The 202,542-nt window shown below is 50.5% G+C and overlaps 1 protein-coding gene across 3 annotated transcripts; it reads left to right on the top strand.

Annotated features, from left to right (window-relative positions):
• The first annotated feature begins 5,995 nt into the window (after positions 1 to 5,995).
• Positions 5,996 to 139,424, top strand: NPHP4 (nephrocystin 4). 3 transcript variants are annotated; one of them, XM_082612521.1, is made up of 31 exons: positions 5,996 to 6,063; positions 11,325 to 11,496; positions 11,694 to 11,868; positions 19,817 to 19,969; positions 28,815 to 28,987; positions 30,048 to 30,112; positions 32,474 to 32,629; positions 48,238 to 48,374; positions 50,507 to 50,688; positions 51,395 to 51,521; positions 71,848 to 72,030; positions 80,359 to 80,497; positions 98,362 to 98,423; positions 100,336 to 100,443; positions 101,718 to 101,866; positions 102,023 to 102,214; positions 102,636 to 102,823; positions 116,707 to 116,867; positions 120,113 to 120,293; positions 122,788 to 122,913; positions 125,493 to 125,701; positions 129,387 to 129,613; positions 129,739 to 129,925; positions 130,745 to 130,828; positions 134,540 to 134,696; positions 135,269 to 135,354; positions 135,925 to 136,010; positions 137,026 to 137,197; positions 137,843 to 138,022; positions 138,296 to 138,439; positions 138,945 to 139,424. In XM_082612521.1, exons 3-31 carry the CDS (start codon positions 11,734 to 11,736, stop codon positions 139,083 to 139,085), a joined length of 4,290 nt encoding a protein of 1,429 aa, XP_082468647.1. In that variant the 5' UTR covers positions 5,996 to 6,063; positions 11,325 to 11,496; positions 11,694 to 11,733; the 3' UTR covers positions 139,086 to 139,424. The 3 variants fall into 3 exon arrangements, with proteins under 3 accessions (XP_082468647.1, XP_082468646.1, XP_082468648.1); XM_082612520.1 differs by having other exon boundaries at positions 125,490 to 125,701; XM_082612522.1 differs by lacking the exons at positions 137,843 to 138,022; positions 138,296 to 138,439; positions 138,945 to 139,424 and having other exon boundaries at positions 125,490 to 125,701; positions 135,925 to 136,014; positions 137,026 to 137,072.
• Positions 139,425 to 202,542: the final 63,118 nt, after the last annotated feature.

Raw genomic sequence — 202,542 nt, 5'->3', positions numbered from 1 at the left:
CTTTCCCTTCTTGGTGTCCATACGTTTGTTCTCTACATCTGTGTCTCTATTTCTGCCCTGCAAACTGGTTCATCTGTACCATTTTTCTAGGTTCCACATATATGCATTAATGTATGATATTTGTTTTTCTCTTTCTGACTTGCTTCACTCTGTATGACAGTCTCTAGGTCCATCCACATCTCTACAAGTGACCCAATTTCGTTCCTTTTCATGGCTGAGTGATATTCCATTGTCTATGTGTACCACATCTTCTCTATCATTTCGTCTGTTAATGGGCATTTAGGTTGCTTCCATGACCTGGCTATTGTAAATAGTGCTGCAATGAACATTGGGGTGCATGTATCTTTTTGAATTATGGTTTTCTCTGGGTATATGCCCAGTAGTGGGATTACTGGGTCATGTGGTAGTTCTATTTTTATTTTTTTAAGGAACCTCCATACTATTCTCCATAGTGGTTGTATCAATTTACATTCCCACCAACAGTGCAAGAGGGTTGCCTTTTCTTCACACCCTCTCCAGCATTTGTTGTTTGTAGATTTTCTGATGATGCCCATTCTAACTGATGTGAGGTGATACCTCATTGTAGTTTTGATTTGCATTTCTCTAATAATTAGTGATGTTGAGCAGCTTTTCATGTGCCTCTTGGCCATCTGTATGTCTTCTTTGGAAAAATGTCTATTTAGGTCTTCTGCCCATTTTTTGATTGGGTTGTTTGTTTTTTTAATATTGAGCTGCATGAGTTCTTTATCTGTTTTGGAGATTAATTGTTTGTCTGTTGATTTGTTTGCAAATATTTTCTCCCATTCTGAGGGTTGTCTTTTCATCTTGTTTATTGTTTCCTTTGCTGTGCAAAAGCTTTGAAGTTTCATGAGGTCCCATTTGTTTATTTTTGTTTTTATTTCCATTACTCTAGGAGGTGGGTCAAAAAGATCTTGCTGCAATTTATGTCAGAGGGTGTCCTTCCTATGTTTTCCTCTAAGAATTTTATAGTGTCTGGTCTTACATTTAGGTCTTTAATCCATTTTGAGTTTATTTTTGTGTATGGTGTTAGGGAGTGTTCTAATTTCATTCTTTTACATGTAGCTGTCCCGTTTTCCCAGCATCATTTATTGAAGAGACTGTCTTTTCTCCATTGTATATCCTTGCCTCCGTTATCATAGATTAGTTGAGCATAGGTACGTGAGTGTCTCTCTGGGCTTTCTATCCCGTTCCATTGATCTGTATTTCTGTTTTTGTGCCAGTACCATATTGTCTTCATTACTGTAGCTTTGTAGTATAGTCTGAAGTCAGGGAGTCTGATTCCTCCAGCTCCATGTTTTTTCCCTCAAGATTGCTTTGGCTATTTGGGGTCTTCTGTGTCTCCATACAAATTTTAAGATTTTTTTTCTAGTTCTGTAAAAAATGCCATTGGTAATTTGATAGGGATTGCACTGACTCTGTAGATTGCTTTGGGTAGTATAGTCATTTTCACAGTATTGATTCTTCCAATCCAAGAACATGGTATATCTCTCCATCTGTTTGTGTCATCTTTGATTTCTTTCATCAGTGTTTTATAGTTTTCTGAGTACAGATCTTTTACCTCCTTAGGTAGGTTTATTCCTAGGTATTTTATTCTTTTTGTTGCAATGGTGAATGGGATTGTTTCCTTAATTTCTCTTTCTGATCTTTCATTGTTAGTGTAAGGGATTCAAGAGACTTCTGTGCATTAATATTGTATCCTGCAGCTTTACCAAATTCATTGATTGGCTCTAGTAGTTTTCTGGTGGCACCTTTAGGATTATCTATGTATAGTGTTATGTCATTTGCAAACAGTGACAGTTTTACTTCTTCTTTTCCAATTTGTATTCCTTTCATTTCTTTTTCTTCTCTGATTGCCATGACTAGGACTTCCAATATTATGTTGAATAATAGTGACGAGAGTGGACATCCTTTTCTTGTTCCTGATCTTAGATAAATGCTTTCAGTTTGTCACCATTGAGAGTGATGTTTGCTATGGGTTTGTCATATATGGCCTTTATTATGTTGAGGTAGTTTCCCTCTATGCCCACTTCCTGGAGAGTTTTTATCATAAATGGGTGTTGAAATTTGTCAAAAGCTTTTTCCGCATCTTTTGAGATGATCAAATGGTTTTTATTCTTCAATTTGTTAATATGGTGTATCACATTGATTGATTTGCATATATTGAAGAATACTTGCATCCCTGGGATAAATCCCACTTGATCATGGTGTATGATCCTTTTAATGTGCTGTTGAATTCTGTTTGCTAGTATTTTGTTTGGAATTTTTGCATCTATATTCATCAGTGATATTGGTCTGTAATTTTCTTTTTTTGTAGTATCCTTGTCTGGTTTTGGTATCAGGGTGATGGTGGCCTTGAAGAATGAGTTTGGGAGTGTTCCTTCTTCTGCGATTTTTTGGAAGAGTTTGAGAAGGGTAGGTGTTAACTCTTCTGTAAACGTTTGATAGAATTCACCTGTGAAGCCATCTGGTCCTGGACTTTTGTTTGTTGGAAGATTTTTAATCACAGTTTCGATTTTATTACTTGTGATTGGTCTGTTCATATTTTCTATTTCTACCTGGTTCAGTCTTGGAAGGTTGTACCTTTCTAAGAATTTGTCAGTTTCTTCCAGGTTGTCCATTTTATTGGCATAGAGTTGCTTGTACTAGTCTCTTATGATGCTCTGTATTTCTTTGATGTCTGTTGTAACTTCTTTTTCATTTCTAATTTTATTGATTTGAGTCCTCTTCCTCTTTTTCTTGATGAGTCTGGCTAAAGGTTTATCAATTTTGTTTATCTTCTCAAAGAACTAGGTTTTAGTTTTATTGATCTTTGCTATTGTTTTCTTTGTTTCTATTTCATTTATTTCTGCTCTGATCTTTATGATTTCTTTCCTTCTACTAACTTTGGGTTTTGTTTGTTCTTTCTCTAGTTCTTTTAGGTGTAAGGTTAGATTGTTTGAGATTTTTTTCTTGTTTCTTGAGGTAGGATTGTATTGTTATAAGCTTCCCTCTTAGAACTGCTTTTGCTGCATCTCACAGTTGTGTTTTCGTTGTCATTTATCTCCAGGTATTTTTTGATTTTCTCTTTGATTTCTTCAGTGATCTCTTCGTTATTTAGTAGTGTATTGTTTAGCCTCCATGTGTTTGTGTTTTTTACTGTTTTTTTCCTGTAATTGAATTCTAATCTCATAGTGTTGTGGTTGCAAAAGATGCTTGATACAATTGCAATTTTCTTAAATTATCTGAGGCTTGATTTGTGACCCAAGATGTGATTTATTCTGGAGAATGTTCTGTGTGCACTTGAGAAGAAAGTGTAATCTGCTTTTTTCGGATGGCATGTCCTATAAATATAACTCAAGTCTATTTGGTCTATTGTGTCATTTAAATCTTGTGTTTCCTTACTAATTTTCTGTGTGGATGATCTGTCCATTGGTGTAAGTGAGGTGTTAAAGTCCCCCACTATTATTGTGTTGCCATCAATTTCTTCTTTTATAGCTGTTAGCATTTGCCTTATGTATTGAGGTGCTCCTATGTTGGGTGCATATATATTTATAATTGTTATATCTTCTTCTTGTATTGATCCCTTGATCATTACGTAGTGTCCTGCCTTGTCTCTTATAACATACTGTATTTTAAAGTCTATTTTATCTGATATGAATATTGCTACTCCAGGTTTCTTTTGATTTCCATTTGCATGGAATATCTTTATCCATCCCCTCACTTTCAATGTGTATCTGTCCCTAGGTCTGAAGTGTGTCTTTTATAGACAGCATATATACGGGTCTTGTTTTTGTATCCATTCAGTGAGACTTTGTCTTTTTGTTGGAGCATTTAATCCATTGACATTTAAGGTAATTATCGATATGTATGTTCCTATGACCATTTTCTTAATTGTTTTAGGTTTGTTTTTGTAGGTCCTTTTCTTCTCTTGTGTTTCCCACTTAGAGAAGTTCCTTTAGTATTTGTTGTAGAGGTGGTTTGGTGGTGCTGAATTCTCTTAGCTTTTGCTTGTCTGAAAAGCTTTTGATTGCTCTGTCGAATCTGAGTGAGATCTTGCTGGGTAGAGTAATCTTGGTTGTAGGTTCTTCCCTTTCATTGCTTTAAGTATACCATGCCACTCCCTTCTGGCTTGTAGAGTTTCTGCTGAGAAATCAGCTGTTAACCTTACGGGAGTTCCCTTGTATGTTATGTATAGTTTTTCCCTTGTTGCTTTTAATAATTTTTCTTTGTCTTTAATTTTTGTCAGTTTGGTTACTATGTGTCTCAGCATGTTTCTCTTTGGGTTTATCCTGCCTGGGACTCCCTGTGCTTCCTTGACTTGGGCGGCTATTTCATTTCCTATGTTAAGGAAGTTTTCGAGTATAATCTCTTCAAATATTTTCTCAGTTCCTTTCTCTCTCTCTTCTCCTTCTGGGACCCCTGTAATGCAAATGTTGGTGCATTTAATGTTGTCCCAGAGGTCTCTTAGGCTGTCTTCACTTCTTTTCATTCTTTTTTCTTTATTCTGTTCCGCAGCAGTGAATTCCACCATTCTGTCTTCCGGGTCACTTATCCGTTCTTCTGCCTCAGTTATTCTGCTATTGATTCCGTCTAGTGTAGTTTTCATTTCAGTTATTGTATTGTTCATCTCTGTTTGTTTGTTCTTTTTTTTTTTTTGCTGTACGCGGGCCTCTCAATGTTGTGGCTTCTCCCGTTGTGGAGCACAGGCTCCGGACGCGCAGGCTCAGCGACCATGGCTCACGGGCCCAGCTGCTCCGCGGCATGTGGGATCCTCCTGGACTGGGGCACGATCCCGTGTCCCCTGCATCGGCAGGTGGACTCTCAACCACTGCGCCACCAGGGAAGCCCTGTTTGTTTGTTCTTTAATTCTTCTAGGTCTTTGTTAAACATTTCTTGCATCTTCTCGATCTTTGCCTCCATTCTTTTTCTGAGGTCCTGGATCATCTTCACTATCATTATTCTGAATTCTTTTTCTGGAAGGTTGCCTGTCTCCACTTCATTTAATTGTTTTTCTGGGGTTTTATCTTGTTCCTTCATCTGGTACATAGCCCTCTGCCTTTTCATCTTGTCTATCTTTCTGTGAATGTGTTTTTTGTTCCACAGGCTCCAGAATTGTAGTTCTTCTTGCTTCTACTGTCTGCCCTCTGGTGGATGAGGCCATCTAAGAGGCTTGTGCAAGCTTCCTGATGGGAGGGAGTGGTGGTGGCTAGAGCTGGGTGTTGCTCTGGTGGGCAGAGCTCAGTAAAACTTTAATCTGCTTGTCTGATGATAGGTGGGGCTGGGTTCCCTCCCTGTTGGTTGTTTGGCTTGAGGCAACCCAGCACTGGAGGCTACAGGCTCTTTGGTGGGGCTGATGGCGGACTCTGGGAGGTCTCAGGCCAAGGAGTACTTCCCAGAACTGCTGCCAGTGTCCTTGTCCTCACGGTGAGACACAGCCACCCTCTGCCTTGGCAGGAGACCCTCCAACACTAGCATGTAGGTCTGGTTCAGTCTCCTATGGGGTCACTGCTCCTTTCCCTGGGTCCCCATGTGCACACTACTTTGTGTGTGCCCTCCTAGAGTGGACTCTCTGTTTCCCCTAGTCCTGTCAAAGTCCTTCAGTCAAGTCCTGCTAGCCTTCAAAGTCTGATTCTCTAGGAATTCCTCCTCCCATTGCCGGACCCCCAGGTTGGGAAGCCTGACATGGGGCTCAGAACCTTCACTCCAGTGGGTGGACTTCTGTGGTATAAGTGTTCTCCAGTTTGTGAATCACCCACCCAGCAGTTACGGGATTTGATTTTATTGTGATTGCGCCCCTCCTACCGTCTCATTGTGGCTTCTCCTTTGTCTTTGGTTGTGGGGTATCTTTTTTGGTGAGTTCCAGTGTCTTCCTGTCGATGATTGTCCAGCAGTTAGTTGTGATGATGGTGCCCTCACAAGAGGGAGTGAGCGCACGTCCTATGCCGCCACCTTGATCCAATCTCCACCCCCTTGTTTTTGTCCCCCTGGATATTTAGATCCTTGAAGACAGGGCATTTGACAGTCTGCCTCATGGTGTGTGTACTGGGACAGAACAAGTGCTTGGTGAGTATTTGTTGACCGGGTCTGCAGAAGCAAAGACCTCAAGGGAACTTTACAGCCGCTCCTTCTGTGGATGCGAAACAGACATGTGGAGGGCAAAAGACTTTCCAGAAGTCTGAGAGGAGAGGGAGGCTCAGCCCGGTCCTGGACCAGTGCCCTCTCTTTGCCCTCGGGGCCTCTGCTTCTTTGCTTCTCCTGGCCTTGGTGGGCAGAGGGCCGGCATGGCTATAATGTCTTCGATGTGAGTGTGACTGGCTGTTTAACCTCTGAGCCTCACTTTCCACATCTATAAGATGGGGACAGTAATGGTACTTACCTTATGGAGATGCTGGAATAATGAATATGAAGATGTTTGTGAGTGCCTGGCTCATGATAAGGCTTCAATAAAAGCTGGTGCATTTTCTTTATTACCCCTCTGGAGAGCCCACTGTACCCTTCTCTTGGGCTCAAAGCATGGCACCCTCCCGGTTTTCCCTTTCTTGTGCATTGAGCCCCAAAGGCCCCTCTGCCCTTCCTCCGCAGCCTTCTTAATTCCTCCACAGCATAACTTAATGATTTACTGAATCACTAAAAAAGTTTTCACTGAGGGCCTAGTCCTGACCTCATGGAGCTCAGTCCTGCAGGCGACTGGGACCACATAGCCTGGTGGAGCCTGGTGGAGCGGGGTGCCTTCTGTGACAGGGTCCTGTGTGGGAGATGGAGGTGCTCTCCTGGGGGCTCCTGTTCTGACTTCTCAAGGAAGAGGAGGAATCACCCCGGGGTGTGCGCCTGATGGGCTGGGGGGTGGCACGGGCGTGGTGTCCGGGAGGAACTGAAGCAAGGGCAGCGTGGAGTGGACAGGAGTGAGGGCTGGGCGAGAGCCGTTCTGGGTGGGGGGCTGGGGGAACGCAAGAGCTCTGCGTGTCCCAGAGCCCCTGGGACCGTCTGGACTCCCACCCCCAGGATCCTGTGTCTCAGGAGTCAGCTCCCTTCCGTCACCCCCTCGGAATGTTGCTACCTGCTTGCACCTGCCCGTCTCAGTTCTTTGACTTTGGGTGGCCTGCCTTTCTGAGTAGCTGCCTCTTGTGCCGGTGCATCTCCTGCTGGTGCTGCCTGGGGCATCCTGTTGTGCGTCCCCTGCCCGGGCGACCGTAGTGGGAGGGCTCCGCAGCAGCTCCCCGCCAAGTGTGGTGCTGGGTCCCACTTCCCTCAGGGAAGTGCGGGGAGGTACTGGCTCAGGAATCCGGGGCACGGGAGCAAAGTCTGGAGCGCCCTGCAAAGGAGGCTGCATCCTGGGCTCGGGAAACACTGCGGGGCAGGGTGTGGGGCTGCTGGGGCCCCTTCCAGAGGGTACCTCCCGCGTGTGCTTTGCTTGTGCTCCCGAGGTAGGAAGGCTTCCATGTAGATATGCACTCACTTTCTAAGAATAAACCTCCCAATTTTATAAGTAATGTCAAGGAGAAAAGCACATTTTCCTGAAAATCAAATGTTTGGGAGTCAAGTTTACTGAAACTTAAATTTCAGGGTTGAATTTTTTTTTTTTTTTTTTTTTGCTGTACGCGGGCCTCTCACTGTTGTGGCCTCTCCCGTTGCGGAGCACAGGCTCCGGACGCACAGGCTCAGCGGCCATGGCTCACGGGCCCAGCTGCTCCGCGGCATATGGGATCCTCCCAGACCGGGGCACGAACCCGTATCCCCTGCATCGGCAGGCGGACTCTCAACCACTGCGCCACCAGGGAGGCCCTCAGGGTTGAATTTGATGAGTCCTGATGGACAGCCTGGTACCAAGGCCACAGGACAGCAGGTTCCCTTCTGCAAGCAGTGGGCCAGTGAGCAGATCAGTACAGGACAGGTGACAAGTGCTCAGAGGCCTGCTGGGTGTTGGTCAGACCTCTTCTGCTTACAGGTCATGGACACCTGTATGCATTCCCGTGGCTTCTGTAACGAATTACCACAAACTGGGGGACTGAAAACAATTTATCTTCTTTCAGTTCTGAAGGTTAGAAGTCCGAAATCAGTCTCACTGGGATAAAGTCAAGGTGCGGGCAGGGCTGTGATCCTTCTGGAGGCTCTAGGGAGAATCGGTTTCCTTGCTTTCTCCAGCTTCTAGAGGCGCCTGCATTCCTCGGCTTGCGGTCCCTCCCTTCGTCTTCACATCTCTCCCGCTTCTGCCCCGCCTGGCCTTTTCTCTGACCCGCCTGCCTCTCTCTCATCAGGACCCTTGTGACGATATCAGGCCCACCTGCGTAATCCGGGTACTCTCCTCATCTCATGGTCTTTAACCTGATCACACCCACAAAGTCCCTTTTGCCACGTGAAGTCCAATATTCATAGGTTCTGAGGATTAGGATGGGGACATCTTTGAGGGCCATTATTCAGCCGCCACAGGCCTCCACAGGCCTTTACGGCTCCTGTAACTCAGCTCTGGTTGGGCTGGGGCTGCCTTCCATCAGGCTCTCTCCACCTGGAGGTCTGGGTCCTGCCGGCAGGGCCGTCCTCGCCACCCTCCATCTCCACCAGCCTCCCCTGGGCTGGCCTCTTACCTTAGGCTCTCCCTGGGGTGGCAGGATGGCCCCTGGGGCTCCAGGCTGGCCTGGGCAGCTCCTGGCCTGGGGGAGAGAGAGCCTGTCCAGAGGGCGGCGTGGCTGGAGTCCCAGGGAAGACACACCCAGTGTGCGTCATGGGTTCATTTCTGAGACCGTCGCTGAAGCCCTCTGGCCGGAACTGGGGAGGGTCGTTCCACAAAACAAGGGGTATTGAGTAGACAAATATAACCTACAAAGGAAAAAACCCCAAACTAACCAAAGTGCGTGCCTTCCTGTTCATACGATAACAGTCTGGATCTGGAGGCTGAGGGGTGTGCCCGCCCAAGGGGGTGCCGGGTGGGAGTGGCATTCCAGTGGGGGGGCTGGGCCCCGCCCTGAGGCCCACAGGGTGTGGGAGAGCATCTCGGGGGCCCGTCACATCCGTGCCTCCCAGACCCCCTGCATTCCCAGCACAGCCTGTGAGCGTGGAGGGTGGGCCGGCTGCCCGAAGCCTCGAACTTTGGCTCCCTGTAGACCAGCCCTTTTCCAGCTTTTGAGTGTCAGATCCCTTTATGCTTTAAAAAATGATTGAGGACTCCAAATAACTTTAAAACTTGAGTGATCTCTACCAATATTTATTATTGAGAAGTATCTACAGTGTTATTAATTCATTTAAAAACAGTAGACCTGTTACATGTGACCATAAAGATTTTTTTTTTTTTTTTTTTTTTGCTGTATGCGGGCCTCTCACTGTTGTGGCCTCTCCCGTCGTGGAGCACAGTCTCCAGACCGGCAGGCTCAGCGGCCATGGCTCACGGGCCCAGCCGCTCTGCGGCATGTGGGATCTTCCCGGACCGGGGCACGAACCCATGTCCCCTGCATCAGCAGGCAGACTCTCAACCACTGCGCCACCAGGGAAGCACAAGACGTAGTTTTTCAATGAAAGCCAATTGTGTTTTCTGAAACAAAAACATTAGCAAGAACTGTGGTGTTGTTTTGCTTGTTTGCGAATTCCTTTAACATCTGGCTGACACACTGGTGAGGACTGCTTGGTCTGGTACAGGCTTCTCTGTTGTGATGGGTCATTTCGGCTGAAGTATTTGAAGGAAATCCAGCCTCACCCAGATAAGGGAGGAGGCCCTTAGAGAACTCTGGATATTCTGCTTTGGTGCTGTACCCAAATCCACCAGTGGTTGTTTCTTGAGGGTTTCTTGCGTGCGGAGTTTGACACCCTGTTCGTGAACTTTCATAGTATTAGGTTAAAACCCCCTGGTCTGCCTCACACTTTGGGTGGATCTTTCATTCATGCAGAATTTTATATCATCGTGCTTGTTCACTCGGAAAATACTGCTTCTGAGTTAGGCAGATCTTCCAGATATTGACACATCTAATCACACAATTTCAAAAGATCACTTTCGTTATTGGCACTACCCATCTCGTCAGGAAAGTCTTTAAAGAAGTATGCAGCTGTCAGGCTCACAGTGGAGGGTACAGATTTCCCCAATTCTGAATTTTGCCTGAAAGCTCAATTCTTTTGACAAGTTTTCCTTGAAGTGACAGGTTCATTTTGTTCACGTTTGAGAGATTGTCTACAAAGCACCCAAGTCTGAAAAACCATGGTTTGTCTCTGAGCCATTCTTTTAGTAAGAATGGTGTTGCTGAGTGAAAGAAGGAGCCAGTTCAGCTCGCAGCCCAGCGATCACGCCCGGCTTACCCTGGGGTGACCACTGTCTTTCATCTGGCAGCAGAAATGCTTTTCGTGTTTTTCCCGTTTCATCAGAGAATGTTAAAAGCACGCATCCTCAAGGGTCCAGACGTCATAAAATCCATAGTTTTCACAGCTTCCCCAAGGACATTCTTAGGTGAAGCTGTTGTACTTTGTGCTGTGAGAGGTGAAGAGCACAGGGTGGCTCGTGGGGTGTGGTGCCGTTTGCCTCGGGGCGTAATGCAGCTTCACCCACCATTGCCTCAGCGCCACCGGCGCCAATGCCAACCCAGTAAAAGAGGCACGTGGCATCTGGAGGTTATGAAAATAGCTTTGACCCTGTGGAGCCCTTGACCACCTTGGGCAACCTCAGGGCTTTGGGAACCACATTCAGAAAACTGCTGTCTTAGAAGATCAAACGCCATGCCTTCTTGCTTGCCATTTTAGCATACAGAATATGGCCTCTGTTCAAGGCCAAGAGCTTATGATTCTGTGTCAGCTGAAGACAGTCTCTCGAGAAGGTTCAGATCCCTGTCTGCTGGAAGGCAGGTAACATCCTTACTGAGCCAGGTTGCCAAGACACCCAGAGCACTCAAAACCTGTCCCCACCTGGCTTCACCAGCACGACTGCATGTGGCTCAGCTGTCTCGGGTGCCGGACTTCAGGGTCCCCTTGACTCGGGGCTCTCGTGATGACGTCTGGACCCATTGGCCTTGCTCTTGCTCTGCCTGCCCTTTTTTTTTTTTTTTTTTTTTTTTTGCGGTACGTGGGCCTCTCACTGTTGTGGCCTCTCCCATTGTGGAGCACAGGCTCAGCGGCCAGGGCTCACGGGCCCAGGCGCTCCACGGCATGTGGGATCCTCCCGGACCGGGGCACGAACCTGTGTCCCCTGCATCAGCAGGCGGACCCTCAACCACTGCGCCGCCAGGGAAGCCCTGCCTGCCTTTTTTGTATGTGTCTCAAGGTAGCTGCTCCTGTGGTGCCCTGGGCAGCTTCAGGCTGATGACCTCTCTGCTCCGAAGGCCACAGAAAAGAGTGTTTCCTTCTCCTAACAGGACCAGCAGAAGCTCTGAGATCACATCTCGTTGGCTCTGAGTGGATCATGTGCCCCAAGCCGCTCTAAGACAGCCCTGGTTCCCGAGGCCTGGTGCCCTTGTGCAGGGCTCGGCCTCCACAGCTGGACAAAGCACGTGCCGGTCCCTAAACCAGCCACTGAGGCCGGGATAGGTGTGCTCTGGTTGGCCAGGGGAAGGTGGCGTGGGCGCCAGTCTGCTGCACTGGGGGGCTAGAGGGTGGGATGGCAGAGTTGGGGTTGCAGGGGTGGTGGTTTCCCTGGGGTTCCCGGGAGGTAGGAAACTTTCAGAACTGCTCTAAGAACTGTGGCCCTCATAACTCTTTTCTTTGTTTGAACATGAATGCCGCAGGTAGTCCTCGAGGCCCCCCAGTGACCCTCAGACCGGCAGAATGCATGACTGGCACAGGATCTTTGACCAAAACCTGCTGGTCCCTCCCCACACGCAGAGAGCACGCCAGCCTCTAAAGGAATCGACGGCATTTCAGTGTGTCCTGAAGTGCCTTGATGGCCCGCTAATTAAGCAGGTAAAGAAATTGGTTCTTTACTGTCAAACGCACGCTGTCACTGCTCTCACCTGAGATGGTATTGATTTTCACATGTTTGAGTCTTGCACTGTACCCATCACCCCGGGCGTTGGCAGTACTCGGAGGTAAAGTGGTCCATCAGCAAAGAGGATTTGTGATTCAGCGACTCGGTCAGCACTTTTGACCCTGGCTAGAGGCTTCTTTTTGCCTACAGTGGAGCAATCTAAAAACCCAGGTAATTTGATTTCCTGGGTTATTTCCTGGCCAGGTTGTTTGCAAGAGGGGGCCTTGTGCATGGCTCAGCATGGCCTGGTTTCGGCCTGGCAGTTAGAATAGCAGGGGCGGAGCTCTGGGCATCCTGGGAGATGTGCCTGGGAGGTACCACCGCCTTTGCACATTCAGGCCCTTGCTCTGTGGCTCTGCGTCCACCTGTGCCCTCCAGCTGCCAGGGAACCTGCCGGAGAAGCTGGCGCTTCTGTGCCTCCTCAGACCACCCACAGGATTGGATGGTCCTAGGGAGGCCCAGTGTCCTGGGGGGGCGCACAGGAAGGATCCAGCCCTGCCAGTGTGAGCATGTGGCTTGGCAAGACTGTATCTTCTTCCTCTGCAGCTGGCAGGGTCATTCTCCAGGCACTCAAAGCTGTCGGAGCGCTGGGTCTATTATTAAATCACTCACATCCATCCTGCATCATCACTTCAAACCCTTTGATTGAGCACCTGCTGTGTGCTTGCCACTGTGTTAGGTACTGTGGCGGTTACTGCTCTTACTGCTTTACTTCTTAGCGCTTTACTTGTATTAGTTCACTTCATCCTCATGACAACCCCAAGATGTAGGTAGCATCATTACCCCTGTCTTACAGAAGAGGAGGCAACCCGAGAGAGGTGACCTTGGTTGCCCAGGGTGACACAGCTCCAGCCGGCCAGCTGGGACTCCAACCTAGGGAGACCGGCTCCAGCAGTCCTGGCCTTCCAGGAGCTCACAAGATAGTGGACAGCAGTTTCCTCTTTCTTAGGAATTTTGCAAAGGAGATTTTATTTATTTTCCCATTTTGCTTTATTAATTCATTTTAATTTGTTTTTGAAAAGGTAATTCCCATAGTTCAAAATTTATAAGGGTGCACAGGGAAAGTGTATTGTCCCATGAAGTCCCCAAGGCACCCAGTGTCCCACCCTAGATACAGCCAGTGCTAACCTGTTTTCTGTACAACTTTCTGGAAATTCTAAGCAAATACAACAAATAAATACAGTTGTATGTATTTTTCCTTTTTTTACATAAATGATAGCTTATATTCTGTTCTATATCTTAAAAAATATTCTTAACAATATGTGTTATAGGTTGTTCATGTCATTCCATGAAGAATTTCTGACTCTTTCTTAAGACAGCATAGCTTTTCCTGTGTGGATGACCGTCATCCATTCATTAGGCCCTTGCTGATGACCGGTTGGACTCCCTCCAGGGGTTTGCTTTTACAGACATTGCTACAACGCGTAACTTCATTGACATCGTTTTAAAAAAATGCACACATATGTCTGTGGAATGATTCCTACAAGTGGTTTCATGATCTCGAGTCACACATTAGAAGTTTTCATTTAAAACCCAATTATAGGCTTCCCTGGTGGCGCAGTGGTTGAGAGTCCGCCTGCCGATGCAGGGGACGCGGGTTCGTGCCCTGGTCCGGGAAGATCCCACGTGCCGCGGAGCGGCTGGGCCCGTGAGCTGTGGTCGCTGGGCCTGCGCGTCCGGAGCCTGTGCTCCGCGGCGGGAGAGGCCGCAGCGGTGAGAGGCCCGCGTACCGCAAAAAAAAAAAAAAACAAAAAAACCAACAAACCCAATTATAAGTTGTTTATAAAAAATCACACTGTAAACCTAAAGTGTGTGTCTTCGAACCATATGTATGAAAGGAAAAGGATGGGAAAAAGGCTGTGTAAACACGAAGCATAAGAAAGCTTTGCGGCTATACTAATATCAGAGTAGAGTTCAAGGCGAAGCATATTTCTAGAGATGAAGGGACATTTCATAGTGATGACGGTACTCAGGAAGAGGCGACAGTCCTAACTGTGTCTGCACCTCTGTCGGGAGCCCCCAGAGGCGCCCCCCAGGTTCGGTGTTGCACTAGCGGGAGGACTTGACAGGACTCGGCACATAGTCATCCTCAAAGGAAAGATTTAGTTCAGTGAAAAATTACCGAGTAGGATCAGCCAAGGGAAAGGCATATGGGGGAAACGGGTGTGAGCTTCCAGGGTCGTCTGCCGTGGGAATCCCACAGGACACACTTCATTCCCTCAGCAACAGGCTGTGACAACACCTGTGAAATGCTGCCAACCAAGGAAGCTCGTTAGAGACTCAGTGCCCACAGCCTCTAAAAAACCTCAGGGCTCCTTGGGAACTGGTCGTGTAGACACCCTCTGCCTAGCACGTACCAAGATTCCAGAGTCCCAGAAGGAAAGCAGGTGTTCAGCATAAATCACTCTGTACAAGCAGTTGAGGTACCGGGAGCCATTCTTATTCGTTAGGATGATGGGGAGCCCCACGTTCTCAGACTCTAGCCAAGGGCCGGGCTTGTAAGCCAGCCTTTCAAAGTATAACTGGCCTGCTATGATAACTCTTTTGTGCCCGGCACCCAATAACACGGCTTCCAAATCCATGAAGCAGAATCTGTAGAACTAAAGGGAACTACATTTAGGTTCACCTTCATAATTGGAGACTTTTCACTCTCTCTCAATAATTGATAGAACAAATAGACCGCCCTCCCCCCTCAAAATCATAAGGATTTGGAAGATCTGAACACCACCACCAACCACCTTGACCGAATTGTCACCTCTAAAACACTACACACCTAACATAAAATACACATTCTTCTCAAGTGCATGCGGAACATTTACGGCGATAGATAATATGCTTGGTCATAAAAATAAGTCTCAAGAAATCTAAAAGAATTGAAATTACAAAGAATATGTTCACTGACTAATATGTTATTGAATTAGAAATCAATAACAATGAGATACCTAGAAAATCCCCAAATGGTAGAAAATTAAACAGCATACTGCTAACTAACCCTTGGGTCAAAGAAGAATTCAGAGAGAGGGCTTCCCTGGTGGCACAGTGGTTAGGAATCTGCCTGCCAATGCAGGGGACACAGGTTCGAGCCCTGGTCCGGGAAGATCCCACATGCCGCGGAGCAGCTAAGCCCACGTGTCACAACTACTGAAGCCTGTGTGCCTAGAGCCCGTGCTCTGCAACAAGAGAAGCCACCGCAGTGAGATGCCCATGCACTGCAACTAAGAGTAGCCCCCGCTGCCGCAACTAGAGAAAGCCCGCGCAGCAACGAAGGCCCAATGCAGCCAAAAAATAAAATAAAATAATAAAATAAATAAATTTGTAGAAAAAAAGAATTCAGAGAGAAATTAGAAAATAATTTGAACTGAATAATGTAAGAATATATCAAAATTTGTGGGATGCAGTTAATGCAGTCCTTTGAGGGAAGCTTATAGCTTTATATGACTACTTTAGAAAAGAAGAAAGGTACAGGCATACCTCATTTTATTGTGCTTTACTTCACTGTGCTTTGAGGATATTGTATTTTTTACAAATTGAAGGTTTGTGACAGCCCTGCATGGAGCAAGTCTATCAGTGCCATTTTTCCAGCATTTGCTCGCTTCATGTCTCTGTGTCCCATTTTGGTAATTCTTGCAATATTTCAGACTTTTTCATTATTATTATATGTGTTATGGTGATCTATCATCAGTGATCTTTGATATTACTACTATGACTCACTGAAGGCTCAGATGATAGTCGGTATTTTTTAGCAATAAATTGTTTTAAAATTAAGATATGTACATTGTGTTTTAGACATAATGCTATTGTACACTTAATAGATTACAATATAGTGTAAACATAATTTTATACGCACTGGGAAACCAAAAACTTCGTGTGACTCCCTTTATTATGATATTCGCTTTATTGCCGTCATCTGGAACTGAACCCTCAATGTCTCCGAGGTCTGCCTGTATAAAAATCAACAACCCCTGCATCCTCCTTAAGAATCTAGATAAAAGGAACAAATTAAAACCAAAGAAAATAAAAGAAGGAAGTAATGAATTTCTGGGCAGAAACCAATAAAGGGCAAATAATAGAGAAAATCATCAAAGCTAGAAGTTGGTTCTTTGAAAAGATTAATAATACTGATAAACCCCCGGCAAGACTGGTCACGAGAAGAGAGAAAAAACAGATTACCAATATTAGGAAAGAAAGAAGGAGCATCACTACATATTCTACGGACATTAAAAAGATAATCAAGGGATATTATGAATAACTTGTGTCAATGAATATAACTTAGATGAAATGGACAAATTTCTTGAAAAGCACAACTTACCAAAAGTGACACCAGAATAGAAAATCTAAATAGTCCTATATTTATTAAAGAAATTGAATTCATAATTAAAAAGCTTCCAGACTTAGATGACTTCATTCTGGAATTTAATAAAATATTAAAGGAACAAATAATACCAATTCTAGAACAACTCTTTCAGAAAGTAGAGGAGGAGGGGATGCTTCCCAGGTGCTTTTTTGAAGCCATCATAACGCTGATACCTAAACCAGGCAAGGATGTGGCAAGAAAAGTACAGATCCATATCTCTCATGAATGTTAGCACAAAAATCCTTAATATATTAGGGCATCAGATCCAGCAATATATAAACATGATGGGGTTTATTGCAGGAATACAAAGTTGGTTTTACATACAAAAATCAGCCACTAACATTTAAAAGATCAAGTAGGGAACATGTTAAAAGTTCAATTTGGATCATCTTACAGATTTGTGCAATTTTAGTTAATTTGAGAATTGATAGCTTTAGATGGTAGCAGACTTCCCTGTGAAAGGTGTTGGCTGAAAATATTACATGCTTATTTTGAACTCAAGTCACTTTATGAGTCATTTTGGTATGTTTTTCTTACTATTCATTTACCTTTTTGGTTTAGTTTAATTTTACCGTGAACGTTGATTACTTTCGTTCGGGATGGCTATTTCAATTCAATTTGGCATTTATTGTGTGTTTGGAACTGTGTGGGGGACACAGGGCTGACCACCCCACACTCTGTCTTCATGGAGCTCTCAGTCCAGTGCGGGGAGACGGACCTAGAAACTTAGACCTGAGTAGAATTGGGTACAGAGTCGCAGAGGGGTGGAGGAGGGGTTAGGATGTGGAGTTCTGGGAAGGAGCCCAAGTCTGCAGGGGAGGTCTGGGAGTCCCCAGGTCCTGGCTGGTGATCTCCCCTCCCTGAGAGAGTGATGAGGAGGTGCAGGGGGCCGATGGTGGTGCCCTGGGTGGTACCAGCAGTGAGGGGAGGCCAGGCCCCCTGGGCAGGTGTGCACCCTGAGCACCTCCCCGTGCACGGTCCAGTCCCCAGCCCCAGGGATGGAGCTGGAGGAGGATATTCCAGGCTCTCGTCCTCCTGGAGCTGACATTTAGGTTGGGGTGACCGACCACCAGCATGTAAACGGACAGCTGATGGACACAGGAAACAGAAAGTGGGGTTGGAGGACAGGGGCCTGGATGGCGGGGGTCAGGGAAGGCCTCCCTGGTCAGGGCCTGATGGAAGCAAGGGAGCGATCACAGCAGAGGGGGCAGTGGGGAGGGAGGGGGGTGTGGGGCGGTGCTGAGAGAGGGGGAAGATGGGAGAGGGCCTGGGCTTGGGATCCCCCCAGACCTGCTGCATCCTCCCCACCTTCACACACGACACCACCTCTCTCCCAGCTGCTCTGGACAGGGGACGAGCCGTCATCTTTCACTAGGGGCTGGGACTCCCCTGCCAGACCCAGGAGGCCTGCGCAGACAGGCGGCCGGCTGCCAGCCTCTCCTTCCTGCCTCTCTGCCCCTCGCATCCCGAATCCGGCCATCGCCAGGGTCGCTGGGCAGTTCCTTCACAGACGTCCCGAACGTGCCCACTCCTCGTCCCACCCGCGGCCCCCCTGGTGCCCCCCACCCCCGCCTGCCTGGGTGACGGCAGCAGCCTTCTCACGCCCCCTCCCCACATTCCCATCCCCACGTGGAGCTGGAGGGATTTCCTTTTTCCAGCGTTATTGACATATAATTGACAAATAAAATTGTAGGATACTTGAAACGTACAGCGTGACTGACGATTGGGCGTCCACGTAGGTTGTGGAAGGATTCCGCCAACAAATTAACACACCCGTCACCTCACACTGGACTGATTTTCATAGAACATCGAATCAGATGGTGTCACTTCTGCTCAGGCTCTTTCCCTGGCTTCTCCTCCAATTTGGAGTAGAAACCCGGCTTCAAATCACGCTCTGTGAGACCTTCTCCACGCCCCTTACGCAGTCCTGTGGGCGTTCTGTTTTAAAACACACCTGGGATTTTGTTTTTATTTTGTTTTATTCTGGTGGGACCAGCAGAGCAGGAAACGATTGCCACTGAAAGATGGTTTCGTCCTCGTGGTTCCCCAGAGGAGGGGCCGCACCACACCCTGCAGGGCCACACGGGGAAGCAGCTGGGTCGGTTGGGAGGCAGTGGGTTGAGGGGAGAGCCTGGGCAAGAGCCTGTATAGCGGTTTTTGTGGGAAGGGATGGGCGAGGCCGGGTCAGCAGATGCACACGCTTAGGACTGGCCGGTCGGAGTAATTTCAGTGGCTGCCGGGGTGGCGGGGCTGCACCTGGTTGCCTGGTTCTGGCCCGGGATGATTAGGGTGGGAGGATATTGTCACCTGGAGTGTGAGCCAGGTAGAGGGTGGGTGGGGGTATGGACTGGAAGGCAGGTCATTTACTGTCACTAGGAATTAGCTGGCCCTGGGCGGGGCAGTCTCTCCCCACGAGGGAGGCCCCAGCGGTCAGAGCACTAAGCACACAGGAAGTGAGAAAAATTAGTTAGTGTCGTTACCTGTGGTCAGGGTGCTTTCTTGCTGGTCCCTGAGCACCCAGCTCTCTTGGCCCAGAGCCGCCTGCTGCCTGGCTCACTCTCCGCAGGCCCACTCCTGGTTCCCACCCCCTTAGTTCTCAGTTCAGGCGTCATCTTTCAGAGCCCCTGCCCTGGCCGTCCTCCCCTCACCCACTTTCATTGTCCTTCAGGTGAGCTCCAAGGATGGAGATTTTGTCAGTTTTGTTCCTTATTGTGTCTCTAGTGCCTAGAACAGTGATACACAGAATAGATGCTTAAATAATGTTTAGCAAATGATCACATGAGAGGAAAACAGAACTCCAGGCCCCGGGGCAGACAGTAAGAGCTGCACCCTTGCCAGCTGCCCCAGTCACAAAAGTACTAAAGGCCCAGACAGAACCTCACTGTGGTAGGTGGTGCCGCTCTGGGGAAAGGGCTGGTCTTCGTAGTGTCTGGTGCCTTGTCTGTATTTGTGGCCTTGACTTCTCAGTTCTCAAAGATCTGCTTTTCTTTTGCTCCTACCCCAGCGCCACCCCCAAATAATTCTGGCAAGTTGAGTTTTTAGTTTGTGGTTGTATCAGGATGTCAAGGGTAAAACACAACACAGAAAACCATGCAAAATAGCTTAAGCTTGAGGTAATTTGTTAGCTCCCGTAAAGACAAACCCGTAGTTAGTATAAGCTTCAGGTGTGGCTCGATCCAGAATCTCACGTGGTGTCCCCTGGACTTGTTCTTTCTTGGCTCCACATGGCATCATGTGTGTCTGTCTCTGCAGCTCTGGCCTCTTGTGTCTCGTTGCTTCTGGGTGAGTCTCCAGCCTGTGTCTGGGCCCAGGGACTCCAGCCTCTGGTTGGCCAGGGGAGGGCCATGTACTTGGACTCATAACCTCACCAGGACCACGGGCCGTGGGGGAGAGGTAGTTCCCCGAAAGGAACTGAGACCTAAACTGGGGGGTGGCTGCGGAGTGGCCCCGGTCTCCGTGGATGGTCCGTAGGCATTGTTGGGAGGCTCGTGACCTTGAGGACCCTTCAGGGCTGTCCCTCTGTCTCCTAGGGTGTGCTGGAGGTCCTGTCGGCGGTGGGCTGCCACCTGCGAGTGTCCCTCTTCGACGTGACCCACCGACACTTCTTCGGGAGGACGTGGAGGAGCTCGGCGAGGCCCCTGGAGCCGCTCCGCAGGCAGCCACGCAGGGTCGTCTTCAGCGAGGTGGGCGGGGTGGCAGGCGCGGGGGCGGGGCACAGCGGACCTGGGCGTGCCGCCAGCGCGTCCCACACCCCAGGAACGCCCCTGAGCAGCAGGCCCAGCCCTCGCAAATCTCGTCCTGGCAGCCTATTTCCAGACAGAATCTTGGGTGGAAGCCACACGCCCTGAGCGGTTCAGCTGGGAGTGGGGGGGGACACACGAGGGGGTTTCGTCACCTTCACGCAACCTTGCAGCTTTTGGAACAACGTGAGGAAGTTATCGATCTCATCTGACTCCCCTACTTTTCCTCTCCCCTTCTTTTTCTTTCATTTTCGTTTCTTCTTTTGTTTTTTTAATGTTTATTTATTTATTTATTTATTTTTTGCGGTACGCGGGCCTCTCACTGTCGTGGCCTCTCCCGTTGCGGAGCACAGGCTCTGGACGCGCAGGCTCAGCGGCCACGGCTCACGGGCCCAGCCGCTCCGCGGCATGTGGGATCCTCCTGGACCGGGGCACGAACCCGTGTCCCCTGCATCGACATGTGGACTCTCAACCACTGCGCCACCAGGGAAGCCCTCTTTTGTTTTTTTTAAATGAGCAACTTGAGACCTAGCAGTAAAGTGACTTACCCAGGTAGAAGGTAGCAGAGCCCGGAGCCCCTGCCTCTGCCTGCAGACGGGGTGCTTGCGTTGGCATCAGTTGGTGACATGATTTTGCCCACGTAGCTGTGTCTGGCCGCCCCGCAGATAGGGTTTTCCATCTTCGTTCAGCTGCACCAAATTCACAAACATTCCTCCATCCCCTGCTGTCTGCTGGCCATTGTGCCGGGCGCCGGGGCGATGATGCTGGGTGGATGGGCCCGGCGTGGTTCTCACCCTGGACAACTTGCAGTCTGCTGGGACGACACACCCAGGCAGGCGACAGAGCAGGTGCAGGTGTGATAGGTTCTCGGAGGAGACCGACAGCTGCTGCCCCGAAGACGAAGGGAGGTGTGCTGCAGGCACTGGTGAACGGAGACCCCTGCGAGCTGGGCCCCAGGATGAGGAGGGAACCAGCCCCGGGACGAGCGGGGCGGCAGGTGCCGCAAGCAGGGCAGGCCCCGCACGTGCCCAGGGGTGGGGGAGGGAGGTGTGGGGAGGCGGCCGAGGGTGGGCTCGGCGGGCTGGCTGGGCAGGGCCTTCCTAGGGACACTGGGCTCTTCCTCAAGAGTGGGAGGCATCCCAGAGGTCTTCTTCCCGGCTGCTGCTTCAAGCTGAACCTGCAGGCAGCGGGGTCCTGCAGGGAGTGGTCACGGGTATCAGGAGGGTCGGTGCTGTGTTGGCTTTATCCTTCCCGTGTGTACAGAGTCAGGGAAGCCCAGTAAGTGACAGTACAGTGAATAATGGAGGTGGTGGCGGTGACCATGGCCATCCTCGGGGAGGTCACCGTGCGTAACCAGACCAAGCAAGCCGCCCTTTTCTGCGGGGGGCGGTCCTGGCCCAGTCGTGAGGCCGCCGGGTCGCGATTCTGCACTTGGCGGTCGCCCAGACTCGGGATGCCACGTCTCGGCGTGGATTGATCCTGACTGGTCCCCTTACTGAACGTGCCGGAGAGGGTGACGCCCCCCTGGAGGGCAGGAAAATTAGATAAGGCCGTGGATATGTGTGTCCTGCGGCCCAGGACCACGGCTGGTGTCCAGGCTGCCAGCCAGACGGCCTGTGAGGTGCCCCTTAGAGTCTGGCCGGAGAGAAAGGCCATGTGTTGTAAACCGGGGAGTGGCGGTGGGCGGCTGCTTAGGGTGCCGTCCCAGCTCAGGCAGTGTCTCTTTCACGCCTCTGACTTGGGGCGGTCAAGGCCCGGGCAGGAGTGCGGTGGCCCCGATGTTGCTGGGAGCCTTCCCGGGCCGGGCTGTTTGGATTCTCTTTCTCGGGTGGACAGTCAGGCCCCGGGAAGCCCGGTGTGGTGACAGTTAGTACGGTGACACAGGGTCCTCTCCTGGGGATCCTCCACAGGAGAGGCTGGCTCCCAGCACCTTGGTGTGGTTTCGTCCCCGCCATCCGCCTCTGGAGGTCGGTAGATGATCTCTCCGCCTTGAAGAGCAATCCGGCAGGTCAGAGGCTGTGAGCGACACCCGCCTTGACCGCAGGGATTGTTCTCGGGCCTTGTTTTCACCCCGGGCGTCGGAGGGGCCCTGCAGGCTCCGTTTGGAAGCGCTGCCGTGTCGAGGGGATGGTTATGCTCTGAAATCAGCCCGGCAGCACTTTGCCGCCACTGGGGTCCCGAGATGAGCCCTCCCTCCGTGACTTTCCCCTTGGCTTTCCCCGTGGCAGCGGCTGTCACAGCCTTGACAGGCCACGCCTGGAGGGCCTGCCCTGTCCCGCCACCAGCTTGGTGACTGTGAGGCCTGCAGAGTGGAGGTCGCGTTGCAAGGAAGCCTTCAGAGCTGCCGCTCCCCCTTCTGGACTTGTCCAGGGTTTAGCCTCCGTGCCCGAGAGGGCTTCTCGTGTGTCCCTGTGTCCTGGGAGCTGTGGGTCTCAGGCCTTTTCAGCTCACAGTTGAGGTCTGACCTGAGCTGTGGGAGCCGAGTGCCGCTCCATCGTTTGTGTTCCGCTGAGGGGGGCATGGGGACGGGGCCGTGTGTTAGGGAGGACCACAGCCCTCAAGGTTTCTGGAAGAATCTGCACCCTTCAGCCTTAGTTACTGAAGTGGAGATCGCAGCAAGGCTGGTGTGGGTGAACTGAGCTTTTCTGGTTGGGAGCTGGTGTCGGAGCCACGGAGTTGCTCAGGGAAGAGCTGGGCTCCAGCTGCTGTGCCCAAGGCGAGCAGCAGGGGCCAGTGGTGCCCCAGGAACACCCATCCTGATGAGCCACACGGCAGCAGCATCCTTGCCCAGCGCTTTCCTCCCATCCTTGACGTTCAGAGTTTAGTTAACTAAAGAGAATCCCCCTCCGCCGTGTGTGCGTGTGCGTGTGCGTGTACCTGCGTGCATACGTGTATGTACGTGTTTATATGAAATGTGGAGCGTTCCCAAGGTGGCCTAGATAAGCAGGAGGGACTGGTTTTGTGGTCTCATCATCTGAGCAAAGCTCTGCGTCCATGCCTATGGGAATAGAGAGAAACACAGTTTGCCCTTTTTAGAGGTGATTCTGAAATTTGGTGATGATCTTCTTCTGATTTTACTAATTGCCTGGGTTTTTCTGGTTCTACCGATCGGCCGTGGCTTGGGGTTGATACGACGGGAGCTCACTAGCTGCCAGTAGCAGGGGACCATCTTTGGAATCGGCGTGGCTGTCCGGCCTACACGTGGATTCCTGAATCAACCGTGTGGGCTCTGGGTTTTGATTGAGTTGTCACTGTAATATGCAGCCCTGAAAGAAGATGTTATTTTATTACTTTGCAAACAATGTCCTGAGGAAAGACTTGGGGAAAAAGAAGTCCTTCCTTGAGCCCGAGCTGGGTGTTTCTTTCTGTGAGTGATGAATTCCTCATGCTGCGCTCAGATCCCCTCTTGTCCCAGCCTCTTGGCTCTGTCTGGTGGAGCCCAGGGGACCAGCTCCGGGCCTCTCAGCTCTGACTCAGAATTAGGTGCTGTCCTTCGAGACCGTCCTCGGTGGAGAGGAATTGCCCTTCACTTGCGCTGAGATGGATGATCATTCATTCAACCTCTCAAAAGACATCTTTTTTTTTTTTTTTTTGCGGTACGTGGGCCTCTCACTGTTGTGGCCTCTCCCGTTGCGGAGCACAGGCTCCAGACGCGCAGGCTCAGCGGCCATGGCTCACGGGCCCAGCCACTCCGTGGCATGTGGGATCTTCCCGGACTGGGGCACGGACCGGTGTCCCCTGCATCGGCAGGCGGACTCTCAACCACTGCGCCCCCAGGGAAGCCCTCAAAATCTTTAAAAAAATAATATCTTTAAAAAATAATCCGGGAGGCCAAAGTACCGTGCAGCTCCTACACTTTCTTTCTGAGATGGACATAATTCTCCCTTAGGTTCTTTCCTTAACTAACCATGCTCAGCCTTTCAGTGACAGGCTCATTTCTCCTCCTTTATTTATTGTATGCGAGTGACTGGCAGGAATCCTAGTGGTTCTTCACAGGCAGCCGGAACCCAGACCAGGAGATCGTTCCCCTGAGCCCATCTCAGCCCGAGGTGTGGCTGAAGTCACAGGTGGGTCCCTGGCCTCCGAGAGACACAGGTAATCGGGCTGCTTCCTCGTCCCATCGCCAACTGGGAGCAACCAGCTGCTGAACTGCTTGTTCGTCAGGGGAATGAGAGTGAGGTGACTCCCTTTAAAAGTGGAGGCTGTCCATAAGAAAGAGTGAAATCGTGCCATTTGCAGCAACATGGATGGACCTGGAGCTGATCATTCTAAGCGAAGTAAGTCAGACAGAGAAAGACAAATACCATATGATATCACTTATATGTGGAATCCTAAATATGACACAAATGAACTTATCTACGAACCAGAAACAGACTCACAGACACAGAGAACAGACCTGTGGTTGCCAAGGGGGAAATGTGGGGGAGGAAAGCATTGGGAGGTTGTGGTTGGTAGGTGCAAACTATTTATATAGAATGGATAAACAGCAGGTCCTAATGTGTAGCACAGGGAACTATATTCAATACCCTGTGATGAACCATAATGGCAAAGAATATAAAAAAGAATGTGTATATATGTATAACTGAATCACTTCGCTGTACAGCAGAAATGAACACAACATTGTAAATCAACTCTACTTCAATAAAATTAAAAAAAAAAAGTGGAGGCTGTCAGGGAACGTCAACGTGTCCAAACGAAAGTCTGGGAGTCTCTGCCGTGCCTTGGTTAATCTCCGGGTTCTTGAACGTGCCTTAGCCTCTCCTTACACCTCTCACATGTTCCAGGAGCTGCTCCTGATGTAAATAATCTGCAAAGCAGGAATCCAGTATCATTCCCGGGCACCGTCTTTATGGAGAGAGCCTGGCCTCAGCCCTGTCACCCGAGGAGGGCTTCTCTCCTCTCCAGCTCAACAGAAACCAGTCCCGGGGACACCAAGCCAGGGATGGACGGTGGTAGGAAGGGGATAGAAATGAGTGAATGAATAGAAGGGCAAAGGGTACCTCTCCATGATGTTTCCAGCAGTGGGATTTAGTTGTACTGTATGGTGATTTAGCTGTCTACCATGTGGGGACAGTAGAAAGCTTTGAAATTGTCAGCTTATGCTGTTGTGTGTTCATCACAGTCTCCCGGTGGTATTTTTGCTTCGGGTTGTAACTGGGTTTTTCTGTTTCTGAATAAGCCAAGCCATCATTCTCCAGGCAGGAGCAAGACAGGCCTTGGCCTCGGGGGTGGGATCTGATGTAAGGTGGACAAGGGCTGTGTCCTGCTCCGTCACTTACTCCTGTGGGGTCTTAGGCCAGTTGTTGAAACTCCTGACTCTGAATTCATCGTCCGTGCGTGAGGGACACCAGCGCCCATTTCCTAAGCGTCTGGAGTGTAAATAGTAGGTTCTTCCCAGACAGGCGCCCAGGGAGCAGTAGGTGTTCACTCAGCAAACACTGGCTGGGGGTCCGCTATGTGCCAGGCTCTGTGACATTAGGAGCTGGATGTGCCCGGATGGATGAGATGGTGTGTGTGGTCATTTTGGCCATGGTGGGGTTTGCTTTGTCCCTGTAGATTGGGGCTTGTCAACCCTGGCTCCGCGGACACTTTGAGCCAGATAATTCTCTTGGCGGGGGTCTGTCTCCAGGGCTGTGTCCCTTCCTGTGGATAATGGTGGACCCCACCCCGGATGAGCGGAAGCTTCTGACTTTGGAAATAGAGATTTTGCATCTTCCCAGATGCTTGGCAACTTTGCTTGGCGAGTTCACTGTGCTTAGAGCCCTCAGTCTTGTGGTGGCTTGTGTGCAGGAAACTGCTCCGAGCCTCAAGTGGAAGGTTGAGCTGGCAGATGTTGGCTGCAGGAAGGATTTGTGATATATTTACCTTCCTGAAGACATCCTATTAAAGGTTTATTTAAAAAAAATGGTTTGGAAGGCACTAGTTTAATTTCTGATCCTCTCTCCTGTGGCCTTGACCTCAGCCTGGGACCGAAGAGCACGTGTCACTTAGGGCAGATCAAGCGGAGGTGTGGCCGGGGGCGCAAGGCTGCAACCTCTCCATGGAGGCACATCATCTGAGGCCCAATCGTGTGGGTGAAAATGGAATCTGGGACCCGAGGCAAAGTGGTGTCCGTGTGTCTGAAGATGAGGGCATTAAGACAGGAGCATTTCTGTGATTTATTAATCTGTTTCTCCTGTCAGGGAGGCCCCTTGTCGAGGGTGGGTGAGTGAGATGTGATGCGGGGGAGAGCCAGAGCCCCACTCTGCCATCTCCCACGGCTTCTCTCACAGGTAATTGGATGGGCTTGACTCCAGCTTTTAATCGGGCAGTGGCAGCCAATGCATCTGCGAGCGTCCTGCGCAGCCTTCTTGAGGCGTCCTGACACTGGAGGGCTTATTTGCAGTGCTGCTTGGCTGCGGTTGAGATGTCTGGCCAAGCCCACGGGGCTGGGGGTGGTGGAGTGCCTCGGTTCCAGGTGACTTGGCCCTCCTGGGGACCCCCCCCCGCCCCCCCACACACACGGGTTGAAGCTGCAGAGTTGTGTGGTTCATCCCAGGAGGCTTTTGCTTCCACCGACCTGCCGAGCTGGTCGGCCCTGGGCAGGGTGTGCATTTTCTACCTGCCTAATCTAGCCTTTACCTTTGAACTTTGAACTTCTTGAGCGCTGGATCGCGTTTTCCAGGTTCCTTAGAAATTCTTCAGCACGCGCTGTGCCCACACTAGAGAGGCAGGCAATAAATGATGTTTGGAAAAGCATCCGTGCTTAACCAGCAGTAATGATGGGATGAGACCCTCAGACCTCGTGTCGCCTTGTGATCCACGGAGCTTCCAAGGCCGACCCTCCTGGTGAAAGTGGAGTCTCTGGAGACAGACCAGGGGGCGCCGTGGTCGGTTTGGTCTCTGAATAATCGTTTTCAGTGGTAAAGGAAAGGGAGAGGCAACAGCCATGAATCCACATGTGGGACGTCCCAAAAGCAGCTGGTCCACCACCTCCAGGCAGAGGATTTCAAGGTGACCTCTAAGCTGGCGGCTTATTGCTGCTTTGCATCAGAGCTGACAGTGCTCGTTTCACTGCCAAGAGGAAAAGTGGGTAGTGTTCATAAAACTGATATGCACAGGTGTACATATGAGAGGTGAGATAATGACAAACTTGACTTTACAGCAGGCCTTTCTAAAACAGTTCTTGAGTCTTGGAAACGGAAACATAATTCTCTCTTGGTCCAACCACCTGTCAGCTGTAAGTGGTCACTATTTCATCATTTTGCAATAAAAGATAATAGAATGACGATTTATATCTCATGGCTGATGTTTTAATGTGTCTCTCTGTTATCCTGGGCTGACAGTCTGTGATTACAGTAAACGTTTCCTCGGTGACACCATGGTAATGACGCGTTAATGGGAGATTGTTCCAAGTTTAAGTCACGTTGCCACGGCCTGGCCCGGCCCACTGTTGTTGTTGGGCTTCGCCCCAACAAGGACGCTGGGTTCCGGGGACCACTCAGGTCCAGAGCCTCAGGTCAGCGCTGACCTGGGCTCCTGGGATGCTTGTTGCCCATAGATTCGCAAAACCAGTTAGTGCCTCCATTTCTGTCTTCTGTGTCTACGACGTTTGTTAGCTGAGAGCAACTGCTTTGGATTTCGGGAGATCGGAAAACAGCAGCGGAGGGAAGGTGCTTCCATTCCCACTTGGGAGGGTGCATCTCAGCGATGGGAGCTGGATGTGACCTGCCCGTGTCCCCCCTCCCCCTGGTGAGAGTGAGGGCTGCCGTCTGTACCTTAGAGGATGGAGAGGCTGCAAGTGGGAAAACTTTTAGGAGCAATTTGAGTATCATCTACTTGGCTTGGGTCCACAACTCCTATAATAAAGAATCCCACCGTGGGACCTCCCTGGTGGCACAGTGGTTAAGAATCCACCTGCCAATTCAGGGGACACGGGTTCGAGCTGTGGTCCGGGAAGATCCCACGTGCCGCGGAGCAACTAAGCCCGTGCGCCACAGCTATGGAGCCTGTGCGCCACAACTACTGAGCCTGCGCACCACAACTATTGAGCCCACGTGCCACAACTACTGAAGCCTACAAACCTAGAGCCCGTGCTCTGCAACAAGAGAAGCCACCGCAATGAGAAGCCTGTGCACCGCAACGAAGAGTAGCCCCCGCTCACCGCAACTAGAGGAAAGCCTGTGCGCAGCAACGAAGACCCAACGCAGCAAAAAAAAAAAAAAAAAAAAAAAAAATCCTGCAGCAATATTCATCGTAAAAATGTTAGTTGGGCTCCAAACTGAGGATCCTGCTTAGTTTAAACAAAAGTCCTTCAGGTGCAGCCTCATGGTATTTCCACACGAAACAGGGATTATTAGAGTCAATCCTAGCAAGTTGTGATTGAAGTTTGACAGCGGTGTTGGATGAAACGGCTCAGCGGGTGCGTGGGTGCGGGGGGCTACTTACGTCTTTGGGCTCGTGGGCCTCCTGGGTGATGGGCGTGGGGCGCGAGGCTGCCCCAGCCCCTTTCTGCTCCAGAGCCTCTGGGTCTGTTGGCATTTTCTGTGGATGGAAAGGTCCCAGAGGAGAAGCAAATAGTTTGATGTCCCAGGTGCTGGGTACCCTGGAAGGAGGGGCTGTGAGGGGGTCGCTCGCTGGGCCCCTTCTCTTCTCTGGCACCTGGAAGGGATGCAGCTCCCCACGTGGCGTGTTTGTGGCGTTGACGTGACGACGGTAGCGGGGTGAGGACGGGGCGCACCCGCATTCCTCCGTGCTGCTTCTCTGCAGCTCGTGAGCGTTCAGTCCGTCCCTGGCTTCTCTTTTGCAGCCCTTCTATTTTCACACGTCTTTGAACCACCCTAATATCGTGGCCGTGGTGGAAGTGGTCACTGAAGGCAGGAGACGGGACGGGACCCTCCAGACTTTGTCCTGTGGGTTTGGAATCCTTCGGATCTTCAGCAACAACCCGGAATCTCCTACCTCTGCTCCCCCGGACAAACGGTATTTGCCTCATTTTCCCCGTTGCTGGGGTTTCCAGCGTCTTTCTGTGGTGATTTAACGGCTCATTATTTGTCCAGGCTAGAAAGCTTTGAATTTGTCAGCATGTGTGTTCATCACAGTCTCCCGGGGGTATTTTTGCTTCAGGTTGTAACTGGGTTTGCTGTTTCTGAATAAGGCAAGACATCATTCTCCAGGCGGCAACAGGACAGACCTTGGCCTCGGGGGTGGGATCTGATGTAAGGTGGACAAGGGCCGTGTCCTGCTCCATCACTTACTCCTGTGGGGTCTTAGGCCGGTTGTTGAAACTCTTTGAATTCATCTTCAGTGCAGCGCCCATCTCCTAAGGGTCCGGAGTGTAAACAGTAGGTTCTTCCCAGACAGGCGCCCAGGGAGCAGTAGGTGTTCACTCAGCAAACACTGGCTGGGGGTCCGCTATGTGCCAGGCTCTGTGACATTAGGAGCTGGATGTGCCCGGATGGATGAGATGGTGTGTGGTCATTTCGGCTGCGGCGGGGTTTGCGTTGTCCCTGTAGATCGGGGCTCGTCAACCCTGGCTCCACAGACACTCTGGGCTGTCCCGTGCAGTGTACGAGGTCTTGTAGCACCCCTGGCCTCTGCCCACTAGATGCCAGGCAGCCCCCTCCCCGCCCAGCTGTGATAGCCAAAAGTATCTCCAGACTTTACCAGGCATCCCGACGGGGGCAAAATCATCCCGGGTTGAGAACCACCACTCCAGACACACAAACGTGGAAACCCCTCGAACGTTGTTTTCTTGGGACATCTCCAAGCGTGACCAACTCCCCAGGCATTGTTTTCTAGCACTGAGGTTCTCAGGCTGCACTCGGGCCATGCTGTGTGTGTGCTGGACATGCCTGGCCATGAGTGCTGAGGGCTCGCGGACCTGATGCTGTCCTCAGCCGTGTGTTTCCCACGGAGGGTTGAGAAGGCTCCTGGGGGTGTGGTGCTGGGGTCCCCAAGGCCTTCCTTTCGAGAAGCATAGCTGACATCCCATGAGTAAACGCAAGATGCTGACCTGCATCTCACGGGTCTTGTTTTGCAGGTTGAGACTGTATCACGGCAGCCCCCGAGCCCTCCTGCACCCGCTCCTCCAGGACCCCATAGAACGTAAGAGACGAGGCCTGGCCAGGCCTGCCCCTGCCGTCCTCAGCAGCACCCGTTCGTCATACGACTTCCCTGAGTGTCAGAACCTCATCAGCTTAGCTGAGATGTTAATAGATTTGGGGAACGTGTAACACTGGGCTTGGAGTTCGGACATAGTTTGAAGATCTGAGACACACGGGCCTATAAGGATGGTGTAGCTGTGTGAAGACGACCCCATGGGGGCCACCTGGTGGGAGGGCTGTTGGCCTCCTTGCCCCTGGGGTAGCAGCTTTGCCCCCACGTGAAGTGGTTGCTGTCCGTCATTGCCCACCGGCTGTCCCAGGAAGCCTTTGACTGCGAAGTCCGTGGGTCATCTCCAACACAGCGAGGTGTCCAGCGGTGCCTAACGAGAGTGACATCCTGCAGGGGCACCTGCCATGCATGGGCCCCGCGCGGAGCGGCCGGCCTTACGGCAGAGTGGGCTTCCCGCCCTGCCTCTGTGGCTTCTCCCTCCGAGCCGTCAGGGTACCTGTGGGAGGGACCACCGGCCCCCTGGCTGCCGGCCGCGCGGAGGGTGGACGGAAGGGCGTGCGGTGAAGCGGGGGGATGGGCTAACAGGCTGTTTCAGGGGCCTGTGTGGGCTCTGCTGGCCCTCGGGGAGTGTGGAGGGGGGCCAAGCGGTGGGGGTGGGTCTGTTTGGCCGGGGGGGATGACTTTCTGTCTCTTTGCGACGTTGCCCAGATCCCACGATGGGCACCCAGCCTGTGTGAAAAACCCAAGCCTACCCCCCCCATCCACTCCCTCTGAATTTGGCGAAAATCTAACAATAGAGGAACAATTGGTCAGAAACTTGGTTTTGTTGATAAAGACTGGCTTTTAGCTTATTTCCCAATTGAATTTAATCATTAACCTTCCAGCGTTTTCTCTCCTGAAGTATCCTTAGACTCAGCACCTTTCGAACAGCAGACACAGCCCCCAGGTTTGTTCCAGGCCCACGGATCTGGGCGCTGGTGGAGGGGGTGGGAGCTGCGGCCGTGTGAGGGGGCCCTGGGGAGGGACCGCCCCAGGCTGTCAGCTCATCTTCTCAGGGGCATTTCTAAAAGTGTGGGGCTGTTTTTCTTGGATGGGTAATGCAGTCACGTGACCCAGCATTCAAAGTATTGAATAGTATGAAAAGGTTCAGGTCTCCTTCCGCCTCTGCTCGGCCCTTCACCTGCACCACAGGTGACCTTCCTCTCTGGGATCCTGTGGGCCCTTCTAGGTCCTCTGATGACACACAAGCAAACGTGCAGTTCCCTGTTCTATTTTTGCCCCCGTTTACTTGTCCCAGACCTTTCTCTTTTCCCTTAATGATTTATCTTGGAGGATGTTTCATATCAGTACCTAGAAAGCGTGCTCATTCTTTTTACAGCCATGTGGTATTTCATTGAATTGCTGTTTGTGATTGACCCAACCCACCACAAATGGACCCTTGGGGCAGTTCTGTAAGAACAGAGGGTTGAAGGCTTTGCTGCAGTGGACATCTGCCCTTTTGCAAGTGTGCACGTGAATCTGTAGGATGAACTTTCAGAAGTGGGATTGCTGGTCTGAGGGCCTGAGCATTCACAGTTTTGTGTTATTTCCCCTGTTTGCCCTCCATAGAGGTTGTACCAGCGTGCCCACCAGCCAGCCATGTAGCAGAGTGCCTTTCAGGGTATTTAACACTTTAAAGTAAGCACATCCCATGTTTGGAGTGGTTAGATATTAAAAATCTGGTTTTCGATAATATAGTTTTGTTTTTCTAACGAACGTAGTAGGTCATATTTAGTTCTCCAGGACGCTTTCCCTCTTCCCACTTCCCCTAGCACGTTATCCGAACCTTCCTCGGGGTTCGGATCCTGTTCTCCTGTGTGTTATGGATGTCGGCATGCTTGTGTCTTAGTCACCCCAGAAGAATGGTCCCTCCTTGAGGACAGGACTCTGTCTTGGAGGCCACAGGCCACCCAGGGCCTAGTCCTGCTGCTTTGTGGGTCTTGACGGATGCAAGGCTGAGACTGAAAGGGATGCAGGCCTCTGGTCAGAGGACCTTCTAGGCTCCCTCTGATTATGGGAGCAAGCGATGCCTGACTTCACTGCTCGTGGGGAAGAGGCGAGCGGAGAGATTTTGTTGTGTCGGATCAAAACCAAGTCTCTCTTTCGTTGCAGTTTTACCAGTGAGAGTTATTTAAGGATTGAAGGATTGCTTCTGTTTTGCTCTTTGGCTGAGCAAACAGAGCAATTCCTTTGTCTCCCTAGAAAAATACTTTTCCTGTTTATTGAGTTCTTTTCCAAGATGCTCAGTGTATTGGTCGGTTTGACCGAAGGCGCCTTGGTTCGGGCTGTCACAGGAGGTGTTTTCTCCCTCAGAAAACAAGCACATGACCCTCATTGAGAACTGCAGCCTGCAGTACACGCTGAAGCCACACCCGCTCCTGGAGCCCGTGTTCCACCTTCTTCCCGAGAACCTTCTGGTGTCTGGTCTGCAGCAGATACCCGGTCTCCTTCCAGCTCATGGAGAATCGGGTAAGGGCTCCTCTGTTTCTGTCCACTTGGTGAGTCTCTGTTAGTTCATGGTCAGACCTGGCAGGGATTGGGGTGAGGGCTGGCTGGGCCCCCCAGCAAACAGCCTGGTGGTGGGGGGAGGGGGAGGAGGAGGGGGGGGAGGAAGGGGGGAGGGGGAGGGCAGCAGTGTCGTCTCGTTCGCAGCCCCTTCCTGAACACACCTCACATCCCTCAGGTCATCTCTGCCTTCTCTCCTCGAGAAATGCTTTCATAAGACAAATAGCCCATGTCTGTATGACTGTGGCCAGAAAAACCAGTGTTGCTAGATCCCACCCTTACTGGGCCACCATATCAGTGGCTTAATTATTATCAGTTTTTAATGGCGGTAAAATAGACATAACGTAAAATGTACTGTTTTAACCATTGTCGAGTGTGCAGTTCAGGGGCATTAGGTACATGCACACTGTTGTGTAACCATCCTCCCCGCCCACCCGCAGAGCCTTTTCACCGTCCCAGACTGAAACTCTGTCCCGCTAGACACTGACTCCCCATCCCCTCCCCAGCCCTGCCCCCCCCCCCCCATTCTGCTCTCTGTCTCTGTGCGTTGACTCCTCTAGGGACCTCCTAGGAGTGGAATCCTACAGCATCGGTCCTGTTGTGACTGGCTCATTTCGCTGGGCACAATGTCCCCAAGGTTCCTCCCTGTCGTTCTGTGTGTCGGAATTTCCTTGCTTTTCAAGGCTGAATGGTGCCCCGCTGTGTGGATGGAGCACGTTTTGTTTATCCATTTACCTGTGCATGGACACTTGGGCTGTTCTACCTTTCAACTTGTGAGTGAAGCTGCTCGATTACTTTGGAACTGAAATTCACAGGACAGGCTCAGGGTTGTGTCTGGGTGGGTTTTAGAAGTTGCTTCTCCTGGTGGGTGTGGGTCAGCCCTTCACAGCCACGCGTCATGGTGAGGTCCTCTCAGGTCCTGCTGACAGGCCTCCCTCCTTGGTCTCATGCTCCTTCTGAGTACTCTTGGGGGCTTTTTGCCTGGCCGTCTGGGAGAATCCAGGAGGAGGGACCGCACCAGCCTCCCCGCCTGGGGCTGCTGGAACCTCTGGTCTCGGTGGGCCGGCTGCAGCTCCCATCCCGGTGGGGCAGGATGTGGCTCTGGGTGTGAGTGGCTGGGGAGGAGAGCTGGGAGGTGCTGAGTGTTTGGCTCAGAACAGAGACACTCAGGACCCGAAGAGACGGCTCAGCTCCAGGAGGGAGAGTGTTTGTCTCAGTGATGATGTCCCTGCGTGTGGCTGGGTGCTGTGGTCCGGGCTGGGGTGCAGGCCTTGTTATCTGAGTTCATGAACTCCTGGGACGGGTGCTCAGTGGTCGTCACCATCACGAGGTCACTGTTTCTCCAGCATCTCAGAGAAGAGACGATGATACATGAGAAATGACCAGTTAACCATGAAAACAGGAGCACGTCCTGGGCGGGGGGGTGGAGGGGGTCCCAGGTTTGGATCTGCCGTGGGTCGCCGAGCTCTAACCCTCCTGAAGCCCCCCATAGGCAGCCATGTTGCCCTCTGTGATGCACCTGTGTTCACCCAAGAGGGAGGGAGGAGAAGTTAAGAGTTACAGGCAGGCAGAGGGAGAACCTTCTTCCTGGTCATGCTGTTGGGATTGGGAGGGTGGAATCTGCATCCAGCTCTGAGCCCCCTCCCGCTGGTCAGGGGGGCTCTGTCAGCACCGCTGTGACTACGCGGGTATTACGCACCTATGTGCCCGCCTGCGGGGAGCTCAGCTTCTGTGAGTCTTTCTGACCTGGGATTCTGGGAATTTAAACAGAATGTTCTTGAGGCCTGAGGTGTATCCATCACCAGTGGGTGTCAGTAGAGCTGCAGATAAAACATGAAAATACGGAAGCGGAGCTCGGACCTGCTTCTGTGTCCCCTCCTGGGAGGCGAAGGAGAAGCTCAGATGCCCAGATAGGCCCCGCGTTTGTTCTCAGCATCTCAGGTCGGACCGTGGGAGTCAAGGGCCGCGTTACAGAGAGGAGTTCTGGATCCAAGGAGCGTGAGTTCAGCTCCTGATCCTGAGGTTTGTTTTCGGAAGAGCTGAGCCCCGCTGGCCTCTGGTTTGCCTCCCTGGAATGGAGCGGCTGGCACTGGGCATTTTTAATAGATGCAGGTGGTGCCTGTAAGTGGCAAAGATGAAGGACAGGTTACGTTGTTGTTGTTTAAAAACAAATGGCCGGGATCGGTCTGGCGGGCGGGCAGGAGCTGCCGTCACTCGTGCAGGAGCCGCGCTTGCTCCTCGGGGGAGGGGCCGAGGGCAGCCTCCCCTCCGTCCCCGAGACCGCCTGGGAGCAGAGACCCTGTTGCTCAGCCCTTTCTGACAGTGGTTATTGTCTCCGTTATCAGTTCTGCCCAGGATCTTACGGGCTTTTGTGACTCACTCTTTGAAGAAGGGTTTCTTTGCTGGATACTGTTTTATGGCCGTGAAAGGGCCCAGGCGGGGACTGGAGCTGCCTCCGTGCTGGGAATCGGGGATCACTTGTCTAATCTGCAGAGGGTTTGGTTTTATTTGGAGGCCGTGCTGGGACTCGGATATTTGTTCCTTTGTAAAATGCCACAATACAGGAGGAGTGGGTTGTTTTCCACTGAAATGTGGATGAGGTCACTGCAGGTTCACACGCGGTTTTAGTTAAGTGGGACAGCCTTGCAGCAGCTGCAGGAGGTCTGGCTGGCAGGGGTGGTGAGGGGCACCCCGGGCACCGTGCTGGACAGCCAGTGCAGGGGGCTCACCGCTGTCAATCACCCCTTGTCCCCCTGCCTGGCCTGGCTCACTGCCGCTGCTCCCCGGGATCCCATCCTCCCTCCCTCCTGTATGTTGAGCATCGCCGTGCCAGCTCTGTGCCGTGCGGGACAGTCCCGGGGCCAGCCCGCCCTGCCTGACCCACCAGCCCGCTGACTCCAGCCCCGGCTTCGTCGTCTGTTAAACCCGAGCTCGGCAGCGCTGTCCGCAGAACTGACTTGCCCGTCTGCCCCGTGGCGGCCTCCCCTGGTTGGTGTGTCCCCGGGCCCGCCCTCTACTTACCTGCCTGAGGTGGTTCCCCAGCCCCGACCTGCCGGTGCTGCATCTCAACAAACAACATCAAGGTCCCGGGTGAGGCCCCGCACCCCAAGCCTGAGCACCTTGTGTAGCGGTGGGGTTCTCCCCCTGGGCTTCCCAGGCTGTGCTGACGGCCTGCCCTCCCCAAGTCTGGGAGCATGGCTTCTAGATTCCCGGATAGTGACCGCGGTCCCCTGCGGAGAGGGAGTGAGGGGGACAGGGCTTCCCGCTGCCGCTGAGAGCCGGGGCTGGTGCTCCTGCAGCCTAGACTCCGGTCCTTTGCGCCCTCTTAGGCCAGGGACAGGTTCAAGTGACAGAATTAATCTTTATTCAGTGCGTTCGGTAAGACTAAAAGTTTTCCCTTCCAATCTCACTCCCAGAGAAAACCACTGCTAACAGCTCGGTGTCTGCCTTTTATATACGAATTGAGTCATTGACTCATTCACTTATTTGCTGATGACTCAACACGTATTTGTAGAGTAGATCCTATGCGTGGCAGGCCCCATGCTGGGGCTGAGGGTGCAGCCCTGTATTCCCAGTGGAGCATCAGGGCACCTTTCCCAGATGAAGGTAAGTGAGGGCCAACCTCGCAGTCTAACCACGGTCCTCACGGGCAGTGGGAGGTGTTTCAGAGCCGGTGTGGACCGGCTCAAGCTCACTTCCACTCCTGCCTAAGTCGTTCCTAAATTTCGCTTGCATTCTGTTGCCTCTGTCGCAGTGTTCTCTCTGTCTTGTGAGGTGCATTCTGGCGAACGAAATACCCTCGGCAGGAGAGCCATGTCCCCGGGAGGCTGGGGTCCGTGGGCGGGGGGATGTCGTTAGGGCCTAGCGGGGAGCTCCTTGGGCATCTCGGGTGTTTCCAAGCGCTTCCCTGAAGGGTGTCGCTAGGGAGGGGTTCTAGCGGTCCCCATTTTCCCTGCAGTGCATTCAGGGGAGTCTCAGAAGAAGATGGATCGTTGTGCAGTAGGGTTTGTCTTCCCACGGGAGCAGTGCTGTTGCTGGGAGTTGCAGCCCTGTCCAGAGACTTGGCAACAGAGCGGTGAAAGCTTGACCCAGTTACAGAGCACGAGGGTCGGCCGTCCCCACCACCGGGAGGTCAGCTCTGCTGAGGCCCCTTGCGTCTGTCCTGGCTGCTGACGCTGGTCGGTTGAGTGACTGAATGACAGTGTCAGATGGCAAAGCTGTGCTTTGTGGGCGCTGCTGGAATGTTGGGGAAGAGCCCCGAGGCTGGCGGTGGTGCGCCAACTCTGCTCCTGGCCCCGTGTGATGGCTCCAAGCCTCTGCTGTGGCCGGTCTCCTCTGTAAAATGGGGACATTATGAGGACCTGCCCAGAGAGGGACCCAGGGAGGGTCCAGCAAGCGTGAGCTGCTGTTCTTCGGTCAGGCAAGTTCTGCCTTGCGTTGAGCCAGAAGGCTCCTCCGACGTGGCCACCCTGTGGCTGCCGCAGGACGTCTGGGAGGTCGGATCTGTCTCCTGTGGGAGGGCCCTTCAGGGCTGTTCTTTCTTCAGTCGTGGCTTCTGGAAGCTGGCAGAGCGGGTCCCTGGCCAAGCCAGGCTTGGAACTGGGTGCCTTGTGTTGGGAACGGCATTGGTTCTGGGTTTTCCTTCTGTTCCTATGGCAGCCTGCAGACGGGGGTCTGGCTGGTGGCTGTTCTCTCTGTTCCAGTGCTTGTTGACCGTGGAGTGACCTCTGGCTTGGTGGCCACGCAGACCCTCTGTGGGAGCAGCCTCCGGGGGAGGGCACTCATTTCCCACTCACGCTTCTCTGGAAGCAGGACTTGACGTGGGGGGAAGGTGAGCAGGTAACATATCGGGGTGTCCCTTTGGGGTCGGGCGATTTTGCTGCTCAGCACGGGACGGCTGGGGAGAGGGTGCCGGGTGTAGCCCATGTGTCCTTCCCTGTGTGTTCAGTGGGCGCCCCCAGGCTGCCCTCTGCCCCACAGATGAGAGAATGGGGTGTCCGGGGGGTCCCGGCTCCCTGGGCTGAGTGATGGAAGCCCAGGTCGGGGGCAGGGTGAGAGGGTCCCGGCAGCGTCAAGGCCGAGAGTGTGTGTGTGGGTCCTGAGTGTGGGGTGGGGGGAGGTAAGGGGGTCTCACCAGGAGTACAGGGATCTCAGGGGCCGCGGCCACCTCCCTCTGGGGGAGGGGCGTGGCCGCCTTACCTGGACCTCCCCCCACCCCCCGCCGGTGACTGCCCACAGAGCCCTGGACCACTTGAGTCTGAACCCCTGTTTTGGCTAAGAGTTTAACTGCGATCAAGAGGAGGGGGATTGTTTGGTAACCAGCAAACGAGCCTGTCCGTGCTTTAAAGCAGCGAGCAGGGTCATGCAGCTCAGGGTCACGGAAAAAGGCAGCGGTCTTGTGTTAAAAATGCTGAAATCACTGGAGGAGGATTGCAGACACATGAATTAACTTGCAGAATGCAAATAATATGGAGTCTGCAAAACTAAGGGGGTGACAAGCGTCCTTCACGCGTCCCTCCCACTTCCCTCTGCTCCGTCTCTGCACACTCACCTCCTGCTCTGGGTCCCGCCAGCATCGCTCCCTGAAATCCTGCAGGGACAATCTGTACCGCTTGCTGTCAGCGGAGGCCCCGGGTTCCCGCGCCTTGCTGCAGGGAGTGGACCCTTCGCCCTGCCCGCCCCCCCCCCGCCCCCAACGGAGGCTCCCAGTTCAGGATGTGCTTTGGACACTCGCTTGACCATTTCGTGAAAGGTTGCAGTTTATATATTTCTGCACTTAAAAAATATCGTGGTAAAATAGATGTGTCATAAAATGTACTCTTTTAACTGTTTTTTTTTGTTTTTCTTGCGCGGTACGCGGGCCTCTCACTGTGGTGGCCTCCCCCGTTGCGGAGCACAGGCTCTGGACGCCAGGCTCAGCGGCCATGGCTCACGGGCCCAGCCGCTCCGCGGCATGTGGGATCCTCCCGGACCGGGGCATGAACCCGTGTCCCCTGCATCGGCAGGCGGACTCTCAGCCACTGCGCCACCAGGGAAGCCCTCTTTTAACTGTTTTTCAACGTGCAGTTCAGTAGCGTTAAGAACGTTCATATCCTTGAGCAGCCCCCCCCTCTCCAGGACGCTTTCCTCGTGCAGAACAAGACTGCAGCCGTGAAGCACTAACTCCCCATCCCCCGCCCCCCAGCCCCTGGCAGCCTCCATTCTCTTTTCCATCTCAGAATCTGACTAATTTAAGTACCTCATATAAATGGAATTATCCAGAACTTGTCTTTCTGTGACTGGCTTATCTCACGCAGCATAATGTCTACAACGCTCATGCATGTTGTAACATATGCCAGAATTTCCTTCCTTTTTTAAGGTTGAACCATATTCTGTTGTGTGGATGGGGACCTCATTTTGTATGTCGGTCCATCTGTGGATGGATACTGAGTTGTTTCCACTTTTTGGCTACTGTGAATAATGACACCTGCACTTTTAATTCGGTCTGATTCATCAACTGACCTGCTTTAAACAATTAAAAAATGATGAAAGGAACACATAAACTTTCTCAGAAGTATCAGTCAAACCTAGCACGTATTTGTGATAGGGAAGGTACAGAAAGCCACAAAGAGGGAAATAAAATAATCTGTGATTACTGTCTACAGATATACATGCATAGCCCACCATCAAAAAGTCTATAAAGGGCTTCCCTGGTGGCGCAGTGGTTGGGAGTCCGCCTGCTGATGCAGGGGACACGGGTTCGTGCCCCGTCTGGGAGGGTCCCACATGCCGCAGAGCGGCTGGGCCCGTGAGCCATGGCCGCTGGGCCTGGGCGTCCGGAGCCTGTGCTCCGCAGCGGGAGAGGCCACGGCAGTGAGGGGCCCGTGTACCGCAAAAAAAAAAAAAAAAAAAGTCTATAAATAATAAATGCTGGAGAGGGTGTGGAGAAAAGGGAACCATCCTACACTGTTGGTGGGAATGTAAATTGATACAGCCATTGTGGAGGACAGTATGGAGGTTCCTTAAAAAACTAAAAATACAGTTACTGTATGATCCTGCAATCCTACTACTGGGCATGTATCCAGAAAAGATGGAAACTCTATTTCGAAAAGATACATGCACCCCAATGTTCATAGCAGCACTATATACAATAGCCAAGACATGGAAGCAACCTAAATGTTCATTGACAGGGGAGTGGATAAAGAAGATGTGGCACATATATACAATGGAATATTACTCAGCCATAGAAAAGAATGAAATAATGTCATGTGCAGCAACATGGACGGACCTAGAGATTATTATACTAAGTGAAGTCAGAGAAAGACAAATATCATATGATATCACTTATCTGTGGAATCTGAAAAAATATACAAAGGAACTTATTTGCAAAACAGAAATGGACTCACAGACTTCGAAAACGAACTTATGGTTACCAAAGGGCAAAGCGGGGGAGGGATACATTGGGAATTTGGGATTGACGTATACACAATACTATATATAAAATAAACAACAAGGACCTACTGTATAGCACAGGGAACTATATTCAATATCTTGTAATTATCTATAATGGAAAAGAATCTGAAAAAGAATATATCTATATCTCTCTATATATCTATATATATCTATATATATCTGAGTCACTTTGCTGTACACCTGAAACATTATATATCAATCATACTACAATAAAAAAAAAGAAAAACAAGAACAGAGCAACTACTCCAAAAAAATGATCTACATGTGGGGCTTCCCTGGTGGTGCAGTGGTTGAGAGTCCGCCTGCCGATGCAGGGGTCACAGGTTCGTGCCCCGGTCCGGGAAGATCCCACATGTCGCAGAGCGGCTGGGCCCGTGAGCCATGGCCACTGAGCCTGCGCGTCCAGAGCCTGTGCTCCGCAACGGGAGAGGACACAACAGTGAGAGGCCCGCGTACCGCAAAAAAAAAATAAAATAAATGATATACATGTATACATGTAAATGCGTATATTTTAAATAAAATTGTCATCAAATGGGCTAATAATACACAGTTTTATATGTTGTTTTTTTCACCTACAATATCATGATTACTTTTTGATTATTAAATAATCTTAGAGAATATGATTTTTTTCTCATTTTATCTGAATGAACCATAGATTATTTAAATTCTCCTATTATTGAACATCTGGTGGTTTCTTATTTTTGACTGTTATAAATAATGTTCTAATGAGTATTCCTGCAAATAAAGCTTGCTTCCATCTTTTTTTTTTTTTTTTTTTTTTTGTGGTACGCGGGCCTCTCACTGCTGTGGTCTCTCCTGTTGCGGAGCACAGGCTCCGGACGCGCAAGCTCAGCGGCCATGGCTCACGGGCCCAGCCGCTCCGCGGCATGTGGGATCTTCCCGGACCGGGACATGAACCCGTGTCCCCTGCATCGGCAGGCGGACTCTCTACCACTGTGCCACCAGGGATTGCTTCCATCTTTGATATATTGCTAAATAGATTCAAAAGTGGCATTACTGGGGCAGAAGGTGGATATGGACATTTTTAAGGCTGTTGACACACACAAAGTTAGAGAAAATTGCCTCTTAGCTGTACTGATTTATAACCTTTCAGCAAGGTAGAATGTTCCTTTCACCACAGTTTCATCAGCATTGAGTCTTTTTTTTTTTAACATCTTTATTGCAGTATAATTGCTTTACAATGTTGTGTTAGTTTCTGCTGTATAGCAAAGTGCATCAGCTATATGCATACGTATGTCCCCATATCCCCTCCCACTTGCATCTCCCTTCCACCCTCCCTATCCCACCCCTCTAGGTAGTCACAAAGCACGGAGCTGATCTCCCTGTGCTATGCAGCTGCTTCCCACTAGCTAGCTCTTTTACATTTGGTAGTGTATATATGTCCATGCCACTCTCTCACTTCGTCCCAGCTTACCCTTCCCCCTCCCAGTGTCCTCAAGTCCATTCTCTACGTCTGTGTCTTTTTTCCTGTCCTGCCCCTAGGTTCATTAGAACCATTTTTTTTTTTTAGATTCCATATATATGTGTTAGCATACAGTATTTGTTTTTCTCTTTCTGACTTACTTCCCTCTGTATGACAGACTCTAGGTCCATCCACCTCACTACAAATAACTCAATTTTGTTTCTTTTTATGGCTGAGTAATATTCCATTGTATATATGTGCCACATCTTCTTTATCCATTCATCTGTCAGTGGACACTGAGGTTGCTTCCACGCCCTGGCTATTGTAAATAGAGCTGCAATGAACATTGGGGTGCATGTGTCTTTTTGAATTATGGTTTTCTCAGGGTATATGCCCAGTAGTGGGATTGCTGGGTCGTATGGTAGTTCTATTTTTAGTTTTTTAAGGAACCTCCATACTGTTCTCCATAGTGGCTGTACCAATTCACATTCCCACCAACAGTGCAAGAAGGTTCCCTTTTCTCCACACCCTCTGCAGCATTTACTGTTTGTAGATTTTTTGATGATGGCCATTCTGATCAGTGTGAGGTGATACCTCATTGTAGTTTTGATTTGCATTTCTCTAATGATTAGTGATGTTGAGCATCTTTTCATTTGTTTGTTGGCAATCTGCATATCTTCTTTGGAGAAATGTCTGTTTAGGTCTTCTGCCCATTTTTGGATTGGGTTGTTTTTTTGATATTGAACTGCATGAGCTGCTTGTATATTTTGGAGATTAATCCTTTGTCAGTTGCTTCATTTGCAAATACTTTCTCCCATTCTGAGGGTTGTCTTTTGGTCTTGTTTATGGTTTCCTTGGCTGTGCAAAAGCTTTTAAGTTTCATTAGGTCCCATTTGTTTATTTTTGTTTTTATTTCCATTTCTCTAGGAGGTGGGTCAAAAAGGATCTTGCTGTGATTTATGTCATAGAGTGTTCTGCCTATGTTTTCCTCTAAAAGTTTTATAGTGTCTGGCCTTACATTTAGGTCTTTAATCCATTTTGAGTTTATTTTTTTGTATGGTGTTAGGGAGTGTTCTAATTTCATTCTTTTACATGTAGCTGTCCCGTTTTCCCAGCACCACTTATTGATGAAGCTGTCTTTTCTCCATTGTATACTCTTGCCTCTTTTATCAAAGATAAGGTGACCATATGTGCGTGGGTTTATCTTTAGGCTTTCTGTCCTGTTCCATTGATCTATATTTCTGTTTCTGTGCCAGTACCACACTGTCTTGACTACTGTAGCTTTGTAATATAGTATGAAGTGCAGGAGCCTGATTACTCCAGCTCCAGTTTTCTTTCTCAAGATTGCTTTGGCTATTTGGGGTCTTTTGTGTTTCTATACAAATTGTGAAATTTTTTGTTCTAGTTCTGTGAAAAATGCCGTTGGTAGTTTGATAGGGATTGCATTGCATCTCTAGATTGCTTTGGGTAGTATAGTCATTTTCACAATGTTGATTTTTCCAATCTAAGAACATGGTATATCTCTCCATCTGTTTGTATCATCTTTAAATTCTTTCAACAGTGTCTTATAGTTTTTTGCATACAGGTCTTTTGTCTCCTTAGGTAAGTTTATTCCTAGGTATTTTATTCTTTTTGTTGCAATGGTAGATGGGAGTGTTTCCTTAATTTCTCTTTCAGATTTTTCTTCATTAGTGTATAGGAATATAAGAGATTTCTGTGCATTAATTTTGTATCCTGCTACTCTATCAGATTCATTGATTAGCTCTAGTAGTTTTCTGGTGGTACCTTTAGGATTTTCTATGTATAGTATCATGTCATCTGCAAACAGTGACAGTTTTACTTCTTTTCCGATTTGGATTCCATTTATTTCTTTTTTTCCTCTGTCTGCTATGGCTAAAACTTCCAAAACTATGTTGAATAATAGTGGTGAGGGTGGGCAACCTTGTCTTGTTCCTGATCTTAGAGGAAATGGTTTCAGTTTTTCACCATTGTAAACCATGTTGGCTGTGGGTTTGTCATATATGGACGTTATTATGTTGAGGTAGGTTCCCTCTATGCCTACTTTCTGGAGTTTTTAACCATAAATCGGTGTTGAATTTTGTCAAAAGCTTTTTCTGCAAATATTGAGATGATCATATGGTTTTTATCCTTCAATTTGTTAATATGGTGTATCACATTCATTGATTTGCATATATTGAAGAATCCTTGCGTTCCTGGAATAAACCCCACTTGATCATGGTGTATGATCCTTTTAATGTGTTGTTGGATTCTGTTTGCTAGTATTTTGTTGAGGATTTTTGCATCTATATTCATCAGAGATATTGGCCTGTAGTTTTCTTTTTTTGTGACATCTTTGTCTGGATTTGGTATCAGGGTGATGGTGGCCTCGTAGAATGAGTTTGGGAGTGCTCCTCCCTCTGCTGTATTTTGGAAGAGTTTGCAAAGGATGGGTGTTAGCTCTTCTCTAAATGTTTGATAGAATTCTCCTGTGAAGCCATCTGATCCTGGGCTTTTGTTTGTTGGAAGATTTTTAATCACAGTTTCAATTTCATTACTTGTGATTGGTCTGTTTATATTTTCTAATATTTCGTGGTTCAGTCTTGGAAGGTTATGTTTTTCTAAGAATTTGTCCATTTCTTCCAGGTTGTCCATTTTATTGGCATATAGTTGCTTGTAGTAATCTCTCATGATCCTTTGTATTTCTTCAGTTTCAGTTGTTACTTCTCCTTTTTCATTTCTAATTCTGTTGATTTGAGTCTTCTCCCTTTTTTTCTTGATGAGTCTGGCTAATGGTTTATCAATTTTGTTTTTCTTCTCAAAGAACTAGCTTTTAGTTTTATTGATCTTTGCTATTGTTTCCTTCATTTCTTTTCATTTATTTCTGATCTGATCTTTATGATTTCTTTCCTTTTGCTAACTTTGGGGTTTTTCTGTTCTTCTTTCCTTAATTGTTTTAGGTGTAAGGTTAGGTTGTTTATTTGAGATTTTTCTTGTTTCCTGAGGTAGGATTGTATTGCTATAAACTTCCCTCTTGAACTGCTTTTGCTGCATCCCACAGGTTTTGGGTCTTCGTGTTTTCATTGACATTTGTTTCTAGGTATTTTTTGATTTTCTCTTTGATGTCTTCAGTGATCTCTTGGTTATTTAGTAGTGTATTGTTTAGCCTCCATGTGTTTGTATTTTTTACATTTTTTTCTCTGTGATTGATACCTAGTCTCATAGCATTGTGGTCAGAAAAGATACTTTATACAATTTCAATTTTCTTAAATTTACCAAGGCTTGATTTGTGACCCAAGATATGGTGTATCCTGGAGAATGTTCCATGAGCAATTGAGAAGAAAGTGTATTCTGTTGTTTTTGGATGGAATGTCCTATAAATATCAATTAAGTCCATCTTGTTTAATGTGTCATTTAAAGCTAGTGTTTTCTTATTTATTTTCATTTTGGATGATCTGTCCATTGGTGAAAGTGGGTTGTTAAAGTCCCCTACTATGATTGTGTTACTGTCGATTTCCTCTTTTATAGCTGTTAGCATTTGGCTTATGTATTGATGTGCTCCTATGTTGGGTGCATAAATATTTACAATTGTTACATCTTTTTCTTGGATTGATCCCTTGATCATTATGTAGTGTCCTTCTTTGTCTCTTTTAATAGTCTTTATTTATTTATTTAGTTTTGTGGTATGCGGGCCTCTCACTGTTGTGGCCTCTCCTGTTGCGGAGCACAGGCTCCGGACACACAGGCCCAGCGGCCATGGCTCACGGGCCCAGCCGCTCCGCGGCATGTGGGATCTTCCTGGACCGGGGCACGAACCCATGTCCCCTGCATCAGCAGGCGGACTCTCAACCACTGCGCCACCAGGGAAGCCCAATAGTCTTTATTTTAAAGTCTATTTTGTCTTATATGAGACTTGCTACTCCAGCTTTCTTTTGGTTTCCATTCGCATGGAATATCTTTTTCCATCCCCTCACTTTCAGTCTGTATGTGTCCCTAGGTCTGAAGTGGGTCTCTTGTAGATAACATATGTATGGATCTTGTTTTTGTATCCATTCAGCCAGTCTGTGTCTTTTGGTTGGAGCATTTAATCCATTTACATTTAAGGTAATTATCAATATGTATGTTCCTATTACCATTATCTTAATTGGTTTGGGCTTGTTTTTGTTGGTCCTTTTCTTCTTTTGTGTTTCCCACTTAGAGAAGTTCCTTTAGCATTTGTTGTAGAGCTGGTTTGGTGGTGCTGAATTCTCTTAGCTTTTGCTTGTCTGTAAAGCTTTTGATTTCTCTGTCGAATCTGAATGAGATCCTAGCTAGTTCGAGTATTTTTGGTTTTAGGTTCTTTCCTTTCATCACTTTAAATATATCATGCCACTCCCTTCTGGCTTGCAGAGTTTCTGCTGAGAAATCAGCTGTTAACCTTATGGGAGTTCCCTTGTATGTTATTTGTTGTTTTTCTCTTGTTGCTTTTAATAATTTTTCTTTGTCTTTAATTTTTGTCAGTTTGATTACTGTGTGTCTTGGTGTGTTTCTCTCGGTATATCCTGTATGGTACTCTCTGTGCTTCCTGGACTTGATTGACTAGTTTCTTTCCCATGTTAGGGAAGTTTTCCATTATAATCTCTTGAAATATTTTCTGAGACCCTTTCTTTTTCTCTTCTTCTTTTGGGACCCCTATAATTGGAATGTTGATCCATTTAATGTTGTCACAGAAGTCTCTGAGACTGTCCTCAATTCTTTTCATTCTTTTTTCTTTATTCTGCTCTGTGGCAGTAATTTGCACCACTTTATCTTCCCGCTGATGTATCCATTCTTCTGCCTCAGTTAATCTGCTCTTGATTCCTTCTAGAGTATTTTTAATTTCAGTTATTGTGTTGTTCATCACTGTTTGCCTGCTCTTTAATTCTTCTAGATCCTTGTTAAATGTTTCATGTATTTTCTCCATTCTGTTTCCGAGATTTTGGATCACCTTTACTATCACTGCTCTGAATTCTTTTTCAGGTAGGTTGCCTATTTCATCTTCATTTATTTGGTCGTGTAGGTTTTTTTTTTTTTTTTTTTTTTTTTTTTTTTGCGTTACGCGGGCCTCTCACTGTTGTGGCCTCTCCCGTTGTGGAGCACAGGCTCCGGACGCGCAGGCTCAGCGGCCATGGCTCACGGGCCCAGCCGCTCCATGGCATGTGGGATCTTCCCGGACCGGGGCACGAACCCCTGTCCCCTGCATCAGCAGGCGGACTCTCAACCACTGCGCCACCAGGGAAGCCCAGGTCGTGTAGGTTTTAACCTTGCTCCTTCGTCTGTAACATATTTTTTTTGTCCTTTCATTTTTTTTTTCTTTTTTGATGGTTGGGCTGTATTCCTGTGTTACTGGTTGTTTGGCCTGAGATGTCCAGCACTGGAGTTTGCAGGCAGTTGAATAGAGCCGGGTCTTGGTGCTGAGATGAGGACCTCCGTGAGGCCTCACTCCAACTGATATTCCCTGGGGTTTGATGTTCTGTGTTAGTCCAGCGGTTTGGACTCGTAGCTCCCACTACAGGAGCTCAGGCCTGACCTCCGGCCTGGGAACCAAGATTCCGCAAGCTTCATGGCATGGTAAAAAAAAAAAAAAAAAAGAAAGAAAGAAAAAAAGGAGCAGTACAATATCAAAGAATAAAATACAAAATAAAGTTAGAAAGATAAAAAATATATTAGGAAAAATAAAACTAATTGAAACAACCGGTCACTGGGGGTTCCTCCTGTCCCCTAGGTATCTGTGGTCCCCCACCCGTGCCTGGGAGGTGCCCTAGTTGTGAGGAGACGTGAATTTGCATCCTCCTAGTACGGCACCTTGACTCCACCGCTCAGCATTGAGTCTTACGTCAATTTTTTTTAAAGTTTAGAATTGGCTTTCAAAATCGAAGACCTTGCATGTAAATATTTAAATAATCATAAAAATTTAGGAAGAGACAGACAGGACCAAAACCAGAAAGATGACACTGATGGGGACGTAAGGGGCAGACCCCTGGGGGTGTGTTTGCTGGGGAGCAACTGGCTTTGCCTTCTTCCTCCTATGTCACCTTTGCTCCAGAGCCCATGGAGAATCCTCTCCAAATGGACGTGATGCTCCCCTTTCGTGGCTGCGGCCGGGTTTCCATGTACCTGCTTGGTGCGGGTGCTGGGCTGGATGCAGGGGCCGCACTGTCCCCTTCTGTCCTCGCGGAGCTCATGGTCCAGGGGTGCCTCTTGATCGGGGTGGCACTTCCCTCGTGGTGCCAGCCCAGCCTGAGTTTCTGCTCGTTGCTGTGCCATGCTCACGCCTATGCCTGCATGTTTCCACATGGTTCAGGGTAAACCTAGTGAAACGAGAAATGACGTAGTGGGCTGTGCCCTTGCTGGATAGGAAGTCATGATAAAGGGAAGCCGAGTTCAGGGGACAGATGTCACCCTGCCTCAGGCTGTCTGTGTGCCCTGGATGGCCGAATTAGGGGATTTGTTCCTGGAGATGGTTTGGGGAAGAATTTGGACTGAAAATGAAATTTGCGCTTGTTTGATCTGTTTGGTGTCTGGGCTTGGACTGAGGTGGGCTCTGGCTGTGAGTCCTCTCTGAGCGATGCCCATGCCGCCTTCTCTCTGCTTGGCCTGCAGCCTGGACCCCCCGTGGGTGAGAGGACCCTCCGGTGGTTTTGTTTCTGCGGGTCATCCCTCTGAGCCTCTCGTTGTGCAGGGGACACCCTCCGGAAGCCTCGCCTTCAGAAATCTCTCACGTGGTACCTGGACGATTTGTTCTTCACGATGTATCCCTCCCTGGAGAAGTTTGAGGAGGAGCTTCTGGAACTTGTGATCAGCGATCATTTCCGGGAGGTACAGTCTTGGGTCGGGGAAGTTAGTCTGAACAGTGCAGATGGAAACGGCAGGCGGAGCTGGGGAGCTCCGGGCCTCTCAAGCCCCCAGGTGGGTGGTCCAGCCCCTGGTGACACCTGTGGTCCTGTCTTTCGTCTCTTTGTGGCTGAAGAGGGACACTAGCCCATTGTCTTTATTTTTAAAAATGTTTTTAAAATTTTTATTCTTTGGCTGGGTCACGTGGCATGTGGGGTGTGAGATCTTAGTTCCCCGACCAGGGATCGAACTCAGGCCCCCTGCATTGGAAGAGCAGAGTCTTAACCACTGGACCACCAGGGGTGTCCCACTAGTCCATTGTCTTAACTTTGATCTTGATGAGGGTGCTGTTATCCTGAGACATTAATTAGCATTCACTTTGATGTAACTTAATTAGTCCTCATTTAAAAGTAAATTAAATCACCAAATGAGCATAGGAAAACCTGTAAAATAATCCACGTTTACAAGGGACGTTTTGAGGATATTTCCCAGGAGACGACTAGGGATCTCAACCACTTTGCCCCATCGAATCAGTTTACTGTGAGCGGTGCTCCCCCTAACGCTGCTCGGTTTTGCCTGTGTGACGCCGTCCTGCAGACTCCGCACCGTGATGCCTCGTCCCCAAAGGCCCACTTTCCTGCATGTTCTTCGTCTGGATCCGTGCACGACCCCTCTCAGGTTTCGTGTCTCAGTGCAGACCTGTTGCCCTGAGGGGCCGCCCTGCCCGAGCTGCAGGCAGGGTCCCCCTTCCTCCCCGCCAGGCGCGCTGTCTGGTGCGTCACCCTGCTTCGTTTCTCTGGGTGCTTGGCCCTCTCGGAGAGCACCTGGTTTCCATACTGTTTACGGGTGGATTGTCGGTCTCTCTCTGGAGTATTTGCACCAGGAGGACAGGGACTTTGTTTGCTTTACCACTGTACCTGATGTGCCTAAAACAGTCGGCACATAGTAGGTCTTTAACATGTATTTGTGAGAATGAATGATGCAGTCAGTGGGTGCCCATCCTCGTTGTCTGTGAAGTTAACAAATTACTGACACACACACACACACACACGAATGTGTGTACACACACGGATAAGGTGGTCTTTTCTTTTGCTCTCTACCCGTTCTTGAAAATGTTGTTCCACGTGATGTAGTCTCATGTGAAACAGAAACACGAAGCAGAGGAGAGGACTGAAATAGCATCATACATTTTCTTGGCTTAGTTCCTGCTGTTTTCTTATTGCTCAGAAAAGATTGTCTGAGGGTAGAAAGACGTTTAAGAGCATCATTGTTGAATTTTATATGTTCCCATAAAGATCACTTTATTATGTGTTTTTACTCTCTTTGTATTTTCGTTCTCATCCAACCGGCAGATACTCCGTTATCACCTTCGTTTTATTTTCATTACTCAGAGACTAATGGGCTGAATTTACGTCTGTTCAGCATGATTAATGGGCAATGAAGAAAACTCGAAAATTCAGGGATCATTTTGCAACAATCACATAATTTAATAAACAATAATAGCCTGGAGGATTATCCTTGCTCATTTGTTAGGGCGCCTGTACGTTTTGTTTGTTAAGATGAAAACACTTTAATATCCAGGGATCACTTTGGGGCAGACTTACTGCCTAAATATGCCCACTCTTCCTGCGGCCCTGTCCGCCCCAAGTCTCAGGTGTCTGAGCTGGGGGAGGGCAGAGGTGTTGAAGCTCGCTGTGTTCAGCCTCGGTCAGCGCCTGCCCTTGACTCCGGGACCTCTCACTTCTTGGAGCCCACTTGGAGCTCACTTCCTCTCACTGTTGGAGGTGCTAGGGCCCCTGGTTGTTGGTTTGCTGCGTCTTGAGAATTGTAGCTCAATCCTGGAAACCTGGAGCGAGAGTTAGCTGATTCAGGCATGTAAGGAATGTATTGCTCTACAAGATGATGCTGCGTAAGAAGTCCCCAGAATACCTAGAAAACGCCCTAAGGCCAGTCTGCTCTGATTGGATGGTGCTTCACTAAGCTCCATCTGGTCTGGAATGTCTGAAACCTCTGTTCTAGTTTCTTCTGTCTGCTGGGGCTCTCTGCTCGGAGCTTTTCTGGCGAGCTTCCTCCCCCCCTGCACCGACCTTATTCTGTGCCATGTGTGCTTTTCCCAGGCGGGCAGCCCGCTGGACAGCGGTGCCCTGGAGATCTTGGAGCGGCGCCTGTGCGTGGGCGTGCACAACGGGCTGGGCTTCGTGCAGAGGCCACGGGTGGTGGTGCTGGTGCCTGAGCTGGAGGTGGCCTTGACGCGCTCTGCCAGCTTCAGCCGGAAAGTTGGCGCCTCTTCGAAGGCCAGGTATTTCCCCCAGGGTCCCAGGTCGCGGCCCGCGTGGCGTTAGGAGGTGCGGGTGGGCACCTGGCCAGGGATCGGAGTGAAAGGCAGTTGTTCTTACACGCGAGGTGTGCGCTCACCCACCTGGGTTCCTCCCCGGTGCCTTTGATCCCTCTTGCTTAGTCGTCCCCATCAGGAGCAGACCTCAGTGTTGTGAGGTTGGAAAGATCCTGGTTTTTGTGCCCCGCCGGGTTTTGGAGTTAGCATTACAGATGCTTCCAGCTGTGGAGCCCTGGCATGCTTTCCTCCAGATGCGCCCTGTGCTCCCTTTCTCACATGACACAGAACCAGAGGGCAGTAAGTTCTGCCGCTCTGTTCAGTCCTGTGCTTCTCAAATCACAATCAGAGACATCGCCTAGGGGTTCCATATGTGAAGCTGGATGGAAGCTGGCCTTGGAGGGGGCACCTCTCTGGAGACCTTCCATCCTCCCGATACCAGTGCTGGCCGTTTGGGAAAGTGTTGATTGCGGCACCTAAGAAAGGCTCTGGTTTGGGAAATTACCTTGATGGCCAAACACCCAGAAGAGCTCAGTGCCGTTGCTTGGGGGACTCACTGTACCAGACTGTAGCAGCAGCGCCCGGTACCACGGCGCCCGAGCTGATGGTGGGGTGGCGTGACGGGCAGCAGGAGCACTGCCTGACACGCCCCTTCTGTGTGTTCTCGGCCCAGATCTGGAAACCACACTCTGGTCTTGAGAAGCCGCCTCCAGCTCCCTGAGATGGTCTGTCACCCCGCGTTCACCATCGTCTTTCAGCTGGAGTACGTGTTTAGCAGCCCTTCGGGAGCAGACGGCAACGTAAGAACCATCAGCTTGTTTCGCGAGCCGCCTGGCGTTGGGCTCCGTGCGTGCAGAATAAGCATAGTCACCATTAATTTTTCTTCCGTTAAAAGCAGTGTAATTATTATTAACAATATGGAAAACAAGCGTGGAATATGATTCTAGAAAACACTTGTTCCAAGTGATAGCTTTTTTCTAATCATTTCCCATCTTTACGGTAATAGTACATACATTCTGCTGGCAAATGGTATAAACAGTTCCATAGGCATCGTGCATCATAATATCATTAATTCATAATTATTGAATCAATAATTATTTTGAAAAAATGAGACCATTTTAATGCCTTTTTCAAATGATACTAAGTGTAGTAAAGCTTGAATCTGCACAAGAAATGGATGTTTTCTTAGAGTGGACTTTGTATGTGCCCACATCAGAACCAAGAGTAAGAATTCATAGGATTCAGTTGGAAGAAATGTAACAAAGAGGCATCATTTACATTGTTGATGCAGATTTTTTGGAAAACCCAAGTCATGCTATTCTTAAGATTCAAATTTTTGTTTGAAAAAGCAAATATCAATTTAACAAGTAAATTAAAAATAAAAAAAGGCCAACAAGACACCTTCTGTGGTGGTCAGTCTGCCTGCATCACCGTGCAGCTGAGGCAAGAGCAGGGGGCTGAGAGCCGTCTTGGGGGGCCTTTGGAAGGAGAATGGGGTGTCAGTGCAGCTGCTGTGTTAGGTCCTGATCTCCTCTGGTAGCAGTGAACTGACCTCTCTGATGTCCGTACCTCGTCATGTAATTCAGAGTCCTAACCAGGTGAACAGACCCAGAGGCAGGTATTCTGAGTATAGCCGAATGAATGATGCCCGTTGTTCTCACAAAGCTCTTGTTCCCAGCTCTGCTTTTCTTTCTTTGTTACCAGAAATTTCAGCTAAAATGCAACTGTATGCAGATATGCTTGTCTGCCCGGGGCAGGCACTGCGGGCCTGGGGTGGAGCTTTACCAGGAGGGAGGGGCTTCTGGGGCTTCCCCATCCTGGGGGGACGTTGGCCAGCTCAGGTGCAGCATCCCTCGTGCTGCCACGGGGCGTGGGCAGGGGGTCGGTACAGAGGGAGCCCCTGAGGAACAGAGGGCCTGGCTCTCCACTCATTTACATTTCGATTGTGTCCCCTCGAGAACGTTAATTACAGTTCGCTTGTGATTATAAAGCCTGTGTCCTGAAACCTTTATGTCTTACCCGACACTTGATTGTTACTTTTTAACTCTTCACTGAAATGCTTACCCGCTGACAGGTGGACCCGCCACGCGCTGTTGCTTGTGGAGCTCTTGGAATGTGGCTTGAAATAGCTCATCAGTTCTTTTTGATGTGGAGGTTTATCTTAACATGGAATATTGGATTCCGTTTTACTGTCATCAAGTGTACTTTCTTCAGTGTAATCTGGAGAGGAAATGTTCCTGTGTCTGAAATGATTTTCCGCACAAATTACTTGCTGCATGGAACAGTGAGGATGGGTTAGCATTCCGGGGGTGAAAGCCGAATCAGGCACTCCCACCACAACCAGACTTAGATGCACAGGAGAAAACAAGCCTGATGCTGTCGACATGGGCTCTCGCTCCTTCCCCGAGGAGTGTCCCAGGAGGGGACGCGGCCCACAGGGCCTCTTGCAAGGTCAGGGCTCGGCCTTGGAGGGGCGGGTCGCAGCTGGCATGCTCCTGCTTCCCTTTGCAGTCCATTATGGAGCGTGTCTTCGGGTGCATTCAGCCTTCAAATTCCTTTCTCCCTTTTCTTTCCTTTTAAAAAACTCTATATGATGGACATGCCAAGTGTAAACAAAAGCAGACCGGATAGTAAAATAAGCCCCAAGGAGCTTCAGCGGTTATCCACTTTGTGGACAGTCTTGTTTTGTGCATACCCTCTTGCACAGCCCGTTTTGGTTCATTTTGAAGCAAATTCCAGTCATAATTGCATCTGTTTTGATTATTGTAAACATTTCGGCACGTACATTCTTTTCTTTAAGACCTTTCTAATTATAGAGAATTTCAAATATAAAGATAGAAGCGTACGATAAACCCAATGAATGTACCCATCGCCAGCCTCAGAAGTTATCAGCTCCTGGCCGGCCTTGTCTCTGCCTTTCTTTCCGGTCCCCATTCCTCCCAGATTATTTTAGAGCAAATCCTAGACCCCGTGTCATTTCCTCTATGGACAGTGCAGTAGATCTTTCCAAAAGATGGGGGTAAAACTTCCCTGCAATACCATCGTCACACCTCAAAAACTAAAACAAAGTTCTCGGTATCATCAGTCACCCAGCCTGCCTGGGTGTATGTTTTAAGTATTTTCCTTAATCAGAAATAGACCTTTGTGAGACTGTTCACTTTCAAGTGTTTATCTAGATCAGCAAGAGGCCATCTGGGCTAATAGTGCCTCCAGTTTATACCCAGTCACCTGAGTCTCAGAGGATTTTTTTGGCCCTGAATATTTTGGTAGTCATTAGACACAAACTAAAAAAAGTTTTGAGAAGACACACCCCTTGTTTGTAATCTGTTAGCCAGAACGACTAAAGCCTTTGTGATTTGTCTTTGGATTAACTGTTCTTCTGATCCAGACAACGTATCTTCTAGAAACTTGAGTCCATGGGGACAGTGCATCCACAGCAGATGGCCTGTTTGGAAATGCCGTGAGCTTTTTGCAAGTGTGGCCTTCAGAAATGTTTGCTGTTTGAATAAAGCTGATAAAGCAGACTGCCTAGAACATAAGAGTGACATGGAAAGAAGGTAGCTGTAAAAATAACCAGACCCAGTGTCCTTTGCTGCATTTTTGTGTCAGAATAAGTGCAGATCGCCACGGGGCTGCGAGGGGTCAAATGAGCTCTTTTCTGGGGAGTAACATAGCAAAATAACCCTCTCCTACATCTCTGGGAGGTAAAACTCTAATTTATTTATATATTTGCTAGTATTCTTTGAACAAAACAAGTTCATATAACAGAGATTTGAGTGCTTAACATAGGTATCATGCCTGGATTTACTCTGAAAATTACATAAATTTAAACTTTCTAGAACTTGGAAATACAGGTGTCTTGAGGGTTCTCTGGAGAGCTTTCAAAATAACCCCGCCTTGGACCCTGGAGCCAGGTCCGTGTCCTGATTGAGTCACCTTGCAGCTGTATGCACATTGTAGCCATACATCTCGCTGTGCTGCAGCTTGAGGCTGTCACCATCAGAGTTACCCCCGAGCAGGCAGGACCTGCTGAGTTTCTGACTGTCTGCTTAGGCGGAGGTTGCTAAAGAAGAGGGAATTGGTGCAGAGTCTTCTATTTTGTCCTGAATGTTGGGTTTCCCTTATGGTTTTAGGAAAGATAACAACTCACTTTTTAAAAATTGTTTTTTTTAACATTTGTCTTTTTTAAGAAAATATTTTTTCATTGAGGAAAAATTCACATACCCTAATATGATTTTTAAAGTGTCCAATTCAGTGGTATTCTGACTTACTTTTTTTTTTAATGCCTTTTTTTCTTGTGGGAAAATACACATAAAATTTACCATCTTAACCATTTTAAAGTGTACAGTCAGTGGTATTAAGTACCTTCACATTGTTGTACAACCATCACCACCATCCATCCCCATAACTCTTTTCATCTTGTAAAACTGAAGCTCTGTGCCCATTAAACAAACTCCCCATTCTCCCCTCCTGCTAGCCCCTGGGAACCATGACTCTACTTTCTGTCTTTATGATTTTGACTATTCTAAGTACCACATGTAAGTAGAATCATACAATATTTGTCCTTTTGTGACTGACTGATTTCACTTAGTATAAGTCTTCAAGGTTCATCCATGTTGTAGCATATCGTAGAATTTCCTTCCTTCTTCAGGCTGAAGAATATTCCATTGCACGGATAGGCCGCACTTGGGTTGCTTCCATGTTTTGGCTATTGAGAACAATGCTACTGTGACCAAGGGTGTACAAGTATCTCTTTGAGACCTGCCTTCAATACTTTTTGTGTATATACCCAAAAGTGGAATTACTGGATCATATGGTAATTCTATTTTTAACTTTTGAGGAGGCACCATTCTGTCGTCTACAGTGGCTACACCATTTTACATTCCCACCAACAGTCCACGTCCTTGCCAATGCTCATTGCTTTCTATTTTTTGGATAGGAGCCATCCTAATGGGTGTGAAGTAGTATCTCATTGTACTTTTGATTTGCATTTACCTAGCGATTAGTGATGTTGACCATCTTTTCATATGCTTGTTGGCCATTTGTGTGTCTTATCTGGAGAAATGTCTAGGTTTTTTGCCAGTTTTTTATTGGGTTGTGGAGTTTTCTGTATATTTTGCATATCAGTCCTTTATCAGATATACGATTTGCAAATATTTTCTCCCATTCTGGGGTTTCCCTTTTTACTCTGTTGATATTCATTTCACTTCCAGCCTGTATGTGTCTTTGGTTCTCAGGTGGGTCTCTTATAGACAATGTATAGTTGGATCATGTGTTTTTATCCATTCTGCCAGTCTCTGTCTTTTGATTGGAGAGTTTAATCCATTTACATTTAAAGTAATTTCTGATAAGGAAGGACTTACTTCTGTCATTGTGTTATTTATTTCTATGTGCTTTACAGTTTTTTTTTTTTTTGGGTCCCTGCATTACTGTTTTCTTTTGCATTTGGTTGATTTTCTTTGAAGTGAAATGTTTAAAGTCCTTTCTCATTTCCTTTTATGTATATTCTATAGCTCAGTTCTTTGTGGTTATGGGGACTACATTTAGCATCCAGAAGTTATAACACTAATTTGAATTTGTACCACCTTAATTTCAATAACATACAAAAACTCTGTTCATTTGTAGCACCATCTCCCACCCTTTCGGTTGTTGATGCCACAGTATTACACCTTTATACATTGTGTGCCCAAAACATAAAATAATAATGCTTTTCAATGTGTTGTTCTCTTAAATTATGTAGAAAACAAGATATGGAGTTACAAACCAAAGTTGTAGTAGCTTTTACACTAATAATTTGTTTTTTTCCTTTATATGTATTAGTGTTTTAAATCATGTAGACAACAAAAAGAGCAGTAACAAGCCACTGTTTCAATAATATTAGCTTTTATAATTGTCCATATATTTACCTTCATTGAGATCTTTTTTTTTCCCATATGGCTTTGAGTTCCTGTCTAGTGTCCTTCCATTTCACCCTGCAGGACTCCCTTGAGCATTTCTTGCAAGCAGGTCTAGTGATAATGAACTCCTTCAGCTTTTGTTTCTCTAGGTATGTCTTAATTTCTCCCTCACTTTTGAAGGAGAGTGTTGCCAGGTATAGGACTCTTGGTTGACAGTTTTGTTTTCCTTTTAGCACTTTGGTATTGCTGGCTCACTGTCTCTGGCCTCAAGTTTCTGATGAGAAATGTGCTGATAATCTTATTGAGGATCCCTTGTATGTGACAGTTTGCTTCTCTCCTTGCTTTCCATTTTTCCTCTTTGTCTCTTGAAAGTTTGATTACAGTGTATCTCAGTGTGGATCTCTTCAGGTCCATTGAGCTTCTTGGATGTTTATATTCATGTCTTTCATCAAATTTGGGAGGTTTTCAGCCATTATTTCTTCAGATACTCTCTCTGTCCCTTTCTCTCGCTTGTCTCCTGGGACTCCCATGATGTGTGTATTGGTCCAGTTGATAGTGTCCCATAGGTCCCTTAAGTTCTTTCTGCTTTTTTTTCAATTTTTTTCTTTTTCAGACTCATAATTACCATTGTTCTATCTTCAAGTTCATTGATTCTTTCTTTTGCATGTTCAAATATGCCTTTGAATCCCTCCAGTGAATTTTTCATTTTTGGTTATTGTAATTTTCAGCTCCAGAATTTCTTTTTAGGTTTTCTGTCTCTTTATTGATATTTCCATTTTGTTCATACAGAGTTTTCGTGATTTTCTCCACATCTTCCTTTAGTTCTTTGAGCATCTTTAAGACAGTAGTTTTAAGGCCTTTGTCTAGTATATCTACCATTAGGTCGTTTTCAGGGACAGTTTCTGTTGATTTATTTTTTCCTTTGAATGGGCCATACTTTTCTTTGTGTGCCTTGTGCTTTTGTTTTTGTTGTTGAACACTGGGCACTTGGGTCTAATAATGTGGCAGCTCTGGAAATCAGATCTGCCCATACCCCAGGGTTCGCTGTTTTTTATTATTATCCTTTTTTTTTTTTTGGATTGCTGTGGGCTTTCTGTGTGCTGAGGATCATCCAGAGGTATAAACTTAAGTTCTTAGGTCTTTTCTGAGCCTGTGCCTTTCCCTGGGCATACATGGTCACTTTCTAATTTTCCACATACATGCAGCTGTTTTTGAATGTCTGAGTCTTTAATGTCTGGCTCCCAAAAGAGGAAAAAGAAAAATGAAGGTGGAAAAGGCTCTGAGCCTTCAAATCCTCTGCAGCTGGAGGGAAGGTACAGCAACACTGGTGCATTCCCCTTTCCTGTACCTCTGTGATCAGAAGCAGCAGTCAGAGCATAGACAGGTGGGTTAGGGAGGGTGAGAGGGAGATGTAAGAGGGAGGGGATATGGCATATATGTATACACATAGCTGATTCACTTCGTTATACAGCAGAAACTAACACACCATAACTAAACCAATTATACTCCAATAAAGATGTTAAAACAAAATCAGAGCATGGATACCCAATCTTTAGAGGAGGGGGTCTTTTTTCCCACCCTGGTTCCCACAAGCTGTGCACAGGCTATCCCAGGAACATGGGCACAGCTGCCTGCCCCCTGGCTGGGGTGGGGGTGGGGAGCTGCTGCTGGGCTAAGAGCTGAATATGCCTCCAGTTGACCACAACTTATTGTCCCGTTCTTCCCCTGGAGGTTGCAAGCCTTCAGTAGTCTCCCGAGTTCCAAAATAATTACACCAGACAGTTCTGCCAGAGCAGGTGTTGTCCAGTGGGGAGAGATTCCTGGTGTCTCCTGCTCCGCCTTCTTTGCAGGATCCTCTCCTGACTGACCTTTTGAAGTAAGTTTCTCTTTGTCTCCACCACTTCTTTGGTTTAGCACAATTCTACCCAGTCCCAAGTCTCATAAATTACGGGTCTTCATCGTGGTTTGGTTTTGCCCCAGGAGTTTAAGGTGCGCTGCATCTAACATCTCTGACTTTAGTGCATCGTTCGGTATTTCTCACCAAAGGTGGCACAACTCACCGTTAATTCAGTGATATGAGCCTGGTAACGCTGCCTTGGGCGGAGCTGCCTCTCATTTCCCCACTGGTGGTGTTTCCTTGGAGACAATGAGGAAACGGCTTCCACTCCAGGCCCAAGTGAGGTGCTGGGATGGCAGCCGTGCCTTGCTTGTGTGTGGTTCCTTCTGCTCTGTTGACTTACAGGTCTCTGGTTAAATATGAAGCTGGTGTTCCTCTTTTATTTCTTCTGGAGATAAGACTGATGATAGTAGGCTGTCACGGGTGAAAGTGCTCCTGTAATTGTCCCCTCCTTCTAACACCTCATAACACTTGTCAGGTTTTCACTTTGGGAACCAGCTGAAGGTTTCTTGCTCAAGTCAATTCCTCACACGGCTTCAGGAAATGATCTGGAGGAATCCCCCATCCATTATTAATTTGGTGATTGCTCAGGATATTGGTATGCAATGCACAGAAGCTTCCATGTTCTGCGGCATCCTTCCTTTTCTCTTGCAGCACCCCACCCGTAACCTTTCCTGCTCAGGCAGTGTGCTTAGTTGGGGGGCGTGGCGCATCTTACATCCTGTAGAATCAGAAAAAGGCCGATGCCTCCCACTCCTGGGAGCGAGGCAGGTGGAGTCATTCTGGGTGCAGGTGACGAAGAGCCTGTATAACTGCTGGACTTCTTTGGTGCAAATGCACGTCTCTGTAGGCGTGTGAGTTGAGACTCTTATGGTTACTAGAAACAGAAACTCCATTCAGTCCAGCTTAAGCAACAGAAAGCGACTCTCCTGGTAGATCTGGCAAGTCGAGGAAGGGTCTGGTCTCAGGCACTTCAGGGCTCACGTGACTGTTCTGTTTTTGAAGTAAAGCTTACCTTTGGTGACCTGTACAGGTCTACGCTTACTTCTGTGAGTTCTGACTAGTGTCACCTGTGTCTCCCCCACCGCTTCCAAGGTGCAGAACCTCTCTACTCTTCCAGAAGTCCGCTCCTGTCCCTCCCAGGTAGTTCCCACCCCCTGTCAGCAATTGCTGGCTTGGTTTTTATCTTTAGAAACTTCATGAATTTTCTGTGACTGCTTACCAAATTACCACACATTTGATAGGGTAAAACAATGGATATGTATTCTCTCATAGTTCTGGAGGCCAGAAGTCTGGAGTCAGTATCACTGGGCTGGAAACAAGGTGTGGGCAGGGCTGTGCTCCCTCTGGAGGCCACAGTGGGTGCTCCTCCCTGCCTCTTCCAGCTTCGGGGGCTGCTGGCAGTCCTTGGCTGTGGCCCCATCCCTCCACTCTTGCAGGCCTGCATCTTCACGTCTCTGCTGCTCCACGTTGGCATGGCCCGCTCCTCGGTGTGTGTCTCAAACCCCGCTTCGCCTCCCTCTAATAAGGACACTCGTGACTGCATTTAGGGCCAGTCAGGTAGTCCAGGATGATCTTTCCTTCCCAAGATCTTCAACTTGATCCTGTCTGAAAAGATCCCTTGACCTTACAAAGTAATATTTACGAGTTCTGGGGATTAGGGCCTGATATCTTTGGGGGCCATTATTCAGCCCACTACAACCACAGATGGGTTTTGCCTATTTTTGAACTTCATCTAAATGGAATAATGTAGAATATGCTTTATGTGTCTGGATTTCTCCCATCCAGCATAATGGTTTGGACATTCATTCACGTGGTTCATTCATTTTTTATTTTAAATTTAAAAATTTACTTATTTATTTATTTTTGGCCGCGTTGGGTCTTCGTTGCTGCGTGCGGGCTTTCTCTAGTTGCGACAAGCGGGGGCTACTCTTCGTTGCGGTGCGTGGGCTTCTCATTGCGGTGGCTTCTCTTGTTGCAGAGCACGGGCTCCAGGCACGCGTGCCTCAGTAGTCGAGGTATGTGGGCTGAGTATTTGTGGCTCGTGGGCTCTAGAGCGCAGGCTCAGTAGTTGTGGCGCACGGGCTTAGTTGCTCTGCGGCATGTGGGATCTTCCTGGACCAGGGCTCGAACCCGTGTCCCCTGCGTTGGCAGGCGGATTCTTAACGACTGCGCCACCAGGGAAGTCCCGGTTCATTCATTTTTATGGCTGAGTTTTCTGTCCTGTGAATTTGTTTCTTCATTTTTCGCTTGGTGGGCTTTTCTACTTTATGAACGGAGCTGCCCGAAACATTCTTGGGCAAGTCTTTTTTTTTTTTTTTTTTTTTTTTTTTATGGTACGCGGGCCTCCCACTGTTGTGGCCCCTCCCGTTGCAGAGCACAGGCTCCGGACGCGCAGGCTCAGAGGCCATGGCTCACGGGCCCAGCCGCTCTGCGGCATGTGGGATCCTCCCAGACTGGGGCACGAACCCGTGTGCCCTGCATCGGCAGGCGGACTCTCAACCACTGCACCACCAGGGGAGCCCTGGGCAAGTCTTTTTATGGACGTATATTTTCATTTCTCTTTGGTAAATACCGTGGAGCACAGTGGCTGGGTCACAGACAGATGTGCGCTTTCCTTTTAAGCAGTGCCAGCTTTTCCAGGTGGTCGCACCAGCGCTGTCTGAGAGCTTGGTGCCTCTGCATGCTCACCAGCATTGGATTCCGCTTGTCATTTTAATTTTAGGCACTTTAGGGGTTGTGACTGTGGCTTTGCTTTGCATTTCCGTGGCGACCAGTGATACTGTGTACTTGTTTGTGTGTTTGTTGGCCGTTCCTAATCTGCCTTTGTCAAGTGGTCATTCCATTGTTTTGGGTTGTTTGCCTTTTTTATTGCGTGGATGGGAGTTTCTTTTATATATTTTGGATATAAGTTCTCTGTCAGATACATAGATTGTGAATATTTTTTCAGTCTGTGGCTTGCCTTTTCATTTTCTTCACACTGTGTTTTTTTTTAAAGGCATAGTAGGACTTTATTTTGTTCTGTCAAAACCTTTCTATTTCTGTGAAAACTTACCGACAAGTTACAGAAATACAAAAAATACTGGTTTAGTCTTGGTCCAGTTTCACTGACTGATTACATTTGCCCCATTTGCTTTAGTTGCACTCGCTTGCTCATGTTTCCTCCCTCCCTCCCCGTGTGTGTGTGTGTGTGTGCACGCGTGCACGTGTGCATGTATGTAGACTCAACACACGTATTTTTTTCTGAACCACTTGAGAGTAAACTGCAGACATCATGCTCCTGACCCCTAAATGCCTCCGTGCCTCCTCAAGATTGAGGGTGTCCCCTGTGTAAGCACAGTGCAGGGGTCAACCTCAGTTCACTTAGCATCCACTCCACTCCCCCATCTCCCATCCACCTTTCGGTTCTGCCCATCCGTCCAGCCGTGTCCTTTGCAGTGTTTCTCTCAGTACAGGACCCAGTGCAGGATCACACGGCTCTGTGGTCTCCTTCAACCTGGATCAGCTCCACAGCCTTTCTTTGTCTTTTTAAGACTTTATTTTTTATGCCATATTCTCCCTCCTTTAAAAAATGTTCTAGAGAGGAAGTTCCGTATTTTGGATTTGCTGATGTCCTCTCCTGGTGGAGTTGGGTTGTGCACCCTGCTGGACACTGTGTGAGACGTGTCCCCAGGGTCTCATGCCCGCAGGTGTAGGTGTGTGGTGTCCATCTGAACCCCACTGGCCTTGTTCACTTGGGTCGTTGGTTGGGTGTTGTGTAACGTCTCCGCTGTGGAGTTACTGTTTTCCTCCTTGCAACTAATAAGCAGACCGTGGGGAGCCTCTTTAAGCTGCGCAGATACTTGCTCCTTGTCTGAATGTCCCCCTAGGTTGGCATCCATTGCTGCCTCTCTCAGAAATATGATTTCCAACCCCAGCCTTTCCCCCACATGCCTTTCTACTGTCTAGAACCCTCCCTTCTCCCCCGCGGATGGATGGATTGATTGATTCGGCCATTGAGTCCATATTGGTATGGACTTCTGGATCCCTGTTTTTAAAATGACCACCCCTAATTATTTGTGGTGTTCAGATTGTCCTATACTTAGCCAGAGTCCCTTCAGGCTGTGTCCCTGTGACATCCCCCATCATGTTTTGTTTTTTGAGCGTTTTCTGGCTTTCTGGCAGAAGATGCTTCAGGCTCATCTTGCCTCTTCCCTGTTCCAGCTCTGGAATCAGCCATTTATGTGGGGAGCTGTGGTTTACCACCTCTTCCTTTTTCTAAAACGCTTTTTATTTTGGGAAAGCTTTAGATTTACAGAAAAACAGCGAAGATAGTGCAGAGAGATCCCATATACCCATTCCCAGTTTCCCCTATTATTAACATCATTAGGATGGTACATTTGTCACGCCTAATGAACCAGCATTGATGCATTGTTACTAACCTAAGTCCATACTTGAGGTAAGTCGAATTTCCTTACCTAACGTCCTTTTCTGCTCCAGGACCCCATCCAGGAGGCCACATGACATTTAGTCATCATGTCTCCTCAGGCTCTTCTGGACTGTGACAGTTTCTCAGACTTTCCTTGGTTTTGATGAGCCCTGGCTCTTTTTAAAGGGAAATGTGTTAGAATCCAGGCCTGGGCGCTGGGATCGTCTTTGTTTCTAAGCCCGCTCAGTGGACAGAGCTAGGACGGTTTACATATGGAAACACACATGCACGTATATGCGCACACACAGGTACGCCTACATACACGTACTTAAATAGACGCACACACATGTACACGCATCCGCGTGCATACACACGGCTTAGCAGTTGAGCTGTTGCTGAGCCCCATCCACCTGGCGGGGCGCCCCAGGCTTCACCTTCCATGTTTGCACCTCTCCTTCCGCAGAGAAGCCTGGCTCCCAGTGCCGTCCGCATGGCAACTCGCTTGCTCAATCTTAGGATGCGCCTAAAGTAATGTCAGAGTAGCTTCACCCAGACAGCTGTCAGAAACAAACCTACCAGGCAGAGTTCAGGGTTCGTTAGCAGCCGAGACCCAGGGGAACAGCCAGTGTTGTCCTGGGTCCCTTGGCTTGGCCCCTTCTGTGTGTTCACGCTGTTCATCTGAATGCAGTCAGGTCCTTCTGTTTCTCTTTGCTTTCAGTTTTATAGTTATTTCCCCTGCCCGTCCTTATTGAGTTAGTTTTTTTTTTTTTTTAGATGTTGGGGGTAGGAGTTTATTAATTAATTAATTTATTTTTGCTGTGTTGGGTCTTTGTTTCTGTGCGAGGGCTTTCTCTAGTTGTGGCAAGTGGGGGCCACTTTTCATCGCAGTGCGCGGGCCTCTCACTATCGCGGCCTCTCTTGTTGCGGAGCACAAGCTCCAGATGCGCAGGCTCAGTAGTTGTGGCTCATGGGCCCAGTTGCCCCGCGGCATGTGGCGTCCTCCCAGACCAGGGCTCGAACCCGTGTCCCCTGCATTAGCAGGCAGATTCTCAACCACTGCGCCACCAGGGAAGCCCCGATTTAGTTTTATTTTTTGAATATAAAGAACACAAATACAGTTTTGAAAGTCAAAGTTCTACCAAAAGGTGGTCCGAGAAGAGTCTCCTGGTGGGAGCCAGCTCTGTTGCTCGGGGTCCCTCCTTCCTGGGCTGCTTTGTGCGAATATCACAGATGTGTGGGCGTTGACTCAGCTCCCCTTTACACACGGGGGTGGGGGGCAGCAGACCTGTGCGTGGTCCTTGCGGCTCCTTGCGTCTTCTCCCCGGCCCAGCTCACCCTGGCAGTCCCACCCGGCAGTCCTGCCTCCCCGCTTCTTTTTCCAGCTGCACTTGCTCCATTGTTCTGTGCAGTTTATTTGCCCGATTATCTATATTTGGATATTCAGATAGTTTCCAGTATTTTGCAGCTGTAAGTGATGCTGAAATGAATGGTCTTGTGCGTGTGCACTTTTGTATTGTAGGAGGGGCACCTTCAGGGTGAGTTCCTAGAAGTGGGTTTGCTGGATTGGAGGTTAAATGTATATATTGTGTTGTTAGCTGTTGTCCAGTTTCTCCAGAGGGTTTGCACGCTGTTCTGTTCTCACTGGCAGTGTACTGGGGGACCTGTCTCCCCACTGGCTCACCAGTAGTTGCATCGTCAAGCTTTTGAGTTCTGCTAATCTGATGGGCAAGAAATGGTATCACAGTGTAGTTGAATTTGCATTTCTCTGATTATAAATGAAGTTGAACATGTTTTCATATGTGTGTGAGTTGTCTATTCATGTCTTTTGCCCATTTTTCTGTAGTGCTCTTGCACCTTGTCATCAAATGTTAAGAGCTCTTTTTGTATGTTAAGGATACTTCCTCGCTTTATCTGAGACATATATTGCAGATATTTTCTCCCAGTTTTGTCATTTGTCTTCTTATTCCCCTCGTCCCTGATTTTTTCGGGCCACGTGTCTTAGTCTGCTCAGGCTGCTGTAACAAAATGCCATATATTGGGTGGCTTAAACAACAGACATGTATTTCCCGCAGTTCTGGAGGCTGGAGGTCCAAGATCAAGGCGCCTGCAGATCTGGTTCCTGGTGAGGCCTCTCTTCCTGGTTTGTGGACACCACCCTCTCGCTGTGTGCTCACGTGGCCTTTCAGTGGTGTATGTGTGTGGAGGGAGAGGGGGAGCCCTCTCTTTCTCTTCTTATAAGGGCACTAATCCCACCATGGGGGCCCCACTGTCATGACCTCATCTAAACCTAAGTACCTCCCAAAGGCCCACCTCCAGATGCCATCACTTTGGAATTAGGGCTTCAATGTATGAATTTTGGGGAACACAAACATTCAGTCCATAACATCATGTAAACTTCAAAATTTTTTGATGCCGTCAAATGTACAAGTCTTTTTTTTCATTTTATCTGGATTTTGAGTCGTAGTTAAAAAGCCTTTCCCTACTCCTATAGAAGAATTTATCCGTGTTTTCTCCTAGTACGTGTATAGTTTCAATTTTTAGGTTTAGATCTCCTTTGTGGTGTGAGGAATGGATCTCATTTTATCTTTTTCCAGTGGCCATCCAGTTGTCCCGATGCTACTTATTAAAAAGTCCTTCTGTGCTGCAGTGATTTAAGATGCCTCTTAGTTATACGCTAGATCTCCGTTTATACTTGCATCTGCTTCTAGACCTTTATTCTGCCTGTGGCTGCTCTGTTTCTGTGCTGGGACCACGGCATCACGGCCCCTGGGCTGCTGGGTCTCTCGGTGGTGGGTGCGGCTTGCAGCCCCTCCCCTTCCTGGCTCTTACTGCTCTTCCCACGTTTGCTTTTCCCGAGGAACTTCAGCATCAACAGGTCTAGCTCCATAAAGAGAGCTCGTTGGCATTTTTATTGAGATTGCATTAAATTTATTAATTTGCGATGTCCTAACCAGGAAGCAGGGAGGTCTTTCTGTTGGTCCACTTCTGTTTTTGTGTCTTTTGGGAGTGATTTTTTTTGGTACGCGGGCCTCTCACTGTTGTGGCCTCTCCCGTTGCGGAGCACAGGCTCCGGACGCGCAGGCTCAGCGGCCATGGCTCATGGGCCCAGCCGCTCCGTGGCATGTGGGATCCTCCCGGACCGGGGCACAAACCCGCGTCCCCTGCATCGGCAGGTGGACTCTCAACCACTGCGCCACCAGGGAAGCCCTGGGAGTGATTTTAAATATAGGTTTACAATGTAGATTTTAAACAGTTGAACAGTTCTTACTAAGTTTATTCATAGATATTTAATTTTTGTATTGCTCTTGTAAGTGGGATTTTCTCTTTCATGTGTTCTGGATCTTCTTTTTTTGTGGACAGTCATTAAACAGTTTTTTTTTTTTTTTTTTAACCAGCACTTTATATAGCTTTTGTCATGTACCTCACTGTTTTTTAAATTACACTGTATTTTGACGTCATTACAGATTCACATGCTGTTGTAAGAAATAAGCAGAGAGATCCCATGTCCTCTTTACCACTTGTCCCCAGTGGTAATGCTGCTTCTTGGTTTCAAGTCCAGCTGGCCGACTTTTTCTTTCAGGTCTTGCATCCTTCGCACGGCCTCAGCCTGGCTGGCATGGAGGCTGTTCCCCTCCGTCCCTCTCCCCTGCGTTCCCTCGCCTGCCCTGCGTGTTTCTCTGTTGCCCGCTTCTCTCCCGCTGTGCTCAGGATGTCATGGTGCCCTGGGGGTTGGGGTAGGGGTGGCAGCAGACAGCTTCAGGCTTACTTCTTCCCCGAGTGGTGACTCCGAACGCAAGCGAGCCGCCTTCTCCTGAGACCCCACTAGGAACCCCTCATAGAAAGGCTAGGGCTGGCCTCAGTGCATCCCTTCCCTGTAGTAGCCGTTATTCCAGGCCGTGGAGTTCCCTGTTGACCTGCACTGCGGTCACGGCCCCGTGGAACAGAGGTGCCTGCAGGAAGGGATGCCAGGCTACCAAGCCTGAGCCCCAAGGTCAAGGGCTCTGTAGGACCCAGCGGGAGATGCGAGGAGGGAAGCGGACCCCGGCAAGGGGCCGGTTCTCCAGAGGACGCACATACAAAGTCCCTGGAGTGCCCATGCTCTGGCTGCTGGGTCGCAGACTCCGAAAGACAAGAGGCTGCACGCCTGTCCACCTCACCAGCCACGGCCCCAAACTCAGGAAGGATTCCCTATTGCTTCTTTCAGCTCTTGTTGAGTTGATATCTTTTTTGCAAAGGGGACCAGAGTGTTATGAGCCCTTTAGCCAGTATGAAGAGTCATTCTAGGTTTCCAGCTTTCTTAAAACCATACCCCTGTTGTTTTTCATTGCTCATGTGTATGTTTAAAAATAATTACTGTGCTCTGTAGAATGAAATGAAAATATTGCCTGCCAAACGATTACTGTGCTTTTAAATGACTCTGCAGACACTGTGTCGTATACGGGCAGCTTAAACGACTTTGATTATATGTCGTTAGGTTTCCTTTTCCACCCTGAATGTGGATGAAGGAAATCAGTCTGCAGCAGCTGCCGCGTTCTCTGTACGTCTGAGTTGGAAAAGCTTTTGGCGTATAATCGATCCATTTCTGGAAGGAATGACCTAGGGCTGATGGTGTGTGGTTTGTGAGCCTTCGCTTGGCCCGGTGGTCCTGGGTGCCTCGTGCTCCTTGGCAGGAAGGAGGGGCGAGATTCCGGCTCTGGACGCCTGTTTCTCTCCTAACTCTTCCCCTTGGGTGTGTTTCAGGCTCTCGGGCCTTGCGAGGTTCACCTCAGTGGCCAGGCACCCAGTGTCCTCTCAGGAGGATGTGGGAAACAAGTCATCTTAACCTTGTGCGTTGCCTGTGGCCCAGCTCTGAGACCTCAGAGCCGCCAGCTGCCAATGTGGACTGGCCCGGCTCGTAGGTGGGTGCGTGCTCCCTGGTCTGTGCCGCTGGGGTGGGCCTTGGCCCTCCCTCCGTGGTCAGCATTCGCGGACGGTGCAGAGGGTCACGTGGGCCGGTGCATGTGAGGGACACCCCAGAACAGACCTGTGCCTGGCCCAGGCCGGGCTGCTTTCTGCCCCTTTCCTCCGTCTGTCCCGTGCTTCCTAAATCTCTCTCTGTGACTCTCGGTCACCACAGCCTCTGTGATGTGTGTGCTGTCGGGGACATTTGGACACGTTCTGACACAACAGTTTGCTTTTCTCATTTGTGCTCACCAGGGGCCCCAGCGTGGCTGCCCCCATCCAGGGTCTGGCCTTCGGGCCCAACTCTGTCTCGGGAGGTGGCCTCAGGGCCAGGGGACCTCCCCCCACCCCATGGGTTCCCTGTCACCTCTGCAGTGTGTTTCTGGGCCTTGGGCTGCGGTGACCAGAGTTAGCAGGGAGGGGGCCCAGTGGGTGACAGGGGGCCCTGGCAGGAGGAATTAGGTCTCACTGAAGATCTAAAGGAAAATCAACCTCGTGAAATAACCTGAAGTTTTACCTGCCTCGAAGGGATTTCTGAGTTGGTCTGAGGACAGAGGCCGAGGGGATTCCTCCTGGGGCGACCTGAACACATTGCCACAAACTACTTGGCTTAAAACAACAGACGTTTATTCTCTCTCAGTCAGTTCTGGATCCAGAATCTGCTGGGCCACAATCGAGGTGTCGGGAGGGCCTTGTTCCTTCTGGAGGCTCGGGGGAGGATCCCTCCTGCCTCTTCTAGGTTTTGTTCCTGGGCTGTTAAAACAAAGTGTGGGAAGTGGATGTTTGTGTAACTGACAGCTGCCTTCCACAGAAGAGTGCTGTGCAGACTGAGGATGAGGAAATCCAAAGGTGTGTGAAACTGGAAGCTGGGGATCAGTCACCGCGTTTGAAAGGTTAAGCCAGAAGGGGTTGCCCAATTAGCATGAAAATGGGGGCACGTTTTTTATTTTCATTTGGATCGTGTAATAAATTTACGAATTTTTTGGGAGACGGCTGTTTGCAAACGTAGTCTAGGTAGTATTGAATCCTTATAGTTTTTTTAGTGGCCAGTTTTGCTAATACATTTATAATTTATTTTTAAAAAGCAATAGACTTATATCAACTTTTCCCTGGTACACTGTAGTTGTTCAGTACCGTTTTATCCTGTCAGTGGCTAACGGGCTGGGAAGGGCAGACCGCCGTCTTTGTATTTGACAGACACTGAAAGTTATGGCACAGAATCAGACTCTTAAGATTCTTAACTCGGCTGATTCTTTGCTTGTACTTCCAGGATGTGGGTTTTTTTTTTTTTTTCCTCATTGAGTTGACAGGGACCCAAACCCTTGCTCATGTGGTGGTATGAAGTATCCCACCCATGGTCTGAAGTTTGGCTCCAGTAAAGGGTCAGAATAAGCTGAAGTGGGTGGTGTGAGGTCCAGTTACGAGGGGGCCTCAGGAAAGAGAGATTAATTCACAACCAGACACTGATTCTGGATGTTCCCCGACATGGATATAAAGGATATAACGGGATGGGATAGCATCTGGAACAGTCTGGGAAGACTGACGTGGATGAAATGCACGCTTCCTGTTCTGTAGTGGGGTCCCCTCGTGCACACCCTCTGCTGTGGTTTGAGCCAGTTGGCCATCAAGCCGCCTGTGCTGGATTCCAGCCACAGTCCTTTTGTGTGTGTGTGTGTGACAATCTGCCCTTTACCTGAGTGCAGTCAAGTCCTGGCTGTGACAGTGGCACACAGCTCACCCGTGTCCAGCCACATGAGCAGGGTCCGTGGGGAGCCCCGGGCACACCGCTGGAGCCTTCCCTGCCTCCGTGGCCCCAGACACAGCTCGGGTCAGAGGGTCCCCGTTGGCATCGCCTTTCCGTTGGGACCGTGGTCTGCACCATCACACGCAGGCTTGGGCTTCCATTCCTTCTGAGTGTCTGAGGCCCCCTCCTTGAAGGCTGTCAGCCTCCCTGTGACCGCGGCCTGAGTTTGGGGGTGGCTGGGTTCGTGCGTGCAGCAGCCGGTGGTCAAGAGGGTCGGAGGGCCATCGGCTCCCTCAGCTGCCCGGCGACACTGAGGAACCACGCATGTCTTTGCGCTCGTCCTCCCAGGAAGGGAGATGCTGTGGCCATGTTGCATTTTACACCTGCCGCCTTTGGGTGGCTTCTCCGCAGCATTACCACTGAGGCTGGGAATTGTGGGGCAGAGGCGGGCGAGGCTGCTGCCCCGAGTCCCGGCTGTCAGTCTGACTGTGGTTAGTGCCGCTGGGCTCTTGGGGTTCCTGGGCTCCGGTCTCACCTGGTGTCGCCAAGCGCCCCGTGTCCTCTGGCGGCAAAATGGCCTTCCTGGGGGAGCCGACGTGCCAGGGAACCTGCAGAATCTGCCATTCAGGGCCTGGGGCAGAGCCGTTGTTTCTGAAGCTGCCATAATGGGGTGGATCACAAGTCTTGTTGCCCAGCCGAGCAGGAATTTCAGGACCCGACCACGGCCCACTCCGAGTTCCGCTTTATTCTTGCTGCTTTTTTTTTTTTTTTTTGACCATTTTTAAAGTCTTTATTGAATTTTGCTACAATATTGCTTCTGTTTTATGTTTTGGTTTTTGGGCCATGAGCCATGTGGGATCTTAGCTCCCCGACCAGGGATCGAACCTGCACCCCCTGCATTGGAAGGTGAAGTCTTAACCATATGACCGCCAGGAAGTCCCTCTCGCTGCTTTTTGAATAAGCGGATGAAAGTGGTTTCTTTAAAACACTACTGAATCAAGCCCTGAAGCCGTATTTGTGAAAATGGCTTTGTTTGAACGTGGAGGCTAATTCTGAGGACTGTCCTAGGGTCCTCTTCCCTTGCATCTGGCCAATGATAGAGACAGTGAAAGAAGGAACAGCATGTAACATTCAGCCTGACTGATTTCCTAATTACACATAAGTTACATAGACAGAACATACCATTAGGAGCTGAAACTTTGGGGGAGAAACTGTGCTAATAACGCTCAATTGAATATCCACGTGTATTCTTTTTTTTAAAATAATTTTTATTGGAGTACAGTTGCTTTACAATGTTGTGTTAGTTTCTACTGTACAGCAAAGTGAATCAGCTATATGTGTACATATATCCCTTCTTTTCTGGATTTTCTTCCCATTTAGGTCACCACAGAGCATTGAGTAGAGTTCCCTGTGCTATACATTAGGTTCTCATTAGTTATCTATTTTATTTTTTTTATTATTTACTTTTCATTTTATTTATTTATTTATTTTTGGCTACATTGGGTCTTCATTGCTGTGCGCGGGCTTTCTCTAGTTGCGGCGAGCGGGGGCTACTCTTCGTTGCGGAGCACGAGCTCTAGGCTTGCGGGCTTCAGTAGTTGTGGCGTGCGGGCTCAGTAGTTGTGGCCCACAGGCTCTAGAGTACAGGCTCAGTAGTTGTGGCACACGGGCTTAGTTGCTCTGCGGCATGTGAGATCTTCCCGGACCAGGGCTCAAACCTGTGTCCCCTGCTTTGGCAGGTGGATTCTTAACCACTGCACCACCAGGGAAGTCCCTTAGTTATCTATTTTATACATAGTAATGTGTATATGTCAATCCCAATCTCCCAATAACCATGTGTTTTCTTCATCATTTTACAAAGTGTCTCATCACTAACGCAAAGTGCCATTCCTGGTGTTTTATTCATGGATTTGGGTAGATATTGGTAAGGCACAGAGTGTTCGAAAACCTGCAGGAAGATCCTACAGGAAGAGGAGGAGTCATAAAGATGGTGTTGGTCTTCAAGAGGGTCCTGGTTAGGGGGGTGGGGTCCCAGAACCAGAGTCTGGCTTCCCTGCTCTCTTTGAGCCACTGATGTGATGCCGTGTCCTCCTCCTGTGGCTGTTTTTTCTTTTGTGATGACCCCCTGCCTTGCTATACTGCTCTCTAGTGAAATTTTACCAGGAAAGCACTGTTGATTTCCCCCACCCAAGTGGGCTTGGTAATGACTCATGACCAATGTGCTTTGTTTCCATTCCAGGCAGCTTCGGTCACCTCCTTGTCGAACCTGGCATGTATGCACATGGTGCGCTGGGCTGTCTGGAACCCCGTGCTGGAAGCCAGCTCCGGGCGGGTGACGTTACCTCTACAGGGTGGGATCCAGCCCAACCCCTCGCATTGTCTGGTCTATAAGGTACCCCCAGCCAGCATGAGCTCCGAAGAGGTAAATTGTTAGAGGTTCCGTAAGTATGATTATTTTCTATGAGCTTCTAGCAAGTTCATGCATTTTCAAAGTCAGAAGCTGACAAATATGTTTGCTGATGTTTCATGAGCACTGTTTTTTTCACGTCATGGCTGTGCACACTTAAAAAATAAGTGTGGTTTCTGAGTCATAGTCGGCTGTGAACTCACTGAGGCCAGTTTTATCTGGGGTCTTATAATGTCCCCGGTCATGTATCAGTCTTTCAAGGTGACCTGCGGGGCCTGTGACTCTTATTTGTGTACATGGTGCCATGAGATCCACTTCTGTGCTTTTTAAAAAGCCCTCTTTTTTTTAAAATTTATTTTTTATTGAAGTATAGTTGAATTACAATGTTGTGTTAATTACTGCTGTACAGCAAAGTGACCCAGTTAACATATATATATGTACATTTTTTCATATTCTTTCCCATTGTGGTTTATCACAGGATATTGAATATAGTTCCCTGTGCTATACAGTAGGACCTTGTTGTTTATCCATTCTGAATACACCAATTTGCATCTGCTAATCCCAAACTTCCCCCCCCAACCCCCTCCCCCTTGGCAACCACCAGTCTATTTTCTATGTCCCTGATTCTGTTTCTGTTTCATAGACAGGTTCATTTGCGTCATATTTTGGATTCCACATATAAGTGATATTGTATGGTATTTGTCTTTCTCTTTCTGACTTACGTCGCTTAGTATGATAATCTCTAGGTCCATCCATGTTGCTGTAAAAGGCATTATTTTGTTCTTTTCTATGGCTGAGTAGTATTCCATTGTATATATGTACCACATCTTCTTTATCCATTCATCTGTCCATGGACAGTTTGCTTCCCTGTCTTGGCTATTGTGACTAGTGCTTCTGTGAGCATTGGGATGGATGTATCTTTTTGAATTAGAGTTTTCTCCAGATATATGCCCAGGAGTGGGATTGCTGGATCCTGTGGTAATTTTATTTTTAGTTTTCTGAGGAACCTCTCTACTGTTTTCCACAGTGGCTGCACCAACTTACATTCCCACCAACAGTGTAGGAGGGTTCCCTTAATAAAAAGGCCCTCTTGAAACGTTTGATGCACTGGGGGCTGTGTCTCGTGTGCACAAGGCTGGGATGGGAGCCGGGCGGTGGGCACTGCCCTGGCTGGTCTTTGTGGCTTGTCACTCACACCCACTGGACCTCAACTCTCTCCAGCTGTGTCTGGAGGGGAGGGACCACAGCAGGACTTAAAAAAAAAATCTATTTTGAAATGAAGCTTTCTCTGATCCCCAGTATAGAAAGCAAATAAAAGTGGGACAGGGCCAGTGGAAGCATGTGTGTGTGAGTCTTATCCCCTGGCCTCCACTGGCCTGTTGGCGGCCTTGCGGGGTGGGGAGCAGAGACCTGGGGGCCACAGACACTGTGTGACACCACTGCTCTGGCTGATGTCCCAAGTCCTTCCTGACACTGCTAATGGGTTGTGACAGCGTTTTTGCCTGGGTGTGTTGTTTGATTCTCCTGCTGACATTCCTGAAATATACCCATCCTGTCTCAGCAGCACAAACAGGAGGCTTTTAGGACTCAATTGTCTAATTTTTCTTAGGTAAAGGACCAGACCTGTTATTTCAGTATGTCATCCGTGTGCTGAGTCTAGTGACAAACATTATTTTCCGTGTTATTATTTGTGGTTTGGATTATGCTTTGGGAACCTGAATAAGGGAGCAGCTGATTGTGCAGCTTTCCTTATTATAAGCAGTGTCCCTCATTATGGGGCCACATTTTGCTTCATTCCCACATGGTCTGGTTTGAGCCCTTATTATAAAATTGCCATTAGAAATCCTGAAGTCATTGCCATTTTCTCATTCTCATTCTCTCTCTCTCTCTGTGTATGTATGTATGTAAATAAATCCTTATTCTGTTTAATTTTAGCCTTGTCATGCCACTACATTTCCTTTGCTTTTTTTTAAGTGTGTAAACTATATTGGAGCATAAGTGTTGTGAAGGTTTGACTATCTTAAGGACACAAATATATTAAATACCATCATTTTTCATGAGGAATGTCACTTCTAATCAGGGTTTCTCAACCTCAGCGCTATTAGCGTTTGGGGCCAGGTAATTCTTTGCTGTGGGTCTGTCCTGGGCACTGGAAGGTGTGTCAAGCAGCATCCCTGGCCTCTTCCCACTAGATGCCAGTAGCATCCCCCCAGTGATGACAGCCTGAATGTCTGCAGACATAGCTGAACGTGTTCCTCTGGGGGCAAAATCGTCCCCAGTTGAGGACCACTACTCTAAACAGATAGAATTAGCTAAACTAGTGAACTGCCCCTGGCCACAAACTTGATTCGCTCTCCTGCTCTCTAAAAGCGCTACTCTGCTTCTGCCTGCGTTTCTCATCTCATGGAGCAGTGCCAGCAGCTACCCAGTCACAGGGGTGGGAACCTAGGTAAGCCTGGTCTCTGCCTGTGCACCCGTCAGATCATCTTGTTTGTTCATTCCGTGACTTTTTATTGAACACCTGTATCTGCTCCGGGAAAACTATCTCTAATCCCATGGAACTTACAGTTGAGTAGGAGTGGCAGATGTTAAAGAAGAAAAATACATGCCAAGGGCTTCCCTGGTGGCGCAGTGGTTGAGAGTCCGCCTGCTGATGCAGGGGACACGGGTTCATGCCCCAGTCCGGGAAGATCCCACATGCCACGGAGCGGCTGGGCCCGTGAGCCGTGGCTGCTGAGCCTGCACGTCTGGAGCCTGTGCTCCGCAACGGGAGAGGCCACAACAGTGAGAGGCCCGTGTATCGCAAAAAAAAAACCCAAAAAAAAACCCCCAAAAAAACCCCATGCTATACACATCCTATAATTTTTTACTAAGTAAATTTTGTGGTTTATGTGATTATGATTATTTGCTGTGAAGGTAAGTAGTGTGTTATGATTATGTTTTCCTTCTTAAACAACTCCTGTATTCTTTCCTTGAGCAAATAATTGTCTTTAAAAAAATTAATATCTCCAGAGGCAGCCGCTTTCAACTCTTAGCTGTGACATATGGTATTTACTTTGTTTTCTAAATATTATGCTTCTACTGTTATTTCTTAGTATATCAATTTTGGAAATTGTATATTGTCTTACAGTAATGATAGATGGGAACTTTAGCTCTTTTATACACTCCTGCACTTAAAAAACAACCCCACTTCTGTCTCCCCACTGCTTGGCCTTGCATTCAGGTACTGTTACCAGAGGTGTGCAGCACAGTGGGGTCTGGCCAGAGGATTGGAAGGGGAGCCCCGGGAAACTGGAAAGAACTAGGGGGATCTGGAGAAGGGAGGAGCTTGGAAAGTACCCCATAAAGTTGTTTAAGAAATGCTGAGCTAACCCCCAGCTTCACGTGCCTGAATCTGACCCTACACAGCATATCACAGACTTTGAGAACTGGACTGTGGATGGAGTTGCCCACTGGGTGGACCCCCGGCAGGAGAGGCCTGAGTATCACTGCACAGGCTTTGAAAATGGAACTGGTGTTGAAACCACCACCCACAGGAGGCTGGTTGGAAACTGGGGCTTGAACCCAACTGGGTGGATTCCTGACTAAACAAAAATATCAACATTCTCCATAGGATTTAAACGAGACTCAGAATCTTATAATATGATATTCAGAATGTCCATGATACAATCTAAACTTAATTGACAAAGAACGAGGAAAATCTCAACTCGTAAGGGAAAGACATTCAACAGACAGCAATCAATACTGAGGTGACACAAATGTTGGAATTATCAGACAGAGCCTTTAAAGCAGGCATTATAAAAATGCTCCAGTAAATCGGAGCGAACACTTTTGAAACAAAGGGAAAGACAGAAAGTCTCAGCAAAGAGATGGAAGATAAAGAAGAAGCAAATGGAAATTTTAGAACTGAAAAATAAAATTGCCAAAGTAAAGTATTCGCTAGGTGGACTCAATAGCAGAATGGGGATGACAGAAGAAACAGTCAGTGAACTTGAAGGTAAATCAATAGAATTTATCCAGTTTGAACCACAGAGAGAAAAGTGATTGGAAGACAGTGGACGAAGCCTCAGGGACGTGTGGGGCAGGACCACAAAGGCTAACACCTGTGTCATCAGAGTCCCAGTAGAAGAGAAAGGGTTCTGTGCAGAAAAAACATTTGAAGACACAGTGACTGCAAACTCCTCTAATTTGGCAAAAGACTTAAACCTACAGATTGAAGAGGTTCAGTGAACCCAGAGATAAATGCAAAGAAATCCACAACCAGACACATCATAATCAAACTGCTAAAAAATAAAGACAAAGTCTTGAAAACAGCCATAGAAAAATGATGAATTACTTACACAGAGACAATAATTTGAATATCTGTAGGTTCCTTAGCAGAAATCACGGGGGCCAGAAGGAAATGGAGCAACATTTTAAAAGCAGTAACAGAAAGACACCAGAACTCAGAATTCTATTCCAGCAAAAGTCCTGCAGGAATGAAGGTGAGATAAAGACATTCTCAGATGAACTAAAACTAAGAGAATTCATTGGCAGGAGACATGCTCTAAGAGAATTGCTAAAGGAATTTCTTCAGACAGAAGAGAAATGATACCAGCTGAAAACTTGGTACATCAGGAATGAAGGAAGAGCATCAAAAATGATAACTATAATATAGTATTCTCCTCCTTTTGAGTTCTTTAAAATATGTTTGATGGTTGAAGCAAAAAGTATAGCAGTGTCTGATAGGATTTTTAAAGTATGTAGGTATAATAGGTAAGACAGCTATAATACAAAGGGGGCGGGTAAAGAGACCTGTAGGGTGATAAGCTTTCTACATTCCACTTGCGGTAATAAAATATAGATTTTGAGTAGATTGTGAAAAGTTAAATATTTACATTGTAAACCCTAGAGCAGTCACTAAAAATAGGATACAAAGAGACAGTGAGAAACCCAATAGATAGATAAAATGGAATAATTCAAAATAAGGCAAGGAAGGGGAAACAGGAATGAAAAACAGAGGGAACAAATCATAATAAAATGATAGTTCTGAATCCAGACACACCAATAATTACATGACATATAAATAGTCTGAACACACCAACTCCAAGACAGAAGTTGTCAGGTGGCATAAAAACTCAAGGTCCAACTGTATGCTGTTTACCAGGAACTCAGTTCAAATACAATGATGTGGTAGGTCAAAAGTAAGAGGATGGAAAACCATTCTGTGCAAACACTATTCAAAAGATAACTGGAGTAGCTATATTAATACCAGACAAAGTAGACTTTGGAGCAAAAGAAATTGCTAGAAATTAAGAGGGATATTACATATGATAAAAGAGTCAATTCACCAAGAAGACATACAATACTAAAAGTGTATGCATCTAACACAGAGCTTCAAAATGCAAAAAACTAATAGCGCAGAAAGAAGAAATAGACAAATTGACAGTGGTAGTTGGATATTTCAACACTCCTCTTGGAGTAAACTATAAATATGTAGATAGAGAATCACCAACATATAAAACTGAACAATATCATTAAGCATCTGGATCTAAATGACCTTTATGGAATGCTCCACTCAACAACAGCAGGATACACATTCTTTTCAAGTGCACATGGAACATTCACCAAGATAGACCATATCCTGGATCATAAAACAAGCTTTAATTTTAAAAGAACTGAAATTACACAAGGTATATTCTAGAATTAAACTAGAAACCAATAACAAAGATAACATAAAAAATTAGAAACACTTGGAAATTCATACACTTCTAAATAATCTATTAAGTCAGAGAGGAAGCCTCAAGAAAATATAGGAGATATTTTGAACTGAACAAAAATGAAAGTACAACATATCAGAATTCATAGGGTGCAGCTAAAGTGTGCTTACATGGAAATTTATAGCGTTAAGTGCTTATATAACAACAGAGAAAAGTCTCAAATCAATAATCTAATATTCCACTTTTAGAAACTAGAAAAAGAAGAAGAAAATAAACCTAAAGCAAGGCAGAAGAAAGTCAATAATAAAGATAAGAGCAGAAACTAATAAAACTGAAAACAGAAAAACAATAGAGGAAAAACTAGAGAAAGCCAGTGAAATAAAAAACTGATTCTTTGAAAAGCTCAATAAAATTGACAAACCTTTAATAAGACTGAAAGAGTAAAGAAAAGAGAGGACACAAATTACTAATAATAGGAATGAAAGAAGGGATACCACTACAGACCACACAGGTCTAAAAAGGATATTAGGAGAATACTATGAACAACTCTATGCCCATAAGCTTGAAAATTTAGATGAGATGGATCAGTTTGTCTTAAACAACAAACTATCAAAGATGAACTAGATAATCTGAGTAGTCCTATAACTTTATAGAAAATGAGTTCATGGTTAAAATACTTTTGAAAAAGAACTATCCAGGCCTATTCACTGTAAATTGTCCTAAACATTTTTTCCTTTAAGGAAAAATAACACTGATTTTATACATTCTCTTCCAGAAAGTAGGATAGATAGGAGCAATTCCCAGTTCATGTAACAAGGCCTGCATTACTCTGATATCAAAACTAGAAAAAGGCAGTACAGGAAAAGAAAACTATGGATACATAAGCCTCATGAACTTAGATGCAGAATACTCAACAAAATATTAGCAAATTGGATCCAACAATATGGAAAAAGAATAATACACCATGACCAAGTTGGGGGTTATCTCAGGAATGCAAGGCTATTTTCTATTTGAAAGTCAAAAATATGTAATTCATCATAGTCACAGCCTAAAGAAGGAAAAACGTATGATCATAACAATTGATGCAGAAGAAGCATTTGACAAAATTCACCGTCCATTTATGACAAAAACTGAGCAAACAGGAATAAAGAGGAACTTCCTCATCTTGATAAGAGTATCTACAAAAATCCTTTAGTTAGCATCACACTTAATGGTGAAAGATTGACTTCTTTTCCCTGTAGGTCAGGAGCAAGTGAAGGATCCCCATACACAGTATTCAACATCTTATTCAACATTGTACTGGAAGTTCTAGCCAGTGCAATAAAGCAAGAAAACGAAATTTAAAAGCCATACAGATTGGAAAGGAAGGAACAAATCTTATTTGCAGACAACGTGATTTTCTGTGTGGAAAATCTCAAGGGATTTACCAAAAGCTCCTAGAATAAACAAGTTTAGGGAGATTGCAGGATACAACAGGAGGTCAAGATAGAAAAATCAATCACATGTCTTTACACTAACAACAGTTGGAAAGCAAAATCTAAAAAACAGCATTATTTACAAAAGCTGAGTCAAAGAAGACCTAAATAAATGGAGAGACATCTTTATGGATTGGAAGACTGTTTCCACATAGTAAAGATATAAATTCTCCCCAAATTGACCTATAGGTCTAATGCAATTTCAATCAAAATCCTTACATGATTTTTTTGTATATATAGACAAGCTGATTCTAAAGTTTATACAGAAAAGCAAAGGAATTAGAAAGAGTCAAAAGAATTTTGAAAAGAACGATAAAGTTGGAGGATTCATACTACACAATTTCAAGACTTTCATTAAAGCTACAGTAATTACGATAAAGTGCTGTTGGTAAAGGCATTGACCCATAGATGAATGGAATAGAGTCCAGAAGCAAGTCACAGTTTAGCAGTTTCCTATAAAATTAAATATACACATACCATATGACCCAGCAATCCTACTCGTAGAGAAGTGAACCTTATGGGAATGAAAACTTATGTCACACAGAAATACGTATACCAGTGTTCCTAGCAGCTCTATTTATAACCACTCAAGCTGGAAACAGCCCGAATGTTCCTAAATGGGTGAATGGATAAGTACACTGGGGTGCATCGTACAATAGAAAACTCCTCGGCAACAAAAAGGAATGGGCTGTGGGTACACACTACGGCCCGGGAGAGTCTCATCAGTATTGCAGGGAGTGAAAGAAGCCAGTCTCAAAGGTTGTATAGCATGTGATCCCATTTATATGACAGAAGAGAGGGGTAGATTGCGGGGTTGGGTGTTGGCAGGATGGTGTACAAGGAGGCAGTGAGGGAATGTTTTGGGTGGTGGGGCTGTTCTGTACCCTGGCTGTGGTGGTGGTTACATGTGTTAAAACTCAAAGAACTATACACCAAAAGGGAAACAGTCAACATAACATAGGTTAATTAAAAAATGCATTCGAAACTGGAGCAGCAATGCTGTGATTTCTGCTTGGGTGAGGGAGTTCTTGTGATGGTGGTCTCCTGGGGCTCTGATTCCCATTGATCATCTTAGGGCCGGGCGAATGGTTCCTGGTTGAGCTGTTCTGACCGAAGGGTGCTGATGAAGGGATCGTGGCCGTCACTGCTCTTGTTGTGGTCGATCGTAGGTGAAGCAGGTGGAGTCGGGGACAGTCCAGTTCCAGTACTCACTGAGCCCTGAAGGACACCCGGACACGCCCGTGGAGCACGCCATTCGCCCCAAGGCAGAGCAGCGGCCTTCCAGGAAGCCACCCACCTCCCCTTCAGGTAAGTGTGTGTAGAGAGCTGAGTCTTCCAGCTCATGGCACAGCTCCATCTGTGCCCAGTACAGCAACGTTTATCAGATACTTACTGCAGATTGCTTTAATTTGAATCAGTTGGTTGAGTTTTTGCTGAATACAGAGGTGTAGAACTGGGCAGTGATGAAGCGTGGCCCAGCACTTTGGGCTTCAGCCACGAGTCAGCTCTGTTGCTTGCAGCTCCCTGACCGAGGGCCTGGGAAGGTCTGTTGGTGACCCTTAAAGGGACACATCATGTGGGTGCCCTGCAGATACAGGGCTCAAGAATCAGAGGCTGGCTGAAAGCCAAGGACTGCCAGCTTTACTTTGCACTTTAATGTAGCCATGAGTTTGCTGTTTTTAAAAAGTGCTTTCTACTCCCTTGGAGCACAGTCTGAGGGTGGGGAGGCCATGACCTCAGGGCATGGCTTTAAGAAAGGGATCGAGGGCTGTCAGCAGAGTGATGCCCTTCCTGTGGGTGGTGGCGTCCCCACGTGTGACCACGGCTGTCAGCTTTGCATTGGCTACACCACACCTTCTGCTGAGGCCGGTACCTTGTGTTCAGGGCCTCTTAGTTTATTCCCAAGGACAGGCAGCTAGTGTCCTGGTGGGGAATCCCACCTGTGGCGGGAAGAGGAGGAGTTTAGGAGGAGCGTTGAAAGAGCATTGAGCCCTTGGCTCTCAGCTTCTAGGGGTCTTGCTGGCTGAAAGAATGTTCTAGATCATGGCCAGTTAGGCTCTTAGAAAGTCAGAAAGGTAGGGAATGAACAAAAGTGTAAGCTGTAGAGGGGAGCTTAGTGTCCATCCATCCTCCAACCAGATGGATTTCCTCTGATGGACACTGCTGGGTGTCCATGGAGGGCCGGGCAGTATCTCTTGGGCAGCAGGTCCTGGGTGCTGGTGCAAAGGCACCAGTGAGTCTGTCATTTGGGAGTAGTTTTTTATGAGTTGAGATTCTAGTTTTTGGAAACTGGTCTTGTTGAATTTACTGGTTTATTTTTAAAATATTTATTTGGTTGCACTGGGTCTTAGGTGCAGCAGGCAGGCTCCTTAGTTGCAGCTCTCGGGCTCCTTAGTTGTGGCGTGAGAACTCTTAGTTGCGGCATGCATGTGGGATCTAGTTCCCTGACCAGGGATCGATCCCAGGCCCCCTGCATTGGGAGCATGGAGTCTTAACCAGTGGACCACCAGGGAAGTAAGTCCCAGTCTTGCTGAATTTAATCTTACAGTTGGTGGAAGCAGCACACTTGTTTCTCTGGCCTAGAACTTGATGTACTGGCCTCCATCTTTGTGACCTTCCAGGATTTTCCGAGATATTTAAAAATATTCAGGTACCAAACCTTAATAGTTGATTGCTTCGGGACAAAGCACATTATTAAGTATTTTCCTTCTTCCCCGAAAGGCAGTACATTTGATGGTTTTAATTGTTTTGTTCTTTCTAGTTTTGAATATTGTGCTTATCAGACTGTTCTCAGGATTGCTGTTTACCACCAGTGTGTACATTCATAATCGCATCTTATATAAATGGTACTGGAGTGTACAGCAGCACTTATACTTGAGGAATTGCCAGAATATCTGCTAGAATCCCTTGCAGTGGTGGGTGGTAGGCATGTGTTTTCCATCAGAGTCAGTTTAGAATAAATTTCCAATTTTATTTGATAACGTTGAATGCATGGAAAGCATAGAATATATAGTTAAAAATATTAAAGAGTCAAATTTATTCCTAACTGGTTCCCTTCTTTAAATCTACTATCTTCCCTTCTTTGACATATGTTCGTAGTTACATTCTAAAAATAAAACAAGGACCAACCTCTAAGAAATGTAAGGATGAAAGATAGTATCCTAGATTATAAAAATATGTATATTTTGTGATTAGATATACATATGACTACTCTGGTTTTTGATTAAGTAACTCAAAAGGACAGTAGTGACATGTAATAAACCCAGTTTAAAGTAATAAATACAGTTTACCCTGGTCCTTAGAAGTGTCTGAATAGATCATTTTCTTAGAGAAGAAACCCATACAGCTATCGTTAAGGGAAGGGTATAATTACCTTTTCTGGAAAGGAAATTTCCGGTGTTGAATTTTGATGTAGTCATGGCACTGGAAACAGCATCTAGTCTATTCTAATTGTCAGCCAGGACGGGATGACCCTGTTGGCTTCTCCGGCCTGACCTACTGTCAGTGTGGCTGTGGACTTTGGGTTTGCTCCCCCAGCTGCCCTGTCTGTGCTCATGGGGGCCTTAGAGGAGATTTAAAGCCTAGTCTGCTGCTGCCTCTGTTTCCCAGAATTGTCCTTTAACTGATGTTTTGCTTGGGGTTCACGGAACTTCTTGGATCTCTGGGTTCTTTAAATCACAGTTGGAACAGTTTTGATCATTCCTTCTTCTGGCCTCCTCTCTCTTCTCCCTTGGGGCCCCCAATTACGCATGTATCAGGCAGCGAGCCTTACTTCTATTTGTGGTCTTGTCTCTCTGTGTCCCGTCCTAGATCATTCCTATTGCTGCACCTTCAGGTTCACTCATCTTTTCTTCTGCAGTGTCTGATCTGCCATGAATCCCATCCAGTGTAGTTTTCATCACAGATACTGTAGTTTTCATCTCCAGAAGTTCTCTCAGGGTCTTTTTTTGTCTTCCATGTTCAGTGTTTCCTGTTGCTTCTTGAACATGGGAAATACCTGTACAACCACTGACAAGCTTATGCTTTAGTCTTCCTCTCCAAAGAAGGCAGAGGTAGGTAGACCTCTTAGACCTGCCCAGCAGTTAATGCTCCAGTATTTTATCCTATTTGAAATGACCCAGATAGTGACCCAGATAGTGAGTGAATTCTCATTTTAACTTGGTTTAGTTTCAAGTTACCCAAATCTGGAGATAATGTTACAGAGTTTGTCCCTACCTTAATATCTTTGTTTGCCAATTCTAATATCTTGGTCAGTTCTGGATTAGTTTTGATTGATTGATTTTTGTCCTAATTTGGGTTGTATTTTCCTGCTTCTTTATATTCATAATTTTTTTTTTACTGGATTCCAGGTATTGTGAGTTTTCTCATTTTGGGGACTGAATATTTTTGTAGTTGATAAATACTCTTGAGCTTTGGAAATGGTTTGGTCATTTTGGGTCTTGCCCTTAAGATTTGTTAGATGGGACCAGATCAGCATTTAGTTTAGGGCTAATTATTCCTCACTAGGTGACAAGACCCCTTTTGTTACTCTGCCTGATGTCCCTGAATTATGAGGTTTACCAGTCTGTGAGAACGGCTTCTTTCTGGCCTCAGGTGAGCCCTGGGTACTGGTCCTTCTAATTTTTCGGGTGGTTCTTTGCCCCTCCTTGGGTAGTTTCCTCATCAGTGATCTACTAAATCCTAGAGGGACCCTCTAAGTGGCTGGAACTCCTTCTCTGTGCACCCTTCCTGTCTGTGTTCAGCCCTGCAAACTCCAGCTTCCTTGGTCTCCTTGGACTCTCAGCTTGGTCTTCAGATCAGGGCCCCACTATGCACTGTCTGGGTTCCCCTCCCTGCACTGCAGTCTGCAGAATCACTCAACACTGTGACGTGAGGACAATTGGAGGGTTTACTTCTTTTGTTTCCAGTTCCTCAGGATCCTTTCCTGCCTGAATTCCAGTGACTTAAAGACTTGTTTTATATATTCTGTTAAAAAATTTTTGTTTCAGATGGGAGGGAAAATCTGGTCAGAATTAGCAGGCTTTGCCTGCTGTTAATGGCTTCTAGGCTACTGAAATCATCCACCCCAGGGCTGATCGTCCAGTGGTTTTGAAAGTTTTCCTGGCTGCTCTGTGCTGCGTGTGATTCACTAAACATGTCGTTGTTTCATGACTTTGAGTCTTGGCTCATGCCCTGTGCCTAGAAAGCATCTCCCTTGTGTACTGTGTTTATTTTCTTTTAAGATATATTCTTTTTGTTAAATTAAAAAATTACATATTCAAGAATAGCCAAGGTAGTTTTGAAGAAGAGAGGCTTCCCCTTTCTTGACTTGCAAGCTTAACAGCAAAATTATAGTAACTAGCACAGTATGACGTTGGTACAGACATAGATCAACAGATAACAAGACAAAGTAAAAAGCATGATGTGTGACAAATTACAGATAAGGAGCATGTTACTTTCCTACTGTTGTTATAACAAATTATCATAAGCTTAGTTGCTTAAAATAGCATGAAGTTAGTATCGTCCGGTCCTGGAGATCAGCAGTCCAAAGGTGTCACAGGCTGAAGTCGAGGTGTCTGGGCTGTGCCCCTGCGGAGGCCGTGGGAGAGGATCTGCCTCATCGCCTTTGCTGGCTCCCAGGGCCCAGCGGCACCTTTGGCCCCGTCCTCCATCTTCAGAGGCAGATTCAGAATAGCATTTGCACGTCTCTCTTGGACCCTGATTAATCACTCCTGCCTCTCTTTCACTCATAAGGACTGTTGTGGTTACACTGGACCCCCTCCACCATCCAGGACAATCTCCGTGTCTCCAGGCCAGCTGATTAGCAACCTTAATTCCATCTGCCACCGTGGTTCCCTTGGTGGCATTAATGCAGCGTATGCACAGGTTGTGGGGATTAGGATGTGGGCACTTGGTGGGGTGGTGGGCAGCATTATTCTGTCTGCCGCAAGAGTAAGGGCGGACCAGTCAGTTAACAGCGCTGGACTGGCTGTCCAGGTGGAAAATGGAAAATCAGATCCCAATTTCATGTTGTGTATACAAATTCTGGATGGATTACAAAACAGAACTGTAGAAATTTTAGAATCAGAAGATTAGAAAGAAGAAAGATGATAGAAAGAGCTGTTCTGAATCAATAAGGAGTGGTCCATAACAGGACAGAAGAATGGGCAAAGGGATGTGAGGAGAGAATTCACAGAGGAGAAACCAGAACAACCAATCAGCATATGCAAAAGTACTCAGTTTCACTAGCAATCAGAGAAATGCAAATTAAAATGAGAAATCACTTCATGCCCCTTGTGTTGGAAAAACGTGGCCGGCTAATAGCATGTAGGTTGAAGAGGATTTGGGAAGCGAGGAATTCCCACCACCCAGGGAGGAATGCAGGATGTACGACCACTTTGAAGAGCAATTTTGTAGTGTTTAGTTAATACCCTACAGCTGGGAAATGCCATTTCCAGACGCCCACTGCAGAGAGGAACTAGTTCTTATGACACGGGGCCTGTGTTTAGTGGCTGAAGCGTGGGAACGACCTGCCTGCGCCTCAGTCGGGGGATGGCTGAACGAGCTGATTTATTTGGACCATGGGTGCTATACAGCAGTGAAAATGCCAAGATAGGGCTCTGCATAAAATGGATGGATTAAAGGCCTACATATGAAAAACAAAACTTGAGGAGTCTTAGAAAAAAATTTGGAGAATATTTTTATGACCTTGAGGTTAGGAAGGCTTCCTTAAACAAGATAGACAAAGCACAAACCAAAAAGAGAAGACTGAGAAACGTGATAATGTTAACATGTAAAGCTTTTCTATGAGAGAAGACCCCATAAACAAAGTTAAAAGACAAGCCTCAGGACTGGGCTTCCCTGGTGGCGCAGTGGTTAAGAATCCGCCTGCCAATGCAGGGGACACGGGTCCGAGCCCTGGTCCGGGAAGATCCCACATGCCACGGAGCAACTAAGCCCGTGCGCCACAACTACTGAGCCTGCGCTCTAGAGTCCAGGAGCCACAACTCCTGAGCCCATGCGCCACAACTACCGAAGCCCGCATGACTAGAGCCCGTGCTCTGCAACAAGAGAAGCCACCGCAATGAGAAGCCCGCGCACCGCAACGAAGAGTAGCCTCCGCTCGCCGCAACTAGAGAAAAGCCCGCGCTGCAGCAATGAAGACCCAACGTAGCCATAAATAAATAAAAATTTACATATATAAAAAAGACAAACATCAGACTAAAAGATACTTGCAATACATAAAACCGTTAAAAAGTAATGGAAAGAATGAGGAGATTAGAAGGAAGACAGATGATAGAAAGAGCTCCTCCTGATCAGTAAGAAGGAGATAAACGACCGACAAGAAAAACGGGCAAAGGCCCTCAGAGGTCGTGGAGAAGGTTAGATGAAAAGAGGTTTGTCAGGGTGCGCAGGCTGCCGGCTCGGGGCAAAGGCTTCACGGTTGCTGTCAGCTGCATTGATCTTGTCGTCCTGCTGGCTGGCAGCACCGGTGGGCAGTGGCCACATGTTCATACTCCCTTTCAATCACTGGCCCAACTAAATACAGATCCCAAATCTCACTGGAAACAGGGCGACCACCAGGTCAGGAGCAAATGCAATATTTGCACCGAGCTACTGTTGACCCCAAAGTCCTTGATGGGTACAAACCAGTGCCCGTGTTGCCATCTAGGGAAGTGGGTTCCCGCCGGGCCGGAAAGCTTAGTGTTGGCCCTGCTTCTACCGTTTTATCTTAGCATTCTGAAAGAAAGTAAGGGAGCGTTTATTCGGATAGGTTTGCTCAGCGTGCCCTCCCCTTACCCATTCAGCAAACCCTATTGACAGTCTGTGAAGTGCCAGGTACATTTTAAAAAGAGACAGTAAGTGAATAAACCACCAAATATTTAGGTAACAGAAAGAATACTGTCCCACTCTGGTGTGGGGTGTTGACAGCAGGGAAGCTGTGCCTATGTGAGCAGGGAGTATATGGGAATTCTCTGTCCTATCTGCTCAAAGTTGCTGTGAATATAAAACTGCTCTAAAGATAAAGTCCATTAAAGAATAAGACAGAGAATAATATGTGGGGAACTTAGTTATGCCTGTCTTGATTTGATTAACCTGTGTTCAGGATTTATGTTTCTGTTTCCATATTTGAGGTTCATCTGTGGCAGAGGTCAGCAGATTCTAAGGCCAGATAGGAAATATTTTAGGCTTTGTGGGCCAGATGACCTCTGCCACGGCTACTCATCTCTGCTGGTGTTCAGTGAAAGCCATCGAGGATGTGTAAATGAACAGGTATGGATGTGTTCCAATAAAAATTTATTTATAAGCGCAGATCGTGTGCCAAACTTGACCAGTGGGGCATAATTTGCAGATCCTTTTTTTTTTTCTTTTTCTTTTTTTTTTAATGTGTAATAGTCTTTATTGAAACATACCCAAACAGTAGCCAGAGTAATCTCTAATTTTTAATTTTTATTTTATTAAGTCTTTTGAAAATGTAATATATTTAAATGTTCAAAAAATGTTAAAGTGGGAAATAGTAAATAGATGACCCAATTTTCTAATGGGTTGCTGGTCTTTACCAGTTGATAGAAGCTCTTGTTATGTTAAACAAGCCCTTTGTGATAAGGTTGCAAATTTATTTTCTCAATTTGTCTTTTTTCTCTTGACTTTTCTTGTAGTGGTTTTGCCAGGAGTTTACAAAAATTTTCATAGTCATCTTCTTTTTTTAAAAAAATAAATTTATTTATTTATTTTTGGCTGCGTTGGGTCTTTGTTGCTGCGCGCGGGCTTTCTCTAGTTGTGGTGAGCGGGGGCTACTCTTGGTTGCAGTGCACTTCTCGTTGTGGTGGCTTCTCTTGTTGTGGAGCACGGGCTCTAGGCATGTGGGCTTCAGTAGTTGTGGCATGAGGGCTCAGTAGTTGTGGCTCACGGGCTCTAGAGTGCAGGCTCAGTTGTTGTGGCCCACAGGCTTAGTTGCTTCATGGCATGTGGGATCTTCCCAGACCAGGGATCGAACCTGTGTCCCCTGCATTGGCAGGCGGATTCTTAACCACTGTGCCACCAGGGAAGCCCCTCATAGTCATCTTTTTTCAGTCTTCTCTTTTAAAGCGTTAAGAGATCATATTTTAGTTAGAAAGGTCTTCCACATTCCATGGTTATAAATAATTCTCTCAAGTTTTTTTCCTAGTAATTTTAGGGCTTTCTTCTTATATATACATTTAAATCATTGATCCATTTGGAATTTATTCTTGTATAAAATATTAGTTTACATCCAATTTATATTTTTCTAGATGGCTATCCAGTTACTGCAATACTGTTCAATTCTTAATGTTTTCCCCATTGATTTAAGACACCACTCTTATTATTTATTGAATTATTACTTGCATTTGTTTATATTAGTGGGTTCTATTTTTTAAAAACATTTTATTGGAGTATAGTTGATTTACAATATTGAGTTAGTTTTGGGTGTACAGCAAAGTGAATCAGTTATACATATACATATATCCACTTTTTTTTTTTAGATTCTTTTCCTATGTAGGCCATTACAGAGTATTGAGTAGAGTTCCTTGTACTCTCCAGCAGGTTCTTATTAGTTGTCTATTTTATATATAGATCCTTTCTTTTTTGTTGTCTTTATCAGGTTTTGGTATTATGAGCATCCTAGGTGTGTAAAATGAGTGTTTACTTGGGGTTCTCTAGAGAAGCAGATATACATACAGTATGGGAAGAGATATATGATGAGAAATTGGATCACACAATTACGGGGGCTGAGAAGTCCTGTGATCTACTGTCTGCAAGCTGGAACCCAGGAAAGCGGGTGGTGTAATTCAGGCTGAGTCCAAAAGTCTGAGAGCCAGGGCAGCTGGTGGCGTGGATTTCATCTGGGTCTGAAGGCCTGAGAACAGGGGGCCAAGGGCAGGAGACCGATGACCCAGCTCTGCGGTCAGGCAGGAGGGGTCAAGTTCTTCCTTCATCCTCCTTTTTGTTTTATACAGACTCTCAATGGATTCAACGAGGCCTCCATCCCCCGCCCCCCCCCCAACAGCGGGAAGGGCAAACTGCTTTAAAACTGAGTCACCCCTTCAAATTCGAATTTCATGCGGAAACACCCACACAGACACACCCAGAATAATGTTTAACCAAACATCTGGGCGCCCTGTGATCCAGTCAGGTTGGCACTTAAAATTTTAAGCTTTTTCTGTGTTTGCTACCTTTTCCTGTGCTTTAAAATAGTTTAAACAGAAGGCAGGACCTGTTTCTTGAAGGTCTGATAAAACTTACCTATAAAACCATCAGGAACTTGGTGCCCTTTGAAGGGATGTTTTGACAACCACTTAAATTTCTGTTTATGGTTATTGATCTATTTAGGTTTTCCATCTCGTGTTACCTTTTAGGATACATATTCTCCAGAAAAATGGTCAATTTCATTTAGTTTACAAAGATGTTGGGCTAAAATTGTATCTAATTTAAAGCTTCTAATTTGTATCATTAAATAGCAAAAATTCAACCAAGTAAATTTTAAAGCTCTAACTGGCTTTATTGAACAATTCATGAATCAGGTAGCATCCTATCTACCAAGTAGAAAGGCACTTGGAGGAGCTGAACAAAAAGGAAGACGTTTATAGGCAGAAGGGGGAGGGGGTGAGGAAGGAGGGGGCTACCTCACCTTCCTCTGGGGGATGGAAGGGGTCCACGTGGCTGTTACCTCATTGGTGCCAACCAGAAATTTCCAAACTGGCCAGTTAAGACCACTTTCCTGGGGAATATTGAAACTGCAGTTAGGTTAGGTACTAAGCCATGGTTCGGTGATACTGGATTAGTACAAGTGACAAGTGACTCCATTCTGGGCTGGTTGTTTCTTTTTGAAAGTATCTGTGATTAGGTTCCCTTTCTCATTCCTGATATTTTGGTGAATTTCTCCCTTTCTTGGTCAGGCTTATCCAAGGTTTCTTCACTTCATTATTCTCTTCAAAGAACTAGCTATTGGTTTTACTTATTGGTTCTCCTGTTCTTTGTTTTTGTATCTAACTGTATCTTTAATTTTAATTAACTTAATGAAAATTTAATTTTATATGCTTTTATCAAGTCCATCCTCTTAATTTTTAAAAAGTTTAAAAAAAGTTGAATGCTTAGCATTTTTTCCATTTATCTGTTTAGGAATAATATCACTTAAGGTTCTGCAGTTTTCTTCTAGGTGCAGCGTGTACTCTCATACGTTTTGATCTTTAGTGTTCTTACTTCCTCAATTGTTGGGTTCAATTTCTGTTTGCTTTTACCTAGAATATAGAAGCATTTTAACGTATCCCCACGTTAAAAAATACACTAAACTCTTCTTGCCCTTTCACATGGGCCCTTGCCCTCATCCTTAAAGCCCGGCTCAGATGTCTCTTCCCTGCAGAGCCTCCTTTCTGCATCTCCTGGCCTTTGTAGCTACTGCTCTTTATTTTATTTTATTTATTATTTATTTTTTATTTGGAAAAAGGAGTTTTATTTTTTAAATTTAACAACTGATTGTGTGGGTTTTTTTTAACATCTTTATTGGAGTATAATTGCTTTACAGTGGTGTGTTAGTTTCTGCTTTATAACGAAGTGAATCAGTTATACATATACATATGTTCCCATATCTCTTCCCTCTTGTGTCTCCCTCCCTCCCACACTCCCTATCCCACCCCTCCAGGCGGTCACAAAGCACTGAGCTGATCTCCCTGTGCTATGCGGCTGCTTCCCACTAGCTATCTATTTTACGTTTGGTCGTGTATATATGTCCATGCCACTCTCTCACTTTGTCCCAGCTTACCCTTCCCCCTCCCCATATCCTCAAGTCCATTCTCTAGTAGGTCTGCGTCTTTATTCCCGTCTTACTCCTTGATTCTTCGTGACCTTTTTTTTTTTCTTTCAGATTCCATATATATGTGTTAGCGTACGGTATTTGTTTTTCTCTTTCTGACTTACTTCACTCTGTATGACAGACTGCTCTTTACTTTATATCGTCTGTTGTCTGTTTCTTGCTTCTCATTACTGCTTTTGGGGTGTATCAGACAGGTTTGCCCTGGTAACAGATAATTCCTGAATCTCACTGGTTTAAAACAGAAAGCTTTGTTTCCTGCTCTCAGTCCACGTCCGTGTGGGCTGGTGGCGGCTCTGCTCATTGTGGTCACACATGGCAGTTGTCACCTGAGTATCTCCGGCCGCCCCCCACAGCACAAAGAAAGGCCCAGAAATGACCCGCCTCCCTCCTCCCAGCTCAGGGGCTAGAGCTGGCGTGTGGCCCCGCCCAGTCTCAGGGGCTGTGCAGCGTCCCAGCGAGGCCCCGGAAGGTGAAGAGGTGCCGATCCCTGGTGTGGGTATTTGTTTGGCATTAGAGACGATCATAGGAGCATCTCACCAGCGGGGACCCTGCTGATCCATCTTTCTGGTGCCCAGAGCATTCAGCACGTGTGGGTAGAGAAATGGGTCACTCAGGACTCTTCCATGATAGAAACTCAACTCAAAGTAGTTGAAATGGAGAGGGAACTGATTGGCTCACGTGATGGAAGGCCCTGACGTGAGGCCTGGCTGCGCCCTGGCCCTTGAGTGATGTGGTGAAGACCTGGTGTGTCTGTCTGTCTGTCTGTCTCCCACACCTCTGTCTGCTCACCCTCCAGCTGTCCGTGGTGGCTTCCTTCCAGGCAGGGTTTCCCTACATGGTGGCTCCGGGAGCTGCTCAGTTATCCTCGGACTTAGGAATCCCAGCAGGAAGAACTTCTTTTGCTCAGTTGTCCAGTCAGAGTCCTGAGATGGAGCCCCTCCCTCTGCCGGGTCACCTGCTGTACCCTGAATGACTGGGATGGGGGTGACCCAGGTGCATCCTGGGTCACACACCCTCTCTTGTGTGGGGTTGGGCCAGCCCCCCTGACCACAGGGGGTAAGGGCTGGGAGGGTGATTCCCCAAAGGGAAACCATCAGTGCTGCCCTCGGGAGAGAGGGTGGATTCTGGTGGTCACCTGATGGATCGAGGGCCTGATCTTCTGTCCCAGGTCTTTCCCTGCACTCAGCTGTTTCTACCGCGTAGTTGCATCCCAGCTTTGACCATCTTTTCCTGCATTTCTTGATCTTTGAATGAGTGGAGATTGATAGTTACTGCCAGTGGGACCCGGCCTGTCTTCCAGAAGCCCACCATCTCCACCCCCAGAGAGTCTGCTGGGCACAGAGCAGGGCACTGTGTGGGCTCCAGGGAGCACTGTGGAGGTTCAGGGGGTGTGGGGACCCCACAGGGAGGGCTCCCCCACAAGGCCTCTTGCTTTGGGCTCGAGATGACCCTGTCGCCCGCTGAGCCGAGCCTCTTTCTGGGTGACTGGGTGGAGGGTGTTACTCTCCCTTGTGTGGGGCTCACCGAGCCCCAGCGTGACTTCCTAAGGTTCAGAGCTGCCGGGTGCAGAGAACCCTTTGAGTTCTCTACCGGAAGGGTTATTGCTGCGTCCTTGGCAGACAGGAGAGGATGCTTCAGCTGCTGGAGGACTCAGGGACTGAGCTCTGGTGCAGACGTGTGGTAGCCGCGTCATCTGGTTTTCAGCTCCCATTCGGGGACGCGCAGATCTGCGTGGATGGAACCTGGTTCCATCTGGTTTATTTAATTTGGATTTATCACCGCATTCATGTCACATTTACGTGATCACCTTCACCCCGGGTTCCAAGCATTTGAAAACGCTGCCTCCCAAGACCTAATGTAAGAGACTTAAATACCGGCTGATGTTTAACTTACGATGGAAACTTTTCCTGCTTCAATATTTTACCACCTTACACGGTTCCTTTGGAAATCTTAATGATATGCAGCTGTCACTTTAAGTGAGGTGCTCTGGCTTTCTGTTATGAATTATCCTTTTTATTTTTTCTGCAAAATTACCAGGGAGCAAAGGTCCATTCATCGCCCTCCGCAAGGGGGTGTGTGCGGGGCCGCTAGAGGGCCCTCTGTCTCCAGGTTTTGGAACCCGGTGTTTCCCTGACCCATATTTTGCTTTTGAATGTTCTGGTGGCGTCAGAATTTTGGTGTGTCTGCTTAATAGATATAAAAGCAGCCGGGTAGAAGGGGCCATTGAAAATACATAACCCTGGTGTTTCCCAGAGCACACTGAGTTGGATGCTTGACGTGGTTGTGACCTCGTGTGTGGGCGACACGCTCGAGAGCGTCCTCACTGACAGGCAGCTCGCCTGCCCCGACTCGTGTCATCCAGGACATCACGCAGCAGTGGAGAGAGTGAGAGGTGTCAACTGAGCAGGGGTTGGAAGTTAGCGGCCGGGAACCTAACACACCTGAGCAGCATCTGCCGGAGAGCCTGAGTGAGCGGTTCAGAGCCAGGGCTTCCAGGAGGGAGATCACGCTTCTGAGCCTGGTCTCTGAAGGTGACCCTGGCCTGGGGCTCTGGGCACGTCTCATACTTCCTACTCCTCTTGGGCCTGATTCGCCGAGACAGGGCGCCTCTGGATTCCTTCAGCACAAGAGACCCAAACCCACTCCATCGACGAGCACCCTTTACCTCTTCCTAGATTTTGCTCACTTCCTCCATTCCTGTGATCAAAGTCTTCAAGAGAATGACTTTTTAAGCCCAAATAATTAGGAATAACGGCCTTTCAAATGGGTCGGCCTTGTGAATTCTTAGTGTCTGGAGTACCACTGAATGCTGAGTCATCCTTTATTTTCAAGGTCTGACGGGGGGGAAAGCTGTTTTTCACAATCTTTATTTAAATCACAGAAATTGTGTCTTTGGCTGTGACGACCCCTTCCTCCCCCCTGCCCTGGGGCAAGCTGTTGGGCCCCATCCTGGAACATCCCCACAGCCCCGCCTTCCTGGTCCGAGGCCTGGCCCCTCCCTGCCTGGCCCTGAGCTGCCAGGGTTGCTAAGCAACAGCCTCCTCTCCCTTCAGTTAAGCACAGGCAGGTCTGTCTGCAGGGCAGCCTTTTCCACCACGAATCCGAATCTGGCTCATCAGGCCCTGCCGGCTGATTCTCTTTTCCTCTGCCCCCCCTAGAATGCGCAGCTACGTTCAAGCAAAAGCGTTCTCTGGAGGGCAGCTTGCACTGTGGGGTAAAGGGCTTGAATGCTGCCTTTCATGCAGGGCCAGCTCCTGGTTGGTGTTCATGCATGGGGACCCGTCCAGCCTTCCCAGGGAGGACAGTGGAGAGACCTCTGCCCTCTCCAGCCTGGAGGAGGTCACCAAGCCTGCTGCCTGAGCTCTCTCGTGCCTGTGTACTTACTTTCTGTCTTTCTGTGATGCTCGCGCACTCGACTCGTCAGAAGTGCTGTCTGAGAAGTGCTGACCTGAAAAGTAGCCCCTCTTGCCCTGGAGCGTGGAGTGGGCTTCAGGTCCTCGTGGCCTGCACACCTCCCCACTCCCCCGAGGCTGAACGCAGAGAAGCGTGGGATGCAGGTGTGTGACCTGGCAGGATGCAGACAGCCCAGGTTTGAGGCAGATCGCAAGCCCCCTCCTGGCCTTTAGTCAAGTGTAGGGCATTTGGGCTTCTAGAAGCTGAACTGAAGAGTGGACTGAACACTTGAGCTTCTGTCGACAGCGCTTTTCAGCAAGTGGAGGCTGATCGGGGAGCAATAGGGTGTCGGGGAAATTCACCTTCAGACGGGGGCGCAGCGGCCGCAGCTGCAGACGTGTCTGTCTCAAGCACTCGGTGTGGCCCTGTCTGCGTCTGTCTGTGCCGCGGTTGGCTCGGGTGGCATGGCAACCGCTGACTCAGTGCCTTCCGAGGCTGAGGTGTCCCTGAGCTACAGAGAGCGCCTGGCAAAGCCGTTGTCTTAGTCTCTGCGTTCTTCTTTTAACCACCAGGTGATTTACCTGAAGCCAGAGCCCCGCGGCGCCACGGCCAGACGTGGATGTTAGTCCCAGTGGGGTGACAGGAGGGCCCCATCTGGGGAGCCATCAGCATCCCCTGCCGCGGGACCTCATCCTCTGCGACGGGCAACCTGGTGCCATCGGTTCAGCCAGGAGCGTCGTCAGGCTCCAACAGGCACACAAAGACATACCTGATAATGATCAGTAAACTAGAATTTAAGTTATTTTAAATTCCACGGGCAGTACAGGAAAACACGCTTACTCACACGTCTAAAGGGTGGGGCTCCAGCCCCTCACTCTTCCTACCATTCCACGCATTTCAATGAATTTACCTATAGACCTTCATCCACGTGTCATTTTCTTTCTTTTCCTTTAACAGAGGTGGGATTCCCTTACGCGGGTTGCTTGGTAACTTGCTTCCCGCTCTGTAACTTGTCTTGGCAACGTCCCACGTCAGGACCCGCCCGTCGACCTCCCCCTTTTTAATTGCTTCCGGGCTCCACACCCAGATGGACCAGCTTTAATTCAGGGCTTCCATTTTCAGGAACACGTGGGCCATTCTCCTGGTTTGCCGTTTTCAGCGGTGCTGCAGCAGAGGTTCTTGTGCACACGTCCTTGTGCGCGCTGCAGATGTCACCACGCACGCGGCCTTTGCACACACGTGAGGGCCCGCCCCATGGTTTGGTCTTGTCGGCCCCGGCAGCTCGCAGCCTGGTTGTGCTCAGTGGTGGAAGGCAGGCTTCCCAGTCAGACCTCCACACCTCCGTCGTGGCTTTTGGGAGACTTGGAGGAATGACAGTGGACGCCTCTGGAGGACACTGTGTTGTCCGGGCAAGACCGTTAGATTGTGTAGTTTGCGAAGCGACTTAATCAGCGACCGCCACATGGAACATTAGAACAGAAAGGTTTGAAACCAAGTTAGTTTGTGGTTTTGGTGTATTTTCTCACAGCCCGTGCCTCGCTGGGGTGTGTGGGTTTGGGCCCTGGGATCCCCAGCAGGCACTGCTTTCATCTGCTGCAAAGCCTTTTTTGTGCGCTTGGTTGTCTAGGAGGTTAAGATTGTATAAGTCAGGATGTAAAGAATCACCTCAAAAACACCACGCAGTACCCAGCTTAGATGAACTGGGGAAATAACGAGCGTGTGAGGAGTTTAACGGGCTTGGAGGATGTAACGTTCCACAAGGTTCAGATCTTCCTCAACTAGAGGACACGCGGCCCGGCTCCCAAGCGCCAGGCTTCTCCGAGCAGAGGAAAACGGAGCCATTTCCTGCAGGTTTTTCCTCGCTGCCAAAATCAACCCGTGTCGTTTTCAGTCTCCTTTTAGGGTGGGACAAAGGAGAACCCGGCGTGCTGCTCTTCTGTGTCATCTTCTAGACCGTTCCGGGGGGCGGGGTGGTGGTGGTGACGAGTGGCTGCACGGAGCCCTGAGCTGTCTGGGGAGAGGCACGTGGCTTCAGGGACAGTGGGGCCCTGGCAGAATCCTGGTCTGCGTTTTGCTTCTCGCGAGATGACGTCTTTCCTGGGAAGAGAAGCTAACTCCCTCCAAAGGGAGCTCGTTTCAGGAACCGGAGGCTCCCTGGACTAGAGGGCGCCGAGTTCTTTGGAATCACGTTAACTTGGCTTTGAGAAAGGAGCTGGGCTGGCGAGGGGCTGGAGAGCCTGTAGCTCAGCTCAGGGGGGAACCAGCGGAGTTGGGGGCCTCCCTCCATGCCGCCCCCCGCTTTCCCCGCCCCCTATTCCTCATCAGCTAGATCTCTTCTCCTGGGGTGAGCCTGCAGTGCCTTCTCCAGGTGGATTCCGAGGTGGCTGGAAGGGGCTTTGGTGGCATGTCGGCCCCAGGGCACAGCAGGGCCGGCTAGAGGGGTGCTTCCCATGTGCGGTTCCTGCCTGGTGGCTGAAGCTGCACTGTGTTGGGATTCAGGGCTGCCAGGGGAGCCAGGCGTCCTCCCTTCAGACTGCACAGCATCCAGAGTCACGGCCCTCGTGTGCGCTGGCCGGTCGGTAGGTGCTAGGTGCCGCCCACTCCTGCCCCGTGCCATGTGCCCTGGGGCCTGGGGGCCATGGGGTCATGTGACCTGCTCATGGTCACTGCCTGGTCCAGGGCTCAGACGTGGCTGTGCAGGGACTTGGGCAGCAGAGGCCACCGGGGAGGGAGGGAGGGCCAAGTGTGGGCAGTCAGGGCCACACGCGGTGACAGGAGCAGGGCTAGTTACCTGGGGTGGGGGGCACGATTTCTCAGGGCCCAGGACGTCCTGAAGTCCAGCCGGCGGTGGCGTCCACATGCAGCGGCCAGAGTCGGGTCACTGTGAAGGGGACCGAGGTGCATTAGGAAGGCACGGTCCTCAGGGAGACCAGACGTGTCACCTCGGACAGGTGCCCGGTCCCACCTGGGCCTTCGGGGGAGCGGAGGGGGCCCTGTCAGGACGGGCCCCGGTCAGCGGGCAGCCCCACCGTTGACTGGAGGCGGTGATGTTGGCGGCGGACGGCGGAAGAAGCGCGTGTGTGGGGGCTGATGGGGAGGTGATGGGTGGCCCCAGACGCCAGAGCACAGTGCTGAGAGTCTGGGGTTTTCAGGGACTAGAGTGATGCCTGGACTCCGAGACAGGAGTGCAGGGCCTGGGATGGGGGTGGAAGCAGCACAGGCAGACTCCAGCCCGGTCCTGCCCCGGGCCACCGTGCGGTGACCGTGCTCGGCGGGTGGGGGGGACAGCGCCGTGGGGGTGGTTGCTCCCTCCGCAGTCGGGCACCTCAGGCGCTGCAGGAACCAGCCTCGCATCACCCAGGGCAGGGGCGCCCTCGGCCCCTCGCTCCAGGGACCCCGTGGAGGACCGACCTCGACTATTCCCGGTACGAACACGCCCGCACTCACACCCCTAGAGTGAGCGGGCCTCAGGGGACGGGCTGTGAGTGATGGGAGAGCTGGAGCTCCCAGCCGTGCGTGCGTCTGTTTAGAAGTTTCTTATGTAACAGAACAGCAAGTGGGCCCCAGACAGGGAAGCACCGGCCCAGGCAGACATCAGAACCTGGCCCCACGAAGGCAGGGGAGGGTGAGCAGGGGAAAGGGCGGGTGAGCCTTGAGGTGCGTGTACGAGAGCCTCAGGTTTCTGACAGCCTCACATCTCCCTGAGCGCACACGGAGTGAGCCTCGTGAGCAGGGAGAAGGAGGCCGAGGAAGTGGGCAGCGAGCTCGAGCTCCATCCTGCAGGCGGTGACTGGGGACGGCGCCCCGGGTCTGCTCGCCAAGCACTGGGGCTGCCCAGTGGCCGCCGCCCAGCTCCGAGCACCGGTTACCGCCGAGGGGAAATTCGCGCCAGGGCTGCCTGAGCCGGGCTCCGGTGCCCTTGCCCCACCCAGGCTGACGGCCCCTCCTCGGCCCCTGTGCTTCCTCCCAGGCCTGCCAGCACCACCGCCCCGGGGGCTCACCACCCTGCAGGACTCGCCAGTGGGACCAGGGGTAAGTCCAGGCCCGAGAGGCCTGTTTCGGAATTCCACAGTCAAGTATTTAAAGGTTCTGGGTGCGGGAAAGTCCCCTTTGCATCTTTAAGAACAGTTGATGTCCTGTTTACTTGTGTGGGCTGGGAAGTGTCCCCCAGGGGTCGGGGTGCAGGTGTCCTCAGCCGCCCTCCTGCCTGTCTCCGCGGCGGGTCCCTGGTGCCCTGCTCCCGGCGCCGGCTGTGAGGGCCGTGGCTTCTGCTGGTTGTTAATGATCCTCCAGTTGCCCTGGAAGGCCTGTGTCCGCACTCGAGCTGATGCGTTCTCCTGCAATTATGTCTGACGGCTGGGAACCTTTCAGGACTGAATGGCCTTTTTTCCTCTTCTGAGACACAGAGGAGCGCTCTTTGCCGCCTCCTCTCCCGACCCTCTGCTAGGAGAGGGCGCCGGTGAGGCCGTGGCTTCCCCAGGCAGCAGCCGGGCAGGTGCGCCGAGCAGCTGGCGCTGGAGGGGCAGGGCGGCACCGACAGAGGCCAGCACGTCGGCGGGCCTGTCGGAGAGCAGACGTCTCCTCCGGTGCTAGGAGCTGCGGCCGCTGCTCAGGGATCCTGAGCCAGTTGTGGGTCTGCCCGTGGCTCGGGGCTGGCTCCGGCCAGCGTGGTTTTTGAATGAGGTCAGAGTTGGCTTGTCTTCCTAATGACCTTGTCTGCCAACATCACCCTGGACGTTGACTTTCTGGAAAAGTTGAATGATTCGGTATCCAGGGCTGTCCCCAGGATGTGGCTTCAATGTGGACCGTGCAGCTGGGAAACTGGACCAGAAGTGAATGTGGTGTTTGCCCGAAGACACGTGTTTGGGGACAGCCTCCCGGGCCCTGCTGGCCTGTCCCAGCATTTTCCCTCCAACGGTTGGCATGGTGCCCCTAAGTGCTGAGGGGCCACAGGGCAGCACCTCCAGCCCCAGAGGCAGGGGGCGCTCACGGCAGCTTGTGGGCTCTGAAGGGAAGCTGAGCAGACCCTAAATTCTTCTCTGCCCCTAAGATGCTGCCCGGATCCCCCAGTGCCCCTCGCCCATTTCTTCAACACCTCATCATGGGTTGGGTCCTTCTCTGTACCAGCACCAGCCCCCTCCGCCCCACCGGGCCAGCTGTCACTGCTGATGACAGACGTCTCATTTGTTAACGTGTACATCATAAATAGAGACCAGGATTTGAGAGACGGGTCTTCAGTAGAGCGAGGGCCCCCCACCTCTTCACACCGGCCTTTTAGAGCAACGTTCGTTTTCCTCACGTTAGTCACGTTTACCTGACCCTGTGCCGGGTACCTTGCCAAGCCCTTTCTCACAGTAGGCCTGTGATCTAGGTACTGTTAGCACCCCCATTTTACAGGTGAGGAGACTGAGGCAAGACCAGGTTAGTTAGGCGACTTGCCCACATCACGTGGCAGTGAAGTGGTGGAGTGGGGCTTCCAGGGCCCACGTCAGCTGCCATCATGGCCACTGCCTTAACGGGCGGGTGCATGTCGTAGGAACACAGGTGGTTAGAATCAGAAGGGGTCTTGGAGAAGTTCAGTCCAGGGGTGGACGTGAAACCCAGAGAGGTTCAGAGACAAGCCGGCCCTGCAGCCCGAGTGTCAGAGAACCCACCCGGCTTCCCTGGCCATTTCCCCTTCTCCACTTGCTTTTCCTTGTTAATAATATTTTTATTCACATATTACGATGTGGGAGAAACCACAGAATTGCCCCTCTCGGTAGTTAGAAAAGAAGCAATTAGACGTGATGCTGGGTTCCAGGAGATTCCAGACCTCACTGCTCCCTGTGGCCGCATCAGAGTCCTCCCTTCCTTCCCAGGGGCCTGTGCCAGCGGGGGGTGGGAGGGACTTTGTGAAGTTACTGGGGTGCATTTTGTCGTCTTACCCAAGCTTTCTTCCCTTCAGCTGTCGCTTTCCCAGCTGGCGGCTTCCCCACAGTACCCAGCTCAGCACCGCTCGGCCGAAGCCTCCTCAAAGCCACCGGGGAGCCCTATGCTCTCCCTGGCCCCGGGGGTAAGTAGCCTGCCCCTCTTCCCGCCTGCCTCCTTCCAGGGAATGGCTCCGAACTCCTGACTTCTGTGGAAGTCTCTGACTTTGTGAGCTGCCCTGGTCCTTGGTGAGGTGACCGAGACCTTCCTGGGTTCTCTGTGATGCAGGCACTGGGATGGGGGCTGGACATCACCTCCTTCCAGCTTTAAATATTTGCCACCATCCGTCTTGGTGACCAAGGGTATTTGGTCTGGGAGCTTTTCCTGCCACAGGGCTTGATTTAGGCTTTGCTCTACCTGAGAAGACAAAGTAAAAGCGCCCTTAGATCTCTGAACATGAGAGGAAAGGGAAGGTTTTGCTGGAGATGTAAATAGAGGTCAATCCAAGTTGCCAGCTCCCCCTCCAGGACGCTCGCCCTGCGGCTGGAGGAGAGTTTGTGGAGCCCACTGTCCCCAATCCCAGTGGAGCTAATGGGCTAAAATAGGCCTGTTTCCTTCTACTGAACTTGGGGGACTCATGTAGAGTTTGCTGGTTCACCTGCAAACTTCAGTCTTGCCTTGGAAGTCTGTTGAGAAAAAATGTTCCATTTAATTACTTCCTTGAAAACCCTCATGGTGAAATGCCTGATTCTAAAATATACCTGGGCTCGTGTCATTATGAAGAGCCTTCATCTCTTCTGTTACCGGTGCCTGAGGCCCGTGTTCCTTGCCTCTGGTCACGTGGGGCTCCTTCTAAATGAAACGGGAAGCTTGGAAAGCCAGTTGGAGAGAGAAGGTCCCAGACCCCGTCAAGCTCTTCCTTTAGACAGAGGTGGGCGGTGAAAGCCTAGAGCATTCGGTGACATGGGAACAGGGAAGCATTTACACAAGCTCGGGGGCTCCGTCCCACAGTCTCCCTAGCGTTATTGGAGATGGTTTCATCTTTCTGTTCCGTAGACATGGTTTTGATGTTAATTTGCCTTCTCAGGCATCAGATGTCTCCTGTGCTACTGAGCTGTTCAAAAAATTATGATTCCTTCCTCGTTGCTTTTCGACTCACATAAAATACAGGATGCCCAGGTGAATTTGAATTTCAGATAAACAATACTTTCCAGTATAAGTGTGCCCTGGATATTGCGTGGGATATTCTTATACTAAAATTATTCATCGCTTACCTGAAATTCCAGTGCAGCTGAGCCTCCTGTGTTTTCATTTGCAATGTGACAGAGGCAGTTCACCCGTGAGCCCCAAGTCCAAGCATCCTTGGTTACGGGTTGGGATCCTCGTTGGCCTCACCTGGGGCCCCATTGTGTTGGGCAGGAGTTCCCCTTGGAGGGCAGGATCTCCCACCTGGAAGCTGACCTGAGCCAAACGGCCTTGGTCCCGGGCACGTCCACTGCTGAGCAGTTGCAGGAGCTGCCTTTCACACCTGTGCACGCCCCGATCATCGTGGGAGCCTGGACCAGGAGGTGAGGGGCAGGTGTGGGAGGGCCCAGGGCAGGTGCTGTGTGCTCCAGACCCTTCGACCCCCTGAACGGTAGGCTTTCCTGGAGAGCTGGCTTTCCGGGTCCTGCCTCTTGGTTGGCCCTTTCCTGGAGGCTGGCTCAGGAGGCCTTCTGTTCCAGCTCTGGAGGGAAGCCGTCACGAGCCTCCCTAGCGCTGCTGCGGTCAGCCGGCTTTCCCGAGATTCTGGACGCCAGTAAACAACCAGCCGAGGCCGTGGATCCTACAGATCCCGTGAAGTTCAACCCTCAGAAGGAAGAATCAGACTGTCTGCAAAGCAACGAGATAGTGCTACACTTTCTTGCCTTTAGCAGGTAAACTCTTGAATATTTGCTCTGTTGCTCTTTTCCTGGCTTTTGCATTTCTTGCGTTGAGGAAGGACTTCTGTGTGTCTCTGGTGGAATACTACGCAGGTCTTAACGGGACTGCGGAATGCCCTCTGTCTTTATTTTCGTTTGGCTGGGACCCACCCACTACCATTTCCAGATGCTGTAAAACCTGCTTTGACCGACCTCCTGTGGTCCTCAGTTACAGCGTGGACGGAGTGTCGCCCTGTCCTTGGGTACTGGTGTAGCCCCGAGATCTGGGCCCTCCAGCCACGCCTGAAGTGGGGGGATGCCCGGCGGGCTCCCCGAGGTCACAGCCTCTCACCTGCTGTCTCCCTGCGAGTGTGTGACGAAAGCCCGGGTTCTCCCCCCGGACCCTTGGTTAACTCGGAGCTGTCGTTGGATCCAGGGTGTCCCAGGACGACCAGGCAGCGCCGTGGCCACAGACTGTGTATTTCACCTTCCAGTTCTACCGCTTCCCCCCCGAGACGACGCCGCGGCTGCAGCTCGTGGAGCTGGACGAGGCCGGGAAGAGCAGCTCGGCCTCCCTGCCCCACCTCCTCGTGCTGATTCACAAGGACGGCTCCTTTGATGCGGGTGAGCGCTGGGCACCGGAAAACGCGAAATCCAGGGCCAAGCTTTGTCTGCGAATTTTATTATCTAGAAAATGTTGAACAGTGAAAAACTTCACACACGTTCACTGTTTGAGAGAACAGCGCAATAAATCAGTGCCCTTGCCACTCACCTCTGACCGTTATCAGTGACATCCCTGCCCAGGTCTCTCCCCAAACCAGGGCTATTTGATGCAAATTCCAGACGTTATATAATTTCATCTATAGATATTTTCTTTTGTAGATCTAAAAAAGTAGAGTCTTTTTTAAAAAACAGAAACTCAATAATATTACCCCATCTAAAATTAATGCCGACTTCATATTATAACTTAATATCGAGCCAATGTTAACATTTCCCCAGTAACTTCATAAAAATTTTTAATAGTTTGTTCAAATCAGGATCTCAGTAAGGTCTGTACGTTGGGATGGTGTGACTCTCCAGTCTCTTTCTACCTATAGCCGTCCTCACCACCCTGTCTCTGTTTTTTCGCTTTAATTTATTTGTTGAAGTCGCCATGTTGCTGGTCCCCTAGAGCCTCCCAGTGCCTGCACTTTGGTTTTGCGGCCCCAGTGGTGACATCTACGGTGTTCCTCTATCCACTCTTGCCTGTAAATTGGAGTTAGATCTAGATGCGTGAGCAGATGCATGCTTTTGGTTTGGGGCAAGGGGTCTGTATTGCTGGTGGTGTGTCCCCATCTCTGCAGCAGCACGAGGCCTGGGTTGCTTCTTATGCTCCATCAGTGACCATCAGGACTGTTGCTTATGGATTGATCACTTCATTCAAGGCTACGCAGTGGGGATGTTTTACTCCTAGAATACTTCTTCGTTTGTCAGCCAGAATGCTTCCTTAAAACGAAGCTTCTCCTCATCAACTCTTTGGTTGCCTTGAGGTGCAATTCATATAGAGAAGGCAGAATAATGCTTGATGTTCTTCTCTTTTGTTTGCTAATTTTTAAAATAGTGAGACAGTTCCCAGCATCCTTCAAGGGTGGGGCCAATGGCTTTTTTTTCTGATACCATTATCAACTGATGGATTTAAACTGCAGTGGACTGAACATACCAAATATGTTGTTGTTTTTGGTGTCCAGTTGTCCTGTCTTTGGCCAGTCACACGGCTCGTAAGGGACATACCTGGGGTCTGAACCACTGCTGCCTCTTGAGTAGAACAGGTGGAAAAAGACATGTTAAAATATTAAATGAAATTAGTTTAACAACATTAACATCAGACAAAAGTGACAAAAGGCAAAGGCATTGCTGGGGATCAAGAAGCCTATTAAATAATAATTAAGGGAATAATTCACTAGGAAAAAATGATTCTGAATCCGTGAACTTCTAACAACCACAGCTTCCAAAGATAAAGGACAAATTGATGGACTTTATAAGGAGAAACTGACAAACCTACAATCATAGGAGGTTTTGACACACTTTTGTCAGTAAATTGATTGATCAAGCAGAAAAAAATTAATGAGAATATTATAAAATACAGTTTAAAGAGATGATCTTATAGAACCTGTACAACCAATTTAGAGAATATGTGTTATTTTCAAGTATCCTTTGAAACTTATAAAAACTGATTATTCATATATGTGTGTATATATCTTAGGCCACCAAGCAGGTATTGCCATATACCAAGAGACTCTAATCTAATTTTATAGCATTCTTTGACCATAATGCCTCAAGGTCAGAAATCATTCACTGCCCTCCCCCTGGAAGGCTCCAAACTGCTGGCTTTTTTTGAATTTTAAAACGTATTTCTAATTTTTCCCTAGGTAAATGAAGAAATCAATGTAGAAATGGCTGCTTAAAACTGAATGACAAAATAATATTGCATATCAAAACTAATAAGTAAAATGGCCTCAGCCATAAAAAGGAACGAAATTGGGTCATTTGTAGAGACATGGATGGACCTAGAGGCTGTCATACAGGGTGAAGTAAGTCAGAAAGAGAAAAACAAATATCGTATATCAACACATATGTGTGGACTCTAGAAAAATGGTATAGATGATCTTATTTGCAAAGCAGAAATAGAGACACAGACATAGAGAACAAACGTATGGATACCAAGGAGGAAGGGGGGTGTGAGTTGAATTGGGAGATCGGTATTGACATGTATACATTATTGATACTATGTATAAAATAGATAACTAATGAGAACCTACTGTGTAGCACAGGAAACTCTGCTCAATGCTCTGTGGTGACCTAAATGGGAAGGAAATCCGAAAAAGAGGGGATATATGTATACGTATAGCTGATTCACTTTGCTGTACAGTAGAAACTAACTCAACATTGTAAAGCAACTATACTCCAATAAAAATTAACTTAACAAAAAAGCTAATAAGTAAAATGGTAATTACAGGGAAATTTGCAGCTTTAAATGCTTATATTGTTGGTAAAGAAGAAAGTATCTTTTAACATGCTGATCTAATCATTCAGCTCAAGAAGTTTGGTGAAAAAAAACCAGAGCAAACCCAATAAAAGTAGAAGGGAAGAAATTAGAAAATGAGCACAAATGCTTAGAAAACAAAGAAATAGTGGAAAGGGTCAGCCAAATTGTTGGGCGCGAGAAGTCACGGGTGCAGCTCCGTTCCCTTGTCCAAGGTCAGAATCAGTGCGGAGAGTCAGAGCCGTTGTGGGAATGGGGTTCGCCCGAGAGCCCGTGGTGCTCGCCGGGCCCGCATGAGGTGAGCGGCAGGCAGAGGTCGGGCTGGGCAGCCACCGTCCACCTTGAACCTGGGGCAGAGCTGCCGCCCCCCGCCCCCCTGTGGAGCCCGGCCTCCTCTCTTCCTGTGGACAAATCTGAAAAGAAGAGACGGGGAAGGGGTGAGAAGCTTGGGTTCTGCTGCTTCCCCCAAACCCACCAGCCGATGAGCTGCCCTTGCCCTGGGAGGAGGGTGTGCTGGGCAGAGGGCGGCACGGGCTGTCCCTCTGCATGGAGGTGGGGCTGGGGACGATGTGTTCCTGCAACCTTCCTGCGTTTTGTTCTCTCAGCTCACGTAACTGGTGAGTTTATGGCCAGCGGGGCTGTGGCCCTCCTTGGGGGAGGGGACCAGTCACCACTGGGGAGGTTTCCCAGCCTTCCTGGGACCACTGCTCCCAAGCCCACCACCTTTCCTTTGCCAGTCCCCTCAGGACGAGCAGTGGATAGTTTAGCCTATGTCCCCAGAAGGCTCTGAAATGGATCAGAATAATGCATGGATTTCAGGGCCCCTCTGCACCCATTGCTGACCTTTCATTCCCTATTCTGTTTCCCGTGCTAAATGCTATCCAGTCACTTGATGGACCAGTCACTTGATCGAGTGGAGCTCATCGGAGGTTCTGCAATGAGGTTAAATGATAGTGTTAATTCAATAAAAAAGGCCAACAACCACTTAGAGATGCTCCTGATTTGACTGTAAACCCCTTTCCATTATGAATTGCCCAGAGAGAAATTAGTCCAAAAATTAAATTTCCCTGCAAGTGGAAGTCCAAAGAAATTAAACTCCAGAATCAAATGTTCTTGTCTTGGTGAATTAAAATTCAAAGTCCACAAAGGCTTTGCAGTTTCTTACACAGCTGAGTCTTGGCCAAAGACGCCTCTGACTGAGCAGATCTGGGCTTCCTTTGGCAGCCCAGACTTGGGGGTTCTCTCCGGATGGACCGGGTTCCTCAAGACCTCAGAAGGTTGAGCTGGCTCAGCACTGAGTCTTTCATGGGCCTCACTTAAGACGTTTTCTTTTGTTGTTGAAATATAACATGCATACAACAAAGTGCACCATTCCATGAATTTTTTTAAATAAATGTATTTATTTATTTTTGGCTGCACTGGGTCTTCGCTGCTGCGCGTGGGCTTTCTTTTTAGTTGCAGCAAGTTGGGGCTACTCTTTGTTGTGGTGCATGGACTTCTCATTGCGGTGGCTTCTCCTGTTGTGGAGCACGGGCTCTAGGTGTGTAGGCTTCAGTAGTTGTGGCACATGGGCTCAGTAGTTGTGGTGCACGGGCTCAATAGTTGTGGCTTGTGGGCTCAGTAATTGTGGCTCACGGGCTCTAGAGTGCAGGCTCAGTAGTTGTGGCTCATGGGCTCAGTTGTGGCTTGTGGCTCAGTAGTTGTGGCTTGCGGACTCAGTAGTTGTGGCTCACGGGCTCTAGAGCGTGGCCTCAGTAGTTGTGGCACGTGGGCTCAGTAGTTGTGGCTTGTGGGCTCAGTAATTGTGGCACATGGGTTCAGTAGTTGTGGCACACAGGCTCAGTAATTGTGGCTCGTGGGCTCAGTAGTTGTGGCTTACGGGCTGAGTAGTTGTGGCTCACGGCCTGTAGGGCAGGGGCTCAGTAGTTGTGGTGCACAAGCTCAGTAGTTGTGGCTCACGGGCTCATTAGTTGTGGTGCATGGGCTTAGCTGCTCCATGGCATGGGGGATCTTCCCAGACCAGGGCTTGAACCCATGTCCCCTGCATTGGCAGGTGGATTCTCAACCACTGCGCCCCTAGGGAAGCCCCGTGAATTTTTAAGGATGGTTAGACCTTATTTGTTAGAGCAGTTCTAGATTTACAGAGAAACTGAGCCGATAGCCCAGAGCCCCGTCTACTCCTGCCCCCCACCCCGTCTCCTCCGTTAGCAACTTCTTACCTTCACGGTGAGCCGATATTGGTACAGTGTTATTAACTGAAGCTCAGAGTTTACATTAAGGTTTACTCTCCCCACGTACATTATATGGACCTTGACAAATGTGTAACATCGTATATCCACTGTTACAGTATCACCCAGAGTAATTTCGCTGCCCTAAAAATCCCCTGTGCTCCACCCTGCCAGCTGCTGACCTTTTTACTGTCTCCGTAGTTTTGCCTTTGCCAAGATGTCATATAGTTGAAATTATATAGGGTATGCTTTTCAGATGGCTTCTTTCGCTGAGTAATATGCATTTAAGGTTCCTCCGTGGCTTTGCGTGGCTCGATAGCACATTTATTTTTGGCACCGAATGGTACTCTGGATGTACCTCAGCTTATTTATCCATTCACCTGCCAAAGGGCATCTTGGTTGCTTCCAGTTTGTTGTTCGGGATTTTGTGTGGACATACATTTTCAACTAATTTGGGTAAATACCTAGGAGCCCAATTGCTGGATCGTGTAGTAAAAGTAGGTTAAGTTTTGAGAGAAACGGCCCATCTGTCTTCCAAAGTGGCTGCACCATCTTGCACTCCCATCAGCAGTGAATGAGAGTTCCTGCTGCTCCACCTTCTTGCCAGCATTTGATGCTGTCTGTGTCCTGGATTTGGGCCATCCAAGTAGGTGTGTAGTGGTAGCTCATTGTTTTCATTTACAGTTCCCTAATGACAGTTGATGTAGTGTGTCTTTCCATCTGCTTACTTATTATCTGTATATCTTCTTTGGTGAGATGTCTGTTCGGATCTTTAGCCCATTTTTAAATTGGATTGTTTGTTTTCATATTTGTTGTGTTTTAAGAGTTCTTTGTATATTTTGGGTACAAATCCTTTATCATATATGTGTTTTGCAACTGTTTTCTCCCAGCTTGTGGCTTATCGTTTTCATTCTCTTAATGGTGTCTTTCTCAGAGCAGAGGTTATAAATTTTAATGACATCCAGCTTATCAATTATTTCTTTTATGAATCGTGCTTTTGGTGTCGTAGCTAAAAAGTCATCACCAAATCTGAAAGGTCACCTAGCTTTTTTCCTATGTTATCTTCTAGGAGTTTGATAGTTTTGCATTTTACATTACAAAAATTAACATTTTAAGTTAATTTTTGTAAAAGGTGTAATTTTTACAAAGTGAACACATCTGTGTAACTACCACCCAATTTGGATGGGGCTGTAGAACATTACACAGCAACCCCCCACCCCAGTTTTTGACCTCCCCCAAGGGTAACTGCTCTTCTGAATTCTATCACTCTGCATCAGTTTTACCTGTTTTTTGAACTTAAACGGATCATATTATCCATACCATTTTGAATCTAACTTCTTTCACTCAACCTCACGTCTGGGAGATTCCTCCATGTTGCTGTATGTAGCAGTAGTTTGTCCGTGATCTTGGCTGTATAGAAACCCGTTGTCCGAATATTCCACCATGTTTACCCATTCTGCTGGTCACAGGGCTTTGAATCATTTCCAGGTTTTGGCTCTTTTGAATAATGCTGCTCTGAACATATTTAAAACATTGTAAAATGATCAGCCCAACAAGTCTAGGTAGCATCCATCATTGAGCATAATTATAAAATTCTGTTTTTCTTGTGACGAGAACTTTTACGATCTACTCTCTTAGCACCTTTCAAATACGCAACATGGTGTTATGAACTCATCACCGTGCTGTGCATCACATCCTCCGTGACTTACTTATTTTATAACTGGATGTTTGTACCTTTTGGCCCCCTTCACCCATTTTGCCCACCCCCTGCCCCACCTCTTGCAACTACCAGTCTGCTTTCTGTATTTAACGAGCCTGATTCTTTTTATAAAGATTTCACGTATAAGTGAAATCATATGGTATTTGTCTTTCTCTGACCCATCCATGTCGTCACAGATGTCAAGATTACCGTCTTTTTAATGGCTGAGTAATTTTTTTTTTTTTTTTTTCGGTATGCGGGCCTCTCACTGTTGTGGCCTCTCCCGTTGTGGAGCACAGGCTCCGGACGCGCAGGCTCAGCGGCCATGGCTCACGGGCCCAGCCGCTCCACGGCACGTGGGATCTTCCCGGACCGGGGCACGAACCCGTGTCCCCTGCATCGGCAGGCTGACTCTCAACCACTGCGCCACCAGGGAAGCCCCTGAGTAATGTTTTGTATATATACATACTGCATTTTCTTTATCTGTTCATCCATAGGTGGACACTTAGGTAGCTTCCACATCTTGGCTATTATAAATAATGCTGCAATGAACATGGCAGGGGCGGGGTGCAGATTTCTTTTCGAGTTAGCATTTTTGTTTTCTTTGGTTAAATACCCAGGAGTGGGATTGCTGGACCATGTGGTAACCCTATTTTTAAGTGTTTTGAGGAACCTCCAAAAAAGGTTTGGAGGAGGCTTTCATAGTGGCTGCACCACTTTACATTCCCAGCAACAGTGGACGAGGATTCCCTTTTCTCCACGCCATCACCAGTACCGGCTCTCTCTTGCCTTTTTAATAAGATGCGATCACTCTTTTGGGGCGTGTGTGTGTGTGTGCATCTGCGTTGGTCTGTGCCTGGGACTGAAGTTGCTGGGTCCCTGGGCAGCACAGGTCTAGCTTTGGTGCGTTCCTTCTCCAGTGCTGTGCCAGCTTACACACCCACTGGAGTAGACGGAAAGTCTGAACTGCCTGTGTCCTTGCTGATTGTGTAATGTGTGTGGCTTTGTTTGTTTCTTTCACGTGACCTCCTGGTGGGCATGTACCGGCATCTCCTGGCTGACCGATGACCTTCCACACTCTGTGGCCTTCGGCAGATCCTCTTTTGAAGGCTTTGCCCATTTTTTATTGTGTTGTCTGTTTTTCAGTTTGTAGGTGTTACGCATATATCCTGATCCCAGTCCTTCTTCAGATGTTATAAATATCTCCTCCCACTCTGTGCCTTGCCTTTGTCTCTGTTAATGGTATCTTTTGGTTAACAGTAGTTTTCCATGAAAATTACTTCCAATTTATCTGTCTTTTCCTTAATGGGCAGATTTCCTAAGCTACACACAAAATGAGTTTGTCTCCACAAAGTCTTGAAGATATCCTCCTATGTTACCTTCTAGAAGCCTTTTTCCCCTTTTTATATTCAGATCTAGAATTCATCTGGAATTGATTTTGTGTATCCTGTGAGGTAGGGACTGAGGTTTGTGACCTTCATAAAGAATGCAGAGAATAAATAGGACATAGAAGATTTTAAAAGCATTGGCTCCACACCCACCAAGCTTATGAAGTGAGTCATTTCTCAGCCTGGAATGCTTATTTTAAGCAAAATGTTGTTCCCAGAATCCAAAGTTTGGTTTTGCCAAAGATGATAGCAGCGACTCAGGGGGGCATGAGGGCGGAGAGAAAAAGCCCTGGTCTCAGCTCTGCCACACGATTGCTCTTTTCTGGTGGGTGGACCCACTTATGGAAAGTGGCAGTTGAGACGTTGTTGTCTTCTGGCAAAGTCTGGACGTTTACAGTCTTGGCAGCCCTGAGCACCAGTTCTCGTGGAGGGTCACCGCTTCCCCTCCAGGTCTGCATCCTGGTGCCCAGAGTCCATGATGTGGCTCCCACACGCCCTTGTGGGCAGCCCTCAGCAGGCTCATGCCAAACGGCTGCCACATCTGGTCCAGCGGGAGAAACCGCAGCTTCTGGAACCTGCGGCCCGTGGGCCTGGTGGCTGCCTCTGCCACACTAGTCACTGTTCTACATTGTGAGTAGAATTTCTTTTGTTTCCCCTTTTTCTTCAAGAGCGGGATGTGCCTCTGGACTCCCCTCACTGACTACTGTCCCCCACTCCTTTCAGGAAGCTTCCCCCAAGTTTGTGGCCGTTTCATCTGCTTGTGTTGGTCCCCGTCCTTCTACACCACACGCACGGGGCCGCCTTTCCTTGTTATTTCCCTTGCTTTCTTGCCTGTTTTTTTCTAACATGTTGTTTTTCTAACAGGCGTCTCTTAGTGTTTTTGTCTAGCGGGGTCTTCCCTAGTGTGAGAGCTGTAGTCTGGGTCAGCCAAGAGCATCCATTGTCCTAAAGAACTCTCGTCCATCTTCCCGGCCCTGAGTTATCCCAGCCAAGGGGGCATCTCCCACCAGACCAGCGTCTAGGTCTGGACCCTCTAGTACAGCCTTGATCGCCTCTTCCTTACTGGATCTTGTCTTTCCTGTGCCTTCTCCAGGTGCCCTAATTCCGTGTCCCCAGCTACAGAAGTTGTGTTGGTGCATTTGGGAATACCTGCTTCATCTCTTTGTTCATCTTTCCCCCCACCTCAGAATCATTTGAATGTAAAATGCAGGCATGGTGACACTTTACCTCTAAATATAGCAGCACACATTACTTAAAAATAAGGACATCTGGGACTTCCCTGGTGGCGCAGTGGTTGAGAATCCGCCTGCCAATGCAGGGGACATGGGTCCGAGCCCTGGCCCGGGGAGATCCCACATGCCGCAGAGCCACTAAGCCCGTGTGCCACAACTACTGAGCCTGCGCTCTAGAGCCCCCAAGCCACAACTACTGAAGCCTGTGCACCTAGAGCCCGTGCTCTGCAACAAGAGAAGCCACCGCGATGAGAAGCCCGCGTACTGCAACAAAGAGTAGCCCCCGCTCACCGCAACTAGAGAAAAGCCTGTGCGCGGCAATAAGAACCCAACGCGGCCAAAAATAAAATATAAATAAACAAATTTATAAAAAAATAAGGACGTCCTTTTCTATACACACAATTCTGTTATCATACTTACGATTATAAGAATTTCATAGTCAAGTTTTCCCATTTCCCCTCATATGTCCATTATCGCTGTGTTTTGCTCTGACATCCAGTCCAGGCCCATGTATTATCCGTAATCATGGGTTCAGTCTCTTTTCATTGAGCCTTGTCCCCTGCATTCTTTGTCCAGTGTTGGTGCCTGTTTGAAGAGACTGAGCGAGTTGTAGAATGTCCCACGTTCCGTGTGTCTGATTGTTTCCTCACCTGGTTGTCTACCTCGTTCACCTTCAGTAGTTCTCGTCCACTGGGGGAAGGGCTGAGGGCTCAGTCTCATCCTGGATTTGGTGTGAACTCTTCATTGTTGAGGCCACGTGCTGCCTGTGCATCCCATCGGAGGCGCCGAGGTCAGGCCGTGTCACCGTGCGGGTGCCCCGTGTGAGCACTTGGTAGGGGCACCTGCCCCAGGTGTCTCCAGTGGGAAGAGGTAGGCGCTTCCCCCTTTGCACTTGGAAGACTTCTTGGGGCTGTTCTTGGGCTTCGTGTGAATATCCGACCCCTACAGCCCTTCACCTACTGTCCTAACATCCTTGGCTGTGCTTTGCCTGGATCAGCTATTTAAATGGAGCTTTCAAAATGGTAATTCTTCTAATGCTATCATTTGGTCTCCCTTTATGAGCCGGCATTCTTCTATAAAAAGAGACTTTCTCTCATCAACCAGGAGTGAACTACATATATGTTCTCCAAAAAAGGCAGAACAAATGTTAAATACTTTCCCTTTAATTTCTAATTTTCAGAGCCAGAACTTACTGTAAGAGTTACTCTAACAGTGACAGTTCAGGCTTTGCATATCCTAGCTCTTTGTTTCGTCTTTGGCCAGCTGTAGCCCTTCGGGTTGGCCTGAGTCTGTTGACATGCTCTGGTTGGACTTTGGGCAGGTCCTCCCTTTCTGGAGCAAAGGTGTCCAGGCTCGCCTTGTGCTTTTTCTGCCTCAGATCCGGTCACCCGTTTCTCCTGGGAGCCTGGCCCCCCCACTGGGAGTGCTTTCTAAAGATCACGATCCGGGCACTTTTGATCGGGGTCTCAACTGCTTCTAGGCCTTTCCCTGGGCAGAGCTGGGGCATGTATATTAAAACATGAGTTCACCTTGATATTTCTAATTTAAATTTAGAGCTTTTTCCCTAAAATATTTTATTTGTATCCCTTTCCTCTTACACCGAAAATCGTGTTTCCTGATAATATATTTACTTATTTACTTTCCCTTATAATTTACACAATGTATTTTCAAAATTATACCGCTGGTTTGAATTCTAACGATACATGGCTGACAAAAGTTCAGATTTCTTTGTGTTCTTCTGGTCTTGGGCTGTGTCCCACCGAGGATGTAGAGTGAGTGAGTGTGGCCCAAAGCCCTTGTGTTCCTTCCTTTCTCTATGGAGTTATGTTGCCTATTTGATGTTCAATCGAATTTGTTGGTTTCAGTTTGTTTTCAGTTTCATATTTGCTTTCTCTCCTTTTTGATTGGAATACTTACGTGGCCCCAAACATAAAACCGTAGTTGAATGAGCACTCAAGGCTCCCTTCGACCCTCACCCCTCTAGACAGTCCCCACCTGCTCACCGGCCTGGGGGTGACCAGGTTTCTAGTTTCTGGCTTAAGCAAATATTTACGTTTTTATTTTTATTTTTTTCTTATTCAGTAGGTGGCATACCAAATACACTTTTTCACTGTGCTATTTTCAGTTAACTTTCCATCCTGAGTTCCACTCCATGTGGAAACCGTCTGCATTGTTTTTACAGCTACATCGTCCTACACTGGGTGCACGTTCTGTGGTTTATTTAACCATCATCCTACTGATGGAGGTTTGGGTCTTTCCAGGGTTCTGCTATTTCAGATAATGCAGCAATGAGTAACCTTGTGTTTCTCATGTTTTCTGTGTATGGAGGTATGTTTTAGGGCAGATTGCTGGCAGTGGGATTATAGGATAAATGGCTTCAGTGGTGTTGATAGACAGCACCACCTCCTCTCTGTTAGCCTGAGATCTTTTGGTTGTTACATTCTGATTGATGTGAGATAGATCTTAGTGAAGTTCTAATGTGCATTTCTCTTGTAATGAGTGAAGTTGAGCATCTTTTGTCTTTGTCTGCAAACTTCTATTCATATCTTTTTCCATTTCTCTATCAGATTTTTCATCTATTTTGTCTTCTGTTTTGGGAACTGTATTAGGAAGATTAGCTGTTGCCTGTGATATACATTGCAAATATGCTTCCTATTTTGTCATTTGTCTTTTTGCTTTGCTTATGATGTGTTTTGCTATGTAAAGGTGTTACTTTCGTGTAGTCTAATTGTCAGTCTTTTATTGCTTCTAGATTCTTGAGTCATAGATGCAAAGGCTTTCTCCTCCCCTAGCTCAGCAAGAGATTCATGCATGGTTTCTTCTAGGATTTACAGGTTTCATTTTTTACATTTAGATTTCTGATCTCTATGTAGTTCATCCTGCTGTGTGATGGCAGATATGGATCAGTTTTATCTTTTTCCAAATGTCTATCCAGTTGACCCAGTACTATTTATTAAAACATTTGTCTTTTTCCCCAGTGACTTGAGAGCCACCCTTATCATATAGCAAACTCTTTTTTATTACTTGGGTGTAATTCTGGATTTTCTTGCTTCTTCCATTAGACTAGAGGTTGGCAAACAGATTTCTGTTAAGAGCCAGATCATAAATATTTTAGACTTTCTGGGTTCACATATGATCTCTGTGTAATCATTTTCTTTTTCTTTTTTTTTTTTTTTGCGGTACGCGGTCCTCTCACTGCTGTGGCCTCTCCCATTGCGGAGCACAGGCTCCGGACGCGCAGGCTCAGCGGCCATGGCTCATGGGCCCAGCCGCTCCGCGGCATGTGGGATCTTCGCACACCAGGGCATGAACCCGTGTTCCCTGCATTGGCAGGCGGACTCTCAACCACTGCGCCACCAGGGAAGCCCCCCCTCCCATGGTCTTCGTGCTGCTGGTCCCTGCCCCTCCATCCTGGAGGGTGCTTCTGTCAGCGCTCCAGCTGTGGTGGGAGCCAGGGCCCCCCCGGTCCTTGCTCCATATCCCCTGGGCCCACCGGGGCCCCTCCCCCTGCGCTCCTCCTCAGCACCCCGAGCTGGGTCCCGTCCTGACCTGCTTCACTGCTCCCGCAGACCGCACTGTCCTGGCCTTGAGGACAGCGGAGAGGGCGCTGTATGAGCACCCACGGGGCGAGGGCCTCAGCCTGACCGGGGCCGCTTGGGCTGCCGAGCAAACATCCGCCTTCCTCCCTGGGGTTAGTGTTCTGCTCAGTGGGGCCACGTAAATACTGTTATGTTATTGACGGAAAGGGCAGAAATGTTGTTCTCAGTGTGTTTCCCCTGCGTTGCTGTCCCTGCACTTTAACTAATGGTGACTTCAATGACATCTTTGCCAATTTAGGATGAATGGTGATGCCACTTCGCAAAGGAGAAGGTGAGGGCCGCAGTCCAGCTCCTGTCTCGTGGTGATCAGCCTGGCACCAGGAGCGACCTTGGAGAGGCCTATGCTTCTGTGGGGCTCCTGGGTGTGTTGGGGGCGGGAGGCATCGGGGTGGCCTAAGCACTGTGTGCTGAGCTCCGTCTCAGTTTGAGCTCTCTATATGCCTGTGTGTGAATACCCCGGTTTCTAAAAAATTTTATTGGAGTGGAGTTGATTTACAATGTTGTGTTAATTGTTGCTGTACGGCAAAGTGATTCAGTTATACATATATACATTCTTTTTCATACTCTTTTCCATTACAGTTTGTCACAGGGTACTGACTATGGTTCCCTGTGCTATACACTAGGACCTTGTTGTTTATCCATTCTATATATCATAGATTGCACCTGCTGACCCCAAACTCCCACTCCGTCCCTCTCCCACCCTTCTCCCCCTTGACAACCACAAAGTCTGTTCTCTGTGTCTGTGAGTCTGTTTCTGTTTTGAAGATAAGTTCATTGGTGTCATATTTTAGATTCCACATATGAGTGTTAATATATGATATTTGTCTTTCTCTGACTTACTTCACTTCGTATGATCATCTCTAGGTCCATCCATGTTGCTGCAAATAGTATTATTCATTCTCTTTTTATGGCTGAGTAGTATTCCACTGTGTATATGTACCACATCTTCTTTATCTGGTGACCACCCGGTTTTGACAGAAGATGTAGACGGCATTTCTCCCTAAATCCTGTGCGCCCCGAGTCATACTCCGTGGCCGGCCCTGTCGGGGCATCTGTCCTTATCCAGCATAGACTGTTTCACTAGGACTTGGTAAAAAACGTCAGCCTTATTTGGGGAGGAGCTTATTGTATACACTGGAAAGAAATGTTGTCTTCTGAACACCACTCTTCATGTTGTTAATTTGGATATTTTATGATGTTTTGATCAATGTATTTATTAAGCTGTAACTCTGACAGAAGCAGAAATGAGTCATCATGACCAGAGCAGAAACTCCTCCAAGTGTAAAGATGATAAATGATTCCAATTACTTCTGGGTGCATCTGGGGCCTCTTTGCACAGGGTCTCCGGGCTTTCAGCTGAAGTACCTGGTGGACCCTGGATTCCTGAGACCCGGGGAGCAGCGCTGGTTCGCCCGCTACCTGGCCATGCAGACCCTGCAGATCGACATCTGGGACGGAGACTCCCTGCTTCTTGTCGGATCCGCCGCCGTTCAGATGAAGGTAGCGTTTCCCCGCAGTCCTTTCTGTGAGGTCTGTCGCCCGGCAGTGTGGGCCATCACCCAGCGCTGGGCATTGTCCAGGGGCCTGGCTTCTTGGTTCACAAATTCAAAACACTGCCGAGTCCTCTCCTTCCCCGAAAGGAGAGGATGCTCGCAGAGTCTAAACTCGATCATGCTAGGTTACATCCGCCCAGTCATCAGTTCCTCCTGTGAACCGACCCACCAGGTGACATCACCTCTGCTTCCTTGACGGTGAGGATGGATGTTCCCTGGGAGCAGCTCGGGGTCGGCCTTGTTCCCCAGGAGCCTGGCCGGCCCATCAGAGGTGCGCCCTCAGGGCGGAGGACAGGATGCATGAACGATGGGGTGGGAAAAGTTTCCTGATGCCTGTTCTCAGTTCCATGAATGGTGCTTCTCTCATTCTAACTAGAATCAGAAGCTAATTCGTTTTCTAACTGTGCTTCCCATTCTCCGCATATTCTAAAGCTGAAGTCCATGCATTAATTCAATTTTCTTCCCAGGGTTTCTCCCCAAACCTTCCCTTTCGTGCGACCAGGACCCCAGAGGGTCAACGTAGGGTCACATGGCGGCCTCTGGGCCAGGCACTGGGCCACATCCACTTGCCGACATGCTGTCCCGAGAGTTTTCCTCCCTGCCTTGAGGTGGATGGGGGAGAGGATACGGCACCATCGCTGCAGCTCTGGAATCTCTCTGACCTTCATTCACTTTTCCTTCATCCCACACAGCTATTTCCCTCTGGACTCCAGCCACGGGCCCCCTTGGTTTCCCTTCCTGAGCCTTGCACGGCTGGTCACTGAGGCCTGCAGATCTGGTCCCATCCCCCCTTGCCCCTCAGCACCCCGGCCCGCCAGGATCTCGTGGCTCCTGTACCGCAGTGGCCCCAGCTCCGTGCTCCCCATCCTCTGGGCGCCGCCTGCTCCTCCGTCCCTCCCTCCCTCTGGCGGCTGACCCGGGCTGTAACTGTCCCATCCACCGGGGCTTAGGGCCCTTCCCTGAGGGGCTGAGGCCCTCAGGACAGTGGAAGGAGCCGGTGGGGGGGGGGCAATGTGCAAAGAGTTATGGGGCGAGGTCACAGCTGGTGAGGACTCAGCAGGTGTCGGCTGATGTCCTCATTCCTCAGGCCCCCCAAGGTCATCATGGATATTGCCAGTCTGTCTCCTACACTGGCCAGTGATGTCATGGAGGGTGGGAATGGGATGGCCACTGACCCCTCCCCAGCACAGTCCTAGGCCACCGTGGGTAGGGCATGGCTGAGAATGGATGAATAGAAGGAGGGAGGGAGGGGTGAGGTGAAAGGCAGGAGGGGCGGGGCGGGGTGAGGCTAGGGGAGAGAGGGGCGGGGCGGGGCGAGGGGAGGGAGGGGCGGGGCGAGGCGAGGGGAGGGGAGCGAGTGAAGCGAATGGAGGGGTTATTCGATCTCATCCTCCACGAAGAGCCCCTTCAACACGTGCTGTCAGGTTTACTGACACAGAATTGGTTTAAATAAAATGGAATTTTACTTTCTAAAAATAAGCAAGTCTTGGGCTTCCCTGGTGGCGCAGTGGTTGAGAGTCCGCCTGCTGATGCAGGGGACACGGGTTCGTGCCCCGGTCCGGAAAGATCCCACATGCCGCGGAGCAGCTGGGCCCGTGAGCCATGGCCGCTGAGCCTGTGCGTCCGGAGCCTGTGCTCCGCAACGGGAGAGGCCACAACAGTGAGAGGCCTGCGTACTGCAAAACAAACAAACAAACAAAAAAAGCAAGTCTTCACTTTAACATCTATGTAGAAAAGATGGAAAATTTGTGTAAGTCCAGGTCCTGAGCTGTCAAGGTGCTTACGTGGCCTCCTGTGGATATTTCCTGCGTTTCCAGACGCATCACAGCTCGTCACACTGTCCCCCGTTGTTGGACATTTAAGCGCCTTGCCCTGGTGGAAACACTGCAGGGAACATCTTTGAGTCGCGTTGGCTCACCCCTCCAGCTCATTTCCTGAGCGATGACAGCACCAGCATCGTTGGGGTCTCGTGGTGGTCGCTGCCGGTGCCTGGTTGCCCCCCCGCTCTGCTGCGGTGTCCTCAGCCTGGCCCTGGCACTGCTGCCCTGATCCCCGTGTCCAGCAATGAAGCCGAAGCCCTGGGTCGTGCTGGGACCAGGCTTTCAGCCCAGGTCTGACCCCATCATCTTCTCCCCAAATGAGAACGCCCCAAAGCCGCGTTTCCGAGTCACGGGTGCGCAAATGTGGAGCCTCGGGCAGGGGGCCCAGGGGCCCGGCACGGCGCTCTGCCCGGAAGATGACCAAGGCGCCTGCTTTCCCAGCCTTTACAGGGTGGGAAAAAAAAAACCTCTGCAGTTTCCTAGGTGAGACGCGATACCCTGTTTTTACTGGCATCACTGCTCCTGGGGCAGCCGGGCGTCGCTTCTTGCCTTGACTGGCCACCCTCTGGAGGGGTCTTCACCCCATCCGGCTGCCGAGGCTACTGGCCCGTGAACGTGTTGGCGTTATGTGGACAAGAGCTGCTGAGCAAGCAGGGTCTCCAGAGCTGGAAGCCCCAGACCCGCTCAGCAGGGATCTGGTCTGGGCGTGTCGCCCCAGGGACAGGCAGAGGACAAGTGCTGGAGGGACAGGGCCAGAATTCCAGAAGCAGGACCTGAACCTGGCCCCACGCTTCCATTTACGTGTGACAGTGAAGAGGCCTGGTGACGTGCCCAGGCCTCCCGGGAGAAGGGGCCCAGCCCTCCCTCCCGGCCGGCCCCACTCGCTCTTGGGCTCAGGAGAGTTCTGAAGGGTTAAACTTGATTAGCAGAGAAGAGTGGGGTCGGAAAGGACCCTCTTGACCCAGCTCTGTCCGCCCCGCGGCCCCTCCTCGGACCTGCTCCCACCTTTCTGCCACACTGAAGCCCCCTGTGTCCCGCCCGGGCCTGGCGTGCCCCGCCCCTGCCTGGAGGCACATCTTCGTCCTAAGGGGCCCAGTGGCGGCTCCTCGGGGCTCCTGCCGACGCGGAGCTGGGCTTCCTCAGCATCCCCCCTTGTTCTGTGCCGTGTTCTCATCTTCTCCATGTGGAGGGGGCTCCACGCAGGTGGCTGCCAGGCCCACTTGTGCATCCCTGGGGTTTGCTCAGTGGGTGAACCGGGATGCACTTTGTTAATAAGGATTTGGGGGAGAGACCCGACAGCAGGGACTTGGGTTTTCAGAAGCAGATAGCCCCTGCCTCGGCCACCCTCTGACCAGTCCTTTCTCCTCCGCAGCACCTCCTCCGCCAAGGGCGCCCAGCCGTTCAGGTCTCACATGAGCTTGAGGTCGTGGCGACAGAGCACGAACAGGACAACATGGTGGTGAGTGGAGACGTGACCAGGTTTGGCTGCGTCAAGCCCATCAACGTCCACACGGTGGTGAAGGGCCGGCTGCACCTGACCTTGGCCAACGTGGGTAAGAGTCCCTGGCAGCTTTGCTCTTGTTCCTGGGTGGCTACTCTTCTTCCCATTTGGGGCATGAGCCCCCTCAGGACAGTGGTCACATTGTGGGCATCAGCACTCAGTTGGAATTCAGAAGAGCTCTCATTAGCTTGACTACTAAGTATGCCCTTGACTGCTGAGCAACTGTCCTTGACCACCGAGCATCTGTCCTTGACCACTGAGCATCTGTCCTTGACCACCGAGCATCTGCCCTTGACCACCGAGCATCTGTCCTTGACCACCGAGCATCTGTCCTTGACCAATGAGCCTGCCCTTGTCCACTGAGTGCCTGCCCATGACCACTGAGCATCTGTTCTTGACCACTGAGCCTTCCCCTGACCACTGAGCCTTCCCTGGCACCTGTTGTCTGGCGTTCCTGATTTCTGGTCGGGGTTTGGTATTATTAGCTGTCTCCGTCTTGCCCACGTTTTATTTCTGGTACTACCCATGGGGCATCGCTGTGACGATCCTCAAATAAGATGATTGGTTTCGGGAGAGAGTTTCCTCTGGAGTTTCAGCTCATAGCCCTGCCTCCTTTTGGAGGAGAGAAGAGAGAACTGTTCCTAAACTTCCGCACCACACAGCTTGGGAACAGAGAGGCAGAGGGACGTGCTTGTTCAGAGCCGAGCACCTTGGCCTTACGTCAGGTGGTGTCCCGAGAGCCGCTCGTCAGGGACGCCGAGGAAAGCCCCAGCCCTCCTTCCATGTGGGCAGGGGGCTGGGGCTGGGTGTGGCTGGCATGGTCCTGCCTGGACATTCTGGGGGCTCCACTGAGGACCCTGATGGGACAGGGGACGTTAGGCCGGGCATGCCTGCCTGTGCCCGCCTCAGGGCAGGGGCCAGTGTGAGCCCTCGTGGGGCTAGTGACAAGCCCACTCCATCCCCCTCGAGGGGACTGAGGAAGGATTGAAAGCGGGACAACACCAAGCCATCTGAGGTTTCTGGACTCAAACCTCTCTGTCGTTTTATTGGGGAATTTTCCATTCCTTACAACCCAGCCTGATTTTAGACCTTGAGCCCCATGGGCCATTTCCACCTGTGCCGACAGCGTGGGTCAGGTGGGGCTGGGATGGAACAGCAGGCGTGAGCGCGGAGCTCATTAAGCCAGGTCTGAGGCTCCTGCTCCCTCGTTCACAAACGTAGGATCCCAGGCAGCCTGGAAAACAGACAATATGGAAACGGCAAAACTCAATTAGGTTCTGGAGAAATAAATGAGCTGTGTGTGAGAAGCAGACATTATTCAAAAGCTCCTACGACGGAGGGGAGTTGCTAGAAGCATTCTGCTTCCAAGATTGTGTGGGTTATTTTTATTTTTAATTCACCAGCCCACAAATGTGCAGTGACTCCAGGTTTTAAAATCTTATCTTCAGAAGAAAGATTAGCTCCATTATGCGTTATCTTAAATTGTCATTTTCATACGTTGCCTGCAAGAGAGAGATAAGCTCGTGGGAAGGGGCCTGAGATACCCGGCCAGGGAGGCTGTGAGGCAGAGGACTGATGCCGCGTGCAGCACACTTGTTCGATGCGGCCGCACTGTGCTTTCCCCTGTACATTCTGCAGTTCTTGAACAAAAAAAAAGTGTCGTGGCTTTTGTTTCATTTTAAAACTGGTTGTTCTGCAGCGAGTGGCAGGCGTGGGCCAGCAGGTGGGGTGACGCTGTGCCGGCCTTCAGGGTGACAGAGGCGGGGTCGGCGCCTGCCCGGATGGGGCCCCGCCTCTGCACTCACAGCCGCGGTCAAGTGCGAGGCCGCGGATCCAGGCATCTGTCACCCACGCCCAGGTCTCCTGTGACTCTTTCCGTGGGAGGGGGCCGTCCTCGTGCTTGGCGGCTTCTCGGCTCAGGCGAGCTTTTTGACGCTGTCTTTTTGCCAGCCTCTTCTGAGGCTTTACGGGGTCATTCATCATTTAGAGATCCCAAGAGCCCCTTTCCTTTCTTTGACCCCGTGATCCTGGCTGTGCGTGTGACCACGGCTCCCCTGGGAGCTCCGCTGCCACTGTATCTGCAGGTCTCCCGTGGGGCCTCCCTGGGGAGGGCAGGCTGCCCTGAACCCCGGCTCACGGTCAGGTACCGGGGCTCTCAGGGTGTCTCCCCCGAGGCGTGTTTGGGCGCAGACGTTTGCAGAAGGGCACAAAGGCCTTCTTGGAACAGCACAACACTCGAGGGCCTGACAGGAGAGTCTGCGACCATCCCAGAGCCCGGGGCCGGGCCCCCCGGAGACCTGCCCTGAGCGTCTCGAGCCCCGACTCGTGGTGGGAAAGCAGACTGCTGCTCAGACGGAGGAGAGTGTGGGCCTGGAGAGCAGGGAGTTCGAAGGAAACGGGCCTCTGCCCACCCGCCGTTTCTCTGCTGCAAAACCAACTCCACCCTGAGAGTGCAAAGTGGGGTGTGGGCGGGGATCTGGGCGAGTGTCATCGACTCTGTGCTGGTATTTATGTCTCGTGTGGGGCGGGGGGTGTTTTTCATTCAGGTCACTTGTGTGAACGGAGAGTGGGGAGTCCCAGCTCACTGCCACCTTCCAGGTCACGGGTCATCTCGAATGATGGAGCCACCGGCTTCCCGGGAGGTGGCCTTCTCACGCCCGGAGCTCCCAGACGTGAGTGGAGAGACCGAGGGGCCTATGCGCGGAGGCTGGGGGTTGTGCTCGGGGCGGTGGGCGGGCGGTGCGGCAGAGTGAGAGGCGGAGGGCCGCGTGTGCGTGCGTGCGTGTACGTGTGTGCGTGTGCAGGAGCACACGCGTGCGCCTGTGTCGTGGGGCCCTGCAGTCTGGATCTGGGGGCCCGAGCCGTGGGTCCGCCTCTGGCTCAGTGACCTGCAGGCCACGTCGAGTCACCGCCATCGTCAGCCCAGCGCTTTCTAAGCTGGGCCCTGGGGAAGCCACCGGTGTTACTTGGTGGAGATTACAGTCCTAGGAGTGGCGTTTGTTTTCGGGTAGCTGCTCCTCTCCAGGGGAAGGGGACAGGAGGAAAAGGTCGGGATGAACGTAGGCTGTTTTTTAAAAATTAATTTGAAACTCCCCATGTTGGGGAGAAGAGAAGCTCGGGAGATAAAGACCTGGGCTTGTGAAAATATCGCATAACACGGAAGTTTTTCCGTCCCCTTTCAAATGACCCCCCAGACCTGAATGTAAAATACTTGTCATTGGAATGAAAAGTGGGAGGTGCCCTTTGAGGAGCAGCCCCCAGAGGTTTCAGGTCATTTCATGTGGATCGGAAACTGCCGTGAGCGTCTTGTGCTGATGGCCCTTGACTTTGTTGGTCTTGAACCTGTGCCCTGGGTGGGGATTCCAGAGCTGCGGGGGGCAGGACTGGGAGGCCTTTGGTGCCATCTTGGAAGGTCTCCAGAATCCCACGAGTCCCCTGAAACTCCAGTGCAAACTTTATGGGTCCTCGTACGTTTTCCCCGGGAGAGGGGCCCGGGTACATTCAGATGCTCAAAGGGGTCCATGCTGCGTGAGCCCAGCAGGCTGAGAGTCTGTTCTGGACCAGCTTCCTCATTTTAATGCTGAAAAAAACTGAGACACAGAGGTCAGGTGACATGGCCGGTTGTGTGGTTAAGGGTCGTGAACTTGGACTAGAATCTGGATTTCCTGCTTTGGGGCCAGTGCTTCCCCATCCCCAGCTGGTCCCTTTGGCCACCAAGGGAATGGATGGAGAGCTGGCTCCACGGAGCAGGGAGTGCCTCCCATCCCCTCCCTCCCCCCCAGGGACAGGTACGAGAGGATTTGTGAAACCCACGGCCCGGGGCCCGGCAGGTTGGGGGCTCCTCTGGGCAGCGCGGGGACTTGTGACAGTGAGGGCTTGTTGAGGGATCCCGAGCCTCTGGAGTCATCAGTCTTCCAATCCCTATTTTGGTCAAAACCAGAGGGCCGGGCGCTCCACCAGAAGCCATGTCTCCACCCCCCGGACAAGGTTCTGGAAGCAGGAAGTTGTCCCACACGGTCCCATCACCCCCACGGTCGGGGTGATGCAGTCTGAACACACAAGCCAGTTGATCACTCCCCAGCCTTGCTCGTCTCCCACCCTGGCCCCTCCACTCGGGACCGGGGGCCTCGGGCTGCTTGACCTCGATCCAGGTTGGAGCTCCCGTTCCCATGGAGCTGGACCCCAGACACACGAAAAGTGCTCTTTTGGGGTGGCCACTTGAGACGTCTGCACCATCTCATGGCACCCGAAGAACCTGGAAGTAGCGCTTGTTTACGTGTGATGGAAGAAGAGGTGGCGAGTGAGGGGAAGCTGCTTCACCACCACGTGGAGCCCGTCAGCAGGAGGCAGAGATACTCGAGGACGGGGAGGGGGTCCAGTCGGTGGAGTTCAGGCTCGCGGTCACTTCCTGTGGTTCTGGGGGTGCCTGAAGGAAGGACATGATGCTAAGTTGGGGTGCTCCCTCTCACCTGCCGCCTGTGCTGGGTTTACTGATTGTCCGGGAATCTCACGTGTCAGCTTGTGACGTGGCATGTGCCACGTGTGCATGTCAGTGGCACAGCCAGTGATGGGAGGGAGAAAATAGCTCTCCTGCCTGCTGGGGCCTGGCCTATCGCGGCTTCTGTTTGTCGGCTACACAGCTTTCCTGGTGGGTCTAGGCTTCGAGTAGAGCTCCCAAAGGAGATGGTGCTCTGGGGGCCCAGCCAGCCAGAGGCAGCCGGGTGCAGAGAGGAGACGCTCTGGGCTCCACCCACCCCGGCTGGCCCGGGGCCTCAGGGCACAACTCATTGGAGCCCCCGATTCCTGATCTGAGCTCGGGCCTCCTGAAAACCTGCACCCAGGGTGGGTTTGAGGACCTGACGGGACAGCGTGCCTGAGCCCGGATGGTGTGCTGGGCATTGTGGGTGCTCGCTGGGGGTGCTGGAGGTGAGCAGGGGCGCGGTCCTGGGCGAGGGCGTCTGGAGAATCCTGAGAGCCTGAGCTTCTGCAACGCTGACCTTTTCCCTAGCAGACCCCCTAGTGGGCACTAATACATTTGTATCTAAGCACCGAGACAGAATCCCTTCTATGTGAGAGGCTGGTAAGGGAGGGATGCTGTGGAGGGCAGGGTGCGTCATTTGCACCTTTACCAGCCTCTGAGGGTTTATGAAAAGCTTGAGGCTTGGGCTCTGGAGGGCGTGGAGCCGTGGCTGCTTAGAGAACGTAAACTCTGACCTTTAACCTCTGGCCCTCTCTTTGAACCTTCCAGCAGTGAAAAATGTGGTCCAAGCGCAGAAGCTGGCCGACGTGGACAGTGAGCTGGCCGCCCTGCTCTTCACGCCCCCGTGGCAGGGGACCCAGCGGGCCCAGGGCGCCGGCCGTGAGGGGGACGCCGTGCGCAGGCGCAAGCTGGAGCGCATGAGGGTGGTGCGCCTGCGGGAGCGCGGAGCGGAGCCTGGGCGCTGCGGGCTGGGCGCGCTGGTGAGGCTCGGCACCCCCCCTCCCCGGTCCTCCTCGGGAACACGGCGGGAGCAGCCCCGTCCCCGACCCTCCCCTTGCCCGCATGGTTACAGAACATGAGACCCGACCTCTCAGCCACCGAGGGAAGTTTTCAGGCCAGAATTACCGGTGCGCTTTGGATAAGAGCAGACTCCTGGGCTCCCCTCCATTGGTTGGGGGCTGTGTCCTTGGAGCCTAGGCTTTTAAGAAAGCTCTGACGGGGATTCTGAGGGCTCCCCAGGTGTGGGAAGCAGGGCCATGACAACGTCTACATCACAGGTGGTCAGAGGGATCGATCTTGCCAGAAGAATTCCCGCCTTAGACTAAACATCTAAATAAGACCCTCAGAAATGGGAGTTTACAGGATAAGGAAGCCACCGGGGCCTTAGGATCCTTTACATTGAGGCAGGCGGGTGTCTGAACGGACGCTGTCCTTCTCAGGGGCCAGGCCTGTGCCCATGGCCTGGCAGACACAGGCAGTGGCCGGCCTTCCCCTGGGGCTCACAGAGGTGGGCAAGGACCCACCCTCAGGGGGGCCGTGGAGGGAGGGAGACGGAAATAAACCAACAAGCAAAAGACCATTCAGTCCAGTTGGTGGGGGGAGGAGAGAGCACAGTGAGAGGGGCCCAGACAGCCGGCTGGACCAGCGGGTCCCCGGCAGAGGGCGGCAGAGTCTGGCTGGCCGAGGAGCAGCGCTGTGGCTGTGAGGACGCCTTGAGGGGAGGCCGGCCGTGGGCTGGGCTTGGGGCAGGCCTCCTCCCCGGCCACGGTGCACCCAGGCTGCTCCCTCCTGTGGAGCCTCTGAGGCTCCGCCAGCTGTCACCCGGGGGGCACACAAGTGGTTCCCGCGTCCGGGTGGTTGGGCCCCGCACACGGCAAGTCCTCAGTCCGACAGCTGCCGGTGTTGTGGTTAGCATCATTGTTATTATGATTAATTTGGCTGGTTTCCTCTTATTTGATATGTTCTTTTTAATTTATTTATTTTTGGCTGCGTTGGGTCTTCGTTGCTGCGCGCAGGCTTTCTCTAGTTGCGGCGAGCAGGGGCTACTCTTCGTTGCGGTGCGCGGGCTTCTCATTGCGGTGGCTTCTCTTGTTGCAGAGCACGGGCTCTAGGCATGCGAGCTTCAGTAGTTGCGGCACATGGGCTCAGTAGTTGTGGCTCGCGGGCTCTAGAGCGCAGGCTCAGTAGTTGCGGCGCACGGGCCTAGTGGCTCCACGGCATGTGGGATCTTCCCAGACCAGGGATCGAACCCATGTCCCCTGCATTGGCGGGCGGATTCTTAACCATTGCTTCACCAGGGAAGCCCTGATATGTTCTAATAGAGAAATCAACAGCTCAGAACCCTCATTTTGAATACAGCCATGAGTTTGGAAGTAATTGGATTTCCAAATACAAGGAAATTTTCCACTAAATTGTAATGATTTCCTGGGTTCGTAGCCCTGGAGAATATTGAGGTGAAAGTAACTTGATGCATCAGATATGCGGTAGTCTCTCTCCCTTCCAGAGCTTTCTCAGCCTTCTTTGAGGAAGGGATGGGAGTTCTATGAAATCAGTGGGTCCTTGGGAAGAGGGTCGACAGGAGCCGTGTCCCGGCTGGCCCTGCACACGCATGATGAGCGTGTGGAACTGTGTGTGACCTCTTGTGCGGGGGGGAGGCCGTGGGCAGCTGGGATGCAGCTTTCTCTCCCTGATGGTCAGATTCGAGGGAGGCTGAGGGTCTCGGGGCTTCCTGGGGGAGGTAGTGAGCCTGGGGCCAGGAGCACAGAGTGTGGGGCTGACACCTGCTTTGGCATCCCTGCGGTGCCCTGGGACAGTCACAGCCTCCCTGTGAGGGTCACTCGGCTTAACCTGTGTGCAGTGCTCAGGACGGCGGCTGCCCTAGCGACAGCGGTCAGTCCCTGCGTCCTCTCTCCTCTGCGTACCCTCTACAGGGACACCCCAGCAGCTCCGGGATTGCCCCTCACACTAGCAAATTGGTGGCACTAGTCCCACGTTCCGTGTTGTCAAAACATGCCAAGCGCCACGGAAGAGAGGACTTTACTTTCCAAAAAAGCCAGCACGTGGCCCACGGGTCTCCCTGCCCATCCTTGGACCTGTCACGGGACCACAGTGTGAATTGCTGCCTCTTGGGGTCTGAGCGGTCCAATACGTGTCATCACCTTTGCCTGCATGGGTTTCGAATTAAGAAAGAAGACAGGTCTATGGCAGAAAGAGACCAAGACATCAGCTCTGGTGGCTCTAGTCATTGGTAAAGCTGTTGCTGGAGCATTGGCTCGCGTCTGTCCGAGGCTGGGCCTGCGGCTAACGGCAGCCTCACGCAGTCTGGGTCATGCCAGGTGCCCCCACAGGTGGATCCTTCTTTCCAGCCTTTCCACTTGGCCAGGGGCCATGTGGGCACCTGATGCCCTGGGGCCACACTGTCTCGGCCTGTGGCTTTTACCCACCAGGCCTATGGAAAACCAGGGAGTGGCCGTCACGGTGCTCGCCCGGGTGGTCAGTCTGACGGGCCAGTCCTGTGCCCACCTCCATGTGGCCTGTCCCCTAGAGCCCTCGTCCCAGGGCCTCTAACTGGTGGGCAGTACAGGTCGTATCCCTGGCAGGTCAGAACAACCCGCTGTCTCAAGTCGAGGTTGAAAAGCCGAGCTCTGTCTGTTTCTCACCCTAAATTACATCTGGCCGTGCAGCCCAGACCAGCCTGGTAGAGGCTCCATCCCGTCGAGAAGCTCTGATCATAAAATGCCCACCTAGGGAGGCCTCAGATATCAACATGACCACCCTCCCGTTTTTAAATCCCCAGGGAGAAACTAAAGGCTCAGCTTCAATTCCCCTGTTGGGGAAAGGCCAACGTTTTGGATATTGGAAAGTCAGTCTCCAAAACAATTTAAGTGAGAGGTCAGATTTGGTCCTCACCTTCTGAGTTAGAGTCCGAAGGCCTTCAGATGCCTGGGCCTCCTTTGTTTTGGAGGCCCTCAGCGCCCAGCTACCTCCCTAGCACGTGGGCATGCCTTCTAGGTCTTGGGCTTGCAAAGCAGCCTCTGACGGGCCTCATTTTTACTGCAAGGCACCCGAGAAAGATAAGCCTGTCCCTAGCCTCTAGAACACATCTGGGGTGGCCAAGCCCATTGAAATATAAGGCATTGGAAGAAGGAGATGGATGAAGGACCCACGCTGAGCCCACCAAGGCAGCGGTGCCTGGGTCTGGACCCTGGCCCAGCTTGCGGTCAGTCAGGCCTGGCCACAGCCCCTCCTGGGGACTCTGCTCGCAGACAGGACTCCCGCTGTCACGCCAGAGGCCTGGCCAGTGAGCCGGTCACCCGGCTTAGTTTGGGGACCATTCTTTCCTCTTTTATTGGTAGCTTCTGCTCTTAATTCCCACTGTGCCCAGGTGGGTGGTTGGAGTCTTGGGGGCATGCGGGCAGAGCCCGCCTTCCATGGGTACATCATCTGTGGGCAGAGGGAAGCCGGGGTGCTGCAGATGGGCAGCCCCATTCCCTGTCCCCCAGAGCTGTAGGTGGCCAGTCCCAACTGACCCCGTGTCAGTGGTGGTGGGATGGTGATTCCAAGGAGATGTGGTGTTTGGGGCAGGTGGGGAAGGGGCCAGAGAACAGCCTCCAAGCAGCAGGGCGCCCTGGGACTGTGGCCCCGCTTTGGCCCCTGTGTCCACAGGCCCAGCAGAGCATCCGTGCCCGGCACGCTCGGGACCTGCAGCTCATCGCCGCCTACCGGGAGCGCACCAAGGCCGAGAGCATCGCCAGTGCGCTGAGCATGGCCGTCACCACGCGACACACTATCCGTGCCACGCTGGGCGCCGCTGAGTTCTTTGAATTCGCTCTCAGGAACCCCGACAACACGCAGCACACCGTGACCATCGTGATCGACAGCGCTGAGCTCAGGTGGGAGGGCAGGGCGCCCCCTCGGGCCCCCAGCCCCGCCCGAAAGCCAAGCTGGTCTCGCCCTCGCGGGTCCTGGGGCCGACCGGGAAGGACGCTGTGCCCAGCGCCGTCTCCCGTCCCTCCAGCCTCATCCTGGACGGTCGGGAGTGGCGGTACTTCAAAGACCTGGTCGGCCTGCACACGCCCCTGGAAGAGGACATGTTCCACCCGCGGGGCAGCCCGGCCCCCCAGCTCTTCCTGCGCCCCCGGGAGACGGTCCACATCCCCTTCAAGTTCCAGACCTTCTCTGCGGGTCCACGGGCCTCGGCGCAGGTGGGGAGGGCCATTCTTCCCGTGCCGAGGGGGCTGGCTGGGCACCAGGGAAGCCCATTTGCCAAGTAACGTGGGAGATGGGGGCCTCCTCCCGTGAGGTGGGAGGGTTAGCCTTCGGCCGTCCCCCGCCCCACCTGCCCCTCCACACGTCCTGGCACCTACGCTGTGCCCAGCGGCCCCGTGGTTCACCTGGGCTCAGGAAAGGCTGGACCACCTCCTCTTCATTCTCTCTGCTAAATTGGTAAAAGAGCCTTTCTTAAACCTCAGAAGAGCTAGTATTTCCTAAACTCCCCAGTTACTGCTGTTTGCCTGCTTCTCACGTAGCGTTTGCTCCCCAACGTGAACCGCAGAGACTCTGGGGTTTCACGTCAGGGTGTGAGCGAGCGCGTGCTCTGGTAGGGCGGACGCGGCGTGCACGTTTCTTCCTGTCCTTGTGAGGTCAGCTCTGTAGGGCAGTGGTCACTGAGATGGGCGTGAGAGGCTCACAGCTTTCAGTGCAGGCTCTTTGGATGCACTTTTGGGGCAAGAGGTCATCAGGACCGTGATGAAGGTGCCAGACCTCTGGCTTCAGGTGGAGCTGGGTTACGGGACCTGACCCCCCCCACCCCACAGCTCACATGGCCTCCGCTTCCTCTTTGGGGCTGTGGGCCGGTTAATAACAGCAGCCGCCTGGGGTCCACTCTGAGTGTAAACGACACCCTGGAGCCCTGGGCACAGGGCGGCAGCCGTTCCTACAGGTAGAGGCCCCACTGGTAGGAAGAAGTGCCTGTCACCCTGGGCCTCCGTCTCATGACCTGGGGGCTCCCTGGTTTCTCGCAGGCCTCTGCTGAGCTGAGACTCGAAAAGGACATGGACGCTGGGTCACCTTGTAAGTCCAGCACGATGCCCACGAAACACGCCAAGGTAGGGGGCCAGACCGCCCATCCGATGTTCCGAGGTCTTGCAGTGCCGGCCAGGGGTCTTGTGAGAGGACCAGGTGAAGCGCGTCATGGGTTCTGCTGTTTGTTACTTCTGGTAAATAGGACTCAGTCCCATTGCCACCTCAGGGGCGGCTTGTTTGCAGGGCACACTTTTCAGCCCCCTGCCTGCCGATGGGATGTCCTTAGGGGAGGTTGCACACTGTCGTTTTGTAGGAATTTCTGAAGTTTTCTTGTTGTTGTTTGTTTGTTTGGTAGACGGATGCCTTTTATAGGAGGTTGAAAGTAAAAACAGAAACACTTTTACCCTCCACCCGCACCCGCCAGGACAGATTTCGATGCAGTCGCAGACTGAGGGCCTGGCAGCCCTGTGTCCACAGCCCCATCCTCGGGGGAGATTTGCTGTGTTTTATTTAAATGTGGAGCTGCAGCTTTGCCTTTGTCTAAGGGATATGTCGGCTCTTTATTTAGGGCTATAAGTTAAATCAGAGAGGCTAATACGCTTTTCCTTACATGAGTTTGGAGTTTTAAAACAAATCCCAGACATCTTATTCAGCGTGTATCTCTAACAGATAAGGACTTAAAAAAAAAACAAAAACCCGGCTACGTGACATCACTGCCCCCAAATTAGTAATAAATCCTCAGGACGGCCCGATGTCCAGTCCATGCTGGTCACTCATCTTATCACGGTCGGTTTGTGGGAGTTGGGGCCCACTGTCCTCGATGCTCTATCTGTGGAGACACTGGGCGTGGACCAGCCTCTGTGGGCCAACCACGACTTCACATGCAGAGGCCACGGCGGGTGGCTGTTCATGGTGGCCGACGTGTCCGCTAAGGATCCACTGCCCACATCCGTTATCCCACCAGGTGGAAAACGGTGAAATCTTCTCACTGTTCTTGTACTTACTTGCTGTGACTCTTCTATAAACAGGAGCTTTCCCCCATCAGCCATTTGGTTACCCTGGATATACTGATACTTAATACCGGAAGGTCAGGATAAATGTTGGGTTCTTTCCCTTTATTTATCAATGGTAAAACTAATGAGTTGTGCCCTGGGAACATCCAAAGGTGGTCAGTTTTTTTGGGGTCTTATTATGAACTCGTGGTTTTATATTTGCTGTGTGGCAGGCACTGGGCTGTAAAACTGTCCTCTCTCTGGCCATGGCCATACCTTTCAAGTCAGCGCCTGTGCCTTTTTTTGTTAAACGACTCTTTATTTTGAAATGTTCTCAAACTTAGACAAAAGTTATAAGAATAGTGCAAAGAGTTCTCATGAATTATTTACCCAGATTTCCCAGTCGTTGACATTTTACATTTGCCTTATCATTCTGTGTCTATATTTATCCTTACTTTTTTCTGAACAATTTGAGAATAAGCTATGGACAAACTGCCCCATTGTTCCATGAAACTTAGAGCTCCTATGTCCTGAAAATAAGGACCCTCTGTTCCATAACCACAGTAGAACCGGGGAAATCAGGAAATTGGCACTGATAAAATCTCATCACAGACCCCGCTTGCACTTTACCAAATATCCCGACACTGGATCCCTCACCCACCCAGGGTCCCACGGTGCGTCTGGTGGTCCCGGCCTCAGTACTTTTGACGTGCACAGGTCATTTCTGCTACCTGCCGCTTAGTCTGGGTGTGTCTGGTGTTTGCCCAACGGTGGTTTCAGGCCGTGCATTCAGGGCAGGAAAAGCACAGACGTTTTGCTGTGTTCTTCTCAGAACCTCTTACTGGGAGGGTCACAATGTTGATTTGCTCTATTACCAGTGATGTTAATTTAACTCTCTTATTTGGTTAAGATGGTGTCTGCCAGGCTCCTTCAATGTAAAATTAATTAAGAAGTATTTTATAGTTGATAATTAGAAAGTAATGGGTAAGTATTTTGTCGGGAGATATTCAGGCTCTGTAAATATCCTGCTCCCCAGTCAACTTCTGCTGCTAGTTTTAATATCCGCTGATGCTTCTTTTTTTTTTTTAAACTGAAGTATAGCTGATTTACAATGTCGTGCCAGTCTCTGCTGTACAGCAAAGTGACCCAGTTACACTCAGAGACATTCTTTTTAAACTTTCTTCACTGACGATTCTTGCAGGATGGTTGCCCATTGGTGACTTTCAGATTTCATCATTCCTTTCATGGTCTAAGTGAGGCAGCACTTGGCCTTCATCCGTTCGTTCCTGAAATTTGTTTGTCACCATTATGGACCGTGAATTCCTGTTTCATTCAGTGGGTTGTAATTTGTTCCTGTCTTTCTTTGTTTTGCTGCTCACATTGTCCCTGGTCCACCGGTGGCTTCAGCTTCAAGCTGGCCCCTCTGTCCTTTTGACATGTCCCTGTCATTCTTGGAGCACTTTCTTCGTGCCTGGCACACAAGACGTTCCAGAGTCAGCTTACATTTTCCTGCTCCATTTCTGGAATCAGCCATTTATCTAGGGCTTCTTTTAGTGGCGAATGGTGTTTAGAAACTAAAGTCTGGGTGCTGAGCGTGCTCATTACGCCTGGGGTGCCCTTGCTTCCGGTGCTTCTGAGCAGAGAGAGCTAAGGGGTGTATGTCTGTGTGTGTGTCTATGTGTGTCTATGTGCACGACCGCTAAATAAATGGTCGGTCATTGTGGAGTTGAAGTCCCAGCGTAGCGGTGAAATTCCGGCAGGAGTGTCAGGGCACAGCTGCCGGGGATGAGGGTGCAGTGGTGGGGCTCGCCTCCCAGCAGATGTGGGAAGAGACGTGCAGGGCAGTGGCTTTCAGGTGATGCTCCAAGAAGGCAGAACCAACACTGTGGGTCGCTTAAAGACCCAAAGAGGGGAGAATGTTGGAGAAAAACGGGGGACAGTGATCACGAGTTCAGGAGGGGCTCCCTGGGGCGGATGGGCAGGGTGCTGAGGGCGCAGAGAGTGAGTAGCGTGCACCGCATGCCTGTTCCAAGCCCACGTGGCCTCGTGGGTGGCTGCCCAGTTATAATTTGTCCGGTTACACATCTAAAAGATTTCTTAATAAAACTCACCAAAGTGGAAGAGCGTCCTTTCCCACGTGGAAGGTTTGTCTGGGGGCCCGAGCTTGGCGCCGACCGATGTGGGAAGGTTGCTCTGCCTTGGGGTTGGCCGTGTGCCGCCCTCTGTCCTGGGCCCCGAGAGCTCACTGGGCTGGCCGAGTCCTGGAATAAAGACACCGGCTCCACCGTGTTCCCCATTAGGACCTGTATTGGACAAATAAATTTTTTTAGTAAGTCACTTTTTTTTTTAAAGGAAGTTTGTATTTCTGACCCTTTGGGTTTAGGCACAGCCCCCTTTTACCATCTGGGGGACGTGCTCCGCTCCCACCCACGAGGAACTGGTGAGGTTAGTGTCCAGATCCTTGCAGAACGACTTCCCAGCCTGCAGGCAGCGGGTGTGTCAGCGGGGGAGTCGGGGCTGCGGACCTTTCTCGCTGGTCTTCTTGGCACGTCCCTCCCCTCCAGGAAGTGGCAGGAGTGGCATCCGTGCATGGTCTGAGCATGTGGACCCTGTGCTGGGCCCGTCCTCGCGGGTGGGCACCTGCGGCTGCAGACCCCGTGCATCTGACCACGCCTGTCCTTCCCACTTCGTGGGCGTGAGCAGACCCCATGGGGCCCCCCATCCCCGTCCGTCCAGGGAGGCGCCGTGCACGCAGCTGCCCACAAGCCCTCGTGCGGGTCCTGATGCCTGCTCTCCCGGCAGGTTCTGTTCCGCGCAGGCAACGGCACGCCCCTCGCTGTGCTCTGCCTGACCGTGGAGCTGCAGCCCCACGTGGTGGACCAGGTCTTCCGCTTCTACCACCCGGAGCTCACCTTCCTGAAGAAGGCCATCCGCCTGCTGCCCTGGCACACGCTTCCAGGCAGGTCCCGCTGTCCCCACGGCTGGCATTTGGCAGGTTCAACAGGTGGAAAAGGCTTCTCCCCAAGGGCGACACGTGGTGTCCTTACGTCATCCTGCGATGCTCTGTAACAACACAGGGCACAGCTGTAAATTCTGCCACTTGCCTCAGTCATTTGATCATTTGACATGGTGACCTTCTCACCTCCTCTGAGATGACAGGCGCCCTTGGCAGGCGGATTCCATTCTGAAATCCACAGCCCTGGGAAGGTTGCCCGGCCTCGGGTGTCAGGCTCTGCTCTGCCCTCAGTCCTGGGCCTGGAGAGCTCTCCGGGCTCCCCTCCACCTGCTGATTCATTTCCAGCTGGTGCCTTTAGAACAAATCCGAGCCTTTTATGTCTGGCACTGGCTCCATGGCACCCCCGCTTCCTTTTGGTTAGTCTCTTGGGGTGAGTCCCCGGGGAGGCGGCTCGGAACGGAAGGGCCAGTGTCCACGCAGGCGGCAGTGTCCATCCCGCGGGCAGGTTTCATTGAACCCCTGTGATGGCCCAGGCTTTCGGGAAAAGACATTTGTTGTGATATATTCCACTCCAGGTGCTCCCGTGGGGATGCCCGGTGAGGACCCCCCGGTCTACGTACGCTGTAGTGACCCGAATGTCATTTGCGAGACCCAGAACATGGTGAGTTCTGTAGCGCCCTCCCGGGAAAATCCTTCCCCGCCAGGTCCCGCCCACTACCTGCACCCCTGGTCTGCAGCCTCTTCATTTGAGGTTTTTGCTTAAGTGGTTTCTTTCTAAGATGCTGAAGGGCTACTTTGACGTCCTCATGAGAGCTTTAGGAATGAGTTTTCATGTTTTCTGCTAGCAGACCACTTCCTTGATTATCTGAATTTAAATTAAAAAAAAAAGACATGAGGCAAACTGAATAAAGTGAGTGGTGATTAAGGCACTGATTAATTGCCTTTGTGTAAGGATAACGGCCATAATCATATTATGATTGGTTAGGAAACTGGGTAAAATCTCCTGCAGAATATAATTATTAAACTCAATATGAAATCAAGAAGTTAATGATTTTTCTCTTTTGTAGTGACAAAAACAGTGAATTCTGATGAGTACAGAAAATGAAAAACGTGTTAGGGGGAGGGGGCCTGGTTCACACCTGCGTTTGCTTCCTGCGGACTTGGGGGCCTGGGGTCAGAGCAGACAGGCAGTAGTGTGGCCGTGATGTGCCCCCACCCCCCCGTCTGGCAGGGCCCCGGGGAGCCACGAGATGTGTTCCTGAAGGTGGCCAGTGGTCCCAGCCCGGAGATCAAAGACTTCTTTGTCACCATTTACGCGTGAGTACGTGGGCCCTGGTGGTCTGGAGCGGGGAGAAGGCGGTGAGGAGGCAGGCTGGGGACTGCTGGTGGCTCTGGAAGTGGGCCAGCCCTGGCTGCCTCTAAACTTGTGACCTCAGGCCTCTGGCCACATGAAGTGAGGTCCTCAGACTGGCCGGGGTCTTGAAAGGGCGCCTCTGCTCAGAGCGGCACCACAGCCTAAGGGACACATCGGGAGCCCAGCCGGGAGAGAAACTCGAGGCTGCTTCTGCCCCAGCACAGTGCCAGGACGGCCCAGGCAGCCCTTGTCCCTGGGGTCCCCTCCCCGAGTCCGAGGGAATGCAGACGGCGGTCCTGCCCAGGCCCCCCAAGGGGAGGTGGAAGGTGGCATCATTTCCTTTGATGCCCGAGGACTGGGTGAAATGACCCCAGTCCCTTTACCTTTTCCTCTAGTTGTATCTCCCAGCCCTCAAGACCCTGTAAAACCGGTGCAGGCTGGAGGGTTTGGTGCAGCCCGCCTAGGAACGGGCGGGGGTCTCCTCTGCTGAGTGCCCACCCAGCTGAGGGGCAGCACCAGGCCTGCACCTGCTGTGTGGTGGCCACAGACTGTTGTCCTGACGGCCCGTGGGCAGGTGATGCTGAGCCTCATTTACAACCAAGGGTCAGTGTCCTTGGGCACCAGGCAGCTAACGCGGGCCCCAGGCTCAGGCCCACGTGACCTCCAAGCCCACGTTCTCATCCATGCTGTGCTGCCCATGGACTTTGCTCCAGGCCTGGTTTGGGATTAAGCTGGCCTAGGTGCACATCTGCAGAAGCCCACGTTGCCATGCCTCCAGAGTATCTGTTCAGGGTCAAAGTCACGCAGAGGCCGCAGCCCCGCCTGAGAGCTTCCACCTCGGAGGGAAGGTGGCTGAGGGGGTGACGGCGGCTGGACGCCAGCCCGCCCTCCTGGCCGCCTTTTAAGCCTCCTCGGGGCTCCTCCCCCGCGGTTGGTGTACTGCCCTCGCCCGACCGTGAGTGGCTTCTGCCCGCGCAGGGACCGCTGGCTGGCGACGCCCGTCCAGACCTGGCAGGTCCACCTCCACTCCCTGCAGCGCGTGGACGTCTCCTGCGTCACAGGCCAGCGGACCCGCCTGGCCCTTGTCCTTCGGGGGATGCAGACAGTTAGGAAAGTGAAGGCTTTCAGCTCCCACCCCCAGGAGCTGACGGTATGGCCTTCGGCGGGGGTGCGTGGGGTTGGCTGTTGGGTTTTGCGGGTGTCCCCTGGCCCCTCCCCACCCTTGCCCACCCCGGGGAGGGGGTGGGAGCTGGGCTGCGGCCTGGTGGTCGGTCCTGAAGACTTTGATAGAGTCTTCATTCAGATCCCCTTTATGAGATGTGCCGTCGCGGGATGAGAGACACGTAAGCCCTGAAGGAGAATTTGTAGAATTGTTGGGAGGTAAATGTTAACAGCTACTCTGGACTCGGTGCAGCTGCAACTGTATGTCTGGATAACGAGGGTGACGCGGACGCCCTGCCAGCAGGCCAGCGTTCAGAGCTGGGGCCGGCTAAGCCCTGTCTCTCCTGAGGCCGCTCTGACACTGAGGGGGTCGCGCTGTGTGGGAGGGGACTCGCCCCGCACAGATGGGGACACAGACTGTGACCCGCAGGCGTGGGTGCTGGTGGTGAGGTCCGGTCTGGCCTCAGATCGGGCCTTCTTACCTCTGATCCCACGGAGGCCAGGGGACCTCCCGCCCAGCACAGGGGTTCCCCTGGGACCCTCTCAGCCCCTGGGCTGCGCGCCCAGGAAACCCCTCGTCTGCATGACTCGAGGGGCAGCCTCCCGACCTGCTTCTCCTCTGTTGTTCCTGAAGACGGACCCCAAAGGCGTCTTCGTGCTGACCCCTCACGGGGTGCAGGACCTGCACGTGGGCGTGAGGCCCCGCAGGGCGGGCAGCCGCTTCGTGCACCTCAACCTGGTCGACGTGGATGCCCACCAGCTGGTGGCCTCGTGGCTCGTGTGCCTCTCCTGCCGCCCACCCCTCATCTCCAAGGTCTGATGTGAGACGCGCGTGGGCCACGCGGTTCGGGTGGTGTGTCCTGCGACCTGGCCTGCCCAGATCCAGGCCGGCGTTTCCTCCTCCCGGCCCCTCTGGCTGGGGGCCTGGGGGGTGGGGGTTTCCTCCTGTACCGTGAGCCCCTCAACCGGGAACTCGGGGGGCTTGTCTGCCGTATTTATTCAGCGTCTGGGGCCCAGGAGCACAGGGCGGGCTTGGGAAGAGGTGGCTGGAGAAGGAGCCCGGGGCCAACTCCTGCCCCCCCCACAGGCCTTTGAGATCACACTGCCTGCCGGGGGCGGGAAGGGTGCCAACAAGCGCATCACCTACACCAACCCCTACCCCTCCCCGAGGGCCTACCGCCTGCACAGCGACCATCCCCGCCTGCTGCAGTTCAAGGAGAACGCCTTCCAGGTGCGGCTGCACAGGGCGGGGGGCCGGGACCCTGCGTCGGGGCGTCAGCAAGTCCTGGGGGAGAACGGCCTGTGGCCCGAGTGAGGCGCTTGCGGCCCCCAGGGGCACCCTCTGCTGAACTCTGCCCGGGCCTCTGACCCAACACCCAGGCCCCGGCGGGGCAGCCCTGGGGGCGGCCTTCCCTGCAGTTTTGCAACAGTTTTATCCAGACTGCCTGGCGAGTTAGGCCTTTATCTCCTGTGACTCTTTCAGGGAAAGTGAGCAGCGGTGGGTGGACCCGGGTCTGTCCCTCGCTGGAGGGTGTAGTGACGCGTCTCCCCGGGGCTTTGGGAGGAGCAGCAGCCGTGAGGGCTTTGACAGTAATGCTGGGAAACTTGGTTCAGAGCATGAGTGTATGTTCCGGGGCCTGCGAGCCTGGGGAATGTGTGTTTGCCTGCGTGGAAGCGGCTGGAAGAGAGAGAGAGGTCGGCAGGGTGGGCGCTAGGACAGCGATGCTTCTTGCCAGGTCGGGGGAGGCGAGACCTACACCATCGGCCTGCGGTTTGCGTCCCGTGAGAAGGCCGGGGAGGAGGAGATTCTGATTTACATCAATGACCACGAAGACAAAAACGAGGAGACGTTTTGCGTGAAGGTCATCTACCAGTGAAGGAGCGGCAGGGGCCGTCCTGCCGCTGTGTCCTGCCGCTGTTCGGGGTCAGGCTCCTGTCCCGGAGCTCGGCACCGTGGACTTGGCCGGGGCGGGGTGGGGGGGTCGCTGTGCCCTTAGCCGTTTGCGGTGCTCCTACCCAGTCAGGCTGCTGCCAGTACCAACCGCGTAGCAGCCCCACGGGAGTCCTGACCGTGAACGTGCGCACCCGGTGTACCCGGGGCCCGTTTCTCTCTGCGGCACACGGGGGATTGTCACCGTCTGTGACATTAGGATTTACTGTCAGCAAAATGTATTTTCTGAATCATTTTAAATGATAAAATTATGTTTTTAAACTGAGTTTTATACAAACACTGTATTATTTGCCATGTAATGTTTTTTATGCTGGTATTATTTCACATCTTTTAAAAAAGTTGTACGAAATACTAAATTTTTACACGTTTTCTCTTTGGGCAGTTTTCTTGAGCTTTTTCTGCTGTTTTCACCATTGTCAGAGTTTTCTGTCTGCAGCATAAGCTTCCCTTTCCCTGGGGATGACATTGCCGAGGGACAGGCAGGTGGCCCATGGTTTGTGGCCTCTGGGAGAGTCTGCTTAGTCCTGACCCGAGGGGAGGGCAGCTCTGACCTCTGCTTCTGTTGTCACCTCTCCTGCTTTGATTCTGGTCCCCCTGCCTCCCTTTGTAAGGCCGCCGTGATGACACTGGACTTACCTGGATGATCCAGGACAACCGTTCCGTCTCAAGATCCTTAACTCCATCCCCTTTACCACGTGAGGTCACCCAGTCACGGCGTCCAGGGATCAGGTCAGGCCGGCGGGGAGGGGGCATGGTACCGCCCACCCCCATCCTGTTGGCCAGAACCTAGTCACTTGGCCACACCCAGCTCCGAGGGGTCTCAGAAACGTTGTCTTTCTTCCAGGCGGTCGTGTGTCCAGGTGACTTTGGGGGATGGTATCCCTAGCGGGGGGAGGGGGGGAAGGTTTAGCGGGGCAGCCAGTCACCTTTGTCCCAGCGCTGCTGGTGGGGATGGTGAGAAGTGGCCGGACGGGGAGCATCCCAGGGATGGAATCGGCAGGGTAGGTGACGGATTAGGGCCTAGAAACAGAAACTTTACCCCGGGGCCCATCTGTCTGTTGTTCGGATGTCCCTGTTGTCTTTTCAAGGGCGGCCTCTGCGTTTTGCACGCCTGCTGTGCGCACAGCAATATCTCAGCTCATCCACGCCCCGGGCCACTCTAGGCCCAGGCCCCGCCACCAGGGACCAGGCCCCGGTGGGGAGTGTGTTTTAGGAAGGAAGGCAGTTCTGGAGCCTAGTTGCTTGCTGTCCTGGGGGCACGCGGTGTGGGGGGGAGGTGGGCAGGGGACGCTTCACTTTCATCTCCTCCCACTTCCAGATGCTTCCAAGAGCCGGGAAATCTAGGGGCCGCTGCTCTTCCTAGAGGCAGATCTGCTGGGAGCGCACTTCACCCACACACAGAGGTGGGACCTCAGCAGCTTCCTTACCCCACGTCTAGTCTACAAGGCAGACACTGCAGTGGGGGCCATTCAGGCCTTTCTGTAGCTCAGGCCACCGTCCCCAGCGAGCTGTGCTGAGGGGCCGGCAGCAGCCCTGCCCTGGCTGGAGGTGGGGTCGGGGGCGCCCCTCCCCACTGTGCTCGGGGGGCCTGCAAGCTGCAGGTGCAGGAGCTGGGGGTGGCGGGGCGCTCGAGGAAGCAGCGGCCGGCCTTGGCGAGAGAGAGGCCATCAGCCAGGGATGCCCGTTCTCTGGCCCTCACTCCCTCGTTAGTTCATTCTTTCATCCATCCGACCTTGGCTGTGGGCACTCCTCCGGGCTCTGTTTGTGCAGGAGGTTCAGCCACTGTGGTGCCCTGAGACGGACACCTTCCCTGCCCCAGGTCAGGAGCTGACTTCCTAGGGGAGCTCAGACGATAAAAAGTGGGTACAACATAGATGGTCGGCCGGGTGGTGATAAAGTCTGTAAGGGGAAAAGCAGGAGCAGGGCGTGGAGCGGGTTGATATCAGAAGGAGGGGACTGAGCGGGTGGCGGGTGAGAAGGGAACAGGAAGGGGTGTAGGGGCCGGGGCAGGTCTCGGGCTTGTGGGCTGCAGGCTGATTCTCGGGTGATGCAGGGGTGACGGGGCTGGGGTGGACAGGTGCCTCGCCTCAGGACCAGCAGCGGGGGCCACATTAGTGACCCGCCTTCCCCAGTGGCCACCGCGTCAGCGCCATGGGGGCTGGTGAAGCTGGACTCAGCTGGGTCGGGGGGCGTTGGGGGGTGTCCATGCTTTTTTAAGTCAGAAAAGCAGGTTCTCTACACACAGAGGGTCTTTCCCTTTGCCCTTTTCCCCGTCCCCTCCTCCAAATGCCCTCCCCCCGGGGACTGTGGCCTTCTGGTCACTCTGGCATGCACACCCCTCTCTTCTTGGGCGCCGGTGAGGATTTGAAGCCCCTCCTGGGAGTGAGAATCGGGCACAAGATGGGGGCTTGTGCTTGTCAAAATTTATGCCATTCTGAGCGTTTTTTTCTTCCCTTTCTTTTTCCTTTTTTTTTTCTTTTCTCACAAAAAAGAGAGATTTAAAAAATTATATTTATTTATTATTTATTTATCTTGTCTGCACGGGTCTCAGTTGTGACACACGGGCTCTTAGTTGCAGCGTGTGGGATCTAGTTCACCGACCAGGGATGGAACCTGGGCCCCCTGCACTGGGAGCACAGAGTCTTACCCACTGGACCCCCAGGGAAGTCCTGAGAGATTTCTTTTGCGATAAATTTTCAGTGTTAAATAAAAGCCATGGCTGTGATCCGCCATCTTGGGGCTCTTCTGCTGGGGCCCAAAGCCCAGCTCAAGTTCACTGTGCCCTCTGGGTTGCAAAACACGGGCCTTCCTCCTTCCTTTATGAACCTGAGGTGTCCTGCCCCGACGCCCTAGACGTGGACTAGTATTTTCATCTAACTTCTGACTTCCTGGTGGTCAGTTCCCTGGTCCAGCTGGCATGTGCAGAAGCGCCAGGTGATTTACACGAGAAAGCAGGGGCCCAGCCCCCTCCTCGGGTGGATCTGCCGTAAGGGCTGGGAGCCGCTGCTTCTCCTGCACAAAGACGCAGCATCTTTCAAAGGGAACCTTATCATTTCCATCAAGGGCATTTTTTAGCGTTAGTATTTTATTTCTTCCCTCCTGCCCCTCCTCCTCCCACCCCGGCCGAAAGCTGCTTTTAACTAAATGGAGTCAAATGAAAGCCAGATTAGCTGCTTTGCTTTGCTCATGTCTGATAATGATTTAATGCTATGTTTTTCTCTATTTAGAAATAAATTAAGGCACCTTTTAAAATTGTTGCCTCAGATTCGAAGAGATTGGGGAAAACAACCTTTCTGTTTCCTTAGCAACCTTTCTTCCTCCCAGTGGAGAAGGTTGGGGTGTATGCAGCTCTAACCCCCAACAATCTGGACGTAGTGGTTTTAGTTTTATTTTCAGGGATGTGTGCTGAGACCTTTACAAAGAAAGAGCAGGAGAGGAGGGGAGGGAGGGAAACAGCCAGTGGCCTCGAGAAGTCGTTCAAGTGCGTCCGTGTCTGGTGTGACTTGAGCACCGTGGGATCTCCCTGGTCCCGTGTGGGATGCTGCCCTTGAGTCTGGGGGACAGACAATGCATCCAGAGGCCCTTCCTGCTGGTGGAGGGGGCGGAGCTCCACATACAGTCAAAACCTTGTCATTGGGACACGTCTGCTGGCGTGCCACCTGGGCCCCCATGGCTCTCCTGATGCCACAGCAAAGCCAGGGCTGAGCTGGTCGGGGGGGTGGGCTGTGCAGGGCCAAAGGAGCCTGCTCTCCATGTCGGGGAAGGCCCTCCTTGGGGCAGCCAGCCATGTGTCATCGGTGTCACCACACTGCTCCTTGCCTGTCCAAGGCTGTTTGGGAGGCCCTGAAAGCCAAGTGCAAGTCAGAGAGTGATCTAGTGTCCCCACAAAATCCATGTCCACCCAGAACCTCAGAATGTGACCTTATTTGGGAACAAGGCCTTTGCAGATGCCCTTACGGTAAGGATCGAGATGGAGTCATATTGGGACCATTAGGGTGGTCCCTAAATCCAGTGAGTGTCCTTTAGGAGACAGAAGAGGACACCCAGAGAAGGTCATACAGTGGTGGAGGCAAAGACTGGGGTGATGTGTCTGCTGGTCGAGGACCACCAAGGGTTGCTGGGAGCCGCCAGCACCTAGGACAGGGGCCTGGGACCTGTTCTCGCTCAGAGCCGCCAGAAGGACCTCTGGCCTCCAGAGCTGCGGGAGAATATTCTTCTGTTGGATTAGGCCACCTGGTCACTTGTGACGGCAGCCCCAGGGGTCTTAAATATCCATGTAACCAGCGAATCAAGATTTCTGGTCCTTGGGAGGGAGGGCCAGGCATAAATCTAAAGTGTGACCTGTAGACAGGGCGACCCTTTGCTGTGTGTGGCCGTCCCCCGGGCAGAGGTGGCTTCCTGCAGCAGCGGGGCCGCTCGGAGGAGCCGCGTCAGCCTCGAGCGTCTGTCATCTTGGTTGTCAGATCCTGAATTGATCTGTGAATCAAGGCTCTAAAGATACATTTCATCGCAAGAGTTCAACCTTGAAATAATCACACACCAAAGTGATGAGTCCGTCTCCAAGAGGCAAAGTCACTAAGACGAGTGTTCTAACGACACTTAAGGGAAAGGAACAGGCAGAACGGCCCCCTTGCCCCCAAAAGCTGATGTGCCTGAGGCTCAGACGGGACACCCAGGTCGGAATGGGTGTGAGGCCAGTGGGAAGGGCTGAGGTCACCAAGGCCTGGCAAGGGCCCCGGGCTGCAGGTGACTCTGTCCTTCTAGATCTCTCCCTCTGCTGCTCTTCGGCTTCTCGCGGCCTCCAGCCTTCAGTGGGTGAGACAGAGGTGGGAATCCTGCAGAGGCCGCGGGCCCTGAACTCTCTCTCGGCTCCGTCCGCCCTCTCCCTCACCTTGGCTGGGCAGTGGGTATGGTCAGAACTCGGGTCCAGAAGGGCCTGAATCCTGGCTCAGCCGTGACCTGCTGCTGTGGCCGCTCGGGGGTGACTTCTTCTCCTGTGTGAGGTGGGGTCCTCAGTCTCTGTGTGAAGTAGGGTCCTCAATGTCCTGTGTGAGGTGGGGTCTAGGAGCTCTTACCACTTAGAATCTTGTTAGGATCTGGATTTCATGCAGGGGAGGAGCTCAGGTCTAGTGTGATGGCCTCAGGACTGTTCCCAAGCATCGTCCCCATCCCACCAGGCGGCTCTGAGTGCAGTGCCCCCCTTGGGAGCAGTTTTTCCTTCCACCCTGGTTGCAGGCCTGGCTGGGTGACATGCTTTGGCTGTGGCCTGGGGGCGCAGGTTCTGTGGCTATGTCCCAGAAGGGGCTGCTCTCTCCCTGGGCCCCAGGCTTCGTTGCAGGGAGGGGAGGAGAGGAGGATGGCTCCTCTCGCAGCTGGCGGCCTCCTAGTAGCCTGTTACATTTTGTTCAAATGTTTTTTAGGGCTTCCCTGGTGGCGCAGTGGTTGAGAGTCCGCCTGCCGATGCAGGGGACACGGGTTCGTGCCCCGGTCCGGGAAGATCTCACATGCCGCGGTAGTGGCTAGGTCCGTGAGCCATGGCTGCTGAGCCTGCGCATCCGCAGCCTGTGATACAACAGTGAGAGGCCCACGTACCGCAAAAAAAAAAAAAAAAAAAAAAAGTTTTTTAGAAGTATGGATTTGAAATGTTTGGTCCTTTTTAAACCAAATATAAACTTTGATCCTTTCTTCCACTTTCCCGGTTAGTGTTGGACTCCAACTCTGGCAGTTGAATGGCGCGGCTCAGAAATGTGATCCCATGAGCCTCTGGAGATACCAGTGCTCCTTTCTGGGTGCCCTGTGCACTCTCTCAGGACCCTCAGATTCCAGATTCCAGATCATCCCTTCTTACACATCCAGGCCAAAGAAAGTGAAGGCGGATTCTTGTGTGTGTAGTTGTCATCGTCCGTGTCTCCCTGAGCTGCACAGCGCTGGGCAGGGCTCGTGGCTTTTCTAGGAGGTCATGAGGGCAGAAGACACACCGTGGGGATGACTGACCCACACCCTGACCTCGCAGCTCACTGGCCTATGTGGCCCCAGTCATTGCTGCCTCCCCACCTGGGTTAGTCACCTGTCCCAACAAGCACCACAGATGGGGCTTAAACAACAGAAATCAGTTCTCTCCAGAAGGCTGGGAGGCCAAGATCAAGGTTTCGGCCAGTGGGTTTCTCCTGAGGCCTCTCGCCTTGTCTTGTGAATGTCTTCTCCCTGCGTCTTCCCACCGTCTGCCTTTGTATTTTTCTATGGCATGATTTTCTCTTCTTGTAAGGACATGAGTCCTGTTGGATTAGGACCCACCCTTATGGCCTCACTTTACTTAACCACCTCTAAGACCGCATCTCCAAATACAGTCACACTTGGAGGTCCTGAGGGTTAGGACCTCCACAGATGAATTTGGGGGATGTGATTCAGCCCCTGACACAGACCTCTGGCTGCCACCCTCATGCTTACCCCCCTGCCGCCTCTGCATCTTGCCCCCTTCCCTTGCCTCCTGTTCTCACAGCCCCTTCCTCTCATTAACCGCCATACCCTGAAGCCCTGAGACCGCTGGTCATCACAACCGCTGGGCGGAGGCCCCCTCTGTCGGGCCCCCAGGCAGCGGAACAGGGAGACAGGCTCTCAGCCATGGGCTGAGTCTCTCCTATGATCTGTGGCCCTAACTCTCAAATAGGCCTCAGGCAAATGGCCCTACCACACCTTTCTGGTCTGTCAGAGTCAGAGGGTGGAGGCTGGGTGGTCTGAGAAGACAGGACCTTGCCTCATCCTTCATGCCTCATCCTTCATGGAGGAAAGAGGAGCCACCAGACCAGAGCCTTCCTGTGGTCCCACCGTGATCTGTGACCTGGCCGTGCCCGAGGCGGCCCCCATCTCGCCTGCCCTGACAGAGAACCAGGTGTCCTGCCCTCACGGGGGCTCGAATCCCACCCCTCTGACTCCTGAGGGCCTCACTCCTGCCCGTCTGTCTGTTCTGGAACACTCCGCGTGCGGTCATTCTCGGTCACCCATCGTAAACAGAAAAGCCATTTCTTTCTCCGTTCTCCCCTCTCGCTGCCACCCGCTCTGTTCCTCTGGATGGGAAATCTTGCAGCGCTGTCTGTGGCCAGTGTCTGAAGCCTGCCCCCGTCCCCCCGCCATCATCCTCTCTCCTGCTGCACAGAGACCTCGCTTTCAAGTTTACCTGTGGCCCCTGTGAAGCCAGGTCCATGGTCACCGTCTGTCCTCTTTGCTCTGGCTGCCTGGCACCGCGGCTCCCCTGCCTGGTCTCCTGGAGTTGGGGGGGGGCACATTCTCCTGCTTTTCCTCCAGCCTCTGCCTCCTCCTCAGCCCGGCCTTTGACTGCCACCTGTCCTCAGCCCCTCTGTCCTGGTGGCCGCCTCCTGTCCCATGATTCTAAATAGCATGGCCACGTCTGTCACCCTTCACACCCATATTGTGGCCCTGACACTTTCCAGCACCACCTCGGGCTGCTGTCTGGGTGGTTCCCAAACCTGCTGCTTCTCTGTAGATGGTTCTCCCAAACTCTGCTCGCTTGGGGTGGCCGCCGTTTCCTGCCAGAACTTCCACTCACCTAGAGGTGCCGTACATTCAAGGCCATTCCCCTGTGATGGGAATCTAGGTGTTCCCAATTTTCCTATCATAAAATGCTGCCATCGATAAGCTTGTACATGTACTTTCATGTTCTCCTGTGAATGTTCTGTAGGATTGATCCTACTGTTGGATTTACTAGGTCCCCTAAAAAGTGAAACCTCTTTTTATTTATTTTATTTTTTCTAAAGGATTAGAAATCACAACATTGATTATTTAATTATTTATTTGGCCGTGCCGGGTCGTAGTTGCCACATGCGGGATCTTCATTGCGGCGTGCGGGACCTTTTGGTTCCAGCACGCGGAATCTTTAGTTGCGACCTGTGGGATCTACTACCCTGACCAGGGACTGAACCCAGGCCCCCTGCACTGGGAGCGCAGAGTCTTAGCCACTGGACCACTAGCATTTAATAATAGTAATGTTCCCAGCAAAGAACAAACCTGCATTCTACCATGGGTCGAAGACTGTTTGTGGGCTATTTGGAAAACATTACGTAAAGTTTTCCTTAATTAGAATCAGTTACGAGACCCTAGTAAAGAAATAAGTCCAAACATGAGATTCTAAGACCTCACACTGTGAAAACATCTTTTCACTTTTAAAGTTAAATATGTACTTTGTAAAACTATTCAAACAATACCAAAGAGTATAAAATAAAAATTTAAACATTCTCTCTCCCCCCCACAGCTTCCAGTAACACTTCCCAGAGGAAACTACTATTTCTCTTGGATCCTTCTAGAATATGTTTATGCATTTTAGTGCATAAATAGGTGTACTTTTATTGGCACATGGGATAACATTCTTTTTGCTCACTTACTTCTGTATCCTGGAGATCTTTTCCAAATGTAACATACAGATCTTGCTGAGTCCTTTGTATTGACTTCTTGCTAATGTCTTGCCATACATGTTTATAGTTTTTGTTTTAAAATATACATTCAGAAGAGTATCGACAACTTAAATATGGTTTAAAGAATAAAGCTACAGTGAATACTTATGAAACCACCACATAGAGAAATGGTATCTTTAAAAAAATTTTTCATTTTAAAACTCTAGGCTGGGGGCTTCCCTAGTGGCGCAGTGGTTGAGGATCCTCCTGCCGATGCAGGGGACACGGGTTCGTGCCCCGGTCCGGGAAGATCCAACATGCCGCGGAGCGGCTGGGCCCGTGAGCCATGGCCGCTGAGCCTGCACGTCCGGAGCCTGTGCTCCACAATGGGAGAGGCCACAACAGTGAGAGGCCCGCGTACCGCAAAAAAACAAACAAACAAAAAAAACCTCTAGGCTGGTCTCAAGAACACAACTAACTGCCTTTTGTGTATTGATCTATAATTGGCGACATGGCTAAACTCGTTTATTAATTTTAATACTTTGGCTGTAGGGTTATGTTAGGGTGGCGTGTGAATACTCATATCATCTGTGAGCATGACAGCCTTCTTTCTCCCTGTCCAATCCTTATCTCTTTTTTATTTCTCTTCCTTGTCCTAATGCACTGGACGAGGCTTTCTAGAAAAATATTCCATAGGAATGGGTGTAGTGCACATCCTTGTTTTGTTCCTGATTTTAAAGAAGGTGCTGTCAGTGTGTCACCATCAACATGAACTTGTGTAACCACAGTGCCCTGTCTGAGGGACACCCTGTAGAACCAGGGTTCCGTGGAGGTAACTTTGGAAACCGCTTCTCTGCAGGGTTTTGGAATCGAGGAGTCTGGATTTTATCCCTTACTGGTGATGGAGGTGGGCTCATACTTCTGTACTAGATTGCCCTGTTAAAGTTCAGATGTAACTTCATGAGTTCTGATCGACCACTTCTCACAGTAATGGGATTCTTGGCCCTGGGCACAGCTCCCACCATGGCCAACTTCACCAGGAAGCACCCTCGCTTGGGAATGTCACTGGGTCTCACTGGTCCCAGCCATGTGTGGACAGTGGGGTTAATCCCCCTAGAGCATTAGCTATGCTCAGTTCCCCTCTCACACCATGAACAAAAAAAAGGGCTCTAGCATCTTTTTTCTAAAAAATAAATAAATTTATTTATTTATTTATTTATGGCTGCGTTGGGTCTTCGTTGCTGCGCGCGGGCTTTCTCTAGTTGTGGCGAGCGGGGGCTACTCTTTGTTGCGGTGCACGGGCTTCTGATCGTGGTGGCTTCTTTTGTTGCAGAGCACAGGCTCTAGGCACGCAGGCTTCAGTAGTTGTGGCACGTGGGCTCAGTAGTTGTGGCTCGCGGGCTCTAGAGCGCAGGCTCAGTAGTTGTGGCGCAAGGGCTTAGTTGCTCCACGGCATGTGGGATCTTCCCGGACCAGGGCTCGAGCCCGTGTCCCCTGCAATGGCAGGCGGATTATTAACCACTGCACCATCAGGGAAGCCCAGGCCTCTAGCACCTTGAGGGGTATTGGCCTCAGGTGGATCAGCCCAGCTGGAGGCAGATGGCCCCATTCAACATGCCAAGATGGGCATTGAGAAATAGGCTTCCTGAGTCTTGTAGCCCAGACCTCAGGGCCTTTGCAGGAAGGAAGCACAAAGTAAATACGTGAAGAGGGGTTTGCTGACCTGTTAAGCTGGTCTCTGCAGAGGGTCTGGGAAAGCATGATTCACCTCTTATGACCCTTCGTGCTGTGCATCCCATGCGTGGAGTGATAATGGAAATGACCCAAGAGGCCCACAGGGAAGCAGCAGCGTCACACCCTCAGTCATGCTGTATCCTGCTGTCAGAAACCCCAGGATGAGCCCCTGGGGAATGCTCCCAAACCCCGTCCTTTCTGAGACTGTGAGCTACTTATTGAGGCTCTCACCAAAGGAGAGATTGGCTCGGGTCAACGATTTAAATAAACACCAGGCTTGTTTTTTTTTTTTTTTTAGATTCCATATATATGTGTTAGCATATGGTGTTTGTTTTTCTCTTTCTGACTTAACTTCACTCTGTATGACAGACTCTAGGTCCATCCACCTCACTACAAATAACTCGATTTCGTTTCTTTTTATGGCTGAGTAATATTCCATTGTATATATGTGCCACATCTTCTTTATCCATTCTTCCGATGATGGACACTTAGATTGCTTCCATGTCCTGGCTATTGTAAATAGAGCCGCAATGAACATTGTGGTACATGACTCCTTTTGAATTATGGTTTTCTCAGGGTATATGCCCAGTAGTGGGATTGCTGGGTCATATGGTAGTTCTATTTTTAGTTTATTAAGGAACCTCCATACCGTTCTCCATAGTGGCTGTACCAATTCACATTCCCACCAGCAGTGCAAGAGGGTTCCCTTTTCTCCACACCCTCTCCAGCATTTGTTGTTAGATTTTTTGGTGATGGCCATTCTGACCGGTGTGAGATGATATCTCATTGTAGTTTTGATTTGCATTTCTCTAATGATTAATGATGTTGAGCATTCTTTCATGTGTTTGTTGGCCATCTGTATGTCTTCTTTGGAGAACTGTCTATTTAGGTCTTCTGCCTATTTTTGGATTGGGTTGTTTGTTTTTTTGATATTGAGCTGCATGAGCTGCTTGTAAATTTTGGAGATTAATCCTTTGTCAGTTGCTTCATTTGCAAATATTTTCTCCCATTCTGAGGGTTGTCTTTTTGTCTTGTTTATGGTCTCCTTTGCTGTGCAAAAGGAGATTTATTTTTTTAATGAAAATTTGTTTAATAGTGAAGAGAGTGAGTATGGAGTGCTCTGAGTTACTAGATCCTGGTGCGTGTATATTTGCATCAAACCTTTTGCAGGCTGGTCTCGAGCCCTCTGGTGCTCCTGGGACTCATTTCTGTGCAGCGGGACCTCCCAGCTCTCAGACTGGAGGGAGGTGGTGCGTCCAGCTGGGGAAGGGGAGGGGTCCAAGGAGGGAGATGTCAGGCTGCTTCCACTGTGGCCAGCGGGTTCCCCTGGGCCCAGGAGAACATGTCTGGTGAGTGTCCACCAAGGATGAGGATGCTGGGTCACTCCCTTTCCCACTCCATCCATACCCAGCTGCTCTCAGAGGTCTGGTCAGTCTCGTGCAGTCCAGGAGGAAGGCTGGATGGCAAGCTGAGGGTGTTTGCAGCGCGCCGCTGGCAGGGACTGAACGGGGATGGGCAGAGGGTCTGCCAGGATGGTCATGTTTCCTTTTTAACTTACAGCTGGGCTGCAGGAGGGCCAGGAGCCTGAATAGCCAAGTGTGGGCGGAAGATTCCAGAGCGTTGGCTGGGCCCCTATTGGCTCCCGCTCAGCCTGCAGGTCCCTGCGCTAATGGTGCCCCATACCTGGGGCTCCAGCGGTAGAGCTGGGACTAACCTCCCCTGAACAACAGGCATGAGAAAGTGCCTCCAAACCGCCGAGGGGCTGGAAGGTGCTGGCAGCCCTGAGCTGGGTGCAGGGTGGGCGTGCTGCCGGGGGGCACTGCCCGACTGGCTGTTTCCCCGACAGCCCAACTCCTTTTCAAGCACATCGAGCCGTTAAACCAGAGACGAGCTTCACAGGGCTGGTGAATCTTAGCTCTGCGCAGCGAGGAGACTCACATCCATCTCCAAGATGCTGGTGGCCAGGCACCCAGGGCCTGGCTTGTCGTAGGTGCTCAATTAGTGTTCCTCCAAGGCACGACTCCAGACGAAGCCTTCCGGCTTCTGGCTGTTATCTTTGGTGGTGGATGTGCCTGCCTGGAAGCTGCTTTTGTTTGATTGCCTTTGTTGTGCTTCCTCACGGACCCTGCGCCCTCCCGCCCCCATCTTTGCGTTTCATTTACCAAGTGATCCTCAAAGGGCAGAACCAAGAGACTCAAACACCGGCTCACGGGCTTCCCTTGAGGCAGCTGGGCTGCGGGGGGAGCCCATGAGCTTGACGCTTCTAACCAGGGTCTTGCATTTAATCAAAACTCAACCTGATATACTCAGTTATATATGTGTGTGTGTGTAACTGAATCACTATGCTGTACACCTGAAACTAACATGATACTGTAAATCAACTATACTTCAATTTTTATTTAAAAAAAACTCAACCTGGTAGAAAATGGACTTGAGGACACGGGGAGGGGGAAGGGTAAGCTGGGACAAAGTGAGAGAGTGGCATGGACATATATACACTACCAAATGTAAAACAGATAGCTAGTGGGAAGCAGCCGCATAGCACAGGGAGATCAGCTCAGGGCTTTGTGACCACCTAGAGGGGTGGGATAAGGAGGGTGGGAGGGAGGGAGATGCAAGAGGGAAGAGATATGGGGACATATGTATACGTATAACTGATTCACTTTGTTATAAAGCAGAAACTGATGCACCATTGGAAAGCAATTATACTCTAATAAAAATGTTAAAAAACAAACAAACAAAAAAAACTCAACCTGAGCACCACCCCCAGCCCAACGCTGCCTTCAAGGGCTTTATCTTTCCCTTGGGGGCAGGAGCTGGGCACCAATGGCTGTAGGCAGAGCAGAAGACAGCCTCCATCCTGATGTCCTGCCCCTGGAGAAGTGACTACTGGATTAAACATCTGAGCTGGGAAAGTGGTTTGGATCCTGAGACAAGGGATGATGCACAGACCGGGGAGCTGGTCCACGGACAGCTCCCTAGGGATGGGCCACGGGGAGGCAGGGGCTAGGGCAGCTCTCTCTGGAAACGAGGCCAGGAATTACTGGGCAGCATAGTGGTGAGGCTTACTGTATTTAAAAAAAAAAAAAAATATATATATATATATATATGTAATAGTTTGTATCTGCTAATCTCAAACTCCTAACTTACCCCTCCCTCATCTTCCCTTTTGGTAACCACAAGTTTGTTTTCTGTCTGTGAATCTGCTTTTGTTTTGTAAATAAGTTCATTTATACTATTTCTTAGATTCCACATATAAGTGATATCATATGATATTTGTCTTTCTCTGTCTGATTTACTTCACTTAGTATGATGATCTCTAGGTCCATTCATGTTGCTGCAAATGGCATTATTTCATTCTTTTTTATGGCTAAGTAATATTCCATTGTATAGATATATCACATCTTTTTTTTATTAGTTTCTGCTTTATAACAAAGTGAATCAGTTATACATATACATCTGTTCCCATATCCCTTCCCTCTTGCATCTCCCTCCCTCCCACCCTCCCCATCCCACCCCTCAAGGCGGTCACAAAACACTGAGCTGATCTCCCTGTGCTATGCGGCTGCTTCCCACTATCTATCTACCTTACGTTTGGTAGTGTATATATGTCCATGCCTCTCTCTCGCTTTGTCACAGCTTACCCTTCCCCCTCCCCATATCCTCAAGTCCATTCTCAAGTAGGTCTGTGTCTTTATTCCTGTTTTACCCCTAGGTTCTTTATGACATTTTTTTTCTTAAATTCCATATATATGTGTTAGCATATGGTATTTGTCTTTCTCTTTCTGACTTACTTCACTCTGTATGACAGACTCTAGGTCTATCCACCTCATTACAAATAGCTCAATTTGTTTCTTTTTATGGCTGAGTAATATTCCATTGTATATATGTGCCACATCTTCTTTATCCATTCATCTGTCAGTGGACATTTAGGTTGCTTCCATGTCTTGGCTATTGTGAATAGTGCTGCTACGAACGTTGGGGTGCAGGTGCCATTCAGAATTAGAGTTTTCTCTGGATATATGCCCAGGAGTGGGATTGCTGGATCATATGGTAACTCTAGAGACCTACTGTTTATTGAGCTTCTGCTCTGTGCCAGGTGTGGCCCCAGGCACCGTTCAGAAGACATTTCATTCAGTTTCCTCAGCTACTGTGTAAGTGAGATGCTGTGATGCTCACTTTACAGATGAAGAACGAAGCTCATCAAGGTTAGGACGTGTGCCCGGGTCACACAGCCAGGAGGTGATAAGCTGGGAATCAGCCCAGGCGCTTGCCGTGACCCCGAGTTGCCTCCTGCTTTGCCTGGCCTCAGCCCCTTTCCAGCCGCAGCTCGAGGGGCAACTTTCACAGCAGATGCACAACCTGCACAGGGCGTGGCCGCCCTGGTCTGGAAGCCCCGCCTCCTGGTTTCCAGCCCCAGGAAGCCGTACAATTGTAGGCAAGGCCTTCTTTCTTTCCGTCGCTGAGGGCAAGGCTGGTGTTCAGCATTCAAAGTCGGAAGGTCAAGGTCTTTCTGGCCTCGGGCCCCTTGGGCCAGTTCTGATGGCTCAGGGTTGGACGGGCTTTTCCTTGGTCCGGCCTCCTGCCAGCTGGAAACCTGGGTCTGAATTCCACCCGAATGTGGCTTGCCTAGAAATCCCTCTTCCTTGCATGGCCACCTTCTGAGGGGGGCCGGGGAGAGATAGACAGGCAGGGACCCCTCCACCGGCTTTGCCCAGGAAGGGGGAAGCGTGCTCCCAGGTGTGCCGACAGCTCCCTGCCCCAGGGATGCCTTCACAGGGTACCCTGGGTCCTTGGTGACCTTGTGACATCTTCCTGCTGTCCGGGCTGCTGGACCCCAGAGAGCAGCTCGGCCTGGACGCCCGGGACACGGGGCTGCTGGGCGCCTCCGTCCTTGCTCCGGGATGTCCATGCTGCTACTCTGCCCCATGCACCCTTGGGACAGCCTCCTCTCCTCTCCTGGTCTGGCTACTTCACGTTTGGAGCACTAGGCAAAACCAAACCCCGCAAGCTCCTGGCCTCGACGCTCATAAGAGCTGACGGCTGACGGCAGCACCCGCCTGCCCTCTGCAGCCTCTTTCTGGGATGCGTGCCAGGCCTGGGCCTGGGAGAGCCCCACGAACACTCCGCTCGATGGGCCGGGCAGCTGAGCCCCAGAGGCGCTGTGTGACTTGCTGCCGGCAGCAGAGCTAGAACCCGGGTCACCCATCGCCACATCCTGGGTCCTTCCCCATCACTAGGTTGCAGTGGAGTGCGTGGTGTGGGTCAGCTGGACGGAGTGGGGTCCAGTGGGGAGGGGAGGGAGGGGCCCCTTTGTTGCCAGGAGACAAGCAAGGCACCCCCAGCTCAGCTTCAACCTGCTGCCCCGTGTCTCTGCTTCTCATCCCGCCGCCGGGACGGGGCCCTGCTGGGTCAGCCTGGCCTCCTCTACCTGCCCCTGAGCCTCGTCCAGGGTGTCTTTGATATTCACTGGGTCTGGATGCAGCAGTGCCAGGCTGGTCTCGTCACGGGGGTAGGGGGAGCCTGCTCCAGCCCAGCCTCCTTGGCCCCCGCTCCTGGACTGGGCTCTCCGCTCTCTGTTCCACTCGGTCATGCACAGAGGCATCCTCGTCGGTACTCGGCCCAGCCCATCCACCTGGGCACCAGCCTGCCCTCTTCCCCTCCCCCGCATTACCCCCCATCCCTCTGCCTCTCTCTGCGAGGGGCTCTTGGGCTGTGTCTCTATCTCTCCCGCCCCCAGTGCGATGTCTCTCTGCTGCTGTTGCCTGGCCTGTCTCTGCCCTGGCCACCCCCAAACCACGGCAGCCCCAGCCTCACCCCTTGCCGAGGTTGGAGCCACTTTCCGGTCTGAGTCAGGCTGCGAGGTGCTGGGCATGGGGACGGATGGCCCCACCGTTGACCCTGTAAGAGAAGGTGCTGTGAGAACCAGAAATAGAAAACTGGGGCCTCGGGGCTCTGACCGGGGCCTGGCCGCTGCCCCCCAGCCCGGGCAGACCCTGGTCCCCGCATCTCTGTGGAGCTGGGTGCTGGGGCCCAGGAGAGAGCTGACTGGCATTCTCCCCACGTCCTGCGTCCTGCGCTGCCCTGCTGAGCTCCTCCTGTCTCGTGCTGGCTGGCACGCTCGGTCATTTCCTGAACAAGAGGAGACGGTGGGCCTCTGCTGTCTTCTTTGACACTTACTGGGGGTCTTGGAGGGAGGTGGTGCCAGCTTGAAGCCCCTAACTCCCTCCCAATAACTCCAAGCCTACGTAACTGCCACTGTCTGGACTTGTGGCTCGGGGTACCCAGACAGGATCTGTGGGGGGCCCTGACTCCTCTCTCTCTTTAGGGTCAGGACAGGTCTGTGAGTCAGGTCTCAGGAAAGATGCTCAGGCCTGGGTCTGGGTGACCTGCTCCCTGCTGCCCCTGCTGTCCCCACGGCCAGTGTGCACAGCAGGCTCCCGGGAGGCAGATTGAAAGGTCCAGGGTGGAGAGAGGAGGGGGACCCTGGCCCCTGCAGTCAAACGTCCAGTGTCCTGCCTCCCCACCCCCACCCAGGGGACTCTGGCCAAACCCTCCGAGCCTCAGCCTCCCTGTCCATCAGCCTTGACAAGCGCTTCACGATGTAAGCGGCATTGTCTTCGTCACTAAGCGGTTCTATCCCTTCAGTGCCCGTCACTCACCAGTGGGGTGACCTTGGCATGCTCTTCACATCTCTGAGCCTCGACTTTCTCACCTGTATGTTGGGACAACAGCGTCGCTGCCTCAGGGATGCTATAGGATTAAGGAGATCCCATGTCAGGCGTTTGGTGCCCTGCCCTGCAGGAGAGGGGGAGAGGATGGGGGGGCAGGGGTTGTTCCCAGAAGGTGATAGGTTGGGGGACTGACAAGCAGGAGGAGGGGGACATGTGTCCCTGCGACAGGATGCAGGCTCCTCTTCCCTCCTGGGAGCCTGAGATGCAGAGGCCACACCCTGAATGGCAGAGTGGAGTGCTTGGTCCCTGATGCCATGGGCGGCCAGGCCACTCTGGACCATAGCCTGCTGCATTGTGTGTGGTCCTCCCGGACCCCGGGGCTGGCAGGTGAGGGTGCTGAGGCCCCGAGGTTGGGTGGCTTGTCCAAGGTCATGAGAGAGAAAGGGGGTGTCTGAACCTGTCAGGTGGACCCCACAGCCCATCTTATGGGGCCCCATGGATGGTGCCTTTTCCTGGAGGAATAAAGGGCCAGGCCTCCAGGTGCCCCGCTGGTTCCTCCCCAAAGCCACTGGGGGCCCCGGCCAGAGTCCTGCTGCGGATGGCTTTGAAGAGGCTGGTTAGTGCCAGATGAGCTCCCATCCGCCACCTGAAATGTCCTGTTGAGACAGGAAGCTGGGAAAACAGAGACAAAAATCAGTGAGGGTGTGGAAGCAGACACTGCTGGAAACAATTTATTTCTGGAAGCAGCATGGCCTGGAAGATACCTGAAGTTGGTGGCCTGAGGGAGGCCTGGGCCAGGCGGAAGACAGGAGCAGACCCCAGAACCTCTCCCTGACCCTTCGGGGTCCCCACAGGGCCTAGGCTTCAGCTGTGACCACCCATCCTTGGGCTAGGCGGCTGCCATGGCAGGTGCTCTAGGCTGGGGCCTCCGGGAAGGGATAGAGGTGAGACTGAGGATGATGGGAGAGGCGGGGGTGGGAGGATGATGGGACACGGTCTCAGCGCTCATCCATCTCCCTGGGTACCCGGCCCTGCAGGCCAGTGAGTGAATATCTGTGGCCCTTCTGGAATGCTGTGTCAGATGGCTGATTGGTTGGTTTGTTCCTTCCTTCATTCAACAGCTGTGTCTCAGGGACGTCCGACGTGCCACTTGCCGTTCATCCATCCCTGCCACATCCGTATCCCTGGAACGCAGCCAGATCACCACTCCTCAATTACAGATCCCGAGGCCAGGGTGCTGACGGAGGTGAGCCCTGGCTTTCCTGGCTGTCAGGCAGAGCTGGCCCTGGTCTGTTGTAGGGAGGGGGGAAGTGGCCCCCAGGTACAGATGATCAGCGGTCGCCCCCTTGGGCGAGAAGGACAACGTGCTTCTCCAGGTCCCGCCTTGAGTGTTGGCAGGAGCCTCTCACTGCTCTTCCTCCCTGTGCCCCTAAAGCCCTCCCTAGGCTTGGGGAGATTTATGCCCTGAAGGGAGCAATGCCACTGCTCTTTATGGCATATTAAGCTGACAAATGGGCACCCCTGTCAGAGGCCATGCTGGGTGCCTCCCTGTTGCTTCAGTTGGTTGGAAAGTGACAGGTAATATTTTTGAAATGAATCCTGTAAAGACTACAGTATATCAAGGGCCCTACACAGGGTTATTAAAGTAGACTAACTGAATAATTTTCCTAGGATAATAATATTTCTTAAGGATTATGGATGAGCCCTGGTCTTTCCTTAGCTACCATGAACCAGAAATGTTCGAGGGTGGATTCATGTCACTGTTTAAAGCTGCAGAGACAATTAGGCTTGCGTGAGATGCACGGATCAGAGTTAGATTGACAGCTCCGGAGTCATGTGAGATGAAATATGGTTGGAAACTGTGATTTCCAAGCACTTGCTCACCGATATAATTATAATTAAGATACCCCGTGCATAACAGCTAAGGAAGTGGCATATGCCCAGGACCACGATCTTGGGAGCCTGGCAAAGATTTGTCCCCCTGAGTCTTTGGATTTGTCAGCTTGCACAGGGAGGCTGGCTTTGGTCACGGGCTGCCCCACTACAGACTTCTGGGTGTCCTGGGTGGGATTCTGATTACTTTTCTGCAGTGTGTGGGGCTGGAGTTGGCAGAAGATGCCTGGGAAGGGTGCTGCCCTCTGATTCCTATGGCCCTTTCCAGGTAGAAGGAGGAGCTGAGCGGGGCTCCCAGCACCTGCAGGAGGTGTTAACTAGCTGGGGGTGGGGTGACTTCTGGGCCCCATCCTTTGAGGCTGTGCCCCCGGCCTAGGAGACAGGAACAGCCCCATCTCTCCCAAGACTAGGGATTGAAACCCAGGTTGGCGAGAGGCTGAAGCACCACCAGGGTCTTGGCCTCTGAGAGCCTAGGGTTCCAAGACCCACTCTGTGCAGGGAAGAAGTCAACCAGCCATTTTCAAGCCCAGGCTGGGTGTATGATGTTGGTGATGGCAGTGGGTGGATTCACTTCTTCCCCACCCCAGACAGCCTCGCCGGCTAATGACCAGGCAGTCACATGGGGCCCTGTGCTCAGGAGGGCTCCACACTTGGTTTAATGCTCTGCCGTTGCTGTCTTGAAATGCTTAACAATTTTTCAACAAGGTGCCCTGTGTTTTCATTTGGCTAGGGGACCTGAAAACTATGTAGCTGGTCCTGTTTCCCACTCTTCTGGGGTGGGGGTAGGGGTAGGGCTGGGGATCCCACAGGGAGGTGTCGAGAACCCCTGCTGGAGAGTTTGGGAGGAGACCTGGGCCTGGGAAGCTCAGCCTGTCCCCACTGCCCTCTGTCTTGGGGACTTGCCAGCCCACTGTGGGCCCGTGCTCTGGTCTGCATGCCTCTACCTGTGAAAGGTAGGCGATTCTACCCATGTCTGGGGAGAGTGTTAGGGAACTGCTGTTGCCCTCACCTAAGCCATAGACTGTGAACTCACCTTCATCAGTAGAAACCTGACATTTGTTTCCATCAGCCTGGTGGTCCCTTTACCTTAGTTGGTTCAGAGATGGTGAGAAGAAGAGGGGTGTATTAGGCAGCTTCACACTACAGCAATGCTGTAAAACAAACATCCCCCAAACACAGTGGCTTACAACAGCAATGTTTCTTTTTTGCTCACGATTCTGTGGTCACAGTGGTGGATCTGCTTCAGGTTGAAGGTCAGGGTCAGTTTGGCTCCAGGAGAACCTCATTCTGGGACCAGGGCCTCCCAGGGGCGGTTCTCAAGGATGGCAGACACACAGAGGGCAAGTCAGCCCTCCAAGAACACTTGCTAGCTCAGATCACACCACACCTGCTCACAGTCCGCTGGCCAAAGCCAGCCCCACACCAAGTCCACTGTGCCTGGGGCCAGCTGTGTGCTCTGCGGGCTGACTGGGGGACACAGGGCAGAGGTCACGGGGTGGAGTCCTGCTCCGGGGCAGGGTGGAGTTCCAACAGTCATCCAACACACCACTGGGGTCTTGTGTGTTGAGCCCCTTAGGCCCCAACGTGAGAGTCAAGACTGCTTTTCTAGAATGTTCTAGAAAGTTCTTTGAACCCCAAGACCAGGTAAGTAGTGAAGGAACTCTTGGACGATGCAGCTGCGTGGGGCTGCTGATGGAGCCAGGCTTTGAGAACTCCTGCCATGGGTGGGGTCTTTGGTGGGGACAATGTGGTCTGCAACGCTGGTTTCAGCAGGGGCTGCTCCAGGGAAGCTTCTGGTGATCCCGAGGATGCTCTGTGCTTGCAGCTGAGGGAACAGAGGCAGATGCGCCCCTGCTCCGTGTTGCTCAATAGCAGTGGATGAAATGTGCCCATGACGTGGAGCTGAGACGCTCGAGGTGAGCATGGGGCTGTGGGAACCTGAGCAGGGACAGGGTGGGCAGGGGTCTCCCGAGAGGGGAAAAACCTGCGCTTAGCTAAACCCTTACGGGGTGAGAATGGGTGGGAGATGGGCAGGAAAGGGCGATCCAGGCAGGGCCAGGGTGAGATACCACCTTCACCCAAGAGCTGTGGGGACACTGGGTGAGGCCCTAGGGAACCCCATGTCGAGGAAACCACGGGCCCTGCCCACCCCTGGGAGCTCACCGTCCAGCACAGCTGCGCGCTGGCAGGTGGGCGTGTCCTGGGTGGGGGAGGGGTGGCACCCAGGGAGCTGGAGGCCCCGGGCCCTTGGGGCAGAGTGTAAGGACCCCCAGGCCACAGACTCCAGGGAGGGCCTCGAGGGTGGGGCAAGGAATGTGGTTTCTCTGGGGGGCTGAGTTGCCCCCTGAGTCCAGGCGCTGGGGGCCTGTTACCCGTGTGGGCGGGAGGGCAGCCTGTCCCTTCACCCTTCTGCTTCCTGCGGGAGTCGAGGCCAGCTTCACAGACAGTTAAGGCCCTCGCCGCATTCAGCCTGGGAGAGATACATAAAGCGCTAATGTGACCGCTTTAATTAGAGAGGCCTTTTTTCCATAAATACATATGTCAGCTAATGAGCAACGGCGTGGAGGCTGGAGTTATTGCCGCTGCCGGCCATGAATCTTTGTGTACAGGAAGGAAGCCAGGTGGCTCTCCCATGAAGGACATCTTCCCGTCAGCAATTCCACCTCCAAAGGGGATCCTGGGGCCAGAGGAGCCATGAGTTCCAGGGGGACGCAGGTTCTAGCTGGGCCCTGTCCCTGATGTCCTGTGCAACCTAGAGTGATTGCATTCAAGTCGAGCTGGTGTGGAAAGAGGCCCATGTCAGGCGGAGGGGACCCAGTCCTTGGCCCCCAGGGGCTCCTGAGATTTCTAGGAGGCTCTGATTCTACAGACTGAGCTTTCTGAGCCATTCCTGGAGGTTTGGGGCGAGGCCCTCCTTGGGTCTCAGTCAAGGGGCGGCTTTGCAGTGAGATGCCTTATAACATGTGCCCTTAGAGCACTGTCTGAATTGTCCAAAGGGGTCCTGGCTGGGGGCTCCCTCTAGCCACGGCCCTGGAGTGAAATTCAGTGAGAAGATTGTCAGGAAGTGGCCCCGGATTCCTGGAGCATCCCCACCTCCCCAGGCCCAGGCTGGACCCACAGACACATAGCACCTGTGGAATCTGGGGACCAGGCTGCTTGACTGGGGGAAGATTGGGTCTCTGATTCGTGCCGGCCTGGAAGGAGGTGGTGTGGTCTTCATTCTGCTCAGGCTGCCTGATGAAGTTGTCCCAGTAATGGGCCCATATCACTCCCTGCTTGTTGCTTGCTTGTCTTATTTTTCTCATATGATTTCCTCCACATCAGGAGGAAAATTGGATTCTGGTGGCGATCAAATGAATTCACAGCTAGGGTATCCACCCTCTCCCCTCCCCAGGGTGGGCAGGATGGGAGAGTCGGCTGGGCTCCCCCAGCTGGAGCTGCCCCTGTGGGCTGTCTGTCCCCAGTGCCTCTGCCCAGCACTCGGACCCCCTGATTTATGTCCCCCTGGGAGTGCCCAGCCCGGCCACCCAGCGTCCATCTCCTGTCTGCAGAGGGCTGGATGGTGCACTGAGGCACATTAGCAGCTCAGACTGAATAAAATATTGTGCTTGCCTCTGAAGAGAATTTTTCTAATTTTATTTTTATTGCTCTAAGACAAGCTCAGCTCATGGAAATTATAAACCCCTTCTGCTTCCTCCTTTGCCTCCCCCTCTGCTTCCCAGCCACCTTCTTGTGAGACCACTTAGGATGCCATGTAGGCCCCATCCTGGTCTCTGCTGAAATAATTTGCATTTTGGAAGTTGATGAGTAAGCCTGGTAACAAGGCTGAGGGGCTCCTTGTGGGTCATTCTTGGGTGAGAAGTTTCAGCCCCTAATGGGTAACTTTTGGATTACATAGGTCAATAAAAATTTTTAAAAAAATCAGAGAATCCCTGGGTCTCATTTAGAATTGCCAACTTTTTATTTGACAAGTAAGAAGAATTCCTTCTGAACTACCTCTGGTACCATAATTTCATAAAAGGAAGAACAGTCAAAACCTCAAACTGAGGAAGGGCACAGTCCAGGATAAGGAACAACCCCCTAAATGGACACAGTAATTGGGACGGAGAGCTGCTCTCTCTCTGTGGCTCCCATCCCTGTGCCAGGCGAGTGGCTGTAACGAAATATCACAGACAGGGGCTTATAAACTGCAGACATTTATTTCTCACAGTTCTGGAGGCTGGAAGTATGAGATCAAGGTGCTGGCAGATTCAGTGTCTGGTGAGCCCAGCTTCCTGGTTCATAGATGGCTGTCTTCTCACAGTGTCCTCATGTGGCAGAAGGGGGCAGGAGCTCTCTGGGGTCCCTTGTATAAGGGCACTAATCTCATTCATGAGGGCTCCACCCCCATGACCTAATCACCCCCAAAGTCCCCACCTCCAAATACCATCACATTGGGGGTTAGCATTTCAACATATGGATTTTGGCCGAACATAAACAGTCTATAGCATTCCCACTTCTTGGAGGGCTGATGGGTGCCTCGCCAGTGATGGCCCTTGGGGCTCCACCCAGGATAGGGGGATCCCGTGCCGCTAAGTCTGTGCCCAGTGGTTTGGGCAGGCAGCTCCTGGGGGTGCTAGGAGGGAGGAGGGGGTGGAAGCTGAGATGAGGCTGGGCCAGGGGTCCAGGGCATTCCTGCTCCAGCTTGGCAGGCAGGGCTGCGGCAGAGCCGCCTCCAGGCTATGCTGCCCTGGCACGGCTCTCACCCCTTCCCATAGTGTCCGATTGGCGTTGGTGTGGTCAAAGCCCGAGGGAGCGTCTTCTGATGCCAGTGGGCAGGAGGGAGTTTGTGTGGGGAAAACAGAGCCGCCCATCCCCAGTTCAGGAAGCTGGTTGATTTTCTGTGTGGTTTTAGCCCTGGTGCAGGGAAGGTGGAGGGCCAGACTCAGCTTTCTGGTTCCCAGGAGGGCTGCAGCCCCGGGGGAAAAATGAGACATCAAACAAAGCTCCAAGAGCCGTCTTGCTTCCCCCTGGGCCAAGCTCTCAGCGGGTGTGTGTGCTTGAAACCCCGCTTTCACGAAAGCAGCACCCGAGGAACTCACAGCAGCAATGGGCCTGGGTAATGCTGCATTGTTGGGACTGTCCTTGCTGCCTGGAGGAGGGGGAGGAGGGTGGGTGGAGGTGCCCTACTGAGCGACGGAGGAGGGGGTGGGACAGACCCCTCGAGAAAGGGGTCTTACCCGGAGGAGCCTCACAACACACGGGGACCTTCGGAGCCTTAAAGGGTTTGTGCAAACCAGAGGGAGAGCTCTGAATCCTGCATGGCACATGGGAGGATGCCCTGGTCCCTACAGTAAGGCCAGGCTTTGCTTTTTTGCATTTTTGGGGGGAGTTGGAGGGCAGGAAGCAAAAGGCATGTTGGGGCTGAAATAAGCTCCAGGAAGGAGGTGTTGGAGCTGATTGGAGGAGCACTGGTGGCAGTGGGCTCATTTATAGGGCTGCTGGAGCGGGGAGGAGACCCCACGCTGGGGGAGACTCAGGGACCCAGGGGTCAGGGCGGTGACCAGCCCTGTATCTTTTTCTCTCCTTGACTCTGCTTCTCATTTCCTGGTCACGGCCAGAGCCTGACCCAGCCCTGTCCTGAGGGCGGAGGGGAGGAAGGGTGTGCTACAGGACAGGAGTGGTGACGGGTCTGGGAGAAGGAGAGAGTGTTGCAGGACTAGGGGTGGACCTGACCCTCCTGGGCTCGGACTTGGGGCTCCCAGCTCCCTGAGGCTCAGGCCACTTAACTCTGACAGTGACAGCCAGGGAGCCTGAGTGAACATCATGCCCAGGGCATCAAGGGCACGAGGGTTTGCCAGTGCCTTCGGGGCAGGGCTGACAGCCTCAGATGCTCCCACAGCCTGGAGGCAGCCCCAGGCTGGAGAAGAAGCTGCGTGTCTGGGACACAGTGGGGGGACCCCGGGCAGCATGACCTGCCAGGCTGCCTTTCCATGGCTGAGTGCCAGGCTGCCTTTCCATGGCTGTGCACCCGCCTCCCTCCCCGGGGAGCTCTGTCACCGTGGAAACCCTCTTGGCCCCTCTTTGTCAGGACTCCTGCATCTGTCTTTTTGAGTGACATCTTCCAGACGTCAGGTGATTCCGGCTGGCTGATGTCCCCTGCTATTCTCCTCTGAACTCTCCTGCATCACACCGGCCAGCGTCCCTTTACAGCCCCCGCACGGTGGGGCCCCTGGGTTTCTGAGAAGACATGGTGGCACAGAGGCGCTCCCTGACCCCGTGAGGAATCACGGACAGTTCCTGAGGCCTTTGCACCCACAGGTGGCCAGGTGCTGGCTGCTGCCGCAGGGGTCCAGCGTGCGCCTGTCATCTGCTCTGGGATCTGCCTTTCCCGGAGCACTCCTGCGCCTTCTGGAAGCCGTGTTCCCAGGGTGACTGTCTGTTCGCTTCATCCACTGAGTGAGGTCTGAACGTGTCCTCTGTGCCAGGCGCTGCTCCAGGCACTGGGCGTAGGGGACTTCGCAGACAAGAGACCCTCTCCTAATGGAGCCAGTGACGACCGTGTGCTCCCAGCCTCCGTGGCCCCCCTACTCTGCACGCCCAGCCCCATCACTGCGAGCCTGCAGCCTGAGATGCTGCTTTATGATGCCCATGCCGAGTGGGACTCAGGGCTGGGAGGATTGGGAGAAAGTGAACTGCTGGATGAAGGTGGGAAGGAGCAGGCAATTGCTTCTAAACTTGGGGATTTCCAAGCAAACTTTCGGCTTGGCGTGACTTCACATGCTTTTTCTTCCTGAAGATTTCGTTAAAAAATTATTCAGTGACACTTGCTAAAGAATGGTAAGGCAGACTTCATTCAAGGGGGGCAGAGGCATGACATAGGTGTAGGGACCTGCAATGGGGTTTTGCAGCAGGAGAGAGACTGGGCTCAACTCTGAGTACAAAATGGACAAGTGGGCATTTATAGCCGAGGAGCAAGGTGGACGGAAAATCACCAAGAGGAAACATCAGGAGTAAGGGGGACCCTGGCTGAAGGCAGGCCGGGTGGTCAGACATCACCTGGGCGATGGAGACCTGACCAGATATGGCAGATGGGGATTCTGGCTAAGCTGACTTAGCAGGATTCTTGCTAAAACTGGACAAGGCAGAGAGGAACCCGAAATTCCAGACCTGGTTGAAATGGTCTCAGAGGAGCCTGTGGAGTTTGGTCAAGGAGAGAATCTTTGTCAGGTTAGCAAAATGGTCATTGTCTAGGGGTTTCAGTTTAGACCTTCCTGTCCTTTGTTTCTGGGGTGACTGAGGCCACTCCCCTATCACTGTCTGGCTGTGCACTTGGGGTATGGTGAGGGGACACCCCTTCCCTCTCCTCCCATCCCAGCTGTTGGGTTCTGGGGGGTCTGGCTGGGGTTATGGGCAGAGTCTGTGACTTGGGAAAAAAAAAGCAAGTCTGATTGGCTCATTCAGACATCACCCGCGATTCACCGAGGCAGGGGCAGGAGCTGAGAGGCGGAGGGACACGGCTGGGCTGCCGTCCGGGGCTCCGGTTTTCACTGGCTCCGTGTCCACGCGGGATGGAGGGTTTGGGGGAGGGTGGGTAACGGGGACGGAGGGGGCTGTTCTGAGCTGGGCACGCTGGGTGGCGGCCCTGCCGCGTCTGGGCTCAGAAATGGCCCTCGCTGTGCCCAGGTCCTCTCTCCTGCAGACAGTGGCTGAGTCAGGGAGGGCGGAGGCCCAGGACGAAGCTCTCAAACCTCAGGTCCACCCCGCTGCCACCCTGCGGAACGCTCCCGGCGACAGTGGCAGAAAGCATCTGAGACTGAATTTGCAGCCCTGCCATTCCGAATCCTCAGGGGTCCCTGCCCCGGACGCCATTCCCTGGAATTTAGGGAATGAGCGAGGTTCCCGGCGGATTGTGGGAGGCTACCGATGTCCAAAGTGTGGGACAGCAGCGGCCCTGCCTTGTGCTGGGCTCGGACACTGTGGCGCTTCCTCGTCCATGTAAGCGTGCGCTGGCAGTCGGGGTGAGAGACCATCAATGCCTCCTACACAAATGCTGAGTAGCCACTGTTGTCTCAGCTTCTTTTTGGAGTTGTGACAAGTCACTCGGGCACACAGAGCCCTTGCAAGCACATCCTGCAGAATAGTTCATCCTGAGCTATGAGTCCTGGCCCAGAGGATGTCCTGTAGGGACCGTGCCCCTGGGGTTCCAATCAGGAAGTCAGAGAAATGAGGGTGGCCCATAATAAGAAGTGAGGGTGTGGGTGTGGGGAGCCCAGACGCTCACTCACTCATTCATTTATTCATTCATTCATCCAGCAGGTCCCTCGGGTGCCTACTGTGTGCCTTGAAGACCCACAATATACTGTTGAGGTGGATGGGCTGTGTGCTGGTCTGGGTTCCAGCACTGGGGAGAGTTCAATTCAGTTCAACGTTGGTTGCTCCAGAAGCAGCCCTGAGCAGTACCGAGCGTCACACCAGGTGAGGATTAAGGTCTCAAACCTCCGGTTTGGGGGTTCTTGGTAGCCCACCTGGAGGGAGCTGTCTGCAGGTCAGGGGCATCAAGCTGCCTTTGCTAACGTGGCCACGGCAACACGTGGAAGCAATCTTACTACTTGATTCCCCGGCAACAAATGGGTGCAACAGTTCAGTTCAACTCCGACACTGTGTGCCTGTGGCCTCAGCACAGACCCCCCAGCTTAGGTGCTCAGCCCCCCTTCAGACGCCAGTCACAAGTCTCAGGCCACCTGTACTTCTGATCAACCACTTGTAATTAGGGGGAGGGTCCCACGACTCCCTCCTCAGGTTGGATAATTTACCAGAAGAGCTCACAAACCTCTGGAAAGTGCTGTACATACGCGGCTTACCAGTTCGTTCTAAAGGGTTACAGCTCAGGAACAGACAAAGGGAAGAGATGCACAGGGCAGGGTGGGGTGGGAGGCACAGGGTTTCCATGCTCTCCCCAGGCCACCACCTCCCCAGCACCTCCCAGGGTTCACCAACCTGGAAGCCTCATCATTGAGGGTTTCTATGGAGATTTCGTTACAAGAGGCGTGGTTGATTAAATCAATGGCCCCTGGTCATTGAACTCAATCCCCAGCCCCTCCCCATCCCCAGAGGTCAGGGGGTGGGGCTGAATGTTCCCTTTTATCCCGTGGTTGGCTCCCCTGGCCACCAGCGCCCATCCTGAAGCTGCTGGGTGTCCACCAAGAGTCCCCTCTGTAGCATAAACTCAGGGAGGATTGAACAGGGCTGGTAACACATAACAAAGGACTCTCCCATCGCTCAGGAAGCTCCACATTAGACCACACCCTGTCAAGGTGGTCCTCCTGCTGTCCAGTGAGTCAGGACCCCCGGTGTGGGCCCGAGCTGGGAATCCCCGCTGTGCCCGAGTTGTGGCCTTCCTCTCTGGTGGGACTGCTGGCTTTCCGTTCACATCTGTGTCGGGGCTGTGGGTGGGCAGAGCTGGGCGAGGCCCCCAGGGGACCCCAGACAGCCTCCTCGGGGTGGAGCCCCATCATTCAGTGTGGCCCTGTTGAACGTTTCTGTGTGCCAGGTCCTGTGCTGGGTACCACTTTCCTGTCACCGCTGCCTCCACGAGGACCAGGATTTCGTCGTCATGTAGGGGGTGGGGGTGGTTTAGATACATGCCCTCTCAAAGCTGGTTCATCCAGGGCTCTTCCCTGGAAGCATGTGTGTCAGACTAGCTCAGTCCTGACAGGTGCCCTGATCCCCTCGGGGGACCCTGGGGTCATCAGGAATGACCTCAATGGACAATCTGAAGGCCAAGGTGGGAAGACATTAAAATCTTCCTTCTCACGAAGTGGCGGCTGCCATCCAGGCACCCCCAGTGAAGCTTGCCCTGTGCCTGTGTGACCAGGCTGGCACTGGAGCGTCAGGCAACGTCCCCTATTCTTTTTACTGTCATCACCCTCAGACCGGGTCTGTCTACCCGGCTTCTCTGTTGGGCCCTTGGTGCCCTTGTTATCACCAGCCTCAGCATTGCAGCTCCGACCTGACAGCTGGGAAGGAGGACGGACATGATTGTTAGGCTCCCTCGTGGCCCTGAGACCCACTCTGGAAGGCTCTATCAGGTCTGTGGTTCCCGACGCAGAGCCAACTTGTTGGGGCCGAGCCCCTGTTCAACGTGTGGGTCTTGGTGGAGGCGGAGGGCGGATTTCCTAGCTGACAGCTGATGGTGGCTCTGTTGGCTCACACCGGGCACCTAGACAGCCAGCTTGGCAGCCTTGGGGGCCAGGAAGGAAGGGATGGTGGGAGGGGGGCCCAGTGGGTGGGTGGCATGCCCTCTCCTGGTGGGCAGACACTCCTGCGGGTTTCCTGGCCCGGGTCCACTGCTGAGTCTCGTTGAGGTCCCCGGCCTTCCTCAGTGGCAGGGAGGGTGGTGGCTGGACAGTGGACCATGGTGATCAGGAGGCGGCAGGGTTGGAGCAGTTGGACAGGCCCAACCGAGGGGGCCTGCAGCTCCGCCTCTGTCCACCTCCAGCCTCCAGGCTCATGGGGCCTGAGCAGCTTCTCTTCAGACTTGGAGTCCTTCTTCTGCTGGCTTCCTGTCACCCTGGGGACACCTCTCCATAGCTGGGGAGGGCATCTGCAAGGGCTGCCTATGGTGGCTAGGGCAAGTGGTGAACTCAGCAGCCAGCGTCTGACTGTTGGCCCAGCCCAGGCCTGGGTGGTCCGAGTCTGACCACCATTGCTCCTCCTTGAGAAGGCACCTGCGGTTGGCAGAAAAGGCTCTGTCCTAGGGCTGGCCTACCTCCTACCAGGGCCTTCCTGGGGCCCCAGTGGACCCCTCAGCCTTCCCAGGAAGCAGGGCTGGGTCATTTGCTGGCTGCATGCCTGACATCCTTCCAGACGTCTGACGTACACCGGGAATTTTTCTAAGTTGACAGGAACTGAACAGATATGAATGGAAGCCCTCCCATGGCCCAGTGCTGTGTTGGCACTCACCTCGTTATGGAGAGGGTCTCCTTCCTGCCCAGGGCTCTGAGGCTGGGTGACTAACTCCTCACTAGGAGCTAGGAGGTGGAGCTTGGGCCTGTGCATGGATGCAGGATGGTGACCTTGGACCAGTGGCTTTTTCTTTCTATGCCTCGGTCTGCTCATTTGGGAAATGGGAGAATTGAATGAGATTCAGTTCCTTTTCACCCTGGTGTTGGGAGAGGTTCCTTTCAGCCCTGGGTTTGGCCTTCTGTTCTGCTTGTTGAGTTACCGTTGCTTGGCCTTCTGCTTTACATTTCCTCTAACTCCTACTGGTCATCTTGGCCTAAGAGCCCCTCCCTGTCCTGGGGAATCCGTCTCTTTCCCTGCTTCATCACCGTTCATCATCATTATTACCATCATTAGCATCACCATTATAAACACCATCACCATCATCACCATCATCATCGTCACCATCACCAACATCTTTACCATCATGATAACCATCATCAGCATCACTATTATCATCACCATCACCATCAGCAGCATCAGCATCACCATCACCATCATCATCACCATCACCATCATCATCACCATCACCATCATCACCACCACCACCATCATCACCATCATCACCATCACCATCACCATCATCATCACCATCAACATCAGCACCATCATCATCATCACCATCATCATCACCATCAACATCAGCATCACTGTCATCACTGTCACCAACATCATTACCATCATCATCACCATCACCACAATCATCATCACCATTATTATCACCATCATCACCATCACCATCAGCACCATCATCATCATCACCATCATCATCACCGTCATCATCAGCATGGCCATCACCATCTTCATTCCAGCCTCAGGGCCCATTTGGTGGTCAAAGACTCAGGTTCTGGAATCAGCCTTTCCTGGTTTTGTTTCTGGCTCTGCCATTTGCAAACTTGGCCTAAAGCAGAACCTAACTCTCCTCACTTTACCCTCTTATAAACTGGTGCTGATGCCAAGGATCAGAGGAGGCAATAGATGTCAAGTACTTAGTACAGGGCTGGACACTTAACGACAGTTCATTCTTCTTGTTAAAACGATCCTCAACAGCCCCGTGAGGACGGACATGGTGGCTCATGGAGGTTGAGGCACTGGCCCCAGACACATAGCCATTACACACTGGAGCTGGTGTCAGAATTCAGACTCATCAGCCTCCAAAGCCATGCTTGTCACCATAGAGCTTGTCACCCTTCTCTCAGGGACTGCTGCTCTGAGTGTTTCAGACAGATATCCCTATATCTCTGTCTTGAAGCCTCATGCCTTGAAAAGGCAGAGGTGCTCTGATGGGAGAGAGGGCCACTGAGTTTCTCTGGGACAGCCTGGCTTGGTGGAAAGTGTGTGGATGGCTTGTTCTGGGGGCAGTGATGGGGCTGGTAAGAGAGATGGAAAAACAAGGGGCAACATTTCTCCTTCCCTCTTCCACCCTGTTCTCATTCACCTACGGGAGATGGGACAGGTCAGGAAGATATGCACTCTCCTATTTCAGGCCACTATCACTTGGCTCCATTTCCATGGGAATCAGAAAGAAAAATCTGTAGCAACAGACACCTGGTCCTCAAGATTTGAAGAACTCAGAGATGTGTATCATTTTGGGGGGTCAAGACTTCTTTGGAATGATGAAAGCTATGGTGGCCAGCCTCCAAGTTGGCCTTCTGATATTTAAGCCCTTGGGTGGTCCCCTCTCACACTGAAGAGAGCCAATCTGCATAGATAATAGGACATTGTAGAAGTGACAGAGTGTGGCCTCTGAGATTAGGTCATAAAAGTCATTCCGACTTCTGCCCTGCTCTCTCTTGCATCCCTTGCTCTGGGAGAAGCCAGTTGCCATGCTGTGAGGACACTCAAGCAGTCCTATGGAGAAGTCCATATGGCATGAAACTACATCTCACTGGCCAAAAGCCAGGGAGGAATGGAGGCCTCCTGCTAACAGCCACCTTGAATGAGCATCCTTGGAAAGGTCCTCAGTTCCAGGCAAGCCTTCAGATGACCGCAGCCCCAGCTGACAGCTTGACTGCAATCCCACAAGGATTCTGAGCCAGGACCACCCAGTTAAGCCACCCCCGGATTCTTGACCCACAGAAACTGTGAGATAAATGGTTTTAGCTGTTAAATTTGGATAATTGGTTATGTAGCAATAGATAACTAATACACATGGGCTCCCATCCTAGAAACACGCTTCGACCCACTTTTTCAAACACTTCCAGGACATTCAAGGAGCTTCTGATATCCAGGAAGATCAGGTTAAAACTCTGCTCTGATTGCAGCCCCTCTAGGCATGGAAGCAGACACTGAGGCCCAGGGCTTCCTCACCTCATGGTGGCTGGGTTCCAAGGCTGAGTTCCCAGAAGGACCAGACAATGGGTCCTGGCTATTTCAGTGACTCAGGAAGCCTGTGAAGCACATGGCTACAATGACACACAGTGATGAATGGTTTAAACATCCCTGGAGCAGCCCCACCTGGGTATTTGCTGGATGGGCTGGAGTAGAGGTAATAAATCTTTTCATCTCTTCTGAACAAAACGTTTTGAGCTTGAAGAGTCTCAAGCCACTGTCATCATCAGCAAAGTGGGAATGACACCACGGCCACCATGACCACCTGTCCTCCCAGCCGTTACCTTCACCATCAACATCACCAGCATGGCCACACTTGTGACATCACTGTCACCATCGTCATCACCTCCACCACCACCCTTGCCCACCACCACCGCCATATTGCTACCACCCACTGCAGTCATCACCCCCGCAACACCAGCACTCTGACCACCCACCACAGCCCTGGCACCTAGCCCTAACCACGCCATGTCACCACCACGGCCACTGCCACCCTCTGTAGACAGGATTTCTCTGAGCTTCAAACGGCACAAAAGTTCTCAATGATCGACAAAAGGCAACATTACTCAGCAGTTATGGGTTTTATGATAAAGGAAGCACACTGAAGAGGATGGGCTGGATGAGAGCATGGGCGTGGTTGTGTGCTCGGCCACGCCCACTCCGGGGAAGAGAGGCTGAGATGGAGGCCCGCCTCCCAGCAGGCCAAGAAGGGCATCTTGGCCTGGAAGGATGAGGCACTTTATCCTTCCTGCTGGGGAACAGGGAGCCCATCTGCAACTTCTATTTAATGCCGTTTTAACAGCTGAGCGGGCTCTGCGGTGTTCACTTCAAGCAGCTGAACACTGTAGAGTTATTAGGTCTTGTAAACAACGGAGTGTCTTCTCCACAGCTGCTTAAAGGGCTGGGACCGGCACGGAGGCGAGCTCGGCCGTGTGGTGCCGCAGAGGGCCAGCCGTGCTCCCAGCGGCCTCCAGCCTGGCTTGTGCTTTGGGATTCTTGTTCTGCTCTCATGGCTCTGGCCCTGCTTCACAGAACCTGATGATCTGGCTTCCTGCAGGGCCAACTGAAGGGTGCTGGTCCAGTGCAGCCAGAGAGGGGCACATCTGTTGTCTTGCTTGTCTGGCATCTATTCTCCCTCTATTTTTTGTTTAGTGGGGATTATGCCTTCCTCCTCTCTCTGTCTGTTCTGGGTCTTGTGGACCGGACACCCCCTCCCTGCCACATGATCTTGCTCTGGGAATGGCACCCAGAGCTAGCCACTGGGAATTTTCCTTCGGGCTCTCCAAGGGCATTGGATACCTGACCCAAGTTGACTCAAGAAGCTTCAACCCTGGGACATTTGCTAGAATTGTTTGGAAAGAGGAAATCTTGTTCCGATCTTGAAGCTGGGGGACATAGGCTCACAGCGTCACCAGAAGTCAGCCTGCTGGGAACGAAGCCAGTGTGAGGAGGGCAGAGCTGAAGGACAGAGAGAGAAACCAAGTCCCGATGACATTGTTGGAGTCGTCTCAGCATGTCCTGGAGTTGTCACTTACACGAGCCAAGAATGTCCCTTGGGTTGGCTGAGCAAGTTTGAGTTGTGTTTCTATCTAACTGAGAAGGTCCTTAATTCAGCCAGGATCCCTTGTCTGAAGAAAATCTCATCCGAAGGAGAGCCCCTATGCCCTTTGTGTTCCGAAGGATGTCAGAATAGCTTCTGTCATGCACCATGAATGCTGGTATTTTCCTTCCATCAGTTCCCTGGGACTTGGGCTCCTGTCCAGCTTTGGTGACTCCCTGGGCAGGACCATAGTGGGAGGTGACAGTGTCTCAGAGTAGAGTGAGGTCCTCTGGCACCTGTGGTTGGTGCTAGGGGTGGAGTGGGGGTGAGAGTGGGGAAGACCACTTTAGTTGCTTCCCAATTTAACCTCTGATCTGGCTTGTGCGTCTGACATCCAAAGAACACATGGCGCAAGGACTCAAAGATTTCTTTTTGTAAAAACACTGTGTGTGTGTGTGTGTGTGTGTGTCTTTAAGCTGATGAGTTACCACTGAAATATTTGTAGAGAAACCACATAAAGGAATCCTAAGTAGGGAAGTGGGAGTTGAATGATCCCAATTCATTTCTATGCCCTCCATTCTCATGACCAACTTAGTACATTATCATCTCCCAATTTAACCCAACCTTTCAATTTCTAAACAGTAAATTAGCGTAGAAAGACCCCAACAGATGCATCAGATCCCCTTGCAGAGAATGGATTTTACTCTAGGAGTTTTGCAAAAAGGAGTTGATTATAGGGCATGAAATGACTTCTTCAACTTTTAGGAGGGCTGGAGAAACAAACTCCAGTCTGAGCTTTGAGGCATGATCAGTGACAACTGAAAAAAAAACCAAAACAAAAGCACCACCTAAAGGTTGAGAGTTATGTTTTATTTGGCGGACTATCTGAGGACTGCAAGCCCCGGACACATCATCTCAGATAACGCTGAGAAAACTGTTTGGAAGACGGAAGGGCAGGTGGGGGAGCCAGGACATAGAGGAGTTTTTGCAGCAAAAGACCAGGTGGTCGGAACATCAAAAGATGACTGCTAATTAAAGAAAACCATACATCTCAAGTTAATGCATTTAGAGCTTTTCTATGTATGGGAAGACGCAAAGTCTGGGCTCACTGAAATCATTCATTTGATCTGCACCTCAGCTCTCTGGGCCAGTGTCCTGTGCTTTCTCATCCTGAGCCCCCTCAGGGCTCACAGTCTGGGGTGTTGTACTGTGACGGCTTGAAGGCTGCAACATCCTTTGTTTACTGATAAGGCAGCAACATTTTAGTTCTCATCAGAAAACTGTTTCTGCTGCACAGGATTACCCCAGCTACAACTGCAGGCTCTGGGACCACAGAGGCCTCTGCTCTGAGCCACACCAGCCAAGTGGCTGTCACCCCACACCCCCCAACCTTTCCACAGAACTCAGGTCCATGGTCCCTCCTTGCAGGAATGTATTCCTTTGATGGCAGAAACTGCACCTGGAGCTGGGCTGCAAGGGATTCTGGAAGATGTAGTTTTAACTACTGGCCTCTGCAGAACAGGGTGGTGCCTAGAAGGAGGCGGGAGCAGACACCAGCAGGCCCGTGCACAGGGCCCTCACAGTCCACCCTTTGAAGGTATGTCCCCCATCCCAGCTCCTGCCCAAACTTCAGCTCCTAAACAGCCACATCAGCGACAGCTGCTCCCACAGAATTCAGCGCAAGCATCCCTCATAAAAATGCAACTGTCCTCAGTCCTGAAAGGAGAGCCAGACCCCATCCATCACACAAACCTAAAATCAACCACCTACGACACACTGGTTCACAGTAGTAGGGCAAAGGGAGGGGAAAAAGGAAATCCAGGACACAGGCCTCGTTTATGCAGCTGGCCGGGGAGGCCACGTAGTTGATGTTCGTAACTTCTTTCTACTGCTTAGTCTGTGATCTTTGTTTTCAGCATCTCACCGGGGTTCGGTTCTTAACCTGGAGGATGGATGTACAGCACTCTCCCTGTGGGGTCCGGGATCTTGGTGGTCCTCCCTGTACGGGGTTACTGTAGACTTCATTACCTCCCTCACAAGATACTGCAGTCACAGAAAGCAGTCCCCCAAATCTTGTGAGATCTAGAACAGTCACCCTATCCCTGTTGAGGTGAGCAGTTCTGCCATAGACTGGCAGAAGCATGGTGCGCAGGGCAAGCAAATCTGTATTCTGGATAAATGCCTGTCCCAGCGAGGCTAACTAGTCTGCCCGTCTTTGCTGGAAAGGGTCTGGCTCTCCCAGGGTGTGTGCTCCCACGGGGCTCGGTTGTTATCTCTGCCACACCTGGGAAGGTGGAGCTGCCCTGCCCTGGGGAGGGGAGAGGAGGGCGCTGAGCGCCTGTTGGAATCTCCATCCCTGCCTCAATGGGCCCACTGAGCAGGCATGGGGTGGCTGGGGAAAGAGGCTCAGAATGGGTCAGCTTGTCCATCTGGCTACGGAGAGCCTCCTCTGCTGGGGGGACCAGACATCCTGATGCTCCTGGCCATTCTGGGAGGCCTGCCCCCAAATTCCTCCAGCCGTGCTCTTCCCAGGCCGTGACCATGGGGCCAGACCTTCCGACAGTCCTCACGTTCGCTGTGCAGACCTGCTCTCATCTCTCCTTCCAGGACCCACTGGAGAATTGCTGTGCCATTGGGGCTCTGCTTGCTGGGAAGATTTCCCTTTTCCACTCGCCTTCAGGGTGGGGCTGTGGTGCGGTGGCATCTGGTTGTGGCTGGTGCCAATGTTTCCTGCAGAGTCTGCAAACCAGGCTTGCGTTCCTTCTTCCTAAGTGAGCTGGTCACGGGAGACACCTGGGATGATAGAGGTGGGTGGAGGGAAAGATGGTCAAGCCATTGGAGTAGGTGTGCTGGAGTGTGAGTCACTCCCTGGTGCAATTTCTTGGGTTTCCAGGGCCTGATGACTCGATCTGTTGTATATGCCTTAGGTGGGGGCTGCCGCTTGGCTTGGCCCAGGGCACGGCCTGGTAGACTGGGTCGCCTCCAGTTATGTGGGGTCCCTTGGCGCTTTTTAGGGGCCCAGGACTAGAAGTACAATCTCCCCAACTGGTCTGATAGCAACTGCTGAACTGTGCCTCCAAAGGGAATCGTTGTTTGCTGCAGAGGCTGTGACTTTCATTCAAAACCCAGGGGATGGGCGGGTACTGTGATTCGCCATACAGTCTCCCACCCGTCACCCACACCTTGAGCCCTGTTGGATCTCAAGGATCAAGTGCCAAGAGGCAAAGCTGCTCGTGTTGCAGCCCGGGCCAGCCAGCTCCAGCCTGCTCTGCCCTCCACAAGTCCCAATTCTGACTGAGGCCTCCACGGAGGATTTCAGGGATTAGCATCGGCTCAAAACCAGTGTTCAACAACCCTCAAAGGTGTGGGTATTCCCTCCCCCGTGGGCAGCACACGGGGCAGTGGCCGCACATCCCTCTGGGGAAGGCTGGGAGGAAGGCTGTCAGCATCACATCCGGTGCTGAGGGGGGTCATGTGCAAAAATGGTTGCTATTATCCCTGTGTCCACACCCCTCTGCAGTGTGACCGCAGCTCCTCCCACTGAGAGGTGGAGTCTATTTCTCCTTGAATCTGGATGCCCTTGTGACTTGCTTTGATGGAAAGAAGGTGGTGTTTATATGACATTGTGCTGGTTCCAAGCCAAGGCCTCTGAAGGCCTTGCTTGCTTCCATTCTTTCTCTTGGGACCCTGCTCCTGCATACAGACAAGACTGTGCTAGCCCACTGGAGGATGCGAGACCCCATGAGGCAGGGACAAGCCAGTCCTACGGAGGCTCCAGAGCATGGGAGAGGCTGGCCAGGCTGAGCTGAGCCTGTTTAATCAAACAGAACTTCTGGGACTCCTTTGGTGATCCAGTGGTTAAGACTCTGTGCTTCCAATGCAGGGGGCGTGGGTTTGATCCCTGATCAGGGAACTAAGATCCCACATGCCATGCGGCATGGCCAAATAAATAAATTAAAAAAAAATTCAAGCAGAACTTCCCAGGTGACATAAAGACTCAGGAGCAACAATGAATGTTCAAGCCACTAGGTTTTGGAGCAGTCTGTTACACAGCAACGGCTAGCTGATACAGGTTGTAACCCAGCACTGATCCCCAGGGGAACCTGGCTTCTTCTTCATTCAAAGGGTTCAGGGTCCGTGAGCCAATCCTGGGAACTGGGTGAGGAGCTGTGACTCTTGTGGTGCCTTGTCAGGCCTCTGTTCACCAGGCCTAGAGGATTTTATTTTATTTTTTTGGTTACACAGACCAAGTAGGACCATAGCAGTCTGCCCACCTATTTTAGCCCCCAGGGTCCCATGATCAACTGACCTCTATCAAAGAGTCCTATGAGTTAAGCCATTCTGATACACATTACTGCTGTGCTGCCCATGGGTGTCATCAGGCCTCCTGGCCTCTGGGACATCAGTGTTGCTACTTGGAGATCCCAGGGTAATTGCTTTGCTCTGTGCACCCTGGAGCCCTCTCCCCACTGCTTCATCCTTGGATGCCAGCACACCCTTTGCTCCCTTTAGCCGCATGCCGTCAGGTCAGATAACCAATCCCAGATTTTACTCCTGGTACTGATTTCTGAGAGGCTTAGGTCTCAGCAGCAGAAGAAAGATCTATTCCATTAGTGTAGCAGAAAGGGATTCATTACAGGGTATTAAGTGGCTTATGAAATCAAGTCTGAGTTTCCAGGAAAGACTTTTAAAGCAACACCACAGAGTTGGACAGGCCAGCAGGTGAAAGTCAGGAAGCTGCCCTTGGAGCCAGGCCAACCCACCCACCACACAGCTCAGTTCGGAAGGTAAGAGCCACATGAGTGCATCTGATTGGGGGAATCTGCATCTCACCCTGAACTCAAGCTGCAAGGGCTTCTGGGAAATGTAGTTTTAGCATTTCTAGTCCAGGAAGATGGTGGAACAGATAGAGAGAGCCAGTACCCCAAACCCACACACCCAGGAAAGCCCTGGACTTTGCACATTCCTAGGGCGGCATGGATTACATGCCTCCTACCCCATCAGAGCAGGGAAAGGCTGGCCTCTGAAATGTATCAGAGACATCGGTTAGGGCCAGACTGGCAGAAGCATCTCTGTGGCTCCCTATTCTTGACCACTTGGAGTCCCTCTGACCTATGGCATGCTTCTGTGATTTGTTAAGTTTGCAAAAAACTCATGGGATAGGGGGCTTCCTTACTTGTGTCATTACTTGTATCAATACTTTAATTTTTTTTTTTTTTTTTTTTTTTTTTTTTTTTGCAGGGAGGCCCATACTGCCTGGATTTGAATCCTAGTCTGTCTCCTCTGGAGGTGTGACCTTGGGCAAGTTACTTCCTTTCTGTTTTTCATCTATAAAATGGGCAGAATTATATTACACATATTGTAGGGCTTTTACGAGGATTAAAGTAGATGATAATTTTAAAGCCCCTAGCACATTGCCTGGTAGAGAGTATGCATTTAATAAATGTTGAATTTTGATTATTATTATTCTACCTGTCCTATAAGTAATGGTCCACATCAATTGTTTGTTGTTTAAAACAATTCTTTTACAAATAGGTGGTGAGACCATGTTAACGTTTAACTTAATTCAGTAATGAATGAATTAATGAACCAGCAGGAAGTTAAAAGTAGCTGATTTGAAGAGTATGTCCGGAGCAGTGGTTTATAAGTCAGTTGGGAAAGGCAAGCTGAAATGAGCTTGCTAAGTCAAATGTGAAACCGGTTAATAGCCTAGGAGGGCAATAGAAGTATAACCTTTTGGGTCATCTTCTCCACTGGGCCATAAAACCATTACTCCTTGCCAGTTTTGACAGGTTAAACCCCCTAAACTTATAGGGCTGTAGAACATCTGGGCTCCTAGCCATTGTGCATCATTCAGGAAGCAAATCTACACTCCCCAGAGAATCTGATGCTCAGGCAGACTTAGAAAATTCTCTAGCTGGATATCAGCAAAGCCAGTGGGCATCGTATTTCCTTTTCTCAAGTTTGGGATACACTTTTATTATTAGTGTGCATATAGAAGTTCCTACCCATCATAAAGATACAGAGAAAAAAACCTCCAGAAGATGACTGGGTGATTTTGTTGCCTTTGAAAGGAGTCCCTGCCTAAGGGCTTCTGAGTTTGCTCTCACCCGGGAGAGGAGGGAGAAGCTATTGGGAAGAATGCTTCTGTGTGGGTGGATGTCCTGTGAAGGTCACCCCTGGGCAGAGTTAGTAACCTCTTGCTCTGATGAACCCCTAGTTATGATGGAGCAGGAAAATGATGTCAGAGCTGCTAGTTCTGGTTACTCTGCTGGTGAAAGAAACTCTTAGCAGGTGGTGGAGATGTGTTCACATTTCTTCTTCCTTGGTCAATTTCCTAACCAAGCAGAACCTGTTCACGGCATCCCAAGGCCACTCGAACATGTTTTGGATTGTTTGAGACACACACGTATCTAATAACTCAGGAACGACCACACTGTGTCTGTGATGGGAGTAGCAGCTATTAGGACAATATGTTGTTTAGGGAGTCCGGACCCCTGCCTTCTGCTCTGGCCCAGCCCCCTCCTCCCTGCAAAGCCCTAGGGGAGATGCTTGGGGGAGGACAGGGGAAGCCAGCGGCAGCTCTGGCCCAGCTCCCCGGCAGGTCTCTGGCCAGCCCGGCTGACAGTGCACACAGCTGCATCTTCTCCCCCATCCCCCAAACCTGAATCTCAGACCTTGCCACTTGGTTGGGGTGAAAAGCCACATCTGCCAGTGTCAGAGGAAGGTAAAGCTGGGGTTCATGTTTAGAGGAATATATGTACCTGGAGTATAAGGCACATGGGCAAAGGAGGCGCCACAAGTGTCCGGGCTCCAGACCAATCAGATCTGCTCCCCTCATCCCCAGGGTGAAGGGGTGGGGAGGGGGAGGGGCAACCCAGCCAAGACCCCAGTCATTTCTTACCTTCTCCACAGTTTTTGCCTTATCCTCTTACTGCTTGTACTGTATTATCATGATTATACTTTAAATGGACTTGGCTTTTTAGCTAAATACATTTATTTCCAAAGGGAAATGCAGGTGTATCATTACCCTAAATGAAACACCAGAATCCATTTTTCAAAAATAGAAGGTAACTGTAAAAAGAGAAGATAAAACAATGCTTTTAACTGTAGTGAATACTGGCTTTTACCTAAGAGAAGTTTTTGCTTTGGTTTGTTTTCCTTTCCTTTCCCCCCTCCCCCTCGTCCCCCTCCTCCTCTCCTCTCCCCCATCTCTCCTTAAGAAGGGAGAGTAGATAGGTTAGAGAGAGAGGTTAAAGATGGATTCCACCAAGCTGAGGCATGGCTCCCCTCCCCCACCCCAGGTCTTTTCTGGGCCTTTGATGTCCCGCGTGTAGGAGAACTTTCCCCAGAGCCAACACACGGCAGGGAGGAGAGCATCTCCCAAGCTCCTTCTTTCTCAGTCTCCTCCTCGCCACCCACCTTCCCTCGACCCCCTACATCACTGGTTTTAGCTGGTCTGGGGGCTGCTTTTTTCTATCCCTTGGGCTCTCCTGGAAGAGGCTCAGCTTTGGAGACTCCCCTTTCTCAGCACCACCTCGTTGGCTTTCTTGGGAATGGTTCATGGGGATTCTCCCCAGGCATTTAGAGATGAAATTGCAGACTTCTGTAGCTCTCTCTCTCTTTCCTGTTCACCATGGACATTTAGGAACTTTTTCAGGTAAAAGCAAACCACCTTTATAGCCCTTAGTTCTCCAGGCTAGAAAGTTGGTTTTCAATGGACATTTGCAATGTGCGGAGGTCATTCTCAAGAACAGAAGTCACCAGTGATTGCTCCCCTGCTGTGTGCCAGACTCTGAATTTAGGGTTTTACATTTGTTGTCTGGTTAACTCGATAACCTACGGTGAGGTATCACCTCTATTTTATGGATGGGAAAACTGAGATTTGGGATGTTTAAGTACCTCCACCAAGGGAGCACATCTTGTCAGAATGAGAGCTTAGATCAAAATCCAGGACTTTCTAATTCCCAAAGACTGTTTCCTTTCTACAGCATTGGTGGATTCTCAAACTTTGTTGAGCCCTGTCAACACTGGTAGAGTGTGTTAATATTCAGCTACCTTGGACCCAAATCCAGACACTAGGGATGGGGTTCAGAAAGCTGAATTCTAACCAGTTGCACAGATATTCTGGTGCCTGTCCAGATGTGCTAGCCTGTGAATACACCTGCGTTCCAGGAACACACACGTGGCTACTTCTTTGTGGCCACCTGATCTCCTGGTTGGCTTTCTGAAAAGCAAAATGAGTTCCTGATAAGGCCGATTTCTAAATGAAATCTTTACGTCAAATTTAGATTGGAGCAAAATAGCATTTAAGTGAACCAATGTATGTCTAGAAAATAAGCTAAGTTTCTACCTAGGTTTTAATAAAGACTTTTTCTATAGCATATGCTGTTGTCAATATTCATAGACCCAAACCTCACAGATTTTATGTATCTCCATTGGTGGTTTTTTAAAAATTTGTTTCCAAAATCCATTAGTATATATATATATATATATATATATATATATATATATATATATATACTAATGGATTTTGTATATATGTATTGCTGATAATGAGTTTATTTCCACTGACCCTTTGAATGATGACCTTGTCATCATCAAAGAAAGTCTAGACTATATTCAGAAGACTTTGGTTACTAAAGCCAAAGGAACAGTAAGTACACTAAAAAGAAAAAAGAAGAGAAAAAAGAAAAAGAAAACCGTAAAATGACAATGCTTGAACAAAAAGGATTTTCTATCTAACCCTCCCTGGCTGACTTGCCTAAATGACCATCAATTCCATTTCCTCTTCTTGTGCACAAAGGAAGTCTCCATTTCCCAGCTTCCCTTGCATTTGATCAGGGTCACATGACTGGGTTCCAGCCAATGGGATGAGGACAGGCATGGTGTGCATCCCTTTCAGTCCTGGCCATGGTGGTCCATGCTTCCCCTTCTCCTTCTTGGCAACCCCAGAGGCCATGTATCAAGAGGACATTCTCACAATATAGAAGGAGCCTGTGGTTCTGAGTCACCACTTGGAGGCCACCCAAAGGAACCATCTGGCCAACTCTGGACAATGTGATGAGAGGGATATGAACTGTTATTATGTGAACGCTGCTGAGATTTTGGTGCTGTTGAGTACAGCAGCCAGTGTTAATTGCCCTGTATGTCCACTTAGCCAGAGAATCCTATTAACTCGAAAACACTCCTTTCCAATAATCATTTTTTAAAGCATCTTTATTGAAGTATAATTGCTTCACAATGTTGTGTTAGTTTCTGCTGTACAACAAAGTGAATCAGCTATACGCATACATATATCCCCATATCTCCTCCCTCTTGCGTCTCCCTCCTACCCTCCCTACCACACTCCTCTAAGTGGTCACAAAGCACCGAGCTGATTTCCCTGTGCTATGCGGCTGCTTCCCACTAGCTATCTGTTTTACATTTGGTAGTGTATATACATCCATGCCACTCTCTCACTTCGTCCCAGCTTACCCTTCCCCCTCCCTGTGTCCTCAAGTCCATTCTCTATGTCTGTGTCCTGCCCCTAGGTTCTTCAGTACCAATTTTTTTTTTTTAGATTCCATATATATGTGTTAGCATATGGTATTTGTTTTTCTCTTTCTGACTTATTTCACTCTGTATGACAGACTCTAGGCCCATCCACCTCACTACAAATAACTCGATTTCGTTTCTTTTTATGGCTGAGTAATATTCCATTGCATATATGTGCCACATCTTCTTTATCCATTCATCTGTCGAGGGACACTTAGGTTGCTTCCATGTCCTGGCTATTGTAAATAGCGCTGCAATGAACATTGTGGTACATGCCTCTTTTTGAATTATGGTTTTCTCAGGGTATATGCCCAGTAGTGGGATTGCTGGGTCATATGGTAATTCTATTTTTAGTTTTTAAAGGAACTTCCATACTCCAATAATCACTGTTAATAAAAATTGAGACGCTGTGGGCTGTGCTGTCTTTATTCAAATATTCATATTTATTTAGCACTTACTTGGTCAGGCATTGGGGTCAATGCTTCCTTACATCATTTTATTTGATCTTCGTGACAATTTGAGGAGAAATGGGCATTAGCATCTCCACTTTACAGATGAGGAAACAAGGACTCAGCAAGGCTTACCCAGGCAGTGAGAACTGAGGCTGGAGTTTGAATGTAGGCGTGTCTGATTCTGGCTCATCTTCCCACCATCATGCTAGATGTATTTATCCTTTTAATCTGAACAGGTCATAAAGGGATTTTGGAGGGAAGAATACTGTGTACCATTGGTTGACCTGGTAGGTGCCTAGGCAGAGGCAAGAGAAAAGATGAGGCGTTTGATCAAATTGTTCTGAAAAATGCAGGTTGAACCATTTCTTGAAGTGGCATTGGCTTTGGTAATCTAAAGTGTTCCCATATTAGCTCAATCGCTGAAAAGCATACAGCCCCACTTGTGTCAAGTTCATCCTGAAATCTGAGTTCTGGCTCAGTCAATTTCACCTTTCATTTTTCCCGGTGAAGACTGTAGCTCATTTTAAAAGCCTCTCTGTTTCCTGGATCCCTTTTCATCTTATTCCATATGGAGTCAATGAAGCAGAATTTCAGGTCTTCAGTATCCGACTGATACACAAAACCACCTCAATCTAAAAATGGCTTCTGAGGGCATTTCCAGTTGAATGACCTCATTTTTAGGCATGAGGTTTGTCTATTCAGATCCCCCTGGGGTGAAGTTCTAGCCATATGTTGGGTAAGGTGTCTTCTCATAGTTGTGCACAATTGATTTCTCTTTTCAGATTGCCTTGACTTAAAATTTTTTACTTCCCAAACTTAAATCCGCAAACGGTGTCCTTACCCCCTTTGACCCAGTGGACCCAAATAGGGTCAGAACTCCCTGGTGTAGAAGGGTTCCAGTCATGGCAATCCCCCAGCTCCCATGAGGCTCCTTCCTTATTGAGATGGGCGTCGAACAGCTCTGCAAAGCTGGAAGAGGACAGATGCATTTAGAAATTGCCCAGGAGCATCAGAGCTCTGACAGATGACTTCCTTCTGCTCTGCGTATGAGGGATTTCCAACTTGGGAGGATTCCAGAGCGCACCCGCAGGCCCCAGAAGGGAGTCTTGCTTTGCGGAAAGCGGTAGTGGCTCTGAAATGGCGAAAGGCAGTTACTGAGCCCCCAGGCTAGCTGAGATGTTGTCCACTGGCCCTATTGGGAGCCAGTAGCAGTGGCTGACCACCTGGTCCCAGACACTGTAATGAGAATGTATGGGGTCAGTAACTGGGAGGGAGATGGGCTCTTCCTTCTTTACCAGGCTGGACATGCTAAGGCTGCAGTTCTCTAGATTCCTAACTGGTCCCCATCCCCACTGGGCAAGAGCCCACCTTATTTATCTTACGGTCAATCTACTACCCAGAGGGAGGTAATTCTTTGCAAATGTGGTGCAGTCAGAAAGGAGGCGTCCTCGCTTCAGGTTCTCTTCAGGTAGAAGCATCTGGTGGGCATGTTGGTGGGGTGACCCTTCCTACCTGGCTGGTGCCGGCAGGTGCTTCAAATCCTGGAGGGGAGATGAGGGTCTGCACAAACCTCTGCACCTTAGAGTGTGTGAGTGTGCAGATGGATGTGTGTGCAAGTGTGCAGAGGTGTGAGAGTGTGTATGTGTGTATGTGAGCACGTATGAGTGGTGAGGGTGCACATGTGTGAGTGTGGAGAGTACATGGTATGTGTGAGAGTGTGCATGTGTGTGAGTGTCTGTGTGTGTGTGCATGTGTGAGTATGTATGGATGTAGGAGAGTGCATGACAATGTGTGAGAGTGTGTACGTGGAGTGTGTGTGTGTATAAGAGTGTATATGTGCAAGTGTATGAGTGTGACAGAGTGAGTGTGGACTGTGTATAGATGTGAGTATGGGTATGTGTGTGTGTGTGTGTGTGTGTGTGTGTGAAGCCTGGGGAAACCACAGAGAGGAGCCATCACAGAAAAGAAGCTGAAGGGCTGCAATTGGGTTCTAGAAGGAGTGGGTCAAGGAAAGGGCGTTAGCCAGCCTGCAGGGAAGGTTGAAGATGACGGGGGAGGGGGGTGGTCCCTCTTTCTGTTTCCACTGGATTCTCCCAGCAGCCCCGAGAGTGAGCCAGGGAGATAAATGGATGCTCAGAGAGGTTAAGTGACCGGCCCAAGGCCTTTAAATGAAGGGTGTCAGTTGGAAGAGGCTTTATGATGGAGACTTGGCAGGCTCTCTAGGGGTCAAAGGTAATGAAAATGACATCATCTTAAATTAAGGAGGGAGAGACCTGAGTGAGGAGGGGCTCCTTGACATGAAGAGCTTCCTCCCGAGTGCTGTTCTCAGAGTAACGTGAGAAGGACGGGACGTGGCCCCTCCTGGTGGAAAAGTGAGCCCCCAGCCACCACCCCACCCAATCCTGCACTGCAGGGAGGAGGTGTCCCTGGGGTCCCTGATCGCCCTTTGGAGTCCAGGACTCTCCTCCCCCCACCTCCACCCCTGGGTCACAGCACATCTTCGTAAAAAAAAAAATTCCACACTTAGAGTAAAACAGAAGGCTCTCCTGTTCCCTGGATTTAGGTTTTTCTTCTTCTTTGACCTTAGAATGAACTTTTAAGCAATGCATCTTGTGGAGCTGACACGTAAGAAAAATGGAGGGAAACGAATGGGCGAATGGTTTATTTAAATGTTCCTACTATGCTTTTAACTGATTTTGGATCCTCGTCTTTGATCTTGTTCCCATGTGAAACCTTGTTTGCTTATCAGGTTAACCTTGTTGAGATTCAAAATAAGGTGCGTCTTTAACAACTGCAGCGTTTTTTCTGCGGCACCGTGGAGCTTACAGAGCGTGTGCATGACCCCTTGACCTTTCTTGAGCAGCTTAAATGATGGGGCACATGATCTGGAGTTCAAGTCCTGGTTCTGACTTTTTGTTGTTTTACTTATTGAGTGCCTTGGGCAAGCCCCTTAAGTGGGGGGAAAAATCCCAGCAACAACTGAGCTTCTTGAAAATAGAGAATGAGGCTCTCATGGGGGAGGTGCTGGGCTTCTGGTTTGTTCTTTCTGACCCTTTGTCTTCCAAGCTGAGCACAGTGCAAGAGCCGGCATCTGATCTGTAGTCCATTCACTCATCTATTGAACCAGTCTTCAATCAGTGCTGCCTATGTGTTCAGGCATTGCTCTAAGTCTTTGGAATATACCGGTGGGCAGAAAAGACAAAGATTTACATCATACAGCAGTGAATTATGTAATAGATTAGAAGGTGACATTGCTAAGTACAAAAGTAAAGCTTAGGAATATCGGTGCCAGGATCAGAGCGGGACAGATGGCTGTCAAAGTTGGTCAAAGTTGGAAGAAGATCCATTGGGGAAAATACTTGAAAGGGATGAGGGAATTGGTTGCAGGTACCTGGGGAAGCATATTCCAGGCGGAGAGAGCACCCCTTGCAACGGGCCCAGGTGGGTGCTTGTCGGCCGTGTTCGAGGAAAAGAGAGGAGGCGTCTGGGTGAGATCAGAGTTATGGGGGGCAGATCATGCAGGCCTTGGGGGGCAGCATAAAAATGTTCATTTCCCTCTGGGTGAAATAGGAATGATCTGATGGGTGTTGTCAATCATCGCTCTGGTGGATGAATTAAGAATTCGCCACAGGGGGGCCAGCACGGAAACTAGGAGACCAGGTAGGAGGCTGTCGCAGGAGTCCAGGTGAGAGAGCGTGGAGTGGGGGCTGGGGGAAGACCTGGATTCTGGAGCTGGCTTGCAGGTGGGGTCAGCAGGACTGGCAGACAGATCGAATATTAGGTCCATGAGAAAGGGAAATCCAATGGGAGGATGGAACTGCCATCAGCTGGGGTAGAGAGGGCTGGGCTAGAGCAGGTTTGGGGGAAGATCTTTGATCCCTTAGGAAGGAGAGTCTTCTCCTAAGACATTCATCTCATCTAAAACTCAAATTCCCACATCACCAACAAGGAGATGGGGACACAGTGAGCCTGAGCAACCTTCCTGAGGTTGCAAAGCTGGGAAGCATGGAGCTGAGACTCAAAGGCAGGCAGGCCATGCTCTCAGCCACTTCCTTTGCCCACTTCTGTAGAATGAAATTGTGAAACCAGAGGCCTGCTCAGCGAGGCCGTGCTGACCCTGCCTGAAGAGTCTGTGTGTGGGGAGGGGCGGCCAGCTCAGAAGGGCGCCCCAAACACTTTCTGCATGGGAAGGGTGGGGAGGGAGTCAGGAGCAACTCAGGTTACTGGTTTTAGATCCTAGACTTAAACTCTAAACAATTTGTGCTTCGTGCAGCATACACTGAGCACCTACTCTGTGCCAGGCTACATGCTGAGTATTGGTGATTCATTAATAATTCCTCATCTTCAGAACACAGCACTTAGCAAGATGCAGATAAAGTTGTTTGCTTCTTCTTTTTGCCAAGTTTTCCCAATCACCTTGAGAGACGACCTTGATGCTAGATTTGGGTCTGGAAGCAAACTTGTACTCATCTTCAGTGGAGTGTAATAGATGTGTTGTGTGTGAGTGTGTATAGGTGTGTGTATTTGAATGCACGTTTTGGCCTGTTCTGTGTCTCTATGTGGGTGGATGTGTCTGTGTGTACATGGTCGTTGTGACTGTGTGAAGTGTGTGTCGATGTTTGTGTGTGCATGTGTGTCTGTGTACCTGTGTGTGTGTTTGCATGTGCCCATCTGTTCTGTGCCTGTGTGATTGTGTCTCGGTATGGGTTGGATGTGTCTCTGCACGTGTGCATGTGCATATGGCTGTACGTACGTGTGATGTGTGTCTACATTTGTGTCTGTGTCTTAGTACCACAGTGTGCTGTGTGCATGCGTGTTCATTTCCACTGGTACGTGGGGATTCCTGGGGGTAGCTCCTCCCCCCTCACTATCTCCCTCAGTGCCTGCCTCTCTCCCTCCTGTGGACAGGTCTTCTATTGCACTCCTTATTACCAAACCAAACTTGGGTCCACTTGCCCAAGCACAGCAAGACCAGTCTACTGACACCAGGTTGTGGTGATGGAAAGTAGAGTGTTTATTGAAGATGCCAAGCAAGGATCAAGGAGTCCAGGTAGCTCGTGCTTGAAAGACCCGAACTCCCCAATGGCTTTCAGGGAAATGTTTTTAAAGACAAGTGAAAGAAGGAAGGAAGTGTGCTGTGGGGTGTGTGATCAGCTTGTGGACACCCTTCTGATTGGTTGGTGGTGAGGTAATGGAGAGTCAACATCATCAACCTTCTGTTTCCAACCAGTCTGGTGGTGGGGTCTATGTGCTTGTGGTCAGCATACAGTTAACTTCCTCCACATGGTGGGGTTTTAGTATCTGCAAAATAGCTCAAAGGATATGACTCAAAATCTATAGCCTTAGAGGAGGAACTAAAGGTCCTTGACTTTGTTTAATGGCTAAAATTATTTTGTCTTGTTTGACTGCTTTCCTTTCTTTCTGTATTTTCTCACTTCTCTGATGAAAATTATTCTTTGGAACTTGGGGAAAGTCTAGGAGGCTAAAGTTTTTCTACAGACAAGAGGCAGGTGGAGGACGTGGAGCGGGTTCTGTCTTGGGAAGGCCCCCATAGGGTCCTGCTCGGTTAAATCCTTATCCCTCTTCTAGAAACTTTCACCTCAGCTTTTCTCTTGATTCTGCAGACACCAGTCACCTGCTTGTCTCCACTCCAACCTCCACTCTGGAGGCTGTTATTCTCAGACACTTTCTTTTCAAGGATTGTGTTTCCTGCAAAGGCCGTGCATTTTCTCAATAGCAGGAGGTTCAACACGGGGTCTGAACATCTCTCTAGCAGCTTTATCCTTCCTTATTTCGTAATTGACCTTGTTAAGTGGATTCACCCAGGAAGAACCCTAACAGGTAGAGACAGATCTCTTTATTTGTCCCTGATGATGATAGAGGAGCCACTAAATTAATCATGCCAACTTCCATTTTATTGAGTATGGTGTTCCTTTTGATTTAAGAATATTTTTACCTCTCCAAGTACTTTTAAGGAAGGTTATGGCAAGAAAAAGTCTATTCATCTCTGCAGTATATTTGGTTGCTTTTCATAAATTGTCTAGATTGCGTTTTAAGGGAGGGGAAATTGAATCTAGTCTTTTTTGTTCTTTAATTGCTGAAGCCAATTAGCTGCTGAAGTGTTTAGTTATGAGAGAAGCATTCAGGTCTACAACCACGTAGAGACTTCTTGAAGCAGTTTTTCAGCCCAGTTCTGCCTGCTCTTCCCTTATTTTTCCCCAGTCATATTCTCCAAAGAACTAGCTTCCCTTATCAACCTCCTGTTTAGACCTGCGCCATTTCAGAGGTAAGTGGGCATGTCAGTGTTGCTGTTACTGGGATGCTAGTGAGGGAGTCTAGCCCAAAAGGTGACTCTCCTTTCTCCAGGGGGCTCACTCTGGTCCCAGGAAGATCACCTGGGTAGGGGGTAGAGGAATGATTTTTAGAGAGATGCTCACCTGTATCTCAGAGTCTTTTTCCCTGTTTCAGTTCTTACTTCTCACTGTTAAGGTTGTGAGGCAAAGCTTAAGGAGGTCAAAATGCAGGATAAACTTAAAAAAAAACAAAGCTTTATTGCTAGGTCCTTGATGAGTATCAGGAGATACAAAACTGATCTCTTACTGGAGAGTACGTCCCTGGGGAGTCATGACCTGGCTCAACGATCACGGTTCTTCTGATATCAGAGGCACCAGCATCCTCATCGGCTTGACACCCCCACCCATTGAAAAAACAGTATCTTTATTGGGGAATGATTGATTTACAACGTCGTGTTAGTTTCAGGGTACAGCAAAGTGAATCAGTTATACATGTACATATATCCACTCTGTTTTAGATTCTTTTCCCATACAGGTCATTGCAGAGGACTGAGTAGAGTTTCCTGTGCTGTACCGTAGGTCCTTATTTGTTATTTATTTTACATATAGTAGTGTGCCTATGTCAGTCTCAGTCTCCTGATTTATCCCTCCCACTGCTTCTCCCCTGTAACCATAAGTTTGTATTTTACATCTGTAACTCTATTTCTGTTTTGTAGATAAGTTCATTTGTAGCCTTTCTTTTAGATTCCACATATAATTGATATCATATGATATTTGTCTTTCTCTGTCTGACTTACTTCACTCAGTATGAGAATCTCTAGGTCCACCATGTTGCTGCAAATGGCATTATTTTGTTCTTTTTTATGGCTGAGTAATATTCCTTTGTATACAGGTACCACATCTTCTTTATCCATTCCTCTGTTGATAGACGTTTAGGTTGCTTCCTTGTCTTGGCTATTGTAAATAGTGCTGCGATGAACATTGGGGTGCATATATCTTTTTGAATTATGGTGTTCTACCCATTTCTCAGCACTTTTACTACTAACTTAAAGCAGGCATTAGCAAACTACAGTCCACAGACCAAATCTGCTTGCTTTTTTTTTTTTTTTTTTGCGGTATGTGGGCCTCTCACTGTTGTGGCCTCTCCCGTTGCGGAGCACAGGCTCCGGACGTGCAGGCTCAGTGGCCGTGGCTCACGGGCCTAGCTGCTCCGCGGCATGTGGGATCTTCCCGGACTGGGGCACGAACCCGTGTCCCCTGCATCGGCAGGCGGACTCTCAACCACTGCGCCACCAGGGAAGCCCTGCTTGCTTTTGTAAATAAAGTTTTATTGAAACACAGCCATGCCACTTCATTTGCATATTGTCTTTGGCTGCTTTGGGGCTACAGTGTGGTAGGTGAGTAGTTTTGACAGAGACCGTAAGGTTTGCAAAACCAATATATTTACAGCTGGCCCTTTAAGAAAATGTTTGTTCAGAACAATCACAGATGTAGAGAACAGACTTGTTGTTGCCCAGGGGGAGGGGCGTGGGGGAGGGATAAATTAGGAGTTTGGGATTAGCAGAGGCAAATAGATAAACAACAGGGTCCTTCTGTACAGCACAGGGAACTATATTTAATATCCTGTAATAAACCATAGTGGAAAATAATATGAAAAAGAATATATATATATATGTAAAATGAATCACTTTGTTGTACACCAGAAACTAATACAACATTGTAAATCAACTATACTTCAATAAAATAATTTTTTTAAAAAAAGAAAACATTTGTTGACTTCTAAAGTATTGAATAGGAAAAAATGTCTAATTCAGTTTTAACTGACTCCTCCTCTTCCCCTCCCCCCAGAAAAAAATGGACAGACAGAAGGTTAAAAACTTTTTCCTTTGGGAAACTCAATGGCCAATCCAGTGCTCTGTCCATGGTACTGGACATGCTTGACCTTCACTCCTTAAAAGCATTGTTTGCTACCAGAGACAAAAAGACAAACAAGCCAACCAACAAACGATTGCTAGGTGGGTGAAGACCAACTAACATGCCCTTCACGTAGGAGGACCCACGACTGAATGTTCATTGTCCCTCCAGCCTTCTTGGATTGAATAGGTGGAGGTGACCCTTGACAAGGAGGATTCCACGTGTCTTTGTTTTTTAATGAAGAGTAATGGCTTTGCAAGTGTTTACAAAGCCAGAGGGTATTGTATTAGTGAAGAAAGGAGATTCTCATCCTGGCACCTCTATGAATTACATTTCCTGAAAGTGCCTGAAGGTCAATTAAAAGTATGTTTACACTTTCATTGATGCACCTCAGCAGTGAGCTATGATATTTAGAGAGCACAGTAGCATTTATGTTCTAATTGTGGACACAAACTTCTTGTTTTACACTGGAATTGAAATCGATAATGAAACAGAGCAGCATTACATCAAATCAATTCTGAAACGCTCTTTAAGTCAATCCAAATTGTGGAAAGAGAGATGAAGGTAGTCAAAATATTTAGGCCAGCTTATTTTGCTAAGTTTGGGTGAGGGTGCAGCTCATGAAAAATAAAGGTAATCTGGGGCTTGTTTCTGTAATTCTGGTCTCTAAACATTGACCACTCTTTTCTCCCGGGGGACCTCTGGAATGGGGTAGCACTGAGGTCTGCTTTTTTCAGTATGCCTCCTGCAAAGTCCCAACCTGCCAAAACTTAAAGAGGCAACCTGGAGTATCCTATGTTGATTTTTTTGTTAAAAGATACACAAAAGTTTGGTTGCCTAGCCTCAGAATTGAAAAAAAAATCTATACAGAGCAACATCTGATACTTCTCTTCCTAATTTGCTTAAATTATTTATGTATTCCTAGGGGAAAAGTGTCACTTGGTATCATTCAACCTCTTCATCACCTAGGATCGTTCAACCAACTGCTCTGCCGAGGTCAGGGGGGAAGCCATGTGGATGCTGGTGAGATGGTCCCACTTGAAGGACTGAGATGCAGTGGTGGAGGTTCTGTGCGGAGGGACAAGTGGTCCCAGTGAGCCGAGGTCTGCAGCATCCCCTCCTGGTAACAGGATGAGGTTTCTGAGCAGATCTTAGCATTTGCCTAATAATCTGCCCCCAGAGAGATCTGGCTTTCCTAAATACTGTGACAACCTTGTAAAAACTGGGTCGAATTGGAACAACCTGGGAGTATTCCAAACAATTATTTTATGAGGTAAGTTTAAAAAGTCATACTTCTGAAAAACAACCCCCACAGGGTCTAGTCTTACATTTTTACCGCTGTTTAAAAATGCCTTCCAGAACCATCTGTAGCTTGAGTTCCAAAGTACACAGAACAGGTTGATACATTTGGATGAATCTCCAGCAAGGACCAGGGTACTGTGGAGGTTCCAGTCTGCATGCAAAACCCTTGGGGAAAGAATCACTTCTGAGTGAACCAAAGAAATGGATGGATGGATGGATGGGTGGAAGGGTGGCTGGATAGACAGATGGATGGATGGATGGATGGATGGATGGATAAAGGGGAAGGATGCATGGATAGATGGATGGATGGATAGATGATGCATTGAAGGATGCATGGATGGATGCATGGAAAGAAGGAAGGACTTCTTTGGTGGACCATAGAACCATACTATATTCCCAGGCCATGGCAAAGAATCTGGAAGTCCCTGACTCCCCTCCCATTGTTTCTCTTTTGTCCTATGGCAGTGCTTGCTGGGGTGAGGGAGGCTCAGGTATTAAGTATCTTGATAAGCACTGACCTCTGTCTGAGGAAGGAAATCACCTTCTCTCTCTGCTCACTGGAGGCTCCAGCAGAGAGTGGAGACTTCTAAATGAGACTTGCTCAGCTTCTCTTAAATTGTTCCTGTCTGATCCCATGGGCTTGATATTTTCCAGATACATCATGTGACGTCAGCTGATGCCTAAATGCATGTCGCTGATGAGAGTGATTCATCAGAAGGGACCAGAGACTTGGGTGGCATTTTGTTGTGGCAGGTGAGAGAGAACGTGAAGTGTGTGTGTGTGTGTGTGTGTGTGTGTGTATGTGTGTGTGTGAGTTCACCGTGGTACGGGCAGAGGAAGGCTGAGTGCTCAGAGGTCAGAGGCTCAATCGATACAGTGGGTGTTTTCCCTGGGGGGCTTGGTTCTGGCTGGGTGGGGTCTGGGGAATCTGCCTGAATCCTGAGGAACAGATGGGTCCCCCAACTCATGAAGACAGTGAGGTAGTGACCCCTGGGTTGGGAAGGCGTGAGGCTTCTGGATAATGGAGCTGACAACCAAAGGGGGAATATCCTAAACCTTGTTTGAGGGTTAAAAGAAATACAACTCAGCTTCTTTTGGGATCAGAAACAATAAAAACAATGCATGTGTGAGGTATTATTTAATTTGTTGCCTTCCCTCCAGCCCTGTGAGGTCCATGGGAAAGATACCACTGTCTCCTTTGCACATGAAAAATGAGATGAAGAAGATGATGATGGTGATGATGATGACAGATTGTAGCTACTCTTTATTGTGGATTGTGTTCCAGGGATTGTGCTAAATAACCACCATATCTTCTATCACTTTTTCTTTAGGACAATTCTATGATTTTATAGGTGGGAAAACCACGGCTCAAAGAGAGTTCCTTTCTTTCTTTTCTTTCTTCCTTCCTTTCCTTCTTCCTTTCTTTCTTCCTTTCTTTTCTTCCCTCCTTCCTTCCTCCCTCCCTCCCTCCCTCTCTCTCTCCCTTTCTTTCTCTCTCTCTGTCTCTTTCTTTCTTTCTCTCCTCTTTCTTTCTTTCTTTCTTTCTTCCTTTTTTTTAGAAATATGAACACATCCCCACAACAACCCTGTGAGATAGGTATTATTATTGTTATCACTTTCAACTTATAGATGAGCAAACTAGGCACAGAGAAGGTAGGTAACTTACCCAAGGTCACACAGCTAGGAAGTGGCTGAGCCAGGATTCAGAGCCAGAGTCTGAGCAGTCCAGGGCCACCCTGTGTTGCCCTCCTGTAGTGAGTAGGTGGAGGGGCCTGGCTGAGTGCTTGAGACTGTCATTTCCTCAGTCACATGAGTACCAGCAGCAGTAAGCCACTGCCTCCCCACATCCTTCTTTTCTTCCAGACCACTTCCTGGGCAAGACAATGAGAGTGCCTCAGGGCAGCCCACGAGGGACCGACCATGGCCATGGCCTCACTTACCTGAGGGCACTGTCCTGAGTCTTCTGATCACTGGGACTTGAAGCCCCAGCAGTGGACAGAAAGGGTCTCAGAAGTGACTATCTCTCATATGCATCAGTGATGGGGCTGGGGTCTCAGCCGCTCTTCGGAAGAGCAGCAGAAGGCTGAGCCTGGCAGAAAGGTGGGCTCATCCATTGCCTGCCATGGGCAGGATGCTGTCAGCTGGGTCCCAGCTTTCATGGGGCCAAGCAGTGCCATCCACGGGCCTCCGAGGGCAGACAGTGTTCTTGCAGCCCTGGTGGCTTTGTCCCAGTGGGGTGTTTCTGAGATCTGCTAAGACTGGCCATGGGGCTGCCATCAACAGGCACTGCCCTCACATGGCTCTGGACCATCCAGACATGGTGCCCGGCAAGGCCAGCGGAGGACCTGGACCCATGGCTGGTTAAAGTAAGATGTCCTCTGTGGACTCAGGGTCCTCTTGTCCTGCCCTGTTCATGGTCTCTTAATCTAGGAGCATCGCAGATGGGACCTAGCCGGTGTCCCCCACTTCTGGCACTCCAGCTTATCAGAGTGCATTGAGGCTGCTTGAAGTTGGGGTGGGCTGACTCCCCAGTAATGGCACATGGGGCCAGACCACAGACTTCCCTGGACACCACGAAGGAATTTGACCTTTATTGTTGGGGTGACAGCCACAGAGGTGCTTGAGCAGGTGAGGGCCGTGCTCAGACCTGGATGAGTCAGGCTTGCAGGGCCAGGCTATGGGCAGTAGTGTCCTGCGGGGGCTAAAAACAACGGAAGTTTATTCTGCCACAGCTCTGGAGGCCGGAAGTCCTGTAGCAAGGTATAGTCAGGGCTGTGCTCTCTCCAGAGGCCCCGGGTGGAGGGGGGATACTTCCTGCCTTGTCCAGCCTCTGGTGACCGCCAGCCATCCTCACGGTAGCATCATGCCTTTGCCTTCGTCTTCACATGACCTTCTACTTTCCTCCCCGTGTCTCTTTCATGTGTCTCTTATAAGAACACTTGTCATCAGATTTAGGGCTCGCCCGGAGAATCCAGGATGGTCTCATCTGGAGATCCTTAACTTGAAATCACACCTGCAAAGTCCCCTTTTTCCAAAAAAGTAACTTTCACAGGTTCTGGGGGTTAGGAAGTGGACATATCTTTTAGGGGGGGTCACCATTGAACCCACTGCCTTCTCCCATGGACTCGCCTGGCCTGAATACCAGGAATACGATTTCTTCCTGTGTTTGCTTAAATGTACAGGAAGGGCAGCCAAAGGGCAGAGGAGAGCAGTGTTGGTTTTATTCCTCTTCCATTGGGTAGGGATACATTTTTTTTTTTTTAAAATAATGGCGTGGCTAGCACATGGGCCTTACTGATTGCGCCTGTGCGCCCTTCCAGGATCTCAGGATAATCTCTGTCCCTCTTGAGTCCCTCACCTAACCAGTCTCTGCTGGCTTGTAATTCCCTTGTTACAGCAACATCTTCCATTTTAAAAGGTTCCCATCTTGGTGGTGTGCTGAATTGGGCGATTGGGATTGATATGTATACACTGATGTGTATAAAATTGATGACTAATAAGAACCTGCAGTATAAAAAAACAAACAAACAAAACAACTAATACTGGGCTTCCCTGGTGGCGCAGTGGTTGAGAGTCTGCCTGCCGATGCAGGGGACACGGGTTCGTGCCCCGGTCCGGGAAGATCCCACATGCCGCGGAGCGGCTGGGCCCGTGAGCCGTGGCCGCTGAGCCTGCGCGTCCGGAGCCTGTGCTCCGCAATGGGAGAGGCCACAACAGTGAGAGGCCCACGAACTGCAAAACGAAAACAACAACAACAAAAAAAAGCAACTAATACTAAACTTTCTTTGGGTTATTTGTGTGGAAATATGTTCATATAAATGTCTCCGACATTAAACAAAAAAGGTTCCCATCTTTTTACGTTTTCCGTCCAGTTTTCTTCCCTTTCCTTTCTCTTTCCTTCCTTCTCTCTTCCTTCCTCCCTCCCTCCCTCCCTCATTTCCTTCCTTCCTTCCTAAAGCAAAACTGCCATAATGTAAAATTAACAATTTTAAAGCAAATACTTCTGTGCCATTTGATACATTCACGACATTATGCGATCATCGCCAGTTCCAAAGCAATTCATCAGGGAATTGGAAACACTGTACCATTTAGCTGTCTCCCCCCTGCCCCCTGCCACTCCCGCCCCCAGCTCTTGGTAACTACTAAGCTACTTTCTGACTCTATGGATTTACCTGTTCTGGACTTTTCATATAAATGAATCCGTGGTCTTGTGTTCCTGACTTCTCTCGTTCGCACAGCAAGGCTCATGTTGTACGTGTGTCAGTGTAGCACACACGGAGAGACGGCCGCCGCCTGCTGGGGATGACGTCCCCTGCCAGTCTCTTCTGGCTCTGAGCTCAGGGGTGTGGCTCTGAGGGTTGTTGGGACCCCCTGGAGGTTGGGTGTCTGTGGTCAGGACTCGGGAAATCAGGCTCTGAACATGATATGAAGTGATGCAGTCAGGGGCTTCTGGCCGCGGGGAGAGGAGATGCCTTTCCCACCACATGGCTCGGTGGGGCCCAGGCCTTTGCAGAGAGACCCGGGTCTCTAAGTCTCCAGGGAACTGGGAGATTGCACCCAGTTTGCCAAAGGCCCGTCCTGGCTCCGGGCAGCCAGGAAAGGAGCTCGGGGCAGTGCTCGGCAGAGCCACTCAAGATGCCCTGGCTCCGTGTCCACTGACAGCTACCTGTTCTGCCCTTGGCAAGGGGTGTGGGGTCCTGGAGTTTCTTCCCAGGCTTCTGTGTTCCTCGGGAAAAGGCCGAGCCTGGGAGGCTGTCCCCAGCCTCCTTCTCCTCCTGGCCATCTGTGTTCCCAGCGGGCTTTCCAAAACCTTTGGTTTGGGTTTTACCTGCTTGTCGACAGGGAGGGGCCCTTTCTGCTCCCCCATACCACCTCCTGCTAATGCAGCATGGGCATTTATCTGCTGCTGGAAGCTGAGCTTTCTGGTAAAAGTTGAGCCCTGGCCTGATGCTCAGGTGGGCAGGTGGACCTCTGTGACCATTGGGAGAGCCTGGGGTAACTGTCTCCCCAAGTTTGGTCTCCATTAGGGGCAGCTGTTAGGAAAGGGACCCATATTAGCTGATTCTCAAAGCCGGTTCTAACCGTACCTTTCTGGCCTGAGATGCTGCTCCAATCAGCCAGATTCCTGTTTTCCAAGTGCTGCCCTCCTAATCCTCTCTGGGAGCCGTCTGCCAGGTTGTATGTCTCACCAGCAGAGTCCCCATGGTCTCTGCCCTGGTTCTCTGGGCGGTTCTGCCAGGACGATATCTGGTTTACTGAACTGTTAGAGGCTTTTCCCCAGCTCATCACTTTCCAGGACTTGCTGGACTGAACCTGCCTCTGCTTGTGTTGAGTTAGTCCCCACGCTTCCTTGGTGTCCCCGGCGGAGCGTTGGGACCCCCGTCTCACCCAGGTAGAGGGGATGTCATAGCTCTGCTCTGCTGCCTGCTCACCCCTCCGTGATCCTGGACGTGCCCCCAGGGCCTCAGCAAAAGCAGTGATGGTTTTGGGTGGTCCACGCTGGGCTTCAGAATGAGAAGGAGGAAGCAGGTTCAAGGGGTCCTCTTGGGGGGTTTACCCCTTTCCTTGGCACCCAGACCCCCAGCCGGCCCAATCCCTCTGCCCCTGGGGGTCTTGGTGTCAGCCTTGGGAGAGGCATTCGGGTGCTGGGTGTCTCCTATGACCGTATGGTGCCCGAGAACCCCGTTTGTAGGTCGAGAAGATTAGGGCGCGGAGCTGGCCGTGGCACCTGGCTCTGGGCCCTCTCCACTCCATCACGCTGCTGGCAGCCACCAATGAAACCAAACAGATGGGGGTAAAAGAGCTGGGTGAAGTCGCAGCCCCCAAATGCCATAGGAATACAAATGCTTTGGGGTCTCTGGGGAAAAATAGCCAAATGGTGTCCTTGCTCACCTCACATTTCTCCCATTTTTCTAAGAGAGCTGTCAGCATGCCTGATGGCTTTGGATGGAGCCTGCTGATTGCCTGGGAGAGCCTTGACCCTTCCCTTGTGGTGGGGATGGGGGGAGGGATGGGAGCGGTGGTGGCTGGAGAACTCACATCAGAACTCTAGAATCTTCCTGGCCTTCTTGGACCCTCTCTGAGTGGTGGTGGGGCGCAGCACCTGTTCCATTGTCCGGGAGGGGTGGGCGGGGGTCTTCCTGCCGGGGAAGCAGAGAGCAGGAGCTCGTGCCTCTCTGCTCCGTAGAGAGCTCTCCAAGGCCCCCAGGCCGGCGGCCTCCTCCCCCGCACACTGTCTCACCCAGGTCGGACTGGAAGCTGATCAGATCAACTGACTGCCAAGCGCCCAGCAAGGCCCCTGCCTCTGGCTGAGCTTCAGGCTGACGCTTTCCCTTTGTTAAATCCCATTTCTCCATTTAAAAAAAATCCCAGTCTTTGTGGCTTTTCTTTTCTTTTTCTTTTTAAAAATATTTTATTAAAGTATGGTTAATTTACAATGTTGTGTTAGTTTCAAGTGTACAGCACAGTGATTCAGTTATACATATGGCTTTTATTTTCTTGACTCTAGGAAACTGAATTTTTCTCTTGAAGGAAGAAACGGGATTCTGGATTCTTCTGTGTGTCCTAGTTGCAGGCGTGTGGTCTTGATTTTCCAACAAGGCAGTGGGTTCACAGTGGGCGTGGACCACCTTGGCGGGCAAGGAAGTTTGGAACCGCAGAGGTGAGCAGCTCAGTGCTGGGCTCACACGGGGCTTTGGTTGACTGTATACATGTGTTGTGTGTATATGTGTGCACATGTGTGCATATGCACATACTCCTGCATGTTTGTGTATTGTGAGTGTGTTTGTATCTGCATGCATGAGGGTGTGTGCACCTATGTGCATGTGTCTGGGTGTGCATGTGTCTGGGTGTGCATGTGTGTGCACAGGCATGCACAAATGACCTGCCCTCAAGCAAGACACTGGAGGGGACACTTGTGCACCCAGCGCTGCTTCTGATCCTGGCCTCATGCTGGGACCAGGAGCAGCCCCACCCCTTGTCCTCACCCCGAGTGCCATCTGTGCAGCTGGGTCGCGTCCTGTCCCTGGAGGCCACCTCCTTGCTGGCTGGGCCCCAGCTCTGCTCACCGAGCCCCGTGATGGATTCTCTTACCCAGTTCTGATGACTCGCTCTTCCTGCTTGGCTTTAATTAGGTCCCATAAAACATCTCCTGCTGAGAGTTCTGGGTCAGTACTTACTGTATCTTTCAGGTTCAAAGAAACTGGAATCTTTCCTTTTAGTAATTTAACAGAACATTTCATGCTGTAAGGGCTAAATGCCCTCCAGATTCCTCCTCTTCTGCAAAGTAACTCTGAGAGGCATTGTTTTTATTACTGGAGATGATTACAGGTTTTCTTCTCATTTCTCTCTCCAATGTCTTTTTGGATGCTGCAAGGGGCCCTGGCTTCCCTAGTGTGAGACAAAACTCTCAGTGGTCCGTTCCCAAGGTGAGCAGCATAAACTCCAGTGGAACCTTCTGGAAGCTTCCTCTCTGCTCCTGGCAGCCCCGAGAGAGACAACCTCTTGCTCTGCTTATCATGAAGAATATTTCTCTTCTTTCCTTTGATACCTGCTCTACACTCTTGTGATGGGGGTGCCGACAATAAAACTGAAGTAAGACCACGTGAAGCCACCCTCCATGGGGTGTAATGGCCTGGCTTGTTCCTGCTGTCGACTAAAATAATCAATAAGCAATCAAAAATAGGAATAGAAAAGGGTTTTACTAGAGCCAGAATGAGTACTAGAGCCTGGAAGCCAGCCTCTTAGATGACTCCGAGGTTCTGCTCCGGAGAAGTACGGTTTTCAGCAGAGTTTTATGTCTTGTCAGAACAAAGAACATCAAACAAGTCAGGGATACATTCCTTCAAGGTTTCAAAAAAACCAGATCAGCACGTTCACAGCAAGTCAGGATGGCCTCTGCCCCTGGGAAGGGAGTCTTAACATCAAAGGGGGATCAGGGCTTCTCTAGTGGCTCAGTGGTTAAGAATCCACCTGCCAATGCAGGGGACACAGGTTCGAGTCCTGGCCCAGGAAGATCCCACATGCCGCAGAGCAACTAAGCCCGTGCGCCACAACTACTGAGCCTGCGCTCTAGAGCTGGCGTGCCATAACTACTGAGCCTGCATGCCGCAACTACTGGAGCCCGTGCTCCGCAACAAGAGAAGCCACTGCAATGAGAAGCCAGCTCACTGCAACGAAGAGTAGACCCCACTCACCAGAACTAGAGAAAGCCTGCGCACAGGAGTGAAGACCCAACACAGCCAAAAATAAATAAATAAAATAAATAAGTTTATAGAAAAAAGAAAAAGAAAAAGGAGGATCAGCATTGGCATCCCAGGAAGAGGGGCATTTCATCTTTATTTTTAACATGATGTCTTCTGGTCAATGCACCTCTCTCCCATTGGGTGGAGGGGGTCGGGACCAGCTCTCTTCTCCTGGCCCTGCCTTCCCCACTGGGGGAGCCTTGCTAGTGCAGCACCCCTGCCACGGCTCTACTCTCCTGCCGGGGCTGACTTTGCCCTTGGTGGGGAGCTGAGTCAGTCTGACTTGGAGCCCCCCATGCCCAGGTCATTCCCTTCAGCCCTGCCTTACGGTCATGAGGACGACAACTGTCCTTCCCCTGCCACTTAATTTGTTTTCCGTTGGTTCAGAACTCAGCTATGGAGAGGGGTTGTCATTTCGTGGCCCCCTTGAGCCCCAGCAGGTCCTGGGTGCATGCTCTCTCCCTGCCTAGGTCCCCCCTGCTCTAACCATCACTCTCCCTGGCCACAGTCTAAATTCTTGGACCCTCCTGTTATTTTCCTCTTGTAACACTATGTTTCTTTCCTTCGGGGCAATCGTCACCATGTGTCCTGATGAACACATTTGGGTGTTTTTTTCTGACCTGTCTCCACACCAGGCCATGTGCATCTCTCACCCCCATCTCGTGTAGCCGCCGGGTAGCCCATAGTCGGGGGACGTGATGGACTGGCCAGCATCAGAGGCACCGTCCACCTGCTCAGAAGGGCCAGTAAGAACGGCAGTGACGGGGTGGAGGGACATGGGCGGGACCCTCACGTGGGTCACTGTCTCTGGGCTCCAGTGGCCTCATCTGTAAGATGGGATCCTAACAATAGCAGAAGCAACTCACAGGGCTTTGCCCATCAACGCCACCCATAGGCTTTGAGAACCTTTCCATTATTTTCCCGTCTGCCGTTACTATGACTGTCTCGGGACTAAGCGTGAGATGCAAAGATTAGAGAAAGCCTTGCTCAGGTGTCCCCTTGGGTCCCCCAGAGGTGAGGATGAGGATAGAGATCCTTTAAGGAATCCGTTTATCAAAGCTGCATAGGAGGGGAGGCGGCCGTCGTGGGGCGTACTGCTGACCAGAATATTCGGTACGGATTGGACGGTCCCTTGACCCCAGCTTGCCTCCTTCTAATCCCTACGGCAGAAGGGGAGTCTGCTGCTGTCCTTGAGTCCCGCGGGGATGCAATGAGTGAGTGACCCCAGCTGGAGGCAAAGTCAGGTGGCCCAGGGAGGCGGGGACGGTGCACCCCTTCCAGCCCCGCCATTATCATAGGTTTGGGCAATCGAAGCTGGATTTTGTTCTGCGGCATAAATGGGCTTGAGCCTCACTGCATCTTGTACTGAAGGGACCGGTGATGGCATGGGAGGGGCGGGGGGCAGCCTGGGGTCCTCCTGCTTCTCCCCCTCCCTCTGAGAGCAGGAGGGAGGAGGCTGGAGACAGGGGGAGCCAGTTCCCTTTGCATGAGCCAGGAGCGGAGCCAAATGCCCAGATGCGATGGTTTTCTGTTATCTGCTTACTTACGGATGGCCTGCCCCACCCCCCACCCCCGCCCTTAGACCACAAGCTCCAGGAGGGAGGGACCTGGCCTGCTTGTTTCCGTTATGCACGTGGAACCAGCATGTCACAGGGCTCGGCAAGTGTTTCTTGGGTGGCTGAGTGAGAGCACAGGTTAGATTTTGAGAGTCTGAGACCCCAGCTGGCATGAGGTCCCTCACTCTTCCTGGATGCCCCCTGTGGACTCCCCGTGCAGCCCCACTGCCCATCCCCCCACCAGGCTCACCCACGAGCCCTTTGCAAACACTGCCTCCTGCTTCCTGCCCTTTTGCTTCGGACCTTTTCCGACTCCGTTTGCTCATTGCCGTGAGCGCGTGTGTGCAGGGAAGGGCTGGCTCAGCAGGCCTGGTGTGTCCAGACTCTGCACACTTGTTGCCCGGCCCTGGAATATCCTGCCAGACAGGAGTGTCTGTTTTCCTGATGTCTTGGGTCACACCAGAGAGTCTAACAATGTGACTTAACAGTGGGGGCCTTCACTTCTGCAGAGTCTGGAGACAGAAGG

Source organism: Mesoplodon mirus (genome assembly GCF_964341445.2).
Source record: "Mesoplodon mirus genome assembly, chromosome: 3".
Taxonomy (NCBI): Eukaryota; Metazoa; Chordata; class Mammalia; order Artiodactyla; family Ziphiidae; genus Mesoplodon; species Mesoplodon mirus.
This window is presented reverse-complemented; position numbering and strand designations above follow the sequence as displayed.

Bases quoted from the DNA above. Each gene is read 5' to 3' on its own strand.
- NPHP4 (XM_082612520.1), top strand. From the start codon at position 11,734: ATGCATGACTGGCACAGGATCTTTGACCAAAACCTGCTGGTCCCTCCC. The intron at 11,869-19,816 runs GTAAAGAAATTG...TCTGTCTCCTAG, and splicing joins ATGGCCCGCTAATTAAGCAG to GGTGTGCTGGAGGTCCTGTC. The intron at 138,440-138,944 runs GTGCGGCTGCAC...GCTTCTTGCCAG, and splicing joins TCAAGGAGAACGCCTTCCAG to GTCGGGGGAGGCGAGACCTA.